General features: G+C 42.0%; 2 protein-coding genes across 4 annotated transcripts; both read left to right on the top strand.

Annotated features, from left to right (window-relative positions):
• Nucleotides 1-232: 232 nt before the first annotated feature.
• On the top strand, nt 233-188,605 carry ARHGEF10 (Rho guanine nucleotide exchange factor 10). 2 transcript variants are annotated; one of them, XM_030555561.1, is made up of 29 exons: nt 233-440; nt 27,862-27,945; nt 69,372-69,542; nt 71,245-71,535; nt 73,443-73,509; nt 74,073-74,152; nt 77,014-77,070; nt 80,650-80,813; nt 86,972-87,088; nt 88,339-88,453; nt 94,873-94,985; nt 100,999-101,076; nt 101,300-101,479; nt 102,265-102,381; nt 103,947-104,039; nt 106,826-106,996; nt 108,601-108,746; nt 112,948-113,123; nt 133,604-133,719; nt 135,503-135,630; nt 135,828-135,928; nt 139,560-139,681; nt 141,837-141,923; nt 144,740-144,963; nt 146,179-146,336; nt 157,733-157,875; nt 167,756-167,930; nt 180,228-180,350; nt 184,870-188,605. In XM_030555561.1, exons 2-29 carry the CDS (start codon nt 27,909-27,911, stop codon nt 185,382-185,384), a joined length of 4,065 nt encoding a protein of 1,354 aa, XP_030411421.1. In that variant the 5' UTR covers nt 233-440; nt 27,862-27,908; the 3' UTR covers nt 185,385-188,605. The 2 variants fall into 2 exon arrangements, with proteins under 2 accessions (XP_030411421.1, XP_030411420.1); XM_030555560.1 differs by lacking the exon at nt 86,972-87,088 and having other exon boundaries at nt 381-440.
• Nucleotides 188,606-203,386: 14,781 nt separating this feature from the next.
• On the top strand, nt 203,387-231,018 carry KBTBD11 (kelch repeat and BTB domain containing 11). 2 transcript variants are annotated; one of them, XM_030555562.1, is made up of 2 exons: nt 203,387-203,957; nt 224,073-231,018. In XM_030555562.1, the coding sequence occupies exon 2, from the start codon at nt 225,063-225,065 to the stop codon at nt 227,040-227,042; it is 1,980 nt and encodes a 659-aa protein (XP_030411422.1). In that variant the 5' UTR covers nt 203,387-203,957; nt 224,073-225,062; the 3' UTR covers nt 227,043-231,018. The 2 variants fall into 2 exon arrangements, with proteins under 2 accessions (XP_030411422.1, XP_030411423.1); XM_030555563.1 differs by lacking the exon at nt 203,387-203,957 and adding an exon at nt 205,942-205,983.
• Nucleotides 231,019-269,880: the final 38,862 nt, after the last annotated feature.

Raw genomic sequence — 269,880 nt, forward strand, 5'->3', positions numbered from 1 at the left:
GGCGGGGGTGTTGGGGAAATTCAGGGGGGTGTAGGGAAATCACTGCCTGGAGATGTTGACAGCTCTCTCCCTGCCCAGCTGTGCACAGAGGAGCAATTAGGAGGGTCACGTGCCCCGGTAGGAATGTGGTGTCTGTAGCATTTGCGGAGGGAGAGAGAAAGGCCGGTCTGCAGCCTGCAGTACAGAGACTGGCAGGAGAAGGAGCCAACAGGCCGGCGGAAGTGCTCCCGGCCCCGCCAATCGTAGGGAGGCCAGTCCCAGGGCTCCACGCCGGGGTGGGTTGTGCTGCGCTGTAAGAAATTTGACATATTTTAAAACGGGGCGAGCGAGACAATTGATCCTGCAGCTGCAGCAGCGAGGAGGCGGCTGCGGCAGCTCCAAAGGTGACAGGAAACTGCTGAATTTCAAAATCAGCAGCAGCTCTCGGTGCGTGTCGGATGGTGAGTGCTGCCGGGGACCAGCTCGCTTAGTGTGGGTGGGCATCTCGGGAGAAGCAGCTCTGTATGCAGGGACGGGGATGGGTGTAAGATTGGGGCGGGGGGAGAAAGTTTAGTGACGTGTCTGAATAGGGACCCTAAGTTATTTTGCGGACGGGATAGCATCCCCTTGAAGATGGCTGTCTGAGGTCCTTCCTCCCACTCCAACGACACTCACGCTCTCTCCCCTTGCGTGGAAAAGTTTAACGCTTGTTGTAATCGAAGCCTTGCCCTTGCATTGCTTCGTGGATAAGTGAGTGTGTCTTAAATCATGGCTTGTGGGCCTGTGTCGCTTCTTTTGGTTTCTAAAATAACTGTGGGACTGAGTTGCCTTCAGGATGAGCGCACACAAGAACACCAAACTAAAAACACATTGCAAGTTAGTGTTCTGTGCTCATCAGTTCTCTTTTAAAAAAAAACAACGATATGAACAAGTCCTGCTTTCTTTCAGTGCAGAGTGTTTTGTATATTTAATTCCTAGCAAATCATCATCTACTTTCTTTTTGTTATTTTTTTTTCTGAATATATAAATAAATAGTGCTTCTCTGACACTGGAGTACTGGGGATACCCTACTAAATTAAGGCTTTAGAGAAGAACGATCACTTTTTTTCTGTAGAAATGAAAAACCCAGCCCTTTTGAAATAGGTTGAAAATAGTTTATTAAAAGAGGGCGGGGGGAAACCTTTTCAGAGAGAGAGTACTTGTGAACTGCAGGATGATTGGCAGACAGGTGGATGCTCGGAGACCCCCATATCTTTCAACTGAGACTTTTCTCCATTTGGGAGTTAAACTTTTCATGCAGTTTTAAAGACTGGTCATTTATGTTTTGGCACCTTTTTTTTCTTTTGTACATTTTTTTAAAAGGTCAGACACATTGGACCAGAGGACACATTCATGTCCCTAAAATCATAGTTTTTGTGAATTTCTTATATTGTGCTTAAAATTTCCAGTGAGCTCGAATTCATGTGTACTCCAGTTGTCTTGTGGTGTAAAATAATATAACAGAGAAGTAATTGCAAATCTTCTGGGTTGTGGACAGCTGGGTTAAAGTTTATTTCTAAAAAAAATCACCAGTGCACATGAAGGAGTAGAAGAAAATTTGTTTGTATTGTTGCTTTCTTGTATTTGTTTCTATTAGTACATGTTTTACCTGCATAAAGATTGCTCACTTATTTTTGTAATGAATCAATGATGGCAGGAACTACTTTTCTAGACTGGCAATATTTCTGATGTATGATAAGAACACAGAAGAAACTATTTTCACTAGTTTTTGACTGTAAGGTAGCAAGTGCTCAAGATGCAGTTAAATGTGTATGCTTAGATTTATTAGCAAAAAAATATATATTCTTCAGCTTTGGGATTCTGCCCAGTTTTCAGATTGGCACCCACAAGTCACATGGGAGTGATTAGTAAAAAATACAATCTCCTTTGAAATTATTTTTATCACTTTAGGCTCACTCTTTTTATTTAACAGTGTACTTGTCCAACATTGGCTTTTTGATAGGCAGTTAAAAGCAATGAAGTTATGTAAAACTAATGAAAAATATGAATAGATATAATAAGGTCAAACAATTCTTTCCATATACAGAGAGACAAGGTAGATGATGTGAGAAAGTATTTCCTCCTGGGACCAACACAGCTACAACACGGCAACACACAGCATATAATAATATTTCCCTTGATTTCTTTGTAATTGAAATTTTTGGATACAGAAGCAATCCCATAGTGTGTGTGTGATCTCTGAACATGTGCTTTATAGATGACTTGCTCTTTCAATATTAGATCAGACTGTGGTCCATCTAACTCACTATGGTGACTTCAGCAGTGGCCTGTACCACGTGCTTGGGAATAGACAATTAGGAAATAACTTGCCCATAGGAAAAGTTTCTTCCTACCCCAGTCAGTTAGTACTTCACTTGGGTCCTGAGGCATGAGTCTTTATATCCTTCATAAATTTACTTCAGTACAACTGTGGATGTTTTTATTCAGTACTTATGAATCCTACTAAGATCTTGGCCACAGTATCTTGTGGCAGCAAGCTCCAGAGGTGAATCAAGGTAGGTATAAAAACATATTTGCTTTTACCTGTTTTAAATTTGATGCTTCTTAATTTCACTGTTGTACTAAATGATTTTTCCTCTTCTGACGTAAATCAGTTTTATTAATGGAATAGGAAGATGTTGTAACTATAAACAACTTATTCTTGTAAAGAAATGGGATATTTTCCAGAACCTCTCTTGTCTTTAGTAAACCCTGATGAACCATGCTTTCTGCAGTAAAACCAAAGTCCCTGCATTTTCCATTTTGGACATGTAGTATATGTATTTCCTGCCTGATCCTGAGAGGTGCTGAGTACCTACAATTGCCATTGCAGCCAGCTACTTCTAGGAGAGTTGGTGTCCTTCAGCTGCTAGTTCTTCTGTATCAGGCCCTTCATTCTTTTCACTTGGGTGATCTGTTTGATCTTAGCTTTGATTATATGACTTCAGGCATTGTTCAGTTTAATGCATCTTATCCCATTCCACCCCCGGGCTCAGTAGCCCATGAACTGTTCACATGTGTAGCTGGTCAAGGACAGTAGTTCTTTAGACATCAACTTGACATTTGATATTTGTGAAGGTTGTACGCCCAGGAGTTTAACATTTTTAAAGTAGAGGTTGGCACAGCAGTACAATATGCTTTTTCTCTATGAGAAAATATCTGTGGATATTCTCTTTTTCATATCTGCATGCACACTATGTAGCTAATATTTAAAAAAAATAAATCTGTAATTGAATTCCAAGTTACCTTTGACATCTTAAATGGCACCTTGGTTCCTTCTCCACAGTTTCTTGGTAGAACTAGAAGTATTCTATTTAAATGTTCTGCCGGTAATCTTATTAATTGTTTCACTACTCAGAAATGTGTAAAGTAATCCCTAGTATAATTATATCATTAACTCTTTTAAAGCAAAAGAGAACAGCCTTTATTCAAAAACTATCTGCTGCGATGAAATAGTTATTACTTCAGTGGAGTGATTCCAAGGTTTAAAATAAAAGCTGAGCAGAGTTATAACCTGCATTTGTATTATACCTAAATATTGGGATTTCCTTAAGATGTAAGGGAGGAGAGGGGAAAACTAGCAAAGGGAATGAGCAGCCCAGCTATGGAAAGGAAGGTAGTTTTTTAAAAATGCTTTGTTTTAGTCTTATCATAAAATAATGTAGAGCTTGATCCTGCAAGGTGCTGAGTGCCCCTGCAAGATGCTATGTGACCTCAACTTCCATTATTACCAATGTAAGTTATGGGTATCCACAATTCTACTCTAAGATGCAAAGATCAGTCTACTCCATTCACCTCCTCTCCATAAGCAATGTATTTACTTTCTTGAGATGGGTCTGAGATTCTATTACCCAATAACCAGGTAGGTACCCGGACCTCTCTCACTTTAGAAATACCCCAAAGTAACTCTCCAGGAAGCTTATTAGACACTCTGTGACCTAAAGGAGCTGATACATACATCCATTATATTACATTCTTATGGTTAATCATCTTAAAAATAGAAAAGGGGCCAAATTCTTAACTGGTGTAAATCAGTGTAGCCTCATTTACTTCAATGACACTGTCAATTAACAACACCAGCTGAATAGCAGGCCCAGTAGTTTAAATACGTATAACATAGACACAGGTCTAGGATAAGGAAAAACAATGAGGAGTCCTTGTGGCACCTTAGAATAACAAATGTATTTGGGCATAAGCTTTCGTGGGCTAAAACCCACTTCATCAGAGGCATGGAGTATAAAATACTGAGGCAGATATAAATACACAGTACATGAAAAGATGGGAGTTGCCTTACCAAGTGGGGGGTTCAGTGTTAACGAGCCAATTCAATTAAGGTGGAAGTGGACTATTCTCAACAATTGACAAGAAGGGGTGAATACCAAGGGAGGAAAAATCACTTTTGTAGTGCTAATGAAGCCAGTGTAATCAAGGTGGCCCATTTCAAACAGTTGACAAGAAGGAGTGAGTATTAGCAGGGAAAAATTCATTTTTGTAGTGACCCATCCACTCCCACTCTTTATTCAGGACTAATTTGATGGGGTCCAGTATGCAGATTAATTCCAGTTCTGCAGTTTCTCATTGGAGTCTGTTTTTGAAGTGAATTTTTTTTCCTCCCATGGTATTCATTCCTTCTTGTCAACTATTAAGAATAGCCCACTTCCACCTTAATTGAATTGGCTCGTTAGCACTGATGCCCCCCTTGGTAAGGCAACTCCCATCTTTTCATATGCTGTGTATTTATATCAGCCTCTGTATTTTCCACTCCATGCATCCGATGAAGTGGGTTTTAGCCCACAAAAGCTTATGCCCAGATAAATTTGTTAGTCTCCAAGTTGCCACAAGGACTCCTCATTGTTTTTTGCTGAGAGAGACTAACACGGCTGCCATTCTGAAATATGTTATAAGGATGGGCCACATTATCCTAAGGATATGGGGACAGAATTACAGTTGTTTTGGCTATTTTAACTCTATTTCCATACTTCCAAGCTTTTATTTTTTATATCTAACCTTTATTTTCACTTTCCTGACTTTCTAAGATTAGATTTTTAAAACTGTAATGTTCTTTTAAAATATTGGGTTCCCCCTTTATGTTGTTAAAATGGATTTAAGGATGAAATACATAACAAGTTTTTTTTTCCTTTGGGAATTTCCTTCTGTTGTAAATACATGTTTTGAATTTTTCCCTCACAGGACACTTTAGTTTGTTGTTGATCTTCAGACATTGATGGTATCTGTGCATCATCAGGTACTTATGTTGTGTAATACAAACCCCGCAGATGCTCCTGTTGTGAATTTTAATCCTGCTGGAGCTCCTATATGGCTTGTAAATATTTTAAAAAGCTAAATCAAGCCTGATAATGCTCTCTGGAGCTTAATGGTATGTACTTATGTTCTTATATTTCTTATAACAGAAAATTGCTTACAAACTTAGATATGAAAAGACTAGTGTCTTTCTATAATGAAGTAGACAACTTTTCTAGTGTTTAGAAGCAGATATAATTTTTCTACAATCTGATATTTGTAGAGATCGTTTTTCATTAGCACTATGTTCTAAAGTGCTTAAGTCAAATTACATAATCTCGGTATGAAGATATTTTGATATCTTTCTGGTTGGTTGGTTTGTTTTTAAAGTCTCTTATTTAGAGCTACAATCAGCTGGATTATTCAAATATTTTTCATTCCTACACAACTGAGGGCACTGTAAGTGCTCAAGTTATTGGTATTGTGGAATTCATACCTTGCTTCATTGCTACACTTGGAGGAAGAGATTTTTTCATTCTGTTTCTCTCACACCGTTTCTATTTTGCTTTAGACAATTTCAGATTTATTTTAAAATGAATAAATAGTTTCTAGTGGCAGTTCCAGATTAGAATTGTATAAGTGACACCAGAACCCTTCTTATGCACTTGTTAAATAAGAACACTTTTGAGAGAGCTTTTTAGTCTTGTTTGGCTGTTCGTTTAACTACTGTACATGTGCCTTTTCTCAAGTCTAGCTCCGGTTTTGGTGCTGTTACTGCAGTGTGCCCTGAAGCAGCTGTCCCATGCAAATGCATCATATAGAAGATGGACACTGTTAAATTAACAACTGTCAATGAAAATTTAAATGTCTCTTACTCTGAATTTTTACCATTTTCAGGTTAGTCGGTAACCCTGCAGCCCAATGGCAGAATTACTAATGAGTGTTCCACACTTTTTTTTTTTTTTTAAGGAGAATACATAAATAATAGGTGTTTTTAAGAGCTGTCTTGTAGATGTCTATGTACAGTCATATTACTGATAAATGTACATGTGGGTTCACAGAATTGTTAAGTTCTTCGAGTGATGATCCCTGGGCATATTCCACACATGGGGGCATATACCTGTCATGCACCCAAGTCCAGAAATTCTTCAAAGCAGTGTCCTTTGACCCACACATGTGCAGTAGTTTCCTTCATGCTTCTGACCAAGGGCATAAGAGGCAGTGCGGGTCAACACCTCTCTAGTTCCTTCATACTGCTGTATGGCCTGAGCAGGAATTGTCCTTCTCTCCATGCATAATCTGTAAAGTAAAATCTTTGTAAATAGTTTTATGTTTTAGTTTAGTAGTCAGAGTTGGTATATTATATAGTTAGTATAGGATAGTTCCCTTCCGCCCTCCCCCCACATCAGAGGAAATCCTCACCACCCTGGAACAATGCCCAGAATCCCAAGATGCAAGAATTGTCTCTCCTGCTCTTGCTCCTTCTCCATCACTGATGAGCATCAATGGTCTCTATATTAAGAGTGAAGCAAATATCTCTGCAAAGTGCAGTTTCTGTCAGTCCTTTCCACCCGTAACTAGAAAGGCTCAAGAGTGCTAACTAAAAAAATTGCTATGAGTTCCCTCTCTGACGTGGGCCGGGAGACCTTATCCCCCCGCATACATTGGCCTCAACTGACCAGCAATGCCCCTCCAAGCACGAGCCTTGGAGCAGAGCCTTTACCACCAAAGCCCAAGGACTCCTCTTATAAGGCTTCCCAGGAGAGTAAGGGGTACTCTCATGGGTGCATGGACAGATCCCCACAGGGGACTGTCCAGGAGAAGTGTTTCCTTCCTGAGCTGTCACATATTGTACCCATGGAACCAGCTCTGCTGAAGAGTCCCAGGCTAGAGGGCAAGGCATGGGGTGGGGAAAGGGGATCTGCTAATTCTGGTGATGACTACAGTACCAAAACAGAAAGTCAGATGCTTGCCAGTCCCAGCTATGAATGCAGGTCTGGACTCCTCATTGGTGCCACCTCATTTATCCAGAAACTGTTGGCTGTGACAGACAAGCCGCATCCTTCCAGCATCTCTGCTGGAACTCCCTGGACTTTGGGCTGTATGGAGACAATTGTAACACTGGAGGATATATTCCTCCTCTACTTGCAATCTCCACTCCTTTCAGGCCCTGCCCTCCTGAGGGACTTCCTTAATCTGGAGGAGGAATCGTTACTGGTTTCTCGGGAACAGTTCCATCTCCACCCATCATGCTGGAGCACCCTAGTACCAACAGTACCACTGCTACCGATGGTATCATCCTTTGTAATCAGAGAAGTCAGAAGAGATAGTTGCGCCATTATTTCCGCACAGGCACAGGAACCCTGACAGACAACTCAAAGGCTTTACTTACCATCCCTCCAGATATGACCCCCCGACATGAACAGCAGGTACTGATTCCCTTAGGATTCATTGGCCTTGATGACCCTTTCTCTCAGCCTTATCAGGGCCTTTGGGGCCCATATGGCAGGCACGCAGACCCCCCTCCCCCCAGAGTCCTACTGCTCTTTCCCTTCTCATAAGACAGTTCCATAGCTGTATGAGGAAGAAGAGCCAGAACCAGTTCTGCTGGTAGTAAACGGTTCCAAAAGGGCTTTCTCATCATCTCTGGATGATAGCATCACTCCTTCATTGCTTTCTTCACTGGAAGACCAGCATCAGTATCGGGAGCTGTTGCAAAGAGTCACTAACAATCTACACATCCATTAGAAGAGGTCCAGGACCTTCAACACTGGCTCTTGGACATTTTGTAACCACAGGGACTGACGGGCATGGCTCCTTCCAATTCATAAGGCCACATTAGAACCAGCCAGAGTGGTTTGTCACAAACCAGCATCTTGTGCCCCTACAGCAAAAAGATGTTTTGGTCCTGCCAAAGGTGCTGACTTCTCGTTTTCCCATTCTGCTCCTAACTCGCTGGTGGTACAGGCAGCTATGGAAAGAGCTTGGTCGCCATATCAGAAATCCATCCTGGTAGATGAGGGCTCCAGGAGACTGGATCTCCTGGATAGTTGGGTCTGCTTTGCACGTCTCCAATTTTGTATTGCAAATCACCAAGCATTATTAGCAAAATGTGATTTCAACGCCTACGTTGGACTTGTGGACTCTAGAGACAAACTTCTCATGGAAGACCTGTCCAATTCAAGTCCTTTCTGGATGAGGGGAGCTTAGTAGCTTAGGTGGCTCTCCAGGCTGCCATAGATGCTGCCAATGCGGCATCCAGAAATGAAGGGACTTGTGGCTCCAGTTATCAGGCTTTCCTAGAGAGGTCCAAAACACCATTCAGCCTTTTTAAGGAAAAGACAGACGGATCCTTGCATTCTCTGAAGGACTCAAGCCACTCTGCGATCTCAGGGGATTTATGCTCTAGTTCCCAGGAGGAAACACCAGAGAGAGTCCTTTAGATTACAACCACTCCAATTCACACTCGCCATATTACTAGCATTAGAGTGACCAGATAGCAAGTGTGAAAAATTGGGATGGGGTGGGGAAATAATAGGCACCTACATAACACCAAGCCCTGAATATTGGGACTGTCTCTGTAAAATCGGGACATCTAGTCACCCTAACTAGCATCCACCTGAGTCTCTATATAAATGAGTCATACATCCGACAAAGTGGGTATTCACCCACGAAAGCTCATGCTCCAAAACATTTGTTAGTCTATAAGGTGCCGCAGGACTCTCTGCTGCTTGTATAAATGACAGAGGATTCAGAGGTCCTGTTTCTTGGCTTCCTCTACTGCCACAGCTTCTGCTTATTCCCAACTGTTGGCCAAGGGCCATTGTTGACAATAGATTGAGACCCGCATACCACCACTACTGCCACCTACTTCCTTTCCTGTCATCTTTGGAGGCTGTCTTACTTTCTTCGCCCACAGCTGGAACAAGATCACCAAAGACAATTGGGTCCTGGAGATTATCCATCAGGGCTACTCCATAGAGGTTTTTCCTTTTTCCTCCTCACAAACCACCTTCCCTATCCCCCTCAGGGGACCACTCTCATCAAGAGATTGTTCTCTAGGAAGTGGAATCCTTTTAAAGCCAGATGTGATAGAATGTGTCCCTCCTCAATACCAAGGGAGAAGGATTTACTCCTCATATTTCCTAATGCCAAAAAACACCGAGGGTGGAGACCAATCCTGGACCTATACAACTCAACATCTTTATTCAAAAGCTGAAATTTAGGATGATTACAGTGGCATCTATAGTCCCCTCCCTTCAAGAGGCAATAGGGTTCATGGCTCTTGACATCACAGATTCATATTTCCACATAAATATTCACCCATCTCTCAGGGAGTTCCTGTGCTTCATGGTTCGACACAAGCACTACCAGTTTTGCATGCTCCCCTTTGGGCTTGCCATGGCACCCAGAGTATTAACAAAAGTTTTCACTGTGGTAGCGGCCAAGATATGACACCAGGGCTATATGACATTTCTGTTCCTGGATGACTGGCTCCTGGTAGGCCAATCATGTCAGCGTTATGTCAGCAACTCGGTCTCTTCAGCTCCTCCTTGCTGCCTTAGGCATTTGCATAAAAGAAGAAAAGTCTGCTTTGTCCCCCACAATAATTTTTATAGGAGCATAGCTGGACTCAGTCTCTGTGAGAGCATTTCTCCCTGCAAACAGGTTTTACGTAATGAGCAACCTGATCTCTCGTGCCACGCAAATCGCAAACTATAGTGTTCTGATGTCTTTCTCTGTTAGGCCACATGGCCACATGCCCCTGTGTGACTTCACTTGCGGTGTCTTCAAGCTTGGCTCCACTCAACATACAGACCAAATAGTGACCGTATTGACTCCATCGCTGTTCCCTAAAACAATGTAGAGTCCGGTGGCACCTTAAAGACTAACAGATTTATTTGGGCATAAGCTTTCATGGGTTAAAAAAAAACCTCTACTTTTTCAAATGCATGGATTGAAAATTACAGATGCAAGCATAAATATACTGACACATGAAGAGAAGGGAGTTACCTTACAAATGGAGAACCGGGGTTGACAGGGCCAATTCAATCAGGGTGGATATGGTCCACTCCCACTAATAAAGGCTCCTCAATTAGTGGGAGTGGACCTGGACCATATCCACCCTGATTGAATTGGCCCTGCCAACCCTGATTCTCCACTTGTAAGGTAACTCCCTTCTCTTCATATGTCAGTATATTTATGCCTGCATCTGTAATTTTCACTCCATGCATCTGAAGAATATGCCTAAATAAATCTGTTAGTCTTTAAGGTGCCACAAGACTCCTCGTTGTTCTTGTGGATACAAAGCTATCCTTCTGATGCTGTTCCCTAAAGAGTTCTCACCTCCCATGGTTGGTGGTCTAATCCAAACAAAGTCATGGTGGGGAGTCCCTTCAGCCCCCTCATATCAAGGGCCACCATTCTGACAGATGCCTCTCTTATAGCATGGGATGCTCATATGGACTACCACATTGCTCAGGGTACCTGGACCCCAGGAGAGGCCAGGCTACACGTAAACTTAGTGGAACTGAAAGAGGTCCACCTTGTGTGCAAGGCCTTCCTTCCCCTCGTATGCTCACTCCATGTACACATGGCAGACAGTATCACTACAGTGGTCTATATAAACAAACAGGGAGGAGTGAGATCTTGTCCCCTGTGCTTGGAAGCAGACTGACTTTGGAATTTGTGTATCAGAAGCCACATTATGATTCAGGCTGTGTACCTTCTGAGTGTTCACAACTCACTGGCAGACAAGTTATGCAGACGCTTCCCTGCAGACCACAGTTCTAACCAACATATTTGCACAATGGGTTCTCTGCTATGGGATCTCTTTGCGTCCCAGATGAACAGAAACCATCCCATGTGTTGCTCTAGGGGTGCCCAAGACTACAGGTTTCAGTATGATGCTTTCCTGGACAGTTGATCTCAGATATGCCTTTCCATCCATCCATCCCCCTGTTACAAGAAGTTGTACAGAAGATCTGTCGCAACAGAGCTCCCATCCTTCTAGCCCAGACAGTTCTGGTTCATGAAACTCCTAATGATGTCCAAAAACTCACCTATCAGGATCTGCCCATTTCAGGATCTCCTCCAGGATTGGGGAGAGGAGGGGAAATCAAGCAACTCCCAGCCTGTGTTTTGGATGGGCATCCAGATTGAGGTATGTGATATTCCCTTGGTGTTATTTGGACTGCTGATCCACTGGGTCACTCCAGTCCTTGCCTCTGGGTGCCAGCCTTACCCTGCTCTGCTGTGAGAACCCCCCACTCCTTACCTGTTCACGCACAGCCACTGGCATGTAAGCTGCTCCCAGCTACTTGCAACTGAATGACACTAGCCAATACCTCCGGTCCCAGACACAATGCTAGGAACCTCCTGTCTTGCAGTGTCCAGTTGTGCCCGCTGGGTGCTGCAAGCTTATATGAGTTCATCAATTTAACAAAGAAATTGATATGTACCAAGCTTGTTATCCCAAGAGACGTATGACATGCTTCAAAGCAGACGCACTGCTTCAGGTAGAATAAACAAATTTATTAACTACAAAAGATAGATTTTAAGTGATTGATTTATAAGTCAAAGCATAACAAGTCTGATTTGGTCAAATGAAATGAAAGTGTCCCTGTCTGCAGGTATATGAGATCTTGGGGAGCAATTACCACACAGGTGGGGTGCCAATTAATTTCTTTATTAAAGGAAAAAGGAAGTGGTGGGAATTTAACAATGAAATACGATGGGATGGGGTGTATAGGGTGTTTACAATAGACAATGATGAGGGGGTTCTTATTGAACAGTGTAGGGAGTTCTAACAGTGGGGTAAAGTAAGTGGGGTTCAGCACAATGGGATACAGTACAGTCAATAAGCGTATCAAAAAGAAATGCAAAATAAAATGGTAGCTTCTATATAAAATGGTCAACAATCTTAGATAGAATGTATTAAGTGGTTGGTGGCCTTATACACAATGTAACACAATGGTATCAATGCAAATACAAAGTATATCAGAAAAGTGGAAGCAACCAATGGGGTGTTATAATTACAAGTAAAATGTGAATCACAGTGCAATAATACAATATGGGTGATAAGTGAACTTATGCAATGTAACAGTATAAAAGAAAAGTAATGACTTAATTTGTGAGGCTAGGATAGCAAATAATCTGTCAAGGAACAGGAGGGGGGAGGGGAGTGAATGATTAGTGGCAACTGATGATAGGAGAGTGTGGCTGGAAGCAGCGAGAGACTCTGAAGCCCTGCAGGGTAAGGACAATGGAGCAGCGTGATGGTGATCTTTGGTAGGGGAGGGGCAGCGGAGAAGTGTAAAGAAGGGCTGGAAAGAGGTTTAAGCAACAAGCGGACACCAAAAACAAAGGGAAAAAAAGGCAAAGGTTTTGGGAAGTTTCACAGGGGGAGAAGCAGCAAGGGGTTTGGGAAGTTCGGAGGGTGATGCAGACGCGGGGCCCGGGGGAAGCAGCAAGGAGTTGGGAAGTTCGGAGGAAGTGCAGATGCGGGGGAAAAAGCAGCAAAGGGTTACAACAGGGAGACGCGGAGAAGTACACAGGGGGAGATTGGAGCTGGGGAAAAACAGACACGGGAAAGTTCAGGGAGAGATCGGGACAGCGGGAAGATGAATTTAAGCAGCAAAAACCTTATCTATCTTAACCAACGACTAGGCAAAACAACAAATATCACAATTCTAAGCAAAACTAGAACAAGCAACTATACGGAGCAACAAAACAGTAAACTATAACAAGGCAGGTGAAACTTACAAGCTCTACAATCTTAGCAAACTATGACTTATTAAACTAAAAAAACCAAAACCTATGGTGCACCTTATGCTATGGGGAAGTTACAGAGGGCAGAGTGGTATGTGCCCAGGATCCAGCTGCCAAGGAAGCCAAGGGATGGTGGCTGCAGCAATGGATACAGCTGAAAGCAGGGAGCCCTGAGGCAAAGCCCACAGGAGCAGAGCTTAGCAGCGGCACAAACTTATTTTAAGCGGCAAAGCGCCGCGGAGTTTGAGAGGTTTTAAGACACAGACCAAGGTTTAGCTTGAGTCTGTGTGCTGGGGAAACAGAGCCAGCAGCTAATGTAATAAAATAAAAGTACAGAAAGTTTTACAGAGGGATTCTTACCAGTCCCCAAGGCAGCAGCAAAGGCAGAAGCAGCAGCAACATCAGAAGAAGCAAGGAGGGCTCGGTACAGTCTCAATAATCAGGAGAGCTCTCAGGTAGCAATTCGTTCTTCGTGGAGGGGGGGTTTTAAAAATCGGGGGTACGCTCAAAAATAAAACGAGAGCAGAGAAAGGACCCCCCCAAACCCCTGGGTGACCAGACCAGGCAGCAATGCAGGAACATTTCTGATGTTTGTTTCAAAAATGTCTGTTTTTAAAGGCAAACTCAGGCAGTTTCCCGCCAATAATCCTGATAGGCTCCCTCTGTCACAGGGGAGGAGGCACAGGGAAAAACTGCATGTTAAGCACAGAAACATGTCTGGGCAGAGTCCTGTGCAATAGGTGACTCAAAAGCACATGAGGCCTATGACTCATGCCCAGGATCTTAAAAACACAATAGGTCTTGCAGCTCTGGACATTGCCTGCCCTACACTGAGCCCAGGTTCAAAGAGGTGATAACAGGACTAACCCTTTGAACAGGGCAGTGGTCCCATTTAGCATGCAGCACAAGTGGCCATCTCTTTGAGAAGGGCAATGGCTCTTGTTAAACAACTTAAGGGGCCCTCCCTTTGAGAAGGACAGTGGCCCTGGTAAACAACTTAACAGCCAGGGAAGGGCGGCCACAGGAGGAGAACAAAAACAAAATGGCGTATGGGGACAGCCGTAAGAAACAAAATGGAATGGGGGATAGCTGTAACAGACAGAAAGAAAAACATATTCAAAGCTGATCTTAACACTTTCAGTGCCCTTACAAACTTAGATGTTTCTCACTACAGGCTGGTTGGTTGCTCTTCAGCAGGCTCTGCACTTTGATCAGTGCTTCAGTCGCTTGGTGGTGGTGTCTGTAGATGGAGGTGGAAGAGAGAGAGAGAAAACATGGCGAATGTCTCTCCCTTTTATCATGTCCTTTGTTGCCTCTTGGCTTTATCCTCCCCCCTTGAGGGTCAAGTGAGCATTTCCTCATTGTAGTCCCAAACTGACCAAAGGAAGGGGGGTGACTCACTGGAAAGTCCAACAGATCCTTTGCTGCCTAAGCCAGTGACCTTTGTTCTTATAAGGCTGGGTTTGTCTTATACACGCCCTGATGAGATGTGAATTGCCCCTTTGCTCTTGGAGAGTTTTTGCCTGGGCTTGTTTAAAGCCATGAGGACATATTTTTAGCCTCATAATTATATACATGCAATTACAACCTATAACATTACTGTAACAGTTACACTGAGCATTGTTATAGTATCATGAGCCTTCCAAAGACACCCGACATGAAAAACTTTGCATTGGGTACCACACAATCATTTTACAAGGATGAACATGGGGGTCCTAGGTGTCTCCCCCTCCCCCAAAGTACAGAGTGTCACAAGGTTTCATATTAGAAGAGATTTCGGAACAAATTGATAAACTAAACCGTAATAAGTCACCAGGAGCAGCTGGTATTTACCCAAGAGTTCTGAAAGAACTCAAAATGTGAAATTGCAGAACTACTAACTGTAGTCTGTAGCCTATCATTTAAATCATCCACTTTTTAAAAAGGGCTCCAGAGATGATCCTGGCAATTACAGTATCGAAAAAAATGGTTGAAACTATAGTCAAGAACAAAATTATCAGACACATAGATGAACATAATTTGTTGGGGCAGAGTTAACATGGTTGGTGTAAAGGGAAATCATGTTTCACCAATCTGCTATTCTTTGAGGGGGTCAAAAAGCATGTGGACAAGGGGTTTCAGTACCTTTTTGGTCTGACAAGTATGGCCATTCTTTTGTTCTTATCAGAAATAGAATGCTTATGCTCCGCCAGTTTTTGCTGACAGCATCTTAGAATGCTACAAAATAGCAAAAATTCCTTCTCATGTGGGTTTTACAGCTTACTCCACACAAACACAAATGGCCTTCGGGGCATCCTTTTAGGACTTTCCACTGCAGGACATTTGCAGAGCAGTAACTTGGAGCTCTGTCCACACATTTGCGATATGCTATGCTCTACAATGGCAGATGCAATGTTAGGAACAGCAATACTACAAGCATCTCTGCTATCAGGTTCCTTGCACTCTCCTCCAGTCTGAACACTGCTTGCCAATCACCCACAAGTGGAATATACATAAGGACCATCACTTGAAGAAATGGAGGTTACTGACTGTAACTAGATGTTTTTTGAGATGTGCTCCATATTCGTATTTCACTATCCACCCTTCTTTCCCTCTGCTGTGGATCCTATTGGATTGCAGTAAGAAGAGCAACAGGAGAAACATTGACCCACACTGCCTCTTATACCCAGAGTTGAGAGCACAAAGGAAGCTACTGCACAGACACTGCTTTGAACAATTTCTGGATTCAGGTGCATGGAGCACATAGACACCCATGTGTAGAATACAGATAGAGACCACGCATCTCAAAGAACTTCCAGCTACAGTAAATAACTTCTAGTTATTTTGTTACCGAAACCCCATGTATACTTGTTTTCCTGCTGCTTGTCAATTAATAAGGATTGTGCTAGATATACAGCATATTTTAGTAAGATCAAAGTTATGGAGGTAGTATAGGGTTTCTCAAATTCTTTTCTTAGTGTGGACCTCTTTAAGACAGTGTATCTTGTGGATTTCTTCCTCTCCCATTCCTATTCACAGAACATCCCTGTTGTAACTATAATTGCTTTCATGGAAAATTTACTACTGAGAAAGTGTTTAATGCATCTTAACTGTATGTTAATATTTAGAGCGTGTAAAAAGGAGGAAAGCCATCTTTTTGTGGACCACCAGCCAATGTCTGGAAAAGCACCAGTGGTTCACAGACCACAGCTTGAGAATCACTAATATAATGTACAGACATATTGTGTTAATTATGTTCTTCATCCATGATGAGGAAAGGAGCTGCATTAGTCAGTTTAGGGCAAAATTCCCTTCTCAGATCTATATAATGGATCAGGACTCTAATATTCTGCTGTCTCTCCATATGTAGAACACGCTGTGATATCACAAGGAAATTCCTGTCTGGAGAGAGAGCAGAATCTTGGAGTCAAGATCTGTAATGTGTTTCTGAGAGGAGAATTTTGCCCTTAGTTTCTATCCAGAATTAAACCAATTATACATTTTCTTAGAAGAAGGAATCTTGACATGATTAGAAGTAAAAGACTTCATGAATGGTATTTTTGAATCTGAAGATGTGTAAGCGTGACTAGTGTGGGGGGATGTGTTTTTATTTATTTTTTATTTTATTAAAGAACATGAATGATGCTAATCGAGGAAATGCAAGATGTTTTTGCTGGCTTTCTCAGTCCCAAATAAGAACATGCATTCATTATTTTTTTTCTTAATTGCATGAATCAGCAAAACGGTGGGAAGCAATGCATAACTGCATAACATTGATTCATGTCCTACACAGTAGCTGCTCAATCATGAAAACTGAAGCTGAATGTCATGTGCATGGGCAAATAATTAACCAGACCAAAAGAAATTGTTCTATTTAAGTGGTACTGAATAAGAGTCCTATTTTTGGAAAATCTGCTTCAGTGACTTACTGCATTGTACAATACTTGTTACTTGGAACTAAACTCTGAATGCATGCCATTAGGTTCCAAGTTCAAGATTAAACTTTCACCCTGGTTTCTATTCTCTACTCTCTTTTGGAAAGACTGTTCAAAGAATAAAAAAGTTTAAGTTGAAGTTTTCTAGTTAAGAAAATAGACTATAAACTTTCACTGATATTACTATATTTTCTTTCATCCTTCTCTGATCTAATTAGAAGTAGATAATGCATCCATAGATCTCAAAATGCTTTACAAGGGAGGTTAAACATTCTCATTTTACAGATGGGGAAGTAAGGCACAAAGGAATGAAACAAGCTGTTGACCTAGCCAGAGATATAACATGTATGTTCGTTCTCTCTCTCTCAGGCCAGACTTAATTGTGAGCTTTCAACTTTGTAGTTTACATACTTTTGGGTGCTCAATTTCTCAATCTTAGTATTACTTGAAAGCAATTTTTTTGCATTTACTGTTACATTTTATATAATTATTCTTGTGCAAACCAGTTGGTCAAACAACCTGTGGTTCAAATAAAATCCTATTGGCGTCAGTGACTCTACTTGAAGAATAGATTAATAGATGTCAGATATGGAAAAGACTCTACCCGATCATTGAGTCCATCTGCATGTAAATTAAGAAGTGAAGATTGTTGGTATCAGGGTTAGGGGCAGAAGTCCCAATATTTTTAAATAGTATTTCTAAAGCTTTTTGAAGATGCAATATACTGTATGCTAGTATTTGTATTAGCAGCAGTAGTAGTAGTATTTCCTTTTTGTGTTTTTCCTTGCTTTAGTTATAGTCTTTGTTGAAAAACAATGGCTGCATTACTACAATATTTCTGATTTGTTTGGATAACAACATTCAATATTGCAGATAATTGGGTGAATGCAATTATTGATTTCTGGAATCCACATTCCAATTCTGTTTGTAGGACTAAGCTGCAAAAGCACTTTCCTGTTTACTTCAAATTCTTTGTTAGTTAAATCTCTCATTCTCCATAGCTCTTATTTATTATGTTCTTAGTGACCTGTGTTGTGGTTGTGGTTGTTTTTTCTTTTTTCCTTTCTTTTTTTTAAATGAGGCTGCTGAAAATATTGAACTATGTAATTTTCAGATGTAGTCAACGTTACTTTTCCTGATAGGAAACAAGACAATTAATTTTTCCAAAGGTGATCCGATCCAAAAGAACTGTAAATATTTACATGAACTGTCTCAGTTGGATCCTGATCTGCTAAAATGAATGGGAGTAGAATTAGGCCCTTGATGAATTCAGTGTATCATTTTCTCTCTCATCAGAAATAGCCAGGTGAAAGCTCCATACATATATTAGAAGCTAATTCATTCTTGCTTTATAAAAGTCAGTGACTCACATTGACTTGAATGGGAGGTTGGAGCATGCCATTACTTATTTTCCTTTTGTTTAAAAAAAAAAAAAAGTAAATTAATGTATTATATCAATACATTTTTTTTTCCATTTTATTTTATTCTGGAAGCCTAGTTTAATTCTGGAGTCAGTGGGTGATTTGCTGGGGAAGTAGAATTGTTCTCAAAACAGAACGTTTTCTTTCTCTCACAGCAATTGCAAGTCTCTAGTGAAAGAGCAGAAAATGCTAGTGTTAATTTTGGTTCTGATGTGGTTTTTATACTAATAAGTTTTGCTTTATCATGGCTTCTTAATATGTATGCAGTCAAATAGTGCATAGATCCGCATTATGATTTGGAATGTTTTTTGTGTGACGCATTCTTCTGATCTAATTAAGAATGTAAATCTTTACAAGAACAGTTTAGTTACTTTGATATCAAAGTACTGAGAGCAAGAACATTTGGAGGATGAAAAACACTGAATACGTTTGGAAAATCTATATTTTTCCAAATAATTGTCACCTGAAACAGAGAGAGAAAATTGACACTTCCTCATGAGTTTTCAGACTTATTTTGTTTCCAGCCAAATAACTAAATACATGAAATCTTCTCATTTATTATTTACTATTTGTATTGAGGTAACACCTAGAAGTCCCAGTCATGTTCCTTATTGCATTAAGTTCTGTAGAAGCAGAGAGGGGAATAAAACGTGGTCCCTGTCTCCAAGAGCTTCCAGTCTAAGTTTGCTCTTTTTACCTTCCATGGTGCCAAGAGTGTTTGTTTTGTTTTTTTGTTTCTGTTAGGCAGATAAATATGTTTTATTTTAAATACTAATACGGTCACCATCACCGTAGTGTCAGAGTACCGTACTATCTTTAACAGAGTTATCCTCATGACACCCCTCTGTGGTAGAACCCAGTTCTATCAAGTCCTAGGTCAGTGCCTTAACCATTGGACCATCCTCTCTCTTCTGGTGGAAAGTTGAGAATGAAGTGTGGGGTGGGGTGGGGTGGGCGGTGGGATGACTTGGTTAGTTTTTTTTTCTGGAACATGAATTATATTTATCTAGGGTTCAAGTTCTGCAGCTGTTGATGCTGAGTGGTGCCTTATTTCTGAGACAACATGACCTAGTGCAGGGTTCGGCAACCTTTCAGAAGTGGTGTGCCGAGTCTTCATTTATTCACCTCAGTTTAAGGTTTTGCATGCCGGTAATACATTTTAAAATGTTTTTAGCAGGTCTCTCTCTGTAAGTCTGTATATTATATAACTAAACTATTGTAAAATAAACAAGGTTTTCAAAATGCTTAAGAAGCTTCATTTAAAATTAAATTAAAATGTTGATCTTACGCTCAGCCCGCTGCAGGTCTGGGGTTCTGTTCATCTAGGCCGGCAGCGGGCTGAGCGGGGCCTGCGGCTGGGACCCCAGACTGGCTCCTGAGCAGCAGTGGGCTGAGCCTCTCAGGGGTTCCATCCGCCAGCTCCTGCCAGCCAGGATCCAGGCTGCCCAACCCCCTCAGCCTGCTGCTGGTCTGGGGTCCCGGCCCTGCCACATACAGTGGGTACCTACTCTCCCTGATTACGGTCCATTCTCTTCCTCTCTCTGTACTGAGCTGAGGGTGGGAGTGCACTGAGAACAGGGCTGGGGGTGAAAGCTCTGGCCAGGAGCTAGCATGAAGGAGGGGGATCAGGGTTGGGGCAGGACGTTTGGGTGTGGGGCACTTACCTGGGCAGCTCCCATTTGGTGTGAGAGGTGCAGGTGGGAATTTGTGGGGGGAGGGTGCAGGAGCTCCTGTTTGGTGATCAGGGTTGGAGTGGGGAGTGCAAGAGTAAGGGTGTGTAGGGGTTGAGTATGTGAGGGGGTGCAGGTGTCAGGGCAGAGGGTGGGGGCTGGGTATGTGTGGGGGTGCCAGAGTCAAGGCTGAGGTTGTGGGGGTTAAGGGGTGAAGGAGTCAAGAAGAGGTCTGGATGTAGGGATATTAAAGACAGTGCCCCCTCCATAACTTGTCCCCCACACTTTAAAAATCCAACAGTTTCACCAAGTATGAAAATCTTTTAGTTCTTCTGTTAAAACGTGTAAGCTCCTGTCTGTGGAAATCATTGATTGTATCTGTCCTGTGAAAGATACTCTATTACTATGTAAAATTTACAAACAAGGTAATTGACTTTGTTCTTCAAGTAAACACTATGGTACCATCCCTGCTGTGAGCCTTAAGCTGTAATTGATACAATGTAAACAAACGCTATAAGCTGTTAAGTGACTTTCACTTCATTGTAACAGCAAGGGCTCCTAGGAACAGACCCCCCCCCCCCGTGATTAAAGGGTCGGGAGTCTCAAATGAATTAGCACCCACTCTGAAAGTGGTGGAGACAGTAAAATTAAAATATGGTTAAGATATGGAATGTGTGGTGATGATGAATGCTTGATGTACATGAATGGTTAGGGAGTTGCCAGCCTAGAAAGGGAGTATCCATCGGCCAAAGAATGTGTCAAGTGGACCACCAGACAACGCCCGGAGGGTAAAGTGGGATCCACCCCAACACCTGGAAGGATGAGAAACAAACTTTGGGCAGTGGGGAGCCACCAGTGAGTCAGCAACAGCAGAATGAAACGGTTCTCATAGACTAACATAGGAGTTAATTCCTATAAGAATGGACTCAAAGTTCTCCATCTTTAGTGTCTCTGGTTCTGCTGCCAACCTCCAGGAGCAGTGGGTGCATCTGACATAGACTTGGCTCCATCCTCGTGACCAAAATACCTGGCCAGTAACTTGGCATGAGCAACTTCTAGGCTGGTAACTATAACACCTATACAGAACTTGAATGAATATGTATGTATGTATGTATGGAATAAGTAGTTAAACAACGTTGTTTATTTTTATCTTTTGCTTTATTATATTTACAATAAATGTGGCATCTTTGCCTTACCTCTCTTAATAAGATCCTGCTGGTTTTTATTCTATTGGTATAACATGGGTGTGTATGAGGGGGGGCTCAGGGAACGAGCCTGGGGTGTGTGCGGGGCTCAGGGGCAGAGGGCTGGGTGTGTGTGTGTAGGGGGGGGTCAGGGCAGGGGGCTGGAGGGGATATGCCCCTATTCCGTCCCCCCCATTCCACCACCTCCTTCCCCAACGGCTTGCCCCCGCTTCTTCTCTGCTTCCGCCGGGAGCAGTGAGCACGCTGACTCTGCTCCTTCCTAACCCCTTCCCTCGCAACGGCCATCACCTGATTGGCCGGCAGGGAGGGAGGGATGGAGAGGCGAAGGAGGGGCAGGAACCCAGCACGCTATGAAGAGGCAGGGGAGCTGGCAGGACCAAGCTTCTGCCCCTTGCCTCCACAGGGGTGGGGGAAATGGAGGGCAGAGAAGAGCGGGCCAGAAAGGATTTTTAATGACACTCTGCTGCCTGCCGGGACTCCGGCAGGTAACAGCATACCATTAAAAATCGGCTTACATGCCACAGGTTGCCGATCTCTGACCTAGTGGATAGAGCACCACACCGGTCCTCAGAGTTTTAGTCCAGGCTTTGCCTCTAGCCTGTTGTATGACCTTGAGCTGGTCACTTCTTCACTCTGTGCCTCTGCTTTCCCATCTGTATATTAGGGATAATGATAGTGACCTCTCTTAGCCCTTTTCATCCCTAGGTGCCATATAAGAGCTTATTTATTTCTTATAAATAATCCCACTGAAATCAATGAGGCCATTCACAAAAGGCTAGACTTTACCCCATCTTTTCTGCCAACACAAGGTGGTAAAGAGATATAAATACTCTATAATCCACAGCACTTCCTACCCCGCTCATGGGTAGCAGTGTGTGAGGGATAGCAGTGACCATGGGATTGCACCAGTCTCTCCCACACAGGTGAGCAGGGAGTGGGCAGAGCCTTAGATCCTTTCCTTTTCCCCTCCAACATATGGACCATCACATGAGCTGAAGTACTGGGGAACATAATCTGCAACAGGCACAGGGCAGCTGCAGGTAATATCCTCCCCTGGAGTGAGGGGGCGGGGGCGGGGCAAGAAACAAACTGAATCTGAGCCTCAGTCTGGTTCTCAGTCCACTCCTTGGACAGAAAAAATCTGCACTGCCTATTGCTCAGGGCTTGTTGCAATACTATAATCTATCCTAAAGCAGGATGCTACTCAGTGCTAGTATAAAGGTGGCAAAATAAGATTCTAAGGGTTTTCTGGTGGTTGAATTATGTATAAAGTATCTCTGAAAAATGTTTACTCCCTGGCATTCAAGTGAATAGCAATGCTCCCTTTTGATTTTAATGGGATCAGGATAGGACCTTGGATACTGAAACCTTAGGTCTCATACTTTGTGTGCATGTATTGCTAAGGAAATCTTTTCCTCATTTTAATTCATTCCACCTATGGTGATTTGGAGAACTTCTCTTAAGGATTTTGTTGTATTCCTGAATTTATTAATATGGTTTTATTTTGTAGCCCTTGGTATTTCCTTTATATTAGATATTTGTTATTAAATCCAAATATCAATAAAACAATTAATGAAAAGTTTGATTCATTCTTCATATACTCTCGCTATAGGGCTCCCACTGTTGAAAAAAGCTGCCCCAGTTTGAGTACCTTCTTAAAGTCACCCTTCATAGACACTGTCTTTGTAACATGAATCTTGTTTTAATACACAGGATCCATGGTTCCTAATTATGGCCTTACATGGAGAACAAACTGTGCTTGGAATTTTTATTTTCTCTCTGCAGAAATTTCTACTTTAGAGATGTTAAAAAATACAATGAAACAAAACCAAACAAACCCCAAACTCTTTATGGCAAGATTTATATCTCAGGGGGAGTTCTGTAGTTGGGTGAACAAGCCTCCCAATTAGTCAGTAACCAGGCCATGTTCAATAGCTGGAGTAGACACAATGGTGTTTTTGACATTCAATACTTAGTGTGGGCAGATTCTTCCCTTTCCACCCCTGCTCCCTACAACCTTTCATATAGCCTTACAGGCTGTCTCACAGCAGTCATTCTACAGCTCACATGCACAGCACCCTCTAAGGGGCAGGCTTGCTTGGAAAATAATCTGCCTCTTTTCTTTCATGAATTAGATAGTGTATACTTACTAGCTCATACCTATTGCACCCTTAGCAATAAAGAATCTTGGTATGACTGCAGCTGTGATTCACTCTCTGTTTTAAAGGGCTGCTGTGTAAAATATGGTCTGTGCCGTTATTAAGTTTGTAGAAATGGCTGTTTTGGTGGAGATGGAAAACGTGGCAGTTTAATATGTAATGGCCTTTGCAGGGGACAGTCCTGTAGCTGAGTGTCTGGTTGCCCCTCACAGTTTTGGAGACACTTGTACAGCTCCTGTTTCTGTGGCCTTCTGTTGTACAAGTAAGGTTTTTTGGATGAGATTTTTTTATGAAGTACTCACATGCTTTATTTGCCTAGAATCAATGAGGGATTTTCCTGTGCTGGAAACTCACACAGGGCACTGTTTGCATACTTGTAGCTGGAAAATTGTGGTATATTTATACCTTTCACTGCCAAAGTTATGCCAAAATTAGAGAGCTTTCTCTAACAGTAAGATAAACATTCATTAAGCTGTACTGCTGGGTAGCGTGAGGACTCACCAGTGATAATCCTGACATAGTCACAAGAGGGAATTGGTCCACAGAAAGCAATGGTGACTTTCTTTCAGTGCCTTTTGGGCAAGATTTGAAATGGCTGGGTTTTTGTTACCCTGCCAAGTAGCACTTACTGCTGTCAGGGTTTTAGTCTTGTCAATAACTAACCTCTTTGTGAAAAGGTCTGATTTCCTGGTAGTCTTCATAAAATCATAAGGCCTGAGGGCCAAGTGCTCAGCACCTCTGAAATTTAGGCCACAGTGGGTGTCTTTCATGGTGAAAGCCTAGAGCTTTCGACTGAAATGGGGTTGGAATCCCCACCTTGTTGCCTTGTGATAGGAGGCTATCCTTGGAGATCATCCCAGCATCCTATTGCTTTAAACCAGCAGTTCTCAAACTTGCACCATGACCCCCTTCTGACAGTAAAAATTACTACGCAGCCCCAGGACGGGGGACTGAAGCCTGAGCTCTCCTGCCCTGGGGGCTGAGAGGTGTGAGAGCCAAAGCTGAATCCTAAGGGCTTCAGCCCTGCCACCCAGGCTGAAGCTGAAGTCTGGGCCTTGGGTTTCACTTTCAGCCCTGGGCCCGAGCAAGTCTAATGCCAGCCCTCATGACCTCATTAAAATGGGTTCGTGACCCACTTTGGGGTCCTGACACACAGTTTGAGACCTGCTGCTTTAAACTATCTTGATAGCTTTCTGTCTCCACCTTCCTATCAAATGGCTCTGCTTGCATTGACAGAGAACTCATTGTCTTGGGATGTCCAGACAACAGAGCAAAGCTTAGCCCTTTTATTTTATTTTAGTTATGTACAGTATATAGGGTGACCAGATGTCCCGATTTTATGGGGACAGTCATAATATGAGGCTTTTCCTGATATAGGCTCTTATTACCCTCCTACTCTCTGTCCCGATTTTTCACACTTGCTTTCTGGTCACCCTACAATCTCTCTCTCTCTCTCTCTCGACTATGGATGGAACATCAGTCTTTGCATGGAAATCCAAATTGCACAGGAACATAAAACAAAATTTCTGACGTCTGGAAAGAAAAGTCAAATATATCTATCGGGAGTCATAAGATATTCTACCATGAGCAGCTGCATTTTCTATGGATAACTGCAGGTTCCAGTGGGTAGTGTACTAGCCTAGGATTTGGGAGACCTGAATCCAAGTCCCTGCTCTGCCACAGACTTCCTATGTGACTTTGGGCAAGTCACTGGGTCTCTTTGTATCTCTGTACAATGGTGCACTTCCTACCTCACAAGGATGTTGTGCGGGATTAAAGATCACAAGGTACTCAATATCAAGGCAAAGGAGACTATATTAAGTATCTTAGTTAAGTAGAATGTTGTTTTAGCTGTGTTGGTCCAAAGATATTGGAGAGAGGAGGTGTGAGAGGTAATATTACCTCACCCACCTTGTCTCTTAGATAAATAGAGACCCCTATACATTCCAATGAGAAATATCATTGGGGAGGGATAGCTCAGTGGTTTGAGCATTGGCCTGCTAAACCCAAGGTTGAGAGTTCAATCCTTGAGGGAGCTACGTAGGGATCTGGGGCAAAAATTGGTCCTGCTAGTGAAGGCAGGGGGCTGGACTCAATGACCTTTCAAGGTCCCTTCCAGTTCTAGGAGATTGGTATATCTGTTATTATGTTATTTAGTTATTTATTATCAAAATGGCAGTGGTATTAAAAAACTTCCTCAGCTTAGTTTTCTTTACATTTTGACTATTTTTTGGCTGTGAAGACACAAATCGTTTAAAAAGCGATTGTAGCCACTGGAATGAAGCTGTATGTTTACTATATATGGAAAAGAACATACAGTAATCTGTTGAAGGCCTTCTAGTTAGCATTTGTGGATCTTTGACAAAAAAAAATTTAGAGATACAGGGTTTACCTTCAGGACGTAACTAGTTTATTACGTGTTTCATCTTTGGAAATGTGAGTTCCAGTTATTACTCAAGCTTAAAAAGAAATGGAAAAATAACCCTATCAAGTAACCATAACTGTTCCTGTATTTCACATAGTAATTTTGGTGGGGAAAAATGCACTGCCGATAACACCATTTGAAAGTTTTAGAAGTAGGGCATGCCTTTCTGTTCCATGGAAATGTACGGGAGCGAGAGAGGTTTGAGGAGAGACAGGGTGGGGGAAATGATGTTTCCTTTATATTTTAAGGGAAAACACACTTCCTTCTTAATGGATAGATGTTGTGTATGGATGTCAAACCTTTTCAGCCTTAAGCACCAAATGACTTCGTAAATATCTATGACTTGATTGAGAATCAATAATGATGGATAAAACACAAAGCAACTGAGAAGTCTTTCTTTCATGTAGAAACGTGAATGCTTATCTGAATACTTTGGGACTGCCAGCTGCCTCTCTCGTAAATCTATAACAGTATGGCAAGTACATTCAGGAACATTTTGTGCACACCAGCGAGGTCTGCACATACCAAGTAATGCGCAACGTGTTAGTGCACTTTAGAAATCTCACCCCTATAACTGCGCTGCCTCACCATGTAGAAAACCCTTTGACTTTCCATACATTTATAAACTCTGAAGACTTTCCAACTCTTTGCATTGTGGGATGTTATGGCCCCAGACCCTGTGAAATCCTTTCACTCTCACTGCTTTCTTGAATGAACTAGAAATGGGCCACTTGGGACTGGGACTCAAGAAACCTGGGTTTCCATCCTGACTGTGACACTGACTTGCTGTGTAATCTTGGGAAAGTCATTTCATCCCTCTCTGCCTTTGTTTCCCTTCTTCCCTTTTGAGTGTCTTGTCTGTTTAGACTGGAAGCTCTCTAGAGCAGAGCTGTCTCTTGCCATAGTGTCTAGGACAATGAAGCCCAGTTGGGCCCTCTAAGTGTTGTTATAATACAAACAATAATAATTGATAATATTGTGGGAAGAGAGAAAAGGCTTTCTCATATTCTGGGATTTTTCTCTTCCATGGTACACTCTGGGTCAAAATGTGAGGGTGATCCAGAGAATCTTATTACACTTAAGTCATTGAGAACATTAGGCCCACTGGAATGCACAGTGGTTGTATTGCACAAGAGAGAAGGGGAGGGGAGGGTGATCAGGTTGCCTTTAGAAGCTCAAGCTGGAAGTGGGCTGCCCAGACACCCTTCTTGTTCCACTCCTTTCCTAAAGGTAGGTAGAGGTGGGGCTTAATCAACACTTTCCAGAAAAGTTGAGTTTAAAAGGTGTGGTGTTTTGTTTTTGTTTTTGTTAGAACTTTATAAACCGAACCATTTTTTTTCTGGTCCTTTCTAAAAGTCAACAACTTGAACAAAAACTAGGGAAAGACAGTCAAAGTAGTAAAATACAATGGTAGTTACTTCTCAAGGTGAACAAAGGCAGCCTTATCTGGCACTGCAAATTATTACTGCAAGGTCAACATAAGTTAGTTATTTGTTGCAAGGGAAAAGATACATCAATGTGGTGTTTGCTAACAAGCAAGTTAACTCTGTGGTGTCAGGAGTGGTGATTTCTGGATGTTAGCTGTCAAATGGAAAATGAATTGTCATGACCTACGAGTATTTTAGAACTCCTGACCGTGTGTGTGATGGGAGAAAGGAGTTTTACAAAAGGGCTCAGCACCCATAATTTAGGGGCAGATTTTCAAAGCATGTAGGCACTGAAATATGCTCAGTTTATCAAATGAACTTGTGTTACAGTGGGAGCTAGTGGGTACTAGGCCCTTTTGAAAATCTGGCTCTCGTTTAGGTGCCAAACGAGAGCTGAGCTCTTCAGAAAATCTGACCCCAATTGTGGATGCTGAGCACAAGAAAATCAGGCTCCAGAGTCTTTTGAAAATAGGGCCCCTGCTCCCTCTCTCTTGTCCCAAGACGTTAACAATGGTATTAGACAGTTAAAGTATGAGACTCTGATAGATAAAAAAGAAAACTTGCTAAATCTGGAAACAATGCTTACCTTTTAAAAATGCGCTTTCTTGCAGGGGTATTCGTTCTGTTAAAGGAACAGAAAATTAGTGGGCACAGCAGTATGGAGGCAGAGGATTTCCCTCCCCCGCCACCTGAAGGTAACTGTAATATTCCAGCTTTTTAGTTACTCACAGTGTAACCGATGTATCCCCTCCCCACTAACCACTCCCAAAAATCTTTAGTCAATTTGATCTTTTTTTGAGGTGTTTTTGTTGTATGTTTTGGCGTTATCCTTGTGAACACCTTTTGTGTTTGTTCTTTAACCATTATTCCTCAGCCATTCTTCAGGGGTTATATATATATTTAAGACCTAATTGTTGGTGCATTGTCAGAGATTCTTTCCAATGATTTCTGTGAGCACTGGATCAAGCATGAAGTGTCATTTTTAACAGTCTCCTCATTGCTATGAATTTCTTCATCCATTGATCTGATTTCTGAGCTCTGCCAGTTACTGTCTCCAATATGAGGTGTTAAAAGTTGATTAGACTGATACACAATTATTATATATTCAGAAATGTCCTCTTTGGGGACCATCACCTTGTTGTGGTGAAGCGGCTTGCATGTTCCAGTGATCCTTGGAGCTAAGTTGTTGGGAGCTTCATGTTCCTGGTAGGGTCTCCCAAGGCAAACAGGTTTATCATAGAAGATTAGGCTTGGAAGGGACCTCAGGAGGTCCCAGACAAAGCACAGTCCAATCCCCCAAGTCCTCAATGGTGGATCAGGCAGAAGAGGGTCCTCGGCTCTCAACAGCTGTGAAAGTGGATGAGGGCAGTAGCAAGTGGATACCCACAGTCATCTTGGTCTTTACCTGCCACTGGGCCCCAGTCCTCCAACTTGTCATGACTGCTGATGATAGCTCATCTCAATTGATTAGACTCTTCCTGTTGGTATGCATACTTCCACCTTTTCGTGTTCTCTGTATGTATAACTATCTCCTGTCTGTGTGTTCCATTCTATGCATCCGAAGAAGTGAGCTGTAGCTCACGAAAGCTCATGCTGAAATAAATTTGTTAGTCTCTAAGGTGCCACAAATACTCCTGTTCTTTTTAAGGAGATATAGTGACCTGTGCCTCAGGGAGAGAATGCATGTGTTATAGGATGACAGTTTTACTTATGACTGGGATCATGGGATATTTCCCCTGCAAAGTGTCCATAGCAGGAGAAAGTCATGAATTTGGGTGCTGGCAGGGTTATATCAGAGTTCCTTTTGGATGCCGATCTAAATATTGATGATGGTTAATTGAAACAAAGAAACTCAAATAAAAAGTCAACTTTAAGCAATTGGGCCAAAATTTTCAAACTTTGGGAGCTGAATGTTAGGAACCTAAAGCCATATTTAGGCACCTGAATGAAGTTGACCTGACTCTCGGAGAGACTGAAGAATGACAGCCTCTGTAGAATGTATTTGGTAGTTGTGAGTGCTCAGGCCCCTCCTTTAAGGTCTCTAGTTAGACACCTGCATCTTCATTTAAAGTCTGTGATTCTGGCTTCTGTCCTTGGCAGCCAGGATACTGGGCTAGATGGACCATGGGTCTGATGTGCTCCTACATATTCATCCATAAACAAAACCTTGTGATTTTTAACGCTAAAGACCCTTGTAAAATGTTGGCCTTATTTCCTTACCTCTCTTTCTTCCCCTTTTCTATACTGGGATCTTTAGGGTGGCATTTTTGCTCCTCCTACCCTCTTGTTCCATACTAACCTTGCTATGTTTTTGCTCTGCCCCATCAAAACACACGTGATTTCTCTCCTGTTCACATTGTAGCTACTAGGATAGCATGACTCGAATATCCTGGGGTGCAGGGCAAGGAGGTGCAGGGCAAGGAGGTGGGCTCTCAAGATGTTCCCTACCGAGATGTATGGGGAGGAACTGAAGTCTATGCTCAGCAAAGTGGATATCTGTCCCCTTCCCTCTGCTGATTAGTTGGGGAGGTGGCTAAGTCCCCTACCCAAACTCATGTGGCTGAGAGGTGGAGGTAAGGCCTGTGCTCAATGTTTAAGCCCCTCTCTCTGACTCTGGATGGACACAGCAGCAGCACAAAGGGAGCTAGGGACATTTAACAGATGAGCACATTGCTAGGATGCCCAGCAGGAGTGGCACTGAAATCCACACTCTGCACTGACTCCAGTGGCCTCTGGTACATTGTGGTATTCTTTCTCAGAGGATGCACAGCCATCTTAAAGTCCTGAACTGTGGTCTAAAGGCCAAATGGTTAGAGGAGAAGAAAAAATCTCATTAAGTCAATAGATATTACTCAACATCTCTGTCTGCCACACCCACAAATTGCAGCCTGAGATTTAAAAGTTATCTGGACACTTTCCTGTTGATGGAAGGCAGCGTGATCTGCAGTGCAAGGCTGGGCATCAGGTGTCTCAAATTCTATTCTTGGCTCTGCCCCTGACTTCCTGTGTGGCCCTGGATAAGTAACTTCACCATGTCTCTCCTCCTCAACATCTCCACATGTAAAATAGGTTAACAGTATTCTCCCCATCTTCCTCATGGGGGTGGTATGAGGATGAATTAAAGTTTGTATAGTTGTCATGTCAGTGCTGTCATAAATAGATAAGTAAGAGTTAATAGAACAGAAGTGCTTCATATCTCTTTGCCTGGTAAGGGTTAACAAGAACAGTGAGCCTGGCTGTCACCTGACCAGAGGACCAGTCAGAGGACAGGATACTTTCAAATCTTGAGGGAGAGAAGTTTGTGTGTGTGCTGTTAGAATTTAGTTGTTGTTCACTCTGGGGGCTCAGAGGGATCAGATGTGCAACCAGGTTTCTCTCCAATCTCCCTGATACAGGTTCTTATAGATTCAAAATAGTGAGTACTAGGTAGATAAAGCGAGTAGGCTTATGTTTGTTTTCTTTATTTGCAAATGGTGTATTTGGCTGAAAGGAGTTCAAATTGGTATTTTGCTGAAAATATTTTAATTTGTACTTGAATACTTAGGCTGGGAAGATATTCCCAGTGTCTATAGCTAAAAGACCCTGTACCTATTCCATTTTAAATTTACAAAGCTATTTTTTACTGTTTTTCTCTCTTTAATTAAAAGTTTCTTGTTTAAGAGCCTGATTGTTTTTTGTTTTTTTTATTCTGGTGTGAGGCCCCAGGGGACTGGGTCTGGATCCACCAGGGAATTGGTGGGGAGAAAGGAGGGAAGGGGGAGAGAGAGGTTAATTTCTCTCTTTGTTAGGATTACTTTCTCTCTCAGGGAAAATCTGGGAGGGGGAGAGAGAAGGACGGGGGGAAGATAAATTTTCCTCTCTGTTTAAAGATTCAAGGAGTTTGAATCACAGTAATCTTCCAGGGTAACCCAGGGAGGGGAAGTCTGGGAGAGGCAACGGTGAGGGAAAGAGTTTACTTTCCTTGTGTTAAGATCCAGAGGGTCTGGGTCTTGGGGGGTCCCCGGGCAAGGATTTGGGGGGGACCAGAGTGTACCAGGCACTGGAATTCCTGGTTGGTGGCAGCGCTACAGGTTCTAAGCTGGTAATTAAGCTTAGAGGAATTCATGCTGGTACCCCATCTTTTGGATGCTAAGGTTCAGAGTGGGGAATTATACCATGACAAGTGCAAAGTATGATTATAGTCTTAGGGTTTGTCTATGTGGTGCAACTAATGCACCAGAAGGGTGTAAATTCTAGCGTTCATTAGCATGTCACACATTAACTGCCTTGTGTGGACCCTGCTGGTGTGCGCTACAAATTCCCTAATGCATGTTAATGTTGTACTGTTTGAAGCAAGACTACATTAACGCTGCTTAGGGAACTTTTAGTGCATGCCAATAGGGTCCACCTGGGCCAGTTAATGTACAGCACACTATTGCACATTAGAATTTACACACTTCTGGTGTGGATTAATGTATCGTGTGGAGAAATCCTTACATAGAGTGGATGGTAACTCTGTCCCAACTGAAGTGTATTATAGGCATATTTAAGAGGCGGCTGAGGTCTACAGGAGGAACAATAGCTGGGAGAGTGGTGCATGTGTTTCCTTCATCTCCTTCTCACTTTATTGTGTTCAGGCCATATGTAGCAAACACATGCTGCTGAATTTTGTGTGTGTATGTAACACTGACATTCCATTCATGCAACAGTTTAATTTCATAGTGATAAGTTTACACCAGTTAACTCCCACAGAGCAAATGGAGGCATTGTAGAAAATTTTAAAAGATGATTGTTGTCCTACTCCCTTACCCCTCCAAAGTGACTTGACTTTTAAGTGATTGTCCTTTCAGGCACAAACATCAGGAATTCCCCAGTATTTATGTTTTTGTTTATGTTCAGTGGGCGTATGTATTAGCAGGAAGAGATTGAAAAAGAAAAATGAATTGCTTTATTTAAACAAAACAAAAAGAGGCAAACCCAAAAAACCTGGCACTTGTGAGCTCTGATAATGCCAGCCCATGTTCACTGCTTTCACATGTGTGAGCACATACAAGAGATGGAACATTACTTTTAATATTCAGTGATTCTTTTGAGGCCTAATAATTTAAAAAAAATGAAGACTTCTGGCCTCCCCACCAGCAGAGAAAACACTTTAATGCTTAATATTTAAGGGTAAACGAAGGCCATGTACAATGCACTGTTATGTTTCTTATTAATTACTGTAGCAAAGTATGTGCTCCACACCCATCTGGACAGTGAAGGGACATGTTGTGGAATGCAGACACTGCAGTAGTTGCCAGGCCTGGAGGAAAGGCTTGCAGCCATAGAAACAGATGGACTGGTGGTTTCTGCGCACTGCATTTCTTCCTATAGCTGTGCTTTCTTCACTCTGACCAGCAAGGACTTGAGTCTGGTTGCTCTGATGCCATCTATTTTGTACTTGTTTATGGTACTCTGTTGAAAAGAGCATTACTTTTCCTACCACCCTGTCACAAAGGTTGTTTTTTCCTTCTGTCCACATGGGAATAGTCCTTTTTCCCCTGTAAAATGGGATCCCCTCTGCTACTTACCCTTCCCTCTGGGAGGAATTAGAGATACTTATTGGGACCCAGTTGAGAAGGAAAACTGGCCTGTCTGCTTCCTTAGCAGGAATGGGTACCAGAAAAACTGTTGCCTGCCTGAAGGAGAAAAATCATCTATTTGTTTTTAACAGACCTTTTTGGTGCGTTTTGTTTTGCCACCTTTTATTTGGTTGCTACCTCTTATTTCTGGCGTAAGGTAATGTCCCTCATCAGTGCTAGATTCAGAACATATTGAAGTCAGTGGGAGTCTTTGGATCAAGCCCTCAATGCTTTGCACTAATCAATCGTCCGAAAAATAAATCCTCCTAAGGAAATAGTGTAGCTGCAGAGCAGCAAGATAGGCTGCTTAGTAGCAATTAGCCTTGTCAGATTGCTCTAAAATTTTTCTCTTCCTCTTGTATTATAACTCCAGAACCGTGCTTATATAGTGCATTATTTTGTTCCTTAAATATCTGTTTAAAACTGCATTGAAATTTCATGATGTTTAGTGTACATCCAACTGGAGAGTTTGTATCATTCTTCAACTGCTCTGTGGTATTGTAGTGAGCTTTTAAGCAGCTGCCACATTTTGCTTTAGAGATGGCTGTATGTCATTGCCAGATGAAGTGAATTCCATACTGTTTACAATACTCATGGTGAAATTAAAGGTGCTGTATAGATCTCATTATTCATTTACCTTGTTCAGTTCCAGTTGAATAATATGATGATATTTCTGGCAGCATCAAGAAGTATCTTATTAAACTTGTGTTGTGAATGACACTGAAATGAGGCAGTTAAACTGGAGTTTTCATAATATTGGTAAGAAAATCAATTGATATGTGTCTTGTGATTTGGCTTATCAGGGTTAGGAGCTGTGAGATAAGTGGGTCTACATTTCATGTTATAACAGAAAAAGTCAGCATTACTATGCTTTCTTTGGGGGTTTTAATAAGATCATTGCTTAAATTAAACTGCAATTGTACAGGGAATTTGTCTTTGGCAATGCTTCATTGTTTGTAAGAGGTGCCTGCCTGTTTTCAGCAGACAGTTAAAAATGATGGTAAAATTAAGCCAAGAATGAGAACAGAATATGAATTGTAGTTATGAATAGTCCTTTGTTTCGGAAGCTGTTTGCAGCTTGTTGATGTCGGAATGCCATTTAGAATAGAAAAACTTAAAAGAACACATTACACTCAATAAATAACAGGAAAAATAAATCAGTTAAAGTAAGGATCCATTATTTAATTTAACAATAGATTCAGGGTCTCTAAATAAGAGCAGTAAAAATATTTAGATTGTAGCAATACATCTGCAAATTCACGTCACCCCAATCATGTCTGTTTCCTCTAACCATGCATGTTAAGAAAGACAAAGAAATTTGCGAAGCAAAGATTTACTTCCAAATATATTTACAATACAATATTTACAACCCTCCCCCACTCCACTCCCTTTGAAAGAAGCCAGCAAACCAGTCACTGCTCATTTGTGACTAGGAAACTTGTCAGATATAGATGATTCATTAGTGTTGCAATAAGAGAGGCTATCTTGTCCGCTTTGCTGCTTCCTGATATCTCTCTCCTAAATTTCTTTAATCTGAGTAAATCTTCGTACTGCTCCATAATGTGCTATTGTTGCCTGACTGAACTTGAGTGAACTGAATATGATGGGACAAGTCCCAGAGATCTGAACTGAAATCTGTTTTGACTTCATGAGACAAAAGGGTGACTGATAGACACTAATATTGGGGAAAAAGAAGAACTCGTGTCTGGCCTGGGGAGAATTATAATTAATTGTTTTTGAAATGAAAAGGGAATATATTTTTAAAGGGAAATTGTATTGATTTGTGTATTCATGGGAGAATGTTAAAAGACATTTCTGACATTTGAATTCCAACAGCCAAACCAGAGTATAGTAGAACCTTGATGTTATTAACCAAACTTATAGGAACCATTTTTCCTGACTGGAAAAAAAATCTCTTAACAGATATGTTGCTGCTGAAGAACAAATTGACATTCCTTCACATTCTGATGCCCTCAGAACACTGGGAATTGCTTTGCAATTGTTTCCAGGAAAAGAAGAAAGGATCCTGTGTTGAAAGATATGCACTGTACTTACTGTAATTTTAAGGTGTTCAATTTTATGAGCTTGTCTATTCTTATGAACTCAGTCCACAATTACACCTCTACCTCAATATAACGCTGTCCTTGGGAGCCAAAAAATCTTACCGCGTTATAGGTGAAACTGTGTTATATCGAACTTGCTTTGAACCACCGGAATGTGCAGCCCTGCCGCCCTGGAGCATTGCTTTACCGCGTTATATCCGAATTTGTGTTGTATCGGGTCACGTTATATCGAGATATAGGTGTAGTTGGTAAAAGGGGGAAGCTGAGCTTACTTCCCTCCAGTACTTTGGAGCACATGACCAGGACCGATTGGCAAGAGGCAGAGCAGATTGTTTTGCAATAGGCAGATATTTTTTCCTACTATACTGTAGGTCAAGGTCAATATTTCAGTATTCCATAACTAAATCTAGGACCACTCAAGTGGTGCTTTCCTTTTTCATTGTTTTGTTTTTTTTTAATAGTTACAATGTTAACATTATTGTAAAGGCAGAATATACCTCCCTGCCTTGTGGGAAAGAGGAGAAGGTAACATTTTGCAATTTATTGGACACTTAGATGGCTAAGATGAGAAACAAACAAAACTTTGAGCATGATTAAAAGCAAAAGCAGAATTGAGAAGGCTGGTGGATGAAGTCTGAAAATATATCCCTTTTTCCCCCTCTTCCTTCCCAATTTCTGTGGCTTATTACCACAAAGCAATATTAAAAACTCTGGTAGATTCTATTCAGAGAGAAACTGGATATACTCCAGACCACTGTCACTGCTTTTGAGGTCATTTCAAGCATGGTCTATCAAATTTGATTGCCTGGATAAACCAATGGAAGAATATACAGATACTTTTGAGAGCAGGTTGCAGTGTTGAAGAAACAGATTGAGAGGATGTTGTCTTTACTAAGTGTTTTATAGCAGTGGTTTGGCACAACGTAATATTTTTTCTTCGTTTGCACTGGGATAATTTATAGGCAGAAGCTACATTTAAAAAAAATCTTTCGGAGAAAGAACAGGCTTTACAGGTGATAGTATCCAAAAAATGAAACCTCAAGAGATGACACTTCTTGAACAGCTACCTGCTTACACTTTCAGATGAATAGAGCTAGCAAAGCCAACTGTATTAGTATCCCTTAGTGATTCACAGTAATATTAAAGCTACTAAAAAAAGTACCATGTAGTCCTTGAATCGGCAAGATATTTAAGCGCTACCCACTTTTAAGCTACAAATAGTCCCATTTGAACTACTTGCTTAATGTTAAAGTACGTGCTTAGGTACTTGGCTAAATCAGTGCCATAGGGTATGTCTACACTGCAGTCAAGGTATGGGATTGCAGCAAGTGTAGACATGCCCAGGATAGTTTTGATTTGAGCTAGCTCAAAGCTAGTTCAAGTAATAGCGGTGAAGCTGTGGTTGCATAGGTCACGGCATGGCCTCGTCCTGCACACTGGGGACCCTGGGTACATGCTTGAGGCACCACCACCTATGCTGCTGCAGCTTCATTCCTATTGTCACGTGAGCTGACTTACTTGAGTTAGTAGATAATTTTTCTTTAACTAGGTTTTGATTAAAGTATGGGTGTACTGAAATCACACCTTCCAGCTACAGTATGGACAGGAGCTTAGTGACTAGAGATGATTAGAAACTAGAATTTCCCTTCTGCAGGAAATTCTGAAATTTCAAAGTTTTTTTTTGTTCAGAATTAGAACAAACTGCTGCAATTCTGAAATTTCCCGGAAAATGCAAAATAAAATATTTGGAACCACTGAATAATTTAGCTTGGACTTTAATATGATATTAAAATACTAACCATATTGTATGAAATATATTGTATTATATTTAATATATATGTAAATATATTTAATTGTACTATAAATAAAAGTTTAATTGAATTGACAGTCAAATGAGACACTCTTATGTTAACTAATTGTTTTATCTTATTGAAATGTTTTCATATATTTCAGAAATCTTCCTGTCAAAATTTCCCATCAAAAATTTCATTAAAATTGACAAGTTTTCACAAAATATTTAGATATTGACAAAACTGCATTTTCTGATGGGAAACGTTTTGTTGAAAAATTTCAGCCAGCTCTGTTGGAGACATAATTCATGTGAGAGCCTAAAAAATATAGGACCAAATTGTGGCCTCAGATTGGAGCCACAGTGTACTGGGAGGAGTTCAGGGAAGGACTGTGCCCAAAGGGATTCCCCTGAGTGGTTGAGTACCTAAGGGGTGGGAAAAGGGAAAATTTGTTGAGCGGGCCATTTGAAGGGAGTAGGTACCACCTTTTGGGACAATATGCAGTGGGGTGGCTGTCATAAACAGATAGGTAAGGGTTAATGTCTCTCTTATCTGTAAAGGGTTAACAAACAGGGACCCCAAATACCTGACCAGAGGACCAATCAGAAGACAAGATACTTTCAAATCTCATGGGAGGGAAGCCTTTGTTTGTGGGTTTTGGGTTTGGCTTTGTTCTCTCTGGGTCCTGGATGGGGCTAGAGGTGCAACCAGGTTTCTGCCAATCTCCCTGCTACAGTCTCTTACCTATTCAGAATTGTGAGTAAGAAAAGGCGGTCATAGTCTTTTAATTTTTTTTTTCATTTACATATGTGTACTTGCTGGAAGTAGCTTAAATTGTGTTTCTGCTGGAGAAAGTTTCTTTCTGTTGTTCATAAGTTGAAAGACCCTGTAACTGTTTACCAGCTAAAGTGCAGAGATAAACCTTTTACTTTTTTCTTTCTTTTTTTCTTATTAAAAGTTTTGCTTTTAAGACCTGTTAAATTTTTTTCTCCTAGTTAAGGTTCAAGGCAATTGGTGGGGAGAAGGGAAGGATAAATTTTCTCTTTGTGTTATATTCACGCAGCTTGTATTGCCTCTGGGTGAGGGGGAAGGTAACACTCCTCTCGGTGTGGTGATTCCAAAGTTGAATCAGGCGATCTCCTAGTGTTCCCAGGGCAGGAAGGAGCTGGGAGGAAGAAGGGAGGGGGGAGGGAATGGCTTATTTCCCTTTGTTGTGAGACTTAAGGAATCTGGGTCTTGGGGTCCCTTGGGAAGGTTTTGGGGGGACCAGAGGGTATCAGGCCCTAAAAAATCCTGATTGGTGGCAGCCTATCAGATCTAAGCTGGTAATTAAGCTTAGGGGAATTCATGCTAGTACCCATATTTTGGACGCTAAGGTCCAGAATTGGGAATTATACTTGACAGTGGCTATCACAGGTGGCCCTTGTGCATGGCATGCAAAGGGTTAGGATTCTCCTTTCATGCTCCTCCTCTTGCTTGCTCGCCTGTGTAAGGATCATTCACAATCTTACCTCAGATTTCTGGCTTTGCGACTGAAGATTAAGATATAAAGAGCCCTGATTTTCTCTTATATTTACAACCTACAACTGTTCTGTGTATTCATATTGGAAAAACCTCAGTTTATCAATAAATATGGATATGATAACATTATGGTAAAATGAAGCAAAGTTCACCCAACAGTCATGGGGAGGGGGGTAGGTGAGGGCCGCACAAAATTAGGGTATAGTCACAGCAGGGCTTCTAGCTACAGCCCTGCTATCTGGGTCTGACAGTAGGGACCTGAGTGCGGCTGAAGCTGAAGAAGTCGTGGAGGTCTGTTTAAAGTAAGGGAATCTGTGACCAAATTGTATCCTTATCAATAAACAAAATAATAAAAATCTGATATTGGAGAAAGGGCAGATATTAAAACAGGCCAGAGAACAAACATACTTTAACTCTTTAGTGCCTTAAAATAATGTTCTTTCACTTAAGACCAGTTATTCCAACAATGGAGAAGGAGCTTGTTGAAGCAAGATGTGCATTCGGGGTAAAAGTATAAATGTAGTGGGCTTTTACCCTTCACACAGTTAGGCTGGGAGCATACAAAGACAGATGATTTGGGAAAAGAGAATCTGCAATTTGTCTGTCAGCTTTAAAGCCAAGGGAGGATTTAGTATAAAGCTTCAGAAATTTAAAGACTTTGTGAAAGGACTAAACTCCTTGAAATAGATTTTCCTGAGTTTGCATAAATACCATGGCATACGCTTGTTGAAATGTAACAAAGCTGCAGCATCCTCGGGTAAAGAGAGTTACCCAAACACATTCAAATAAAAATGCTAAGAATGCTGATGCTATATCCAAGATAACAATAGCCTAGCATTTCTTCAAGTCTTCTTTTTAAATGGGAAGAAAAGAGAGAACCCTGCTTTAACACTTCTGTTATCTGGGATTTCATTTGACTATTGCTCTGAATTTGAACATGTTTCGGACACTTCTGTTAGTTTAAGAATGTGTTTCCAGGAAGCTTTTTTTAATGCAATGTGTCGAATCCAGAACATACACACAGCCCAAATGAGATGGCCTTAGGAAGAAGAGGAAAGAGAATCTTTCCTCACAGATCAGAGTAGCAATCAGGGCCGGCTCCAGGTGCTTGGGGCGGCAGCTCGGAGCTGGGTGGCACTTTCAGGTATTCGGCGGCAATTCGGCAGAGGGTCCCAAGCTCCCGCTTGGAGCGAAGGACCTCCCGCTGAATTGCTGCAAATTGCGATCGCGGCTTTTTTTTTTTTTTTTTTTTTTTTGGCTGCTTGGGGTGGCAAAACCCCTGGAGCCGGCCCTGGTAGCAATGGAGCCACTGTTAGTGCATTCACAAGGCCATAATGCTCTTACAGCTGGTGCACTCCCTTCTGATGGGAGGAATGGCTTAGGTGGTGAAGATCAGCATGGTTGTAGATTCATTGGCTCCAGGGATTTGGGTAATTGAAATTTGAATGTTACCGGGTTGATCTGAGCCTCAACCTTGAAAGGGCCCAGATATTGGTGGTCCAGTTTGGCCAAGAGGTGAGTTGATTTTTAAGATTGCACTTGGATGACCATACCTTGTCTCCTGCAGCAAGTTTGGAGGAAGCCTGGTTGTCCTGGTCAGCTTATATGCTTCCTTATCAATTTGTAACTGCATCTTGAGTTCCTGGTGTACTTGGCAGAGATAGGTAGGCAGCTAGATCTGTGACGACAGTGCTGAGGATGTTGTGGGTGGCATTATTATAAGCAAACTCGGCATATGGAACCAGAGGCAGCCAGTTGTACTGATAACTCAGGAAGTAGTGAAGGTATTGCTTGATAATCTGGTTGATCTGCTCCATCTGTTCATTGGTGTGTGGATGGAAGGCAAATGAGAGGAGGAACTCAATCCTCAGAAGCCTTAGAAATTCCCACCAGACCCAGGAAACAAACAGAACTGTGGTCTGACATGATGCCTGTTGATAATCCGTGGAGATGAAAGATCTTCTCCGTGAAGAGGCAAGCTGTTTCCCAGGCGGTAGGATGATGTGGCAGGGGATAGAAGTGTGCCATCTTGGTAAGGAGCTTGACCACGATTAGGATTGTTGTTTGCTCCTGGGAACGTGGCAGCTCTGCAATGAAATCGATTGATGTGGAAGCCCATGCTGAGATGGAATGGGTATGGGCTGGAGAAGGACGAGTGGTCCTGAGCATTGGTATTTGCTCTGTGCGCAGTCAGAGGATTTTATGTAGTTCTTGACCGAGGTGTGCAAATTCAGCCAGCAGAAACTCCCTTCAGTTGGGTTCCAGGTCTTGAGGTGGCTGAAGTGCTCTGCAAGGGGCATGTTATGGCACAGCTTCAGAACCTGAAGCCCTGGCTGTCCCTCTAGGATGTAGATATGGCACGTGTGTCAGAGAACACAGTCTTGCAACGTGGGGGCTGGCAAGGTGCCAGCTTTATACAGCGTCTGGTGGATCCAAACAGAGAAGGGGTCGTTGAGCAACCAGGAACAAATTGACACAATTCAGCTCTGGTCTGTTGTGCCATTAATAAAATGCCTTGAGAATTATGGAGGGAATCTCCCCATCAGGTTCCAGGTAGTTGTCGTTACAGAACAGGGTGTCCGCCTTCCCATTTCTCGTTCCCAGGTGATAGGTAAACTACAAAGTCAAAGCAAGTGAAGAAGAGGGACCAGTGGATCTGGTATTGGTTAAGGTATCTGACCATTCAAAGATACTCCAAGTTTTTATGATTTGTGCGAACCTAAATGGGGCACCTGTTCCCATCCAGTAGATGATGCCATTCCTCAAACACCGCTTTGATGGCTGAGAATTCCTTGTCCCATATTTCATAATTCTTTTCTGACGAGGCTAGCTTACAAGAGTGAAATGCACAGGAGTGAAGTCAACCAGCAAGATAGGCTGGCTAGGACAGTACTGTAACTCAGGCAAAACTGATTACATCTGCTTTGACTATAAATGTTTTTGTGGGGTCTGGATGGATCAGGATGTGTACTATGATGAACTTCTCCTTCAGTCGATCAAAATTGGCTTGGGCTTCTGAGGACCAGGTGTACCAGACTCCCTTTCATAGAAATGCAGTCATAGGAACCACTAGGTTGGGAAACCCCTTAATGAACTGCCCATAGAAGTTAGCAAAGCCTAGAAAACATTGTACTCCATGGATGTCCTGTGGTGCAACTGAATTGGATATGGCTGCCACATTGCAAGGGTCCATGGTTAGCATCTGGGGGGAGATAATGTACCCAAGGAATTCTGTCGTATCCCAGTCAAAGTCATGTTGTTCGGGCTTCCAATATAGAAAGTGTTGGTGAAGTCTTTCTAAGATGCTGCATATGTGATGATCATGGAAAAAAGGTCAGGATGTCATTAAGATAAATGACTACATAGTGGTCTAGCATGTCTCTGAAAATATTGTTTGAAGTGCTAGAGTGTTGCTGTGGCATTGCACAGGACTTATGGCAACAAAAATGATTAAGGGTATGGAACAGCTTTCACAGGAAGAGAGATTAAAAAGACTGGGACTAGTCATCTTGGAAAAGAGACAAATAAGGCGAGACATGACAGAGGTCTACAAAATCATGAATGGTGTGGAGATAGCAAATAAGGAAGTTTTATTTACTCCTTCACATAACACAAGAACTACTTCATCAACAAAGCACAGTCAACCTGTGGAACTTGTTGCCAGGGGATGCTGTGAAGGTCAAAACTAACTGGATTTAAAAAATAATTAGATAAATTCATGGAGGATAGGTCTATCGATGGCTATTAGCCAAGGTGGTTAGGAATGCAACCCCATGCTCTGGGTGTCCCTAGGACTTCGACTGTCAGATGCTGGGACTGGATGATGGGATGGAGCTCTTGATTGCCTTGTTCTGTTTCTTTTCAAGCATCTGGCATTGGCCACTGTCAGAAGACAGGATACTGGGCTAGATGAGTCATTGGTTTGACCCATTATGGCCATTCTCATGTTCTTATAATCAAATATTCAAAGTGTCTTTTTACTTGGGTATGGAAGGCAGTCTTCCACTCCCCTCCCTTTCTAATGCAGACCAAGTTATAAACCTCACAAAGGTTCAGCTTAATGAAAATCTTGATGGAGCAGAGTCTTTCAAAGAGTTTAATGAGCGGGAAAAGGTATTGAGTTTGCATAGTAACCCTGTTGAATGCTTGGTAGCTTTAGAGATCCAACTTTTTTTTTTCTTAACCAATAAAATTGGATCTTCAGACAGAAGTTGGGTTTTCTTAAAGGGTAGTCATGGACCATGTTGTTCAAGCTCTGAAAGGGAATGGATACATCTGAAAGGAACTTCTGCTCTGGACTGGAAATCAATGGGAAAGCTACAGCTGAAATGGGGTGACAAGCTCACTGTGTTCTTTTTGTCACATGCATCAGCAAAGTCCTTGTATTTAAGAGGTAGCAAAGAAGCAGTCAAAGTGGTCATGGCTGGTGCTGAGACTTCTTGTGGATTAACCTGCTTAGACTTGGAATCTCCAGGATGGTAGAGTAAACTGTAGAGGGCTCCCCCTCTGTGGTCCTCATGGTTGGATTGGGTTTCGGAGCCCACTGGTGCCTTCAGGCTGACCTCGGACATGGTGGGGTGTTGGGTCTCACTTATTCATTGCCAGGGTACCAGCAGGCAGGTACTGATGCTGGGTGCAAAAGGGAGGGGAAGAGTGCCACTCCAACCCAGCCCCCTCTTTTTTGTCTGGGACTTGGCATTTTCCCTAATGGGGTGTGGATCGAGCCTTGGCAGGGCATCTTGATGAGAAGTGTCCCAGTTCCCAGGAATGTAGGCATAAACCCAGTGCGCAGCATTGATTTTTATGTGTCGGAAAGGCAGAAATTATCCTGACCCATTTGCATGGGTTCAGGCAGCAGAGAAGGTACTGGTTATTGAGGGGCTGGAGCCAACTTGGCTGGCAGAAGCTGGGAGACATGTTCTTTCTTTTGATGGTGTTCTGTCAAGCCATTTTTTATTTTTATGCTAAGGTCAACCAAGGGCTTCAGGCTGGGCAGGAGTCCACATGTGCCAGCTCATCTTTGATATCATCATTTAGGCTGAGGTGAAATTGATGGTGTCTGGTGCCAGGTGGCAGAACTCCGCAGCATCCCTGCTGCAACACCAGCATCCCTGGCTGCACATTCACGTTCATGACTTGGATCACCAAAGATCACAGCCATGGTTTGAGTGAAGTTCTCACTTTGGCTCAGGAGTGAGCTTGCTTTCTTCAGGGGTGGGGATGCCAAGGCCAGAGCCTCTTTAGTTAACAGACTGATAATCAGTGCTACTCTGGCTTGGTCACTGGGGAATGACTGAAATAGGAACTGGCATTTAACCTCAAAATTTGTCATGATTGCCATTAAATTTGTCACATGGGAACAGTTGGTTTCAGGGAGCTAGGGTCGGAGAGGTGCTGCCTGCCTGCTGCAGGGGAACGACCTGCATTTGCAGAGTCTGTAAGGCACCCACTATCTCTCGCAGGGAAATACTGGCCTGGGAGGGATAAGTTCTAGTTGCTGGTAGGACCTCTTCTTAGTGCTTGTTTCCTTTTTTTGTTGGGGCTGCTCAAGCTGTCAGAGAGTGGAATGTAGGTGTCCGTGCCTCATGGTTAGAGCAGGAGCCAATAGCCAAGAATCAGAATCAGAGGCCAGAGCCAGGGGTCAGAGCTGAAGTCAGGTGTTGGGATGCGGAGCTGAGGGTCTGGATGGTGTTACCTGGAGTGAGGTGAAGTAGAAGCAGAGCTGGGTCAGAGGTAGGTGCAGTGCTGGGATGAGGTAGGAGTGGGACTGGAACAAGGTGTGGGAAAGGCTGGGAACAGTCAGGCACAGGAGCCATCACAGCTGTGGGTGAATGCTTTTGAGCAGCCAGTGAACTTCTGCTGTTGCTGGGCTTAAGACCAATCCTGGGTTTAAAGCAATTCCTCAGTCCAATCAGGCAGGATAGTCAGTCAGTCCCACGTGACATTCTCATAAGCAAACTAGGAAAATGTGGTCTAAATGAAATTACTATAATATGAGTGTACAACTTGCCTGTATATTTATAGCTGCCTCTGGAAATTCCCACCACATGCATCCAACGAAGTGGGTATTCGCCCACGAAAGCTCATGCTCCAATATGTCTGTTAGTCTATAAGGTGCCACAGGACTACTTGTTGCTTTTAACTGATTGAAAGACTATAATCGGAGTTGTCAGTGGTTCACTGTCAAACTGCAAGGGTCAGTCATGGGTCCAGTACTATATTTTTTGTTAATTACTTGGATAATGTATTGGAGGGTATGTGTGTATAATTTGCAGATGACACCAAGCTGGGAGGCATTGCAAACACTTTGGAGGACAGGCTTAGTATTCAGAATGACCTTGACAAATTGGAGAATTGGTCTGAATTCAACAAGATTAAATTCAGTAAAGACAAGTGCAAAATACTTCATTTAGAAAGGAAAAATCAAATGCACAATTACAAAATAGGGAATAACTGGCAAGGTGGCTAGTGCCACTGAAAAGGATCTGGAAGTTATAGTGGATTGCAAATTGAATTTGAGTCAGCAATATGATGCAGTTGCCAAAAAGGCTAATAATCTGTGGTGAATTAACAGGAGTGTTTATATGTAACACATGGGAGGTAACTGTCCTGCTCTAGTCAGCACTGGTGCCACTTCAGCTGCAGAACAGTGTCCAAATCTGGGCACCACACTTCAATTTGTCAATATTTTTCTTTGAAAGAGTCCAGAGGAGAACAGCAAAAAAGATAGGCAGGTTTTCTAAACCTTTTATGAGGAAAGTTTAAACATGCCCACTTTTTTTAGTCTTGAGAAAAGAAGACTGAGAGGAGACCTGATAATAGCCTTCAAATATCTTAAGGGCTGTTAGAAGAAGATAGTTATTAATTGTTCTCCATATCCACTGAAAGGAAGACAAGAAGTAATGGGCTTAATCTGCAGCAAGGGAGATTTAGGTTAGATATTAGGAAAACTTTCCAGATATTCCAGAGCTGCACTAGACTTCCAGGGAAGATTTTGGAACATCATAGGCTGTTTTTAAAACTGGTCGGACAAACACTTGTGATCTGATGGTCTAGGTTTGCTTGGTCCTGCCAAAGGGCAGGAAGGTGGACTTGACTTCTTGAGGTCCCTTCCAGCCCTACGTTTCTCTCATTATGTAATGCAGCCCAACTGTGTTCATTGGGCTGTCAGGAGACTGAGCAAGCAGAGCTGCAGGACCTTATTCTGTGATAGGGACACCAGGGAATGCCAGTGAGTTAGGCTGGAAGCAACTCAGCCACATGGACCAGAGCAGTCTGTAGGGTTTAATAAGTTCCACTTGTTCAACCTAACCTGTATTCAGATTCTCTTTGTGTATAAAAATGTGGCTTCTCCATTACTGTGGTCAGGAGTATGGTATAAGAACTTAGATTCCACTGGGTCAGGGCCCCTCCACCGCTACAGAGCAGAAAGCGAGGTCAGGCCCTGTGAAAAGACTGAATGATCTATTATATAGTGGTTGCCAAAAATAATGGTTAACAAATTTTGCTTAACCAAAAAGAACTACTTAAAAAGTTGGTATCACTGTACTGTGGCATTTTGTTGAAGGGTTAGGATAGGACAAGAACACAACTACTGCTAAAAGTCGATATTGTAAAAAGGTGGCTGTTGGGAGGAGGTCAGTTAAAGTGGCCTTAGCGTTCCAGATAGACAGCAATTCTGAGGGGTAAAAGTAAGACAAGCACAGAAACCCTGCCTCCACTAAAGAGTGCTGGCATTCCTAGTACCAGTTCAGGCACCTGGCAAGCTTGTGAGATATTTTATATCCACAAATGAACTTTCCTACTATCCATCTGAATTGGAGATGCTCCAGGAAAGCCTTGCAAATGCATCTGCCTGCACTGTTGCTCAGCTGTTGCTGATGGGAGGAGGCTCAGGTTGAAGCCGCACTGGTCCAATTGCTCCTTCTAGTTTTGTGTGTCAGTGCTCCTGGCCAACCTTCAGATAAAGCTTTGTCATCTCCAAGTGCTGACTCTATTACCGGTCAAATCCCTCTCTCACTAGAGGCATTTTTTGGCTATGCTCTTTCCATGCAGATGTAAGAGGGGTTGAGAAGGTGACTCCCTTCTAAGGGGGATGGAGGCATACAGCTGCAGGCCTGGCCTGGCATTCTGGGAGGTGTGCTGTCTGCCAGGGGCCGGTATGCAAGACATTATGGAAGGATTGCCACGGACCATCTGCCCCTCTGATTACTACCCCATGCTGCCCATCCGTGTGGCATTAAGGATACTGCAATGTATGACCCTGAGCAGATCAGAAGTGATGACAGGGCTCTTGGAGTGAGGGTGAAGGAGTTGGTGGTGCAGGTGGTGTTCTCATCGAGACTTCCGGTCAAGGAGGGGGCCCAGGAAGATACAGAGACATCCTGGAGGTAAATACATGGCTGCATGAAGGCTGTCACCAGGAGGGCTTCAGGTCCCTTGACGATGGGTTCCTGTTCCATGAAGGACTGCTGAACATAGATGGGGCCCGCTTGTCAAGTAAGGGGAAGAGTGTCTTCTGATACAGACTGTCTAACCTAGTGAGGATTTAAACTAGATTTAAACAAGATTTGATGGGGGAAGGAGACAAAAGCCCACTGGTAAGTCCAAAACACGTTGACCTGGGTGAAGGGCTGGAATCTGGAGGGAACATGGGCAATCACAGGAAAGACAAAGAAGAGACAAGGGAATATAGAGGGGAAGTCTAATACACATCTTAGATGTCTGTATACTAATGTGAGAAGTATGGGGAATTAACAGGAGGAACTAGAAATACTAGTGAGTAATCACAATTACAACATAATTGGTATCACAGAAACTTGGTGGAATAATTCACATGACTGGAGCATTGGTATATGCTTGTTCAGGAAGGGCAGGCATGGAAAAAAGGGAGGAGGTGATTGAGATAGAAGTGTTGAAAATCTCTGGGTAAAGGATAAAAGGAGTAAAAAAACGAGAGAGATCATGGTAGGTGTCTGTTATAGATCATCTAACCAGGAAGAAGATGTGGATGGGGAGTTATCAATGGTTCACAATCAAGTTGGAAGGGCATATTGAGTGGAGTCCTGCAGGGTCCGGTTTTATTCAGTATCTTCGTAATGATTTGGATGATGGCATGAAGAGTACACGTATAAAGTTAGTGAATGATACCAAGATGGGAGCGGTTGCAAGTGCTCTGGATGATAGAATTAGAATTCAAAATCTTGATACATTAGAGTGTGATGAAGCAGAGAAACTACACACTAGCATGGAAGGAGTTAGAGTGCCATTGGGCCCAGCTAGGCCTGCCCTGTTATACCTGCAGCCAATGCCAGGCCTGGAGGAGAGAGAAATGAAGGGAGCCTGACTCAGTTGTAGCTGACCAGTGAAAAGGCAGGAGCTAGTTGTCTCCCTATATGACGGAAAGGATCACTAGCCTGCCAGCCAAGACAGCCACCAGGAAACAAGCACCATCTCCCTGGCCAGAGGAGACCGAGGAAGGGGCCTAAGAGCACCCAGCCTACGACAGAACAGGGTGACCGAAGCGTGGAGACCTTGAGGGGTTCTGACTCCTCCAAACCTACAGCTGCCCCATGGAGGAACCCAGGACCACAACAGGAAGTACCCAAGGCTCACAAGGGAGCACTAGAGACATGCTACCACTACAACTTGGACTGTCTGGGCCAGTCCCCAAACTGAAGGGACAATTACAGGAAGTAGCTCAGAGCAGTGGACATAGCATAGAGCTCCTCTGCTCGGGGGTGGACTTGCACTGGGCTGGGATCTGTGGAGTGGGAGGGTCTGAGTCCCCCTAATTGCCTCCCAGCCTTAAAGCTCGAGGCACCTCGACCAAGTAGGGGGCCAAAAAAAAAAAATCAAGTGCTACAACCACTAGGCCACCTGGCCTTCCAAGGTCCCTGTTACATGGAGAAATGGTCTGAATTAAATAGGATGAAATTCAATAAGGAGACATGCAAAATACCACACTTAATCATTTCCCATTTTGTATTTGTGCAATTGATTATTCCTTGCTGAGTAGGAAGAAGTACTGAAGAAAAGGATCTAGGGGTTATAGTGAATAACAAGCTAAATATGAGACAACTATGTAATACAGTTGCAAAAAAAGGAAACATCATTCTGGGATGTATTAGTAGGAGTGCTGTAAGCAAGACACAAGAAGTAATTCTTCCAGTCTGCACTGATAAGGCCTCAACTGGAGTGATGTGTCCAGTTCTGGGCACTACACTTTAGGCAGAGAAATCAGAGTCCAGCAGAGAGTAACAAAAATGATTAAATGTTTAGAAAACATGACATACAAGGAAAGATTGAAAAAACTGGGCCTGTTTAGTTTGGAGAAGAGAAGACTGGAGGAGGACATAACTGTCTTCAAGTCCATAGAAGATTGTTATAAAAAGGAGGGTGATAAATTGTTCTCCTTAACCAGTGAGGACAGGACAGGAAGTAATGGGCTTAAATTGCAGCAGGGGAGATTTAGGCTAAACATAAGCAAAAATTTCTTAACTGTCAGGGTAGTTTAACAAATTACTTATGGAGGCTATGGAATCTCTGTCACTGGAGGTTTTTAAAAACAGGTTAGACAATCACCTGTCAGGGATGGTCTAGATAATACTTAAACCTGCCTCAGTGCAGGGAACTGGACTAGATGACCTGTCGAGGTCCCTTGCAGTCTTACTTTTCTGTGATTTTGTGATTCTAAGCACTTAGTGTTAGGTCTGGCACTGCTCTTGGTAGAGTAATGCAGGGTACAAACCAGCTTCTCGAGAAAATAGAATAGGGGCTGCACACTCTGAGCACTCCATAAAGCCCAGCTCCCTATGTGTGATCTTTCCTGAACAACAAGGGCCTAATTCTCATTTACACTAATTCCACTTGACAATGTAAAGGGGCTTAATTCAGTTGAAATGTAACTTGAAGGCTCTGTTTCACTCCCAGAGCAGGGTACAGAGCCCATAGTAAAAAATGAGAATCAGGTCTCAAAGCTTTAGGTGTGGTAGGTCATCCATTACATGGATCCACTGGCTATTCTACATGTATTGTGATACAAAGGCCATTACAGTAGCAGAGTGGCTAGATTCCTTCTTCCCCAGGCCCAGAGAAATTCCCTAGCACACAGCCTGGCTGATCAGAGTGTGCACTGAAGCCAGGATGCAGGTTTTACATGACGCAAACCTTTTTCACGCTGTCTGTCTGAAGATTTGGGTGTTAGCACTGAATCAGTTTTATCACAGCCTCAAGGGGTAGAAAAACCCCTGTAGTTAAGCGACAGATTAAATTCTGCAGAATTTGATGGATACAGCCCCCTGTACTACCCTACTGTTGAAAGTTCTCTGAGCGCCATTCATCAGTGGATGAGTGGATTTACCACACTCTGGTGCATATTAAACTTTATCTCTGTTTATGAATCAGTCAGCTCTTTATAGTGCTCTGTAGTCTGTGGGGGAAAGATGAGAGAGCTGGCAAGAAACCAGCTGGAATCCATACTATTAACATGTGTGGCCCCAGGGTTGTATAGAATAAACAGCTGAACCTGCTCCAGTACAAGAGGACATGAAGCTTTTGTGGATTGTTTCCTTGTACAGATTACACCAGGAGGAGCAAATACAAAGTATATGTCAGCATTAAATTAAACTAGATGTTTAATTCAATGTCAGCATTACATCAGCTATATCATTTAGTAGCTGGGTGACAGAAGATATATAGGTATCCATTTTGTAGGATAAAATCTTTCCTTGGGATTCAATTTACCTTTCTTGGGGCGGGGGGGGGGGGGAATAATTTTTTGTTGCACTGAGTCCAAAAAGTAAATTCAATCCCAAATACAGATTTTTATCCTACAAATTATGTATAATAAATCTCCTATCTCCATGCTTCTAAATTCAACATTTTTAAATATTTTACTGATCTACTTGATTCTTGGAATTCAGTATGTGCAAGGAGATAGACTCATGGATTTTAAGGCCAGAAGGGACCATCATGATTATCTAGTCTGACCTCCTGCACAGCCCAGGGCACAAATCCTTCTCCCGATTTCCCCCCCCCCCACTCCTGTAATAGACCATCACTTCTGGCTGAGTTACTGAAGTCCTCAAATCATGGCTTAAAGACTTTTAAGTTACAGAGAATCCACAATTTACACTCATTTTAAACCAGTAAATGACCTGTGCCCCGTGGTGCAGAGGAGGAAGGAAACCCCGCCAGAATCTGTGCCAACCTGACCATCCCAAATATGGAGCTATTTATATATAATATAAAATCTACAAAACTGTATGTTGTATTCTGTTAAAATAGGTATATAACCGTAAATCGCCCTTTGGGGAATACATGTTACTATTACAGATTTTGCAATCTTCTTCCCAGTATTGAAAACTGAGTAGGATCAGGGCCGGCGCTTCCATTTAGGCTACCTAGGCGGTTGCCTAGGGTGCCAGGATTTGGGGGGGGCGGCATTTTGCCATCCTTGGCGGCAATTTGGTGGCGGGGGGTCCTTCACTCACTCCGGGACCCGCTGCTGAAGTGCCCCAAAGACCAGGAGCGCAGAAGGAACCCCCCACTGCAGAATTGCCGCCAACGACCGTGGGCGCGGAAGGACCCCCGCCTAGGACGCCAAAAACCCTGGTGCTGCTCCTGAGTAGGATGGCTGGGTGTGGGGGATCTCTGGAAGCTTAAGGCAGGGGAGGAAGTCTCTTTCTCTAGGCCTGTGGTGCAGTACTGGTGTTCCATGGAGACTGGTTTAGGGCACTGTGCAGACCTAATGCCTCTCTTATAAGCAGAAGGGCTGGCGGTCCATATAGCAGTTGACTCATAGCAGTAGGGCCCATTTCCCTACATGCAGTGGAAAAGGGAGCTCAGTTTCACAGGGTGTCCTTTGGTAGGGACTGTGGCCTTCTGAAAACATACACTCTACCACTCTGTTTGCTCAGAAGACCCTCTTTATCCAAAGCAGAAAGAGCAGGATATGTCCCTAAGTGTATATTAGAGAGGAACACTGGAACCAAACCCCTTCCAGCTTCAGAGTTCAGATCTGAATCAGAATCCCAACTTTGCAGCGGAAACCATTTTTCGTGTCCATTGTGAGGGTGTTTAAGGCTGATTCTGTCCATTAACAGTAATTGCTTCAATGCACAAGAACAATAGTTTATCTCGTTACTCATATTGTTAACTGGCAACTGTCTGAAAACCTGTTTCAAAAATAACCTTTACTTTAAAAAAAGAAAAAAAAGTGGCCTCCATTTCAGTTTAAAATTAAATGATTTCAGTAGGTCTTTACCTGGTTTGCTAACTTCTCATTTTCCTCCTCCTTCATAATTCTCCCAAAATAGCAATTTCAGTATCAGATTTATGAGTTGCTTGGATATATGTGCTAGCAGACTTTGTCAATCTAATAGTCACTAGGTTACAAGTTCAAATGATAGTAGTGCTGGGCTGACTAGATTCAGCACAATTCCAATAAGACATTTCCGTTTTTTATGTAACAAAATCTAGTGCAACTAGAAATGTGAAATTAAGTGTATAATCTACGTATGTTAGATCACCTAATAGTTTAATGTCTTTATATATCAATACAAATTAGTTGCATACGATGGCAACCTCCTTTGAATTAATAATTGTGTCCACACTGTTTGCCAGTCTGTAACTTCTCTCCCCATGTATCATGATTGCCCCTCACACCAATTCTCTATACAGCACAGTGGATTTCCATCCTCTACTTTTGACATGCAGATCAATCCATTTTATCTCGATGAGAGGTATTGTATTAATTTAAATGGAATGAATGGGCTAAAGGCATTAACATAACCAAATCACTGTCTAACATTAAACAAGAGTATTTGTGGCACCTTAGAGACTAACAAATTTATCTGAGCATAAGTTTTCCTGGGCTACCACATCTGAAGAAGTGGGCTGTAGCCCACAAAAACTTGTGCTCAAATACATTTGTTAGTCTCTAAGGTGCCGCAAGTACTCCTGTTCTTTTTGCGGATATAGACTAACACGGCTTGTACTCTGAAACCTAATATTAAACAGTGTTAAACGAGGTCTGGGATGTGAAATACAGAGGCCTCAGCCTGCCTAGCACCATAGCAAATGCACGTTAAAAATCCTTTTAACCTTTTATTAAAGATACAGAAAAAGGAAACCCAGTTAAAGCATTCGAGAAGTAACGTATTGAATAAGGCTTTCATTTTAACAGCGCTTGATCTCTTTCACTTTAGCTGTAGACAGTTTCTAGGTGGAAAAAAAATCCATGTTATTTGACTGTCTTTTAGATGGTATCAAAGATAGTAACAACTGTCCTTTTAGGGGAAAGAGAAAAAGTTAGTTTGAGATGGACGAGATGCTGCTGCTGCTGTCATTAAAGTCCAGCCTTAGAAGGAACAACCCCTTGTTTGACAATTGGGTGGTATCAAAGGTGGTAATAACTGTCATCCCAGGTGGTGGTTGGGATTCAGCTGGAGCAGGTACATGTGCCTGTGTCATCTGGGTCCGTCTCTTTCTGGCCCGTTCTGGTCAGGACACCTCTTAGGTTCAGGATGTTGACTGTCTGGGGTTCCAGGAAGTGGTGGGTGTGGCAGCCATGATTGTGAAACTTACTCCAGTAGCTTGCCTATTCTTTCTGTCCTTTTTGTTGTTCCTTTCCCCACAAAAATATTTCTTTTAAGAACCCCAAAAGGGAATGGTGGGTGTTTTTGTGCACCAATTAGGCCTAATATCAAACATACCAATTTGGGCTCATTAACTACTGGCTCTGTATCTTCTGTTTTTTAACAAGCATAATTTCAACTCAATCCTTGAATCGTATCAACTTCACTTTTCTATTTCGACTAGTTCAGTTATTCTGTCTCTCTTTCATAACTTTCCTCAGCAACATTTGTTATAGATTATTGTAACCTCTTATGAACTTTTGCATGCTTTTTACAGTTCAGCTCACAATTGGGGTATATTTGTAGGTCTAATTATCACAACAGAGGCCATAAAAGAGGCTTTCAACTGCAAAGCTTTAGTCTCTATTTGCCTGTACTGCATATAGTACTTTTCTCATATCATAGAGCAGGACTGGAACAAGAACCTGATCTATGGCATGCTTCTGTTTTCATTAGTACTATGGTTATTCTGCCCTCTATATAGAAATCCTCTCACTCACACTTGGGATGTTTGTATCTTTAGAATGAAAGTTTTGTGTCATATTTCTATAGCAAGTACTCCAGAGGACAAGTTAGAGCAGGTTACAGACTCTTCTCCAGCTATCTAACCAGGTTCTCTTGAATGTTGAAATATGGGAGATGGTGCAGAAAAGATCCACAAAAATTATTTGAGGGATGGAGAAAATGCCTAACTGAAAGAGACTTAAGAGTGCCATCAGTTTAGTTTATTAAGAAGAAAGTTGAGAGGTGACTTCATTGCAGTATACAAGTATCTTCATATGGAGAAAATGCCAGGTAATCAAGGGTTCTTTAATCTAGCAGAGAGAGAAGCTGAATGAGAACTAAAGTAGGAAGCTGAAGCCAGATAATTCAAATAACAGAGGGTGATTATCCTTGGGACAAACTACCAAGGGAGATGGTGAATTCTCCACTTTTTTTTTCTTTTTGGGGGCTTCACATCAAGAGTGGATGTGTTTCTGGAAGACATAGTTTAGCCAAACACACATTGCTGGGCTCAATAAAAGGGTAACTGGGAGAAATGTAATGCCCTGTGGTATATAGGCAGGCAGATTAGATGATCTAATGGTCCCTTCAAGCCTTAAACTCTGTGAAATAAGCATTTTTATTGATTATATCATCTTTTCATTAGCTTATTAAACATCAGTATTGTTTCTTATATGTGGTGAACTCAAAAGACCTTGCACACTCTGGCTATAAATGGTCAAATCTGGTTCCTGGGTTAAATTCTGTATGCTGTCACCACCAGGTTCCGTCAACTCCTGTTTAATGGGTTTAGCACTTTTCCTAGGCTCTTTAAACTCTGGAGAGTTTTTCTAGAAAAAAATATCTCATGTCATTGTCCTTTAAATCTGTAAATGAGCTGAGTTTAAATGGCTGTACTCTTGCTAGTCTGAGTTATATTAGTATTATCACTTATGTGACTGATTTGAATTCCAGTTCTTTTCAGATATTAAATTTTGTTTCTTTTAGACTATCTGGTTTAAGTTAAAAAGTCACTTTACAGCACAAAGGCTATGTTCCAAACCACACTGAAGTCAACCAAAAGACTTATTGACTCGAGTGGCCTTTTAATAGGGCCAAAAAGCATTTTTGAAAGAGGAATACATAACTTTGTTGCTTACCGAGAGGGTTGAAGGGTAGCTCTCTACAAGAGCAGGTAAAAACATCTTTAATTATTTTAAAATCTCATTCTTCTTCCCCTTTTGGAAAGAGTGTATTTGATAATTACAATCTATATTAATCTGTTCCAATTTCTTCCATTTCAAATAGCATTTTGGACATAGATAATTAAAAGCCTACCATAAATCCATATTTTTAGAAAGTTTGAAAGGCAACGTCACAAAAACATATTACTCTTTTCTACATCTTAGCAATCAATATTTGTTTGAAGTATTGGCTTGGTTATTTTTAAGTTATAGGAGTGCAAAATTACCCTAATTCTTCAGGAAGTGCCTAAAAGAAACAGGTTTTCCCTCAATCGAGTATGCACTTATAGCTGAGGAAAAATAATTCAGTTTATCATATGGTAAGACAATAATTTTTAATTTTTTTTAGTTATTTATTAAAATGTATATTTCAATAGCATTCAGAGGTCCTAGTCAGGGGTCAGCGTTCCCAATGTATTAGGCACTATACCCATGGAGAGCTCAGTTCTCCACTAATGATGATAATAGGAGTGCTCCTGTCTATTGGAATGGGTGCAAAACCAGCTCACAGCAGAGTGTCTCGGCTCCAAGTAGCTTACAATAAAAGGGGCAGCTTGTGGATTCCTGTCTCACCGTGGTGAAAATTTACTCGTGCAAGTAGTTTCAGTGGCATTACTTGTATTTTTAAGTGCTTACCCAGGAATAAGTGCTGTACAATCTGGCCCTGACTCTAAAATTATGAGGGAGCTAAAATGTTGAGAACTTACTCATTCCACAGTTGGTTTCCTAAAATCAGACTTCAGTACCAATGCCAGCCAAGGACAGATTTTGTAGCTATCACTCAAATTTATACTATCCACTTGATGTTGTGAGTTTACTACAGTTTGATCCTGCTTACAGGCCTATTACAAAGTTCTGCACTTTTTGGTGTGTTTAGTCCATTAGTCTGATGCGAGCTTGTCAGTTTTCCGTAAGTTCTTAGTTTGTTTCACAGCATGTTTCATGGGTTTGAAAAAGACTGTGGTCTAAGCCCACATCCATTTTATCTTGGCAAACAGAAATAGATTTATATCTGGCTCAGTCAACTACAGCTGCAATGAAAGCTAGTTCCTAAGATTACATCAAAAAGACACCTCTTGTCCTGGCATAAAGCAGTGTTGCATCAGGATGTGATTTTTCTTTTTTCCTTTCTGTGATTAAGGACTGATAAAAATGTTGTTATAAGGGACTTCACATTTATTCCATTACGCACCAAAAGCTATGTTAAAGAACAGCATAAAGGTTGCAAAGTCCATCACTCAAAAGTTAGGAAATCCCAGTATTAAGGTAGCTTGTACAACCTTAATTTGGCCCCATTATGTGTGTGCCTTATGATACAGTCTTTAATTATTAGTTCCTAGACCTGGTCTCTATGTCCAGCCAGTCCCAGTTTGTTCCTCTTCCTCCGGTTCCTTGTCAGAGCTCTGTTTCTGCCCACCCCCTAACTCCCAATCTCCTTGTGGAATCAGTCTCAGTTTCCCATTGTAAACACCCAGTCGTGCTTTCTCTTCCTCACACCAATTTCAATCTCACCAGACTCCTTGTCCCAATCTATTCCTGTAAGAACAGCCTTACTGGGTCAGACCAAAGGTCCATCTAGCCTAGTATCTGTCTACCGACAGTGACCAATGCCAGGTGCCCCAGAGGGAGTGAAGCTAACAGGCAGTGATCAATTGATCTCTCTCCTGCCATCCATCTCCATCCTCTGATGAACAGAGCCTAGGGACACCATTCTTTACCCTTCCTGGCTAATAGCCATTTATGGACTTAGCCACCATGAATTTATCCAGTTCCCTTTCCCTCCTTCTGTATTTGAGTCACAGGGCTTCCTACTCCCTGCTACCTGGGTAGGATTGCCAACCCCTGGGTTTCGCCAGCAGCCTATGGAATCACATACTATCTCCCAGAGGCTACTGCAGCCAAACCAGGAGATTTTAGGCACTGCCAGACTGGTGGCACAGTGAGGCAGCCAGCACATCCATCTGGACCTTGGGGGGCAGGGGGGTCTCCATACATTTCTCCCACCTCAAGTGCTGACTCCACAGCTCCCATTGGCTGGAAACTGTGGCCAATGGGAGCTGCGGGGGGCGGTGCCTGTGGGTAGGGGCAGAGGCACACAGAGACCCCCTGCCCTCTCCCCCTACCCCCCTGCCTAGGAGCTGCTGCCAGAGGGATATGTTGATCACTTTCGGGTGCTGCCTGAGGTAAGCATTGCCCTCTTCACCACCTCCTGCACCCAAACTCCCTTCCAGAGCCTGAATCCCCTCCCACACCCAACTCCTGCCCCAGCCCACACACTGCACTCCCTCCTGCACCCCAAACTCCTGCTCCAGCCTGGTAAAAGTGAGTGATGGTGGGGGAGAGTGAGGGAGGGGGGATAAAGTGAGGTGGGTGGGGCCTTGGAGAAGGGGCAGGATGGGGGTGCGGACTTGGGCGGGGAAAAGGGCAGGGCAAAGGTGTTTAGGTTTGTGCGATTAGGCAGTTGGCATGCCTATACCTGGAAGACAGCAGGTGTGGGGTTCAACGGGAACACAGGAGAGACAAACTTTTCTCTCAGTTCCAGTGCCTTGGCCTCAGCAACAATGCTTTGTTGCTGAGTCCAGCTTTGTCCCTGTATCTCTGGGCTGGAGGGAGTATGCTCAGTCACTGTGTGGAGATGGTGCATGTGTAGTCTGGTGACACAGGAACTGAGAGAGGAGGGCGCATGCTCAGTCACTCTGTGGGGATGGAATATGTGCTGTCTGGTTATCACTAAGAGAGCATATGCAAACTAGAGTTTTTCAGAGGCTTGTAACTTGGCCAAATTGGGTTGAATTTTCACAGGAACATTAAAAAACACATTCCTGACACCCCACACTGCCAGTTTTCAAGTCCTTGCTCCATTTGGGGTTGCTAGAGCTTTTTGAAGAAAAAGTCACCAGAATTTTGTAACGTTAGCAAAACATATTTTTCCCTGGCCTTGTTTTTGGAAATGGCTGACCTGTTTTGGCTGAAGAAATAAAAAAAACGAAACCAGTCTGAGTGCTGTTCATCTATCAAAAGCAATGTGTGGGAGGTACACTTGCCTAGAACTGTAATTAGCTATGGGTGTGGGGGGAGAGACAACATTGATCAAAATTTTGCTCTGTTACTTCCCTGGAACTACTTCCCATGTGGCTGAGAGCAGCATTTTCCCAATGCTGCTTGATTGATGCCTTCCCTTTCAAGGCCCAGTTCCCTTTTCTTGTGCCCCTCCCTGCCACTGCACACCTGTATAAGAACTAGACAGAATCTGACCCTTAATAGTAATGGTCTGAGAGAGCCACTAAGTCAATAAAACACTTCCTCTGCTCTTTCTCAGAAGGGGGCCAATGAAGTCATCTCTGGCATAGTCCTATGGCTAAATAACATGATTCCTGCTGGTTTCCTTTGTTTCAGCTTGGTGAATTGGCAAACATCACAATTTTTGACATCTGTTATGGTGGTTAAATGCATTCCTGGCCAGTAAACATATTAATGTAGTTGGTTATTCAACTTTTCATTATACCCATAAATAGATGATCATGAAAATATATAAGGAGGTTGATTGGAAGGAAACTTGGCACACAGCATTTCAAATATTTGAACAATCCAAAAGGTTTTCATGAAAAAGAAAGAGAAATATATTGGGCCAAAGGCAGGCTGGAATAAGCGTCTGCAGCTCCCAGGGCTCAATCCAGGCTAGATTTGGCAATGTAGAACAAAAGCTGTGTAAGTAGAACTGTCCCCCACCAAGGATGACTGTTTCATGACCATTTGCACAAAAAAAAAATTTCTGTCAGAAAATTTGAATTTGGAAAATTTCTGCAAGCTCTAAATGTAAGCTAGTTGCATACTGGGTGTAAGTGACAAAGAAAACTTGTGCTGGTTTGGAATTCAGTAGGTGTGCAAAACAAGTATAAGCTACACCTCCAAGAGGTTAAAAAAAGGTTGGATGTGTAGGAAGAAGATTGATGAGCACAACTTATTTTGCACTCCTAGTGTACTCCAAATAGTTCCCAGTTATGCTGCTTTGTCTTGTACATCCATTTACATCCATTGTCTGATCAACTTACAGCTGAGGGATGTCACTACACCACCATTTTGTTCACCATTGTTCTCACCCTGTGGTAGGCAAGCTACAGTGTATCATCCATCCACTTTTGGCAATGTAGTCTCACTGACTGGGTTCCAGTTGGTTTATATCTAAGTGGATGTGACTTACTATTGTAGAACACAAAGGCACCAGCTGGAATTGGGCCCGTTGTACGAGGTGCTGTGCATCTGTAGAGGGCGTGGTCTCTGCCTTGAAAAGCTTATTATCTAATTTCAAAAAAAGGCTGTAATAAGGAAAGGAAAGGAGCAATAGGAGGGAAATGGGTAGGGAGGATGAGAGTGACAGTTATAAGGTCATGTGTTTGAATAGGCCCACAAAGTCTTATAAAATTACTAGGCCTATTGATTAATCGCAGTTTAACTCACACAATCAACTAAAAAAATATTAATTGCGATTAAACAAATGTTTTGTGATTAATCACCATTTTAATCGCATTGTTAAATAATAGAATACCAATTGATATTTATTAAATATTTTTGATATTTTTCTATATTTTCAAATATACTGAATTGAGTTACAGCACAGAATACAAAGTTTACACACATTTTTTATTACAAATATTTGCACTGTAAAAAAAACCCAAAAGAAATAATTTTCAGTTCACCTAATACAAGTACTGTAGTGCAGTCTCTTTACTGTGAAAGTGCAGTTTGCACATGTAGATTTTTTTTTTTGGTTACATAAATGCACTCAGAAGCAAAACAATGCAAAACTTTAGAGCCTGCAAATCCACTCAATCCTACTTCTTGTTCAGCCAATTGCTAAGACAAACAAGTTTGTTTACATGTACGGGAGCTAATGCTGTCCACTTCTTATTTACAATGTCCCCAGAAAGTGAGAACAGGCATTCACAAGAGACTTTTGTAGCTGCATTGCAAGGTATTTATGTGCCAGATATGCTAAACACTCATATGCCCCTTCATGCTTCAGTCACCATTCCAGAGGACATTCTTCCATGCTGATAATACTCATTTAAAAAAAAATGTGTTAATTAAATTTGTGACTGAACCCCTTAGGGGAGAATTGTATGTGTCTGGCTCTATTTTTTACCAGCATTCTGCCATATGTTTCATGTCCTAGTAGTCTCAGATGATGACTCAGCACATGTTCATTATAAGAACACTTTGCTGCAGATTTGACAAAACGCAAAGAAGGTACCAGTGTGAGATTTCTAAAGACAGCTACAGCACTTGACCCAAGGTTTAAGAATCTGAAGTGCCTTCCAAAATCTTATCTGGATGGGGTGTCGAGCATGCTTTTAGAAGTCTTAAAAGAACAACATTCCAATGCAGAACCACCAAAAACAAAAATCAACCTTCTGCTAGTGGAATCTGATTCAGATGATAAAAATGAACATGGGTTGCACCGCACTGCTTTGGATTGTTATTGAGCAGAACGCGTCATCAGCATGCATGCATGTCGCCTGGAATGGTGGTTGAAGCATGAAGAGACATATGAATCTTTAGTGCATCTGCCAGCTAGATATCTTGCGATGCTGGCTACAATAGTGCCATGCTGTCATAAACAGATGGTTAAGGGTTAATGTCTCTCACCTGTAAAGGGTTAAGAAGCTCAGTAAACCTGGCTGACACCTGACCAGAGGACCAATGGGGGGGACAAGATACTTTCAAATCTTGGTGGAGGGAAGTCTTTGTTTGTGCTGGCTGTTTTGTTCGTTGTTTGCTCTTGGGGCTAAGAGGGACCAGAGGTGCAACCAGGTCTTTTTCCAATCTTTTTGAAACAGTCTCTCATGTTCAAAATAGTAAGTACTAGCTAGAAAAGGCGGATTAGTCTTATGTTTGTTTTCTTAACTTGCAAATTTGTATTTTGCTGGAAGTATTTTTACCTCTGTTTGCTGTAACTTGAATTTCAGGCTAAGGGCAGGGAATCCCTCTAGTCTATATGATCTGACTACCCTGTAAAAATTTTTCCATCCTAATTTTACAGAGCTAATTTTTACTTTTTCTTTAATTAAAAGCTTTCTTTTTTAAGAACCTGATTGATTTTTTTCTTTTTTTTTCTTGTTTAAGACCCAAGGGGATTGGGTCTGAACTCACCGGGGATTGGTGGGGGGAAAAGAGGAAGGGGGAGGTTAATTCCTCTCTGTTTTAAGATCCAAGGAGTTTGGATCAGTGGAGCCTCTCAGGGTAGCCCAGAGAAGGGAAAGTCTGGAAGGGGGAAAGGAGGGGGGATGGTTTATTTCTCCTTGTTTTAGACCCAAGGGGTTTGGGTCTTCGGTTCACCAGGGAAGGTTTTGGGGGAACAGAAAGTGTGCCAAAGACTATATTTTGGCTGGTGGCGGCGCTATCAGATCTAAGCTAGGAATTAAGCCTAGAAGGGTACATGCAGGTCCTTTTTTTTGGACTCTAAAGTTCAAACTGGGGGGAAAAATATCTTGACACATGTGAACACCTATTCTCACTTTCAGGTGATATTGTGAACAAGAAGCAGGCAGCATTATCTCCTGCAAATGTGAACAAACTTATTTGCCTAAGCAATTGGCTGAACAAAAACTAGGACTGAGTGAACTTGTAGGCTCTAAAGTTTTATGTTTTATTTTTGAATGCAGTTATTTTTGTACATAATTCTACATTCGTAAGTTCAACTTCCATGATGAAGAGATTGCACTACAGTACTTGTATCAGGTGAATTGAAAAATATAATTCCTTTTGTATTTACAATGCAAATATTTACAATAAAGTGAGCGCTGTACACTTTGTATTGTGCAATAATTGAAATCAATATATTTGAAAATGTAGAAAACATCCAAAAAGATTTAAATAAATGGTATTCTGTTATTGTTTAACAGTGCAATTAATCATAATTAATTTTTTTATTCTCTTGACAGCCCTAAAAATTCTAGGAAAACATCACAATCTGTGCTCCCTGAACTTTTCTCTCTGTCCCCCACCAGGAAAAAGGAATCTTGAGTTCACTTTACATACCCTATTATCTTTATATTTGTTGTATGTAGTTTAAGAAAATTCAGAATTACTGAATGGGCATGATACCAAGTGGCAGCACAACCAAAAGTAGACCGCTAAAGTTCGTGTTAAATTTAGCTACTCACAACCAAGTCTCTATCAACATACTTTGTTTGTTTATTTCTCAGACCTGTTCTGGAGAAAGTAACTTCATTAAGTAGTATATTGCACAAAACTCATAATTATAATAGTCATAACTAATGTGTCATGTTAACAATTATAAGAAAATAGAACATTCCTTCATTTATCCTGTAATTCATATGTTCATACATCTACATAACATATAAAGGGACAAAGGTCAAATTTGGAATGACATGATTGGAAACAAAATATGCTTTCGAAGTAGAAATGTTTTCATAATATTTTCAGACTTCACATGGAAATAGTTTTTAAACAAATAAACATTCTGTAGCTGTGTTTTTAAGTGTAGAATTGTAAGTTCTGTCAGAAAGTTAAACTGATTAGTCTATTCTTGTTGCTAAGGCTGAGGAAAAATGTATGAAATATTCATAAAATTAGCCCCCCTCCCCCCAAAAAAGTCACAAATCAGGCCCTAAATCAGTGGTCCCCAACACGGTGCGTGCAGGGGCATCTAAATGCGCCTGCGTCCTGGTGGCGGTCGAGCATCCGCTGAAATGCCACTAAAATTCGGCGGTATTTTGGGCGGCAACGCCTCTTGATGTCGCTGCTTGCTGCTAATAAGCGACATCATCGAGAGGCGTCGCCGCTGAAATTCGGCGGCTGCTCAACCTCCGCCACAGTCCTTCATCTGACACTCGCCAGACGAAAAGGTTGGGGACCACTACCCTAAATCATCATGAAATTATCTTAAGAATCACTACATTTAAAATAAAATATGTTGGATCTTTTTATTTGTCTTGTGGTTATTTAGCTTCTGGGATCCCATTTTCAAGCTCTTCTCTGCAACCATAAGAGCTAAAAGTGTACTTTCTTTAAAAGAAAGCTGAGAAAGCTCACCTCTTCGCAATCTCTCAGGAGCTGGGGCTTTCTGAAATGCACTGAGTATTGCAAGAGAATTGACAGTACTGTAGGGCCAGACTTGGTTTAGGACTGAATCTGGTTTCTGCCTTCAGAAACCCTTGCGGAGTATCCTAGTGGCAACAATAAATTATATGCCTGTTTGTTTGTGTGTAGGGGATTATTGCAGCAGAAAAAGTTGGCATAACTGGCATGGTAAAAGGGGACAGGATGGCTGCGGGATTTGCTGAGTCAGTACATTTCCCCAGTGGAAGAGTGTCTTTGGAGCCTCGGTTCTAACAAAGTTGGGATTTTCTGCCAAGGAAACAGAGAGAGCAGCAGCAGTACATCTGCCTGCTGTCCCTTGGTGTAGCTCTTCCACCATGGAGCAGGGAGCCAGGGATCATTTCCCTTCATAGATTTCACTTTAACGTTTTCTTTAACGTGATGGTGTCCCTTCAATACACTGCATTAAAATGAAATAGGTTTCAGGTTCAAAGTCTGGACCTGGAGATGAACTCTCCCAAAGTTTGGGAGTGTCTTGTGGCTGGAAATTTAGTGATCTATCATAGGCACACAGGCTACAACATTTGTATCTGAACTGCCTTTAAGTTTGAGGCTATTCAGAACCAGGGCTTGGGTTTATCTGTAGCTGATCTATTTGTAAACAGGTACATTGGTAACTTCTAGATTGCCCGAGTGTCCAAACAAGTTTAAGCAATATCAGTCAGAATAATCCAATACAATTCCACTGGTAAAATTATAAAATAATTAAATGGACATGATTATGGAAAGACAGCCACTGCCCTACTTGCGTAAATTCTTCCTATTTAATCAACAGAAATCTATGTCAACAGTTTGAAGAAAACAAATTGCTTTGCTAAAGATTATGGGAACTAATTTTGCATGTTGTTATTGCATCTTAGGAAAAAAAAGGATCAGTGTATGCGGGAATATCCTTGGGCCTGAGTCTTCCTTTCCTTTTACTATTACTGTTATGTTTTACAGTAGCATCTAGAGACCTTCACCAAGATAAGGACCCCACTGTGTTTCAAAGAGCTTACAAACTATAGACAAGAGACACAAAAGAACTACTATTACTTTCATTTTGTAGATGAGGAACTGTGACAGAATGAGTTTGTGACTTGTTCAAGGTCACATAAGAAGTTTGTGGCAGACCTGAAAATAAACCTAGATATCCTGAGTCCCAGTCTAGTGCCTAAGACTATTCTTTTTCTCTGGATGGGGTAAACTGGTCTAAGTTAGAGGGTTCTCTCACTCTTTTCTGATATATGCAGTGTTGTAGCCATGCGGGTCCCAGGATATTAGAGAGACAAAGTGGGTGAGGTAATATCTTTTATTGGGCTAACTTCTGTTTGTGAGAGAGAGAAGCTTTTAGACTTACACAGAGCTCTGCATCAGGTCTGTGTAAGCTCAAAAGCTTGTCTCTCTCACCCCAGAAGTTGGTCCTTCTCTGTCTATTTGATGATGACTTCTGAGTAATGATCTTTGCTTAGCTCACAAGGACACAGCCACAATTTTTGTCCTTAAATAGTTTTAATCAAATTGAAACAATTATAAGAATACTTATTTTCAAAACCATATAAAGGTCAGGTGTGCTTTCTGTATAAATATAATTATGGGTTTCTATGTTCTACTATAATATGGGTTTTTATGTTTCATCAAGTGAAACAATGTGCCCTCAGGATTAAAAGACTCAATGGAGTAACATTTTTATTACTTATTAGGTTCAAGGGATCATTGGATGTTAAGGTTTAGAGCTATTCATGTTCATACAAAAGAAAGGAAGGAACATGGCAGTGCCATAAGATAGTATCTAGTTTTAAAATTTCCTGAAGGATAATCACTGGTCCACAGAGCAAGTGTTTCTAAAACGTATGTAATATGATAAGGACTGTTTTCTCTTTATTTCCCCCAGCCACCACTTAACTCCTCATTCCATCACTGGACTGGTGTGGGTGGGAGAGCTTCCACTGTCAGTGCTCTTCAAGTTCTGTGCAGAGGTCATTTCAGAAATGTGGTATGGAGCAATCAATATCTTTAAAAAGCACGGGCTGGGGTAAAAATTGTGGTTGGACTTTTCAAAAGTGACTTTCAATGGAATTTCTGCTTCTAACTTACTTAGGCAATGAGACTTATTCTTCTAACTGACTAAGGCTCTTTTGAACATTCTCCTCTGATTGGGTCATATTTACTTATATCGCTTTCAGTCCCTCACCCTATTGCTCTTTCCACTTCATAATGCCTAAATTTTCTGGAGATGGCAGTTCTTGTCAGTGATACTGGGCTACATTCACAGACAAAGGAGGTAGGTGGCTCTAAAACTGGTGTGATGGAATAGTGCATTAAACCTATTGTTTCCAGATGAATAAATCTAACCTTCTTTGTTTTCTGCCTTCTTTTTTCTGCTTCTCTTTTCCTCTTTTCAGTGGGCCAGACTTTCCACTGCCTGGCTCCATGTGTCACCATTTACCCTTGGGTAAAGTAGGTGTATAGTGCTACCGCATCAAAATTCTCTACTTATCAGAGGGAAAGGGGGGACAATAGTACCATGGCCCTGAACTCAGGTCCTCTCAAAATGTCTGTAACCTCTGTGTAAATAAAGAAATGGGAGAGATAGGGTCACAATGCATATGATATTCCAAGGCCCCAAAGTTCTCTTCATGGGCCTGATCCACTCACACTTCTGCTAGTGTTTCACCCCACATTGTTCAGGTGTAAATGGCTACGCAAGATGCAAGACAGAGGAGAATCAGACTGAGATCATTGGGACCAGCTGTTTAGATGCATAGCTCAGCAGGAGGTTCAATGGAGATTGGCAGGACGGGCAGCAATGTATATTAAGAGCTGTGGTGTGGCCAGTGGGTTATCAGCTGCACTTATCCACTCACATGGCATCTTCATACACACACAAAAATATTTACTCAGATTTTGCACAGGAGTTGAGGTTTGAGTTTTCCAATAACAAGTAAAGCACCTGAAAAAATTGAAAGCCATTTTTTCCCCTCCCATAATCTGATAACTCAAAAATGGTCACCTAGGCCTAATCTAAAGCCCACTGAAGTCAGTGAAAGTCTTTCTATTGCCTTCAATGGGCACTGTATCAGCCTCATAGAATTTATCAATTTGGGCGGGGGGGATCACATTTGGACCAATACACCTCTACCCCGATAGAACATGACCCGATATAACACGAATTCAGATAGAATGTGATAAAGCAGTGGGGAGCCCCCAGCCCTTTAAAGTGCCACCTGAACCCTGCTGCTTTACCGCGTTATAGCTGAATTCGTGTGTAGCCCCAGGCCCATTAAATTACTGCCTGAGCCTGGCTGCCAGAGCCAGCCAGGCTTGGGCAGTGATTTAAAGGGCCGGAGGCTCTGGCCACTGTGGGGAGCCCCAAGCCCTTTAAATCCCCACCTGAGCCCTGCTGCCAGAGCTCCGGGGGTGATTTAAAGGGCTCGGGGCTCCCCACAGCAGCTGGAGCACTGAGCCCTTTAAGTCACAGCCGGGGAAGCTGGTCCAGTCTTGCGTGGCGTACTGGCTTTTGCTGGCATGGCGTATTGGCCCGAACCTGATATAACATGGTCTCACCTATAAGGCAGTGAGATTTTTTGGCTCCCAAGGACCGCATTATATCGGGGTAGAGGTGTATGTAAAGATTCAGCCCCAAAGATAACTTTTTACAGCATATAAACACATGAAGAAAATGGCTTGAAATTAAGTGTCCTGTTGCCTCAGCCATAAGATATGATAGTAAGCAGGCAATTTATACATTTTTGTTCCTTTTAAAAAAAAAGAGTCACCTTTTCCCATCTAGAGGAGGACTGTGTGAAAGGTCTTGTTGTTGTATAATCATAAAATATGCTGTCTCAGCCTGAAGAAACTGAAGCTCTGGCAAGAAGGTTTATAACCATGACAATCTAAACAGTCAAGGGGTGTGAATTGTGTGGGTTTTATCATAAGGATACCAAGCATGTCCTAGCTAGTGAAGATGGTGATAAAATCATCACAACTCAGGAGATTTAATAAACCCTGCAGGAGTTTGCTTTTACCTCATATTACCTGAAGAAAAAAATGGTAAATATTATTTATCTTACACACTTAATATGTTGTTGAAAAATATGTACTTTAAAAATATATTATGGAATGTACATCCTGTTGCTGTGTAAAAGCCTGGAGGAGGGGGAGGGGGAGTGTGGGAACAGGGCAGAAAACCCACTCGTTATTTCTTCCATCTCATAGGGGTTTCTGGCAGTTTTCTCATCAGGAGGCATGGGGCTTGGGATGGGGTGTTATGCCAGGCACAAAGTGGGAGGGTTTAAGATGTGTCTCAACCCTTTGTGTTCTGGTGACCCACACAAAAGGAGATTGGTGGAAGCAGGTACCACTGCTTGAGCAGGCTTCCTCTTTCTGCTGCCATGTCCACCATTGCCCTGGCAGAATGGCTCTAGTAGGAGCTGAGACTGCCATTGATTAAGTTCTCTGAACTTAGGCAGTCAGAGCAACAGTGGGGGCTTTCCTGTGTCAGAATTAAATCCTAATGAGGTATCCATGATGCTGTTGTCACACAAGGATAGTGCCACAGACAGCAGCTGATCCCAGTTCCTGCCACATAAACCCTGCTGAGACCCATCTCTGCCAAGAAGATAGAAGGGCCTATGGGGGGAACACCTCCTCCTTCTGCACTTCATCCCTCCCAATTTTTCATGGACAGAGTCAAGGAGCTCGCCCTGTCTGGATGGTCACAGGAGACGTAATTACATTGATTCAGCTGTTACTTTTACAAAGGTCAGGGTTTAGAAAAGAGGAGTGCTGGTGACACAGGTTTGCTGTCAAAATAGAGAACATTTCACCCTAGCTCACTTGCTCAAAGCCAGCTCTGGCTGGTACTGAGCATAACTCAATACCATCTGATAGATATTTGATGGCCCATGTGAAGAGAGTTTGTGCTATTGTCATACTAGCACTAACTGGTGCTGTTATTGGCAGTTTCAGCAGAGAAACCAAAGTTTGATCTAAAATTAACATGGCCCTCATTAAATAGATTAAAAACTGAATAACTGGTAGGTCTTAAAATGTAAATAGGGAACCATTATTGAGTGGGTGCATTTTCAATGTACTTTGTATGCTATTTAAGATTTTATCAATGGCCTACAAGAAAACATGAAGTCGTCACTGATAAAGTTTTCAAACGACAAAACAATTGACGGGAGTGGTAAATAATGAAGAGAACAGGCCATTGATACAGAGTGATCTGGATCACTTGATAAACTGGACGCAAGCAAAAATATATGTTTTAATATGGCTACGTGTAAATATATATACCCAGAAACAAAGAATGTAGGTCATACTTACAGGATGGACACTCTGTTCTGGGAAGCAATGACTTTGAAAAAGATTTTGGGGTATGTGGTGGATAATTAGCTGAACATGAGCTCTCACTGTGATGCTGTGACCAAAAGAGGTAATGTGATCTGGGAGGCATAAAGAGGGGAGTCTTGAGTAGGAGTAGAGAGGTTGTTTTATCTCTGTAGAATCTAGCCAGTGGTGTGACCGCTACTGAGTACTTTGTCCAGTTCTGGTATCCACAGTTCAAGAAAGATATTGATAAATTGGAGAGATTTCAGAGAAAAGCCACAAGAATGATTAAAGGATCGGAAAACGTGCCATGATGGACTCAACGAGCTCAATCTATTTATCTTAACAAAGAGAAGGTTAAGGGGTAACTTGATCACTGTTTATAGGTATCTACATAGATTGAACAGCTCATTAAACATTTGTTCCCTATCAGAGAAAGGTATAGGACAATATGATGCTAGTTGTGGAAGTTGAAGCTAGACAAATTCAGACTGAATAAGGCATAATTTTTAGCAGTTTTGAGTAATTAATCATTGGAACAATTTGCCAAGGGTCATGGTGGATTTTTTCCATCACAAGCCATTTTTAAAATAAGATTGGATGTTTTTTCTAAAAGCTATACTCTAGGACAGGGATAGGCAACCTATGGCACGCGTGCCGAAGGCGGCACGCGAGCTGATTTTCAGTGGCACACACACTGCCTGTGTCCTGGCCACTGGTCTGGGGGGCTCTGCATTTTAAATTAATTTTAAATTAAACATACAACAATAGTTTAGTTATATATTATAGACTTGTAGAAAGAGACCTTCTAAAAACGTTAAAATGTATTACTGGCACACAAAACCTTAAATTAGAGTGAATAAATGAAGACTTGGCACACCAGTTCCGAAAGGTTGCCGACCCCTGCCGTAGGAATTATTTTGGGGGAATTCTATGCCTGTGTTATACAGGAGGTGAGATGATCTCAATGATCTCTTCTGGCCTTGGACTTTTGAGAGTCTATAAGGAAAGAAGAGGCTTAAGTCACAGAGTTTAGATTCGGATCTGGATTCAGATCCGAACTTTTCCAGTATTTTCAGAGGAAGCTGTTATGCATAAACTTCAACAAGTATTTTGGTTTTGGCTGGTTTCTATTAAAAATAGAAACGTGTTGTATTAGATATGTATTTACTTGGCACGGTTTACATTAAAAAGATTACTAAGAACTTCATGGTAGAAATATATCAAGGAGCACTTCCTTGTCCTAGAATTTTAGGCTCTCTAGGACCTAATTGTGCAACCTTCATTCACAACAGTGAGCACTTATCTCACTAAATCATTAATAAAAAATGGTTTTTCTCTGCTCAGTTCTAGAAAATGAATTAAAAGGCTGTGGTACCAATGATGAAGAGGAGGAAGAAGGGGAACAATTTGATTTCGATAGTGGCGATGAAATACCAGAAGCAGACAGACAAGCACTTGTGCCATCTGCTTCAGACTCTGGGATTAATGTAGAACATGAAGACACTAACTCCACAGGTAAGCCTTTATATGGCTAGTAGGCCAGGGGAGTACTGCTCAAGTAAGGCTCAAGCCCTATGTTCATCAGATGCTTTTCATGCTGATAGAATTGCTGTAGATCACAAAAATATTTCCATAGACAGAATGTGAAAGTGATTTAATTTATCCCAAATACTTTTAGTTTCTTGTGGACTTAACAAGGGGAAAGGGTAGCTATTGTCCCTGACTGGATTCTTATTCCCCTGCTGCACTTAACCTAGGAATTGGTTTCCTCATCCCTGTCTTGTGCAAACATCTGCTGTGATGGTAGGGTCTTTGTGACAATGATTATCTGTGGATATCTCTAGGGAAGCTTCATAGGGTGTGTCTACATAGTCTGTGTAAGTGATCCTCCCGGTGGGGCTCACACTAGCACTCTAAAAATAGCTGTGCTTTGAAATTGTGGTTCACACTCTGAAGGCTAGAGAGTGGTGTGGGCTTCAGAGCCTGAGCCACTTCAAGGCACAGTTTACATGACTATTTTCAGTTTATTTTCTGATGACCTGGGCTGTGAAGACATAACTGTAGTGTCAACTTGGCAGCTGGGGGGCATGCTTCCCTCAGCTTGGGCAACCTGGTTGGTGGCATTGAGTGGATGTGCTCTTAAAAATAAATGGAGCATATTTTTGTCCCATACATGAAAACAAACCTTTCTTTAACTATTAGGAGCTGTGGACCTTTGTGTCTGTTAAGAGCATTCACCATGTCCATCCACTCTTAGACATGATCTAACCACCAGGCTATAGAGTCACTCACCTAGAAGGTGGGAGAACCAGGATCCCATCCTCCTTGCGCCAATCACTCTTTCATTATTTGTCCAAAGTGGAACATCTTCAACAGGAGAGATTGAGGGAGCCCTGCATCAGATTATCCCATCGCCTCATGGCTAGGGTACTCACCCGAGAGATGGCAGAGCTCTGTTCAAATCTGTTCTCCTTGTCAGATGGAGGGGGAACTTGAACCAGGAGTCTCCCCCCATCCCAGGTGAGTACCCTAACCACTGGGCTAAAAGGACATCACCCCCACCCAATGTGTGTCAGTTCGCCATCTATAAATTGGGGAAAATAGCATTGTCACAACTCACAGGGGTGCTGTGAGAATAAATACTTTAAAAGTGCTCAGATACTACAGTGGCAGAGGCCATATAAAACTAGAGTTACTATTTAGTGCAGTATAAATTTCAGCTTGGAAAAGAGATGACTAAGAGGGGATATGATGGAGATCTATAAAATCATGACTGGTGTGGAGAAAGTAAATAAGGTGGTGTTGTTTACTCCTTCTCATAACACAAGAACTTGGGATCACCAAATGAAATTAATAGGCAACAGGTTTAAACAAAAGGAAGTATTTTTTCACACAACACACAGTCAACCTGTGGAACTCCTTGCTAGAGGATGTTGTGAAGGCCAAGACTATACAGGGTTCAAAACAGAACTGGATAAATTCATGAAGGATAGGTCCATGAATGGCTATTAGCCAGGATGGGCAGGGATGGTGCCACTAGCCTCTGTTTGCCAGAAGCTGGGAATGGACGACAGGGGATGGATTAATTGATGATTACCTCTGGAGAACCTGGCATTGGCCACTGTCTGAGCTAGATGGACCTGTGGTCTGAACCAGTATGGCTGTTCTTCTGTTCTTATGATATAAACAAAAGCTTATGCTGCTTTTATTTGTCAAGGGGATGACAACATAGGTAGAACTGAGAAAATACAAACAACAGAATCCTGTGCAGAGGGCTCTCCAACAAAAGTAAACCCGTATTCAGTCATAAATATTTCACCAATCCAAGAAAAGGATCATTCCTCATCACCAGAACCCAATCCTCAAGATGAAAATGCAAGCTCTAACTTGTCTGGTGGATATTCTGTTCCGGTACCCTGTGGCTATGCTGTACCATCCAATTTACCACTGATGCTGCCGGCATACTCCAGTCCTGTCATAATACGCAGTGTTTCTGTGGACGAAGAAGGTACAATATCTCTTGAATTTACTCTCTCTCAGGTAGCGACCTAGTTTAATTTCAGTGAACCATGTTGCCCTTTCAGTTTTTATGTAGCACTGTAGAAGTCTGTGGGGAACTCTTTAACAATTGAAAATCATCTCCATCACAGAGTACACAGCTGAACTTCGCTCCCAGTCACCTGAGAAGGATTTTTGTTTATTAAAGAGAAAAAAAATCGATGAAGGACTCTGTATTATTAGAAGTGGGCCATTTAAGAAAAAACTATTGAAGAGGGATTAGTGCACTTCAAAGCAAGCGAGCAAACGCATATTTTTTTTAAACAAAAAAACCCTTCTACATAGTCAGTTTCTTTACACCATTGGTTCTCAACCATTAGTCGGTGGAGCAAGGACATGAAATTGGTCTCCCAGGTGAGTGCCCTTACCACCAGAGTCACTTACTTTCTCTCTGTCAAGTATTTGATACAGAGTGGAATTATTTCACCTGGAGAGATTGAGAGAGATCCATAACAGATTATTTGATAGGCTAGAGCAAAATGGGAGATCAAAGTTCACATCTCTTCTCCACCTCAGGTAGGGTGAGGGAACTGAACCTTGTTCTGCCTCATCCCAGGAGACTGCCCTTACCACTGGACTAAAAGCCATTTTGTGCATTTATGAAGTGTCCAGAATAAAAAAAAGCAGTTCATTTTTGGTTGAATGAAACATTTTGTTTGACTTGAAACAAACTTGTTGTCAATTATTTTTCAGTTCACCCACGTTTTACTGAATTTTCAGACATGGTTTGACCTGAACCATTTTTTTCTTTTTTTAACAGCTAGCAAACTGAAAAACCAGTCATTCATTCAGCTCTGGGTTCTGGTAACAACTCTGCCACTGACTTGCTGTTCCCCTGTGCCTTAGTATCCCTGTTGCCAGAATGGATATAATAACACCAAGAAGCTTAGGCCATGTCTACATCTAAAATTTTGCAGCGCTGGTTGTTGCAGCTGTATTAGTACAGCTGTATAGGGCCAGCGCTGCAGAGTGGCCACACTTACAGCAACCAGCGCTGCAAGTGGTGTTAGATGTGGCCACACTGCAGCGCTGTTGGGCGGCTTCAAGGGGGTTCCGGGAACGAGAGAGCAAGCCGGGGAAGGAGACCAGCTTCGCCGCGGTTTGCTCTCGCGTTCCCGGAGCCACCCAGCAAACCGCAGGGAAGGAGACCTGCTTGCTCGGCGGTTCGGGGAACGAGAGAGCAAGCCGGGGAAGGAGACCAGCTTCGCCGCGGTTTGCTCTCACGTTCCCGGAGCCACCCTGCAAACCGCAGGGAAGGAGACCTGCTTGCTCGGGGTTCCGGGAACGAGAGAGCAAGCCGGGGAAGGAGACCAGCTTCGCCGCGGTTTGCTCTCGCGTTCCCGGAGCCACCCAGCAAACCGCAGGGAAGGAGACCTGCTTGCTCGGGGTTCCGGGAACGAGAGAGCAAAATGGGAAAGGAGACCAGCTTGATTACCAGAGGCTTCCTCCTTCCACGGAGGTCAAGAAAAGCGCTGGTAAGTGTCTACATTGGATTACCAGCGCTGGATCACCAGCGCTGGATCCTCTACACCCGAGACAAAATGGGAGTACGGCCAGCGCTGCAAACAGGGAGTTGCAGCGCTGGTGATGCCCTGCAGATGTGTACACCTTCAAAGTTGCAGCGCTGTAACTCCCTCACCAGCGCTGCAACTTTCTGATGTAGATAAGCCCTTAATTATTTTTGAGAGGTGTTCATAAACCACATTGAGATCTGTAGATAAAGGGCATTTTATAAGAGCAGATGATGGTTAATAGTAGCAGTACTAGTAATTGTTTAAGTTAGAAGCTGACATTTGAACGAAAATAATGTTTCAGTCCTAGCATTCTAGTAACTCTGCTTTCTTCTACTCTTTTTAGTTGGTATGCAGTCAGTAACTGAGGATGGCAATAGTAATTCCTTGAGCTCAGAGGATCCCCCAAATAGGTAATTGGCAACATTTATTTATCTCCAAATCCTAATTCATGAGATGGTTTGTTGGCTACTTTTATATTTTTAGTTTTATTTTTTCTTGTCTGACATTAGCATTGCTGGGTTTTTAACTACTTCAACTTTCATTGTGCTTTGTGGTGCCAGATCATCTCTGTATACTAGCATCAGCACTGGGTGAACTCTTGCATATAAAACCATTACAAGTGACCCTTTGACATCTGTGAAAGAGAGAGGTTTAATTTTCTGCCTTACAGGGAGACTGCAAACACACAGAATTTCTTTGGAAAATGAAGAACGAGTGATTTTATTTATTTAAGCTAATATTGTCAACAGTGGGTTGCTAAAGTTAAACTCTTAATTTCATGTTAAGTCACTTAAATCTTAAAAACAAAAACATAAAACTTACGTATTGAGTCTGAACTAGCCAACAGTTTTCTAGTGCCTTTTAATTTAAGAAGAAGAGAGAAAAGATGAGTAGAACTTAGCTGCTTATTGACATGGTTTAAAACTAACATTGCAAGATTTTTAATACGTTTATTTTGTGGGTTTTTTTCAAGTGAAGATAACCAGGTCTGTAAAGAAGAAGATGCTCTAGCCAAATGGGTTGCAGATCCTGCAAACACATCATGGATGGAAAGTAAGTGTCAATCAGTCACAGCAGTGTCACTGTGTCAGTAGGTGACTCAGTGTCATCATCAATCACAGCTTTATGACTGGGGACATCTACATTGTCTTTTCCTGCATTTTTCAAATATGTTCCAGAGCTAAATAACAACAATTAAAAAACATGCTTCTCCATTTTTAGTATAGGACCAAATTCTGTTCACAATAAGTGTTTGTTCAAGAAAGTGAAGTCATGTACCAGTAACTGGGGGGATAATTTGGCCCCATCTGATGGATATACACCTCTACCCCGATATAATGCGGTCCTCAGGAGACAAAAAAATCTCACTGTGTTATAGGTGAGACTGCATTACATCAGGGTAGGGAGAGGAACTGCTTTTTCTACTCCCTGCCCCAGCTTCACCCCCACCCCACCCCGAGGCTTGCCACGCTAATCAGCTGTTTGGCCTGGCAAGCCTGGAAGGCAGGAGGAGACGTGGAGCAGCGGCAGCGCACTCAGGGAAGGAAGCGGAGATGAGTGGGGAGCAGTTCCTCTGCCCCCCTCCCCCCGGCTTGCTGCGCCAATCAGTTATTTTGCACGGCAAGCCTGGGAGCGAGGAGAAGCAGAGCTGAGCAGTGCACTCAAGGGAGGAGGCAGAGGTGAACTGGGGCAGGGTGGCCGCAGCAAGTAAGGGGGGGATGAGAGGAACCGGTCCCCGCCACAGTTCACTTCGCCACTGCCTCCTCCTCCCACGAGCATGCCGCTTAGCTCTGCTTCTCTTCCTTCCCAGACTTGCCGCACAAAACAGCTGATTGATGCAGCAAGCCTGGGAGGGAGGAAGGATAAGCGGAGCTGCATCGCACTCATGGGAGGAGGTGGAGCGGAGGTGAGCTGGGGGGGGGGGGCCTGGGGAGGGCACAGTAATGGGGGGGCACAGAGGAACAGCTTGCGGTAATACGAATTCAGATATAATGAGGTGAAGCAGCCCCGTCCCCCAGAGTGCTGCTTTACCGCGTTATATCCGAATTTGCGTTATATCAGTCTGCATTATATTGGGGTAGAGGTGTATATTGAGGAAGAAATTTGCTTATGACCTCTCATGATTCCATCAAGTCCCCAATCTCTTCTTTGGCTGCAGGCCTGTTGGTCTCCTAGAGTGACAGTTGGCCTCCTACAGTGACCCTGCCTTAAAGGAGGGTACTCGTACCTTGGTAGAGTCACTTGGGGCTGAAACTGGCATTATGCAGCTGCCCAGGTCTATTTGCCACATATGGTAATTGGATTCATCATGGAGAGATTGAGAGTGAAGAACTCTGGGCAGGCTAAGTGAATCCCTCTATATCCTAATGTGGGAAACTGGCACTTAGCTTGTTGAATTAGTCTCTATCTCAGGGCAGGAAATTGAAAGAAGCTCTGTAGCTTGAAGAGGCGTTCTCCCTGCCTGAGCTGTGTAACATAGCTCAGCCAGGACAAAGAAATGGTGCCCACTGGTCTGGAAATGTCTCCGACATGGAAATTGGGAGGAGTGGGGAGTTACCTCATTGCTCCAACCTGTTTCTTAGTTCTCCAACATAATCATTAAATTACTTCCAGTCAGAGTCTGGGTCTTGAACAGTTACATCAGGGCTTCTTGACAATGACACCAGTGCCTGCAGTTTAGCACTCATGACAACCTTACAGTAACAATCCAATTGGCTTGCACAAAGGAGAAAACATTTCAGTTGAACCAATTTCAGTTTCAAGCTCCTGAAAGGTTATAAATGATGAAGAAAAAATTGTGATAAATATCATGGATAGTGTGTGTGCTAGACGGATCTAAAGTCACGCTAAAGGATGACTTTGTGTGGTCCCTGGAGATAGAGCGACTCTGTCCTAGGAAACCAAGAATCTCTTGATTTTCAGGGTCTGGTGTTCTGCCCAGATTATTTAGTGAAAGACAGTGTTTTGCCCTGATTTTTTTTTAAACCTTGTAGCCTGGCCCCCTGAAGGAGCCATGGGCCAGCTGAGTCAGTGAAATTCATGGCAGGTTGGGGGAGCACATATATATATGCCAGGTCTGTCAGGTCTGCCAGCCTGCTGTGGATGAAGATTGTCAGTGAACACCCTTCCCGCCAGCCCTCCCTTCAGATGGAGTCAGATTCCAGGCAGTTCTGTAAGTGATGAACCTATTGGCGGCCCAGCTGTACACAATTATGTCCGGCAGTTTCTGAGCCAGCTGGATTGTGTCAGGGTGTGGGGCGGGGTTGGAACTAAAAAGAATAAGAAGGAAGATGTAGGACTGAGCATGAATGAGACAGACAAAGAACTGAATACCAGTGGCACGGTGGGGAGGAGAACATTTAGCGTGGTGAGTGTCAGGGGAAGTGAAGAAATGGAAGAAATAAACAAAAGCTTAAAAAATAGAGTAAGATGAGTGTGGGCTGCCTTTTCCTTCCTCTCCACTCTCCTGGTCACACCCCAGACGCCAGGACAATAGACTATTTTTTCACCTTGTAAAGTCAGATCACCTTAACATCCTAGCTGCAGGGTTGGGTCTGGTGCAGGGATTTGGAATGGGAGAGTGCTGGGAGAGAGCAAAAAAAGAATCGCAGGATGTACAAGAGAGCTCCCTGAGTGCACTTTGCAGCTTAACTGAAATTTCTGCCAGATGTAATGATTGCCACATGAGCCATCACTGTTATGATTAATAATATCCATAATAAACATGATTATAATTATACTTTATTTATGTTATTTGATTGAATAGAAGTACTGGCAAAATGCTGATATTTATATGTAAACAGAAAATAGGGTATTGCTCTATTATACACATTTGCTAATAACACCCAAAGTCTTTGTTGGTCTGAGTCAAATCTAAAAAGCTTTTCCCCACTGTTTTTCCTTTTTGTTATTAGACCCAGATGAAGTAATTTATGACGATGTGCCAAAAGAAGATTCAGACACTGAACCAGGTTTGAGTTTGTGTGGTAGCTTTGATGATGATGATTTAATACAATCACAGGTTTTATTTTAATGCACACGTAAAACTATAATATGATCCAGGGGAATTTGTATCAGACAGACATATAGGTATAAGTTTCATACCCAAAACTGCATGTAAATGCCATTAACATTGTGTCACAAATCATCAAGTCCTACGAAGTTCCAAATTAAGAACTACTCCTGTCAAAATTTGCCTCCAAAAGCCTCTTCTGTTATGTTGTTCAAAGGCCTGATTCATAGATTCCAAAGCCAGAAGGGACCATTTTGAACATTCAGACCTCTGCCACAGTCACAGTCTCGCCCTTTGGGTATTGTTGTTAAAAAAAAATCTAGAATTATAGAGAGAACTGGCCTAAAAGAGTGTTTTCAAAACCACAAGACTTGGGGATCTTCTTGGGTGAAGTAGAATAGCACCTGATATCTAAATGTAGTGGAGCTTTCTGATGTCTAAAGCTCCAGCTGCTGACTGCCTAGCATGTCAATCCACTCAAGGGTAAAGTTAGCCAGCAGCCAAGTCTCAAACAAAATCTGTTCTTTGACCAACTGTAACGTAACAAATCAGGAAGAGAACTCATGCCAATGAGCTCCTTGCACCTAGCAGTCCACTACTCTACTACTATAGCTTACTGTACATCAATCAGTCAAAGAAGAAATTCAAAGGGGCTGCAACCCACCTATGTATACCTCTGTAGAAAAGTTTTATTCTAACTCCAAACTAACCTAACTCCTTTACTTGATGGAGGGACAAGAGTAGACTTTGAAATCCTGGCACCATTGGTTTTCACCTTGAAAACTGTGAGTAATGGAATGTTGGGTGCAGTGTTGTTTCAAGATATTAGATAATGTGATCTTCAAAGTCACACCTTTCTCAAGTACCTTCCTTACTGGGAAGTCTCCATTTGAACTACATCTCCCATCATACACCAAGATCAGGGATTCCCATGATGCACCATGGTGGCTCCACAAGAGAGGGAGACCAAGATGTAGTTCAGTCTCCAAGCCCAACCCATAGAAAAGAATGAGGCATGAGGAACCTGAACTACAATCAAATCCGAATCAAAATCTTTGGTTTTGAATCAAAAGTTTTCAGCTGAACATTTTCAGCTTTCTATTTTTAACTGAAAAGTCTAAACTTTCCAAGGGGGGAAAAACTGGTTTTTGTGACCATCTGAACTGATAATTTTGCAATTAACATCTAAGGATTTGTTTGTTTTTTAAACTGAGAACAGGTTGGGAATGCATATTTATCCTATTGGATGAATTAATTTCTTGAATTTATAAGGAATTTTTAAAGTAATCACACCATGTTTAATGATGAATAGTATTAGGAATTTAGAATGTGTGCTGTTTGTAGTAATGTTTGTACCTTTATAATCCGCAATCTGTATGTGTTTTAACAGGAAGACACTGTCCCTGTCTTATGAATTTCCCAAATATGAGGCTCCCATTCTGCAATTCAGGCAGATCCATTGAATTCACTGGAGTTTAGCTTGGGGGCAGGATCTACCCACACTGCTGTCATTGCGGAACTGGGGCCAATGACTCCTTCTCATAAGTGCTGTATTGTGCAAATCTCCCCTTGGAGTCAGTGGGAGTTTTATTGTTTACAGGCAGATTGTTTACAGGACTGGACCCCAAATCAGAGCTATTTAACTATATATGATCCACAAATTTTAGAGTTCGCTGTCAGTACAATGATTTTTTTTGTTAAATTCTCTGTTTTGCTGGAATGCCATTGGACGGTGCCATGCAGGAAGTGTGTTTTTTAAGAACAGACTATATTTATGGAAAAAACTCAGCTAGATTCAAAAGCTGAGTTTCAGCATTTCCAGGAGTTCACTTTTTGTTAATACCAAATGCTTTAAGTAATATTAATTAATATTACAAAACTATTACTTATCAAATTTTAGTTTTTGAATTTAGTAAGTATTGGGCCATTCAAATGTGCAAAAATAAAGTCAAATTTTTTTCCTCTGAAACATTTTGTCATTTACATATAACCTACATCTTGTCTATTTTTTTGTACACTGTTGCATAAATCAAACATTATCTACAAAGTGCTGGTCAGGTATGCTGAGTTTTATTGCAGAACAGTTTGTAATTATGATCTCCCAGAAAGTAGAAGTTTATAATACAAGTGCCTACCTACCTTAATTGTAATGGTACAAATAATGCCATTTATACTTATGAAAGCAAATACCTGCTTTCTCATGATTATTTGGCAGTAAAATCTTTCCATTTCATTTAGAATCAATGGGTGATGCTTGTGCCAGCTAAAACATCAGTCACAGTAAAGATGGAAAGTAGGAGACAGATGTTAATAAAGCAATTAAAAGTGTTTCCCCAAACAATAAAGTCATTTTTAATAACCGATTCAATTGGTAATTGTGCAAACTGTTTTTCATTAATTTTTAGCTGATAGCACTTGGAGTGGCTGCTGATATGAAGCCACTTGGTTAGTGATCGGAAAAAGCTTAATGTTTTGAGCTCTTAATCTAGTTTATACATAAGGTAATGCTCCTTGATAATTTGAGGTGATGCATTCATGACTGCTGATTATGAATGTAGTTGGGAGGATGAAAGTGGGTTGTGAAGCATAGTTCTTGCTATACTTAGGTCTAATCCATTCTACTTAAAGTGATAACTTTTTAATTTTTTCCTAACCAGAATACATCATCTGTTGTGTGTATTGATCATGAAAAGGTTCCTAAAGTGAGGTAGTATATGTGGTAGCAAGATACATCAAGGGGAATTTACATAGAGAGGGTCAATTCCTGCTCACCATATGCATGGTAGTAATTATGTTGACATCCCATTGAACTTGCGTGCACAATGAGCAGCATTTGTTCAAAGATCTACTGTATATAAAATAAAAACATATAGAGGCAAATCCTGCCTTAGCACCAGCAAACCAGCACAATAAAGATGAACACATATATTGGACATCCCTCCTTGAAGAGGCCACCCTCCCTAGGAAGCGTGGTGTGGGCACCAGAGCATTAGCCATACATGCTACTGTGGTGCACCAGATTGATATCTGCCTGGAAGCTTGAACGCTGAGAAAAGGCTTCCTACTGCTATCTATGCAGTGTTGCAAAGGGCAGACTATAGCCCAGGGATCGGCAACCTTTGGCACGCGGCCTGCCAGGGTAAGCACCCTGGTGGGCCGGGCCGGTTTGTTTACCTGCCGCGTCTGAAGGTTCAGCCAATCGCAGCTCCCATGGGCCGCAGTTTGTCATTCCAGGCCAATGGGAGCTGCAGGAAGTGGTGCGGTCTGAGGGATATGCTGGCTGCTGCTTCCCGCAGCCCCCATTGACCTGGGATGGTGAACTGCGGCCAGTGGGAGTTGTGATCGGCTAAACCTGTGGAAGCAGCAGGTAAACAAACGGCCTGGCCCGCCAGGGTGCTTACCCTGGTGGACCATAGGCCGAGGGTTGCCAATCCATGCTGTAGCCGATAGGAAACAGGCACTTTGGAATTAAAACACTTCTTTGATGCTTAAGTAAAATATTGTATTTTCTTTTGTGTTTTGGTATTAACACATGCAGAGGAAATGATTTATGATGATGTTGAAAACGGAGATGATGGTGGAAACAGCTCCCTAGAATATGGATGGAGTTCAAGTGAGTTTGAAAGCTATGAAGAGCAAAGTGACTCAGAGTGCAAAGACGGATTTCCCAGCTCCTTTTTGCGAGGCAACCACAAAAGACAGGTATGTAACCCACAGCAGTCTTTCCTTATTAGTTTTTTCTAATTACCCTGATTGCTCAACATTTACCTTGTCCAGTTGTCCCCATACCCTCTCATGAACCCAGCTTTCAAGGACAAAGAGCATCTTTACAAATGAGCTCTGAATAATGTTCCATCTAATTTTTGAAAGGCCATGTGCACAAAAAATTTCTTCTGTGCAAATTTTTGAAGCAGAGTTCAGATTTGTGCGCCATGAGGCAAATGCACCAAGTGGGTAAAATGTTTATACATGTAAAAAGTTTTAAGTTGCAGTTTGTGATGATAATAGTTTTACACCATGTTATTTTATAAATGTCATTTTTAAATACTTAGAAAAAGGAAATTTAACCATTCTTCATGAAACAGAAGTTGGTTTTAAGCATTATGCTTTATGATCTTTTTTAATAGACAATCACAAGCATATATCAAGCACATATTAATCATGATCATTATCAGTCCATAGGCTTCTGCCCGTTGGTGTCCTCTTTCATTCTATATACATGTCTGAAAAGATTTTGATAAACATATAGGAAAGACAATGTAATAAGTATGCCATTATGTCAATTTATAAGGGTTTTCAGATAGAGACATCATAAGTAAAAAATGAAAAACAAGAGTTCGTGTTTTAAATTTAAAATTTTCCTAAAAAATATCAATAAATGATTATCAGCCAGGAAGAAGATGTGTAATTACAAATGGGGGGTGCATTTTATATTCTTTATTGGTCAAAATGTCAAAGATTGCTAAACTAACCTTACTGTTTTTCCCTGCAATCTTTTTCATTTGCCCATTCAATATAAACTCTGTCCAGATCTTTCAGTCCTCCATCCAGCTGGTAACTCTTAATACACATCAGCATGTCCAAATGATCTACTTGTAAACGATTCCGTTTGTTTTTTAGAGTGGTCATTAAACTAATGCAATGCTCACAGTCTGCAGTTGATGCTAGGAATGTTCCTCCAATATCCATCAACTTTGCAAGATACTGAAACTTTTCGTTCTGATGAGCAAATGTCACTATCTCCGGGAAACTTAAAACCAATTGGCTTTTGATTCTTTCAGCTATTGCAAACTTGAAGTCATTGTACTGACTGACTATAACAGTCTGCTCAGCAAGAAAGTCTTTGTATATTGAACATAAGGATTTGACCTGATGAATTCCAAAATTGAAGTCACACTTAAATATTGCTGCACAATCAAAAGCGGACCACTCCAAGACTTCATCCTCTGGAAACCTGTCTGCCAAATGTGCACACATGATGTTTATGAAAGTTATTATGGGACTGGTATCAATTTTATTATTTTCTTGAGAGCTCATATCTAAGAGAGTCTTAACTTTGTCACTCCATAAGACTGAATCTCCAAAGTACTGTCTTCTGATCTTGTTCAGTTTACCTGGGACTAGGTGAAATGCTTCAAGAGGTGTAAGACCCCGTTTCTGGAGCAGCGTAGATAGTGAAGCCAGCTCTGACAAAACATCATTCAAAACTTCTAATGTTATTCGGTATTCCATCATATTCAGCTTTTTGTTGCAGTATTTAGAAATTAGATCAGTATCTTTGTCTTGCTCAAAATGTTCCAGAAGAGGATTATTGTTGCAAATAATTGCTCAAAGTGCAAAGTGCCTAGATAAGCAGCACACTTCATTGCCTTAAAGCCACTGACTCACATTCAGAAGCATCTACTATTTCCTGAAATTTGCATTTTCTCCTGGATGACTGATGGAACACCATGTAGACAGTTCTCATTAAGGTTTTGATGTCTCTTATCAGCTTGACCTCTTTCCATGCATCAGAAATCCCCAAGTCTTCCCAGTGTGTGATGCAATGTTGCTGGACTAAGTGTAGAATATATCAGCTGAGCCACCACGCCATTGAGTTTGTCCAACATCAGGGAGGCACCATCAGATGTGAACATCACCATTTTAATTAGATCAAGTTGGTATTTTTTATAAAACTCTTTGATTGCAGACACTATTGAAACAGTATCAGAGGGATAGCCATGTTAGTATGGATCTGTAAAAAGTGACAGAGTCCTGTGGCATCTTATAGACTAACAGCCATCTAAAATAGCATCACATTTGTGCAATTGTAGTAATCCACCAAACAAAGTTTTATGGTCCGCAGAATTTATGGATCTATATTCAAAGTAGAGTATCAAGTATCTGTTAATGGATATATCAGTGCTTTCATCAACAAGTAGAGTATGAAAGATTGCTGATGCTATTTCATGCATGAGGTCATTTTGGACAATGCAGTTAATTTCAAAAAATTTTAAAAGCATAATTTTTACTTCTCCAGCTCACTGGTATGCGCACATACTGTTCTATATGGTCATTAGTATCCTGAACAGAAGGCATTGAGCTGTTCATTTTAATAGCCAACAACACACTGTCAAAAAATACCTCGATTTCTTCTGGGCTTGAGCGCTTGCATTCAAGATGAATTTGCCTCCTCTACTTTTCATCTGGACTTTCAAGCATCATGCTAAGCAATCCACTCTGTAAGGAAGGGTTTTTGTTTCTATGTCTTGTTACACCATCTATATGAGACTTACTTGACAGATGATGCTTTAAGAAATCCAACTTCCATACATCGTTCCACATTCTTCCTGTTGAAAATTCTCCCAAAGCTGTGACATCTTGACAATATACACAAATCACTCCATTGTCGTCCTCATATGTGAATATTTCATGAAGTTTAACAAGTATTACACGATGTGACTTTGATGTAACCATCTCTGTAGTCTCATCCAACCATCCAGATTTAAATGAAGTCGCTGTTCTTTTATGCTTTAGACCTCTAGACAGTGACATTTTGGGACTGTTTTTTACCAGATTGGTTTATTTAAAATTAATACTTTTATTGTATGGCTACTATTTCAGTGCTCTGAACAGCGTGACTCGACAAAAGGGCAAACGGGAGATGATTCAGATCAGAATACTGGAAGTTTGTGCATAGCAAAAAAAAAGTGGCAAAAAAACATGGGAAAATGGTAAAACATCACGAATAAATGTATGAAGTCCAATGCCTTTGAAAGATTTCAGTCACAAAAACAACACTTACCTTTGTTAATTTTTGGGAAATCTTTGCAGTTCCATAGCAACTACGGCCAGGCATTTTGACTTATTCACACGTACTTGAGTTTGTACACAGCCAAGTGAACAGACTATAAGGAGATGTGTGGGTCCCGATGTGATCAACGTTCCACATTCGAAATGCTGGTGGGGAGGGATATGAACGATTCATTGCCTTCCTTTCCCTTTCTCCACCTTGCCAGCTAATAGAATCTGGCTGTGTTGATAGATGGCAGGTGAACAATGTCAAAAGTTGCCCATAAATGATATTTCAGCCTAGCTCTGACATAGTATTTCATTTTTTGTTCATGCGGTGTTTCGCTGTGTGTTTGGGGTTTAGGATGTGTGTGTGCGTGCAGACATGAACAGCTTAGAGGGAAGAGTGGCTCTGAACCAGTAAGAGAATGAGGATTGAAGGCAAAACATAAAAGGAAAAAATTGGTGAAAATGTAAAGGGAAACAAATCTGCACATAGGCTATGAAAGTGGGTTGTTTGTTTCCCGTGAGCTGTTCATGACCTTTTCCATTTCTGCAGCTGCTGACATAGTGTAAGTGGCAAATGAGTGTGAGAAGTAGTGTGAAGAGTAGAATTGGGTGACCGTCATGGATTTTTGAGGCTGTTCAATCCGCATGAATGGGTTCGCAGAATTCACAAAACTAGTCAGTTTGCAAACATTTCTCAGCCCCCTTTGATTTTAACTCTTTATTTTATTGCTCAGCTGTGATTCAACTTTGAAAAAATGATTATTGTAGCTGAAGGGAAGCCTATGCTATGTATTGAGGGATAGAAAGACTCAAAGTCTCCCTTGGGAAGGTGGATCGTCTGTATACAAGCTGTATAGTGCCTGATTTTCTGGTCTAGTACCTTTTGTTCTCCATTGCTCCTGGAGGCAGCCCTGGACTGGTTCAGTGCCTAGAGTACATTAAACTCAGGCTGCTCTAGTTTCTACCAGCTGCTAGTGATCCTCTAATCATTTCAGAACTGAGATTTGTTAGGGTGCATGATGCTCCAGCCCCCTGTGCCAAGGTGGTCAAGACTAGGTATTGCAGATCTAGCTGTTGCAGCAGATTTGCAGAGGAACACAAAGATGGGGAAGGTATTGAGGGCTGAGAGGTAGCCTATACTCTGAATCTGTATTTGAATTACAAGTTATATCTCTCCTGTCCTCTGGTTGGTTGGTTGGTTGTTTTTGGTCTTTCTTCCTACTCTATCTCCAGGTTTTTTGCCTTATATTTAAATAGTTACATTTTCTCTCTGCCATTACATTGCTCGTTTTCTTGCATTTCCTTTTACAAGGATTGCAAACCCAATAATGTAGCAATTTCAAACACAAAATGTTCAATTGGGTACAAAGTTAGGGAGAAAAAATTCACTGTGGAGAGAAGACTAAACAGATAAAATGTTGTTATACAGATTTGATATAAGACCCTATATGGAATAGAATAGAACAGAATTCCACAGGCTCCACATTTTGATTTCACAGATTTCTTAACTCACTGCTCTTCATGTCAGTGCTCCATCCATTGCCCTATATCCCATCCATGCAGAATCAGGATCAGGAACTCGGGTGGGGAGGAGAAATGACTGAAGAACTGTATCTGATTAAAAGAGACTAGTTAAGCACTGTTGTTTTCCCCCCTGGCTGAAATAAGCTTAAGCTACGTACCTGATGCTTGTTGGGGTAATTCTGGACCTGACTGAAGAAAGATCTGATTCTCATTCTGAATACATTAGGCAGCAGTTGAGAAATGCTGTGCACATAGTGTGCCTAAAGTGGCAGGATATTTTGTTTCTTCACTCTTGTTACCTGTATTGGTGGGGCTCCAGTGAAACACACTTTTAACCTTGTTCTTTTTTTTTTTGGTGAGGGCGGCATATTTGCAAAATGAAATGCCCTCTTGTATGTCGATCAAATTCTGGTCTCATTTACATGGGTGTAAGGCAAGAGTGGTACCAACGGTGTTAATTATATCTTGACCTATAAGGGAGTAGCTGAGAGCAGAATTTGGCCCTTTATTTTCAACTTGGTGGACGTCTCGTCTCATATTACCTCAATTTGTTGTCAAACAATGCTACTGATGTCAAAATGGGAAGTTTTATACTGGATTTTTTTCAGTGAATATTTTTCTTTGTACTTTCACCTGAGGTTCTCAGAGTGCTTCACAAACATTGATTAATAAGTCATACAACAGCCCTTGGCAGGTATTGTCCCTTTAATACAAATTCATGCACAGAATGATTATATGACTTGCCTAAGGCCTGCAGTGCTTCTGGAATAAAGCTATGAATAGGTCACAGAATTCCTGATTCCCACTCCTGTGCTCTAACTAGTAGATTATACATCTTTCCCTACTGGACTATGCTTACCCAACTCACCAGTGCCATTAACTCCAATTTCAAAAATATTCAGAAGTTCTGCAGATACTTTGGCCTATTTTGACAATTTTTCTTTCAATTCACCATTCTTGAGGATCTTCACAAATATAGACGCTAGAATTCATACTTAGCACAATGGAGTGGTGTTCTAGGTTAATGTTAATATATTATAATAGCAAGAGATGCACAGTATAACTTTAAATTTAGATGAGCTTAGCACAACTGCTATTCTTTTGGATCGATGGAAGCTTCCTCTTCCTTCATCATGTAAAGCACTTGCCAGTGGATTGTGAAGGCCTCAGTCTAAGCCTCAGTGGGTACTCTACATGGGGATAAAAGACCCATGGAATGGCTGTGGCTGGCCCAGGTCAGGGTCACCGAGCTTGGGCTCCACCCTGAGCCCGAATGTCTATACAGGAATTTTTCAGCCACAGAGCCTGAGACCTACGAGTCCGAGTCAGCTGACCCAGGCCAGCCATGAGTTTTTATCTCTGTGTAGACATACTCAGTAAGTGCAGAAATGTGTATAACACATAAACAAAAAATCCAGCTCCCCTAATTGGTTACATTCTCTCTATTAACAGGACACTGATAGACAGAACTGCATGCATGATACTTTGCATGTACTTCAGTGTTAAGTTTGCACTACAGCCTTTTTGAAAAGATTGTATTTTTTTATACACTGTAGCTTTCTCATGACCTAACCCGTTTAAAGGAGCACTATGAGAAAAAGATGAAAGATTTGATGGCAAACACTGTGGGAGCAGTAGAGATTCAGCAACTAAAGCAAAAACATGAGCTGAAGGTAGTGTAGTTAATTTTTGTAACAAGCTATGTGTTAAAATGATTGTTCTTTGAATGCAGATAATGTTATCTTTTCTTTGTTAAACAGCAAGCTGAATATCAAAAATGGAACAGTAACTTATTGAAAATTATTACTAAATGTACTGGATGTTGTACAGTTTGTTTTACAAGAACATTGTCAAGGATTTCTATAGTGTTTACTGTCTGGGTGTAATACTTTTACAAGATCAACTAGAATATAGTCTTTCCTTAATGATTGAGGCCCTGATCCTGCTACCTGATCCATGTGTGCAGATCCCTTCCATCTTTGTGGAGCCTTGTTAAAGTCCATGGGATCTATGTGGGCATAGGGGTCATCCCACATGGATCAGATTGCACAACTGGGGACCTTCATGCTTTGTACAGAATGGAGCTGAAATAAAGAAGGTTGTTTTTCAATAACAACTTTGGCTCATCTACTGAAAGTGTCTTGTCACAGCAAGATACTTTTGTTTATGCCCTGTTTATAATTGACAGTGTCAGCACAGTTGTGGGAGTAGCATTCATTTTTGCTGTGGCTGCAGTCAGGAAAGAGAGAGCAGTTTTTTTTTTAATGGAGCTTTACTAGGAAAATTGCATCTCTGGCTAATAATTATAACACTTTTTTCACATGTGCCTAAAATAAAATAAAATGTAGACTCCTGATGGATTGCAATTTAAACATCCTTGCAATACAGTTCTTATTTAAGAATGTAATTAATTATAAATGGAACCAGTGTTCAGATCAGTTTCAGTTTGGGATAGGGTTAGTAGTTTGCATTTGAGGTTGAACTTGGACTAGGTTTCAGCTTCATGCCAGTGACATTTTGTGATCTATTCTCAGTACATATCTGCCCAGCTGAACACTTGAATGGTGGAAATCTAGTGGTTCTTGTAAAATTTCCACCATCTTGTATTGCATCCAAAGCAGATTCAGAAAACAGGTGTAGATGTTATAAAAAAAAAATTAGAGGACAGGAGAGACCAATGTTCAGATTTGAAGTCCCACCTCAATTAATATATTTTAAAATACCCATATATATTCATAACACCCGCAGTAGTTTTTTTCATAAGATTATAGTCATTTGACCATAGGTTAGATTTTGGGCCTAAACTACTTGACAATGTTCTTTCAAAAGGTGACTTCTTTTAAGACGATTGATGCTACAATATGTTGAATTCTACTCTTATTATTCACTGAACATGTAGAATATGTTTTTTGCTGTCTTGCAGATGCAAAAGCTCATGAGGGCTGCTAGGGAAGGTACCAAAGATGGCTACGAAAAGACTAAAGCAGCTGTGAAGAAAGGTCGTTCATTCATCAGAACCAAATCCTTTATTACCCAGGGTAGGTGTGGATTATTTAAGTTTCTCTATAAAGTATAGGTGATTGTCTTAGCATGTTAGTTATCACCAGCAGTGTACTGGACACGTCAGAGCAGAGTTACGTTGATAAAGCATGTCTCAGTCACAATAGGGGCTCTGATAGATCTGTGGTTGTGGAATCTCCAGGAGTTTTAAGATTTTGAAGACAACCTTGAGGACCTTGGAAATTCATTAGAAACCTGAGTCAGCCATATTATGCTTCAGTCAGCCTTGCACCGCCATGTAAGTGTGTTTCTTTACAATAAGCAGTGTTATAGATGCTGCCTAGTCCAAAGCTCATATACAGTATGGCAAATGGGACCATGGGAAATGTCAGGAGATGTGTCCCCCATTGTCTTCCGTCAAATAAACCCCTTGAACATCAGCCAGCTGCTGAAGAAATCTAAAGAGTCTGCATCCTAAGTACGCTTTCCTGGTTTAGCCCCTGGAGTCACAGTGATTACTATTAACCAATGAGTATTTGCCAAGTGACACTGTATACTTACCACTGCTATTTCCTGTCCTAAGCGTAAAGGGAAACTGTTGTATCTCCATGCCATGGTGTGGAGGATCATTGTGTCAGAGGAGTCTAAGGACTGCAAGCTGAATGCTGCCACCTACCATCCTTCAAGAAATGGAAATTGATAGGAAAGGAAGGAGCTTTCCCAGGACACTGCTAATCTGAATAACCCCTGTCCATGGTAACACAGATACACAGCCCTCCCAACCAGCAGCAGCAGAGCACCACAATAGTTTTTGGCCTGGGAAAGGGGCAGGGAGTACAAAGTTTCTTCTCATCCGAATAAATGCAGAGAGCTAGTCTATCTCGCCACTCAAGATGCCTGGCAAGGGGATTATTTCAGCCATAAGACTGTAAGGACTGACACACAGTGCGTATCCCTGGGCTGGACTCAAACTGGTTCCTGGACACAGGAGTTTGATTACTGGAGAATGGAAGGGGTTTTTATACAACTTTCCTGCTCATAAACTTATCCTCATTCATGAGTGTGGCACAGGTGGATTTGGAGTTTGACCTTCACCATCAAGTCAGCCAGTCATTGTTTAGTCTGCCATGGAGCTAACATATCTAGTTATTTAGGGGCTATGTAGCCCAGAAGAAGGGCATGTACATTTCTGGCTGGACTGAGCTCTCAGCCAGTTTCCTAGTCCATAGTTCCTCAGACAGCTGCAGCGGCACAGGAGCCAGCGAACAGAGCTGCTAACAGGGGAGTGCCAGTGGGAGTTCCCAGGGGGAGGTCACAGGGGAGACCGAGGCAGAGAAACCAGGAAGTCAGACAAGGGAAGGGGCAGGGGTCCAGTGCTCGTTGGTGGCCTGTGGTACGGCGTGAGGCGTGGACTGCCAGGCACAGAGGTGGAACGGCATGATGGAGGCAGAGGCAGCAGGTAGAGACATGCTGAGGATGACAGGATGCAGTAGCTGTGGCATGGACATGGTCCTGGAGGGGGCTCCTGAGAGGAGTTTTGTCTGCATGAAGTGCCGCCTGATAGAGCTGCTGGAAGAAAAGATAAGAGGACTGGAGATGCAGGTGGAAACTCTGGCTGAGTTTAGAAGGGGGTTTGAGCAGATGATGGAACACAGACATGATGAGGCGCAGGGGATAAGCTCAGACGAGCGGATAGAAGCAGGACCAAAGAACTCTGAGGAGGGGCTGCTGGGTGAGGAAAGTGGACGGTGGAAGCATGTGACTAGGAGAACCAGGCAGAGGAAAAGACGGGCCAGCGATGGAGAAATAGAACTCAAGAACAGGTTTGCTGAGTTGGGAAATGAAGATGGAGCACAGCAAGCTCCTGAAGGAGAGAGGGCAAGGAAAAAGAGACGAGCAGCTAGTCCTGCAGAAGGAGGGGAGGAGTCAATGGAGGCGGCACCAAGTATGAGCCTTAGGAGGATTGTAAGGGCAAATACAAATCGAGAGGACTTGCGGCAAGCTGGTGTGGGGGATAGACCGGAGAATCATGCTGTCGCCAGGAAAAGGCAAGTCTACGTGATTGGAGACTCTATACTGAGAAGAATAGACAGGCCTGTAACTAGACCTGATCGGGAGAACAGAAGGGTGTGCTGTCTGCCAGGGGCTAAGATACAGGATGTGGACCTGAGGCTGAATAGGATCCTAGCGGGAGCGGGAAAGAATCCGTTGATTGTCCTTCATGTGGGAACGAATGATACGGCTAGTTACTCGCTGGACTGTATCAAGGAGGATTATGCCAGACTGGGGAAGACGCTCAAAGAAATCGAGGCTCAGGTGATCTTCAGTGGGATTCTGCCGGTTCCTAGGGCAGGACGACGAAGGAGTGACAAGATTATGGCAATCAACAGATGGCTCAGGCATTGGTGTTACAAGGAGGGCTTTGGGATGTACGGTCATTGGGAAGCGTTTACGGACAGACGACTGTTCGCTTAGGATGGACTTCATCTAAGTAAGGAAGGAAATAGAATTCTAGGATGGAGGCTCGCCGACCTCATCAAGAGAGCTTTAAACTAGGAAGTTGGGGGAGATGGTTGGGAGATGTTCAGGAGATCTCCACGCCAGAATATAACCTGGAGAGGGAAGTAAACAAAGTGAGAGGGGATACCCTTGCGGACCAAAGGATTGATCCAAGGAGGAATAGTGGAGTAGGAACCAGATTAACGGGTGATGCTGGTGGTAGAAGGTCTGTGGACGACGGGGGAAAGAATGTAATGGACGCTAAACGCCAAAAATTAAAATGTCTGTACACTAATGCGAGGAGCCTAGGTAACAAGATGGAGGAACTGGAGCTACTGGTGCAGGAAGTGAAACCGGATATTATAGGGATAACAGAGACCTGGTGGAATAGTAGCCATGACTGGAGTACAGGTATTGAAGGCTATGTGCTGTTTAGAAAAGACAGGAAGAAAGGCAAAGGTGGTGGAGTAGCCTTGTACATCAGTGATGAGATTAACTGTAATGAAATAAGAAGCGATGGAATGGATAAGACAGAGTCTGTCTGGGCAAAAATCACACTGGGTAAAAAAGCAACTAGAGCTTCCCCTGAGATAGTGCTTGGGGTGTGCTATAGACCGCCGGGATCTGATTTGGATATGATTAGAGACCTCTTTGATGTCTTTAATGAAGTAAACACAAAGGGGAAATGTGTGATTATGGGAGACTTCAACTTCCCGGATATAGACTGGAGGACAAGTGCTTGCAAGAATAATAGGGGTCAAATTTTTCTGGATGTGATAGCGGATGGATTTCTTCATCAAGTAGTTGAAGTACCTATGAGAGGGGATGCCATTTTAGATTTGGTTTTCGTGAGCAGTGAGGACCTCGTAGAAGAAATGGTGGTAGGGGATAACCTTGGTTCGAGTGATCATGAGCTGATTCAGTTCAAACTAGATGGGAGAATAAACAAATGTAGATCTCGGATTAGGGTTTTCGATTTCTCGAGGGCTAATTTTAAAGAGTTAAGGAAATTAGTTAGGGAAGTGGATTGGATGGAGGAACTTGCAGATTTAAATGCAGAGGAGGCCTGGAATTACTTTAAGTCGCAGCTGCAGAAATTGTCGGAAGCCTGCATCCCAAGAAAGGGGAAAAAAAACATGGGCAGGAGTTGTAGGCCAAGCTGGATGAGCAAGCAACTCAGAGAGGGGATTAGAAGAAAGCAGAAAGCTTACAGGGAGTGGAAGAAAGGCGGGATTAGCAAGGGAAGCTACCTTAGTGAGGTCAGAACATGTAGGGATAAAGTGAGGAAGACTAAAAGCCGCATTGAACTGGACCTTGCAAAGGGAATCAAAACCAATAGTAAAAGGTTCTACAGCCACATAAATAAGAAGAAAACAAAGAAAGAAGAAGTGGGGCCGCTATACACTGAGGATGATATGGAGGTAAAGGACAACCTAGGCATGGCCCAATATCTAAATAAGTACTTTGCCTCAGTTTTTAATAAGACTAGTGAGGAGCTTAGCGATGATGGAGGGATGATTAACGGGAATGTGGATATGGAGGTGGATATTACCGCAACTGAGGTAGAAGACAAACTTGAACAGCTTGATGGGACAAAATCGGAGGGCCCGGACAATCTCCATCGGAGGATATTAAAGGAACTGGCGCGTGAAATTGCGAGCCCGTTAGCAAGAATTTTTAAGCAATCAATAAACTCGGGGGTTGTGCCGTACGACTGGAGGATTGCTAACATAGTCCCTATTTTTAAGAAAGGGAATAAAAGTGATCTGGGTAATTATAGGCCTGTTAGCTTGATGTTAGTAGTATGTAAGTTCTTGGAAAAAATTTTAAGGGAGAAAGTAGTCAAGGACATAGAGGTCAAGGGTAATTGGGACGAATTGCAACATGGATTTACTAAAGGTAGATCGTGCCAAACCAATCTGATCTCCTTCTTTGAGAAGGTGACGGATTACTTAGATAAAGGAAATGCGGTAGATCTAATTTACCTCGATTTCAGTAAGGCGTTTGACACGGTTCCACATGGGGAACTGTTAGTTAAATTGGAAAAGATGGGGATGAATATGAAAGTTGTAAGGTGGATAAGGAACTGGTTAAAGGGTAGACTCCAGCGGGTCGTATCGAAAGGTGAACTGTCAGGCTGGAAGGAGGTTACTAGTGGAGTCCCTCAAGGATCGGTTTTGGGACCGATCTTATTTAACCTTTTTATTACTGACCTTGGCACAAAGAGCGGGAATGTGCTAATAAAGTTTGCGGATGACACAAAGTTGGGGGGTATTGCTAACATGGAGAAGGACAGGGATACTATTCAGGAAGATCTGGACCACCTTGTAAACTGGAGTAAGAGTAATAGGATGAAATACAATAGTGAAAAGTGCAAGGTCATGCACTTAGGGATTAATAATAAGAATTTTAGATATACGTTGGGGACGCATCAGTTGGAAGCAATGGAGGAGGAGAAGGACCTTGGGGTATTGGTCGATAGCAGGATGACTATGAGCCGCCAATGTGATACGGCTGTTAAAAAAGCAAATGCGATTTTAGGATGCATTAGGCGAGGTATTTCCAGCAGGGATAAGGAGGTGTTAGTACTGTTATATAAGGCGCTGGTGAGACCCCATCTGGAATATTGTGTGCAGTTCTGGTGTCCCATGTTCAAGAAGGATGAATTCAAACTGGAACAGGTCCAGAGACGGGCTACTAGGATGATCCGAGGAATGGAAAACCTGCCTTATGAAAGGAGACTCAAAGAGCTTGGCTTGTTTAGCCTGGCCAAAAGAAGGCTGCGGGGGGATATGCTTGCTCTATATAAATATATCAGGGGCGTTAACGTTAGGGAGGGAGAGGAATTATTTAAGTTTAGTTCTAATGTAGGCACGAGGACGAATGGGTACAAACTGGATATTAGGAAGTTTAGACTTGAAATTAGACGAAGGTTTCTAACCATTAGGGGAGTGAAGTTTTGGAACAGCCTTCTGAGGGAAGTAGTGGGGGCAAAAGACTTATCTGGCTTCAAGACTAAGCTTGATAAGTATATGGCGGGGATGTTATGATAGGATAGTTTAATTTGGGCAATTGATCATGGATTATCACCAGATAAGTCTGCTCAGTGGTCTGCGGGGAGATGTTGGATGGGATGGGAACTGAGTTACTGCAGAGAATTCCTTCTTGGGTGCTGGCTGGTGAGTCTTGCCCACATGCTCAGGGTTTAGCTGATCGCCATATTTGGGGTCGGGAAGGAATTTTCCTCCAGGGCGGATTGGCAGGGGCCCTGGAGGTTTTTCGCCTTCCTCTGCAGCGTGGGGCATGGGTCGCTTGCTGGTGGATTCTCTGCAGTTTGAGGTCTTCAAACCAGTTTTGAGGATTTCAATAACTCAGTCCTGGATTAGGGGTTGTATAAAAGTGGATGGGTAGGGTTCTGTGGCCTGCCTTGTGCAGGAGGTCAGACTAGATGATCATATTGGTCCCTTCTGACCTATGAGTCTATGAGTCTATGAGAGAGATTTTGCAGCATTTCTTAAACACCGTCAGATTATGAATCACCTAATCTCCTGTGGAAGTGTGTTCAACAAATGCATCACTTTGAGCAAGACTGCGTTCTCCTCTGCTGTTCTATACTTCATTCTGAGCAGGAAAGAACAAACGGAAGTAAAGCAAAAGACACAGAGGCTGCCTCTGCACTGAGGATGCTTTGGAACTCTCCCACCCTTGCTATACCATTGCTGCACCCCTATTACGGTGAAAACATCAGCAGTTATGCTCTGCATAGCTCCCACTGTTTCTGGCACTGAAGGAACTACACCAGTGCTAGAGTAATGATGGCAAAGTTCATTAACATGCTTGGTGTAGACAAGACTGTGGATACCCCAGTATGATGACTGTGCATGGACAATGTGATTCTGGCTTTCCTCGCCAAAGATAGAGGAAAAATTGACTTTCTGCTGTATTTCATTCTATGTAGATCATAAATCATCCTGTATGGAAGAAGAGGAACTGAATTTATTTATTGATGTTGACTGTATGCATACAGAAGCAATTATGACTCCTATGCCTGAAGGATTATCACAGCAACAGGTAGTACTTTGTGTGTGTTTAAATATTATGGAAATGCACAGTAAATGTCTTATAGGGCATTTGCATGGACAAAAATCTGATTTGAAGGGGGTAATTGTGCATGCAAATTAAATAGACAGTGCTGCATTCATTGTAGTTGCATGGTTATTCACCTGATTTAGAAAATCATGCCCTAAATCCGTTATCCAAGATCACACAGGAAATCTGTAGCAGAGCTTGGACTAGAACCAAAGTTTACTGGATTCTAGCCCTTAACCACAAGATCATCCTTTTCCTCTACTTGGCTACCATTGCCTGTCTGTTGTTCTATACTTCAGTCTAGGTTGAGGTAAGTGAAGAACAGAAATCAAATTAACAAGAAAAATCTCCCTTTCGTCCAGAGGGGAAGTTACTAATTTGTATTTAAGAGGATTAGTTTAAATCTAATAATTACTTAAGTTTACTTGAAACTAAATCAGAGTATATAATGTTTGCAAAATGAAACTGTCCTGTGTTTTTATTGGTCAGAATTACCACCTCTGGGATTTCTAGAAGAAAATGTTGCAGTTGTTCAACATTAGAGGCACTAGAAGCATTTTTAAGTATAATTATACTCCACCCTCTTCAGAACCCCATTCTCAGGAGAAGAGCATTTTGGATGTTTCAGTTCCTGTGACGGGGCACTTGAAGCAGAGCACAATCTAGAAAGTAGTGACAGAAGATAAGCCTAATATACTGTAAGAAAATTAATGGGCCAATAATATATTCATTCTTCAGATGAACAGTGAAGTACCAGATTGAAAACAACTTCAGTAATGCAAGAAGTAATGTCTCTTTTACATTGACTTCTCTTTATTCTTAGGCTTCTGGAATCTGATCTCCTGCCTTCTTCCTTACCCTCTTCAGTTCTATACAGTTCCACTTTTGAGTCACATTTCTCTTGGATCCATATCCACATCTTAGGATAAACTGGGAGGTTGAACATAGAGATGGTGTGAATTTAAGTAGCTCCTTGGAAATTGGTAGGCATGCATGCAGTTGCACTAGACATAAGGTTAGCCAGGGATGCAGTATGATGTCCATGATCTTACTTTGACATTAAAACTGAAAGTTGAATGTGACATAACTTTGGATGAAAAACAGCAATGTCCTTAAACATGTCTATTGGCTTGAGAGATGTTACCATTGCTCCTGGTTCTCCCTTAAAGTGTAGAAAATATCTCTCAACCCCCCTGAATCTTAAAGTGTCTTCTGGTTATAATCATTATTGTCTGAGTAATGCTAAATATTATATATCCACATGTAATACTAAGTATTATCGGTTCAGTATATTTGATGTAAATGGATGACAGTGTAACATTTGTTCACCCTTTTTTACCTGATGCAGCTAAAGGAGGGTTTCTGCTATATAGTGGGAAGGTGTCAAAGACAATCTCTATGTACTTGGGATCTGGGTTCAGTGCTCAAGAGACCCCCCCCCCCCCCCGCAGTTTGTTCCCAGGTAGTGCACAACTTATTGCTGAAGACCAGCCTTTTGTTAGTTCAAGGTGCAGCACTCAGGATGAATCTGGAAAGGAAATTCATACTGGATGCAGACTGAGCTGACAGAGAACATTTGGTGAATGAGTTGAAGAACAAAGAAGCAGACAGCTATATGATACCTGAAGTGATGAAAAACTGACAAGCAGGGAATCCATTCACACTGGGCCCCCCTCTGTGAGGGGAGGAGAATTAAAACTCCCACTATTCTAGGGACTGCACACTGGTTGACAAGGTATAGAGCAGTACGACATCCAATTTAAAGGAAGCCGTTCTCTTTCTGACATTCTCCCCTTTCTGACAAGAAGATGAGGAAAGTTGTTGGTGCCTGGAGATTATGGTTACTACAGACAGGTATTGGAAGAAAGTATGATCCAACAATGACACGATGAGTGAACTTTAGGTCCAGTCTGTGCAGACCTGAAATGACGAGAGGACGTAATGTCCTCAAGGGAGTGAATAATCTCTTAATCAAAAAGAGAAATATTTTGGGAAAAACACTGGAAGTGTTTTTTAGTGATGGGGAGCTAGGGCTGGTGTGTGTTTGTTGGTTTTTAATGGCTATGGATCAGAATATTATATTGCGTATTGAGCATAAAAATCCATACGCTTCCCACACAAATGCACATTTGTATCATGGTGTTTCTTATTGAATGAAAAATAAAGAAGTGTGTGTGCACTTGGCAATACAGTAAGTATACACTGTACAATTTGGGCTTTTAGACTTTTCTTTATGAATATGCTGCTGTCAACCACAAGGTGGCATAACAGTTTTTGTTTAAATCCAGGCCCTGTTTGAATTCCTATTTATATACTATGTCATACTGTGAGCCTGGAAATGTTGGATCATTGAATCAATCATTTTAGTTCTGCAAGCATAATCTCTGTTATAAGTTTTATACGTTTAGGAATAAAAAATGCTGGACTATAATTTATTATTTTTCCCACCATCCATAGAAGCAAAAACATGGGTGTAGCAGACTTATAGACTCATAGACTCTAGGACTGGAAGGGACCTCGAGAGGTCATCGAGTCCAGTCCCCTGCCCTCATGGCAGGACCAAATACTGTCTAGACCATCCCTAATAGACATTTATCTAACCTACTTTTAAATATCTCCAGAGATGGAGATTCCACAACTTCCCTAGGCAATCTATTCCAGTGTTTAACTACCCTGACAGTTAGGACCTTTTTCCTAATGTCCAACCTAAATCTCCCTTGCTGCAGTTTAAGCCCATTGCTTCTTGTTCTATCATTGGAGGCTAAGGTGAACAAGTTTTCTCCCTCTTCCTGATGACACCCTGAAAACTGCTATCATGTCCCCTCTCAGTCTTCTCTTTTCCAAACTAAACAAACCCAATTGTTTCAGCCTTCCTTCATAGGTCATGTTCTCAAAACCTTTAATCATTCTTGTTGCTCTTCTCTGGACCCTCTCCAATTTCTCCACATCTTTCTTGAAATGCGGTGCCCAGAACTGGACACAATACTCCAGTTGAGGCCTAACCAGCACAGAGTAAAGCGGAAGAATGACTTCTCGTGTCTTGTTTACAACACACCTGTTAATGCATCCCAGAATCAGGTTTGCTTTTTTTGCAACAGTATCACACTGTTGACTCATATTAAGCTTGTGGTCCACTATGACCCCTAGATCTCTTTCTGCCATACTCCTTCCTAGACAGTCTCTTCCCATTCTGTATGTGTGAAACTGATTGTTCCTTCCTAAGTGGAGCACTTTGCATTTATCTTTATTGAACTTCATCCTGTTTACCTCAGACCATTTCTCCAATTTGTCCAGATCATTTTGAATTTTGACCCTGTCCTCCAAAGCAGTTGCAATCCCTCCCAGTTTGGTATCGTCCGCAAACTTAATAAGCGTACTTTCTATGCCAACATCTAAATCGTTGATGAAGATATTGAACAGAGCCGGTCCCAAAACAGACGCCTGCGGAACCCCACTTGTTATACCTTTCCAGCAGGATTGGGAGCCATTAATAACTACTCTCTGAGAACGGTTACCCAGCCAGTTATGCACCCACCTTATAGTAGCCCCATCTAAATTGTACTTTCCTAGTTTATCTATAAGAATATCATGCGAGACTGTATCAAATGCCTTACTAAAGTCTAGGTATACCACGTCCACCGCTTCTCCCTTATCCACAAGGCTCGTTATCCTATCAAAGAATGCTATCAGATTAGTTTGACACGATTTGTTCTTTACAAATCCATGCTGGCTATTCCCTATCACCTTACCACCTTCCAAGTGTTTGCAGATGATTTCTTTAATTACTTGCTCCATTATCTTCCCTGGCACAGAAGTTAAACTAACTGGTCTGTAGTTTCCTGGGTTGTTTTTATTTCCCTTTTTATAGATGGGCACTATATTTGCCCTTTTCCAGTCTTCTGGAATCTCCCCCGTCTCCCATGATTTCCCAAAGATAATAGCTAGAGGCTCAGATACTTCCTCTATTAACTCCTTGAGTATTCTAGGATGCATTTCATCAGGCCTTGGTGACTTGCAGGCATCTAACTTTTCTAAGTGATTTTTTACTTGCTCTTCTTTTATTTTCTCTTCTAAACCTACCCTCTTCCCGTAAGCATTCACTATATTAGACATTCCTTCAGACTTCTCAGTGAAGACCGAAACAAAGAAGTCATTAAGCATCTCTGCCATTTCCAAGTCTCCCGTTACTGTTTCCCCCTCCTCACTGAGCAGTGGGCCTACCCTGTCCTTGGTCTTCCTCTTGCTTCTAATGTATTGATAAAAAGTCTTGTTGTTTCCCTTTATTCCCATAACTAGTTTGAGCTCATTTTGTGCCTTTGCCTTTCTAATCTTGCCTCTGCATTCCTGTGTTATTTGCCTGTATTTGTCCTTTGTAATCTGACCTAGTTTCCATTTTTTATATGACGCCTTTTTATTTTGTAGGTCACGCAAGATCTCGTGGTTAAGCCATGGTGGTCTTTTGCCACATTTTCTATCTTTCCTGACCATCGGAATAGCTTGCTTTTGGGCCCTTAATAGTGTCCCTTTGAAAAACTGCCAATTCTCCTCAGTTGTTTTTCCCCTCAGTCTTGATTCCCATGGGACCTTACCTATCAGCTCCCTTATAATATTACACCAAGTGTATAACATACCCTTTGTTAGTGTCTCCTGGATATCTGTCTGTGTTAGACATTAATAAGATGTCTATCGCAATGATATGTAAGCACTGATATTATGCATTATATTTTATGTACTGCTGGGTCTGATACATGTCAGTAAATTATTACAGAGTTAGCCACAAAATCCAACATGTTTTGGAGAAAAAATCAATGGAAACTGGTCATGGAATCACAGGACTGGAAGGGACCTCGAGAGGTCATCTAGTCCAGTCCCCTACACTCATTGCAGGACTATGTATTAATATACACCTCTACCTCGATATAACGTGACCCGATATAACATGAATTAGGATATAACACGATAAAGCAATGCTCTGGGGAGGGGGAGGGGGTGGATGGGCCTGCACACTCCAGTGGATCAAATCAAGTTTGATATAACGCAGTTTCACCTATAACGTGGTAAGATTTTTTTGGCTCCTGAGGACAGCATTATAGTGGGGTAGAGGTAGGGGTGTGTGTGTGTGTGTGTGTGTGTATCTATCTTTCTATCATGGGACCTATTATAATCCTGTTACACTGTATGAGAATAAACAAGAATGTTATTCCTCATGTAAAGTAACACAGTCAAGGTAATGGGAACAAAACACTGACCCTGTGCCAATACTTTTTCACTATTATTGTTTATAAGTCCTTATCTTCCAGAATCTGTCATTGGATTTTTTTTCCTTCAAATCAGTGTTAATATGTTACGAAGATGTAAAACAACAAAAACATGACACTTCAAGCCTGATTTTGAAAACTGGCCAAGTATGTTGCATCTGTGTATCAAATAGCTAAGGTTCTATCACCATCTGTGTCCACTGCTAATTGTACCCCAAAAATTGTGGGTGGGAAATAAGAGGCCATATTTTAAAAGTGAACCTTTAAAATGAGACAGTCAGAAAAGAAAACACATGACTACTGCTGTTACAGTATTTCATGCACAAATTAAAACATAATTAGAGTAATAGTAAGTTTCATGAATTTCTGAAGAGATATGACGTTTATTTTATTATAGTTCCAATGTCAGGAGTACTTTAGCTTGACATATAATACAAGGGTTGATTTGTCAATGTAAGAACATTATGGTTAATGTTTAATACAAGTCTTTGATTTTGCCTAATACTCTTAACTCTGTTTCTATTTTAGAAATAGGGACAACTGGACCAACTGTTTTTTTTTCTCCTTGTAAGTTAGTTATTTCAGACTAGTAAACAAAAAAGAAGAATTTACTAAACAAACTCCACAGTGTCTGTACATCTCTGTCAGTAATAATCATTATTTTCCACAAGTCCCAGAAATGAAGGGAATATCAACTACTTTAAGTTTGAGAGTTTAACTTTTATCACTTTCAACAGGTTGTGAGAAGATATATTCTGGGTTCTGTGGTTGACAGTGAAAAGAATTATGTGGATGCTCTCAAAAGAATTCTGGAGGTATCTAAATATTGTTTGCCTTTTACAATTTGGAAAGGAACAAAATCCTCAAAGAATTATTCATGAACTGTACTGTGAATCGTATGCATAATGTTAGGGGGGCATCAGATCAAACGTGTTTTTCTTTTGACTATAAGGCAAGATTTGGCCTAGGTTTTACTTTTTGATGTTAAACTCTTAATTTTTTTTAGGTTGTTTGAATGAATCTGTTTTCTTTATTCAGCAATATGAGAAGCCTCTCTCAGAAATGGAACCAAAGCTACTGAGTGAAAGAAAACTCAAAATGGTCTTTTATCGTATTAAGGAGATTCTTCAGTGCCATTCAATGTTTCAGATAGCACTGGCCAGCCGTGTCTCTGAATGGGATTCTGTGGAAATGATTGGAGATGTCTTTGTTGCTTCAGTAAGTAAATACATGTGAGAAGAGGCATGAAAAATGTCTATTTTGTTTTTAAATTGTTGATCTGATGTCTGCTGTAATAGCACGTGTACCTATTAAGACAACTACATTGACACCAACACGTCTTCTGTTTGATTGGCTGCAAGTGAAAGAGCCTTGGCCAGTATTTTCAAATGTGTGTGCCTCATGTTAGCCACCTAAATCCACAAAAGATGGGCGTGGATATGCAGGAAAGTAGCTACCCCACTCCTCAGCCCAACAAGGGAGTGAACCAAACTCTGGATTAAAGCAGTGGTCTTAGAGACCACTCCACCATTTGGAGTTCAGTGTATGTTAGCTCCACTCCTCTTGCCTCCACTTCCCCTAGACATCCCCTCCTTTGCGTAGGAGAGGTAAATGCAGCAATGCATAGTGCTCTAAGGCATCCAGGTACATCAGAGGAAGCTTTTCTGGGCAGTTGTCCCTCCTCTTTGTATTGCCAGAATCTGGTCCCATGTATTTAATGTGGTTGAGCTGAAGTGGCTACCAGAACCATACGTTTTACAATTCATAAATTGTGCAAACCTACAACTTTAACTCTGCATTCAATACATTTGCATGTTGTAGCTTATCAGGAGTTAACTTGTTAGTTCCATCTGTGGGCTCAACAGAAGTTGAAGGTATTTAGCAACTCCTATGCGGAGCATTCAGCTCCTCACAGCACCAGGCATTTAGATGTCAAAAATAAAAATGAGCCTGTCTTCAGCGAGATTTCCTGTTGTCTGAGGTTTGTCTTGTCTGCATTTCAGTTTTCTAAATCCATGGTTCTAGATGCATACAGTGAGTATGTAAATAACTTCAGTACAGCAGTCGGGATTCTCAAGAAAACATGTGCCACAAAGCCTGCCTTTCTAGATTTTTTAAAGGTGAGTGCATTTAAGCTTGAAAGAAAGCTGAAGAAAATGATGTACCACAAGATGAATTAGGGAAAAATTTGGCCCCATGGTGTGTAGATTCTGGTGAAATCTAAAGAGAACAAAGTTCACGCACAATTCTAGTGTAGCAGGAGGATGACATGATTTTAGCTCCAAGGGGTATTTTGCCATGCACCTCAGTTGTATTGACATTCAGAATGACTGTGGGGATTCTTTCACGTCAGATGAACATTAGCTAAGGACACAAGCTGAGGCCTCATCTTTCGACAAAGTTTATGTGTTAGCTACGTTATATATAAAAGTCTTAAATTAAAACTCACTCTGAACCTTTCTGGGCATGGTAAAAGAATACACAGAGCTAGTAGCTCTCAGTCTCCTCAGTCTGACTTCAGTGGGATGTTTGCCTGAGTGAGGACTGCAGATTTGGGACCATAATCTTCAATTCTGGTCAGGCAAAACTGAGGATTTTAGAGGGCCAGAGCTAGGGGGCTCATGAGTGGTTGCAAGTCAGTACTGTAATGATGGGCACCATTATTTGCATTTTGAAATGCTGATAAAATACTTTCCAGAAGCTGGGAGTGGGCAACAGGAGATGGATCACTTGATGATTACCTGTTCTGTTCATTCCCTGTGGGGCGCCTGGCATTGGCCGCTGTTGGAAAACAGGATACTGGGCTAGATGGGCCTTTGGACCATACTGACCCAGTTTGGCCATTCTTATAATTCTTCCCCCCACCACCGCACCCTGGTTTTGGACCAAATACACACTGTTCAGAATATTTTAGCATTGAAAAAAATGAGAAAAATCTTCAAAAATCATGAAATTTTACCCGTTTGTCAACCAGCTGTAATAAGAACCTCCCTAGAAGATTCCAAAGTTCTCCTGAGCATGCAGAGAACTAACAAAATGACAAATCTGTTTTTTCCTCCTTTCCTTGGGTGTCCTTTAATGTTATATAAAGATAACTATGGACTTCGCTTTGTATTTACATAGCTTTGAGATTGAGAGTTTTCCCTAGATTTTCTCTTTTAAAATACCAAAACGGATGAATAAATATAGATAGTACTGCATCAGCTGGTAGGTTTTACCCCAGATCCCATGACAGAGAACAGCCATAGTAGAAAAAAGGCCATGATGCAACAAAGCAGTTACTTTTGTGGTTAAATTTAAGACATGGAACAAGTCAATGGAAACACTTGCATGTTTAAAGTTAAGCTCATGATTAAATCCATTGTCTAGGCAAGTAGAAATGTGCTCAGTTCGCACAGAATTTAGTTTCCCATTTCAGCTACTTTTGTACTGTTGGGATTTGTCTCTTCCCTTGTTCTTTAGGAGGAAGTTTTTTCTTTTCACTTGCCATTATGACAAATTAAATGGTAAGATTTTTCAGAGAGACCTAACTAATACTTCTAAATGAATTTGTGAAATCTTATCTGTATTCCTGGTACAAAGAAAGTTATTGATATAAAGAAATCCTGGCAAACATTTTAATTTAATGAAAGATGATAATAGAAATCTACTAACATGAGCAAATTCAGTGACTTTCTCATTTCAGCAATGCCAGGAGTTGAGCCCTGATCGAATTACACTCTATGGTTTAATGATGAAACCCATACAACGCTTTCCACAGTTCATTCTTCTGCTTCAGGTAAACAATATTTACCAGTGAGGCTTAGCTGATAAATGCTTCTTTTGCATTCTCTTAGTACTCACTCTCTTGGGGGAGTCTGTGGGACCTATGTTATACTGTAGCAATATATTGCAATGGGAGCTGTTTTTGAGTCTTGGAATCAAACAAGTGAAAAATTAAGTATGTAATAATGAGAGCTGTGAGGTTAACTGATTTTTTGTTTAACGTCAGCTCAAAACTAATTTTTTTTTAAATTTTTCAGCGAACCAAAAAAGTTTAAAAAAAAATTACCTTGGGTCAAATAAAACATCATCTTCAACCCAAAATGAAACATTTCAGTTTGTTTTTGAGAGGGTTTTTTTACCTTCTGAAATTAAGATAAAATTGAGATTAAAAATCAAAACAAAATGTCATTTCAAATCAAAAACTCAAAATGTTTTGTTTTGAAAATGTCAGAATGAAACTTTCTAGCTTTTTTGGAATCTTTTGTTTTTGTTTTTTCTTCAGCCAAAACAACTTGGCAAAATTGCACACATTCACCAACTGTTTGGGCCAATCCAAATTTTTATTTTTTGGCAGTTTTTGTCTGAAAAATTTCATCCAGTTCTAGTAATCTCTTAGTTTGAGTGTCAGGATCTACAGTGGGAAAATGTTACTAGAGCTTGGTACTTTACCTTTGGACGTCAATAAATATTTCTTTAGGTATCCCTGCAAAAACAGTTGTGCCATATATTTGTGTATAGCTATTGTCGATGTAAAGGGCAAAATACACTACATTCAGGTAAGGGCCAATTGTTCTGTGTGGATTTGGACACTAGTGGTTCTTCTCTTTAGGAGTCTTTAGGATGTCTGCACAGTGATCAGACATCCTTTTTAAAACAAAAAATTGTTTATTTTGCTGTAGGAACAAATCATTTAGGCAAAAAGGATTTTAAAATAAGAGTCTACATGCATGTCTATTTCACACAAAGGCTTACCATCCTCTGATGATACCCTACACAGGCATAACTTCTTCACACCCCAGCAGTTGCATCTATCTCTGCCTGTATCCCCTGAACTTCTCCACCCTCTTTTGAGAAAATGTTCCTTCTTAAACTGCTATAGTTCTTTTCACCTTTTGGCTCCCAAGCCTTTTCCTGTTCTGGCACTGTCTCTTAAAAAGCCTCAAGTGTTTGCAGGGAAGTGGTTTATCTTGAGCCTTTCCATTTTCTTCCTGTTTGTTTTTCCTTACAGCCCCCAGTAAACGGAACTAATATATTTGTGCAGTGGACAGCCCAATAACTGACTCAACATACAGTATTATTAAATTATTACAGAGCAGCTTCAGTTCCATCCCACTAGCTATGATCAGTTGTTTTATTTCATCTAGGTATCATGGAGGAAGACTGGTTTGAGGATGGTAGGTCAATTGTAAGTGTGGAATGAAGACTAGATCAGGGCTGCCTGGGGTGCGGGGGGCAAGTGGGGCAATTTGCCCCAGGCCCCACAGGGGTCCTGCGAGCCCTGGCCCAGCTGTGGTCCGGGTCTTCGGTGGCATTTCAGCAGCGGGGGGCCCTTCAGTGCCGCTGAAGATGTGGAACGACTGAAGGGCCCCCGCCGCCGAAATGCTGCCAAAGACCCAGACCACCACCGGGTGAGTACAAGCACCGCACCTCCCCTGCTTTGCCTCAGGCCCTCTGAATCCTCTGGGCAACCATGGACTAGAGATGGATGATGGAAGGAGTTCACAAGTGGCAGACAGGCTAGCATCACTGATGCAGTGGAGGAGATGGGGCAGTTTGATAAGAAATAATAGTGGGTACATAGTATCAGAGGGGTAGCCGTGCTAGTCTGGATCTGTAAAAGCAGCAAAGAATCCTGTGGCACCTTATAGACTAACAGACGTTTTGGAGCATGAGCTTTCGTGGGTGAATACCCACTTCCTCAGATGCATGTAATAGAAATTTCCAGGGGCAGGTATATATATTCTAGCAAGCAAGCTAGAGATAACGAGGTCAGTTCAATCAGGGAGGATGAGGCCCTGTTCTAGCAGTTGAGGTGTGAAAACCAAGAGAGGAGAAGCTGGTTCTGTAATTGGCAAGCCATTCACAGTCTTTGTTCAATCCTGAGCTGATGGTGTCAAATTTGCAGATGAACTGAAGCTCAGCAGTTTCTCTTTGAAGTCTCGTCCTGAAGTTTTTTTGCTGCAGTATGGCCACCTTGAGAATGGTCGGCAAAGAGAAACATGCTGCCAAAATGGTTTCAGTGTGTGTCTCAAATACGGACATGTTCGGAAATTATTTCAAGATCCATGGAGCAGTCACTGTTTCTTCCACTGTATTTCATACAGCTTTAAGCTCATTGTTCTCATTTAGTAAATAATAATAATGATAATGATGAGAAATAGTTTCAGTATGACTTTACAGTAAATTAAAGGTTGAGAAAGTTTTTCAGGCTTATTGGGTACAGGTATCTACATATTACAATGCATGTTGATTTTCAAACTGTTTCTTTAATGTCATTTGTATCTTTCATATTTTTCTTCAATTTGAACTCCCATCACCTTACCCACTTACTGGAAAATAAGCTTCACAGGCCAACGTCTTTTTGAAGATCAATTAGAATATTCAGCCAGCCAAGGATCCAATGCGCTGAAGATTCCAAAGTGCTCTATTATTTGCATCAGAAGTCATTAATAGCATTGGGGTTATCCTTGAGTAGTCTTCAGTTTCAGAGCCATGCGAGAACTTCAGACAGAAGTTTACAACACTATGTCCCATCTTTAACTTATGCCTCAGAACTCATATCTGTGCTCCTTTTTTTAGGATATGTTGAAAAACACTACTAAAGGACATCCTGACAGGCTGCCACTGCAGATGGCTCTTACAGAGCTTGAAACATTGGCAGAGAAATTAAATGAAAGGAAAAGAGATGCAGATCAGCGCTGTGAAATAAAGCAAATCGCAAAAGCCATGAATGAACGTTATCTGAACAAGGTTGGGACAGAATATAATTTATACTATGGAAGCTCATACATTGCTAATTTCTTATTACCTTCTCCTGAGCAGCTAGTGGAGTGGCTACCTAATCTGCACCCCTTTGTGTGATGGTTCTATTTAAAGCATAGGTGGATTTGAGGCATAGAATGGCTGGAAGATGTAAGGCATCTCCATGATAATATAGGTCCACTGGCCAAAACCACTGTGTGCTGTGGGTGCAGGGTTGTGTCCAGTGCTGCAGCCTAGCGGAGGTACTAGCAGCCCAGTGGTGTTCTATGATCTGGTAAAGGCAGAATGCTAACTCCTTATCCCACCTCATACCTTCACACAGGTCCTCTGCACAAGGACATCCTAATTTGTCTCCATGGCAGGATCCAGGATTTAGCCCTATAGGCAGTGTAAAGTATTTAACGGTCCATTTTTTCCCTTTAATATTTCAACCCGACAAAGCAGTCCCAGATGCGCTGACTGATGTATCTAATAGTTTCCTGTTTTGCCTGTATCATTCAATTATTTGGATAGTAAAATAGAAATATCCTCACGAGAATGGTGAGATACATTTAAAAGGAATTGAGACAGGACAACCTTCTTGTCTTACTGTGCCTCCTAAATGCCTCTGTTCTTTCTGGGAGATGAGGCATCACATACCTGAATTACTGCTCATTATGATTTATTCTCTTTAATACATCTATATAGGGTAGTGAGCACCTAGACCTATTCTGAGGAGAAAAATGCTGACTGCACCTCATATTTTTCTCAAGTGGTGTAGAAGGTCCTCTCAGTTTTCTGGATGGGAAGTAGTCAACCCAAGTGTAGGCATTTCTAGGTCTTTTGCATCATTAAGATCAATATTTCAAAGAAAAAAAGTAGTGAATTTATCAGAGTATTGGGATAATCCTGGATGTGGTTTATTTACCTGTGTAGCCAAAAGGTTAAAAATTATGTACTGTACTGACAGCATTGGCAGGGCTGCATCTGGAACACTGGTTTCAGTTCCCAGATGCTCTGGAGGTAGAGGATTGACCTAGGTCTTTTAACCTTTCCTCCTAATTATGTGTCCTGTACACTGCACGGTAGCTTGTCTAAACAGCAACATTGACACTTAGTTAAAGGAATTAAACATAGAGACAAATTTTACCTAATAGGCACTGGCTGTGCTTTTGGGATAGGGGAGAGTGGGGGAGTGTTCCCAATGGGAGTTCCAGGTGACATTGTGCTATCAGACGTGGCAGCTTTGTGGCATGCAGTGGGAGCCTGCATACTGCAATATGTGCTTTTCTCAACTGCCAGTCAGCTCTGTAGACCAGTGCAGGCAGAGGGAGTAGCCATGACCCTACCTCCTCCTGCTGCTTCTTGCTCCTTTGGAGTAGTTGACACCTCACAGCATATGTGAATTGACTGGAAGGGAGTAGAGAGAAAGGAATTGTAGAAGTCTATGGGCCCAATTCCTATTTTATGCCAGAGGGGTCCTTAAATCCACCTATAAACACTTTTATTACAGTATAGAATATGGTATCCCATTATTTTTGCCTCTGTTTTTGCAGTGGATGTTGGCTATGTCGTGTGTATACATTAATATGTTGATTGTTTTAAAACTCCAGTTACTCAGCAGTGGAAACCGATACTTAATACGGACTGATGACATGATAGAAACAGTTTACAATGAGAAAGGAGAAATTGTAAAAACCAAAGAACGACGACTCTTCATGCTGAACGATGTGTTGATGTGTGCAACAGTGAGTGCACGGTAAGGCTCACTTCATGCTGTTTGAATGGATCACTTGGAAACATTAACCGGAATGGATTCTTAATGGAAACTTTAACCATAGATACTAATTTCTGTAAATTTCGATAATGTGCCAATAGCTTTGTTGTTGTTGTTCTTCTTCTCTCCTGATTGTATTTTAAAGAACTACGATAAACCACTAGAAAGAAGTACAAACAGAAAATTACAGATAAACAGAAGCACTTTGTCCAGTTTCCAGATATTGGTAAGAGTTGGCCTGTAGTGGAGATTAGATGGCACAGTTGCTTAGTGCCCTAACTCTTCACCTCTGAAGACCTGAGTGTTGGCCTTGACTTAAGTAATGGGTGAAAGTGAGTTTATAGGAGCTCAGTCTGATGTTGATTCTTTGTGTTCACATGAAGACACACAAAACTGTAATTTGGTCAAGTTTACTGTTTAAAAATAAAAAAGCTGGGGTGAAATTCTGGAACCATCGCAGTCAATAGCAAAGCTCCCATTAACATCAGTTAGGCCAGGCTTCCACCCTTGAAGCCTAAAACTGAAGGATTAAGACTGAGGTGCTTAGAAAAAGGTATCTGTTGCATAGTGCTTTCTGTCCTGTTGCTGGTATAACTGATGGTATTAGTCTGTTACGTTACTTGTGTGCCAAGGTCACACACACTTTAATATGTTGGTCGTATTGTAATTTTTTTTCCTTTGTGTGTGGGTGCATGCTGACAGAGAACATATAGACAGACCATTAAGTTCGTTCGTTGGTTCTTTCTTTCGTTCTTTCTTTCGTTCTTTCTTTCTTTCTTTCTTTCTTAAACTAACTAAACTAAAACTAGCACCTTTTTCTCAGCCCAAAGTGATGTCTTCAGTGCCTTAAGGTATTCCTTACCTCTTTTGTGTAATCTTACTAGTGCTAAGTTTCAAACAATATCAGCAAGTGAAAAATGACTTCTAATAACACTTTGATCTTCAGATGTTCACAAGCTGTTTTCCTATTAACCAAGAATTGTGATTCTTCTCCTTTTCCTTTTATTCAGACCTTCAATCACACCTGGCTATTTTCTTGTGATTCATTGAGAGAAAATTGCTTTTTTTTGCCCATTTTAGTCCTTCCTGTGACACTTTGTCCTGGATTCTGTGTAACTGTTCCTAAAGTGGCAGAATGCAACCAGTTTTCTTTTCTCGTGTGAAAAGTCCATGATTTTGCTGAATCTCTGGGTTTGCTATTAAGGTGACTGTTATGGTGATCAGACTCATTGCTCCTCTTCCTGTGGGCCCGATCATTACATAGCACCCGGCTTAGGGGAGTTGTCTAATTTGGTACACGTGTGCCATAGGGATTTGTTAACACAGAAAAGATGTCTCATTAAAATGTATAGGGTTATTTTTTCTCTAGCAGTTCAGAATTGAACTAGCTCTCACAAGTTCTCCACCTACACCTTTTCCATAATAATACGTTTGTAAAGGCTTTACTAACATCAACAATAGGGCTTTCCACCTCCGACCGCTGTGTATTGCACTTAGATGGGCCCAGCTGCAAACTATGCATCCAGATCAGGATCCATACTGTTCTGTAGCTTTGAGGTGCCCAGATCTGGGGCTTCTTCACAGACTTTAATTCCATAAAGAATCATTATAATACTTGCTCATTTCTTGTAGGGTTGGCAAAGGAACAACACTGCTGATATGCATCCGATGAAGTGGGTATTCACCCATGAAAGCTCATGCTCCAATACATCTGTTAGTCTATAAGGTGCCACAGGGCTCTTTGCTGCTAACACTGCTGATAGTGACCACTCTCTGCCCCTCTAGCCAATCCCCTCCCATCCATGAAGCCTGATTTCTTGGCGCATCTGCTGATGGGATTCAGCAGGAAAGAGGAGACAAAGATAAATCTCCTTTCTCACAAACACACCCTGCCCGTATCTCCTGGGTTTTCTTCCCTCCATTTATGGAGGCCAAAAGGACAGTCTGGCTCATGATTTGGAAAATACTTTATCCTTTTTTTTTAAAGTGACTTGTGGGTCACCCATGATTGCAAGGGGAATCCATATTTGGTGGAACCCATTGATAGGGAAATGTTTTATTTAGAGAATATCTTCATGCTAAGCAGAATTGCAGTTTGCACATTCCAATACTTCCCTTAAACAATTTGGGCTTTTGTTTTTCTTCACTATGAAGCAGTTTTGCTATCAGCAGGTTTCAGTGTATTTATGTATCATAAATGTGAAAACCTTGTGATATATTGGGATAGTACTGAATATTTAAAAATGCCAAGAAATGCAAATTAGACATTTGGTTTGGGATTTCATGCCTATGGAATATAGTAGATTTGATAAAGGTGATCACAGATTATAGTTAAAATATTAGGGGAGAGTGACATTTTTGTTGACATCCTATGGAAAATAAAGATTTGGTTAAACAAAACATCAGCGAGAACTGCTGGAGCATTGTCAAGGTAAGTGGAAAATTGTAGATACAACAACTGTAGATTTTAAGATGCTCCTCATGAGTCACAAGTTTGAGTATGAAAGGCATATTGCTAAAATTTAGAACTTCTCAATCATTGGAGGTGTGTTCTGAACTGCCTAAGCACACATGGAAATTAATTATGCCATTATTTATCTCTGCTCTTTACCCTGCTTCTTACACATGTAACACACATGTAGAGTGTAGGTGCTTTGCTTTACGTATTTGTTTGTGACTGGCATATTCTGTTTGGAATGGTTAATCATTTACGTGAGAGTTCTCTGCATTATGAACAACAGCAAGTCATTAACTTGTTGCTTTTTCTTCCATCTTCAGAGGAAAGAAAAACTTAAAAGACATACTATTGTGCCACATGGATGGGGTTGCCAGGCATCGGGTTTTCGACCGGAACGTCTGGTCGAAAAGGAACCCTGGCAGCTCTGGTTGGCACTGCCAACTGGGCTGTTAAAAGTCTGGTTGTCAGTGCAGTGGAGGCCCAGGCTCTGTGCTCCTCCCGGAAGTGACTGCTAGGTCCCTGCAGCCCCTGGGCACTGGGGCAGCCAGGGACTGGGAGGCTCCATGTGCTGCCCCCACCCAGAGTACTGGCTCTGCAGCCCTCATTGGCTGGGAACTGTGACCAATGGGAGTTGCAGGGGGTGGTGCCTGCAGGTGTGAAGGCAGCGCACACCGAGCAGAGCCGCCTGGCCACTCATGCGCCTAGAGGCCGCAGAGATCTGATGCCCACTTCCTCAGAGCCACGATAAGTACTGCCAGGACCCCATACTCCAACCCCCTGGTCCAGCCTTTAGCCCCCTCTCACACTCCAAACCCCTCAACCTTGGCCCCACCCCCAGTGGGAGCTCCCACCCCCAGCCGGAGCTCTCACTCCCTGCAACCCTACCCAAGCCCGGAGCCCCCTCCTGCACTCTAAATCCGTCATCCCCAGTCCCGCCCCAGAACCTGCACCCCCAACTGGAGTTCTCACCCACTGCATGTCAACCCCCTGCCCCAGCCCGGAGCCCCCTCCTGCACCCTAAATCCCTCATCCCCAGCTCCAGCCCAGAGCCCATACTCCTCCTCAGACCCCATCCCCATGCCCCAGCCTGGTGAAAGTGAATGAGAGCGGGGAAGAGTGAGTGATGGAGGGGTGGGAGAATGGAGTGAGCAGGGGCATCAGAGAAGGGGCAGGGCAGGGACGTTCAGTTTTGTGTGATTAGAAAGTTGGAAACCCTGCACATGAGCGCTGAGGTCAGATGAGAATCTAATACTGTTTGACCAGTGGGAGCATAGCATTCTCACTAGAGGTTAAGTTCACCCATCAGAGCGCAAGTCTTCTGAGCTTGAGGGCATGATAGGTAATCCCTTGAGTAATATACTTTAAATAGTTTGTGAGCCCTCTAGTGACCCTCTCTGTCATTTATGTTTCAAATGCCCTCAGAGGCATGCCTGGGCAGCAGTGTGTCTGTGTAGCTAGGCCTTGCATGGTGTATGTATAGTTAGTAAACATGGTTACCAGGACCCCACGATGTCCAGTGTAGTTTCTTTATATTATGTTTGTTGTATAAAAAGCAGAAGATGCAGCAGTGCTGGTCAGTGTCATGTGTGTGATCTTTTTAAAATAGTATTGCACTTGTTACAGAGACCTATGCATATTTTCTAAATCAAAATAGTAAATAAAATGACTACTAGCATGAAGGACATATACAGGTGCTCAAAAATCAATAATTTATGCATCTTCCAGCTCTTCGTATGAAAGCAGTGGCATCATGGCAACCGGCCTAAGGTATTTATTAAAATGGAGTGTGCCACTTGGACAAGTGGAAGTAATAGAATATGGCAGCAATGAAGGCCAAGGAGAGAACTGCAGATTCCCACCTCAGCACTCAGCCGAGAATGTCATCGTTAATGTTAAGCCAAGTAAGTGACAGGCACCATTACTGATGGATTTTACATTCTGATTAAGGCCCTGGTTCAGATTTAGATGGCTGATTGAAAGAAAAAAGGAAAGTGTTCTGTGTATGTTTATTCTTGCATTATGTACAATAGTTTTTTAAAAATTCTGAAAATGTATGAAGTTCTAACCAGACTTTTGACTTACTATGTAACTCGCCTTTATTTATGCCACTTGGTAGTGACAATGATTGGGAAATGCAAGACACCAAATTTTACTGTGTTGATTACTTATGGGTCCTGTCCTGGGTCTAGCATCATCCATGGTTCAGGGCCTTCAAGAGCTTTGGTACCCCCCTGAGCTTTGCAGCCAGAGCACTGTAAGAAGATCATGGCTGGTAGTGGGAAAGATCCCTCCAGAGGTGATTGTGAAACATTTCTGGCAGGTTTCTTCACAGCTAAGTGGCAGTCAGGAGAAACCATGTATCCCAAAGTAGTCCCCCTGACCAATACCTCCAAAATAGAGCTTATTCAGTGAGAGCTTTCCATAGAATTTGACAGAGGGAGATGAAGAGGTGACATCCCCTCCAGAGTTCCTTCCCACAAGGGGAAATCTTTGTTTAAAGGACAGGCTTCCCTCCACAACTCTCCCTGTTCCCCTTTGCCCCCATTACTGCTGGAGCCACACAGATGTTGTTGTAGGCTTAAGTGTGTACTAACTACTGCATTCTCCATAAACCTAGCAGAGGAGAAAGAAAGGGCTGGATATATACACTGGCTTGCTTGGAGGGGCTTATTTACATGAATTTCCTGTCTCCCTACCCATTCAAGCAGCCCAGAAATCCTACCTACTGAGCAGGTGAGGATCTCTTCCTGTTAGGAACAGAGGAACTGCCATGCCAGATACAACTAGTAGTCCATACAATCTGGTAGCCTGTTACTGACAGTTGCCAGTGCCAGGTTTTACTGTAGTGAGCATTAATGGTATAACCTGCCTATAGGGGAATCTTCTTCCTTAAAGAAGTGATCTCATGCCCTGAAATTTAAAAGTTTATTTCCCTTATACACTGTTTAATATACATCCTATCTACATGCTGTGCCAACTGTCCCTAGGATTGGTCAGCCTGATGCACAACATGTAAACAGGCTTCAGTCATTAATCTTTTCATATGCGATGAATGATTTTTTTAATCCTATATTTTGCTTGGATGCATTTATTTTAGGCTCATCTCTTTTTACATTCTAAACCATTGCTGTTAGCTGGCAGTACTCCCTTCTGAGTTATTCAAGAGCTGTGGTTTAAAGCAGTTTCTGTAGTGAATCAATGCAGTATATCACTGTGTACTTATTTAATGTCACTCTCTTGGCTTTTGCTTCATGCCATTCACCACATTCACCTGAAAAGAAATATTGTACCTCAGAGCTGTTTGGGATCTATCTTAAATATATAGCACCTTCCCGATCACCAAGGGTAGCAGAGTTCTCTTGCCCCTCCCTCCTAAGTGATTCTGGGTAAAATTTTCAAATGTGCCTAAGTTTCCCGAGAGCCAATGGGACTTAGTCCCCTAAGGCCCAATCCTCAAAGGTATTTTTAGTGGAGTTAAAACCTAAGAGCCTGTGTCACTTTTGAAAATGTTACTCTCTGTGTTACACATAGGATTGTCAACATTCTAATTGCACAAAACTGAACACTCTTGCCCCATCCTCTGCCCTGTCCCTTCTCCAGACCTCATCCCTGCCCCGCCCTTCTCTGAGACCTGACTCCTCGCTCACTCCATCCCGCCTCCCTTTGTTGCTTGCTCTCCTGCCCTCATTCACTTGCTCATTTTCACTGGGCTGGGGCAGGGGGTTGTGGTGTGGGAGGAGGTGAGGTCTCAAACTGGGGGTGCAGGCTCTGGGATGGGGCCAGAAATGAGGGGTTCAGAGTGTGGGGTGGGATGCAGGAGGAGGTACGGGCTCTGGACTGGGGGTGTGGACCCCGGGGTAGGGCCAGAAATGAGAGGTTTGGGGTACAGGAGGGGGCTCTGGGCTAGGGCCAAGGGGGTTGGCATGTGGAAGGGAGTTCCAAGCTGGGGCAGGGGATTGGGTTTGGGTTCTAGGAGGGAACCTGGATGCGAGATGGAGCTCAGGGCTGGAATGTGGGTTGGAATGCAGCATGGGGTTGGGGTGTGGGCTACGGGAGGGAGTTTGGGTGTGGAAGGGGGCTCAGTGCTGAGGCAGCGGATTGGAGTGTGGGAGGGGGAGAGGGCTCCAGCAGGGGGGTGCAGGCTCTGGGGTAGGGCCAGGGATGTGGGGTTTGGAGTGCACGTGGGGCTCTGGGATGGGGGTGAGGGGTTCAGAGTGTGGGAGAGGGCTCTGGGCTGGGGCAGAGGGTTAGAGTGTGGGGGGAGGCTGTGGGTTCCAAGTGGGAGTTTGGTTGCAGGAGGGGGCTCAGGGCTGAGGCAGGGGTTGGGGTGTGGAAGGGGGTGCAGGCTCTGGGAGGGAGTTTGGGTGCGGGGCAAGAGTCAGGGCTGGGGCCGGGGGATAAGGTATGGGAGGGGGTATGGGTGGCAGGTAGCGCTTACCTTAGGCGACTCCCAGAAGTGGTTGGCATGTCCATTGGCTCCTAGGCAGAGGCGTGGCCTGGCGGCTCTGTGTGCTGCCTCCACCCATAGGCGCTGCCCCCACAGCTCCCAGTGGCTGCAATTCCTGGCCAATGGGAGCTGCGGAGCTGACACTTGGGGCAGGGGCACTTCACGGATCCCTTCTGGCTGTCCCTCCACCTAGGGGTTGCGGGGATGTCGTGTGGAGCCAGATAGGGAACTGCCAGCTCTGTGTCAACCGGACGTTTAATGGCCTGGTCAGCAGTGTTGACCGGAGCCTCCCAGGTACCTTTTTGACCGGGTGTTCCGATCGAAAACCAGACACCTGGCAACCTTATTTACACCAACAGGCTCAGGGTCTGTTCTGCATTGCTGATAATAAGCCTCAGGCTTAGCTTGCATTGATTAAGTAAGTGGCTATGTTCTGTTTATTTTGTTACCCCATTCTCTCACCCACCATCCAAAACAGGATAACATTACACAAAAGAGTATGGGAGGTGGCATAGCTAGAGGTAGGAGATAAAAGAGAAAAGGCAGACCAGAAGGATAGCAGATATGCAAAGGAATATATGAGTCCTCAACAGTAGTCATACCCTTCCTTCCCAAATGATGGGCATCCCCCATTAAGCTAATCAAACATAATCAGAAACTATGAAAGAAAAGTGAGTGAAACCCCGAAGTCTATGGAATGCCTGTTTATGCTCTACCAACCACTCTGAATACAGGCTTGTATTGGGTTGGTCTGAATCTTGCTTAAACCCCGAGGAACTCCCTTTGTATTTCTTGCTCTCTTCATTGCTAAAGAGTAAAGGAACCCAGAAAATATGATCTTGCTACACAGAAAGAAAACTAGTAAAGTTATTAACATTCATGTGGGTATCATTGCACATATAGAACAGGAGTACTTGTGGCACCTGAGAGACTAACACATTTATTTGAGCATAAGCTTTCATGCACATATACTGCAGTAGCTATGCAGTTTACTTATGTCACCTCTGTACTCTCAGAATGCTTCAAAGAGATGCTCCAGTGGGACACCAAATCCATTTAATAAACTCTGAGAGAAAAAAATTCTTGTTCAGACAGTTTGGGGTCCTGTGGCTGAAATCCTGGCCCCACTGAAGACAACTGGGAGGTTTGTAATTGACTTCAGTGGAACCATGATTTCACCTCATATTTCCAGTTTCTAAAACTACTAGCAATTAGAGAGAGGAGGAGAGCGACAGAAATTGTGATTAGATTAAAGTGCATTAAGTGCTTGAGGATTAGCTTTGCCTTGTCTTGGAGGACTGAGAAAGGAGAATTGTAGGTGCAGCCTTGGCAGTGAAGTATTTAGACTCCATAAGACTAGTACTCTCATGTTACTGACTGTCTCAGCAAGGATTTTTGATGAATTGCAACCGTATCCTTACAAGGATTGTTGGTAATTACATCTGTTTTACCATGGCATTCTTCCCCACACACAAAACCTTTTGTATAAGGGGGCAACTGTCACATTGTATCTCGTTATTATTGGCCTAATTTGTATAGCTCTGTACTCTGTTCTCTTTGGGTCATTTCTGTTAATCACTACATTGAGTCAGTGGGGTTCTTGTAATGCACTCAGGTTCATAAAAATGCTGGCTAAAATGTTGTTTGTATTTTAAGATTATTGCTTGATCCATCATGACAAAAGATGGAGATAAAAGAGGCAAACATCATCTTGGCCATTGCAGAGAATTTAATAGCCTGCATTTAAATTCATCCTATAGATTATATTGCACTGGTGGAGGGAGTTTGAAAGCTTTTATGAATACATTCAAATCAAAGGCCTGCATTAACTTCTGATGTTAGCCTGAAATAAGAGCTGTGTGAACACTTATTGCACTCAGCAAATTTATGACATTTGTTCTCAAATTTTAATAGTAGCAAAAAGCAGTATTTGAAGTACAAATCTGCCTTTTTCCTTCACTAGGCACAAAAAATGTGTGTAGTTTGAGCAAAAAGGGAGAGAATTCTTCCCTTTGGAGGGAGCTCCTTGCTATGCTGTGGCTTCTGGATTGCATGTTTAGTTGCCTTAGTTTGAGCCCTATTTTCCTGAGTAGCTCTCATTGTTGTGAATGTGGGGAAATATTAGGTCCCTATTGTTTTGCAGAATCCTTCATGCAAGAATCTGCCTGATATGAAATTAGTGCAATATACTGTGATTTCCAGCAGCCGCTGCCACTGCCTGCATCCTCCAACTATATTTAAAGCAAAATATTTTATGTTTGCAGTTTGAAAATAGGGCTTGATTCTGATGTCATTTACGCTGGTGCAAATCAGAAGTGATTCCATTTATCTAATTGGAATTACTCTTGATTTACAATGGTGTAACAGATCAGAACCCACACATGCAGAGTGTCAGGTGAAAACTTTTATCTTAACTCAGTATGCTAACAGCTGTTTTTCCCCATTGAGTCCTTCCAAGCTAAGGTTACAGAAGCTTTTCCTACTGAACTGTCTGTCTGCAGAATGAGTCTGAACCTCAACCACAAGATCATATAGGCCATCACCTAGTATCTTCAATTCCTTATCCAGTAAATTGTCAGTCCATAAATGAACTGTTCACAATGCTGAAGAAGCTACATTCAGGTGCATTTCGTTGTGCTTGCCATTTCTAACACAAATATGTAGCAATGTGTCTGTGTGTATATTTTTTAAAAATCCAAAAGAAAACACTCCACTGCACACACTTCTCCTGGAGAGAAAATGAGAGAACAGACACATGCGGAATGGCACGTGTTAAATTACTCATTGCACTGCTGAAAGGAACTCAGATCCTATGAGGATGAGTGCAGTAGAAGAACCTATGTAGAATAGAATATTCAGACATGAAAGTAGGAGTGTTTTCAGAGTAATCCTGTTTCTTTATTAGCATGAAAAGCAATTTGGATAGTCTCCTTCTTCTTGATTTATGAAGAAAAATTATGGTGGTGTTTAACTGGGAACTTGAAAAAATCATGGATGAGTTATAAGAGAAAGCTTTTGTGATATATATGTATTTGATTCATCCTCATAATACTTGCAAGATGTGAGTGTTATGGGTTGTCACCCCTTGGGTGCAATCAGGGGGCTGTGGGTTGGGGACATAGCCAGCCCCATCCAGGCCCTGTGTTCATCCAACACAACAGCAGGTGGCGAGACTCACCTAAACTGGGCTACCCACATGCAAACAGCAGACCGCAGCCAGCTTCCCAGCTCCCTAGGCACGCACCCACCTCTGGAGTATAAACCCAAAATTATATAGTCTTGCACTGCACAGGGATCTTAAATAGATTTTAAGTGATTGTAAGTGATGGATAACAGATCAAAGCAGTTTGTGGTTTGGTTTATTTTACTAGGTAATCTAAGTCTAAGACACTAGAAAGATAGGTTATGAGTTAGCAAATTCTCTCCCTGACTGATGATACAAGCAGGCTTGCAGATTCTTAAGGGACCAGCTGCACTTGCTTTGTAGCTTGGGATCCCCTCCCCCATTCAAAGTCCTTTTTTCTTTCGGAGCTTCTCTCAGGTGTTGAGTTCTAATGGAGTTAAGAATAACAGATGATGCCACTCCCTGCCTTATATAGCCTTTCCATATGGCTGGAACCCTTTGTTGCACACTGAGTTCCCAGACCAGTTTGTGGAAAAATACGGGTACCCAAAATGGAGTCAAGAGTCATGTGGGCTGGTCACATGCCCTTGCAGAGTCACAGCTGTCATTAACCATAGCAGGGGTTCGGCAACCTTTCAGAAGTGATGTGCCAAGTCTTCATTTATTCACTCTAATTTATGGTTTCGCGTGCCAGAAATACATTTTAACCTTTTCAGAAGGTCTCTTTCTATAAGTCTATAATATATAACTAAACTATTGTTGTATGTAAAGTAAATAAGGTTTTTAAAATGTTTAAGAAGCTTCATTTAAATTAAAATTAAAATGCAGAGCTCCCCGGACCGGTGGCCAGGACCTGGGCAGCGTGAGTGCCACTGAAAATCAGCTTGCGTCAGCACGCGTGCCATAGGTTGCCTACCCCTGAACCATAGGATGTCTGGAGTGTTCTCAGCAAGGTTCACCAGGTGGGGGATAAGCTTTTCCTAAGGCCTGGTGTTTTCCCTAATCGCCCATTACCCTGAATGGGCCCTTTACAGGCAACTATTTAGATTGGAAGCATCTTGGCTAGTGGGCGTCACCCAGGTGTGACTCTGTATGAAATACATAGTCAATATTCATAACTTCAGATACAAAAATAATACCTATATACAAATAGGATAATCATATTCAGCAAATCATAACTTTTCCAATGACACCTTACATGAACTATCTTATTCAAAATGTATCATAATTGCACCATAATCGTATAATAAATCACTATGAAAAATAGGAGGTTCAGTGTCACAGCGGGCATTATTATGAAGTTAGACTTTGTATCAAAGGTGAGAAGCAAATGCCATGATTCTGGACCCAGAGAGAGCTAGGCAAGGGAAATAAATAATATGGGGAGACATCTTAGACTAGGAAATCGCTGAAAATCTCCCTAGACCAGATACTCTTGGCAATATATCTTTCCCATTCAGTAGGGCCAAATAGTGAATGCTTTTCTCCCACTGGTAAGTAGTTAGGAACAGGACTCACCTGGACTTCGGTGAGGCTATTCCTGTACATAACTGTTCACACGTAGGAGTAAAGGAATAACCATCTCTCCCTGAGTGATTTTATTTTCCAGGCAACATGGTCTGGGGAATGAGCATGAGGTTCAAGAAGTCCCCTGAATTTTAATATTGGCTGTCACTGACTTGCTTGTGTGACCTTGGGAAGGTTGTGTCATTTCTCTGCCTCAGTTTCCCAATCTCTCAAATGTGGATTATAATACTAATCTTCTTCCCTCACAGCAATGCTGTGAGGATGAGATGCTTTGAATGTTTTAAGGGCTGCCCAAGTACTATTTATTTTGTGGATCATTAATCTTTGTTTTAGTATTTCAAGTGTTGTTATATGCTAAACAACTCTCATGCTCTGGACTCCTTTGATATGCTCACTCCTCTTCCTCTTGGATGATCTTGGTGGGTGAATGGATTTGTTTGTGGGTTATTTTCTGCCTTGTTGGTATGTTGCCCTTTCTTGGCTTTTTGAAGAGGTTGATCGCACATTTAGGGCCCAGTGGAATGTCGTTTGATTTTCATTTAATAAAAGGGATGCAAGTTAGGTCCAATTCACTCAAAGAAAAGTGTACAGTAAGTTAGAGGAAAAAATGCCACCCTACACTCCTGTCATAAACAAGAGGACGGGTCAGAATGTGGTGGATATGACTTAACTGATTTTAGGTGTTCTCTTGTTGGAGAATGGTTGTCTCTTCTCAAAATAAATAAAATGAATGTCCTGGGCTAAATCCTTTATGTTCACCAAATCCAGAATATTCCCCTCCAAAAGCAATTTAACAGAGCAAGCTGCTTTAACTTACACTTTCTTCCCTCTGCATGTAGAAGCACAAATAATATTAATGTCAGTATAGAATCATTGCTCTTTAGGGAGACTTTATGGGCAAGTGTCAAATGTTATGTGGCTGCAGTTTACTTGACCTTTAGCAATTGGGATTCCAAATTGACATATTGCTTGCTTTTGTGGTGATGGATCTGCTGTGTCACATTTCTACGTGGTGCTGAAGGGATGCTATTTGGGAGCTTGTTACAGCACGCTAATTCTCAGGATAGATCTGTGCCAGCCCCAGTGTAGGTTAAAGCAACGTAGGGCAAGAATACCTGGAAGGACTGACTCTAAAGCAAGAAAAGGGGAAGGGATCCAGTGAGTCATAAGGCCTCTTTTGAGTGGGAAGCATGGGGCTGCCAGCTATGGCTTGACTTGCTGTTGCTAGCCACACTGGTCATTAATGATATACAGTATATATTATCACCCAGGCAACAGCACAATTTATTTTTGGCCACGTGGCTAAAAATTAACTGAGATTTAGAAAGAGGGAGTGAGAGATGTCCAGTTCTCCTGTATGTTCCTATACGATGCTGAGCATGTTGTCAGTGCTCAAGAAATAATAATACAAGAGAAAAATTAAATATATTGTGTATTATTCGTGGAAGTTTGCTGCTGTTTTACTTTCATAGATTCACCTATGGTGATGAGGGCCATGGTTTAACCCCAGCTAAGTTACATATTTTCTCCCTTCATGAGCAAAGTTTTGAGGATACATTCATATTCAACCCCCACCTGTTTGTGGTTGAGATCTCTGTGGTTTGTATTTGTTGTTATGTTGAATAACAGAAGCATGTCAAAATGCAGACATGATTCCCTCTACTGCGTTTCCTTCTGCTTTCTGCAATCGGTTTATGTATGTCTCCAAGCGTTACCATGGAAACGGATGTGGGCGTGCGTTTGACTGGATATACTGGATACTTGTGTCTCTGTCAGTGTCTTGGAGAATATAAAACCCTTGCAGCATTTTAATCGGACGTGACAGGAAGGTTCCTTTCAAAATACTATTCTGAGAGCTGCAGTAGAAATAGCTGATTTTGAACAGTGAGTCTAGAAGGGAAAAAAATAAAAATGAAAAGATCTGAGCACCTGTCTTGTGAGCTCCTGAAAGCAGGATGTTGCAATAAAGTGTCCAGCAAAAATGACGCAGAATGTAAAAAAATTGTTTCATATCCCTGGTTAGTGACAAATTTGTAAATTAGTGATGTGGTCTAAATCACTTTCAGTTAAAAGGGAAGGCCAGGTGCACCTGGGCCATTCTGCTTTCAGTTCCTCCTCCTTTCCTGAAGAAGGAATGGGAGCCGCTGAACTACTGAAACAGCAGCTCTTTTCCTTTCTCCTAAGGAAACAGTGTCCTCTGGATTTTGCTTTGCTCATTGCACAATTCCACCTGTTCTGCTCCAGGCCCTACTCAGTGTGCGGTGATACAAACCGGTGCCCACCATTATGGACTGCAATATTGGTGATTTTTGGTCCTAAATTTTCCAGTGTAGGTTGAATCTCCCAGTCCTTTACTCTCCCCAATGCACTACTTTCCTTTCTTCGCCTTGGCAGAATGGAGCTTCTCTCTCTGAGAAATGTTTCTAGCATTCCAGATTAAGTGGACTGTTTTGTATTCCTTAAACTTCATTCCCAATTCATGCGCTCCTTTTCAATTCCTTTTAAAAACCTCTACTTTTCCTTGCTCCTGTTACATAATCTCACACACTAGGGATGCAGAGTGACAAACACTTAATACCTTGCACAGCGTTTGCAGCTGCAAGAAATCCTATTGCTTGTAATGGGGCTGCTCACATGAGTAATGTTACTTGCCTGAGCAAGTGATTGCTGGGTTGCGTGATAATTTTGTATTCATTATCTCATTAAGATCTGTCACATCAGGTGCTGAGACAGCTCTCCAATGTTTACATTTATATTGCATGAAAATGAAGGAGTCGCACTGACAGGAAGGTGAAGGTTGATCCAGCGGTCAGGGCATTGCCTGGGACTTGGGTGACTCTGGTTCAGTTTCCTAGCTTTGCTACAAACTTCTTGTGGTACCATAGACAAGGTTCTGTGCCTCATAGGTGTTGTGAGGATATATGCATTAAAGATTGTGAGATGATTGGGGCCATATAAGTACCTTAGATGAAAAGGGTGTCCTGTACGATAGGAGTTTATATTCTTGTAGAAGTTAGAGTGGGTAATGCAACTAAATTTTCATGAGACGGCTCCTCAAGTTGTAGGGTGAGTATTCCTCCTGCCCTAGTTGTTAAATGGTTTCACCCAATCTCTGCTCAAGAGAGTCACCATTTGGGGGCACTGTGTGCTTCTGGAATCCCAGGTTTTGTTGGTGGCCAAAAGCACCTAGTATCATTAGCTTCTCTTAATATGCTTGTATCCCTTTTCTTTCCAAGCCAGCCCTATCTAGACTGGATACTTCACTGTAATCTACTTGGAGTTGTACTTGAAGACCACTCCAAAGCTGCAGCTTGTGTAGAATATTGCTGCCAAACTGCTCAGCCAGAGAGATGTATTACACATTTTCTAAAATCAGCACTGACTTCCTGTTTGCTTGAGTCCAATTCTAGAAGTTGATTTTAAACCACATGCACCTATATGACATGGCTTTGAGTTTTATGGAATTCAAGTGAGTAGAATTTGAATCACAATGGCCCAAATTCATCCCCCGTTTAAATTTACTGAGATAATTAATTTGGCACAACGTGTTAACGCACAAAGGGCCTTCTATATGACAAGGTAGAAAGTCTAGTTCTATGGCATGAACTTAAAACTGACACCGTATGAGATTGTTCTATAGAGGTTTTCTTCTATTTCAGGATCCTTATGCAGATTGGATCTATATCAGTGGTTCTAAAACTTTTGTACTGGTGACCCCTTTCACATAACAAGCCTCTGAGTGCAACCCCACCTTACAAATTAAAAACACTTTTTTATATATTTAACACCATTATAAATGCTGGCTGCAAAGTAGTGTTTGGGGTGGAGGCTGACAGCTCACAACCCCCCATGTAATAAACTTGTGACCCCCTGAGGGGTCTCAACCCTCAGTTTTTGAGAACTCCCCATCAACCCCCCTATTTTAACATTTTATAGAGTACCAGCTGTGTTAGTCTGTATCCGCAAAAAGAACAGGAGTACTTGTGGCATCTTAGAGACTAACACATTTATTTCAGCATAAGCTTTTGTGGGCTACAGCTCACTTCTTCGGATGCATAGAATGGATCACACAGGCAGGAGATATTTATACATACAGAGAACATGAAAAGGTGCCAACAGGAAGAGTCTAGTCATCTCAATTATCACTTCAAAAGTTTTTTTTCTCCTGCTGACGATAGCTCATCTCAATTGATTAGACTCTTCCAGTTGGTATGGCTACTTCCACCTTTTCATGTTCTCTGTATGTATAAATATCTCCTGTCTGTGTGTTCCATTCTGTGCATCCGAAGAAGTGAGCTGTAGCTCACGAAAGCTCATGCTGAAATAAATGTGTTAGTCTCTAAGGTCCACAAGTACTCTTGTTCTATTAACATTTTAGAAGCTTATTTAAATTCTACTTCATAAGTCAACTTTAGGTTTTGGATTGAAGGGAGTTAGTTGTGTCATGTTGTTATAAAATTCCACTTACCTGGTAAAATGTTGTCTTTAAAACACACAAGTTTATAGAGGTAACCATGGGAACAATAACAGTGTGTGTGACTAAACTGAAAGATACACATACAATGACTATTGTTGTAAAGGTGCAGATGTAAAGCACTTTGCTTATGTAAGAGAATGTTCAGGAACTTTTTAGTGGAGTGCCTAAAAATAAAAACTCATTTGCTTTGTCCCTTGCTTTAACATTAATGATGAATTTTCAGAGCCAGGAAATTAGAGAGAGACAGCTGACTGCAAATGATGCTTTTCCCCAGCTGTTTTTGGTGTATTTTAATAGTAGAAAGTGAATGGGGGTGGCTTTTTATGGAATGAGGGGAGGGCGGAAATTTGTTGTTGGCTTTTTAGGTGATTGTCTGTCATGTTGTTGTATAGTTCATTCCCTTTATAAGTGGAAAACACTCAATACTTGACAATGGGTGCCAGCATCAGTTTCCAAATGTATAACAATATCCATGCCCATATTACATATTCATTCCTTTCCCTAATCCTAATTATCAGTAGTGGAAATAGCTGGCATATTTGAAATCATCATATAAAAGTCTTGTTCTTTTTAGCCATTCTCTTCCAAGTAAATAATTCTACTAGACTTTTACTTCCTTGTGGAGGAGTACCTTTCTTTAATACATGAAGTCTCCCGAATTACATGTAACTGTTATATTTATCCTCGTGTCTTGCTCTCCAAAGTGGAACCCTTATAGAAGCACGATCTAGTGCCCAGATATCATGAAGAGGTGTCTGAGATCCAAAGCCTTGGGGCTTTACTATAACAGTTTCAAATTTTTCCTTTGTTAATTCCCACCCATTCAGTGCAGTGAACAGACACCTCTCTCTCGGGGCATAATACTGACTCTCCAGCAAGATCCTAGTCCTACCCAGACATCCTTAAATGGAGGTAAGGATCTCTAGGCCCCTCTGCCTCCTGCTTAAATCTGCCAGTCATTAAAAAAACAAAACAAAAAAAAACACTTTATCTGTGAAAACTTTCACAGGCCATTTTTCATTTAAAAAAAAAAGTTTAGAATGAAAAGTATGAAACATCTGCAGTTGTATTCAAGTAGTATGAGCATATTATTGCTGCATCATTCCTGAGAGATTTTTTCTTAGCCCAAACTTGAGATCTGAGCATCCCTTAACTAAGTCTAAATCCAGGTCTGAATTTGCAGAGCTCCAATGTCTGTCATGAGTTGAACCATAATCCTAGATCCAGAACACCTTTGGAATTTAGTGGATTGAAATCTGGATTCAAATGTTGTGGCAAATATTCATCTGTGGATTCACTCACATTCCTTTGGAGTGCAGGAATAGGTACCAGTTCAAATTTAGTATAGTTTTCCTAAAGGCCGTAATTTTGTCTATACATCAGAACCCTTTAAAAATACAATTTCTTCCCAGACCTCAGCTGATCATCTGTGTTCAAAATCCGATTTAAATCTTCCTCACCCTCATAGTGTTGGATTTTTGTAAGTTTCAATATGCTGCAAGCAGATGGCTCAGTGGGAGGAAGCAATAATATGTACACTTGCCCTCACAATCCAAACCACAGCTGGCATGTCAAGTTTTTGGCCTGACCGCCTTCTCAGTATCATTTAAAGCTAGCATCGCCTTCAAGCTTACAATTGACTTTGTGTTGTATTGCAATAAAATGCTGTAATTGTAGTCAGGAAAATATCCCATCTTAGTTATGTCTATTGTTTTTAACAGATGAATATTTATCATCAAATTCAGTTTCAGGTTGGATTTTTATGGTCTGATTTTGAAAAACAGTGAGTGCTTTTCACTTCTCTCAAAAAAAAGCCATTTCGTATTTATTGTAAAGTTGAGCTTTTCTTAAGCATTATTTTTCCTTCTTGTGTTTTTACTTCATGTCAGTACGTCTGTTTCCAAGGAATTTATATCAATGCCGTATGCTTACGTACTGATTGCATGAAACTAAAGTAATTTAATGTAATTATACTCAAGGAGCAGCTTGTCAAAAATAGTTATTTTGCAATGTAAGTGATAACCAGGAGTATTTCTACTAACAATCTTTGGTACTAATGTGAGATGTGATACCCAAATATTTGTATAAACATTCGCAATAGTCAGGGAATGCTGAAAGTAGCTTTTAGAAATGTATAAAATGATATGTAGATGGAATTTGATTCCTCTTGATTTTTTCAAATAAAAATAATACATATATTGAACTTTCCTTAAAGTAGCATAAATCTATCAGAAATTACGAAGGGCCAGATTGTGAACCATCTCACTCACGTTAGAAGTCAATTGACTATTTATGCAAGTAATTGCTCACTAATGTAAATAAGGATTAGTTCTTAAAGAATTGGGGGACAGGGAGAGGTGGTTTTCTCAGAGCCGTATTATCCAGAAGTCTTGCAGTGCCCCAGGATATAGCATACAGAATTTACTGCACAGTCGCTGCAGGGAGCATCAAAAAGGGGAGCCAGACAGAAGGGTCCCCAGGGAACAGCTGGCCTCTCAGTGCACATTAATGTCGCTGCTGCTGTGCTGGCCATCACAGGGAAACCGTGTGCTGCCTGGTGTCTCAGTGTGGTGGGGAGACAAGGCATGTTGTGGGGCAGAAGCTGCAGAGTTGACTGAGCCAAGCCAGCTGTGGGATTGGAAAAGGGTTGCAGTGTCAGGACCGGCCCAAATGGCATCCCAGGTGAGGAGCATCTTTGGTGCCTCTCCCCCTCCATTGTTAAACTTTTGAATACCTTATTTTTTACTGCATTAGTAGCCCATTTCACGACTCTTATACATGATTTATATTCCTTATTCCCGTCATAAAAGATGATAAATTTGCATGCTAGGATCTGTATTTATTCATGCCATATATAAGCAAATAAAAAAATTATTTCCTGTAAGCTTATAGAAACATTTTAATTTTAAGAATAACTGAAAGATACTAACATAAAGAATTGAACTGGCCCCTATATTGGGTGGGCCAGTGTTAAATAGTGTTGCAGTAGGTGACAGCTTTAGAATGTTTACCCTAGTCTTTTAGTTTAAAAGGTCTCTTTTCTCGCCTTTACCCTCATGAACTGAAGCACAGCATCTCAGAGATCCAAAGACTGGCCAATGGCATTTTCAAGTGATGTCAGTCTCTCATCAGCCATTACCGATGGAAGATCTGTTTTAATGAGCCAGAGATTCAAAAAGCTGCATTCTCACCACTCATGACTTGACTGGCAGCTTGAGCAGAATCCTCCAAGCTATCCACACATTAGGAAAAGTGTCCTTCAGCTCTGCATCACGAATGAATTGGAGAACTTGGAGTGGAGAGTGCTTCCTGTGTTGCAGGATGGGACAGAGGTTGTCCAATTCAGCATAGAGGTCTTTATCATTGACGTCTGAACATTCCCCATGTGCCAGTGTCGGTGAAGGTCCATACAAATATTCAAGAGTGTTTTCCTGTCCACTGGCAGCTTACTAAGGGAATGATGGGTGGAATAGCTCAATCTCTCATTATCTTTTCCACCTGTGAGACCTAATATCTGACATACTAATTTTGGCTCATTAAGTTCTTGCTCCACATACATCTCCTGTTTTCAACAAACACTTTTCAACACAATCCTGGAATTCTATCAACTTGGCCTTTTTATTTAGACTAATTCAGCTATTCTGTCTGCCTTCGATACCTTTTCCCATCACCATTAGTTATTACAGGTTATTGTGACTAAGGCTCGATTTTACTCACGGGTATTTTTAGTAAAAGTCATGGATAGGTCACGGGCAGTAAACAAATATTCACAACCTGTGACCTGTCCATGACTTGTACTATATATTCCTGACTAAATCTTGGGGAGGGAGTGGCTCAGGGGTGCCGGGAGTTTTCGGAAGGGGGGAAGTCTGGGGGGACATGGGTGGTGGTGGGGGCTGGGATCCGTGCTGGTGTGTGTAGGGGGAGGGGGCGGGTGACCTGGGGTTGTTGGCATTTGGTGGGGCTCGCAGGCTGTCTACCCAGCTCCATACCTCCTCAGAAACACCAACATCCCTCAGCTCCTATGCAGAGGTGTTGCCACGCAGCTCTGTACACTGCCTCCTCCCTGATTGCTGGCTCCGCAGCTCCCACTGGCCAGGAACTGTGGCCAGTGGGTGCTGTGTGGGTGGTGCCTGCAGGCAGAGGCAGCGCATAGAGCCCCCGGCCATGCCTCCCCGTAGGAGACAATGGATGTTGCCACTTCTGGGGAGCCCCCTGAGGTACATGTGATCTTAACTGCAAAAAGTATGTAAAAGTTCATAATTTGGGCAAACAGGGTGTAATCCCCCATTTGGGAGACATACACATGCTAGCTCTGATCAAGCTAGTGTGCTAAAAAATAGAGTATAGCAATGGCAGTGTGAGTGGAGGAAGGGGCTACTCATCCTGAGTATATACCCAGTGTCTCTGATGAGCACATAATCATGCACATAGCCCCTGCTGCTGGGGCTACACTCTATTTTAGCACTGTAATTAGATGAGAGCAAATATGAGCATGTCTCCTCAAGCAGAGAATCACACCTCTAGCTCCAAGTCTAGACATACCCTTAGGGTCAAATCCTGGCCCTGTTGAAGTCAATGGCAAAACTGCCTTTAACTTCAATGGGGCCAAGACGTCACCCTTAATGTGTAGGCAGGGTGCAGAGCACTTGCCCAGCCTGCCGCTGTAGCCCATAGTTTGGAGTACTGGATATAGTCTGCTGCAGCTTTCTCCCCATGCACATCCTTGTCCAGAAGAGCCAGGCTGTTTACAGATCCTTGCCTCTTCTGCGTTCATTGGGTACATCTACCCTTTGAGCTGGTGGTGTAAATTCCAGCTCAAGGGAATGTACCCACATTAGCTCCGATTGAGCTATTGTCCTAGAAACAGAAGTGTAGCCACAGCAGTGTGAGTGGCGGGAGGGACTAGCTGCCCCATGTATGATCTTGTCTGAGACCATAGTTATGTTCTCAGGGTGGCTAGTCCTTCCTGCTGTTCATGCCGCCCTGGCTATGCTCTATTTTTGGCATGCTGGCTCGGTCCAAGCTAGAGCAGGTATGCCTCCCCAAGCTGGAATTTACATCTCCAGCTTGAAATATAGACAAACCCATTTAGGCCTTGACTTCAGTGGGAAAATAAAGTTGTGCTGGAGAGCACATCAACTACCAAGAGTTAATGAACATGCTGTTAGCCACCTCTCAGTACACAGTACAGGCAAAGCCATTCCTATTTCAGAACTTCTTACCTTGTTGTGGATAACCCTGTGGGGGATCAAATTCAGAGATAACGTAAGTGTTCATGTGAATTACAACCCACTATTTGGGAATAAAATTTCATTTTGAGGCAGAGGGCAGAGATTGTAACAGGAAAAGCACCTCCTTTGTAGTCCCATCGGCATGTAACTTACACCTGCTTACACGGCTTTATGTTCCCTTCCACAATATATGCTTACTAAGGACCCATCCAAAGCCAATACTCCCATTGAGTACCATGGACTTTGGATCTGGCCTTAATAAAGACTTACACTATCATTTTCATTTCCTCTGAATTTGGCCCGAGGTGCTTAGGAATAGCAGAAGATGAACAAATATTCTGAAGCTATTATTTGTTCTCCTTACTTAAAGCATTTGCGTCTCACTCCTACCATTTGCCTATTAGTTTTTTCTTTTTTGTTGTAAAACTTTTGATGTTTAATGAACGAGCATAAAATGGCTTTCATTTAATTGTTCTGCTTTATGCACTCTCAAACCCCGTTAACTGATTTTTGGTTTGATACTTTTATTACATCTATTTGTTTTGAAGTATTATTAAAAGACTATAAAACATGCATGATATGGAGAAAATGGACTGAGATGACAATTATTGAGTCAGAATCGAGCTCTCTGTCCTTATCTTCAAGGCATTCAGTGGTCTGGGGCTAGGAGATCTGTAACATGATCTGAAGCTCCAGGAGGAGGACCCAGGTCAACAGCTGTGCTCCTCAGGCACAGTGCAGCTGTCCACTGCAAGGGTAAAGCTCATCTGTGTAGGAAACAGAACTTTACTGGGGGCCCCCTCTAAGGCTGTGGACAAAACGCCTGCAGAATCAAAAAAAAGCTTCAAACCTCACTCCTTCCCATACCATGTATACGGGGCTGTTCTCTGAGCTTGCCTTCAGTCATAAAATAAAACATGGTGCTGCAGACATTTAAAAATTAAATAATAAAATGAACAACCCACACAGAAAGGACTGAATGAAAACCACATTTGGCATATGCTAGTCACATCCCTTAATTGCACTTCTGGCAGGTGTCCGTTAGCTACAGTGGTTAGAGTGATATAAGAATATGAATAGGATAAAATTATCATGAGGAGAAGAGGCATAGTCATTTGCAACTCATCAGTTATCTCCTCCCTCATGAAGTTGCAGAAAATGGCATCAGATTTACAACTGATATAGCTTTGCACACGACAAGAGAAACTTCATAAACTTAGCTCCTATATTTAAAATTTAAATTTAAATATTTGCAATTGAATAGCTATACTTTTATAAATACTAGCACAAGTGGATTATGGTTACTAGATGTCAACTCATGTATTAATTATACTAAATGTAATTAGGAATATATTGGAAACAAATCTGGTATAGTTTATAAACTAGCTGTTGTAGTGTTTTTTTTTAATTACATTTTAACGTTTTTTATTAAGATATTTACCTATATTAGGTGTTTTAAATGAAGACAAATTATCTTACAAAATATTTCCATATATTATCTATTAACTTATAGCTTATCTTTGTCTGCAGCTGCCTCATCAGTGATGATGGGTCAGTGGGCCTAATCTACAGGAAGGTGTCCCTTTTAGCACAGACTCATGTTTTGACCCATTATATAATAAATTTACAAACCATGGAGATGGCAGGCTGCTAGTCTGTTTCCTACTAGAGATAAGTGAACCTGAGTGGTTAGGTTTGCATTTGGATTTGAAACTCCCAGCATTCTGAAGAAATTTGATCTGGTTTAACCTACTATGTAGATCTGTCTATGAAGTTTAGACTGTATCCAGGTGCAGAATTGAGCTTCAGCAAATTTCATGGGTGTTTGGTTTATGTCCATACCTACTTACTGATCAGAGTAGGTTGCAAATACACATGAACATTAGGGAAATGGAGAAAGTCAAAAATAAGACAGGAAAGTAAATGTGATCCATCACAAATTCCTCGGTTAAATTACTGACTACCTGGGAGCAGGCTAAAATTCAGTTTACACCCTTAGTCTTTGCATTGTAAGCATTGTAGGGGTAGAGGTTGTCTCATTTTGTGCTTTGTACAGCATTCAGCACATTCTCACTGTTTGGGGTTAGAGTTTGCCAGTCTGTTGTTCACATTGCATAGTACTTTACTTTGTGAGTAGCCCTGCTGAAATCAACAGCTATATAGGAATAAGAACGGCAAACTCTGGCCCTTAATAAAAAAAATGACAACTGTTATGGACATTGATTAGCCAAAATGTAAGAGAATAGAAAGACAAAAGAAGAGGATGGGGAAAGAACTGTTTAGGAATTTCAAATGCTGCTTTTTCTAGAAGGAGAGTTAGTGGAAGTTGAAGTGCATTAATTCAGTTATTTCTCATGTACAAAGCAAATTGTAAAAAGATAACATCAGATATAAATCTTCCTCTTCTCAGTTTCTATTTGGGAATTAATTGTTTGAATTTTATTTAATAAATTAAACTTACACTTTCTTTCTTACATGCTGACTTGACTGTGAGGTTAAGACAGACTACATTGTACTTATCATTAACATGCAGCACAGGGAAAAGAACACCGGATGAAAGTTTCATCCATTCTGTAGTTGCATAAATCAAGGTAAATTCAACAGTTCCCTATTTGATGCTCAAAGGCATTACACAAAAATCTTCTTCTCTAATAAATGAATCCATGTTACTGGTAAATCATTAAGCAAAAAAATCATTTGAAATGTTTTGGGACTATAACACTGAGTTTTCCATCAGTCAAGTGGTGGAATTCATCTTAAAAACTGATTGCACAATAAAGTCTATAGTGATCTACTTGGGGCTTGTGCTTTATATTTTCTAAGGCGTCAGACAACATCTATGGTTAAATAAGTAGATAATAAATATATGTTAAATAATAATGTATGTTAAATAAAATAATTACAGCTATGGCCTGAACCCACATAATATCTATGGGGAAAGGGATGGTGTGTCTAGTTGTTCAGAGCAGTTGCATTCATATAGCTGATTATATACTTAATCAAAGTATCCAGGGAATTCTCATGGTTGCTCACAATAATGGATTCCAAAGTTAAGTAAGTGGAGCCGGGGGCTTGGATCAGTGTTCCTGTCTCACTCCTTGTCAGTACCTGGCCTGGGCCAGGGAAGCTAATGATCCACTCAGTAGACCAAATTCAGTGATGAATCATGATGATGTGCCACCTGTGGCATGTTGTGCGTATGCTAAGAAGATGTAACTGGAGATGCTGTGGTCGCTCTCTACTTATTTATTCGGGCTTGTTTTATTTTGGTGTTTTTTAACCCCTTGGCAATTTTTCCACATCTGTGGATTGGACATTGTGTGCTGTGCGTTGGAGTGCCTGAGTCCCCCTTGTGAATCCCATCCTCGGTGTCTCTGCATATCCAGACACTTGTCTATTTTTTGTGTATGAGAAGGAGCAAGGCTAGCCCTGATTAGCCTGGCCTGTATACAGAATTAAACACCAGCACCTTGTAGGTTAATATTTCTCACCTTCACCTTTCAGTGATGCTTTTCTTTGGCTGCAGAATTGGATATTTTGTTGATTATAACACATATTTTTATGTATTTCAGACAAACTTTATATGGGACCAGGACAACTGTACCATGATTTGCAGAATCTTTTACATGATTTGAATGTAGTCAGTCAAATTAGTCAACTGATATGCAGTCTTAAAGGAAACTATCAGGTAACAACCAAAGCCTGACTTATTTTCAAAATACACGTCCAGTCCTAAAGCTGTAGAATCAATCAGTCCTTCCTGAGAGCTCTGTACGGCGTTCTTTAATTCTCCCTGGAGAGTGTATAATCATTTTTAACTCCAGTAATTGATTTACTGTTAAATGTTTAGAGTTATAAATAGATTACAGCTCGCTTTCTAATCTTGTTTTTCTCTGTTATTTTTAATGTGTGGGTGGGTAAAAAGTGTCTGCATTTGCCCAGTCACTGCTAAGCTAATATGGATACAGAATTACATTTCAATTCCTAAGAAAAATGCTTTCTTAGAATTGGGCCATGTAGTGGTGGGAAGATTGTTTTATACTGCTGCTTTATCATATCTGGCTAAGGATCGTAACACCCGCCCCAAATACCTAGTCCCCATCTTTTTGTGATGGTACAGTAGTTAAAATTGGTGAATACTATAAAAATAAATACTCACGAATATTTTTTTTTATTTTTACACTAATTTGCTTAAGCTGTGTTCACACCACATTTGTGTTCTTTTCAGCATATATTCCAGCAAACAGTTGTACTATTACTAACCCCGAATGTTCAAAAATCATGAGTCAGGCCCCCAAAATCATGCGATTGGCTTAAAAATCTATACATTTTACAAATAGGGTTTTTTAATTCACCTTCTGGATTTTGAGCCTTTAGGATGTATTTGGGCACATTATCAAGCTTTTCTTTGCAAGCATGGCGGCTGGAAACTTAATTTTTTGGTAAATGCAAGCTGAAATTCTTACATAATCTCTTGTCTCCAGGATTGGAGCATTGAGTAAAACCTAAAATATCACAAGAGTTGTGATAACATTGCAGGTGTTGGCAACACTGCAAATATACTGTTAAGAATTTTCACTGAAACAATTATTTTTAAGTGAATATTGGAAAATATTTACAGAAAGTGAATTTCAGGTGCATTATTGTGAATATTCAGACTGGAAACTAGCCAGGAGCATACAATACCATGCCTCTTACATAGCCAGTCATAGAAGCACCAATTTTGAATATTGAATACATAAGCAGTACTTGCAGGTGGTAATGAGTGAACTGTTCATATTTATTTGAAGAATAAGGCCTCTCTCTTTGTGATAGAAGTTTTGATTTATATACATTTCTTAGCTATTTGGAATTAACCTACTTCAGCGTATGAACTGCTCACCATCATTATTGCTTTGAGTGTATCATATATTCCTGCAAGGTGACGGATCACCTAAATTACATGGGATTGTCTCTGCTATCTGACTAGATAACTCCCAACCCCACAGAGAACTTTCAAGATGGTTAAACAAGTACCTCTGGTTTGAATATTTGAGCAAATGTGGTATTTTCCCAAGGATTTGAACTCTTTTTTCTACAAAAAGTTTACAAAACAAAAATTGGCTCGTATAAATGTTCAGTGAAAGGTAATTAAAGGGACCTGAATATGGCTGAAGCAAATTAATACTTTTTATTCCATCAGATGTTTCTGAATACATTCTGCTATATTACAAGTATAGCTGGATGAATAAACTGTTTGAAAGTCCATCATCAGATGAAACAAGTTGACATAAACATTTGTCAAATAATTTTGAATGGTATTAACAAATCTGTGTAAATTATTCATGTGCAATGTGTGCAGAGAAAAAAGATTAATGCATCCATTAATAAATTGTTCATTGTGAATATTTCACCCATGCCTAGTGGCAGAGTTAGCTTAAAGGAGAATGTGTTAATATTGTACATGGATACCTTTTCTTTTAATCTTGCAGAACTTAAACCAGTCAGTGGCCCATGACTGGACATCAGGTTTACAAAAACTTATATTGAAAAAAGAAGATGAAATCAGAGCTGCTGATCGCTGCAGAATTCAGCTGCAGCTTCCAGGGAAGCAGGACAAGTCAGTAGAAATTGTAAATCTAAAACTTTCTAAGTGTGTGTATGCATGCGAAAGGAATAAGAGCTGATTGTGTTCCTCAGCATTCCTAGCCCTGAGCATTCCTAGCCCTATGTGCTGTACTTGTTAGAACAAGATGTTTCATTTCATTTTTAGAAAGTTTATAGAAAAGTGATGATTATTTCTTTAATGTCTCACAGGTCTGGGCGACCAACTTTCTTTACTGCAGTGTTCAATACATTTACTCCTGCTATCAAACAGTCTTGGATCACCAATTTACAAATGGCTAAGCTTGCCCTTGGTAAGACTTAGTTGCCTTAAGCTAACTGAAACACTGTATCAAGTTGAGAGAATGTTAACTCTTTCTGTAGATAGTTTTTAGGTTACAATATAATGTGTGTTTGAAGATTATTTTTATTTATGGAAAGACTTCCTGTAGAAGTTGGAAATCTAGTTACAGTATATAGAAATAAGTGTATATCACTAAAGGTTAAAGATGCTTTAAAAAGAGAGAGGAAGTTCATAACTTATAACTGTAATTAGCACAGCATGCTAACAAAGTTTGAGATAATTTTTACCAACTTGAGATGCTAACTAGTCTGTCAGATTGAATGACAACACAACCATGTGCAGAGAGATTAGAAGAGTCATTCCAATCTAAAACTGTTTTCAGACCAGTTCTCAACACATTTTCAAAATATTCTTTTTGGGGTGGAATTTCTCATTATTAGTTTTATCCCAAGAGTCAATTGTATTTGGGAAGTTACATCAAAATTGGAACTTTTTTTTTTAGTTTTTTAAGCATGAAGAAAACCTTGCAAATAGACTCATAGAAATGTAGGGCTGGAAGGGACCTCAAGATATCATGTAATCCATCCCCCCATGCTAAGGCAGGATTAAATATATATATGTCCTTTTAAAATAACAGACAGTTGTGCATGTGAACAACTTAAAAATAGATTTGTTTTTAGACATCAAACTTGTGGCGTATCTAATTCTCAATGAAGGCAAATGTTTTTTGCCATTGCTGAAATAATTAGATTCCCAAGTGTCCTTTTATAAACAATTTAAAAGGATATGCTAGCATGCACTCTACTGCATTGTTGTAACAGTTTTCCATGCATTGGCCTACATTTTCAAAAGTGACTAGTGATTTTGGATGCCTGACTTGAGTTGCCTTTGGACAGCCTGATTAGCAGAGAGCAGGTGCTCAGCAGTTCCTGAACATAAGCTCTTTTTGAGTTAGCTCAATTTCTGAGTGCCTACTTTGAGAAATCTAAAATGACTAATTATTTGAAAATGTTGGATCACTGATTATAACTCACCAGAGCTATCTCAAGCACAGGTAGATTTGGCAGTCTTAGATTTTTATTTTTTTATAATTTGATGGAGAATATCAGTGTTTATTTTTATGCACTTCTTTATCAATTTTTAAATTTTCACAGTTGTGTAAATTTATAGGTTTTAAGCATTTTCTTCTATTATTATTGATTTAAATGTTCAGAATTGTGGGAAATTATGGGGCCAGACAATTGGGAGTGTCAAATAATAGTTTAATGACAGTAGACATTGAGATTCAGAAAGTTAAAGCTTTATAACCATTAAAAAAATTGTCAACATCACATGCAAAATTTACAAAGTTAAAAGACTTAAATTGAACTTGAATACATTCTCAAGCAACATTTTTCTTACTTTGCCAATCTGTAATCTTGATTATTTACAATGAAATATTTGTGATCGATTTGCATGTGTATGGTAAAATTGATGTTTACTGACACTTACCGATAAAAATCTAATCCTTCCAAGCGTAAGCCTAAATAATCATAGAATCATAGGACTGGAAGGGACCTCGAGAGGTCATCTAGTCCAGTCCCTGCACTCCTGGCAGGAATAAGTATTGTCTAGACCAGTGGTAACCAACCTGTCGATTTGCGATCAACTGGTCAATACTAAAAAATCTCCCAGTTGATTGCAATCTCCAGTGGCGCAGCAGGGCTGACGCCGAAGCAGACTCCCTGCCTACTCCAGCCCCACGCCGCTCCCAGAAGCAGCCAGCGCAGCCCCGGGGGTGGAGGGGCGGGGGTCTTCCTCTGTGTGCTGCTCCTGCCTGCAAGCACCACCCTTGCAGCTCCACTGGCTGGGTGAGTTGCAGGGGTGGTTCTTGCAGAGAGGGGCAATGTGCAGAGCCACGTGTCCCCCACCACGGGCTGCAGGGGCACGTTGGCCCCTTCCTGGAGCAGCGTGGGGCCCAGGTCGGCAGGGAACCTTCCTTAGCCTTGCGCCTGCCACCGACTGGGAGCCACTGGAGGTAAGTTCTGGCCAGTAGAAGGCCACACCCCAACCCCCATCCCTGACCCCCTTCTCAGAACCAGCACCCATACTCCCTCCTGCACCACAAATCCCCTCCTTCACCCCAAGCCCCACCATGAGCCCCCTCCCAGAGCCGACACCCTGTACCCAACCCCCTGCCCCAGCCCTGATCCCCCTCCCAGCGCCAGCACCCTATACCCTCTCCTACACTCCAACACTCTGTCCCAGCCCAGAGCCTCCTCCTGCACCCAAACTCCCTCCCAGAGCCCACACCCTGCACCTCCTCCTGCACCTCAACCCCCTGCCCTAGTCCAGAGCGCCCTCCTGCATCCCAACTCCTTCCTCAAGCTTGCACTCCTCACCCCCTCCTGTACCCCTCACCCTCTGCCCCAGGTTTAGCCCAGAGCCCCCTCCCACACTGCAAACCCCTCGGCACCAGCCCAAAGCAGGCACCCCATCCCAAACCCCAACCCCCTGCCCCAGCCCGGTGGAAGTGAGTGAGGGTTGGGGAGAGCGAGCAGTGGAGAGAAGGAGGGATGGAGCGAGTGGGTGGGGCTTTGGGGAAGGGGTAGGGTAGATCTTGGGTTGCCCTTAGATTCAAAAAAGTGATCTTGGGTGTAAAAAGGTTGGAGGCCACTGATCTAGACCATTCCTGACAGGTGTTTATCTAATCTTCCCTTAAAAATTGGCAATGATGGAGATTCCACAATCTCCCTAGGCAATTTATTCCAGTGCTTAACCGCCCTGACAGGAAGTTTTTCCTAATGTCTAACCTAAACCTCGTTTGCTTCAGTGTAAGTCCCTTGCTTCTCGTCCTTTCCTCAGAGGTTAAGAAGAACAGTTTTCCCCCCTCCTCTTTGTAACAACCTTTTTTGTACTTGAAAACTGTTATCATGTCCCCTCTCAGTCTTCTCTTCTCCAAACTAAACAAACTCAATTTTTTCAATCTGCCCTCATAAGTCATGTTTTCTAGACCTTTAATCAGTTTTGTTGCTCTTCTCTGGACTTTCTCCAGTTTGTTCACATCTTTCCTGAAATGTGGCATCCAGAGCTGGATACAGTAATCTAGTTGAGGCCTAATCAGCATGAAGTAGAGTGGAAGAATTACTTCTCATGTCTTGCTTACAACACTCCTGCTAATACATCCCAGAAAGATGTCTGCTTTTTTTTGCACGTTGACTCATTTAGCTTATGGTCCACTGTGACCCCCAGATGATACCTTTCCGCAGTACTCCTGCCTAGACAGTCATTTCAAATTTTGTATGTATGCAACTGATTATTCCTTCCTAAATAGAGTACTTTTCATTTGTCCTTATTCAATTTCACCCCTATTTACTTCAGACCATTTCTCCAATTTGTCCAGATCATTTTGACTTTGAATTTAATGAAATTAAAGAGTGGTAGATAGTTCATTCCAGATTTAAATATTAGTGTGTTGTTTTACATCTGTCACATACCCCCCCCCAATACAGATGTAATAACAAATGTTGTTCTTTCATAAACTGAGGCTGTTTGGGATTAAAAGATTGGTAGAACAGTTTGTTTTATCTATATTTTTAGTGAGATGTTAGCAACTGTTAAGTGAAAGCACTGTGGGGTATTTTTACTTTTTACCATTACAGCAGAGGAGAACCTCCTGGGGTGGTTTTGTGTAGAAGATGATGGGAATCACATCAAAAGAGAGAAGCATCCTCTCCTTGTTAGACACATGCCAGTAATGGTGGCCAAACAACAGGAATTTAAGGTGAATAGTGTTGGGTATCTTAAGTAATACGTGTGAGCTCATTTGTATAACATACAATCACATCTTAGGAATACATTTGTTTGGTTTGATTCAGGCTTGCTTCTACAAGCTTCTGCTAATGTATCCCAGGGTTCTTATGTGAAAATGCAGTTTTACTTTAAAAAGTGATCTAAAAGTGATACCTGTGCTTAATGGATCTTTCCTGAAGTCTGTTCAAACTCATATCTGCTGTTGACTTTAGTGACTATAAATCAAATGTGATCAGTTTATTTTTATTAATTGAGATATTAAACATGAACCACCCCATGATGTCATATTTACAGTGTCCCTTTTCAGAGCAGAACCACAATTTATAGTAACCAAAATCCATGGTAAAACCTCCAGTTTCCCATAAAACCATGTATGTTTGGGTCCCATAAAACAGTGTACTCTAGCTATATTGAATAGTTTTTGACTGAGAGCCTACTGAATGGTAATCAAATTTAATTTTAAAATGTAAATTGAGACCTAGCTGCTGGGATCATGTGATTACAATAGAATCTCAACTTACTTAAAATAAATAGGAAAGTGTCTAGCCCTCATAGTTGCAAAGAAAAGCTTGGAAGTGTAACTTTATGTAATGCTTGCAGTGACGTCTGTCTGAGTCTGCAGAGAGCCTGAAACAATAGGTCTGAGACGTGTTAATTTCTCTAAGCATCTCAAAGGGGGAGTTAACTCTAAGACTCACTACTCTAGGGGGCACTACCCATGCCACCATTGACAGGAGGAGGGAGCTGTTCTACCAACATTCCTGTTGTTCCCAAGGGTGCAGGGGGGGCTGCTGTCACTCTTGAGAATAGCATGGGGAGGCCTGGCCACTTCTTGGTGGAGCCACTTTGCTATTATCTTGTGTCTCTGCAGTGGGACTGGCTCTCTGCTGTTGCTGTGTGGAAGTAGGGCCCCAGCATATGGCAGGCCACAGGAGCCCCATATCAGACTGTGCTGAGAGCCTGGTGGCCTTGCCTATCATCCTTCGCTGTGCTATGCATACTGTTTTATCATACATGGATTCTGTTCCTTTAAAACAGATTTCCTATCAAAGACCCTGATCTTACAATCCTGCCAAATTAGGGGCTAGAGGGCCACTATTTTAATTATGGAAACCTTTTTGACCAAGTCATGAATAAAGACACAAAAAGCAGCCCAAGAGATGTCCAAACCTCGAATTCCATCTCTTTCACCAACAATGGATGTGGCCATCACAGCAACTAGAATACACTTTACTGGGGTTTGCTATTTCAGCAAGTATCAGCGAGCAATGTGCTAAACTGGTCTTGGAGAGCTCTTGTTTTCTTTGATCTCTCAGTGGCCACCTTCTACTCTTTTTTTAATGGGCTACCATGTAGACAGATGTTGGTTTGATGGAGAAGGCAGATAATAAAGCTTGCCTTTGAGAAAACTATCCATAAATCCTGAGGTGGACACCTAGAATAGGTGACCTTATTTTCAAAAGTGCCGAGCACTCAGCAACAACTGTTGACTTCAGAGGTGGTTGCTGGGTGCTCTGCAGTTTTTAAAATCAACTTGTTTACATATGTACCTAAGGTAGGATTTTAAGGAGGCTAATTTATGCACTCACGTTTCCTTAGTGAGTAAATAGTGCTGTATATGAATGAGTTTTAAAATAACCTTATTTCTTAGTTTTTAAATTCTCCAATTTTAGCTTGTGTTTTCCTCTCACATTGCACAGCAATAGCAGACTCCACAACTTTTTCTTTATTAGAGAGAAGATCAATTAGTGAACATTTCAGATGGAGACTATTTACCTAAAAGCATAATTTCTTATTTAATGCCTTCAGAAAATACATTTTTACTTAATTGAATATGATGTGATGTGATGTGTGTAAATGTTAGTTTGGATTAATTAAATGCATTTTCAAATGTATATCTAAACTTTAAAGAGCAATTCCAGTGGTGGTGAGCTGAGAATGTAAATCAATTACTCCTCTTAGGGTCCCAATTCTGCAAAGCATTTAGTATGCTGCTTAAGTGCTTTGCTGAATTAGGATGAATTTAAATGTGTGTTTAAAATGCTTAGTTGACATGGGGCCTTCAGAAAGGACAGATGTATCTGCTTCATTGTAAATATTAGTATTTTTTCATTCTTTCTTTCAAGATTGAATGTGCTACTTATAATCCTGACCCTTACCTCTGTAGCGAAACTGAGTCAGATTCCTGTTCCATGGAGCATGGTTTTCTGTGGGTAAGTTAAGTCTTCAAACATCAAGTGAGGGATGATTTTTTTTTTCTTCTTCAATCTTTCTTTCTTATTTTTCTGTAAGAAGCCACAATACATGGATTTGATATGCATGCACATTCTGAATAGCTAAATACTACAAATGAAATCCAGTAGTTTTGTCCTCATAACTCTGTGCGTGTGTGTGTGTGTGTGTGTGTGTGTGAGAGAGAGAGAGAGAGAGAGAGAGCATCCACATGTACAAATTATTTTGGTGGCATGGTTTGTTAGAAATTCCCTAGAACTAAGCATAGCCACAAGTGAGCCATGCAGCTGATCTCAAATGAGTTGCAATAAAACCACATATGAGACCATAACATACCATCATCCATTCAATAATTTAGAAATGTTTTAAAGAGTTTTTAAAAATTCCATTGGGACTATTTTTTATATCCTCTAGATGTAAAACTATGCTGGCATAATATTATGAAGTCAATTGTAAAGACATACCTACAAGCCAAAAAGTATAACTACTGGATTTTTTAAAACCTCTACCAATTTTAACAGCTTTTCCATACATAATCATAGAATATCAGGGTTGGAAGGGACCTCAGGAGGTCATCTAGTCCAACTCCCTGCTCAAAGCAGGACTAACCCCAACTAAATCATCCCAGCCAGGGCTTTGTCAAGCCTGACCTTAAAAACCTCTAAGGAAGGAAATTCCACCACCTCCCTAGGTAACCCATTCCAGTGCTTCTCCCACGCTCCTAGTGAAAAAGTTTTTCCTAATATCCTGCCTAAACTCCCCCCACTGCAACTTGAGACCATTACTTCTTGTCCTGTCATCTGGTACCGCTGAGAACAGTCGAGATCCGTCCTCTTTGGAACCCCTTTTCAGGTAGTTGAAAGCAGCTATCAAATCCCCCCTCATTCTTCTCTTCTGCAGACTAAATAATCCCAGTTTCCTCAGCCTCTCCTCATAAGTCATGTGCTCCAGCCCCCTAATCATTTTTGTTGCCCTCCGCTGGACTCTTTCCAATTTTTCCACATGCTTCTTATAGTGTGGGGCCCAAAACTGGACACAGTACTCCAGATGAGGCCTCACGAATGTTGAATAGAGGGGAATGATCAAGTCCCTCGATCTGCTAGCAATGCCCCTATTTATACAGCCCAAAATGCTGTTAGCCTTCTTGGCAACAAGGGCACACTGTTGACTCATATTTAAATTTATGGAGATATCCTATCTCCTGGAACTGAAAGGGACCTTGAAAGGTCATCAAGTCCAGCCCCCTGCCTTCACTAGCAGGACCAAGTACTGATTTTGCCCCAGATCCCTAAATGGCCCCCTCCTGGATTGAACTCATAAAACTGGGTTTAGCAGGCCAATACTCAAACCACTGAGCTATCCCCCAGCATCTCGTCCACTGTAACCCATAGGTCCTTTTCTGCAGAACTGCTGTCTAGCCATTCGGTCCCTAGTCTGTAGCAGTGCATGGGATTCTTCCGTCCTAAGTGCAGGACTCTGCACTTGTCCTTGTTGAACCTCATCAGATTTCTTTTGGCCCAATCCTCTAATTTGTCTAGGTCCCTCTGTATCCTATCCCTACCCTCAAGCATATCTACCACTCCTCCCAGTTTAGTGTCATCTGCATACTTGCTGAGGGTGCAATCCATGCCATCCTCCAGATCATTAATGAAGATATTGAACAAAACTGGCCCCAGAACCGACCCTTGGGGCACTCCGCTTGATACCAGCTGCCAGCTAGACGTGGAGCCATTGATCACTACTCATTGAGCCTGACAATCTAGCCAGCTTTCTATCCACCTAATAGTCCATTCATCCAGCCCACACTTCTTTAACTTGCTGGCAAGAATACTGTGAGAAACCGTATCAAAAGCTTTGCTAAAGTAAAAAAATGACACGTCCACTGCTTTCCCCTCATCCACAGAGCCAGTTATCTCATCATGTTGTCACTTTTTTAGAGGCTGATGTTTTGGCAACTTCCAGCAGTAGAAGCAAAAGGTGGAAATACTGTTTTCAAAGGTCTGATTTGAGATGTCCTGTGTAACTCACTCCTGGCTTTGCTAATTATGAATACAGTCATCTCAAACTTATGCCAATAAAATCTTTATACCACACCGGAATGTTCTCTTCTCTTACAAATATTTAAAGTATTCCTATGTACACATTTCTTTCTTTTCCCTAAAGTGGAAGTTCTCCCAGCCTTCCCACCTCCCTAATGCACACTGGTATGAAGTGCAGAGCTGGCAATATTTGGTCTTTGTACAGTGAGATATTTAGGGTCCAATACCTCCTGAACCGACAGGGATAGAAATGGACAGTTAATACCATGGGGAGCTGGTAATCCTCTCCACTGGGGTACAGTACTTGTTTCAGGGCCTCAAATTACAGAAAATAATAAGCCTTAAACTTCCAGCTCTAGGGTTTATAGTGAAGCTTTCTAAAACTTTAGTTCCAGAAGCATTTTATCATACTAATGTTATGTGTTATATTTGAATTACATTGCATTATGTATACACACGTCTCAAAAGGGTACACAGTAAGCTTCCTTTAGAAACAGAAAGGTCAGAACTGTGTATACAAGTGTGCTGGGAAAACCAATTTCATGTTCTTTTGCTATATTTTAAACTATATTATGGTTGTTGTTTAATGATTTTCTTGTAACTTTTTTGTGTGCTAACTTAATAAATGAAAGCTCCTTTAAGTGCTTGAAGCTGAGAAGCTGTCTTTTAATTAGTTTGCCATGTGTTTATCATGGTTAACTGTGATCTTGCCATGCAAGGATGTTAATCTTTTCCTTTCTCGTCACTCTCTAATTCAGATTGGCAGTTGCACTAATCAAATGGGCCAAATTGCAATTGTTTCATTTCAAAACTCCAGCCCCAAGGTTATCGAGTGCTTCAATGTGGAATCACGCATTCTCTGCATGGTCTACATTCCAGAGGAAGAGAAACAGAAAGAGTTAAATGTGGCTCCAGAGTCTGAAAATATGGCTACAAAAACCTTAAAAGTGCCTACTGTCTGCCTGGGCATGGAGGAAGGAAGGTGATGGTCAATTTCAACATAGTGCATATAATTTACTTATTTGTTTGTTTATTACTCTGCAATAAAAGATTATCCATCCAATGCTACGGGCACCTCAGAAAATCATATTAAAATGACACCTATGAGTAAACGGACCCATCAGTTGTCCCAAGATCCTATCACATAACCCAGTAACAACATACATGTAATAAAAATTAACCTCGACTCAAAATTTTTTAAAAACTTATCATACACGGGATAAAAACCATAGAGACTAACAAATATCTCTGAAGAAAAAGGATTAATTCCTTTAAATGTAATCTCTGTAGGACATAAGTACAGATTTTTAAGGATATTGCATCATTCCATCATTTTAATAATCAGGAGGGTTTGAAAATGATGAAGTGCTGTTAGCAACACAAAAAGCAAGTAATTATTTACCTTTTATAATGCTGCATTTGCAGGATTTGATAGAAATTTTTCATGCTAATAAGATAGAACACGTTGATGTTGTTTATCATGTATGAACTGAGTCTTTTCATTAGGTCATCTCTGTACAGTAGTGGCAAACAGTAATAGATTTATGTGAAGTTGTTGGTATGGTAAGCAAAGGCTGGTGGATGTACCTATTGAGAAAATAAGTATGGGTATTTGTGTGCTCTTCCTGCAAGTGTAAATAAGTTAATACTCTTTCTATTAAAAAAAATGCTGTATATTTTCTAAATTGAAAGCAATAAAGCATAATCAGACTAGTTCTCTGCATGTGTAAACTGCAGAGCATGCCAGACATGCCTATTTACCTATCATTTCTGGCATACCCATCATGATAGGATATAGGTACCATAACAAAGAATTTAAAAGTAAATTGATTTCTGGTACTGAACTATTTTCTTCTTTCTTCTGTCAGGTAGGGCTGGATCCAAAGCTCACTGAAGTCAATGAAAAGACTTCACTGGGCTTTGAATCAGGCCCTTGAGAGATACAGCTCTGGGTCTGTAAGAGGACAGTGTCTTGTTAGAAGGAAGGTCTCTCCAGCTGAGGTGAAGTCTCCCTAATGCAAGGAATTTACTGTTTGGGCATAAAATAATAATGAAAATGACTAGATGAACTACATTTTTTAGCCTAATAAAGTACCTATTTTTCCCCAATACTTTTTATAACTGTAAAGCCTTTTGTGACCTTTATAGTAGGAACTGAACAAGACATTTTTACATTTTTCTCCCTTTTTTTTTGTAGCATTTCTATTTACAAGAGTCATCAAGGCTCAAAGAAAGTCCGACTTCAGCACTTCTTCACCCCAGAAAAATCAACTGTCATGAGCCTAACATATCTGTCACAGTACTTGTTTGCTGGTCTGGTTAATGGGAACATTGCAATCTACACAAAAGCAGAAGGTAGAGTAATAACATCCTGAGGAACTCCTGTGTCAATATATTCTGGCAGAAACTGATTTCCACTGGTATATTTTTCCTTTCCTGAACAGCTTCTGAATTGAAGTTACTACAATTTGATGCAAACATTTACTTTTGAAATGTTTTTTTAATAGACTTTTATGGCTTTTGTTCTTTCCAAAGAATGGTATGTGTTTGGCTGTTAGTCCTGATTTATTATTGTTATATCAGTATTGTTATTATGCATATTGTCATCTGTCAGCGACCCCACTCAGGATCAGGTCCCAGTTGTACTAGCTACTGTAAAACACATATAAAGACTGTTCTCTGCCTAGAGAGCTTACTATAGGTGATAACAATCAAGATACTGCATTTAACACAGTATAGATGCTAATTTCATTCTAGTTCCCAATATCTGAGAAAGGAAATGGTTTCTCTTTGCTAGCTCTTTTAGCAAATCCAAATTGAAATGGTAACTAAACTGTGCAGATGGATGGATAGTTCCTCTCTAGATACATTGCTCATGCTCCTCACAAAGAGGCCTCCCTTTCTTATTACTCTCACTTGAAAAGATTTTAAGGTTTGGTTTTATTTGGCAGTGAGGAATCCAAAACAAAAGGTGTGAAGGATGCTTCTTTCCCACCAACTACCATGTTCAGCCCAATGGCCCCCTCCTTGTCTCCCTCACTGAGCTCTCTTTTGGACTTTGCTCCAGGGAGAGCTGCATTAGACCACAGGCCCTTTTAAGAATATTCCCCCAACTAAATGTCAGGCCTGCTCTACACTACACAGTTAGGTCAACTTAACTACATTGCTAGGGACTGTGAAGAATGTCATGTCCTGTGCAATGTAATTAAGTTGATCTAAGCCCTGGTGTAGACCCTGATTGGTCAATGGAAGAATTCTTCTGTCAACCTAGCAAGTGCCTCTCGGAGAGGTGGATTTACCACAGCAACAGAAGAACATCTTCCGCTGTGGTGCTGTAGCATTTCTACTGCAGGCTTACCCACAGAGAGGGAAGAACCTGTCCCTGATGGAGCAATGGTGTGGCCTTGATCATGCTCAGGTGCATCACACAATATCATTCTGATTATCCCAATTGCTATATATGGCTGTAGGGCTGGGGACAAGGAGTGAATTGGCAATCTCCTCAGAATGTGGTGTGTTTGAGCAGTGATTTAAAACTACAATCGTCTTCGCACAGCTTCTTCCAAGAAGGATACACTCCACCAAAAAAGGGAGTAGAACCCGTTTGTAGGCAAGAAGAGATGCAGGGATTCTCTGGGATCCACATCTGCAGAGGCAATTAAGGGGAGGAAAATGCCTTTAGTCAGAGACCAGTGCTGTACAGTATAAAGAACTTATCTAACAAGGATTGTGTTCAAGTTACCTGAACCTTTGACATGGAAAATCTACATGCAGCCATTTCCAACTCATCTTGCAGTGCCTTCTCTTACAGCTCTCCATGCCTAATAAAAATCTTTCCAGTCATTTGTTTCCATATTAGCATCGATTTTCCATATAGTTTGCTGCTGTGGTCATGTGTAAGACACAGTGTGCTTATCCAGACACAGTCAGCCCTGAAGGAGTGTTGTTATGAAGCACTGACCTATTTTACCAGACAGATGATTCTGAGCTGTGGAACGAGAGACATGGAGAATGTGGCCTAATAAGTATTTCACGTAATTTATCAGCACAGAATTAAAATGTCACCATTAGTTCTGTACTGGGTGTCATTTTTCAGCCACATACATCAGTTCAGTGTGCTAATAATTTGATGTATACAGATTAAAAGAGAAGCGGGCAAGACTGAAAAGTGAAATATTGGATATTTTCTAGATAAAAGCAGCTTGCTACACTGTAAGACATTCTTACCTGCATGCCTCTATTCAGAGAGAGGCAAATGCTAATCCCAGTGCACATTTTAAGTACCGAAATTGGGCAGTGCGCTGGGGAATTCCATGGGGTAAGGAAGGAAAAATCTTTCTTCCAGGCTGCATAGCCACTTCGCAGCTGCTTTTGCAGGTTCAATCCTTGTTCCTTCCCACAAAAAACAGAATGGGCGGTGGATGTGTGTAGTCACATATCCACCAGGTCTGTCTCATTCTATTTCCAGCCCCCAAATGAGTCTCTGGTACAGCTTCAAATTGGCCAGTGTGTACAGATGTCCATTTGCATTCCTGTAATCCTGCCTCCCCCATTCTTTGCACCTGTAAGACTTTTACCCATTGCACTGCAGCCAGAGACACACTATGGCTGTAGGAAGGGGGGCAGGATTTGTCCCAAATTGTTCCTTTAAAGGGAAATTTAAAAGGCATATTTAGCAAACTGAGGGACTGTGTATGAGGCGGAGGAGGAGCACTAGGGAATTTTCACAGCCAAACTCCCTCACTTGCATATTTCTGTATGGACAACAATGTTTTATGTAACTAGACAAGCATTTGTCAAAATGTTTTTATTTCCTCATTGTAAATCAGCTAAAAAGCAGTAAGTAATGAACAAAGGTAAAGGAACATGATCTTGAAATCTAATCAATTTCAAAAAGTGAGCTATAAGTAATTTGAGGTACTACCTGTGCCTCAAACTTCTTGTAGTTTATTTTCCTGATGGTTTTGTGAAACAGCCACACAGACAAAAGGACATTGTCCTAATAGTCCAGTCCTATTTTACACATGTGAGTAGTGTTACTGGGGAAAAAATGAATCTGCCCATAACAAAGCGCTATTTTTATAGGCAGTGTGAGTAGCACTGCTTGTTATTAAGGTTGCCTGACACTTCCCATTATAAGACCCTGTTTTCAGTTGCTTATAACTTTGCCAAACTTCAGCTGTTCAGGCTGAAATTTTACATGCTGGGTATTCAGGCTGATTATTTATTTATTTATTTATTTTCTGCCAAAACAGTTCAGGCATTACTGAGAACAAGATTAAGGAAAAATACATCATTTTGCCCAGGTTAAAAATATCTGTGACTCTTTCTTGAAAAGCTTTAGCTCCTCCATACTTTGGAGCAGAGACTTGAAATATGGCCAGAGAGTGGCATTTATAGCAGGGATGTGCCTTTTGCCATCCTGGTGAAAACCCACCAAAATTTGACCAAGTTATAAGCCTTTGAAAAATCACAGCTTGCACATGCTTAGTAGAGACTTGGTAGAGCTTATCAGTTCAGTTCCCTTAAGATTCCATCCATGCCTGGGGCTGCACAGGACTTTTCATCGAATAGCAATTCCCGGCTGCTTTGGGCCATACTAGGTCCAAGTAAAGGCAGTGGAACTGAGAGCAGAAAGCCTTTCTCTCTCTTGTTCTTTCAATGACCCCGAACCTGCTGGGCCCAGGCAGGCTAGAGGAGCAAGCTACCTGATTTGAATGTATTTGGGGGAGCCTGGTGAAACAGGAAAAGGATATGGGATTTGAGGCTGGAGGAGGGGGAAAGCGGCGACTGGGAGTTGGGGAGAGATTGGGACTAGCTGAGACTGGGATGTGGAGCCAGGGGGAGAAATGGATTGTAGGGTCTGAAAGCCAATGGGTGGAGAAAGTCGGCTGAGATCAGATAAGGAGCCTGGGGAGTGGTGATTGGTATTAGCTAGGCAAGGAGACTAAGACTGGGAACCGGAGGGGGAGGGAAAACAGATGTGAAGAATTGCCAGGGTATAGGGGTGAGAACTGGGACTCTCTGGGCACAGAGGTTTGGACAAGGAGTGTGAGGGTGACAGACAAGAAACCTGGGGAATAAGAGAGAGACCCAGTGGGAACAGGGACTGAGTGGGATTAACTGGAAATTGAAGGTTTGGGGAGGGAAAAGTCAGATTGGACAAAAAGTGAGGAGCGGGGAATTGGAAATGGCTGGGCAAGAGGACTGGGAATGGTGTAGGGGTGGAAAAAGAGGAAACATTTTTCCTCTTTCATTTGTCATAATTCTACACGTTAATAGTAACAGTAGGTAGCAAAACTATTACAGTGTCTTGGTTTTCAAGTTGACTATGTTACTTTGAGTTATTTCGGATATTTGAGATAAATGCACCAGGCACTCAGCAAAAGTTTTGCATTTTGCTTTGAAATTCATGCTTACTTGCTTCTCATTTCTAGTTTTTCTTTTCCTCATTGAATGAAAGGTCAAAATTGTTAATCTCATTTGCATTATTACTTTGTGTATTGGCTTTGTATCATTATTTTTGTTGCAGTTGAAAGGACACTGTAAAGTAGCATAGCACCAACCTAGTGTCTTATGACCTCTAATGACATGTGCCAGTCAACCATTATCAATTTTTTTGATAGAATTGCAAAATGAGAATTAGTGGATGGAGAAAAAGTAGTAAATGAAATATATTTTATTTTAATAAAGCATTTGGTACAATGTCTCAGACTTACCATCAGAACTAATCTAAATCCACTTGCGTATGAAAATTCTCAAGTGGATAGGAAAGAGACTGAAGGACTATAAACCAAAGATTGTAATAAATGGCCAAGTAGGAAGTTGAAGGGAAGGGTGGAATTTGTAGTTGGTTACTGCTGAGATTTGCATTAGGTCAAGTCTTTAACCCCATTCCTGCTGTATGATTTAAACCAACAGGGCTCCACAGGGTGCAAATGCAAAGGTCACTCATGCAGATCCAGCTGCAGGCCTGAGGCCTTGTCAGGGAGGAGTAAAGAACCCATTAAAGAAACAGTGATGATCCTAAACTAAGGCCATGGCTACACTGGCGCTTTACAGCGCTGCAACTTTCACGCTCAGCCCCCTGAGCGCTGCAAGATACAGCGCTGTAAAGCCTCAGTGTAATCAGTGCCGCAGCGCTGGGAGCGCGGCTCCCAGCACTGCAAGCTACACCCATAGAGGATGTGGAGTACGTGCAGCGCTGGCTCTGCGACCACACTTGAAACTTCAAAGCGCTGCTGCGGCAGCTCTTTGAAGTGCAAGTGTAGCCATACCCTAAGAGAAGCTATAAACACCAGTATTAAAAAACCATACAAAGGAAAGTAGAAGCATGGTTAGAAGATACTATTACGGTCCAACTTGTGCAGGAAAAAAACCCAAAAAACCCCCAAAAAACACTTAATACATGTGTGAGGTAATTATGCAGAACACAAATATTCATGGGGATGCAGGCAGAGGAAACTTGGAAAGTAGAGATGTGGGAGTGATTGAACAGCACACAGATGTGTTAGCTATGAGATATGGTAGCAGAAAAAGGTCAGTGCTCATTTGGCTTGCATTCCCAGAGGCATAATGTCTCAGGACAGGAAAGTAACACTCAGTTTTTCTACAATTTAGGTATGTTGCATCTGGAATATTGTGTTCAGTTTCAGGCACTTCATTGCCAGAAAAACATTGACTTAGTGTGTGGAATTCTGAGAACAATAGCAGCAATCATCCGGAGACTAGAAATCTTAACTCACGAGTAAATAATGAAAGAGTTTAGCTAAGCAACCACTAAGTAACACCATGATAACAATCTGCAAATATTTGCAAGGGATTAACACCAAGGAGGATGAGGCATTATCTTGCAGAGTTAAAGGGGAATATAAAAATAATGGGATGAAATTAGGAATGGGACAATTTAAATTTATAACAAACTTCCTGACAGTGAGACCTCTCAGTCTGTGGAATAGACTCCTAATGGAAGTGATAGGAGCCCCCTTTGTTTATGAAATTTAAACCTGGACTGAACAAAATACTATCAGCTGTACAGGGGTGATGGACTAGTAGTGATACGGAAAAAGGTAAATACTATTATCCTGGTGTTGGTAGTATGTCCTTTCCCTGCAGGAAATACCTTGAATACTGCAAATATTAAGTTAGTTACCTAATCTTATTTACTTACCTAAGGCAGGTACTTTCAGTGCTACCTATGTAGGTGACTTAAAGAAGTTGGAATCAGAAAGTCTATGACTTTTTATATTAGACTGGAATCCTGCCATTTGATCTGCAATATTGGTTCATATCTGGAAAACACTGTTTACTGTGCTCACATGTGCAGCAGAGGGTTTTCCTAGGCATATGAAGATGCACTCTGTATTCAGAGGAAGGCAGGGATGAGCCCTAAAATAGTTATCCCCAGATGATGGGAAATGTGTTGTTATTTGCAAACATCAGTTTGCTTTTAAATCCTTTGTCCTATCATCAAGAAATTAAATAAATCACTAGCCACTGTTCATATACCACGTGATATAAAAATGTTTGTGCTCCACTGCACAAATAAACTAACAAACCCTATTCCCAGGGTTTTGCTGGCAGCATTATTGAAATCATCAGTGGTGCTGCTGAGTAAGACAGGAAGTTGCCAGACCAAAAGGTGCATATTAAGTTGAGCTCAGTTGATGGCATCAGGAGTGGGGCAGTGGAATGAATGCAAGGTGTAAAAGGACATTTTGACAGGGAAAGTAATTTTTTTAATCCTGTTGTATCGTACCAAAACCAGAGAATAAAACTAAAGTATACAATAGTACGGTTTGCCTTCAGACTATTACATGGGGCGAAAAATGTCCCCCCATCCCAGGAATGCTGTTCTGGTCCCTGCTTGTCCATCCCCACCCATCCACTGGGACCCATGTCTCCCTCAGCTGGGGAGTTTCCCTTCTCTTACCCATGCAGTGCATGAATTGGTGATGCCAGGGGTCTTGTTCTCAGTGGACTCCACTGTACAAAAGTAGATTCCCTGTTCACAGCATCATTTGGCTCAGCTGCCACTCCATCAGAACAGAGGGATGGCTGGGCCAAATGTGAGTGGTGGTGTAACTCCATACGCCAGGTTGCAATCAGTCTTTTGCTCCACCTACCTGATTTACAGGTGCAATTAGCTAGTTAAAGGGGAAGTACTACCACTTGTATCCTCAGTTTATTGCAGCATAAAACTTCAAAAATAATTATTTGTAGGTGCAAATGTAACACTGATAGACCCTGGTCATCGGCGGGGCGGGATCGAACCTGGGCCCTCTGGAGCTAAGTGCAGGAGCCTCTACTGTATGAGCTAAAAGTCACATGGCTGTTAGCTAAGGCTGTAGAGTAGACTCCTTAATCTCTCTCTAAGTGGTCTCAGTGCCACTAGATGGGACAGAACACCACACCCAGAAGGTGTGGGTTACACAAAATTAGAGAATGATATTGAAAACCAAGCACATCGCACAAACACATTATAGCATGAAGAACATTTAGGTCCCAATCCGACATTTTTTGCATACCCAAAATCTCACTGAAATGCTGAGTTTTGGATTTTCACAGAATGTAGACGTGGGCCTATTGTGCTATCAGTATAGAAAATGACTTTTGGAAAGTAATTTTTGATCCACATAAATGAAGAGTCTCTGAAGAGCTTGACTACTAAACCAAATTCTGTTACGTCAAGTTGGATTAAAGTTTTTTAAACTTTTTTTAAAAACAAAATTAGTATCTGTAATAGATATCAGCTGGTGATCTTCCTTGCTACTTTAATGTATATATAACATATTACATGTAGTGACTATATATGAGATTTTTTTGATATGAGATCAAAAGTAACTAAAGAAGGACTGCAATCCCTTGTTCACATGAGTTGTTGTATTGAAGTCATCAAGAGTACTAAGGGCATAATCCAGACACTTACTGAAATCAATGAGAGTCTTTTCATGATCTTCAGTGAATGAAGTCAGTGGAGAAGACATCCACTGTCTTCAGTTTATATTGAATAAGGCCTTAAATGCCTAACTTTTAAAAATAAATGATGACCCTGAAAGAGACAAGGTAGGAATACGTTGGGAATCATTATACATTTCAGTTATGTTTTACACCAAATTCAGACATGCAGGAAATAAACCGATTATTGCATTTATGTCTGAAAAGAAATGGTGTTGAATGAATGAACAAGATAGTCTCTAGTTAAATTTAATATGCGATTCATTTCTGAAAAGTGACTGTATAAAAAAAAACAGCTTCTTACTCAGAAGGTTTACTCATGGTGCAAATTCAAAGTCTGTGTACTTTAGCGGACATAGTAAGACTATGCCATGTTTTACTAATCTTACCCCTGAAGAAGCAAAATAGCTCGGGGACAGTGAACTGGATTCTGTTTTGACTTGCACATAGTCAATGTAAATAGTAAACAGACTTCCAAGTGTAGGGCACTTGTGCACCTATTGTTATCTTCAGATTATGACCTCAGTTAAACAATTATGAAATCTCCACCACAGCAGTTAATTTGAGGACAATGTGGTTGAAGTGAGGAAGGCACATGGCCCTAAGTTTTGTTATTACTGGTGGTAATGCCTGAGTCAGAGAGAACACAGATTAGTTTTACATCACAGGTAGAATTTGTAGGGCTATCAATTGGAAACACTCTTCTCACTTGCAGACTGAATTTATTTGATATGGAAATCGTTGTGACACAATGAATACGGAACTCAGTGTCTTTTATACAAAGATACTTTTCAGATTAGAACCACATTCTAAGCATGTGTCAAGAACAGTTATATAGTTGCAGATATCAGAGGCAATACAGTTTACGAGTACTACAATTTTGTTTGGGTCTTGATGCAGCAAAGCACTTATGCATGTGTTTACCATTATTACTATTATTGTATTACAGTGGTATCCAGGAGTCCCAAACAAGAGTTAGGGCCCCATTGTTCTAAACACTACATAGGCAAGTAGCAAAGAGAGAATCACAGCCTCAAAGACCATATAATCTATGTAAGAGCTTATGTAAGTATATGCTTAAATTGAGCACATGCTAATGTGTTTTGTTGATGTCAGTAAGTGGGCAGCGTTACCGGAGCTCACACCGACCACAGATAGATATGCAAGTAAGGTGAGAGTTTCTCAGTGTAATCACAGATATTAGAAACAAATACATTTTATATATCTTATTAATAAAACAAGGAACGTAAAAGACAATAAGAAGAGGTTCTATAAATACATATAAGCAAGAGAAAGAAGAAAGTGAAGGTTCACTACGTGGTGGGGAAGAAGAGCTAGCAATAGACAACACCAAGAAGGCTGAGGTGTTTAGTGAAAACTGAAGCAAAATAGGCATTAAAAGAGATGACAATGACCACATGTTTAACACAATTAATATGAACAACAGGGAGAACAGAACACAAGACAGAATAGGGAAAGATCCGGTTAAAGACTATTTAAATAAGTTAGATGTATTCAAATTGGCAGAAGCTGACAAATTTAAGGAACAAGCTGAAGCAATCTCAGAACCATTAAGTGATCATTATCAAGAACTCATGGAAAACTGGTGAAGTCCCAGGAGACTGGAAAAGGTGAACATGTATCTATCATAAGTTTGTAAGCACCTGAAGAATAATAGGGTGATAAGCAATAGGCAGACAAATCATGCCAAATCAACCTAATTTCCCTTTTTGACAGGGCTACTGGCCTAGTGAATAGCAAGAAAGCTGTAGACTTGATCTATCTTAATGTTGGTAATGCTTTTGACATGGTCCCACATTAAATTCTCACAAGCAAACTAGGGAAATGTGGTCTAAATGAAATTACAATAAAATGGGTGCACAACTTTTTGAAAGACCATACTCAGAGTAGTTATCCATGGTTTGTTGTCAAACTGGGAGGATATAGCTAGCGCGGTCCTGCCTGGGTCTCTCCTAGGTTTGATACTATTCAATATTTTCATTAATGACTTGGATGATGAAGTAGAGAATATGTTTATAAAATTTGTGGATGACCCCAAGCTGGGAGAGATTGCAAGGCCTTTGAAGGACTGGATTAGAATTCAAAATTACTTTATGGGAGAATTGGTCTGAAATCAACAAGATAAATTCAGTAAAGACATATGCAAAATACTACATTTAGGAAAGAAAAATCAAATACAAAATGGTGACTATCTGGCTAGGTGCTAGTACTGCCAAAAAGGATATGAGGGTTATAGTGGGTCACAAATTGAGTATGAATCAACAATGTGATGCAGCTGTGAAAAAGGCAAATATCATTCTGGGGTGTGTTAACAGGAATCTTATATGTACAACATGAGTGGTAATTGTCCTGCTGTACGTAGCCCTGGTGAGGCCTTGGCAGGAGCTCTGTTTTGGGCACCACACTTTAAGAAAGATGTGGATAAATTGGAGACAGACCAGAAGAGAGGAAAAAAAAGACCAATAAAAGGTAAAGCTACTAAAATTATTTAATTCTATATGCAATTCAAAATGTAGGTATGCAAGTAGCATGCAAAAAATATTCAAAACAAGATCATGTTGCTAAAAGCAAAATCTCTGACAAAGCAATCTGCTATGATTTCTTTAATTTTCAATCCCTGCTTCAAAGAGATGTCAAGCAGTAGTCTGACCACACTGATAAGTGGTGGTATGCAGGCTGAAGCAGAAGGATACTGTATTCCTGATGTTACACCATGTATTTAGGGATAATCTAATTTTGGTCTGCTATATCCAGTCTGAGTCAACTGCAGGATGGTTTGAAACCAGAATGCATTCTCAATAAAACTGAACTATACACAGAAGATATGGCACAAAATGAGTCTTTAATCTCTTTTAAAATGCATTTCTGAAAGTTAAGAATCTAGTAGCAGAAAGTCCATCCCATCAAGTTTCTGATAGGCAGATACTTTAATGTGGTAGATGTTGTAGTAAAACTGTCACTGACTGCTTCATGCATCTGGACTTTGAGCCTTTCTAGCACAAAAGGTAATTCATATTGTAATAGGCCAGCTTCGGTCTCCTCCTTCCTGGAGAGTGACTGTAGCTGTGTGAAATTCTCATAAATGAATGCTTTGAGAGTTGGACTGCAGTTAGTGGAGAGTAAGATGAGACAAACCGTTGGGTTCTGCTCTGCAAAGCGCCACTTTGAAAATGGCAATGTGGTGTTCCATGTTAATAGCATCCAACCGAATCCATATAAAATTTGCTTAAATACCAAATTAATAGGTTTTTTTTCTGGCTGCCATCTCTGAAAACTCAGCATAGACTCATAGCTGTGTTCTTTCCTTCTCATACGTCGTCGCTACTTGTAAAGATACTGCAAGCCAGTTGAATGTTCAGTTACACCTCTGTCTCCCCAATGTCTTGAAATTGTGCCCTGTGTTATACCTGCACAACCCACTGATTTTACACAGGTCTAACTAAGGCCATAGTTTGGACAAGAGATGTTACACAAGTGTCAACAAGAAACAAAGTTAGCTTGCAGTGTCGCTACTTGTATCCTGCATGTAGGGAAATGTTTTCTTGTAACTGATAATTTGTACTCTTCCAAGTTTCAGGTGGATTGCTTGCTAGTCACATGGTAAGTCTCTGTGTTTGTCTGTTACTACTTTTGTTTTATAGGTGATAAAAGCTCAGTCACTGCTGGGTGAGGCATGCTGCTTTCCAAACTATTTGTTCTTAAGTGAATTTGAAAATCAAAACTTACATTTTTATGTGTATAACATTTGATCTTGCTTCTTTTCTTCTGTAAAGATGGAGCCTGGAATTCAGAACCCCAAAAAGTAGTGAAATTAGGGGTTCTTCCAGTTAGAAGTCTACTCATGATGGAAGATACCATTTGGGCTGCGTCTGGTGGACAAATTTTTATAATCAGTACTGAGACACATACAGTAGAGGTAAATGTTTTTACAAGTAATATTTGCGTATTGTGCCATGAAACACCATTATTCTAAATAACAATGGATAGACTTTAAGCATTAAAAATCAGTTCAAACAGCCTATAAAATCCACTGAATACTCTAAGAAATGTAATTATGAGTTGTTTAACTTTGTGTCATAGAGATTTCACCTTCTCTGCACCTTGAACTTCTCTTATATTGGCACTTGTTGCCAATATAATTTGTATGGATTTTTGGTCTGATTTTTACCCCCTTAAATTGTCATGTGACTTCTGGAAACTGTAGGGTATTTTGTGTAAGGACTAGCTTTAAAATCTAGATCCAAGAGAGCTGACACAGAGAGAGAGAGTGTGCTGGAAATCAGCATGAGTTGTCTACTAATTTGGAGACCAGGACTCTTAAGGTACATATGTACAGTAGTTGGGAGGTGTGGTTCCCAGCTTGGGTGGACATATATGTGCTAATGCTAATACTGCTCAAGATAGAGCACTAAAATTAGCAGTGTAGCTGCAGCTGCACAGGTGGTGGCTCAGGCTAACTGCTTGAATACTATCCCTTAACGAGATGAGATAAGGAACTTGGCTTGTTTAACAAAACGAAGGATGGGGAGATACGATTGCTCTCTATAAGTATATCAGACGGATAAACACCAGGGATGGAGAGGAGTTGTTTTATTTAAGGGCCAAAGTTGCCACAAGAACAAACTGGCCATCAATAAATTTAGCCTTGAAATTAGATGAAGTCTAATCATCACAGGAGTAAAGTTCTGGAACAGGCTCCCAAAGGGAGCAGTGGGGGCAAAAAACCTAACTTGTTTTAAGACTGAGCTTAAGTTTATGGAAGGGATGGTATGATGAGATTGCCTACAATGGCATATGGTGTATCCATGACTGCTGATAGCAAATATCTCCAGTGGACAGAGATGGGACATTAGGTGGGGAGGGCTGTAAGTTACTACAGAGAATTCTTTCCTAGGTGTCTGACTGGGTGATCTTGCCCACATGCTCAGAGTCTAACTGATCACCATATTTTGGGTCGGGAAGGAATTTCCCCCCAGGTCAGACTGGTAAAGACCCTGGGGGGCAGAGGGGAGTTCAGTTTCCTCTGCAGCATGGGGCATGGGTCACTTGCTGGTTTGAACAAGAGTAAATGGTGAATTATCTGTGACTTCAAGTCTTTAAATGAAGAGTTGAAGATTTCAGTAACTCAGTCAGAGGTTAGGGATCTATTTCAGGAGTGGGTGGGTAAGGTTCTGTGGCCTGCAACATGCGGTAGGACAGATGAGATGATCGTGATGGTCCCTTCTGGCCTTAGTCTTTTTTAATTTATGAAACACCCTTGATGGCTGGCCCAAGCTACAGCTCTTGCTGCTGTGGCCCAAATGCCGTCTTTAAGCACTGGCTCAAGCAAAGCTACTGTGCAGACAAACCCTGGAAGACAAGCTTGGTTCCAGGCAACAGTTCTGCTTCTGTGTAGCTAGATGTGGCTTTTTGCCCTGTGGAGACTACTTAACACATCCATAATCCTCCCTGTTTTCTCTCCTCAGCCACCAGTAAAATCTTCCTGTGTCTGATTGTGGCAGGCCAGTTGAAGCAGTGAATATACTTGGGGGGAAGAAGGGGGGCCGACTTCCATCACAAGGCTGATTGGCCAAGCACCAATGTGGAGTGATCTCTCCAAGTGATCAGTTCAAATTAGCAACAATAAGCGCAGACTTTTATCTGCCAAAAAGTCCTTGGACACAGTTTCAGCTTTTTTCACATCCTGAGAGCTGTCAAGGGAAAGGAGGGAGTCAGGCAGCATGTTCCTCCATATCTTTCTTCCCTTCTCCCTACTGCTCTTTCCTTGTTGCAGGTTTATATCCCCCCACACTCTGGGACCCAGCTGCACACTGCCTCAGTAAGTTCATTAACATTCCTCTTACAGAACTGCTTGGGCCAAATTCTTACATGTTTTGCATGGAGCCGCACTGACATCAATGATTTCAGTGGAGCTGCATGTGTGTGACGGGGAGGAGAATTCACTCTAGACTGTTCACTTAAGCTAGCTGTTAGACTGCGAGTAGCCCAGTCCCAAAGTGCTGTTCCTCTTCACAGGTACAGTGGCTAGTGCAGGAGCACTTGGCTGAAGAGGAAAGGAGCTTTCACATTTCTTTTACACTCAGAATAGGGAAAGGAATACTGGAGGATGGATTCCAGTGAATCACACTGAGTTCTATAGAAACCAGCTCTCTCTTCTTTCAAGACAGATGGAATTTCGAGGGTCCAGGCAGTTATTCAGGATCGCTCTGCCAAAGAGATTTACACCCTGTGCCTATTCCAGATCTTACACCACTCTATCAGGGGCATGGCTTAGTGGCCTAAACATAGGGGGCTTAAATCCTAACAGGGATAAGTCTTTCCTTCCCCCTGCGAGGAAGATACTTTATGTTCCATGAATTTTACAGCATGGAATTCTTTCAGATGAGAATCTGCGGTGAGAGCCACAGTCTCTCCTTGCTTGTGTGATTTATTATTAACTTTGTTTCACTGTTGATCATGGTTCTCAGTATTGTCTGTTTGGTAAGCTTGGTAGCAGGATTCTCTGTCAAAGACTTGGGGGGTGATAGTGAGTTTTCTACTTCCTTCTTTCTGTGACCACAGTTGCTGGGATGACTTGTTTGATCTGAGTGAATGCTCCCACTTTTCAATTTTTTTCTATTTTACCTTTCTTTTAACATGCTTTTTTAATTGTGTGCATGGCTCCTAGTGGTTATGGGAAAGGTGAATTGGTGGGAGATTGAGATGAGCTACCTATTAGCAGGAACCTTTACAGGACGTAAGCCCTGGAATATCTGAAGCTCTTAGCTTTGGTAAATCCCCTCATCTCTCACTGGGACGTGCCCTGAGTGACTCCCTTCAATGAGAAGGGACATGAAGGAGGAATGAAAATCCTCTACCCTGTAGCAAAGCTTCTGCTTTAGCAAGATAAGGATGAGGCCGCTTGGATGCACTCAGCTGGTAATATTGTTAAAGCATTCCTCCAAGGCAGACACCAAACTTCCTGGGATAGGACGCTGTACATCTGTGCATCACTAGTTCATGTGTAGAAATTATAATTCCAAATCCTCATCCCACACCTCTTCCTGATGAGGCACTGCCTGCCTTTTAGAGATCTTATTTTCATATGTTTACATATGCCTTTACTGTGTGTGGAACTCCCTCTCCTCTGAAATCTATCTTACTCCACCTCTCCCTGCTTTTTCAAAGCATGCTAAGCCTTCATTTCTAATGTTTGCTTTTTTTAAATGACTGCTGTTGGCCCTTTATATTTCTGCTGGCTCTCATTCCCTGCCCCCTTTTTCTGTATGGATTGGGCTCCCTCAAATTCATTTTGTTTTAATGTAAATAATGTTTTAATTGTAATGTTTCAGTATGGTTTTGGAAATGGCACAGTGCCCGGAGCCCCTTGGCCAGGGATACTTTGGAAAGCAAGGAACTGGTGTTGCATAGTATTAAAGATCCCAATACACATTTAGCCCAAGTGTAGGCGTTTGCCTTTGCCCTTGCCCTTTCTCACTACTTTCCCTCCCACTAATGCAATATTTAGCATTTTGGGTCCTATTTCCCTACAAACCTCCCATCAAAAGGTGGCAGCATTTCAATATTGCTGTGTGTCTAGACCCTGATCCTGTTGTTATCTCTGTGCAAACAGACTCATGCAGGATTGCACTTTTAAAATATTTCAGTATTTTAGAGACTGAAAGTCACTATGTAAATGAAAAATAATCCTGTTTTTCAAGACTTGGCTAATTATAGACAAACTACTTTAGTTTGAAAGATTTAAGTGGAATGATCTGAAATGTATTGAATAAACAGAAATTTCCTCCGTTTACATTGCCCAACTATTGTAATTTTTTTAAAGTAGTCAAAAGTCAGTCACCATTTCATGAACAAAGAGACCCATTATGTGGAGCTTGCTATGCTTGAAAAACCATGGTGCAGTTCTTGGCATAGCTATTTAGGCCTGGAATCACAACTGAGTTTGCACTGTGCAAGTGGGCAACCTCTGAAAAGAAGGAATTCAACTATGCAATACACTGTCAAAACAATAGTGGGCCATGTCAGGCTCCAGTGCTGGAAAGAGCAACTGTGGCATCCAAAATGTGTTTTGCAGCTCTGTTGTTGCTATAGAGTTGGAACAAGAGAGTCTGAGGGGAAAAAAACTGGGCTTTGAATGGAAGGCGGAGAGAGAAAGTGCTTATGAAAACTCAAGAATAGGAAATATAAAATGCTAAATTGAGAACTTGTGATTGTTTACATAAAGATTGGGGATAGGTCTGGTTTTGTCACTCAGTAGCTTGTTCTATGAACTAAATTCTTTAAAGATAAAAATCAACTTCTGTGTTTCACATGGGTAATGCAATCAATGTAGATGCCAGCAGCTACTTTCAGTGAAAAGATTTATGCACTGGCAAAAGAATGTCCAGGGTTTCGGTCCATTCCTGCTCCTGCTCTATATTAGAAGACCATTTGGTTGAGAAGAATGGCTTTTTGTGCATTCCGTATGTGGCTGGGAGCATGGCTAATAGATTTTTTTTTTCCTAGCTGTCTCAGATAACTGTACAAACAGAAGCACACACTATGTAGTAGTTTAATGAATTAGCTGGTAAATACAGATGAATTAGAGACTCCGATGTGGGTTGTTTGCAGTTGTGCTAATAGAATCATCTTCCTGCTCGTGGTCAGAGCAGAACACTTCAGAAATGGTTCATTTTTAAATTTTGTATCATTAGTTTAATTACCTGCCTGATCCAAAGCCAGAAGTCTAGAAATGAGCTTTGGGCTTTGGATCAGTCCCTAAGAGGATTTATCAACATGCATTTATCATCATCATAATTGTGTGTGATACTGTAAAGCAAAAGCACATTATTTTTGAAGCCATGATTGTCATGAAATTTTTACATGTACTATGGATGTATCAGGAAATTCAGTCATAAGAAGGATGAGCAACTTACCCATGAGATCTGCCTGCAATGTGACAAATGAATGTCTCCAACTCTTGCTCTATTAGACAAATTATACATTTGTATGTTTAAATTGTGTATCTTATTTAAGAAAAACTGAGATGAGGTGAGAGAGAGAGTTTAAGAAATGGGAATATGTACAATACCATGCTTCACTGAGTGTCCAGTTTTTCTATGCTACTTGAGTAAAAACGTCACTGTAAAATAGTAGATATAAATGCATACAGCAGAGATGCTCTCCTTGCCTTCTAGAGTGTGGTCACTAGTAAGGCCAAAAGGTAATGCAGTTTGACTCACCAGAATTGACAATGTGAGCATAACTTAACAGCCAAATAGACCCTCTCTATTCATTTACTATTACCTGTGCACTTGAGAAATATTACAATTCCTTAACAAAATACAAAAAAAAACCCCCAAACCCTCCCCTTCAAAACCCACTAAACAGCAAGCATGAAAATAGGAATAATAAGAGAAGATAGACTATATTCTCCTCTGTTACATGGATGTGGGTCTGGAGTAATTCTATTTACATAAATGGAGTTACAGTTGTCAGGTATGTTGTCAAGTAATGTGACAGTGACTGAAAGAAAGGATGACCCATTGGTTAGGACACTAGAAGAGGAGTTGGGAGACCCAGTTTCAATTCCCTGTCCTCCCATAGACTTCCTGAGTGATTCTGGGCAAGTCACTTAGACTATCTGTGGCTCAGTTTCCCATCTGTAAAATGGGGATAATAAAACTTCCCTGCTTCACAGGGGTGTTAATGAGGATATTTTAAATTGTGAGGTGCCCAGATACTGTGATGATGGAGCCCATAAAAGTACCTAAGATGGACTGAGGGTATGGCTACACTTGCAGCTGTACAGTGCTGGGAGTTACAGCTGTCTTCGTACAGCTGTGTAGGGAAAGCTCTGCAGTGTGGCCACACTGACAGCTACCGGCGCTGCAGTGTGGCCACATTTGCAGCATTTGCAGTGCTGTTGGGAGTGGCTGAACAGGCATTCTGGGATACCTCCGAATACATCTGGAGGCCAATTACAGCGCTTTTGGTGGCCACACTGGTGGAGCAGCGCTGTATCACCAGTGCTGCAATCGTTATACCCCAGGCAGAGCAGGAGTACAGCCAGCGCTGCATCCAGGGAGATGCAGCGCTGTATGTGCCTTGCAAGTGTGGACGGTGAGTAAGTTGCAGCGCTGTAAACCCACCACCAGCGCTGCAATTCTCCAGTGTAGCCAAGCCCTCAGAGAAGAATTTGGCCTGATATGAATGGTCTTTGAGAAAGGTGTGGATTAGATGCTGGCACTAAATGACCAGAATGTAATACTATCTGCTTAAGAACCATAAACAGCGAACATTTATTTTTAAAATGTGAGAATAAAATTGAGAGTGTCTCTCAGTATTGTGAGACATAGAACAGTTCTATACTCTTGAATCCTTGAGGCTGAATCCATGCAGGGGAGGTATTACAGGGATTCTTAATCGTATACGAACATCTCTGCACACTCCAGTAAGCAGCCTCCTGGCACAACGTGTAAAAATAGGGTGACCAGATGACAAGAACAAAACATCGAGACAGATGGGGGGGCAGCCACAGGCTTACCCCCCCCACACTCACACACACCCCACTAGAGCCATGGGGGAAGGGGGATACAAAACCTGAGGAAGCCACGGGTCGGGGGCGCATGGCCCCAGCTCTGGATGCAGCCCTGCCGCTGGTTGGGGGTGCATGGCCCCAGCTCTGGATGCAGCCCTGCCACTGGTTGGGGGTGCATGGCCCCAGCTCTGGATGCAGCCCTGCCGCTGGGTGGGGGCGCATGGCCCCAGCTCTGGATGCAGCCCTGCCGCTGGTCGGGTGCACATGACCCCAGCTCTGGATACAGCCCTGCTGCTGATCGGGGGTGCATGGCCCCAGCTCCGGGCGCAGCCCCACCACAGGTGGGGAGTGCAGGGCACAGTTCCACTCCAGGTCGGGGGCGTAGGGCCCTGGCTCTGGCTGTATCCCTGCTGCGGGTCGGGGGTGCAGGGCCCCCACTCCAACCATGCTGCAAGCCACAGGTTGAGGGCGCATGGCCCTGGCCCCCACCACAAGCACATGGCCCTGGCTCCCGCCCATAGCTCTGCCATGGGCACAGGGCCCAGCCGCAGCCCCACTACTTACCTGGGAGATGGTTCCCACCCACTGGGAAACACATGGCAGGTTCCTCTGGCTCCTAAGGTCCATGGCTGCCAGCAGGGTCTCCACTCCATGTGCTGCATCTGCCACAAGCACTGGCTCCAGCTGCTATTGGCTGGAAGCCGTGGGGGCAGGACTTAGTTGGGGGTATGAGTAGCACACAGAGCCCCAGGGTCAGGGGCACCGGGGGCGGGTCTGCGCCCTGTCTGAACTCACAGCTCCCACTGGCTGCGATGGAGCCAGTGCTTGTGGTAGCTGCAGCACACAGAGACACCCACTCCCCGCTCTGGCCGTCCCTGTGCCTGCAGGCCACAGGGTCCTGCAGCCTGCCATTTCCTGAGAGCCATCTCAAATAAGCACTATTGGGACCCGAGGTGAGAGCTCACCAGTGTACTCCTCCAGCCCCAAGCCAAAATATCGGGGCAAATGACGTCCCAACCGTACATCGGTCGGGATGCGGGACAAACAACTAAATATCAGAACTGTCCCAATTTTATCAGTACGTCTAGTGACCCTATGCAAAAAAACAACAACAATCTATTACTTCAAATACGATTCACTTATAATGGTGAGGAGGAAACAAGTTCCAAATGTTATGGCCAAACTTAGCTTTTAATGATTGAAGGGCTTCAGTTACATATGAGAGTTCTGTCTTATACCTTAAAGACAAAACACAAATAGGGTCCTGTCTCATAATGGAATCCTTGCTGGAGCTAGGGGAGAGTTCTTGTAATTAGCCAAAGTGTTTACTTATTTCAGGGGTAATCACCATGTGACTCCAGATTAAAGTGGCCATGCATAATTTGAACAGTAATTATATACTCTAGTAAACAAATTATCCCAGTTAAACTAGCTCTCCTGCATTCTGATCAATTTAAGAGTGACATGGGCTTTCAGCATACTGCTGTGAACACGCTGGACACAGCGCAGGGCCTTGCCTTCTAAGGAAGATGAGGGCACTCACCACTCTGGCAGGAGGCACCCATCATCTTAAAGGACCAGGCTCATAAATTATCAACATTTATAAAGCTCATACCTTGATCAAAAAGCAAGCAATAATACTACATAAGACTTACCTATTAATATATGTAATTGAGTAAGTAATGATGCCTTTAGAGCCTTTAATAATCTGCTTTTTAAAGATCAATATATCCCTAATGTCATTGTCCATTTTACTGAGTAGAAACTGGATTAAATAAAGACTGGAAAGAAAATCCTTGATATTATTAATAGTATTTTATCTCTTTGGTAAAGAAATAAAAATGAGTAATGGAGTAATTGAGTTCCCCACTGAGCCCTCTCAGGGCTAATATTTGTAAATCAAAGGTCGTTTTAGCCTCTAGGATTTTAATCCTGTTTCACCTTGTCTTCCATATTGAGTGTTTCTAAAGCAGGGGAGATTCACAGTGAATTTTCCACATAATGAAATGATGGCAATGTTAAATTTGACCCTTCTTAATGTGTCCTTTTGTTCAGATATCCTTATCTGAGGGAGGTCAGAATTTTCTCAGTGACAACAAAACCTACAGGGACATTTTGTTACGTATTTTTATGATTAGCTGCTAGGTTATGTTATAGCAGCCTATCTTATGCTAATAAACTATTCTCTATATACCTTTAGGGCCATGAAAGACTGAGGCCATATTTTCAGTGTTGATGTTTATGTACATCATGATGATATTCAAAACTTTAAAACTTTCTTTTAAAAGAACAATTTTAACTGAATGGTTTGTTCAAAGAGAAGTTTAAAATAGGAGTGATTATTCATAGGGGCTGTCTTTTAGTTCTGTCTTTGTTGGGGGCCCTAGTTCATGACTAGGGCTCCTAAGCACGTTGGTAATACAAATAAAAATAACTATTAATAATTACAACAATAATGGTTGGATCACTGGAGAGAAATGCTCATTATGGTCACCATTTGACAGATTATTAATGCCACTGTGTGAAGTATGAAAAAGATTGAGATGAAGGAATTAGCAAGGGATGTGTGGAGACACGTGGGCCCTTCAAAATGACTGGGAGTCTTTTCCCATTTACTGGGTAAAATGGTGGGCAGGCACAGAAACCCAGTCCCAAGGGGATTCAAGGCAACTGAAACTCCTAGCAGAAAGCAAAATCCCACCCAGGAAAGTTAAAAATGCACCAGGAGAAATTACTGTGACTGACTCATTCTCACTGCAGTGAAGTTCTGTTCTGCATTCCAAGTGAGTGTTTGTCTGTACATTCCACCCAAACCCAGGCCATGTTTACGCTAGGGAGTCTTCCAAAATACCCTACTGGTGGGAGCTCTACTGCAGATTTAATTAACATGATGGTGAAAATAAGTCCAGTCTCAGAAGTCTTGTCTGTACTTGTGTTCCCATTGGAGCTAAATACAGAAATGCAGAATTTCTGTTAAGTAACAACTGTTATCAAATTCTAAATTCCCAGGATGTAATCAGATATGCAGCTGTAAAACTTTAGTGGTGAGAGTTTGGGATTCCCTCCTTAATAGTTATGCACATTTTTTTGAAACAAGTGGCAATGAAAACTAACACCATATGCAGCAGAGTCAGGACTTGCTCTTAGTGGAGCAAAGGGATCAGACAATCTGGTGCTCTACAAAGAGAATAAAGGCACATTTCCTACTCTGAGAAGTTCATAAGTACAAATGAATGTCATTGGTGCATCTATTATAGATTCTTTGTCTTTTTTATAGCGTCATTTTGAAGCTCATCAAGAAGAAGGGATGGTGATCTCACACATGGCTGTTGCAGGAGTGGGAATCTGGATTGCCTTCACATCTGGATCTACACTCCGCCTGTTCCACACTGAGACACTGAAACACCTCCAGGACATTAACATTGCCACTCCTGTTCACAATATCTTGTCAGGTAACTGCATTCTATACTCACATTTTTGTTTTGGTTGAGTCACCCCCTTTTTATTCTGCTACAGTATCTCATAGATGTGGGCCTGAACTAGAACCCTAGTTTCATACTTATAACTGTATCTAGATGTCAGCTGTGCAGCTTGAGTCTCTCTCTCTTGAATAGTTGGGTAGTCGGTATGTCAGATTGTGCGATACTATGAGAGTTAACAGAAAGACAATCTTTTAAGAAACTAAAGAATAGGATTCACATATTTCAGTTCACCATCTGCTTTTCAAAGCAGGATATGCAAATAATTCTCTCCATATCTACCATCCCCATTACAGGACGTAGAGAAAACAGTAAATCACATATAGGAGGCCAGTTGAGGGCTCCAATTTTGGTCTGTTTTGTAGCACTGTGCAAGAATAGATTAACAAGATTTGTTGGGAAGAACCAATCCAGCTTTTGTAACGGGAAATCATGCCTCACCAATCTATTAGAATTCTTTGAGTGGAACAACAAACATATGGACAAGATTCAGAGTGGTAGCCATGTTAATCTGTATCAACAAAAAAAACAAAGAGTACTTGTGGCACCTCCTCTTTCTTTTTTTTATATGGACAAGAGTAATCCAGTGGATATAGTGTACTTGGACTTTTTCTGAAAGCCTTTGACAATGTCCCTCACCAAAGGCTCTTAAGCAAAGTAAACTGTCATGGGATAAGAGGGAAGATTCTCTGATGGATCAGTAACTGGTTAAAAGACAGGAAACAAAGGGTAGGAATAAAAGGTTAGTTTTCAGAATGGAGAGAAGTAAATATTGGTGTCCCTCAGGGGTCTGTACTGGGACCAGTGCTGTTCATCATATTCATAAATGATATGAGGAAAAGGGGTAAGCAGTCAGGTGGCAAAATTTGCAGACGATACAAAACTACTCGATAGTTAAGTCCAAAGCAAACTGCAAAGAGTTACAAAGGGATCTCGCAAAACAGTGTGATTGGGCAACAGAATGGCAGATGAAATTAAATGTTGATAAATGCAAAGTAATTCACATTGGAAAACATAATCCGAAATATACATTAAAATGATGAGGTCTAAATGAGCTATTGCCACTTAAGAAAGAAACCATGGAGTCATTGTGTATAGTTCTCTGAAAACATCTGTTCAATGTGCAGCAGCAGTCAAAATAAAACTAGCAGAATGTTAGGAACCATTAAGAAAGAGATATATAATAAGACAGAAAATATCATAATGCCTCTATATAAATCCATAGTACATCCATACCTTGAATGATGCATGCAGTTCTGGTTACCCCATCTCAAAAAAAGATATATTAGAATCTGGGGTGCTGAGAGCCATTGAAACAAACCCTGTATGTGATGGAAACCACTTCAAGCCGGGGGATGCTGCTGCATCCCCAGCACTCCTAGCTCCACCTATGATTTGAATTGGAAAAGGTATAGAGAGGCACAGCAAAAATGATTAGCAGTATGGAGTAGCTTCCATCTGAGGAGATATTAAAAAGACTGGGATTTTTTAGCTTGGATAAGAGACCACTAAGAGAGGATATTCAGCAGTGCAAGTATGGTGGTACGGTACCCTGTACCAGCAAGATATTTATAGCTGGTATGGTGTACCGGAAAGACACTCCTCTGGCATGGCTGTACTGCCCTCAGCCCCACCCCTCTTCCACAGAGCTGCGTCTCCTCTGTCTGTACAGCTGCAGCCCTGCCAGAGGACAGGGATGAGTGAGCGGGGATGGGGGCAGTACAGCCACCAGGGGAGCTGCCAGCATTCTGCTCCTTTCCCTGCTGTGGTTACCAGCGACTGTCAGGATATCAGGCTAGGACTATTGGTCTTTTGCAATATCATAGAACTGGAAGGGACCTTTGAAGTCTTCTAGTCCAGTCCTCTGCACTCATGGCAGTACTAGGTATTATCTAAACCATTCCTGACAGGGGTTTGTCTAACCTGCTCTTAAAAATCTCCAGTGATGGAGATTCCACAGCCTCCCTAAGCAATTTATTCCAGTGCTTAGCTACCCAGACAGTTAGGAAGTTTTTCCTAATGTCCAAACTAAACCGCTCATTGCTTCTTGTCCTATCCTCAGAGGTTAAGAAGAACAATTTTTCTCCCTCCTTCTTGTAACAACCTTTTATGCCCAGTGAACAGCTAGAGATTCCCCTGGTGTAAGGGAATCCCAGGGTGGCATAAAGCCACTGGCTGCCAGGTGCCCTGCACAGGGGCTGTCACAAATTGGCAGGCTAGCACAGCCCCAAGTCTGCTCAAATGTATACCAGGAACAGAACCAGCCCTCATTTGCCCCAGGAATTGGGAGACTACAATGGTGAGTGGCTTACAGACAACTTTGATTCACCACACAGGGTTCATTTTGACTGCATCTGAGAATCAGGATTAATTTTCTTGTTAGAACTGAATAGTTGATAGCACAATAAATTACACTGTTACCTATGTCACTGTACATTCAATCTTATCCTACAATAGGATATAAATAATAAAATCAGTGCTGAAATAGCCTCCCTGATAAACTCTCAAAATAGAATAGCTTTGCCCATATTTCAAAAGGGTACATGTAAAAGTATATGTATTCACATGCACAAGTTACACCCAGGCACCCTAATTTGTGTGTGTCCATTGCACTATATCTGGGCCTCGAGTGACTGAAAGTAAAAATGCATTTTTGCATGCATCTCTTTCCAAATTTGGGCAATTAGTTAGAGATAACTTTTCCTAATACTTTTTGGTTATAACTTGATGGTGTCCCACTGCACACCATGAAATGCAAAAGCAGCACTGCACACGGAACATCTATTCTTTATTTAACAGGTTGCTAGAATTACAGCTAATCCTTAATCATAATTTCATTAAAGGTAGCTATTCTCTTTTCTTACAATGACATCTTGACATCTAATCCTATTCCAAAAATAATTATTTATAATATAATTATTGTTTGTTTTGTTGTAACAATTAAAGTGGCAACCCAGTTTAGTTTGTTTTAAAACACACATGTAATTGTTTTACTACAGAAAATAAAAGGGTGAAGACCTTATTCCAAATGTTCTTTTGTTTATGTAGGTTTCTTTCTATTACCCTGTGGGATTAAGCTAATGTGTTAAAGCACATACTCACATTCACAGCTACCATCAGTAAAGTTTGTAGATGATAGCAAAAATAATAGTTTTAAAGCAGAGATTGCATGAGTTAGGAATAAGAAATGTGACCTCTGCACTGACTATAGAAATGCTTTGAAGGGTCTAGGATTCCTGAAAAGAAAGAGGGGAACTAGTTTTGGAAACAAGGTTGGCAATTTAACAGGAAAAACTAGTTTAGGACAGGGCACTGGTAAATAAACTGGGAAAAATAAAATAATTACCAGAATATACTAGTGACAATTACTGAGACATATTTAGCAGTTTGATGATAGTTTTTCTGTGTGTGTGTGTGTGTGTATATATATATATGAAGTTAAATAATAGTGAAAACTGATATGAGTCATATGTGAAAGTTCCGTGAGAAAATACTGAACTAAAATGTATAGATGTTCCAATGTTCAGTATTATATTACATATATTAATATTATGCCTACTGCGGTTTTACTTTTTATTTGTACAACCCTAAATTAATTTCCAAATCTTCAACCTTATGTAATCACAATTTGACTATATAACTACAATGAAGTGTAATGTGGTGTGCACTAATGAAACTGTTTTTAAAATAGAAAATGCCTTGAACTGGAATTGGTCGTTTTTCTCATGTCAGTAAAAACCATGATTTTTATTTGATAAAAAACACTTCAAGTATGTGTGCCATCCTTTTTTGGAAAATAAGCAGCAGGCAGTTTTGACACAAGGGGTTGTCAACACTTGGAAGCAACAAGGGGAGTCTTTTGCTGGGAACATGGAAGGAAGCAAAGGGGAGAGACTTACACTTAGGAAGGACAGTGGGAGCCTTGGAAGTGCCAGGAAAAGGACAAGCAATGGGAAGGAGGGAAACAATTAGAACAGGTTTGCCAACTTTCTAATCGCACAGAAGTGAACACACTTGTCCCGCCCCTACCCTGAGGTCCTGCCCCGTGCCCCTCCCCTTCCTAAGGCCCCACCCCTGCTCCCCCTTTCTCGATGACTCGCTCTTCCACCACGCTCGCTCACTTTCACTGGGCTGGGGGAGGGGGTTGGGGTATCGGAGGGGGGAAGGGCTCTAACAGGGGTGCAGGCTTTGGGATGGCACCAGGGATGAGGGGTTTGAGGTGCAGGAGGGGGCTCCAGGGTGGGGGTTGGGGCCAAGGGATTCAGTGTTTGGGATTGGGAGGGGGTGCGGGTTGAGGCAAGCAGTTGGAGTGCAGGAGAGGGTACGTACTCTGGGCTGGGGGTGGGCTCTGGGGTGGGGTCAGAGATGAGGAGTTCAAGGTGTGGGAGAGGGCTGTGGGCTGCGGCAGGGGGGTAGGGTGCGGGGGGGGTGAGGGCTCTGGCTGGGGTTGCAGGCTCTGGGGAAGGCCCTGGGATGAGGAATTTGGTAGGGCTCAGGGCTGTGGGAGGGGGTTAGGGCTTAGGATTGGGGCACGGGCTTACCTCGGTGGCTTCCAGTCAGCAGTGCAGAGGAGCTAAGGCAGGCTGCCTGCCTGTCCTGATACTATGGTGTGCCCAGGAAGTGGCCAGCAGGTCTGGCTCCTAGGTGGCGGGGGGCAGGAGGCTCTGTGTGCTTCTCTTGCCCACAGGCACCACCACCCAAACTCCCATTGGCCATGGTTGCCGGCCAATGCGATTGCGGAGCCAGTGCTTGGGGCGGGGACAGCACACAGACCCCCGTGCTCCCCACCACTGCCTAGGAGCCGGACCTGCTGGTCTCTTTTTGACCGTGAGTTCCGATCGAAAACAGGACACGTGGCAACCCTAAGTTAGAAAGGATTGTTCAGGAGAGGTTGGAAATGAACAGGCCCTGAGGAGGACGGAGGAAATGGCAGAGCTGGCCAGGATGGAAGGGGAAGCTTCTACTAGGAGATTGACATCTCCTCAATTATTCACATTTCATTAAGTGTTTGGAAACAATTATTGGCCAAAGCAGAATACCACAATTCAGCCTGCAATCTGGCTGCATGCCTCTCTGCAGTGGAGTTTAGGCTCATGCCTGTTACTCATTTATTTCCAGTTCATCTCCTTGTCAAAGTTCTCAGAGTCCAAAATGTTTCAATGGTATTAAAAGATAGGATTTCATTTTTCTTTCCAAATCTCCCTGTTTGTACATAAGGATGATATTCAGATCACTTGCACCCATATGCCCCCAAGTGCAGCTTAGCCCAGCACCGGGGAAGAGGATGGGGAAAGCCAGCATGCTGCTTTGATTTGAACAATGATCAGTTTTTTGGCACTGAAAGTATTTTTTTCCTTAAACAGAATAGTGTATAAAATTGCAGATTTAAAAATTAAATCCCTTTCTTACATACTTACCATCTCACCCTACCTACTGTATATTGCATTAGCTTCAAAATAAAGCTTCACTGTAAATGGTATCATTAATATCTCTTCATTTTTACAGTGCTCTGTTAAGAGTCTATTCTAAATTGTATGCAACTCCCACACTGAAGACTGGTTACTGAATTTTCTTCTTGCTCTGTGTTTAAATGGGCCATTCCATTTAATTTGTCCTATTTTTGCAAAAGGATGAGGATCAGCATAAACAGAAGATTAACACTAAGTTAATATTTCCTACAGTGGTGCAAAGAAAGTGTTGAATTTCTTGTTGAAAATGTTTGTTCTCTATGAGTGTAATGAAAAAAAAAGTCATATTGAAAATATTTAGTTTAAGCTGTCATTGCCATGGTAATAAAATAGGCTGATGTAATTGATATAATTGACCAATGTGTTCCTGTAAAAGAGTTTTTTGGCTATTTTTAATATCCTCTGGTGTAATTCTCAAAACTTTAGGGGGTTTTTTTCTTTCAAAAACCTCTCCTGTGAGTCAAAGGGTTTTTCAAGAGTGGAAATTGTGCAGGAAACATGCTACAATAGCGTCCATTTGAAACATTAAATGCATTCCAGTTATTCAGTAGCAGTTCTTGGATCTCTGAGCATGATGCCACAACATTGTAACCAAAAAGGTTAAAAGAGAGAGAAGTAGGTGGCTTGCATAATAAATTTGCTCAGAGCCTTTTACAATTAAAAACAAAAACAGCCAAAGACCACGTCAGACAGTGTGTCATATACTGGGAGCTTAAAAGGAGTGGTGTGAAATGACTGCATGTTTAGAAGTCTTATATTGTAGCGTGTTGTGCTGAGAAAAGCTTAGGGGTGTGTGGGCATTTGATTCATGCTGTCCATCCAGGGCTCGGATGTGTGCTGTGAGGGAATGTTTGTATTTTAAATGGAACAACCCAGTTAACTGTATGCAGTTTGACAGATGCTCATTAACATGCAAAAAGAAGAATGAGTAAAAGGTCATGGTTTTTGAACTCGGGGATGAGAAGAACAGAGGAAAGAAGTTAGTCTAAAAATCCTCCTAATGTGCCTATGGAAGAGAATGTTTGCTACAGGAAGAATAGACCCAATGTCATGACAAGTCTATCAAGAATCTGGACTCCTTGGATCAGATTCTCAGCACACGAAAGGGCCGTAAAACCAGCTTAACTGGCTCCCTGGGGATTTGCTGTGATTCTGCTCTTCTTTACCTCAGTAGATCCATTTGCAGTTAATGGAATTACATTTACTGTAGAATCAGTGTGAGTGAGAGGAAAATTATAATCCTTTTGTCTGTCTCGTACCGCTCCAGGAGGGAAAGGTCATTCTGAATTATATGGCTCTGCTGAAGTAACACAATACAAAGTAATTTAGCATTAGGTTTTCACAGTTTTATTGCCAGCATTGAATGTCACGGCCTGCCTTCCCTTCCACAAAGAATGTGCCTGTTCTACCTTGGGAAAGGTAACATTGCAACCCACTGCAGAGTGCACGGTAAGACAACAGTGAAACACGGAGAAAATGGCAGAGGAAAGGATTGTCTTCCTAATAACTGCAAGTTGAATAATAAAAAAGCAGACCTAGCCCATAACAAACATGAACCAATAATATTGTTGTGTTTTTCTCCATCTGATACATTGTCAGGGAGGCATCTGATGGCTTCTGGTTGGGGAGGTAATGTTAGCGGAGAGGAGATCTGTAGTGGAAGGCAGTTACTCCCATGATCTTGGGAGTTCCTGAATACTGCCATTTATGGGCTGGATGTTGGTTGTATTCTGGCCCTTTACACTACTTACGTGACTCAAAAGGAACAGGAATCAGCCAGCTGAGAGTTCCTCTGGTGTGGGAGAGTTCTCAATTGGTGTCGAACGTGCACCCCCACGCTTCAGCCCCAAAGGGGAAGTGGCACAACCATGCTCCAGTCTAACTACGTTCAGTTGTTTAAACATGTAGTCAGCTGACATAAGTTAGAGCAGCTTCTAGATTACTCTGATTTATCTAGGGGCTCAGTGCAACATAGACTGGTCCTGGGAATCAGGGAACTATAAATGGCCTCCTGATGGATCTACTGGCCCTATGTTTTTAATGCAATGGAATGTATGGGAGTGGATTAGGTTGCAGGAGATGAAAAGGGTGAGGGATCTAATGTGGGGCCTGGTGTGAGGAAAAGATGAAGCTGGGGGAACTGTCAGTTTCTAGAATACTGGAAAGTTTAAAAATAGGAATTGTTTTAATTGCAAGATAGCAGCAAACACGAGGGGGTTAGAACCCAGGATCTTCAGCTCAGTATACGCTGCTACCATTATAGCCAAAGAACCAACCCCTTTAGCTGGTAACAGAAGTGGTCTAGTAGCCTTTGTAGAAAAGACACTAGGTGTGGCATGAGCATACACCTCTTGCCAATAAGTTGCCTTTGAGGGCAAACTTGTTCCCAATATATTTGGTCCACAGTTCAAATAGGCAACTTTGCAACAACCCCTGTCACAATTCATATAGTCTACTTAAGGCATGTATACTATGCTTCCTTGTTCACAAGGTTTTTTTAAAAGTATTACTGATTAATAGTCATACTATATACATATCACATTTTTATTAACTAGCTTGTATTTTTTTCATGATCACATGTTTACCAAAAAATAAAAGAACACTGATATTTCAATATCCTCAAACCAAACAATTTCCCAAGTGTTTTTAAAATTTGTAATGCAGTCTGTCCTTTGAGAGAGATTCTGCTAACCCTGAACTATCAGATTTTTTTGTGCTTATAGATGATGACAAGTTATCTATGTAACAAAGGGATAGTTTCCGTTCTTTATCCTCTAACATTACGAGTGTGTTTCCTGGAAACTGATGAGAAAGAGAGACAAAGAAAAACCATTTTCTCATTTCCTCTCTATAGAAAATAAAGTACACTCTTTTATAGTTAATAAACCCTCACCGCTGTTAAAGGGTTTTTTATCAAGTTGCCATCCTACAAAAGAGTAAAAAGAGGGAAAGACATGAGGATAGTCTGATACAATAAACAGTACTGTAGGGTTTTTAGCCAGTTTAATTTGCAGGTTGGGCCAGATCCAGCAGCAGAATCTGTGCAGGTGCATCCCTGCATAGAACTGACTGCAGAGGGCTCTGTGTAGGGGCAAAAGTTTCACTTACATATATCCAGTTTCAGGACCAGATTCAAAAGCTGATACCTGAGGAAGATCTAGATGGAGGCTTGAACCTGGAAAAAACAGAATAAATGAGCCTGATCAATTAAGCATGTCCATAAGTCTTCCCAGGATCAGGGTCTTATTAAGTTCACTAGTTTAACAATTCCACTAAGTATTAGTCCAATTTCATCTGAAATATTTCATTTAAAACAGGAATAATAATATTTAGCTTTTATATTTATCACCTTCTCTTGAAGACTGCAATGGTGAATATCTTGTCGTTGTAGTTGTTTTTAGGTAGAACACATTAAATTAATCAGCGGCCATTGCTTGTTCGCATTTGTTTCCCCCGGGATAGAATAAACAAACTTTAAGAATCACAAATTTGCGCACCATAGCAAGATTACAAATCTTATTTTGCAAACAACAATTAAACCTTTTTATGAGTGATTTATTTATCATCATGTGTTACTATAAGTTATCTCAAAAATACGTATTCCCATGCAGATGTTTCCTGCTTTCCCAAGATTTCAAAGCAAGCACTTTTCCTTTTGACCTCACTTTTAGTGGTTCATGCATAAGGTTGTGTTCTATATATAGGACTCTATTTTGCCTGCAAATCACATAATATTTTCACATGTGGAAAAAATGTTACTTCACAGGTGCAAATTACGAGTTAGAATTTGCTTTAAGGCTAAAGTGGGAAGACAGGCATTGAGATTTTTTCCCCAGTGTTGAACACCCTAAAAGGCATTGCAGATATTAGATATGTGAAGATCCCATTACTGCAGTGCTGAGATAGATAAAACTGGAGTTTTGCCTGCTTAAGAACAGTAGGATTGGACCCAAAGATGTTACGTATTTAGGAACATAAGCTTGTTTGCATTATGGATGAGCTAAGCCACAAAATTGAGATTCTGCTCTTGAAACCCCCCAAATTCAGAGGTGTTTGTAACTAAGGATTTGGTTCATTTTGGTCTATTAAGATATTTGCTAAATTTGGAAATCTGGAATCAGTTGTGTATTTTGAGATCTTCTCAAGTTCAGTAATTAGAAATGATTTTGGTTTGTGCCCATCCCAAGCTAAGCCTAATGAAATTGTTCAGTTATGAAAATCATAATTAGTATATAGAAATATCTGCATAATATCTGAGTATGAAAAGCAACCTGATATTAGATGATGTGAGTTTGGTTTGGTGGGTACCATGTATAACACTTACTGTTCTTTGCTTAGTAGGTTCTTTGTTTCAAAAAGGAAATGTGTTGGTTTATTAATGTGTTTTTATTTGCCTTCACTTTCACAAACAGATCAAGGCTGTAGCCTCTGGCATCATTCTGGGATATTATGATTTTTCCTCTGATAGATGTCTTCCTTTCTCCATTTTCATCCAGCTGCAATCACTTTAATGCCATCTACCTTCTGACTGTAAGGGTAGAATTTTCAGTCTCCTTCAAGGCTGTCCCTCTGATCAGCTGTGAAAGGAGCACGCTTGCATACTCCCCTTTGGAAACCTAACACATCTCCTCATTTATATTTCAGTTAAAAATATTAAGCTTTCACAAGACACATATGTCTTGTAGACATAGAACTTTAATTGTATGCTAAGATGACTTCTTATTGTTTGCTATACCAGAGAGCGAGGGAGGGTGAAAGAGAAACTAATATTATGGATTTTTTCATTATGCCTGATTTATACTTGTAAGTAGATTTCACTAGCTCTGCTAGATGTTGCTTTATAAGACCATATTGTTTCTCTCAGATGCTTTTTGAAGACTGTTTTGTCCTTTCATCCTTACACATTCTAACATCCCGTTTTCTCTCCAGTGCTTTTGCTCTCCAGGCTTTCAATTAATTAATCAAAATCTTCTGTCTCCTGTTTATTGTTTAATGCAGTTCTCAAACTTTTTTTTTTTTGCAGACCACTTAATGATCTTACCAGATGTTGTTTGTACCGTTAGCTAACTATGGTAAAGCACTTTGGATAAAAGCGCTATATAAAAAAAACCTCTTAATAATAATTAATTTTTTTTGGTTTTATAAATAAAAGCACACAACTCATATTTTAATATCAGTAGTCTTACCTTTCTAAGGCAATAGATGTGCCCTCTCTCCCCTGCCACAGCAACCCCCAAGCTGGGGCTGGAAAGGAGGTCATCTCTCCCTGGCACTGCAGCCCTGGAGCTGGGGAAAGTCACCTTTTTCTCTGGCCACCGCCACCATGCATGTCCCAAATTCCCCCCACCCCATCTTCTCACCCCACTGCCCCCTTCCACCTAAGGCCACCACCTCACCTTACATGTGCGTCTTCTCCAGGGTCCGGGCACCTAATTAGTGGCTCCACTAATCAGGTGGGTGGCCCTTCATTCTCTTGTGTGCAGCCGCCCAGGCGCACACTTTAGAGGGAACAATCCGCAGACCACCTGAATGGAGCTTGCGGACCACTGGTTTGAGAACCTCTGGTTTAATGAATAAATCTGAAGCTATTTTGCTCTGACATACATTCTTTCTCTAGATAGCTGAAAAATCCATTCTATTACTTTACAAAAGAGATACAAGTTATAAGGGCCAGCAAAGAAGGGAACCTTGAAGAAATGACACCATAGAGGAAAGTTTTTACATTGTCAAATGTAAAATAATGTAATGTAATGCCATCCTGATATTCTAATTATTATCTTCTATCCCTTTCTATATGTAACCTTGCCTATTTATTTATTTATTTATTTTACCACAACTCCACGCTGAGCAGAGGTTTTCATTGAACTGTCCACAATGAAGATCTGGTCTTTCTTCCTAAGTGGTTACAGTTAATGTGGAACCTAGCAATGTGTATAAATAGTTTTACATTATTCCTTTCTATGTGCATTATTTTACATTTGTCAATGCTGAATTTCATCAGCATCATGCTGTCCATTTACCTAATGTTGTTAGGTCTCCTTGGAGTTCTCCGCAATCTTTTCTAGTAATGGCCATACTAAAAAATGTCATATGCTCTGCAGATTTTGCCATCTCACTCTTCACCGCTATTCCAGAACCTCACTGAATATATAAATCAATACTGAACCTAATATGGAGTTTTGGGGGACCCAGGCCAACACTTTAGTCCAACTCTTTCTTTCTGTCTCTCAGCCAGTTTCTAATTCAGGACATAACTCCGCCTCGTCTCACAGAACTACTTAGTTTCCATTTATGAGGGAGGTTATTAAGGATTTTTTGAAAGTCCATGTGCATTGAATCAATCATTTATCTTTTTTCCCCCTCAAAGGCTGTGAAGATTTTGAGCAATCCCAAAATACACCAAGCTGTTACAGAGAAGTAGAAAAATATGCAGCTATGCTCATGAAATATGGACAGTGTTGAGGCTTGAACACAATGTAACACTGTACCCTTGTCTATTTGTATTATATAGTATTATATATTGTAGTGTTGTTACGAAGAATATGTAAAAGTAACCTGTTTGTAAAAGTAATATATAGCTGCTTTCAGCAGCATTTCAAAAGTAATTTCAGTTTATGTGGGTTATATGGCATGCAGGTAAAGTTTCAAGGCCTTGCTTCAGCAAAATATTTAAGCTTCTGCTTAAATGTTTTGCTGAATCAGAGCCCATAACAATGTAATTATGTGCAGTTTACTGTAGGTTACTTTCACAAAATCAAAGGTTATGTCTGTTAAATAATGCAGCTCTCTCTGAATTTCACAGGACAACAACGTGTTTCTGTGACCAGTCTGCTGGTGTGCCATGGGTTATTGTTAGTTGGAACAAATCTGGGTATTATAGTAGCACTACCAGTGCCTCGTTTGCAAGGAATTCCAAAAGTAACGGGTGAGTAAAATTTTTCATCTATTTTTATAAGATAGCATGCTGAAGATTGGCTTTTCAGTACATTATTTAGTCAATAAATCAAGTAAATATATAAAATGTTGTGTATTGTATAGACATGGTTTGAGTTTTTTTATGAGTATTTGTTGATCCTACTTAGTTTTATAATACATCTGTAACATATTTCTATTGTCTTCTGTTGTTTTTGCTTTATTAAATCAGCATCCATGACTACAACTGTTGTTCTTTTGAGGCAGAGTGGGACAGAGGTTAGCTCGTCAAACCATGTATTATGGAGGGAAAAAACCTCTGTGTTTAAGATTGGAACAGCCTTTCCACTGTAAAGAGAAATGTTGTGCTCCTCTACAGTTTTTTTGACAATGTTATATCAGAATGCAAATTGGCATGTCGGAGGAGAGTCAAGGGGGTGTTCATTTCCAAATTTGGAGAGAAATGGCATACTGGACTTGGAGAGATGAGTTTTGAAAGTTCAGTGTTTTTCCTGATTGGTTACTTTTGTGACATGATTGCTCCATAACACTGAGGCCTTGAAATGTAAAATTTGACTTATTAGTTAGCTTTTGACAACTATAGCATTTGGGGGCCTGCTGAAGTGATAAGGCACCTTATTTTTGTAGTTATTCATTTCTGAGATAGGAACATCAAAACTCTGCCAACATTTTGAAAACATTTCAATTCTGCTTTTAACTACCATAATAAAGCAAGGTTCAAAAAGGTGTGCTGGATGTGGCATATGTGAAGCTACAGTTTAGTTTCAGAACTTCACCTAGAATTTCTGAGTTGTGGATGGGTTTTCAGCATGGGAGTCCCTATGCTGAACATGGGACCCCCACCCGGGTGCAGAATTTATAACAGAAAGGGGTATTTTTTTGTGCTGCTCCAACGGCTGGTTGACCACTGTGGCAGGTGTACAGACATAAATGAAGGGTGGTCTGAAAGGATCCATGATATGAGGATCTTTCGGAACTCAGTTCTATTTACATTAACAGAGAAAGGACTGTTTGCTCCGAGGAGCTCTGTGGACATTAATGGTGTGGAGATTGATCAGGTATTCTGGGAGATCCAGCTTACCCTCTGATGCCCTGGCTAATGAAGCCACACAGGCCACTTAGACAGAAAGAGAGAACATTTCAGCCCTGCCTGAGTAGTTGCAGAATGGTGGTACTTATGGAATTGTTTGGAAGCATCAGATTAAAAAGTCCCAACTATTATAGCTGGGTGCTGTGTTCTGCACAGTATTTGCGAGACCGAGCAGGAAAGCCTTAGTGATGGGTGGGAGACTGAGGTGCAGAGACTTGCTCAGTGGTTTGAGCAGCTAGTAAAGCATCCCGTAGAGTGTGTTAACCTCTGGGGGAATATTGTCAGGGATACCTATTGTTCATGTTTTGAGTGTCATTCTTGTACATGTGTAGCTGGATATCTAGCTGCTAATCCATAAAGGTGGGGTTGGGATAGTCTGTGAGCATTGCAGTAGTGTTTATGGATGGTGGAAGTGAGGCATTGCCCATATATCTTTTGTAAAACTGAATGAATTATTTTAGTTTTATTTAGCTAATTGTATGTATTACTTGCAGTGATGAGTCATAATGGACCAAAATGGATTTTAAATGGTTTTTATAATGAAACAACAATAACAAAGCCAAAAATCAAGTTTTCATTGAACTGGTGGATAAGTAACCATACATTTAATCTGAAAATACAGTTACCAAATTAATCTACTGACTCACCAACAAAAAGCTACCCTTTAAATAAAACATCAGTGCGAACCAAACTGAAAGTGCAACAATGCAAAGAGTTTAGAAATAACAAGGCTGGAGGTGCGGGTCTTAAAGTTACAGGTGCATATAGGGACCCTCTGCTTCTTCATGTACATGGAGATATTACGGTTGAGTACGATGGCTCAAAATTGTCAGCTGCATTGGAGGGCTCAAAAGTGCTGGGCTCCCAGAAGCCAATGTTCTTGGTGAGCAGATGTTGTGCCTGAGAGAGGAATGGTCTCTAGTACATGCACTGTGTAGGCACAGAGGAGAGGAGTTGCTTCTAGTTCCAGTCGCCAGTATTGTCCAGAGACTGAAGGATGCAGCAGGGTCCTGGTTTGTGGAACTGCAGGACCTGCTGACCTAGCAGGAGCATGTTTTGTAGGAGAGGCCTCTGGCTCAGGATAGCATCCATGAGTTGTCTGTGCATCTCCCTGTCTTTTTCCGTGCTGTCCCTGGTCATAGCAATGCTGTCCTTGTCCCGTGTCACACTTCTCTTGGTCACTGTCACACCCTGCTGGGAGACCTCAATTTCTTTCTCCCTCAGGATCCTCATGTACTGCCTCCACCTCTCAGCCCGTGTGGTTTTCCTCTAAGAGTCTGCCATAAGATCTCTAAACATCTCCTCCCAAGTCTGCCTGTTTCACCCCCTTAGGTTGGCCAGCCTCGCAGCAGTACATCGAGGCTCTTTCCCTGACAGTCTGGCTGTTGCAAGCACTGTGGATGTGGGAGTATGAACAAAAATCTGTGGCTTATAGTTCCTATTCCAGACAAGCTATGATAGTATTTTTTTTTTAGTATGCATATGTGACTTCACCTCCCTGAGACTCTCCCAGACTTGGGGGATCCTCAGAGATGGTTAATGGTCTGTCGTACAGTGACCAGATACGCCGATATTAGGGGCTTTGTCTTATATATGCAACTATACCCACCCCTGGAAAAAAAAAAGTCCCAATTGTTCATACTTGCTATGTGGTCCCTCTGTCTGTGTATGAGGAGGCACTTTGAGATATCTGCACTGAGATATCTGTCTGCTGTATGTGTTGTTTGCCACTGTGCTTTAACAAGTTGGGGTGTAAGATGGGTTGGAATTATGCTGCTGTTTTTTGTTTTACAGTTTTGTTTGTGTATTTGAGGCACTTCTATGGGGTCAGAGGGATTGGGCAATAGTGGGGACCAAACCGTATAGTGATTCACATTAGACTGTCCTGATTCATAATAATGTCACATGGGGGCGGGTGGCACAAAGGCAGAGAATAGTCTTATTCAAAAAGGCAAAGGACAAACAAGTGAGAGATACTCTGAAGTTATTCACCAGGATGACCCCCACCCAGAAGTGCAGCAGAAGTGGAAGGGGCTTGTCAGCTATAACGGGGTGTGCAAACTGTTTCCTATAATGTGCAAACAAAACTGAGCAATTCCTCACTCTTCAGTTCTGCTTTATGTCCCCTGCAAAAAAAAACAGATAAATTCCTGCAGTGATTGTCCGCTGGAATGCATGTTACAGGACATTTAAATGTCAGTAGGAAACAGGACTGTTTGTACCTTTACTGGTCATGCAGTATCCATGTCTACCTCATGTAAACAATGAACATTAACCAAACTTCTTTTCCTGTAAACACTGTCTCAATAAACTGTTGCATTTTTCACAAATGAATGTTGTTTATTATTTGAATGTGCCACAGGAGAGGAGTGGGCTAGAGGTGGATTCTGCACAGGGGCGGCTCTGTTTTTTGCTGCCCCAAGCATGGCAGTCAGGCAGCCTTTGGTGGCATCCCTGCGGACGGTCCGCTGGGAACAAGAATTCGGCAGTGTTTCTGCAGGTGATCTGCCGGTCCTGTGCCTTTGTCACAGATTCACGTAATCTGTCTATCTTTGGGTATCTCGCAACATTCTCTCATTCCAAATTATGCCTCGTTCTTCCTGGGGCCAACGATCTTGTCTGACATATAGGCACATCTCAGGACCACATCCCCCCACCCAGGTGGGAGTATGTATGGCAGAATGTTGCATCTTTTCTCCACTCTGTAGAAAGATCCACATATTTTCAAGTTTTTAAAGATCTTGTGAATTTAGCCCTAGCAATTCGCTTTTGGTGCCATCTTTTGACTGACAGTTTAAATCCTTCTTTTCTCCTCCAATGTCCCACAGCCTAAATCCTTTTAAAAAAAAATTAAATTGAGATTGTTCATTCACCATTTGTCCTATGAATGCACCACTGCAACTAGAGATCAACACTTAAGGGCAAATCCAACCCCCTCCACTGTGGGTGTGGAGTGCACTCCTGCAGTGGAATTGATGTGCTTATACCATTCAAGAGGGGAGGAGTAGGATTAACTGAAAACCTTTCATTTTGTTGTGGAGTCTTGGAGAAAGCAGGTAATGTTAAGGTAGTGACAATGCCAGTTAAAACAAGTCATCTGAGGATTTCTTTACTCTTGCTGTTGTGAAAACAGAGTACAAAAGTATGAACTAAATGTCAACTTGCTCGGTATGTCCTACTTTTAGCAGATTTCTGTTCCAGCCCTAATGCATCTTCAATGTACTGTAGATTAAATTATGCCACATTTTTAATTTCAGTAAATATATGAAGAAACTGTTAGGTGCTGTGTTTCTTTTGACAGGGTTATGCAAGTCTAACTGAAATGATTTGTTGTGAGGATGAACTAGTTGTGGTGTAAAATAGTGATCCAAAATGAATGAGATTAATATTACATAACCTTTTCTTTTTTCTTTGGCTTCAGGAAGGGGAATGGTATCCTATCATGCACATAATGGCCCAGTCAAATTCCTTGTAATGGTTACAGCTGTAAACAAGAAAAACAAAAGCAAATCAAGAAACAGTCTGCCTCCTAACTGCGAAGCTAAAGAAGATGACCAAAAAAATGTCCTGCACAATGACAGACCAAGCTCTTTCCTAAGTAACACTCATGACACTGCAGTGTGGCTAGGTGGTTCAGCAGGATCCATTGCACAAAGAAGTGACAAGTCTTCATCTTCTGGGTCCCTAACATTGTCTCATGGGTCAAATTCCCTAGAACGTAGGCCAGAGGACAGCACCATTTATGAGCTCTTGAAGGATCAAAACATCTCACTTAAAAATAAAAGACAGCGATCCAGAAAAATGAAAGCAAGTTCAGTATTAGTCATCTCTGGAGGACAAGGACATAGAAGGGTGAACAAGAAGTCCAAGCAGCAGCGACAGGATGAACTGGTATCTTCTGTGATGGTCTGGCAGATTCCGCTCTTAAACATCTAAGTGACTAATGGTTACTTTTTACAAAGTCATTTGATTTCATTTCTAAACTCTACATGTGTTATGATGCTTTGTCTTTTAAAGGGATTTCTGATGTAATCTTACTACAGTGAATACCAGGGACCAAACCCTGCAACCATTACTCATATGAGCAGTCTTGTTGAAATCAATTGGATTGATCACCTGGGTAAGGGCTGCAAGATAAATTCCTAACCTAGTTAGAATCTCCTACCTTATTATGGTATTGAAAATATTTAGCTGCTGCTGAGGGCTCTGCTACTTAAAATATTGGGGATATATCAGACCCTTTTAAATGGTTTTAGAATCTCCACTTTATTTATATTCAAGTTTATATCTGTCATTATTATTATTCATAGCACTTAGGAGAGGCAGGGAAGATATACCATTTCACATGCTGTTTTTTGCTTTCTTAAGTCAGCACTTTTTTCAAAAGTGATTCTTGCATGTACTGTACATTTTAACAAAGTAGCAAATATTTTGAGCAATAAATATACTAATAAAGGGTAACAGGTTAATTCAGTAATCATTATATAATATAATTCCACAAGAAAGTGTCTGGGTTCGACCAAAAAAATTAACAGTCAGATGGGCTCATTGTTTTGTATCTTTCAAAGCAAAAATTACACTGTTATTTTCTAGTGCTCAATATTATTAAAAAAACAAGGCTGGAGGGGAAAAAGTGTGTTATCTATCTATGTGGAGGCCCTTGCACATGATGATTTGTAACAAATAGAAAACACAATACAGGTTGAAGTTACAAAATAGATGTGCATTCTAACTAACTTCTTGGTGCCAGTGCTGGCAGTGCATTCTGTTTCTGGCAGTGGAGTGTACTTCTAGCATCACGGGTATGTAGAAAATCTGTGTGCCGTTTTTAACAATACATAAATTTTCATTCTGTGATGGCAGTGAAGCAATTAAAACATGAAGAGGTACATGGTTACACAGTGAGTAAATTCAGGGAATTAATACTAAGTATAAGACCATCTGAATATATCAATATCTACAGGAAGCGCACATAGTAATGCATGCGTTCATCTGAAATCAATTAATGTGCACTTTAGGCATGACTACAGGCTAAAATCCACTATGTAATGTCAGTACATAGAAGTGTGCTCTAGTGCTCATCTGGAAGCAGCAGGGATGTGGCCATCTCTCAGCAGTAATCACCCCTCCTAAGCCTGCCAGAATTTCAGATGAATAGCTTCTTTTCCTAAAGTGAATACCGTACTATAAAGACAGAGCCAGATTCTCTGCTGCACCCAGTCTTTGCTGATGGTCACAGGGTGAGGGGGAGTTCAAATGGATTAACTGGGGGCTTCACTAGACTACATCAGCTGGTTACTAACCCTAAGGGGCTGTCCACCAGCTGAGAATGTCTGGAACTTGGGTCACCTGCCCATCTGCTTTTCTGGCATATCCTGTCTCACCCCCCTTCCATGTCCAGGGCCAGCGTGTAAGAGAACTATTCTGGAGGAATTCTCAGCTAGAAAGATCCAGGCATTTCTAGCCAGTTTATGCCACTCCATAGTGCTAAGGGGCCAAACTGCAAGAGAGAACCTGGCCATATATTCTCATTTAACAAGTAGAATTGTATGTTGCCCCATTAAGTTAGAGTGCAGAGGGAATTTTATTAGAATTTAGGGTGCTATAGGTCAAATTACTTTATGGGAGGGAGTAGCCACCTCATTGGGTGTGAGAACGAAACAAAGCCTTCAATTCAGAAAAGGTCTGTGCTGAAGCATGTTTGTCTTGAACATGGATGCTTTCCTGAACTGGGGTCTAACTAGGGGATAGCCTGAGTATTAGAAAACATAAAAGAGGCCAGATAAATCTATGCCTATCAAGCTTCATTTGGATGTGGTAAACTCTACAGCGCATGACCATCAACAGAATGTAAGAGCATAAAATATGAGCAAAATATTTCCTAAAGCAGAATAAATGCCAAATGTTTGCATTGGCTAGAATCAAGTAAACAACATAAGGTTTTGATTACCTAAATAAAGTGCATATACTTTGGGAATATTTTTATTCCAGTTTGCGAAAAAAAGGTTTCCATATATTTTAAATGCCAGTCACCTCTGATATAAACTGCTTAATCTCGCCAAGCAGTCAGATCTGGGTGGGCAGACTATTGTGGCAGCGCAGAATCCCACTGACTTCAGTGGAATTCTCCACAAGCATAAAAATCCACCTGTGCACGTCTGACTGCAGGGTCAGGGCCTAAATTCTTATTTTATGCCCATTGCCAAAGTATTTGATTGTTTCGGTTGGGTGTTGTCCGTTGCTTACTTTATTAAAGTATTAAATTGTGAATAATATTTAACTTCAGGATATAAAACAAATGTTGACAGGCTTTTATTCATAAACGACATGTAATCTTTGTCCTGCTTCTCTGCAAAGAGAAGAAACCATTTCTGATTCTGCATGGTGCCCATGTTTGGAATTCTATTGCCAAGCATGTCTGGCATGAAGGATTGCACCCACTCTTACACCGCTCTTTATTATTGGTTACAGTGGACTGAGTCCACAAACCCCCGCCATGTTGAACTGGAATTCCATGCATGGAAGATTTGCGGGATCCGCTACTACAACTACACAACTATCTATTTTAACATTTTAGGAGACAACCTCTTTATATTCTAGCCAAAATACACTTTTCTTTTGTTTATAAACAGTAGAAAAACAGCACAGTCGTGCTCCTATGAAAGTCAATGGGAGTTTTGCTACTGACTTCAATAGTAACAGGACTGGGCCCATGATTTATTTTTCTTTAATTATAACTTTTTGCAGCTAAGCACTATATAAGTATTACTAGGCTATGAGGCAAAGAGAAGCTTTACACATGTTATAAAATTATACATCAAAGTTCTAGCCAGTGGTCAGACTCAATGTCCAATGTTTGCTTTGTGATATACTGCTAGCTTGTATTACATTAACACCAAATGCATGCCAAAGGTACTTTTACAGTCGATAAGAAAACTTGATAGATACATTTGACTGTGTTGCGAGGTAGGTCAGATTTGGCTTCTAATGTCATTTTAAGATGTGGAAAAAACTTAAGAGGAAAGGGGAAATAGTGTAACCACTGCAATACGTTACATGTTATGTTTTTAACAAATAATATCTATGCTATAGTGTGAGCCATAACTATGTATTTATGTCCAAAGTAAACTCAGCAAAATGTTTGTTTAAAAAAAACTGTGAATAAAAAAATTAAACTTTAAAAATATATTTCTTTGTTAATCATTTTACCAATGGAAAACCTGAGGGCTACAATTTGTGGTGTACAGAAATATATGTTAAGAATGTGCATTCTTTTCAAATGGATATGTGGAGGGGAAAGTAAGATATACACCTACGAGACCAAAGAGATATATTTTTGAATTTATTCCAGCTCTAGGGACCTAGTAACCACCAAATACACTTTTTTTGGGTACTAGATACTGAAGGCGCCATGGGCTTTCAAAACTTGGCACAGCGTGGCTGGACCTTAATGCTGATCCACAGTAAAATTTCTGCCACGCTGTCCCCATGGAATAGAATGTCCAAGTCTGCAGAGCATTTATGACAATGCATAAAAAGTGAAATCCATTAATGAGGGAAATAAGCATGGGGAGGCAGTCAATTCATGTTAACACAGGAAATTAGTTTTCAGAGGCTGCCTGATAATTCTATTGCAGTTAATCAGCCCAAAATGGTAAATAGAGGAGTTCATGGTCAGGGCTGGATTAATGCCGGGGCTTTGGAGGCTGCAGCCCAGGGCCCCAGGCTAAGGGGTGCCCCAGCACAGGAGGGCTCAGGCAGGCTGCTTGCATGCCGTGGCCCCACACCACTCCTGGAAGCGGCCAGCTGCTGGCACACTTCCCCCACCCCACTACCATCCCTGCAACTCCCCCATTGGCAGGAACCGGACAATGGGAACTGCAGTGGCAGCGCTTGTGGTTATGGGCAGCACATGGAGACACGTTGTCCCCCTCCCCTCAGGGGCACGCAGAGATGTGCCAGCAGCCGGCCGCTTCTGTGAGCAGTGTGGAGCCATGGCATGCAGGCAGGCAACCTGCCTGAGCCCTGCTGCACCGCCGGCCGGGAGCCGCCTGTGGTAGGTGCCTCCCGGCCAGAGCCTGCACCTGCCATACCCCCTGCGCCCCAACCCCCCCGCCTCAGATCAGAATCTCCTCCTGCATCAAACTCCCTCCCAGATCCCGCACGCCCTCCTGCACTCCAACCCCCCTGCCCCAGGGCAGAATCCACTCCTGCATCAAACTCCCTCCCAGAGCCCGCACCCACCACCCTCTCCTGCACCCCAACACTGCCCCAGTCTGGAGCCCCCTTCTGCACCCAAACTGCCTCCCAAACTCTGCACCCGCTCCTGCACTCCAACCCTCTGCCCCAGGGCAGAATCCACTCCTGCACCCAAACTTCCTTCCAGACCCCGCACCTCCTTCTGTATCTCATCCCCCTTTCCCAGAGCAGAATCCACTCCTGCACCTAAACTCCCTCCCAGAAAGAAACTAATATAGCAGCTGTTCTAAGGTAAGAAGTAGGCTATTTTGAATTAACTTAACTATATTCTACATATTTTAAGATTGAAATGTAACCATAGGATGGCTTTATGTTAATTAAAAGTCAAGTTTAGTATAACATTAATAGCCCCAAGGCCAAATTGTGATCATTTTGTTTTAAATTAGGAAAAAGACTTATATACAGGGGCCCCACAAAATTTAATAGCCCCAGGCCCACAGGAGAGTTAATCTGGCCCTGTTCGTGATTACAGTATTTAGATTCAGCCATGAGGCTTGCATCTAGCATGCATAACTTTGTGGTACCTGGGACTGAGTCTAAGAGACTTAGTCCCTTATGTCTGTATGTGCACTACCATAAACAAATACTAAGATGAGCTATTGATTCTTTGCCACAATTAATTACTACTAAAGCTCATCTTTTTATTACTGTTACCTTATTCTCTTTGCAGTTCTGATCAGTGCTGCACTTTCTTCTTGCTTTTCCCACCTCTCTCGCCAAGGGTAGTAGGTATCACTGATAGTATTCTTGTACATTTTCCTATCGTTGCTATTGTTACAGCGGGAATTTGAGGACTTCAATAACTCAGACATAGGTTAGGGGTTTGTTACAGGAGTAGGTGGGTGAGATTCTGTGGCCTGCATTGTGCAGGAGGTCAGACTAGATGATCATAATGGTCCCTTCTGACCTTGAAGTCTATGATTCTAATAGAGACCCCATACAAAATCAGGGCCAAGTAGTGCTAGGCACCATAGATACACATAGTAAGAGACAGACGCTGCCCCTAAGAGTTTACAAGCGTAGACATATGTGACCGTGAGCAAGTCCCTTTTTCTTTCTTTGTCTCAGTGCCCCCATCTATAATATGTCTACAGTTGTAAACTCATTGTAGATGGGACACTGGGACACAGAAAGAATCAGGGATTTGCTCCTGGTCACATATGAAGTCGATGGCAGAGCACAAAATTGAACCAGATGTTCTGAGCCCTATTCACAAGACCATTGTTCCTTTCTTCCTGTCCAATTTGGTTTTCTTTTCTTAAATGAACACACTACTGTGAGCAAAGTGCATTTGGATGTATGCAAAGTACAGCTAGGTTTGAAACGGACAGTTAATGCAAATACTGTACAGGAGTTACTTTGAATTGCAGCATGCGACTTTGTCAATGGAATTGATTCAGTGTTATCTGGAGCTTTACATCTTCAGTACATTTGTATAATAATACCCCAGTGAGGGAGATATGTTAGTATTATCCTTGTTTTACAGCTGAAGAACCTGAGTTACCAAGAGCTTAAATTACTTGCCCAAAGCTACACAGTGTGTCAGACAATGAATGCAGATTAAAACTCAGGCCTGGTTCCCAGGCCCATGTTTAGTCCTCTAGACCAAGCTGCCTATATGGCTGTAAAAGTACCTCACCTTCCCAGGCATCATGTAGATTCTGTTTCCAAAACTTGACCTGACTGTTGATAGGGCCTTAAGATCGTGCACATCACCTAGGGTCTGAGGAACCTGGGTATTTTATGCCATAGCACAAAATGGTAGCATTAAGTCACTTCATCATCCAGGTTTAGGAGTTTTCAGCAGCTGTATTGGTTAATCCTGCCTCCCTCAAATGTGAAACGTGTATCTGTGATCAGTTTGTCTGCTATTTGATGCGAGAGAACTAGCTCAAGATCTTCAGGAGGTTTCAGTTTCTTCTGCTCTCTCTTATTTAGACTTGCTGAATATAGCATTTTCTTCAAAGGCATGCTTAGCAACCAGAGAATTGCCTCTGCCAGCAATATCCTCCTTTCACCTCATGTCTTGTCCCTTGGAGGCTAGCTAGCTAGTGTTGGTACCCAACAGGAGGAGAAAATCAAAATACTGTAATGATGGCAATGAAACTCAAGCCTCAGATTAAGGCATTTCAGTACTGACTAGGCATCTGAAGTCTTAATAACGGACTCCATTTGAAATCAACAAGGTGGACACACACACACAATACCCAAGAGGGATTGGAATTGCTCATTTCTGAGCATAAATTCAATCTAGTTGGCATTACTGAAACCTGGTGGGATGATCCTCAAGCTTAGAATGTTAAAATTAATGGTTGGAACCTATTTAGGAAGGATTGAGTGAGCAAAAGGGGAGGCCTCTGTCTCTGTCAAAAATGGCATTACTTGTTTCTGAATCACTGATGGTTAAGAATGAAATTATCTTGAAAGCATATGGGTCAATATCCTAACAGATAATGCACAAGATAGGGTGTTGGTGTCTACTACAGACCACCAAATCACACTAGGGAACAGGATGAACCTATCTATAAAGTGTAGGGGAAAAAAGCTCTGCGATCATGGGGAACATCAATTTGGGTGACCTATGCTGGAGACCTCTTGCTGCTGTTACTAAAACATCCTTGGACTTTCTAAACATTATAGATGATTAATTCCTAGCTCAAAAAGTTGCATCCCACACAGGGGAATTCATTATTAGCTCTTGTCTTGACAGATAAAATGGAACTGATCACAGAACTAAAAGTTAATGATCATTTAGGTGTTCATGGCTTGATCACATTTATAATCTGAAAACACAGTCAAGTCCAGACCAGTAATATATACACTTGGTGCCTTAAAAGGGCCAATTTCACAAAGCTGAAAACAATTATGAGCCAAAACACCTGAGAGGAAGAATTTAATCAGAAAAATGTGAGTAATAACTGGAAACTTGTTAAGAACATTTTATTAGATGCTGTGATGGACTGCTGGGCAACAGTAGCTGTACCAGCACTCTGATCACTGGACCACCAATTAAATCAGCCCAAAGTTAACCAGAGGGACAAAGATGTGCCTGACTGATAGATTGGGGACAGGCTGAAGAGATACAAGGCTAACTAATCCAGAAAGTTGAAAGGCACAGGGGAAAAGTGCTTGGGGGAGGCAGGCTTTTGTGAGTCAGAACCAGAACCAGGAGAGATTTCTCAGGGAGAAGATATGGGCTGTCTTCCCCACTCCTTGGCAGAGTGAGATAGGAAGTGTATGCTATTGTAAATACTGAGCAGCAAAAGATTGTAAGGGTGGTGGGGAGAACACTATAAATAAATTACATAAGGTGTTTGACAAGGAGACGGTCTCTGTGGGGTCTGAGGCTAGAAAAGAGACAGGAGTTGAATGCAGCCCTGTCACAGATGTCCTAAAAGTCACAATCCAGAAAGAAGACCATAGTGGTTTAAAAACTGGCCTTGTTTAGAGAGGAAGTGATGGCATCTACAAAAAACCCACCAGAACAAATGGAAGAAAGGGGAAGTTGATAATAATGAATATAAACCAGAAGTTAGGAATTGCAGAACACTGATAGGGGAAGCAAAGGAACATATGGAGAAATCTCTCTGACCAGTAGAGTTAAGGACACTAAGTAAGCGTTTTAAAGTATATTAGGAACAAACAAACAAACCAAAAATCCCAAAGGCATTGGTCCATTACTGAATAGAAATTGTAGAATTATCAATAATAATGCAGAAAAGGTATAAGTGTTCAATAAATATTTGTGGGAAAAAGATGATGTGATATGACCTTCCACTGTACTAGTATCTCAGGAGGCTGTTAAACAGCAACTAATAAACATTTTTAAATTAGCAAGTTTGGATAACTCTTGCATCCAAGAGTTTGAAAAGAGCTGGCCAGAGCTCATTAGACTGTTGATTTTCAATAAATCTTGGAAAACTGGGGAAGTTCCAGAAGACTGGGGAATTTCCAGAAGACTGGGAAAAAGCTAGTGCTGTGCCAATATTTTAAAAGGGTAAATGGGGTGAATTATAGGTCTGTTTATTATAGGTCTGTTAGCCTGATGTTGATCCCAGACAAGATAATGAAGCGGCTGATATGGGATTTGTTAAAAAAGAATTATAGGAGGATAATATAATAATTACATATCAACATGGGTATATGGAAAATAGCTCTTGACAAACTAACCTGATATCTTTTTTGATGAGTTTACAAGTTTGGTTGATAAAGGTAATAATGTTGGTGTAATATACTTGGACTTTTGTAAGGCATTTGACTTGGTGCCATGTGACATTTTGATTAAAAAACTAGAACAATATAAAATTAACATGGCACACATTATATGGATTAAAAGTTGGCTAACTGATCAATCTTAAAATGTAATTGTAAATGGGGAATCATCACTGAATGGTTTTTTCTAGTGGGATCCTGCAGAGATCATTTCTTGGCCCTATGCTAGTTAACATTTTAACAATGATGTGGAAGAAAACACAAAATTATCAATGGTAAAGTTTGCAGATGACACAAAAATTGAAGAGTGGTAAATAATGAGGACAGGTCACTGATTCAAAGCAATTTGGATTGCTTAGTAAACTGGGTGCAAGCGAACAATATGCATTTTAATACAGTTAAATGTACTTATCTAGGAACAGAGAAAGTAGGCAATACTTATAGAATAGGGGACTCTATCCTGGAAAGCAGTGACTGAAAAAGATTTCAGGGTTATGGTGGATAATCAGATGAACATGAGCTCCTAGTCCAACATCATGGCCAAAAGGGTTCATGTGATCTTTGAATACATAGGCAGGGGAATCTTGAGTAAGAGCAGAGAGGTTATTTTACCTATGTGTTGGCACTGGTGCAACCACTGCTGGAAGGCTGTGTCAAGTTTTGGTATCCACAATTCAAGAAGGATGTTGATGAATTACACAGGGTTCAGAGAAGCACCAGGAGAATAATTAAAGGATTAGAAAACATGCTTTGTAGTTTTCTACAAAGAGTTCAATCTATTTAACTTAACAAAGAGAAGGTTTTGGGATGATTTGATCAGTCTCCAAGTATCTACATGGGGAACAAATGATTGATAATGGACTCTTCAGTCTAACAGACAAAGATATAATACGATCCAATGGCTGGAAGTTGAAGTTGAACAAATTCAGACTTGAAATGCATACATTTTTGACAGTGAGGAATAATTTACCAAGGGTTGTGGTCTAGTCTCCATCACTTTTATGATGGGGTCGATTCTCCATCAATTTTAAAACCAAGATTGGATGTTTTTCTAAAAGATATGCTCTAGGAATTGTTTGGGGAAGTTCTATGGCGTGTTACAGGAGGTCAGACTAGATTATCACAATGATTCCTTCTGGCCTTGGAATCTATGAATAAACCTGAGGGAATGTCTACACTACAACTGGTTTGGCGGGTAGTGATCAGTTTATTGGGGATTGATATATTGTGTCTCATCTAGACGCGATATATAGATCCCCGAATGCGCGCCCGTTGACTCTGGAACTCCACCAGAGCGAGTGGCGGTAGCGGAGTCGACAGGGCGAGCCGCGGCTGTTGATCCCGCACCGTGAGGATGGGAGGTAAGTCTAAATAAGATACTTCGACTTCAGCTACCCTATTCCCATAGCTGAAGTTGCGTATTTTACATCGACCGCGCCCCCTAGTGTAGATCAGGCCTGAGGCACTATTAAGTGTCTTGGCCAGACTCCATGAACTACTCTGTGAAGGAGCTTAGGCATACATGGCATGGTCTTCAAAAGATGTATCTAAAGAGAACCCATTCTCAAAGGGTTCTCTTTATATTCAAAAGGTGCCTCAATTGCAGAGCTGCAGGACTACACTCCTATGGAATGCAGACTCTGATACCCCAGAGGTAATCATGACCTTTTTTAATACATCTGCTAGCCCTAAAGATGAGGAAGAAGACATTAAAGTAAACTCAAACCTTTGAGGTGAAGAGAATTGTGAGATAATTCATTAGGGGGGCAGAATTTTAAGCTATTTAGACTAGTAGACACCTCTTGGGATTTTCAAACGTGCCTAGGTGCCTAACTCCCATTTGGGTCTGCATCTTTAAGTGCATAAATACCTTTTAAAATCTGACCCTACGTGTTTAAATCCTTCTCAAGATACAACTTAGTTATAGGGTTAAATAATGTACACTCTGTCTTTCAGAGAACTGTCACTGGGGATCCTGACTCTAGGAGTCCTATGCCTTTGCACCTTGAGTATCTGAGCCATTTTAAATGTTAGTACACATGGGGTGAATGCACATTGACCCACAAATCCAAACCTCCCAGTGGCAGCTGTAAAAGACCTTACCATTGATTCTCACTGTTCCCATTTTTCTGCCTGCACTGCAAGTCACAGAACAGTCCTTACAATCCAACTCAGATGCATTTTTAAGGTAATTTTTTCATGTTTTCTTTCTAAAAAGACTTTTGCACAGGCTGGTGTGTACCATTGAGTATGATTCCTCATCATGGACTGACCAAGATTGGTAAGTACAACAACTTTGCCGTTAACACTTTTGGGGGCAGATTCCAAAACCCTTACTTCCAATGAAGAGCAATTTACACCATGAGTTGCTGCCACCGAAATAACGAGGAGTCCAGTGGCACCTTAAAGACTAACAGATTTATTTGGGCATAAGCTTTTATGGGTAAAAAACCCACTTCTTCAGATGCAACAAAGCTTATGCCCAAATAAATCTGTTAGTCTTTAAGGTGGCACTGGACTCCTCGTTGTTTTTGTGGATACAAACCAACATGGCTACCCCCTGATACTTGCCACTGAAATGAGTCTGAGGGAGGATCTCTCAGTCTGGCCCTTGGTGATTACCTACCAAGCTATTAATGAAGAGGAAGTTTCATTAATTAACTTTTTAAGAGAAGCATATTCACCACCAGGTGGGTTTTCTTGGAGAAGAAAATTATAGTTATGGATTTTTGTGGGAGAAATTAGTAGAAAAAGGATTCCAGGGACAGTTATGATTGGGAAGGAATCTTGGATAGATAATTTCATATTGAAAAGTGGGAAAGAGGAAGAAAGGAGGGAGGTGGTTATTTTTAATTTTTTAAATAAGCTTTGGAATGATTTGAAAATAAAAACTGGCAGGTTGGGTTTGAGTTTTATTTTACCTGATTCAATCAACTGTAGAAAATAATTCCCTCCACTTGTCTTTTGCCTGGCAATTTATATCTCAAAGGTTTTAATTGTATTAATTAAAATATGTTCTACCTGTTTTATTTTTTAGGTTAATGAAGGGTGGTAATTATATAACCTAACATGACATTTCAGTCTCATGTCATGCATGTTTTTCTTAAATCAATAGTAATGTCCATGTCTGTAGCACTCTGTGGTCTTGGCTTCACAAAAAATATGAAACCCAACACTGGAAAAAATCTTTCTTGAGCTGCATTTCCCCTCCATCTGCTATAGTTAGATCTGTCACAAAATGCTAACCCTAGTACCCACAACACTAGCCCTTGTCTTTTCATTCTGCTAATTTAGGTCTGTCACGTGGCTGCACGAAATTCAGTAAACCAGAAGGCTAAAAAGCAGATCAGCTGAGGTGGGTATGAGGTGTAGACTTCTGAAAATATAACCCCGTCACTTTCCTCTATGGTCTGTCTAGAAGATGTGTGAGTTTTGCAAAGAGATTTAAGATTTTAATTTAGGTTGGCATCTTTAGCTGTGCAACAGAAATGTAACAAGCTGATTCTTTGTGTCTGACAACATTGCACTTGTGATGGTCAGTAATGGAAAAAAGCATGGCAAACCCCGGATGCTGTTGTGTTAAAACACCTTGGAGCTTTTCAGACAAGGGTCTACAGTATGGGTGGGCAGACTATGGCCTGGGGGTCCTCCATATGTTTCAATCCAATCCTCAAGCTCCTGCTAGGAAGTGGGGTCCAGGGCTTGCCCCACTCCAGCTGGGGAGCAGGGTCAGGGTCTTGCCCCACTCCATATGGCTCCCAGAAGCAGTGGAATGTCGGTCCTCCAGCTCCTATGCATATGCATATATGCATAAGGACAGCCAGGGGGCTCCACACACTGTCCCCATCCCAAGCGCTGCCCCTGCAACTCCCATTGGCTGGAAACTGCAGCCAATGGGAGCTGCAGGGGCAGCACTTGTGGACAGGGCAGCGTATAGAGCTGCCTGGCCGCACCTCCACGTAGGAGCTGGAGAGGGAACATGCCGCTGTTTCTGGGAGCTGCATGAGGTAAGCGCTGCCTGGAGCCTGACTCCCTGATCCCCTCTAGTACTCCAACCCCCTACCCCAGCCCTGATTCCCCTTCTGCCCTCTGAAGCCCTCGATCCCAGAGCAGAGTACCCTCTTGCACCCCCACTCCCTCATCCCCAGCCCCATCCCAGAGCCCACACCCCCAGATGGAGCCCTCCTGCCCCGCCCAATGCCCAATTTTGTGAGCATTCATGGCCCACCATACAATTTCCATACCCGGATGTGGCCCTCAGGCCAAAAAGTTTGCCCACCCCTGGTCTACAGCTTTCAAATTGGAAGACGAACAGAAAGAGTAAGGAATTGTTTATTTTAACTTGCACTTTGCCTCCTGGCACTGGAGCAGACACCTCAGAGGCCAGCATTGTCAAATCTTATCACCCTTATCCTGCGCCTACTCCTATAGGTATGTACAAGGAAAATGCGTTTGATTCACCTCTGTCAGTTCCAGAATTATGAAGCATGAAGAGGGACAAAATGCTGACATGTTAATGTAGGTTGTACATTTAAGTATCTGAAATACAAAAGAGCAGCCTACAACTGCTGTAAGTCTGTCTGATAAGCAGTAAATGTCTAATATTTAGATACATCAGCTAACAACTGTGCTTAGCAGCAGTTTTGTATGAATTCCCTTGCTCATTTGTTACACAGGTGTTAACTTGCATCTCCCAGGAAACACAAGTTTGAGAATTTTACCTCACAAATAGAGGAGATAATACCTCTTAAGCTGGATCCTGGCACAAGGGGCTTATAAGGCTGAGAGGAGACTTTTGGTGAGAAACTGCCTTAGACAAGGATTTTAGCCTGTTAAGCTCTAGTCACTAGGATGTGTGTTGTACTTTTATTTTATTTCCATTTCTATTCTATTTCCTTGCTTCGTATCACTTGAATCTCTGTTCTTTATTAATAAGCTCATTCTTGGATTTGCTATAAATTCCTTGGCAGCGCAATATATTAAAGCATGCATCCTCAGCTGAGCTAACAGGCTGGTGTGAGCGCTGTCTCTCTGACACACCGTTTAGCAACAGCAAATCTATCTCTTGCTGAGGCCAAGGGGTTAACAAGGTGACTCTCAGATCTGGATGTCCCAAGAAAGCACCACAAGGCAGACACATTTCCTTCCATTTCTCACCTGAAATGTGTCTTTATTCTAGGAATTCTGACAATAAGGGTTTTCTGAGCCCATTGTATACACTCATTTATTTTTCAGGGCTTGATCTGGCTATGTACAGAGGCCTAGATCCTCACAAATATTTAGGTATGTAACTCCCAGTAATGTCAACAGGAGTTTGGCTGCATAAATACTTGTGAGCATCTGGGACTGAGTGCCTCTGGGAGATGCTATGTGGGAGTTTAAGATTCCAAGTTACTCACCTAGTACCTTGCAGAACTGGACTCAAAGTAACTTGGTTCCCCTATATATGATCCTCATGCAGAGGTGCCAGATTTTGCACTGCTCTGTGTGTAACATGAGCATAAATATCAATTTATGGTCAATACAAGGAACAGTGGACATAGGCATGAAACTGTATGAAACTTGGCAGCTATGCAGGGTGTCAGGATAGATGAGTGAGTGTTTGGAAGGTGGTAGTGTGTCTGGGATCACAGGAATAAACTTTCTGATTTCCCCAGGGGTGCTTGACCCCCATGTCACCGAGGGCCCGGCCCAGCCCCCCCCATCACTTCCCCCCAAGAACCCACCACTGCCCCAACTCTACCCATCCCTGCTCTGCAAATATCAGCTGCTCTGAAATATCAGCTGCTGTTTGGGCAAATAACCTTAATCAGTGCTAATATGTTGGAAAAGTGCAGCTGCAATGCAGTAGCTTCTCAGCAGCAGCTGGAAACCCTCATGACCTAAGTGGTAGGCTTCCAATACATTTATCTATCTACTGTATTATCCTCAGTTTCCTTCTGGTGCAAGGATACTGATCCTGGAAGTGTTAATACACTGGTTGCCCAAGGTCTCTAACATTACCCCCAGTTCTATTGAAAATAAAAGGTTGGTTAGTGGGTCAGCCTCTCCCTCTGAGGTAACCTTCCACAAGGCAGAACTGGGATCTGTTTCCTAATTCATATAAGGTGATATTCTCCCCTGTGCAGAGGGGCAGCACAGTCTATTCCTGATGTCAGATTTGTGTCCATTTATTCTTTTGCGTAGACTGTCCAGTTTGATATATGCCATCATGTGCCAGCAATGCCCGTCTGCCATGTACATTGGCCAAACCGGACAGTCTCTATGCAAAAGAATAAATGGACACACATCTGACATCAGGAATCATAACATTCAAAAACCAGTCAGAGAACACTTAAACCTCTCTAACCACTCAGTGACAGACTTGAAGGTAGCAATTTTGCAACAAAAAAGCTTCAAAAACAGACTCCAAAGAGAGACTGCTGAACTCGAATTAATATGCAAATTAGATACAATTAACTCAGGCTTAAATAGAGACTGGGAATGGTTGGGTCATTACACTAATTGAATCTATTTCCCTATGTTAAGTTCTCCTCACACCTTCTATGGGTCATCTTAATTATCACTTCAAAAGGTTTTTTTTCTCCTGCTGACGATAGCTCATCTCAATTGATTAGACTCTTCCTGTTGGTATGGCTACTTCCACCTTTTCATGTTCTCTGTATGTATAAATATCTCCTGTCTGTGTGTTCCATTCTATGCATCCGAAGAAGTGAGCTGTAGCTCATGAAAGCTCATGCAGAAATAAATTTGTTAATCTCTAAGGTGCCACAAGTACTCCTGTTCTTTTTGCGGATACAGACTAACACGGCTGTTACTCTGAAACCTGACATATGTAAGTGTTTTTCTGGACTAGGGCCTAATATCAGATATGACATAATAAAGGTTGTAAAAGACAGTGGGTAGTGGAGAGGTAGGGAAGATGGGGCAACATCACTAAGAGGATATTGCTACTGAGCCACCATATTGTGCAGCATGATGGAGCTAAAAAAATTATATCAGCAGATAGAATGAATAAGTAGCTACCATGGAGGCAGTGAATCTTCAGGAAGGATTTAAGAGAGGGGAATATAGTAGCTTTGAAAATCAGCTCCAGAAGGGCCTTCCAGGAGAAAGGAAAAGCATCATAGGCTGCTGTGGGAGAAGCAGACAAACCAGGGTAGTGTCACTTGTGGAACTGAGTGGGTGAGAAGCAAAGTGATAAGAGAGAAGGCCAGCAGGATACATGATGGTAATGGTATTATTCTAAAATATCTGGACATCATTAATGGATCAGCAGGTTTCTGAAAACGAAATCATTGCAGTCTTGCACGTAGCACTGTGCACTGTCTTGATAGGAGTCACGTTAGCTCTTGCAGTAGGGTGCCATCTAGGTATGTAACATACATTCACTTCATTAGGAGGAGGCTGAGGCTCAATGTCTAAGTACTTCAGTGTGGATTTTAGTAGGAAACAGGAAAAAGTTAGAGATGAGCCAGATCTGAAGCTCTGATTACTAGTTTCAACTTTGGAGACTTGGATAAAATTGGACCCAGATCCAAACCAGAGCAAAATCAAAAACACCAGGCTTTTGCCAAGCTCTTATGTAAATACATTCTCAACTGGCCTAAGTTGGAGTAGCCTAAAAGATCTGGCTTGAAGACTTTTGTATTTGTTTTTTGTAGAAAGGAGGGAATGGTACCACAGAGGTGGCTGTCCTCCCTACCAACCTGGGAGTGGGTAGATCTAGGAACCCTATCTGGCACAAATTTAAGACATTTCTCCAATGCTGTAGACACCTTGGGCTCGTAGACACAACCAACGCACCCAAAGGATGTTTCCTTCTATTTTTATATAACATACAGGTCAGGATATAGACAAAAAGTTGATGTTAAAAGAAATGAAAAATGGAGGTGACTAAAAAGGGGCATGTGGAGAATCCATTTTGCACTTTGATTTCAGGAAGCCATTTTCTCTCCCCATTGATATATTCACAGAGGGCTAAATCCAATATTTTATCCACAAAGCTATCTGTTGTGTCATGTAATCTCAAACAGTATCTTTCACAGAATGTATCATCCACCAGAAATAGAGGCTATGTAAATAGATTAGGCCCTTTGTTAATTCTCTGATCACCCCCACTTACCATCTCCTTGATTCTGTCACTTTCAGATAAATGGGAGATCACTTATATGTCTTTCAGAAGAAGTTCTGCAAGTAGCACATTTGTGTACCGAATATCTAACCTAAAGTTTTACAGAAAGTTTGCAGGACAGGTTGCCTGTATAAAATTTTATTTTTTATACTTTAAGGTAGTAGAGTTGTGAAAATCTGAGGATCCATAGTAGTATATTTGTATGAATACTGGAGGATCCATACAACTCCTCTAAGTGCAAATCTACACTACAAAATTAAGTCAATCTAAGTTATGTTAACATACAGCCACCCCAGTAATGAAATTGCTTTTGCAGTACACACTAAGTGTCTTGTGTTGAGGGTGTGTGTCCTCACTAGGAGCATGTGCAGGGATTTAACTGTCAGTGTAGGGCATTGTGGGACAGCTTTTGAAAGACAGCAACAATCAATGTAAGCAACATCATCTACTATCACACTGTGTTGAGCTAACTACATCAACCTAAATGGTACTCCTCTCATGGAGGTGGAGTTATTAAGTTGGTGTGGTGGGCAAGTTACATTGGTGGGAGCTGCATTTTAGTATAGATGCTAACGGTTAGGTTGACTTAAGCTGCCTTTTGTCAACCTAACTCTATAGTGTAGACGAGGGCTAACTATTTTTGGATAAGTGCAGTCCAAAGTTATTGGAAGCACAAGTTGGCCATGAAGCAAGGTCACTCAACACTTCCAGGATCAGCATCCTTGCACCAGAAGGAAACTGAGGATAATACAGTAGTTTGATAAATGCATCCAAATCCTACCATTGGCCCATGAGGGTGTCCAGCTGCTGCTAAGAAGCTACTGCATTGCAGCTGCACTTTTCCAACCTGATCTAATTCTTAGCACCCACTAAGGTTACATACCGAAAGAGCAGTTGCCACTTGAATCACTCCACTCCGCAGCAACAAGTTAGTTTGTTTTCTGACCACTAATGAGAACAAATATGTGCAGGGCAGAGGTCACTTGTAACCATTAGATTTTAAATGTAAATTGGCCTCAATGCCGGGGTTATAGGCCACTGAAGATGAATGAGCCCTGATTTAGCAGGAGGGACACTGGGTATGTTAGCAAAAGCCGAATCGCTCCCTAGGAAAGCAGACCTGTCGAGCGGGGCAGTTGAACAAAGGCGTATAAAGAAGATAAATACGCCGAAGCAGGGGGCTGCAGCAAGGGGCCCCGAGCGCCGTTCTTTGTGTGTGCACAGTGCGTGTAGGTGGCTCACACAAAGGAATTCCCAGCCCCTTTTCCAGCCAAACCTCTGACCCTCCAGCGAGTTGAGCGATCGTGCCGGTTGCTGGCGGTTCAGCCATTTGCATGGCGCGCATCGCACCCGGCGCTCCCGCCCCGCGCACACACTCCTGGACGCGGGCAGTGGCGCGCGCACAGGCAGCTCCAACCGGGCGCAGCCGTGCAGATCGCGGGTTGTGTGCACACGGGGACGGAGTGGGAGCGGCACCTAACCCACCGGCGCTGCCACAGAGCCGCTCCCCGCCCTGCCAGCGGCTAGCTCCAGAGCAAAGCAGCCGCAGCGGAGACCGGGCTGCCGTATATATTCCCTAGGCATTTGCAAATTTGATCCCGCGCCTCCCAAGCCGTGGCCCGAGCAGGACACCGCAGGGAGGGCGAAGGGATGCTTCCTGCCACGGCCTGGCACTCGGCTGGCCCGCCGCGCTGTCTGGCTCACTAGAGCGAGGAGAGGTTGAGACTGACCCGCCCAGGGCCTCAGGAAGCGCCTTATCTCGCCGCTCAGGGCTGAAACTGACCAGATCCGCTGCGGCTGCTGGGGCCGGATCCAGGCAGGGGGCCCCCAGGGCACTGGACACACGGAACCAACCCTCCCGAAGAGCCGAGGCGCTGACGTGACACTGTCCCCGCTGCCCAGAGGTAAGCGCTTGGCTCGCCGTGTGTTGCACAGCCCCACCATGCAAAAGTGTCCGGTTCCCAATCCATGGCAGCTGCCCCGTTCAGGTGTAGAGCCCAAGCGGTCCTTGCTGGCGAGTCAAACCTAATGGTCGTAATAGGGAATGGAAATGCATTCCCACGGGGCTGGGTTTGGCAGCTCCTCGGCCCTTTTTCTTTCCCCACGGCCAGCGAATTTCTTGAGGCTGGATGGAAAACTTAAATCCCCGCGAAATGTTAATAATACACTTGCTCGAAGGATCTCAAGTAGGAGCAAATTGTTCACCGAGTGTGAATTAAAGCATGTCCTCTATGGCTGCTGTGCAGGATTCTCTGAGACTTTCTATTTAAAAAGTCCATCGCAATGCAACAGTTAATTAAGAAACAACCTTGTGAATTTGTTCCTAAATTTGTTTTTTTTAAAGGACCTGACAACAAGCTAAATGTGTTTATTAATGGAGATTTAGAACTCTGTCAGTTTTAATCATGCTTTTCCCTTCTGTCAATCCTGATTAATCCAGTTCACTGCCTACCCCGTATAGTACGGCTGCAGCAGCACTGAGCATGCTCCCATATGGAGAGGCATGTTTTCTTGTCTTTTTTCCTGCTCTCACATAGTAAGCCATATTAAGATCCGCCCCCCCCTTCACTTTTTTTCTTTTTGCCTTTACTCCTGCTGACCTATTAGAAATCTGAAAGACTCAGCACCTTTACAGTCATATTTAAGCCTGTTTAACAGCAGCATAATAGTAGACTCCATCATTCATTTTTATTGAACACTTGCCCAACCTACTAAAATCACATGAATGGTACACGCCTTCAGTATGCATTCACGTTACTTAACATCATGGCAGGTAACACCTCAGGAAGAATTCTACAGAATTTAATAGAGTTGAAACCAATTCGGTTTTATAAATCTTACTCTAAAAACCTATAGAACAGAACAAAAAGCAATAAACTTTATTAAATTATAAATTAAATTAATATTAGGAGTTTTTAAAACTACCGAAAGGTTATGATTTTAACTTAATTGACTAGGGCTTTTCCACAGTGGAATGCAAAGGGAATAATATAGATCAGTGTACATATCCTTTTCTCTGTCTCATCTGTCTACAAAGCTAAAGAACTCTTGCTATTTCACAAATTGACAATGTCCCAAAAGAAATAAGTGAAATATTTACTGTGAGTAACAAAATCTTCATTGGCATTTATTAAGACATATTTATTCCATGGTTTAGGTGGCCAGCATATCCCTCTTCCTGCCAGTAAAATACTTCCAATTCTTCCCTTGCCTTCTCTGTGTTCCTCACATAGCATTTATTCATTCTTTAATTAGGAAATCCTAATGCATATCAATGGGCCCCTCCAGCTAGCCAATACTAATGGTGTCCTATGATGGGAAGCCCTCATAAGACCAAGGGTATTGGGACCCCATCTTGCCAGCCCTTTCTGATGTAAGTAAATGGTCCTACTGTGAATAGTGCCACTGAAGGCAATGTTTACACTTGTGAGTTAATGGGTACAGTTGGTGGAACTGGGTCTTGGCATTGCAAAAAGACGGGTTCCTTTAACAAATGCTTTTCTTCTGCAAGTGTATTATTCACGTGACTTTCCCTTATAAAAACAACAACAAAAACCAAATAAAAATAGCTATTTTTTCTACAATCCAAAACCTTTTATGCTTTTAATGTAGATAGATTTAAAACTTTCATAAACATTAGGTCACAAGTATTTGGCAGGCATATTTAATGAAAGCCATTAACAATCCCCATAATAAAGTAAGATTATAGTGTTTAGAACTGTCCTAGGTTTATAGAGAAAGGGATCCAGTTAAAGTAGAAAGCCCAAATCCATGAAAGCTGTTGAGCATGCTCAGTGGAGTATCTAACATTCTGGTCCTGTTGCATGCAGAAAGAAGATGGGTGAGGTAATCTTTCGTTGAGCCAACTTCTGTTGGTGAGCAAGACAAGATTTCAAGCTTGCACAGAGCTCTTCTGCAGGCCTGGGAAAGGTACTTAATAGAGCATCACAGCTAAATACAAGGGGGAACAGATTGTTTAGCATAAGGAGTTAATACATAAGAGACCTTTCAAGGTGAAGTGGGTTGTTAACACCTCTGCAGTCACAGGACAAAAAAGGGTTAGTGGGTTATAGATCATTGTAATGAGCCTTAAATCCAGTGTCTTTATTGAGTCCATGATTTTTAGTGTCTAACGAAGTTATGAATTTAAGCTCCCAGGCTTGTCTTTTGCAGTAGGGCATTTCATTAGTAGTAGCTGGCTCCTAAGAATTGGGATAAGAGGCCAAGACTGGGGCCAGTCCTACTTCCATAGAAGTCAGTGGATTTTTTTTTTCATATAGAGCACCATCAAGCTAATTTTTTTCTTATGATATTGAATCAGAAACTGATTCATGCTGTCGTGTCCTTTATGCCAATGGAGATTCTGCAGCAGTGCAATCAAGAAAGCGATCTCTTTTCAATAAACAGAAATGGATGTGCCTAGATCCATCAGCTAATTTTTCATTATTTTTTTTTTTAGTCTGATTAGCCATATCGAAACATCAGAGTTCCGATGTCTTTTTGTTTTTTCAGTACCATCAACACCCGTGTTTAGGGTTCCCTGGATCAATTTTTATCACAATTTGTTCTTGTCAGAGAACAAACATTCCTAATTCTCTTTGTTGAAAAATAATTATTTTCACAGTCCATGGTGCATTTTTTCCTTAGTTCTGATAGTTAGAAACAGAAAATCAAAATGCCAGTTCAAAACTGACTTACAAACAGTGTAATGACAAGACCAGCATTTAGCTTTGGCACAAGCAGAGCAACAGGTGTGGGGAAGAGGCTAACGTTAGAAATGTAAATGCTGCTTTTTGTCACTTTAAGGTGCGTGAAAAAGATTTGAAAATGTTTTTAATAACTTAAATCGAAGAAAATTTGCAATATATAGGGCAACGTCTGCCCTTGCACAACTCCCATTGACGTGCATATCTGAGAGCAGAATTTGGTTCTAGTGCTTAATTTAAAGAGACAATAGCAAGGGGCAAATTTTCACTGTTGGCCTAGTTGTCACATGTACATAAAACTCTCCTATATATGGGACTACAATTAAGCATTTTTGTATCTACCAGATGTCTCATTGTGACTGACCAATTCAAAATAGACTTTTTATGCACCAATCCTACAAAGACATAAGGAAATGTGTAACTGTACACATGTGAGTAGTTCAGTTCTATTGAAATTAAGAGGACTGTGCATGTGTGCAAAGTTATACATGTGTTTATCTTTGCAGGATTAGATCCTTAGTAATTTTTTTGTAGACATAATGGATGATCCTGCAGTCCTTTTTCAGGCCTTACTGAGGAATGGTCCTTGGATATTATGAGTAGTTTTGTCTTTGTAAGGACTACAGGATGGGGCCAGTATAATATGGTAATTACCAAACAATTATTGTAGAAAAGTCTTGTCCAAATATCTTATACAACATACACATAACTTTATACATTAGGGTATGATAATTTTGAATATATAATGATCACAATTAAGTTTATAACATTGCCCATCAGTACTGTCATGGTATAATTCCCCACTCTGAACCTTAGTGTCCAAAAGATGGGGTACTAGCATGAATTCCTCTAAGCTCAATTACCAGCTTAGTATTTGTAGCGCTGCCACCAACCAGGAATTCCAGTGCCTGGTACACTCTGGTCTCTCCCTCCCCCCCAAACCTTGCCCGGGGACCCCCAAGACCCAGTCCCTCTGGATCTTAACACAAAGAAAGTAAACCCTTTCCCTCACCATTGCCTCTCTGAGGCTTCCCCTCCCTGGATTACCCTGGAAGATTACTGTGATTCAAACTCCTTGAATCTTAAAACAGAGAGGAAAATTCACCTTCCCCCCTTCTTCTCTCTCCCCCTCCCAGACTCTCCCTGAGAGAGAAAGTAATCCTAACACCGAGAGAAATTAACCTTCCTCTCCCCCTTCCCTCCTTTCTCCCCACCAATTCCCTGGTGAATCCAGACCCAGTCCCCTGGGGTCTCACCAGAATGAAAAACCAATCAGGTTCTTAAACAAGAAAAGCTTTTAATTAAAGAAAGAAAAAACAGTAAAAATTATCTTTGTAAATTTAAGATGGAGTATGTTACAGGGTCTTCCAGCTATAGACACTGGGAATACCCTCCCAGCCCAAGTATACAAGTACAAATTAAAATCCTTTCAGCAAAATACAAATTTGAACTCCTTCCAGCCAAATACACATGTGCAAATAAAGAAAACAAACATAACCTAACTCAACCGTATCTACCTAGTACTCACTATTCTGGACATATAAGAGACTGTATCGGAGAGATTGGAGAGAAACCTGGTTGCACGTCTGGTCACTCTCAGAACCCAGAGAGAACAACAACCAAAAACTAACAGCGCACACAAAAACTTCCCTCCCTCAAGATTTGAAAGTATCCTGTCCCCTGATTGGTCAGGTGACAGCCAGTCTCACTGAACTTGTTAACCCTTTACAGGCAAAAGAGACATGAAGTACTCCTGTTCTATTAACCCTTAACTATCTGTTTATGACAAGTACAAAGCGCATAACTAATATTGCATAGACGGCAAAAAAAATGCTGTAGAGTTACAAATTTTGCCTCTTTGAGAAACAAAAGGACAGTCATTTGTTACTTTTTTGGGTTTGACATTCCACAAGCTCGTAGTTTTAGTCAAAGGGACAGCATCTGTCAAGCCTTTCACAAAGAAACATGCCACATTCAGCAACTTCCCCTCATATATACACACCTACTTTGTACAAGCAATTTCTATTCTGTTATGTTAACTCACACATAGTGATTAGTCACAAAGAACATTATCAATATTTTATAAATACAAATCTATGTATTTTCAGATTAGTTTAATCTATGTATTGGTTTCTGGTGACCAAATCCTCCTGAGAGTGTCTCCATAATCCACATCATGTAGCTGACTGCTAGACTTTGCATTTGGATTCATGAAATAGGTAAAACTTCTGGAACTTGATGGGTTCTTGAACCGTTTCAGGATATCAGTCTTCTCAGACAAGCAATTCTAGCAAAGGTCTGAAATGAAGTTGCTCACTAAATTGCCTTGAGAGTTGTCTGTCTCCACTGTGCCCTCCCCTTGCTCCACCCAATGGAACAACAAGGATTAACCATTGGCGCTAAACTATTCCTCTTTTTGTGATCTGTATTATTAATATGAAGGATACTAAAAACTGAGGGCCATCTCTTTGGCATTAAGAGAGCATGAAGCAGTATAACTATTTTCAACAATAGCTCTCAATCACTCAAAGTAACAATTTGTTCCAAACTTACCAGAACGTTCACACTTTGGTCCAGTGGTTCTCAACCTTTACAGACTACTGTACCCCTTTTAGGGGTCTGAGTGTCTTGCATACCCCAAGTTTCACCCCACTTAAAAACAACTTGCTTACAAAATCAGACACAGAAATACAAAAGTGTTCCAGCACACTATTACTGAAAAATTGTGTACTTTCTCATTTTACCATCCAATTATAATATAATTAATTGGAATATAAATATTGTACTCAATTTCAGTGTATAGTATATAGAACAATATAAAACAAGTCGTAGTCTGTATGAAATTTTAGTTTGTGACAACTTCACTAGTGCTTTTTATGTATCTTGTTGTAAAACTAGGCAAATATCTAGATGAGTTGATGTACCCCCTGGAAGATCTCTGTGTACCCCCAGAGGTATGTGTCCCCTTGGTTAAGAACCACTGCTTTAGTTCCACAGCCAGACAGAATTCTTCACTAGGATGTTGTGGAAACTCACTAGATACATGAGTCATTTGGGATATTCTACCAAAGTCAGAGGGGACTGTCTGAAAGCCACAACTTCCTCTGCTTTAAGGAAGTGCTAAGAGTAGGAAAGGGGAGTGACTGCTATGTACCCACAGTCTATGTATAAGTTTGATGTGTGTTTGGGTCCAAACCAAAGACAGTTCCAGGGTAGCTCTGAATGACATTAGATCCCTTGAAAATACATTTAATACAAGATTGCCAAGGTAATGAATCTTAACAACAACTAGCTCTTAGATGGGACTTCATTGGTAGATGTCAAAGTGCTTTACCACAGAGGTCAGTGTCATTATCTCCATTTTTACAGCTGGGGAAACTGAGGCAGAAAGAGGGGAAGCCCAAGGTCACCAGGCAGGCCAGAGCTAGGAATAGGACTCATGTTTCCTGAGTCACTGTCTAGTGCTCCAGCCACTAGGCGATGCTGCCTCTTGATAACCTCTGGACTGGATTTGACAGAAAGTTCATTAGCTCAGCTAGGAATGAAGAGGGATGGCCTATACACCACCAGATAAAGAGAGAACTTTTTCAGTTAGTTCATCCAGAAATGACTGGCTTGATATAGGAATTACGGAGTGAAATTCTGTGGCCTGTGTCATGCAGGGATCAGATTAGATGATCACAGTGGTCTCTTCTGACCTTTAAACCGATATATTCTTGAGTCTTCGGTGCTGTCAATCTGGCCCCTTGCATGAAAATTGAGTGTGTGTGTTGTTTTTTTTTAATCAGGCAAGCAGTTAAATAAGTAGTAGTAAATCATAATCTAAACAGGGATTAAAATCATTTAAAAAGAAAAATAAGAGGCAATATAGGCAAAATATCCTTTTCTCGGCCATCCATTTTCAGCATATGGAATTCCCATTAAAATCAGTGGGAATGATCCTCATTAAGGCCCAACTCCTCAAAGGTATGTCTGCATCTAACTCTAGGTGCCTAAATACCTTTGAGGAGCTGGGACCAAGTACTCACAGGATCAGCCCCTGTAAATATTAGCATTTTCATGGAAGACTCCATTTTCCACCTCATCTCAGCCTATGACTGTCTTCTTAGTATGTGGTAAACTTTCACTGTAATGCAAACAACATAGATTTCAGTACAATGTTTATGATGTTTTTTTCCCCCACTCCTGCAGTTATGTTGGCCAGATGGACTAGGCTCATATTTTGTTAAATCTCACTTATATAGTTGCTGTTGAATACAGTCCCATCTCCTGTTGAGAGCAGAGCTGACAGTCTGCAGGTTTCTCTGACACCATTGAATTTGGCCATCAAACTGCCTCTGACTTCACCATGTGTTGCTGTTCTGAGGTCAACAAATGTGATTTTTTCCCCCATCCTAGCACAGGATGTGATGGGCCAGACCCTCAGCTAGTGTAAATCAGCATAACTCCCCTGAAATCAGTGGAGTGATGCCAATATACTGCAGCTTTGGATCTGGCCCAGCATCTTCAGAACACACTCCCTGCAGCTGGGGAGTGCAGTGGACAAGAACAATAAACCGTTAAGCTGCTGTGGCGCTATTTTTTCTTAAAAGTTGCATACACATTAGGCACATTGTTGTTTTTACCACATGTGGGTTCGGCCAAAGGAAACTGAAGAGCATTTTGGAAATCACAATGCTGCAAAGTCAGCAGAAAGAAAAATCCAAACAAAGCAAATGACCCAATAGTGTCTTGAACATTAAAGAATTACAAAAATAACAGACCTCCCCCACCCCCGATCAGTAAGACACTTATGGCTGTTGGGAATGTAATTGAAGTGCTATGTCAGAAGCAAATTATTAGTTTAATTTAGGTTTGTACATTAAGGAATTTTTTATATATATAGTATTTCCCATTTATGTCTTCCTGTATATTTTTTGTTTGTTTAATACATTGATATTCAGACCTCAGTGGTACAAGAGCCAAATTAGCAATCAACATTATCCAAAAGAGTGACAGTAGTATGAATTTATATATATAATTTTCACAGCAAAATGACTGACCAAGTATTATTATTTTATCAACTATTATTGGTTAATAACGTAGTAAAAGCATCCTGCTTGGTTAATGACTTAGACTGGTTAATAGTTAAATCACACAGTGTTTTAATATCATGTGCTGCTAAGAACCACCAGAGACACATTAAAGAGCCACTGGGAGCTTGCGAGCCGCAGTCTGAGTATTACTGGTTTAGTACATATATAACAAAATAAAATTATGCTCTATGTTCATAAGGCAAGAAAAAATGGACAGATTGTAGCATTTCATATTGGTAAATTTCCTTATTTTTATTGTTTAATGTTGTTACTTATTGTTTTATTGCAGTAGGACCTATAGGATTCAATTAGGATCAGAACACTATTGTGCTAGACACTGAACAAATATCTAAGAAGTCATGATCCTTGGCCTAGATATGAGGCTCCTACTAGTGCAAAATATACTACATGCTGGGAGACTATGTATATTCTCACGCATAGAATATCTCGCTATGGGAAGGTATTAAATACAGATCTAGAATTTCTAAGGCTCAGGATGACGAGTAAACTCAGGGGTTCTGTTAGTCATAAGTTTTTTTTCTGTACATGGTAATTAATTTTGCAAGTGTGAGATTGGTCCCTTAGGCCCAGATTCTCCTCTGAACTAGAACTAAGGCTAACACAGGTATTTGAGAGCAGTTGGCTTTGGGGGGCTAGTTAGGCACCTAGTGCAATTAGGTCAGCTTAATTTGCACCCTTTTTGCAATGGCCCCTATAAATGCCCTAACCACTGCCCAATTTACCTATGGCCCACCTAAGAATGTGTCCTGCACTAATGCCTCCTGTGGAGGTGTGTTGAGGCAACACACTGAAACAACTGAAGACGGAAGTTTTTCAAAGTTTTTCTTGTGCCTTATTAAGGGCACAAGAGCAACCTATCCCACTGCATAGAAAAGGTAGGAAGTATGGCAAGAGACCACCCTGGCTTACCCAGGGGATCTTCAATGATCTGAAGCTCAAAAAAGGGTCCTACAAAAAGTGGAAACTAGGTCCAATTACAAAGAATGAATATAAACAAATAACACAGATATGTAGGGACAAAATTAGAAAGGCCAAGACACACGACAAGATCAAACTAGCTAGAGACATAAAGGGTAACAAGAAAACATTCTCCAAATCCATTAGAAACAAGAGGAAAACCAAAGATAGGCCCGTTACTCAATAAGGGGGAAAAACAATCACAGAAAATGTGGAAATGGCAGAGATTCTTAATGACTTCTTTGTTTCGGTTTTCACCAAGAAGGTTGGTGGTGATTGGACTGTTAACATAGTGAATGCCAGTGAAAATTAGTTAGGATCAGCTGACTGAGGAGATATCTGAGCCATTAGCAATTGTCTGAAAAGTCATGGAAGACAGGAGATATTCCAGAAGAATGGAAAATGGTACTATATTTGCCCATCTATAAAAAGAGAAATAAGGACAACCTGGGGAATTACAGACCAGTCAGCTTAACTTCTGTACCCGGAAAGATAATGGAGCAAATAATAAACCAATCAATTTGCAAACATCATGAAGATAATGAGATAAGTAACAGTCAGCATGGATTTATCAAGAACAAATCATGTCAAACCAATCTGATAGCTTTCTTTGACAGGGTAACAAGCCTTGTGGATGGGGGGAAACGGTAGACATGGTATATCTTGACTTTAGTAAAACTTTTGATACTGTCTCACGTGACCTTCTCATAAACAAACTAAGGAAATACAACCTAGATGGAGCTACTATAAAGTGGGTGCATAACTGCGTGGAAAACCATTCCCAGAGAGTAGTTACCAGTGATTCATGCTGGAAGGGCATAATGAGTGGGGTCCCACTGGGATCAGTTCTGAGTCTGGTTCTGTTCAATATCTTCATCAGTGATTTAGATAATGGCATAGAGAGTACACTTATAAAATTTGGAGATGATACCAAGCTGGGGAGGGTTGCAGGTGCTTAGGAGGATCAGGGCTGCTTGGGGGGCAAGTGGGGAAATTTGCCCCGGTCCCCACAGGGGCCCCCACGAGAATATACTATTCTATAGTATTGCAACTTTTTTTTATGGAAGGCCCCCAAAATTGCTTTGCCCCAGGCTCTCTGAATCCTCTGGGCAGTCCTGAGGAGGATAGGATTATAATTCAAATTGATCTGGAGAAATTGTCTGAAGTAAATAGGATGAAATTCAATAAGGACAAATGCAAAATACTCCACTTAGGAAGGAATAATCAGTTGCACATATACAAAATGGGAAATGGCTGCCTTGGCAGGAGTACTGCAGAAAGGGATCAGGGGTCATAGTGGACCACAAGCTAAATATGAGTCAACAGTATAACATTGTTGCTAAAAAAAAAAGCGAACATTCTGGGATGTATTGACAGGACTATTGTAAGCAAGACACGAGAAGTACTTCTTCTGCTCTACTCTGCCATGATTAGGCCTCAACTGGAGTATTGTGTCCAGTTCTAGGTGCCACATTTCAGGAAAGATGTGGACAAATTGGAGAAAGTCCAGAGAAGAGCAACAGAAATAATTAAAGGTCTAGAAAACATGGCCTATGAGGGAAGATTGAAAAAATTGGGTTTGTTTAGACTGGAAAAGAGAAGACTGAGAGGGGAGGTGATAACAGTTTTCAAGTACATAAAAGGTGGTTACAAGGGGGAAGGAAACAGTTAAGTTTTTTCTTAACTGCTGAAGAAAGGACAAGAAGCAACAGGCTTAAATTGCAGCAAGAGAGGTTTAGGTTGGACATTAGGAAAAACTTCCTGTCAGGTTGGTTAAGCACTGGAATAAATTGACTAAGGAGGTTGTGGAATCTCCATCATTGGCAATTTTTAAGAGCAGGTTAGACAAACACCTGTCAGGAATGGTCTAGATCAGTGCTACTCCGAGCTACGGGCGGCTGTGCCTGTGGATGGTCAATGTAAACAAACGATCTTGCAGCCCAGCAATGGATTACCCTGACGGGCCACAGGTTGCCCACCACTGGTTTACATAATACTTAGTCCTGCCATGAGTGCAGGAGACTGGACTAGATGTCCTCCTGAGGTCCTTTCCAGTCCTATGATTCTATGATTGCTGGTATAGCTGCTCTGGGACACCTGTAGTGAGCCCCTTTGAGAGGCTCATGTCCTCTTTGTGGCTCCTTTACCACCACAGAGGGGTCACAGCCCAACTAATTCTCCCCTCTCTGTGCAGCTTTAGTGCTGGGCACTTATTTATTTTTATTTATTCATTTATTTAAAAAAATCCACATGTAAAGGTCTAGGTACCCTAAGAATTATATTTATAGCACTTTAAAAAAAATCACTCAGGAAAAAATAATAATCTTATACAGGTAACAAGTTAGCTCATTCATTAAATCAAAGAGTAAATAAAACACTTTCACTCACCACCCCCATAGCCTACCCTTCAGTCTTCCCCAAAACTTTATTTACTGAATGCCTTTGTTTTTCCGTTTTCCATCTAAATAAGTACAACTTTCTTCAGAGCTAAAATTCTTGGCGGGGATATATCTGTAGAAAGCTGGAATTATTATGTAAACCTAATTAGAACCCACGGACTATAGCTTGGAAACCTAGTGTTTGAAAAATATTTATGTAAAGATAGCACAGAAGGAACCCATGATCTCAGAGTAGGAGACAGAAGATACAAGACTCTAGGTCTCTGTGATTTCTGTCCTGGTTTGGCATGTCTTATTTTGTGTGCCCAGAAATCGGAGCCAACCAGTGTCTCATTTAAAAAAAGCAAGTTCCTTTTCTGAATCCCAGAGTTTGGCTGGGTAGATTATTGCTGCTTCACTATCCCCTTCTTCAAAAGCTTTTGTATTAGGAACAAAATCTTTCCTTTTAGCCTATGTTCCTGCTCTTAAGGCTGGGAAGCACCAGATTTTGTAGATTTTCTGGAGGAGTATCTTCTAGTTTCTTAGCACCTGCCCAGATTGTCTCTTTGTTATGCATTTCTGTTACAGTAAATATCATAGTTCTTCCTGTGCTTTGTCAGAGTTCTTAGATTCTGCTCACCTTTTTAATCTGTACTCTTGCCTTAACAATAACTATGGAGCACACTTCTCTAGATCACTGGCTTATCTGCTATATTGGGGCGTAGGGGGCCTACTTTTTCAAGAATGCAATAAGGTTGGTTGCTCCTGCAGTCCTAGGAAGCACAACCAATCCCGGCTCTTACTTGATTTTCCAGAATTTCTCTTAATTTTTTTTTTTTTTTGAAGGCTGCAAGAAATCTGTTGATTTGCTGGATTTCTCATACACATTTTAGTGAAAAATTCTTCTCCTGCTGTATTGTGGTCTTAACTTTATCAAAATGGCTCTCTTAGACCTTGTCTATACTGTGAAATTTTACCCTGTCTGAACACAGTTTTAAGCAATTGTGTTGGGCATTGACATTGTTTAATGGACAGTGTTGACCAGAACTTTAAGTACTCAGTTTCATGTTAGCTGTGATTTAAAACTCCGAAGTTGAAAGTTCCATCACAGTTAACTGATATGTACACCAAATATAGACTGTTCTGATCTACATAGATTCATAGAGTTTAAGACCAGATGGAATTGCTAGCTCATCTAGTCTGATAGCACAGGCCATTAAATTTCACCCTTACCCCTGGATTGAGCCTAATAGCATGTGTCTACCTAAATCATTTATTCCAAAAAAGGCTCTGTCTTGATTTGAAGACATCAAGAGATGAAGTCACCACTTCCCTTGGTAATTTGTTCCCTCACTGTTAGAATGTTGTGCCTAGTTTCTCATTTGAATTTGTTTTGGCTTCAGCTTCCAGCCATTGGTTCTTGTTAGGCCCAGGTTAAAAAGTCCCTTAATGCCCAATATTTGCTACCCATTGAAGTACTTGTACAAGGTAATCAAGTCACCTCTGTCTTCTTTTTGATAAATTAAACAGATTGAGCACTAAGTCTATCACTGAAAAGCATTTTCTCCAGCACCTTAAATCATTTTTGAGGCTCTTTTTTGAATGCTTTTCAATTTTTCAACTCCTTTTTTTAAAATGCAGATACCGGAACTGGATGCAGTAGCCCATTATCAGTCTCGCCAATGCTGTGTACAGAGGTAAAATCACCTCCCTACTCCTACTCACTATATCCTGTTTATACGTCCATAGCTCACATTAGCCCTTTTTGCCACAGCATTGCACTGGGTGCCCATGCTGAGTTATTTATCCAGTATGACCCTATGACATCACTATAGTGCATCCAGCTTTGTATCATCTAATATGATTTTTGGTAACCATGTGCAGACATGGTTAAAAAGTAATAGTGAACAGACTTAAATTTATCTATGTGTGACCATATTGTACATGTAGAACTGCGAGACAGTCACTCCTGGAGCTTGCGATGATTTCAGATAAGATACTCTAACAGATTTAGTGTCCTATTGCTCTGCCTTTGTACTCTGCTCTGTATTACTTTTGTGACACAAATGGTAGCTCCAGGGTTTTCCCATCACATGCTGAAGTCTTAAAAAATCTTGTTTCTGCATATGCTCTTTGTGTTAGACATTTTTTCTTTTAAATTATATTGAGACAGTATTTGCATTTTAAAATGTTAGCTTTTCAGTTAGGTAGGTTTATTATTTCTTTTCTTTTATGGTGTGAGAGCGCTTAAGAGAGCTTCCTTCCTATGCACTTTTTGAAAAGTTTATATGGAAAGGAACTCAGTAAAATCTCTTTCTTGTAAGAATTTTTATCCCTATTAATACCATATTCAGGAAAGCCTGTATTTTTTTATGGCCACTATGACTAGTCTATTTTTTTTCTTTCATAATGCAGCCATATTAGTGATTCCATAGTTAAGGTTTTTGACAATATTTCTATTATAAGACCAGTTTTTGACATAAGCCCTTCCCTTTTCTCTTGAATTTCTGAGGAAATGCTCCTAGCTGTATGAAATTGATCATTCACGGTCTTCTAATCAGAGGAGAATTTTTCATGAACGCTTATTTTCTTTATTATGATTGTATGGAAAAAATGAGTTTTTAGATGAAAATGTATTTCTATTAAGAGCTCTGAAAATATAAAACTGGGAGAGATCATGAAGAAGCTTTATTAGCAACTTGGGAAAGGATACAATCCTGTGAACTCTATGAAACACATCCTGTAGTAAGGGCAAGGCAGTGAATTTCCATTATAAGCCCAATTTTGAGCATCCCAAATTTTCAGAAAAAAAGCCTCTTTTGTCCTGAAATTTCTCATGGGTCTGTTACTAAAGGAGAAATTGTTTGTTTTTTTCCAAAAGTTTGAGGTTAATCAAACAAACAGTTTTTTAGGATATGGAACTTAAAAACAATAGTAGTTTTTCTTTTTTTCGTTTGTTTTTGTTAGCTCCTAACATTTATGCCCACTCAATTTGAAGTGGTTTGCATGGACAACATCAAGTTTGTTTTATATAGTAGCCCTCAATAAGCACTAATGCATAGGACTACTTTTAATAAGTCTGCGTGGAAAATTCAGGAGTTATAAATTAGAGTCTAGAGTTTAACTTCTGGAAGCTAAACAGAGAGGTTTGCAAATACTATCATTTCTCTGAGAGGACTTAAATACTATTTTTACTTCAAGGTCCCAGAGACACAGACAAGGTTTTTATCTTGAGACTAAAAGACCAGAGACATCAAGACACTTGATCGTGGCCTTGGATAAGCCAAAAAACTGCTCACAGAGAGCCAATCTTAACTCCAAGGAGCTGGTAGAAGTTAGTGATAAGCTCTGCAGATATGCTCCATATTGTTAATTTCATGAGATGCAGATCATGGAACTAACAAGCCTGTCTACTGTAGTTAGCATAGCTCACAAGTTCCATGAAAAACTGGACAGTTGTACAATGGCCAAGCATCCTTTAGCTCTCCCTATGGCCACACTAGCTTTCATTAGATTTCCTGCAAAACAGCTTGGGGAAGGAGATCGGCAAACCTCTTTGCCCTAGATCAGCCTTTCACGCAGTCACTTTGCTCCTGACTCACCCTTCTCTTAGATTAGAATTAGGTTCCTTCTCTCCAAAGAGTCCCTATATTGGCTATCCCCAATTTGACAGTCTCCTTAATTAAATACGAGAAACAAATTCTTGCCTCCTGTTCAGGACACTTTGGGTTCTTCAAGTGGCCCAAACTATCTAACTAAGAATTCCCCCAGCCTAGGACATCATTCAGCTGGTGTAAAGCTGGCATAGCAAGATGTTATGCCAGTCACTCACTGTTACCCATCCTGGCATTAAAGACGTGTTGGGACAGGGTAGACAGTATGTACACTCTGCCAATTCTCTGTATTGTCCATTGCGGACCACAGCCAACCAATGTAAAATAGAGCAGTTTAAGAAGCCCAAACACTGCTCTAATTTATTCTGGGGTATGGGCTGAAGCTGATTCAGGTTGTGACTCAGAAAACTGTAACCAGTTCCCTGGCATAGAGTGGATCTTGATGTAGGAGATAATCTGATTCAAAGTTTATTGGCACAGCTCGAAAAGTAGATAAAACAAAAGATAATTGGAAACATTCATCTAGTTGGATGCTATGAAAGAATAGCTACATGGGTTCAATGCAAAGAAATATTACCTATAATATGTTGTTAAAACATCTCTCTCTTAGAACAAGGCCTCTCCCGCTATCAAAAAACTGCCTCTTGCAGTCTAAGTGTTGCTTTAATCAAGCTATCTTATGTCTGTTTGCTAGACTGATGGGTACATGTCCAGGGATGTCGCAAGTGTATCACTCCAAACATGTAGATGCAGCTTATGGTTGTTGGCAGTTACAGTGTCCATTAACATGCTGTCATTACATCACCCTAGGCCAAACCCAAGCTAATAAATACTGGCTTGAGTCCATTTAATATATTAGAGGCCCCAGCCTACTAGTGAGCTAGGCCTACTACTCCTGTGTCAGCCCATAGATACCAAAATACTTTAAACAGCTTTCTTTCTTTTCCAGCATCTATCCCATTTGAAAGCTTTGACCAAACTAATCGAAAAGTGCTAAAAACACATTTGTTTTCTTTTAAAAGTTGACAAAACTATGAATTCAGCTGTCTTCTATCATTTCCATAATTCTTGATGATTTTGTTGCAATGAAACCCCTCCTTCATCAGTTACAATTTGACATAAAAAGTTGGATTTCAAAGCTACATGCTGGAAGACAAGGATGGAATACAGTTTTTACATTCCATCAGCCACTTTTCAGCTTCCTTTTGTTCTATGCTTGACCAGGACTGCCTGGGGGTGGGGGGCAAGAGGGGCAATTTGCCCCAGGCCCCGAGCTCCGCAGGGTCCCCCACGAGAGTTTTTCGGGGCCCCTGGAACGGGGTCCTTCACTCGAGAGCCCCAGAAAACTCTTGCGGGGCCGGGCCCTGGAGCTTCTTCCGCTCCCGGTCTTCGCTGGCGGGGGAGTCCTTCCGCTCCGGGGCGGAAGGACCCCCCGCCATCGCATTACCGCCGAAGCGCAACCCGGTCTTCGGCGGTAATTCAGCGGCGGGGGGCCCTTCCGTTCAGGGACCTGCTGCTGAAGTGCCCCGAAGACCCGTGGCGGGGTCCCCCGCCGCCAAATTACCGCCAAAGAGCAGGCTGCACTTCGGCGGCGGGTCCCGCTTCGGCGGTAATTCGCCGGCGGGGGGCCCCCGCCACGGGTCTTCAGGGCACTTCAGTGGCGGGTCCCAGAACGGAAGGGCCCCCTGCCGCCGAACAGGGCTGGCTCTAGACATTTCGCCGCACGGGGGGCCTCCTGCCGCTTGCCGGTCCCACGGCTCCGGTGGACCTCCCACAGGCATGGCTGCGGAGGGTCCGCTGGTCCCGCAGCTCCGGTGGACCTCCCGCAGGCGTGCCTGCGGATGTTCCACCGGAGCCGCGGGACCAGCGGACCCTCCGCAGGCACGCCTGCGGGAGGTCCACCGGAGCTGCCTGCCACCGATGGCCTCAGGCCCCCAGAATCCTCTGGGCGGCCCTGTGCTTGACCTATGATTTTGGGATCCCTCATGCTGGCTAAGGGAAAAGTTCCATAGCTCCTCTGAATTGTTTTCCAATTTTATCTTTGTGTGATTCCAATTTTGTTAATTAGAACAGATTTCCACTGCAACAGCCATCATCAGCCTAATCTGCCAAGTCTCTCATTTGATATGTAGAATGTATGCTATGATTGATTAAATCCTCCTTATGCTCAGTACAAATTTCAGTATACTGATAGTCATTCGATTAAAATAAATCTAGAGACAATTTTTCTGAAAGTTTTACCGAGTGTCATTGGGAAGCTGGGGCATCAATCCTTTCAATTTGGTGACTGAAGATTTTTTTTAAACTCTCACAATGTTTGCTAGGACTGTGTTAGGTTAACCTTTTCTTAACAAGGTTTCAGTGGTGAGCTGAATATCCCAGTTAAACGTGTGTAAATATGTGAAAGGTCTTAGGGTTACTGTACCTGCGAAGGCTCATCTTTTTCATTCATTTTTTAATTGTCTCAACAAGTAACTTTAGGCTTCTGTCATAATTTTTTTCTGAATGGCATCTTCTACAACTTGCACAATATTTGGTTTTTTCTTTTCAGATGTAGAATAAGTTGTATTAAGCAGGAACACATTTTTCCATATATAGATGCTTGTAACCATTATCGGGTCACTTCTCAAATTCAACCCATAATCTTGTATCAAAGTCAATATTAATTCTTTTAGTTCTTCCTGTAACTTCCCCTCTCTGTACTTGCAACATCTAGTAGTAGACCTGTGACTGTAAAGCTGTTTGAAGGAGTCTGTTGTGATGAATCTAAGTAGTAATAGTATGAGGAATCTGCTAATGGTCAATCTTTGACTGCTTTTTCTAAGATGGCAGATGTATGTCAAGAGGATGGGAAGTTAGGAGAAGTGGACCACAAAGGCAGGGAGTCTGGGCCAGGGCCGGCTCTAGCCATTTCGCCACTCCAAGCATGGCGGCACGCCTCAGGGGGACCAGCGGACCCTCCGCAGGAACGCCTGCGGGAGGTCCACCGGAGCCGCCTGCCGCCCTCCCGGCGACCAGCAAAGCGCCCCCCGCGGCATGCCAACCCAAGCATGCGCTTGGTGCGCTGTGGCCTGGAGCTGGCCCTGGTCTGGGCTCCTAAGCGGATTGTGATATTGAAAGCAATTGGTAGAGTGTGTACTGGGACCCAGCAAGGTGTTAAGGCCATTGCATCCTTAGCAACTCAGGAACCTACTATGCATACCCAAGCCAAGGTGCACAAGGGCTGGTGTCACAGAGTCCTGCAGGGACCTATAAAGGGGCAGTATTGACAATGCATATCCAGGGCAAAATGTTCCACTCATTTATTTAGAGTGTTCATTGTATTCCATTGACAGTTACCTTGTTAGCATAAAAAAAACTCAAAACCTTCTTACTCAAAACCTTCTTACATTCAAGACTATGTTTTTCAGAGTTTTTTAACAGGATAATCTGTATGATCTTTGCCATTTTTGGGGTGTAACTTGATTCAGCATCATGGCTATGTTGGGATGGGTTAGAATGCAAAATAACTACCTAGGGAATTTAATATTGTAAAGACTGAAGAGTATATAGAAACATGTTATCAAATGTTCTGTTCACAATTAATTACAAATGTGTAAACATGTCTTACGTTTATTCACCAATGTCGCTTCTCCAGTGTGGAGAAAACCTGAGGAGAAACAGCAGCAGCCCAAGTCCACTGGAGTCTGTTGCTGCTCCCTAGATTTCTCAATGGATGAAGAGGATCAGAGCAAATCTGCATTTGCACTCTCAGTTACAACGATGTGTAATGGATCAGCTGCTGCTTAGGGAAGTGAAGGGAAGCATCTAGTGTGTTGCTGAGCAGACGGGGAAAAGAAAAGACCTGCTTCTTTCCAGTGGAATTCAGGAATCAGCAGAAGCAGGCCCTCGGTTTCTCCTCTTCTTTAATTAAAACTACAGAGAAGATGAGTTGCTTATATGAACTTCAGAAGGCAATAAAGTCCAGTCTACCAGTTTCAACTCTGGACTTTAAGAAATCTGCAAACTATGTTCATAAGATGGGTCAGTCCAGCTCTAGACTTCAAAAATATCCATACTAGAAATGCAGAGATTCTGAAATCTGTAAATTCCATTAAAAAGTACAAGTTACATTAAAATTTTGTTGAGTTCTCACAGGTTCAAATATTCATAGCAAATAATTCCAATATTAATTTCTCATCCTTCAAAGAAGCCTTCAATGGCAATACAAATCCTTGGTGAGGACAGAATAAAATGAAAGCCCAGTCCTTCAAGCCCTTATAAACATGATATTTATTTTAATGAGATGTGTTAATAAAAAACTGAGACTAGTCATGTGAACAAGGATTATCCATGCCAGCCTGGGTTTGCCAGCTGCAGCTTCACATGTGGAGTTTCTAGGCAAAGTGGTGTTTGAGTTATGACATTTTCAAGAAAGAAAATCAAAGTAAGTTAGGCTTGTCTAACATTAAATTAGTTTTCAAACTCATGCTTTCAAAATGCCTTGTTTGAGCTACCTCAAATTTTACTAAATCCATAAATCAATAATCTCTACTGGCAGCAGATATGGAACATTTTGAGCAGAAATGGGTGGGTATGAGAAAAGTAAAAAGTGGTCAAGTTGAAATTTATAATGAATAATAGTTACAAACTATGGAGTCAGTACTGCAGCTCCATATAATATGAAATTAAACACAATTTATTGACAATATGATAATTATCAGTGATTGGAACTTAAACAAAACCTAGGAAAATCCTTTTTTTAAAAAAAAGTCTCAGTTGAGCTGTTACTAAAATTCTACATTTATGTAACAAAGATTTTAAAAAATCTCCTTAGTTGTGGTTTGGAAATCTAACCTAACTTTCAACCAGGGCCCACAGACCTCTGGTTTCCCAGTGAAAACTTCATGTACTGACCTATATACTGTGAACCTACCCATTTCTTATTCTTATGAGCAAGAAGCCTAAACCCTCCCAAGATGCTTCATGTATCCACCTATGGGACTACACAGCAACTCACATCAGTCAGTGACACATTTGTCAGTTTACTTTTTGTTTGTTTTTTCATAACTGTATCAAGCAATTCTCTAATATGTATTTTGCAACAATTGTGCTTTGCATTAACCTCATTTTAGTCAATTTCATAATCAAATTTCAGGATGAAATATCTACCATTAAAGGAAACTCAATTATACTAAAACTCCTCTGGAATAAACTCTAATAACAACCACAAACAGAAAATTATTTTGTTTTAAACTGATCAACTTTTTTACATTTTCTTTTAAACAGGAACAAGAAATGCATTGGATCCCGCAAGAAACAGTGAACTGAAGAAACCTTCTTGAATCTCAAGGAGCCTATAATTTCCAAGGAAATCTTGACTGGTTTAAAAAGTGTTCAGAACTGCAGTTGGTTTCTGCAATTAAAGTAGTTGCTTAAGGTGAATATATTATGGACGTAACTATATTTAAGACTCTAATCTTAAAGGATCCCATTTCCTCAACACAGTCTATTGAACAAACAACACAAAAGGATGCCACGCACCACAACAGCTTCAGGGGCTGGGGCATTAATCGCAGAATGTAATCACACATCCACATGTTTAATTGTCCCTGTTGCTGCAAATTTCAGAGCAGAAAGTCTAAGGAAAACGTTTAGCTCCTCTTTGAGCTGAAATAAAACAGTGCAATTAGTGAAACTGATCTTGGGAGATGAATGCAGGCTGATATGAACATCTAGGTAAATTAAAACTGTTAAAACTGAATGATCTTTGACTTGTTAACATGTGTTGCTTACTCTGAAAAAAAAAACAGGAAAAAGGCTCATAGAAAATTAAATTGCGCCAGGAAAAAAAATCAAACTCCCCCAAGGTACAGGAAGTGAGATACTTTATTACTATACATTGATCTGTCAATGTGACTCTAGGAAAGTCTGAGCAATCAAACTGTAGGAAACACATTATCGTTACACATATCTATACAATGTTGAAATTAGTCAAGTTCAAAAGTTCAGCTGCAAGTGGCTGCAGGGACGGCTGCTGCCACACCCCTTTCTGCTGTCAGCATGTGAGAGGAGTCCAGGCTTGGAAACAAGGCTGAAATTGACCATGTGCCAAGAAGGAGAATTGAGCAAGAAAAACCCACAGTAACGTTCAACCTTAAACCACAAAGAGGAAAAAGGGACGGGGGCGAGAAGACGAAGGGGTGGCTAACTGTGCTGCTGAGCTGGGAGAGTGTGTGTGTGTGGGGACATTAGCCAGCTCCAGCCTCTGCTAGAGCCATGGAGAACTCAGTCCTCTCCTGTGTCCTTTATCCAGGCGATGGGAATATCAGTGAGGCAAAGACCTGTCCAAAAAGGCTCTGCGGAGAAGCGGAGCAGCATCTAGGGCCCCCGGCAAAAGCTCTGGGGGAAGCCGAGCGCAGCAACGGCAGCCAGCCGCAGCCCGGCTCCACGGAAGGGAGCGCATCAGCGGGGGACGAGGAGAGCGGGGGTGGGGAAAGCGCCGAGCTCCCTTTGCAAGCCCCCTGCGGTTTCAGCTCCTCCTTGTGCTTCAGCTCGCCCGGGGCGGGGGACAAAGCCCCGCAGCAGGATCCCGGAGCAGCCTCCTCCTGCAGCCGGGTGGTGAAGAGCCAGTGGGAAATTAACAACGCGGCGTCCGAGGAGGAGGGGGAGGCGGGAGGAGCCGACATCGCCCGGCCGCCGCCTGGCACTTACTGCCTCCAGGCTGGAGCGCAGCCCAGCAGCCCGCAGCCGCCGGTCTCGGAGGAGCCGGACCTGGTGATCGAAGTGTCCGGCCGGCGGATCCGAGCCCACAAATCGGTGCTGGCGGCCAAAAGCGACTATTTCCGCGCGCGCTCGTCCCGGGACATCCTGCGGGTGAAGGGGGTGAGCTACGGGGCGCTGCGCCTGCTCATCGACTACGTCTACACGGCCCGCATGGGCGAGGTGCGCCACGACAACCTGGCCGAGGTGGTGAGCGGCGCCCGCGTGCTGCAGATGCCCTGCGCCCTGCACTGCGCGGCCGAGGCCATGCGGGCCCAGCTGCGCCTCGACAACTGCTACCAGCTGCTGTGCCTGGCCAAGAAGCAGCGGCTGGCGGAGCTGCGGGAGGCCGCCTACCGCTTCATGAGCGACCACTACCTGCAGGTGCTGCGGGAGCCCGCCGTCTACGGGCGCCTGAGCGGCGCGGAGCGGGACCTCATCCTGCAGCGCCGCCTGGAGGCCGGCAAGCGGTGCCTGCTGGTGGCTGAGGTCAGCGACGCCTTCGAGAGGCTGAGCGCGGGCAGCAGGCCGCAGAGCCGGGAGAGCAGCCGGCCGCAGAGCCCCTCCTCCGTCGTGTCGCTGGAGGAGAGCAGCTACCTGATCTACTGCTACCAGGAGGCGGCCAAGGAGTGGAGGGTGCTGACCCGCCTGCCCGAGGAGGCCAACGTCAAAGGCTGTGCCATGTGCGTCCTCTACAACTACCTCTTCTTGGCTGGGGGCATCGCGGCAGCGCCGGGCGAGCAGCGCGCCCGCCTCTCCGACAAGGTCTTCTGCTACAACCCACTCACCGACACGTGGAGCCAGGTGCGCCCGCTGGGCCAGCCCCGCTCGCAGCTCAAGCTGCTGGCCTTGGACGGCTACCTCTACGCCGTGGGGGGCGAGTGCCTCTTCACAGTGGAGAGGTACGATCCGCGGGCCGACCGCTGGAGCCCGGTGGCACCGCTGCCCAAGGGTGCCTTTGCCGTGGCGCACGAAGCCACCACCTGCAACGGGGAGATCTATGTGTCAGGCGGCTCCCTCTTCTACCGCCTGCTCAAGTATGACCCCCGGCGGGACGAGTGGCAGGAGTGCCCCTACAACAGTAGCCGCTGCCGCTCCGCCGATATGGTGGCCTTCAAGAGCTTCATCTACCGCTTTGACCTGAGTGGCAGCCGCGGTGAGCAGGGCCAGGCCGGTGGGGTCGAGGTCTTCCGCTACAACACCGTGGCCAAGCGCTGGAGCCAGTGCGCCTCCCTGAGGCCCAGCAGTGGCCCCCTTCAGCCCTTTCGCTGTGCTGCCCTGGGCAGCACCATCTACTGTGTCAACCGGGCTGGCACCCTACGTTTCAACCTGGCCCAGGATGGCGAGGTGGAGGCTGACGGGGGGCTGACGGGCAGCTTTGACGCGGACCTGCTCAAGGCCCCCTTCGAGGCCAAAGGTGTCCTCCTGCCCTTCGTGCTTACCTTGCCGGAGAAGCCAGACAAAGCTGGGGAGCCGGAGAGCCCCCTGGTGCTCTGAGTGGGCCTGGCGTGAGGGCAGCCAGATCAACTGCAGGAAGGGGCTACAACTGGTTTCTGCCTGGTGCCACCATCAGCTGGTCTGGGGCCCCTCTGCCACTGCATGGCAAACATCTAGCCAGGGGCCTACTCCAGCTGGCAGGATTAGAGGGAGCTGGACCTGCCCCTAGCTCAGCAGCCTGTCTAACAGCCACAGCCCCTGACTAGCGGCATCTTCAGAAGGTATGCATGCATTAGAGGGCTGGGGTTCCCCTCTTGAAATGTTGATCTAGGGCTGCTGCTGGTTATAACCACTCTAATCTTTACTTTGCTTCATGTGGGAAGAATTCATTCTTTGGCGCTGGTGAGCAGCCAAGCAAATTAAGAAAAGCTGCTAAAATAGGATAATCTTTGGGATAATGTGGGTCAATTCCCAATCTGGAGAAGACCTTTCCTCCTGGAGTTATATAAATCCCTGAAAACAGAAGCTTATAAGGGAATATTTAATAATAGTGTTGCTCTTGTATATATACACAAGAGGGCTGCTTCTTCTGCCATTCATTTTCTCCTCTCTTTTGGATATTAGTTGTGAATACTGCTGGCTACATAAAGGAATTCATTTTACTTTTGATGCTAAACTCAACAGTGCATATGTTAGAAAAGTGTAAGGAGATCATCTGAATTGCATCCTTTCATTTTTGGTTCAACAGATTCTTTAAGGAAGACATGGCACTGTAGCCCCAAGAAACTGCAACCACAATGAATGATTTAACAGAGACCAGATTTAAAGTTTTTAAGCGACACAAATGCCTGCCACATGTTCATATTTAGAATACTGGGGAAAAGTCAATTTACCATAGCACTGCAGAATTGTGGGTGAAAGAAGTGATAATTTCTGTAAAAGACAATGCTTTACTTTTTTATCCGAAGTTTTAAATTATAGTAAACAGAAAGCAAAGCTGTTCAGTTCATGGCGGATTGACGTGACTGGATGCCACTGATTTTTGGGGAAAACATTTTGTATTTCACTGCTCTTTAATTAACTGCAAATCAATGAAAATGAACCTAAACCAAATGTGAATTCTTTAAAACTGATTGCATTCAGTTTACATATTACATTTTATGTCCAGTAGCCTGTGGTAAGAGACTGTTCCAGCATAGAACAAGGCTATCACTGGAGAACAAGAAAAACAAGAGTTTGCTACGGGGCTGATTATACGTATGTACTAGCATAATGTTGAGATTTCCCTATCTTTTAATTGAGAGACTGATTTATTTATTTGAGGTAAATGAGTGTTGTAATTAATAATTCACTTGTCAATTATAGTTCATACTGATACCATATACTTTTGTTTGGATTCTGAATCTTTCGAGAATAATTGTTTATGGAGCAGCATATAGGGAAGAGAAAAATGATGTAATGGGAAGTTCAAGCATACTTTTTATCATGTTATTCAGTAGAACAAGTGTAGACCTTCTGGACAGGCATGCTGTATTAAAAAGCACACTTGCATTTATTTTATACATTTTATATGTAGACATTCAATAGAAGGACACAGCAAATCTGTCTAGCTTTACAGTAATTAATGAAAAACCATTTTCTTAAAATAGACCCAGTGGTTTTGCTGTTGTTAATTCAGCCTGGAGTTGTCAGTTGATTATGGAAAAGAATTGTTTATGAGTATTCAGCATTCTAGAAAGACATAACAACTTCACATCAAAGAACTGCAGTAGAAGAATCCTTATGTTTTATTAAAATATCTTATTTTAGCAGGTTACTAACAGTAAAATTCTTATCTCTCATTGCTACTTCTGAAGAAAGGCAGCAGATTCTACTATGAGACATCATTTTGACAGAAGACACAGAGTTTATCTTTATGGTTTATTTGATGTTTTATACAGTTGATCTGATTAGAATGCTATTTAGAAACCAGTGGTGCAATCATGAAGCCTTTAGTCAAATTATCTCCCCAATAAAGTCATAGTAAGTGTTGCCTGAACAAGGATTTTATGACTGGACTATATAAATTTTAGCCTAGTCAGCATGCTAGTTGGTTGAATGGGATTTAACACTGCAGTTAGAATTTATGTTGTACATACAAGTGAAGGTTAGATATTGATCTTTTACTTGCCGATATACTTAACAAATTAGTTAATTCCTTAGTTGGACAAATACAGTTTTGTGTTTTTCTCCTAATTATATTATTGCCTTCTAAATATAAGAAGAGCTGTGAGGCTAAAGAAAAAATCATTTGTGTGCATTATAATTTTTCATTTAATTGTAGCACAGGTAATGCTTACAGTTCAGTAACTGCAAACACTTCTGCACATGCTTAAAGCTAAGCAGTGTGCAAGTATTGCTGGATCAGAGCCTGAACCAGTATAAGGACCAGATGCACATATTGAAATGTCAGTTTATCTCATAGTACAGTTATACAATTGTTTATGTATTTGAATACCTTATCTAATACACTATTTATACTACCTTTCTACTGAGGAAGCTAATCAGGTTTGTAACTTTTTTTCCCTTTGCATTTTAATTTGGTGGTATTTTATGAAAATGCTACCTGATTAGTTTTGGAAATCACTGTGACCTTAAATTTATAAAGATATTCCACAAACATCCAGCAAAGATTTGAAATGTACCTTTATGATAATTTAAGATATTTGTTGCTGTCTATGACTAGAAAACATTTGCAAATACACTTTACAACAAAACCAACCAAAAATAAACAAACAAGATTAAATCAAGAGTGCTACAAACACCATGAAGACATTTTCACTATTTCATTCAGACTAGGAATGATAGTACTGGGCCAAAATGTGCTCTCGCTATTTACCCTGTGAAAAACAATCTGGTTTTAATTAGTAGTAGTCAGTCAAATAGAATTTTCTTTATATCCTAGTTGCATAATCACAGCCAGATGATTGATTTTTCTGGTAACATAAAGACATTTCTAGTTGGTTTCCTATTCTCTGCACCATGTTTCCTAAGTAGGTCTCCTGTGACTTTTTTCCCATTATATCTTCAGTACTAAATTAAGTTATGAATGTACCATGTGAAACAAAGATGCAAGCCTTACTAGCAAAGTTAGCAACAGACGGAGAACCAAGCAATGACATGAGAAAGACCCTTAATGCCTGCAACACTGTTACTCCTGTTTATCCCTTGAAACCAATTCAAAGGAATAATTGTCAAAAGAATATCCCTATTGCTCAACACAAAAATTGCTAAACAATATGGGAATGATGCTAATCATAGCTGTTTAATGAATAAAACTGTTGTGCAGTAGCTAATGTGAATTCCATGCACAATGAAATCCCTTGTAAATAAATAGCTGATAGAATTTCAGCTGCTAAAAGAATAAATTATTCACACGAAAGCTGTACCTCTCCTATGCTGTTTGGTTAGGTATCAAAATGATTGCTCTCAGTACCTTTGGTTATCTATTGTTCATGAGTAGCTTATTGCTTTTCATGCTTTAACAGCATTGATTCCAGTGACCGCTCCACAGTTTCTTTCCATTTTGCAAGCACAGAGCTTAAACTCAGCACTGGGTTGATTTGCTTTGTGTCTCTATAGTGACACCTAGCACTTGTTACTTGAACAAACACCAGAAATTCTATAGTGAGTTACTTTTTTCTTAGTTTGAGTTTTTCTCAATGACATTGATTTTGGTACAGTTATAAAAGCATAAGAAAAGTGGAAAAACTCTTACTTATATCATATCCTAATGGTACCATTAAAGTAACTGTAGTGAGTCATTTAATGAATCTGTCTGTAAAGGATAATATCCTGCCTTTGTTCTGTGCGCTGAACTCACAATGGATTGAAAGGCCTTTTATGTGTGGTGTGATAGCAGAATGTAGACCTAAGTAATTTCTAAAAAAGAGTACCTTTTAATCTAAGGCTGGGCGGATCCTGTTGGAGGGTGGTGAAGCACTGGAATAGGTTACCTAGGGAGGTGGTGGAATCTCCTTCCTTAGAGGTTTTTAAGGTCAGGTTTGACAAAGCCTCTGGCTGGGATGATTTAGTTGGGAATTGATCCTGTTTTGAGCAGGGGGTTGGACTAGATGACCTCCTGAGGTCCCTTCCAAACCTGATATTCTATGATTCTGTGAATACTCAAAGGTAGGAGACTAGGGTAGATGTACACCTAGAGGGCCAAATTCTGCTCTCAGTTAAATCAGTGTAAATATGGAATAATTCTACTAATTTACACCAGTACAACTGAGAACAGAATTTGGCCCACAAACTGAGTCAAATTCTGCCCTCAGAAATGTCCAATCCCACTGATGTCACACCATTCATTTTGGCTTAAGAAAAGTATTGTAGTAGGAGCCGCTGGAGTAAATTTACCAGAATTAGGAATCAGTATTCTATTTTGTATTTTAGAGGTTCTCTCAGTTTCACAGGTTGCCAGCATTTATCCAGCAGATAGGAGAAAATGTGAATTTTGTCTCCTGCTCTATTTATTTATTTTTAACTACCGTATATTTAGCCAAAGCAAACAAAATAATGGTTGGGGAGGGTACTGGGGAAGCCCAAAGTAGTATTTTAGCCAGCGTGGAATACATGGCCAGTAGTCTTAAAATATTTTAGTAAACACATTTTCCTATTTATATTTTTTCCATAACTGGAGCACATTTCAAACAAATACAGTATTTTTCAGTGAGCTAGTTTATTGCAGCAACCTCATGCTTTGCTCTTAAGCGTTAATGTTAGTGATGAATAAACCCTGGACAAATTTGTGAAACTATAAAATGACCACATTGATACTGTCATTTATCACAGACTAACTAATGCAAACGCTTCAAACACTGTGCACAATTCAGGTGAATTACATTTGTAACTGATGTATTTATTAACAGTTCAGTTTTAAATATCTAGGCAAAAATCACTGTAAAGCTTTTTATGTACTCTAATTTATGCTGTAATGGAATAAATACATGCAAAAGCTCCCCTTAGGGCTTTGCGGGTAGTCGGTGTCCTTTCTTTATTCTATATTACATTTCTTTATTTTATATATAGTAATCTATATTGTTTACAATAAGTAAATAGTGTTGTGTGCAATCTTAACATACAGCAGGGGATTGAAGTCCTAAGTACAGTATAATTGGCACATACATTTTAATAGCAGCAAAGAATCCTGTGACACCTTACAGACTAACAGACGTTTTCGAGCATGAGCTTTCGTGGGTATTGGTGCCACGGGATTCTTTGCTGCTTTTACAGATCCAGACTAACACGGCTACCCCCTGATACTTGACATACATTTTAATGGTATTCATGCTCATGTTACAAAAGTTTGGAAAATATGCACTGTGCTATGAAAACAGTTGCTAGTCCAGCTGAAAGAGCACATTTTCTTTTTGTAATGTGTTTGTACTACAAGGTTGAAATCCACTTTGCTATTAAAAAAACGAATTAATTGACTACTGTGTAGGTGCAGTGGTGGTAGGTTGGGGAAGTGATACCACCCCCAGACCTGGAGACAAGTTGTGGGGACTACAGCATGGTTTATTTCTACTTCCTATTGCTTCCATAAAGAAGCTAAAATACATTAATTAACTGTATCTAAAGTTACAGTTAAGGTTGCATGAGCATATTCTGATATTATTTAAGATGTCAGATTCCTCATAGTTGGCAAATCTAAGGGAGGCATAGGGCCTGATTCTCCACTTACACCAGGTTATTGCCACTCCTTTGACTTCAGTTGAGTTACTGCAGATTGGCACAAGTGTGAGTACCATCAAGCCCCTAGTTCAAATTTACGACTCTGCCTCCAACTGCTGTTTTTCTTGTGAGTAAGTTGAAGTCCAGTTCTTTTGAAGTTAAAACACAGACAGACTGAAAGAGATCTAGGGGCCAAACTCATAGGCAAGATGAGATAGATTCAAAGTTGGTGTAAATTTAACTCTCCCCCAGCTATCCTGATGGGCAAACTATACCAGTTTAGACCCTTACGTTTACCTAATTAGAGCCAAATTCTGCTGTCAGTTGCACCAGTATAAATATGGAATAACTCAACTGTCCTCACACACACCTTACCACTGTGCAGTTTGCCCTTTCTCTTGCATATACCTCACCACCGAATTTGACCCACTGTTTGCAAGTGTGTTTCATCTGGTGTAACTCACCGAGAGGCCAGAAGAGAAGAATGCCTCAAGAAAAGCACTTATCTGGATAGGGTAAGCATATGTAAGGTTCAGTGGACAGCTTCCCCTCCTCCCCTGCAGTTTAAATGTACACCATTTCCAGTCCCCTGAGCATATAAATGCCTAGATTTCCACTCACAAATCCTGTGTGGGTTTAAATAAGTCTGTTGGAGCCTAATTAGGTGTCAGGGACTGTAGTGCTGACATCAAGCCTCATCCTAGGAGATTTGTGCATGCAAATTACATTGAGTTTAGTAAAAAGAATAGGAGTACTTGTGGCACCTTAGAGACTAACAAATTTATTTCAGCATGAGCTTTCGTGAGCTACAGCTCACTTCTTCAGATACATAGATCTGAAAGGAAACATATAAGGCCATACTATTCCCTTTATTGGCATTCTCCATGTTGGAGAATGGCAAATGTGTGAGGTTCTCCTGGCATCATTTGTCCCTCAGACCTGAGATCTGAAGAGGAAGAGGGTTCTCTGTGCCTCCATACTGACTCCCAGCTTCCGTTAGTCCCCTCCAACTTCTTGACAATGCAACTTCTGTGGAGAGGGAACCAGGTAATGCTAACACACACAAAAACCCTCGAAATAACCCAGGGGTTTCTGGGAGTATACTTTGTGTCCACGGCTTTGTTTCCTCTAACCATTCAGCCTGTACTCACAGAAGGTTTAGAAGGCTTTGGGGAAAAAGCAGAAGAATGAAGCTGAGTTGGCACTCTGTCTCTCTTTCTTTTTCCTTGGGCTGGGTTATGCTGGATACACTTGGAGAAGAAAAGATGGCAAATCATTTTTAGTATGAATGTTCATTTTATGTTAAATACCTACCTTTTATAGTCCTTTTGCAACACCCGGTGTCTGACACAGCTGTAGAAGTACCTATACTTCCATATAACTCACACAGCCAAATATATTAAACAAACTATATGCCTATGAAGGGTTCTTTAAAGACCACAAAGAGTCAGGACCTCAGTTTTATCCCTTCTAAAAAACTCTGATAGCCTTATAACCTTGATATGTGTTTTTTTGAACCATCCTGTGAAAGTTACTGGAGTTAAAAGCCTGATATATAACACTACAGGATGGTTTAAAAAACAAGAAAGCCAGCCAGCCAGCCAACTCTCTATTCTTTACTACATTCTATGGGCCAGATTCCCAGCTGGTAAATCAGAATAGCTCCACTGAAATCAGTGGATTCAACCCTAAAATTTATTTAGAATGTTTCCCACACAAAGCTGTTGAAAAAACACAGAGCCATATTCTGTAGGACTTCTCATCAAGATAATCTGAGAGCTGTTGTCTCTAGCAGCCCCTCTCATCATGCCAGGATACTGGTTCAATACTGAACCCAGAAGAAAGACAGTCATCTCATGAATCCCCATCACTGCTGTCTCATTGAAGACTGACCCAGCTAAGCTTTTGATACCTGATGCAATCTCAGCACAAAGTGAGATGGGTGCTTGACTCAATGTTGCTATAAATTCATGAGATTACAACTTTTAAGGGATGGGTTTCCTTCTCCTAAGTATAAATCTTATTTCTTAAAGTGTCACTAGTATAATAATGTTAATTCTTGCCATTAGCTTTTATTTAAGTCCATTAAAGGTAGTTTTGATGCCAAGGAACAGATTCTCAGCTGCGTAAATTGAAAATGTATACCAGCTGAAGATCTGCCCCCCTCTCCCCAACTTTAAATGTTCATTATCAATAGCTGCTTCCATGTGGAACAGGAGTTGCCATTGTAAAGACAGCCAAAATTTACTACTTAATTTTCTACTAACCCGTCCATCTTCTTTCTGTGTAATTTATAACCACAAGTTGTCTGAAAAAAAATATAGTATAAAGTGTGGGGGGGGCGTAGAAAAAAATCACATTGATTTCTTTTATTATGCCCCATTTTCCAGTTATTTCTCCTGAGTCAGAAGGATTATGCAAAAGCTGGAGCAACAAATATCCATGCTAAGGCATATTCTTTCAGAAGTTATGCAGCAAACAAGCTATTTTTCTGCTGGGATAGAATATAAGAGATACAGAAAAGAACCTATTGATCCAGGGATGTGATTGTAAACAGCGTTTACCATACACTCATTTCCATTGATCTAATTCTATTCTCATTTACACATATGTAACAATACAAAATCAGGTAACTGAAGACAGTATTTGGTGCAGTATCTTCAGTTTTGCATTTGTAAATAGAAAAAGCCTCTGGTCCTAATTGTGATTTTCCTAGTGTATTTTATTGAGGAAACAGAGACTTTATTGTTTCCCTCTCACCCTCTCTGCTATGAGTTTGTCTTCCTCGTTGGCTCCTTTTTGATCTAGGAAAACTGGAGGAATTCTCCTTGTTAGGTGCAAAGTACAAAGGTTGGTCTACAGAGCAGTGATTTATATCAACATTGACACATAACAAACAGAAGTGAAACTTTAAGGGGTCCCTGCTCCTCTGGGTTTCTTTCTGCCTTTTGAAAAGGACACTATGTATTTTTAAATAAAATAATACATTCCCTACTTTATACATGGATGATAGTTGTGAGGCAAACCTGTAGCCAGACCAGGGCTGCTCAACCAGGTGTCATGACTCCCCCCTCCAACAGAGCCTGCAGTGACTCAGGCATGCTGCGGCAGCCTATCCCTTAGCAGGCCCTGGTCAGATGACCTCCTGGCACAGGCAAGTTAGTCTGTGTAATAGCACTGCGTGGCCCGCAGGGGCGGCTCCAGGCACCAGCACGCCAAGGGCGTGCTTGGGGCGGCATGCCATTGGGGACGCTCTGCCAGTTGTCGCGAGGGCAGCAGGCAGGCTGCCTTCAGCAGCTTGCCATCAGAGGGTCTGCTGGTCCCGCGGCTTTGGTAGACCTCCCGCAGGCATGCCTGTGGAGGGTCCGCTGGTCCCGCGGCTTCGCTGGGACCAGCGGACCCTCCAAAGGCAAGCCACCAAAGGCAGCCTGACTGCCTTGCTTGGGGCGGCAAAATGCCTAGAGCTGCCCCTGGTGGCCAGGACCCTCCTGCTGCCTTTCACTGAAACAGACGCACTAGGCCAGTGGTCTCAACGAAGGGTATAGCAAGTCATTTAGATTTTTGTCTAGTTTTACAGCAGGCTACATAAAAAGCGCTAGCGAAATCAGTACAAACTAAAATGTCATACAGACAATGACTTGTTTATACTGCTCTATATACTATACACTGAAATGTAAGTACAATAGTTATATTGCAATTGATTTATTTAATAAGTATATGGTAAAAATGGGAAAGTCAGCCATTTTTCAGTAATAGTGTGCTGTGACAGTATTGTATTTTGATGTCTGATTTGTAAGCAAGACATCTTTAAGTGAGGTTTAATGTGGGGATATGCAAGATAAAGCAGACTCTTGAAAGGGTACAGTAGTCTGGAAAGGTTGAGACCCACTGATTTAGGCTTCCAGCATGCCTTTGATCTGCTTCCCATTCTTGCTCCAGCCTTGCTTGAGCTTTATTACAGCCCACTTCAGCCTTTTCCATCCCCTACTCTGACCTTGTTCCAGCCCTGTATCTGCTCCTACCCTTAGACTAACTTCAACCTGGCTTTGACCTATGATCTGCAACTGGACTTTGACTATGATATTAATTTGACTTGCCTACAGACTCTCACCTCAGTTCTGACTCACAGCTGTCACTGGACTCTGGTTTCAGCATTACCATTGGCCCAGTCCTGATTCTATGTTCAGCTTCGACCACTGCTCAAACCGCCAGGCCTGACAGCCTGAACCAGAGCCTGACAATAGTACTCGATTATTCAAGAGCTATCTTCTGTGTTGCCTATCTAGATTTAGGCTAATTAATCTTTCTCTTCCTTCTTTATCCTATTCAGTCTCATTATCATGGGTGTAGCACCAGTGACTATGGTACTCATCAATGTTATGTTTCCAAAAGTCCTGAGATTTTTGGAGACATTCTCAAGATTTTGAGAAATCACATACAAGCTTGATTCTCCAGCCTCAGGTAGGTGTGATACCCAGTAATTTTCTATGGTCTCTTTGAATTTCTCCTCACTTTCAAGTTGTCCACTTCAACTCTTATTATTTATAAAGCACAAGCTAAACCAGAATTTTTAAAGATGAAATATATTACTAATGTTCAATATTGCAAAAAGCACACTAACAAGGGAAGCTCCTCTCACTCTTAGTGGATTCATGCTACAAAATATGATGTGTCAAAAAATTCTACTGTTCCACCCACACATACTCCCAATCTCCCAGGAAACAAAAGCTGCATCTATGCTTGGATTTTTGTTGCTAAAATGTTTCCATATTACTGCCAGTGGTTCACCTACACCAGTTGTTGCAACACTGGTGGCTTGGCTGCAGGCCACTGCTGGCATTTTAAGCAGTGTGTTCTCTAACCATGCTCAGAAAAGGTCCACAAGGCAACTGTGCAAAATGTAGGTCCCTTCTCTGCACTAGCACTGATGGAGCAGGATGGACAGTAGTAAAAATTTCCCAGTACAGAGAAAACCAACAGTACCCAGGGTCTTCTGACAGATGGTCCCATCACTGCAAAGAGAACCAGACCTCCTGTCCCTCATTCTCTTTTTTTCAAAATGCAAATGAATTATTAAAGCAAATAACAACATGCCATACTGATACCCTGTGGGCTGTAAAACTCAATCAAACAAGCAAGCAATAACAAAGCACTTTTTATGAAAAGGCAGCAGAGATGTGCATAAACCTATCATCCTATAAATGAGACAACCAAAAAAATTAAGTGATGCTGTTAGTGCAGAAGTGGATTTGAGTGCTATAAGGGGATAACTGAATCTCCTGTTGCAGTAGTGGAAACATTAATAGAACCTAACATCCAAGAGAAGACAACTGTGTTTAGAGGGGACAGTTCCCATTTACAATGTTCAGTTTCCTTCTTCAGTACTGCTATCTGCTACATCGACTGGCTAATTCTTACAAAGTAAATAAAGCAGAGAAATGAAATGACTTGGCAGACTACATAAACGCCCTAAGGTCATTGTGTGTTGTATTTGAAAGCTGCATTCAGAAGTCATGTCTGAAAACTGAAACAGCTTGGAGGTCATGTGTTGGTTAGCTATCTCTGGCACTGTTCCCTTAAAATGTTTTGTTACATCAAAACAAGGCAAAACATTTTTCTTCTATGGTTTCAGATCTGGAAACAACAATAACTGAAATGCACTAAATACAAATCCCTTGGAAATGTTTCGAAGGATTTTTTTTAAAATTTTCTTTTATGATCAGTTTTTGGCTGAAGCAGACTCAAATAGCTCTGGGCAGAACCGGGAAGTCTTAGACCCTGTTTATACTTAATAAGTTTTGCCAGCATAGCTACGTCAGCTAGGAGTGTGAAAAGACTCGCTCCCTTAACCAACAGAGCTATGCCCACGAAAGTCCTGGTGTGGATACAATTATTCTGGCCAAAGAATCCTTTTGCCAATATAGCTTCTTTTGTTCAGGGAACTTGGATTTTGGTAAAATTTTTGATGTAAGCTGAATCTCCACTAGAAGGGTTTGCTGGTATAGTTACACCAGTATAGCGTTGCTAGCAAACCATTTCCAGCATAGACAAGGCCTTAGTCTCTTTTCCAAAGCCGCTAAAGTCAACAGAAAGACTCCCACTAACTGCAACAAGCCTTGGATCGAGACCTTAAAAAGGTCACTTGATGGGGAATCACAAAGGTCCTGATCCAGCATTCCTTATGCACCAAAGCAGCCCTTGAAGAGAACAGGAGTTTGGAGTGTTTATGGATTGTAAACTTGGCCCCGGGTGCTGAGTTAAGATTAACTCCTACAGGACCAGTTAAGATGGGCCATTGGAGCTTACTCCCAGTCATACTTGCCCAATACCTGTGTGTGAACAGCCCAACGTTCAGACTAGATGCTGAAGCTTAATTTAATGCTAGCAAAAGGTATCAGAGTGATAGCCCTGAATAGTGCTGTCTTTTATTTGTCCTTAAAATAGGTATAACACAAGCAGCATCAGCATGGGCTGCACCTCACTATGCCACCAAGCTGCTTTACCCTTGAACTTCTAGATGGCCCTCCTCAAGGGGTGAGAGGGTAGTTCATTTTCCAAGTCCATTCAGCCTGTGGCCACTCCAAGAATGGTGCTAATGGATTCAGATTGTGGAAGTGGCTGGTTGTGCTACATTTGTTTGGCCTTTCTCTAACTGAATATGTAGAGCCTGAGTCTCTCTAGGGGTATGTCTTCACTGCACAGTTAACCCAGGCTCTTACCTAGGTTTTAGACCAACCTCCCTCCTCCACCATCCACACAGAAAAAGCTCTGAAACAGGTTTGGAGTTGCTTTAAGCCTAGGCTAGTTTACCCAGCTGTGGGTATAGGTTAGCACCCAGATTATCTCAGACTGGAACCTGCTAACTTTGCACTGAGGATGCAGACAAAATCACTTGAATGTTGACAGTCCGTCAATGCCTTTCCCACAATCCCCCCAAAGGACAGCCACATTCTCCTACAACTGATGCAACTAACTGGGAAAGCAATCTAGAACAACTCAGCACAAACCACCATGGACTATGCCCCCAGATACACACAGGCAAGTGCAGAAACAGTGAGGACACGGTAACAGGGGTAGAGCTTTGCTGTGGGGATGCTCAGATCCAAGTGCCAATCATCTAGGTAACTTGTGCAGTGAAGACACACTCTCACTTAATAAGTGTAAACCCAGAGTAACTCCAGTGAAGTCTAGGGTCAAATCAGAGTAAAAGTAGAGCAAGTGAAAGAAGGCTCAGGCCCATATTTAACTTTGTTACACCAAATTTGCACTGTTGTTTCCCCATAGACTACAGAGGAGCTACACAGGTTTTAGGATGGATTAACAGGATGGGGAATCAGGCCCCTAGTTAGTTACTTAACAAATATATTTATTAGCTCCCTTCACTATGGGTACCATTTGCTTGTCCTATTCTCATGCTTCCTCTTCCACTGTGTCTTTCTCAGATGTATTTCTCTTGCTCTGGTAGTGTTGCGGTAAATGATATCACTAATCTTTCAGCAGAGATTCTGTACACCAAATGCTTTCTCCTTGCTGACAACTTGCTTGTGAGAGATTTTGTGCTGCAGACCTTGAAAAAAGAGGAAAACAGAAGCAATAAGTGCTCCTTTTCCTCCTTTGTGTGTGTGTGAAAATGTGTGTGGAATTTCATCTATTCAGCTTGACAAAAGGCTCTTTTTCTTCGGTAGTCCTTGAAGTTGAATTTCCTCACTGTGCCCAATGTTTTTCTCTCTGGATGCCATTCAAGGAACAAATTGGGATAACTAAGTGTCCTCTGCTGTGACCTCAGAGAAGTCACTGCAGCTTACATAAAGTACATGAACTCTTCAAACCCATGTTGATTCATCGGTGATTATTATTCCTTTAACTATATTTAGGCTCCCTCCGCCCAGGTCCAATAGTTCTAACCATTGGGAACATCTTTACAGTTATTATTTATACAGTGCCATACATGTGCATTATCTTTTTTACAAATAGGTAAAAATATTTCTTGACTGACATATGCTCTGATCCTGTAAACACACCTGCTTAACTTTATGTCCATAAATAGTCCCATGGGGTGAAATCTTGGTCTAAGGGAAGTCAATAGTAAAATTCTCTGTACTCCAACAGAGCCAGGATTTCACCAGATGAGTTCAGTGGGATTACTTTCATGTGTAAAGCTAAGTATGGATATAAATGTTTGCAGGCTTGGCACCATATTGGCTAACAGGTATTACCTTAGGCTCAGATAGAAAGAAATATCACAGGAAGACTGGCTAGTTCAAATGGCTGGTAATATTTTAAAGACTCTTCTCTTCTGGAGTACTCATTTGGTTCATTAACAGATTAGGAGAGAGTGAATCAGCTTTGTGTCTTTCACTTGTTTCCTTAGCCCACATCCAGTCCCCTATCACCTGCACTTACTAACAGGCTGTAGCTCTACAGAAACAAGGCGGAGATGATGTTTTGTAGAATGGATGGAAAAAGTGGAAGAACTAGGGGATGCCCTGAATGAGTCAATATGACCAACCTTTGTGACACAGATTTATTTCCAACATAAAGGTCTTGTTACATTCAAGCCTACTATTGGATTTGCAGGTAGTTGCTGCTGTAGCAACTTTTTACCATCTGTGCCTAACGAGAGAGGTGTGGCGATTTTTGTAGATAAACAGATCGTGCTTTTTCCACACTAAGATCAAACTTCTGTATTCATTATTCACCAGGCTTCATCTTGAGACCACCTAGGAGTTGAAGCTGATGCAGAATGCAGCTGCCTGCTTGTTCAGTAGAGTTTCACTCTGAGAGCATGTAGTGCTCTGTGACTTGCTTGGGCTGCCTGTGAGCTTCCAAGTGGAGTTCCAGGTATCTGCTGTTGATGTTAGAGCAGTTGTAATCATCAGTCATACTGAGGATGCCCTCTCTCTGGTTTAAATAGGAGGGAGCTGCCAGGAGAGCATTTCCATGAAGATTCCTCAGGTTTGGAGTTTTCTTTCCTTGCTGGTCCACCACAACAGAAGAATTGTTTATCTCCAAAATGTGCTATAAAGTCCATCTTCCCCACCACTCCCCAAAGACTTGGGGAGGAGATAACGTGAGCACTTTAAACTATATAGGAAATAAATGAACTTATTTTGGGGAAATAATATCTGAGTAAACCCTTTTATTTTTTATACCACACAGTCACTTTCACATTAGTTTCTTCACAGCAATCAAGATATTGATCACGTTAAGTTTGCTTGCTTAACTATTTGCATCTCATTCCTATCCATGTAATAATACGCACAACAGCTTTCCATTATTTGCTTTCCAGGATTTATCTTATGCTTTATCCACATGGTGGGTGTGAATGTCTCTTTTCGCTATGCCATGGATGGCAAGATACATGTCTTTCATGAGAGCAGGAAGGAATTTGCTGTTCAGAACAGTATTCTCACCTCTAACGCACTTCATGAGGTCTTGGTTCTGATCTTCACCTCTTCTTCCTGGACTGGAATAATGGATGGGTTGGGTAAAAAGTAAATAACCTGAAATAAACGTTGAAAACTATAGGGATAACCCACGAAGGGACAGAAGGAGAGAAAATTAATGAAGGATCCTGAGTCCCAAATCCAATAATGTTCTGAAGGGAAGAGATAGAGGAGAGGTTTGAGGACATTGCTGCAGCATTAGGAGGCACAGATGGCTAACATATCCAACTCTGAAAGGTGACGGCTGGTCTGTGCCAGGTCTTTTTAAGCAGACCTGGAGTAGGGTTGCCAGCCATAAAGTCCCTTGCCCCAGATTAATTTTGCTGGGATGCCAATATATTTCAGTGCACAGGAAATTACTTCAGTTTCTCCCACCTTAAAGCTAACAAAATTATATCAATTGTATTATGTCTTTGCACAAAGTCAAATGTACCTTCCAGGAATGACAATGACATGGCAAACTTTTTTGTTGGATTGGATGAATTAAACCAGTTCTGCCCCTCTTTCCTCTACAGAAAGTAGGTAGCTCTCCTTGGATCAGCTTTGTGCAGCTCGTGAGCCTTCAGACCTGGCTGCTGCAAGTTCCTTGCACTGAGGGGAGTTAAGTGGCTGCCAAGGGTGTATGCTTTTAAAAACCTTCTTTATGAGGGGAAAAAGGTATCCTGAGAGGTTTGTTATTCTTCAATTTTTTCTGTTTTTTGTTTTTTTTAACATTAGAAATTCAGGGTCTCTTTTAACTGTTAGACTCTATGATGATTTGAGAATCAGTTCAGTGGTGAGTTCACATTTGCTAAGAGATTGACCATTAAATCCTGGAGATTGAAAGGGATTTTTATTCAGATGCTTACAAAATATTTTAAAATATCAATTACAGTAACATAAGTAATGAAACATTTTGAATAATGGAAGTGAAAGCAGAGTCAGGATGAGCTCTACCCTGTCATCTGGTGGTGAATTATGGGGAGTGTGGAAAGGAATTTCAGGGAGTGTGGAAAGGAATTTCAGGTATTTGCATTGGCACACTCACCTCACTAGCATAGCCCATGGCAGCCTGGGATGGTTATTTTGACAGCTCTGGGATCCCCAATTTCTTTGTTATTGGGGCAGGAAGAATAAAGTGTTGTCACCCTGATTATGTGAATGAGGAACTATGAGACTGCTTTATGACAGAAATGACTCAATCTCAATTAAATAGTACTTGCTAGACAAGGGACATGGGTTCCAAAACCCAGTGAATTGAGAGAGGTTGGGGACTGATGTGTGTACCTGATGGTATGGGCCTGTTTTGAGGGCCTGGAACACCAATTGCACAGACACCTATCTCCACTGTTAAAGAGTAGAGCTAATTTTGATTCCATTAGAAGTCCATCTAAAGGCTGCTGAGCTGAATTCATGTTGGGCCAATGGTGCACCAGCACCGGGGCTCCCCTACTACAAGCTGAAATCACTGAGTGCTGTGTTAACTAGTGGGGGAGCCTGAAGAGCTATTGCTAAGCGGCTGGCAGAGCAGAGCAGTTTGCAGCATGTTGGAGCAGCCCATGGAACAGTGAGTGGAGTGGAGTGGAGCAGTTTGCGGGGACGGCTGGAGTGGCTCGCGGGTTGGCTGGAGGAGCGGCACAGCTGGTGTAGTGGAGCTGGTCATGGTGAAGGCTGCAGCAGAACTCCACGGAGAGGCGGAGCAGTTGGCCTTGGCCCACGTAAGGTGCCCCTTACCACCCTGTGTGGCCCCCCCCATTTCCACCCAGGTTGAGGGGGTTAAAACTCTGCAGATAAACTTTTGAACTCTGGGGTGGCACTGACCAGAGACTTTTGGGTTGTTGGACTTTAGGGTGATTGGACTTAAGACTCTAAGGGGGAAAGGACATTGCCAAACGTACTTGAAGCTGGGTTTTTGCTTATGGTTTGTGTTATAATCCTGTTTGTGGTGTTTCTCCAATGTGATGCCGCATTGTTTCCCTCCTTTATTAAAAGGATTTTGCTACACTCAGACTCCGTGCTTGCGAGAGGGGAAGTATTGCCTCCTAGAGGCGCCCGGGGGGGGTGGTATGTAAGTGTCCCAGGTCACTGGGTGGGGGCTACAGCCGGTTATGCATTGTGTTATTGAAACGGAACCCCTGGATACTGAACCCGGCCCTTGTTGCTGTCAACTCAGAGGGGCAGAAGGGTTACAGAAGTCATTATGGTAGAGACTCATCTTCACTTTATCTTCAATTAAAGTTTGGTGCTCACAGTAAACATTCCTTTGAGACCTCCCACAGGTCCATTTATGACTTTACTATGGTTCAAAACAAGCAGTAACTGCTAACACGTCCCCTGCCTTCCAGGACTTATTTTTACATCACACAGAAGCATACTATTCTCACTCTGCTTTAAAAACCATTTGAAAGCCTAGGATCCAGAAGTCTTCAACGGATGGACCTTTCTGCTCCCTCTCTTGAGGAGAAAGGGACAAGCAAGCTTCATTTACATCTTGTTTACCAATAATTCCACTTACCGAGTGGTGCTGTTTCAGTTGGAATTTAAGTTTTCATGTGTAATGTGTACTAATGAAAGGGCATAGGAACTATGTAGGCTAAACCCTGGGTGAGAGGTCACCAAGACTTTTCTTGACATGAACTTTGATTGGGTAACAAAACTTCATCCCTGCAATGGGAGGGGAAAGGGGCTTTGTTTTAGGAACCAGAAATTCTACCCAGACAGCAAGGGCTCTATCCAAGGGCCCTATTTTGCTTTCTGTTTCCCATTGGGAGATTTTATGCCTTTGTACTGGAGTCCATGGGAGAGGGCCACCCAGACTGACAACAGAGACCTGACTCCATGGCAAGGCCTTTATAGAGCAGTGGGATGGGGGAGTAGAGCTGGCTCCATGGAGATGCCCAGGTGGATCAGCAGTAATGGTAGAGCAGAGCTAACTCCCCTGAAAGGCCTGACTGGACCAGAGCAGAGCTGACACCACTGAGAGACATGACTGGACAGTGGTAGCAGAGCAGAACTGACTTTGTGGTGAGGACCGACTGGACTGACCATGGAAGTAGATTGCAGCTGACCTGACTCCATGGTGAAGTTGGATCAAACCAGCACTGTTAAGAGTGAGCTTATTTCATAGCACCCTTCCCCATTCAGTTGGTGAGGTGAGCTGAAAGCACAGAATACGACCAGGTAGCTGCACCTTGGCATGAGGCTGGCTGTGTCCTTTTGCATGACTGGAGGGGACCAGCAGATAGCCTTTGGCTACCATTGAGACCGAAATGACCTGTGGGCAGGTATTTTAGTGAGTGGGTTTTGTGATGAGACAGGGTTCTGGACTTCCATCAGCTGGGCACTTACTACTTGAGACTGGGAGGGGTTGACAAACTTCTTGATGTATTTGATTTTGGCTGTTCAATTAATTATATGCGTATCTCCATACACACACTTTGGTTGTTGTATGTTTCTTTTCTTTCTTCCCAAATAAGATTTCTGTGTTTCATGTTCCTGAAGGACTGCTGAGTAGAGCTGGTAGAATAATTGATTTTCTAGTCTGATCCAAAGTGAATATGGAATTCAGAAAAATTTTGGCAAGCCAAAATTTTGGAAGCTCATTTCAGGTTGAATGCAAAGTTTCGTTTGACCCAAAATATTTTGTTACCTCATGATTTTAAAGGACTAGATTCACAAAATGGGAGGGAGAGGAGAGGAGGAGAAGGTGGTGGTGGTGCTACTTCTGCCTTCCTTCTTATACATTTGAGCTCAGTAATTAGGGCACTCAGCTGGGATGTAAGAGACCTGAGTTCATGTCCCTGCCCCAGTGATTAATTATTGTTAGTCTCTGAGGTGCCACGAGTACTCCTGATCTTTTTGGAACAGCTTCACCAGGAGAGATTGAGAAAACATCACCTCAAAATATCCCGTAGCCTCCTGGTTAGGGCTGTCTCCAGCAATGCGGGAGGCCCAAATTCAAATCCTTTCTCCACATCAGGCAGAACTGAACCCAGGCTCCCACATCCCAAGTGAGTACCCTAATGACTAAGATAACCTTAAAAGTGATGTGGTAGCTCTTCCTGCTCTCTGAACTGTGCCTCAGTTCCTCCCCTTCCTCCCAAATGGTTTTGGCTGAAACCATTCAGTCATTGTGTCAAATGAATAGTAAATTTGCTGAAAGATTTATTTTTTGGCGAACTGAAACTATTAGCCAAAGTATGTGCTCAGCTCTACTCCTGAGTGCTTGTGAGTGGGGAGGAGGGCGGGGGGAAAGAAGTGCCTGTAAAAAATCTTTATTTTATTTCTCAGAGCCACAAATAAGAGTATACCTCTATGTGAGGGCTCAAGCCACTGTCTTTATTTTTCAAAAAGGAGCCTTTGACACATTGATCTGAGCCCTTGTTGTTGGCACCTGGCAGAAGGGTTGCATGTTTACAGATCAACTTGTGCTCGCCTTTATGCAAAATTTTTCCTGGGTTGTTTTGGACAGGAATTCTGATATTTCCAATACACTGGCGATAGGTAGAGGATGCATAGGAGTTAATGTTCTGAACACTATAAAATACAGTGCTACCTGAAAATAACTGGGCCATTCAGTCCCTGATGACCAAATACAAGTGCAGCTGTAACAATGCAAAAGGAGAAGTTGGCCATTGACCCTGATATTTTCAGTTTTGCTGAGGTGGTTTTGTTGAGGCTGTCAATAACAGGAGTTCAATTTTCAGCCCTAGGCATAAAGGCTAACCTGTGATAAATACACATCTGTTGTCCTCTCCAAACTCTTATATTTCTGCATGCAAACAGGCGTCTGTATTTTCGAACTCAGTAGCAGGATGCACGAATAAACGGTTAGCGGCTCAGTTTATTTATGTGCTATGGGTACCAAGAGGAACAGTTCTATGTCAGGTGTGAGAAAGTGACCAGAGGAAAGCCAAGCAGTCAGGTGATGAGGGAAAAATCTGCTGGAAAGGAAATCAGCTGAAAAGGAACTGAATTGAAAATGGAAGAGTGGGTAGATGAAAACGCTGGCAGATGAAGTGTAGGAGGCAGTGAAGAAAAGCTCCGCAAATACAGGAAGGTGTAATGGGTCTCTCTGCACCCACAGTTGCTGGATTGCAGAATGGATCTTGTTTGAAAGAACAGGATATAAAAGATAACATGTCTAGGGGTGGGGGGAGCTGCCTGGTGACAGCTTGGGGGAGACCAGTCTTGGCTATGTGGGCTATGTGGTAACTCTGGCTGCAATGAAGAACTACCGGATTTTAAGCCAATGTAGTCTCTCCTCACTCATTCACATACCCCCGATGCACCGATACTGAATCCCTAAGAAGCCAAATGAAGAAAAAAACAGTTACTCATTTTTCTGTGAAACATACCATCTAAATAGTGGAAGAATAGAAAAGAAAAGGAGGTGATAACATGAAAATAGTATTCAGCCCATTTATAGTGCTTTTCATCCATAGATCTCTAAGCACTTTACAAAGGAGGGTTATCCCTGTTTTACATATAGAGAGATAAATGACTTGCATAAGATCACACAGCAAATGTGGCAGCAAGAAAACCAAGGTTTCCTAACTCCCAGTCTGGTGTCCTAGCCCTTGCATCATGCTGAGTTCACTCTATGCTGCTGGGGTCAGACATACTCTATATTGTGCAGAATAGATTCCAAAATTCATTTCATTAATATAGGTAAAAATTATGAACCTGATTCTCCTCTCATTTATGGCTCATTCCTGCTGCTATTGGCTTCAATAGAAAAATTCCCATTGACTTTAGTGGGAAAAGATCAGGTGCATACACTGGTGAAAATCAGGAGTAATTCCACTCAAATTAATGTATTTATTTGTATTGTTAATTCCACGTGTTCAAAATATATGAGTAAGGCCCTCAGAATCTTGAGCCTTTAGTGTTCCCATTTTCAGGCTGCTCTTTGCAACAAACAGGTCTAGAAACTCATTTTTATTTTATTTTTTTTAAATGAAAACTGTGATTTGCATGTAATCCCATGACTCCAGTACCTGAAGTTTTCAGTAAAACACCAAATTGTGAAAGACTTATGATAAAATCATGAGACTGGCAACAATGATTTACACTGGGGTAAAATTGTTGTGAGAGGAGAATCAGGACCATGTGATTGCTGAAGAAAGTCTATTTCAATAACAGTTAAATGTGAAGCTGTCTATGCTTCTATTTTTAGCACACTTGTGCAATCAGCACTAGAGTGGATATGTTTACCCAATCCAGAAGTTACACCTCCATTTCCAGTGTGGACATATCCTCAGAGAGAAGACGTCAAATCTAAGCCAGAAGGCAGGTGTATATGTTTTCTCTTATCATATCTTGACTAGGAGAAAGGTTGAAGTTAGGTCATGTGCTAGCTAAGCCTGTCCTGAAGGGGACTGCTTTGCTTAGTTAAGACAAGGCTCTAGAGCAGGGGTGGGCAAACTTTTTGGACCAATGGCCACATTTGGGTATGGAAATTGTATGGCGGGCCATGAATGCTCACAAAATGGGGGTTGGGGTGTGGGCTCTGGCTGGGGGTGTGGGCTCTGTGGTGTGGCCAGAAATGAGGAGTTCAGGGTGCGGGAGGGGGCTCTGGGGTGGGGCAGGAGGAGGGGCATGAGAACTCTGGCTGGAAGTGTGGGCTCTGGGGTGAGGTTGGGGATGAGAGATTGGGAGTGTAGGAGGGTGCTCCAGGCTGGAACTGAGGGGTTCGGAGGGTGGGAGGGGGATCAGGGCTGGGGCAAGGGGTTGGGTGTGGGAGGGGATCAGGGGTGCAGGCTCTGGGCGGCGCTTACCTCAAGCAGCTCCCAGAAGCAATAGCATGTCCCCACTCCAGCTCTTAAGTGGAGGCATGGCCTGGCGGCTCTGCGTGATGTACTGTCCGCAGGCGCCACCCCTGCAGCTCCCATTGGTGGTGGTTCCTGGCCAATGGGAACTGCGGGGGCAGTGCTTGGGGTGGGGGCAGTGTGAAGAGCTCCCTGGTCACCTCCATGTGTAGGAGCCAGAGGGGGACATGCTTCTGCTTTCGGGAGCCTCACAGAAGCTAGAGTGCCGGAGCGAGGCAAGCCACAGATCCCACTCCTCAACAGGAGCTCGAGGGCCAGATTAAAACATCTGGAGGGCCAGATGTGGCCCCCAGGATGTTGTTTGCCCACCACTTCCCTAGAGCTTAGGGAACGATTAACAAAGGAAAAGAATGAAAGAGGCAATCAGGCAGAAAAAATTAAAAAGCTGACTAGACAATGAACATCTATATAATTAATAAGGAAAGCCAGTAGATTAACTATTTCAGGCTGCCTTAATTGTCTTCCAAGCCTAGGTTTGGCTGGGGTTCCTTTTGCAGCAAGCTTAAGCCACAGGCTGTGAGGGGAAAAGTGGATAGGCGTGTACTGTAGAGGGCTTCTGGCCATTCTTCCTGACCTGCAATCTAGATTCCATGTAGACAAAACAAATAGAGGTACTTGTAGTGTCATGACCCACCGGCCTCAAACCCAGGTCTATAGGAGGAGCCATGCTCCAACCCTCTACTTGGCAGCCTCCTGTCTACTGCTTACCCAGTACCGATGGAGTCCAGTGTAGGTTCAGGCTCCACCCTTGGGGTCCTGTTGGTGGAGTTTCAGAGCAGCCAGTTGGCCCACTAGTCCTAATGAAGCTAGCAGCAAAAACAGGAAGCTGTGTGAACAACCGGCGTCCACCCTGCTTTAACTGGGTGCTTCCTGGTCCCCCTTGACTTCCTGGCATTCCAGCCTGGCTTCACTCCTGGTGTCTGACTTACGGTTCTGATCTCCAGTTAGTCTCCTGCCTCTGACCCCCTGGCACCCTGACCCAGCTGACTCTTGATTCCCGTCTCATGACTATGGATTCTGGCAGTGGCTCTGACTACTAGTCTGGCTGCCCATTACCTGGCCATGACATGCAATCTGTCTTAGCATACCAAGGTCCTGATGCTCTGGATGTAAAATCCAGGATGCAAATAATTCCCACTGACAATTATTGTATCCCATGGGGATAGACTAGTGCAGCAGATGCCTACGGGCAATACATAGTGTGGAAGGAGTTTCTCAGTATCATTTCAATGGCAAATAGATTCAGAATGTTTAAGGCCTCATTCTTCTTTTTGATAAATTACACAGATTGTGCTCTTTATGTCTCTTACTGTAGGGCATTTTCTCCAGCTCTGGAATAATTTTTGAGACTCTTTTCTGCTCCATCTCCAATTTTTCAACATCTTTTTGGAAGTGTGGACCCCAGAACCATATGTGGTATTCCCATATCTATCTCACCAATGCCACATTCTGAAATAAAACGTGCGTCTTTACTCCTACTCGCTATTCCCCTATTTATTCATCCAAGGATCACACTAGCCCTTTTTGCCATAGCATTGTGCTTTGAGCTCATGTTGAGCTGCTTGTCCACTATGTATGTGTAAATCTAGACTGCAGCTGGGATTGTGCCTCTTAGCCCAGGAAGACAAACACATGCTAGCTCTGATAGCAGTGTGTACATTGTGGCATGAGTGGTGCCTCAGGTTAGCTACCCGAGCTCAGACCCAGGAGGTTGGGTGGCTTGTACTTTGGCTGCTAGCCTGTGCTGACACCTGTGCGGCAACACTATATTGCTTTGTTTAGTGCACTAGCTGGAGCAGAGCTAGCACGTATCTGTCTACCCAAGGCATGATCCCAGCTTCATTGTAGACATACTCTATAACTCCTAACTCCTTTTCAGAGCCACTGCTTTCCAGGATACAGTACCCCAGTCTGGAGGTATGGTGTGTGTTCCTTGTTTCTAGATGTATAACTCTGTGTTTGACTGTATGAAAATGCCAGGGCCGTCCTTAGCCATAGGCAGAACACGCAGCCGCCTAGGGCACCACTCTGCCTGGGAGCACCACTCTGCCGGGAGCCCGGACAGACGGGAAGCAGTGGAGCATGTTAGAGCAGGGCTGCTGGATCCTAGAGAGAGCTGAATGCAGCACAGTCTGAGGGAGGGGATTGGCTGCTGGGATCTCTGGGAAGGAACTCATCTGTGAGTGTGACTCTTTCCCCCGGCGTGAGGTGAGGCAGGCTCGGCGGCTCTGGCAGTATCCTTTGTTGTCCCCCACAACATCCATTCTTCTCCTCCATGCCCCACAGAGTACCCCCCTTTCTCTCTCCCCCCCATGGAGCACCCCACTCTCCCCCCTCCCCTCTGTCAGAGCTGGGTTGGGTGAGGTGCTGTGGGGGGAGGGGAGGCTGGCTGCCTGCTGAGGAATGAAAGTGAAAGTAACTCACTTCCTCGCAGCCAGCCAGAATTGGAAGGGTTGTACAGGACTGAGCTGGGGATAGCCAGATAGCATGTGTGAAAAATCAGGACAGGGGGTTGGGGTACGGTGAGCAGATGTCCCACTTTTATAGGGACAGTTCCAGTTTTTGGGTCTTTTTCTTATATAGGCTCCTATTCCCCCCACCTCCCATCCTGATTTTTCACACTTGCTGTCTGGCCACCCTAGGTGGGGGTAATTGGTGCCTATATAAGACAAAGCCCCAAATATCAGGACTGGCCCTATAAAATCAGGACATCTGGATCTGGTCACCCTAGCTGGGGAGCGCGTCTCTCCCCCAGGCTGGCAGTGATCCATCTCATCCAGGGGGAGCTGCACAAGGCAAGATGAGCTGCTGTGGCTCCATGGGTGCCCCGGCCCTGAAATCAGATGCTGTGGTAACTTCACCATGATCCATTGGGCTGGCACTGCTGCCAACTGGCGTGTGATAGGACCTGAGGGTTTGCTGCTGCTGTTGTCACTCTGCACCCCAAGAGGTGGATTTTGGGGTCCTGCAGTTTTCCACCTATCTCTTCCTCTACTGCAGCTGTTGGACCAGCAGGCTGGGGGGTGAGCCAAGCATGAAAGCCGTACTGTGTTGCCATTTAGATTGTCATTTAACAAATTCATTCGCCAAAAATGCTTGCTAACAATCCTGAATTCAATTTCAATATTTTTTTTAAATCAATATCTTAGCCAAACCCAGAAAATTAAGTTGTTGACAATTATTTGTGATAAGTTTGGTATGGGGAAGGGAGTGGGCCAGTTTTCATCAGAGAAATAGAAAATGTTGACTGACTTTCCTATAGCCCTGTTATTGCTAAATAGAGCCCTCCAACAACTGTAATATGCTCATCTCCTTATTAGTGTATAGAGCAGGGGTCGGCAACCTACGGCACATGTGCCAAAGGTGGAAAGTGAGCTGATTTTTGATGGCACGTAGCGGCGGGCTGAGCGGCTCAGCCCGCTGCTGCTCTGCGGTTCTGGCTGCTGCCCCATTGCCACCCGGGGTCCTGGTGGCCGGCCCCACTCAGCACCCACTGCTGGTCTGGGGACCCCCAAGGAACTGGCAGCGGGCGGAGCAGGCCGGCGGCTGATACCCTGACTGAGCCACTCAACCCGCTGTCAGCCTGGGGTTCCATTCACTCAGCTGGTAGCAGGCTGAGCAGGACTAAATTCAATGAAATAGGAAAACAAGAGCAACTAATGACAAAGTGCAAGAACCTAGAGCAGTGGTCACGCAGGTGCCAGACGAAGGACCGTGGCGGCAGACGAGCATCTGCCGAAATGCTGCTGAAATTCGGCAGTGACACCTCTGGATGACGCTGTTTGTCGGTGGCAAGCAGCGTCATCCAGAGGCATCGCCGCCAAAATGCCACCGAATTTCAGCGGCATTTCAGCGGATGCTCATCCCCCGGCCAGTACGCAGGTGTACTGAGAGGCCCCTGCAGGCGCCATGGCATCCACGGGCACCGCGCTGGGGACCCCTGACCTAGAGAGCCTCCTGAAGCACGGCGATCGTTTTGATTTAAATGGACTTGAACTGTATGAAGAATTGAGTACACTGTCATCAATGTTGCCACATGCTAAATCAATGATGGACTTTGTACAGTTTAGTCATACCAGCAAACTTGTTGACATATATCCTAATGTGTACATTGCCACTCGTATTCTACTGACAATTCCTGTAACAGTAGCATCAGGAGAACGGAGTTTCTCAAAACTAAGGCTCATTAAAAACTCCGCTCTACAAGGAGTCAGGAACACTTGACTGGTCTTGCTATTGCAATCAAACAAGAGATCACTTTGTCCTTGTCATACAACGACATTATTACTGATTTTGCAGCCAAAAAAGCCAGAAAGACTGTTTTTAATTAAAAAGAAATCCTTGTTTCAATACCTCTTCATATAAATTTCCAGTAAAATGTTGACAAATGAAAAACATTATATTATTTGCATCATTCTGTCAAATCAGAATTTTTTCTGTAGTACTACTTCTTTAGTGCTAGTCCATCAGCATTACAGTGTGCTTAATTAAGTTAAATTGGTTTTAATAACATGCATGTGGCAAGTTTTCCAATAGTGTAAGCGTATGTTTGTGTTGCTAAGAGCAACACAGGCACAGGGGCACCAGTTTAATAATCCCGCCTAGGGCACCATAAATCCTAAAGACGGCCCTGGAAAATGCATTTTGTTTGAATGGGCCCAGCTTACCAAGAGATCCTGATCCAAATGCCCTGCCGTTATTTACCATTCTGCTAGTCTTTGTCATCTGCAAAATTTCATCAGCAGTGATTTAAAATTTATTTCCAGATCATTGATGAAAATATTGAATAGCATCAGGCTTAGTATCAACCGTGTAGAATGCTTTGAGATCTGTAAGTTAGCCTGTTCTTAATCCATTTAACATGTGCTTCATTGATATTGTATAGTGCGAATATTTAAATCAGAATATTATATGGTACTAAGTCAAATGCCTTACAAAAGTCTATTACATCTACACAGTTACTTTTATCAACCAAACTTGTAATCTCGTCAAATTAATTAAATCCAATTTTTGTTTTTTCTTGATTTTCCCCAGCACTTACAGCTAGCTAGTCTGTCTATAGGTACCTGGGTCATCCTGCTTGTCCTTTTTGAATATTGACACATGACACTTCCAATCTTCTGGAATTTGCCTGACATTCTAAGATTTATTAAAACTTATATCAGCAGGCCAGAGATGTCCTCTCCTAACTCTGTCAGTACTCATGAGTGCAGGTTATCCAGGCCTGCTGATTACAAAATGTTTATTCCTAATAGGTTGTGATGTTATTGATATAATCAGGGACTATATAGAACATGGTTGCAACCAAGGTCCTGTAGCACCAAATCTTAGGTAAAGGGGGTCATATAAGGTGTCTTAGACCAGGTTATGGGTTGCTGGTTATGATTATGCTGTCTGTATGCATGTGTCATTTTTTAGTTGAAGTTATGAATATTGGCTCTATACTGTCTGTACTTCAAACTTATGCTATGCTTCTGGGTGACATCCCAGGCAAGTTGGTGTTAGCTCTACCTAGTCTGCTTGATGGCCCATTAAGGACCATCAGCTACACAACTGACCCATTGAGAAAAGGCAGATACGCCTGTAACTCAGCAAAGTATGCAGGAACTTGCCCATGTGACTCCAGACTCCATTTTGCTGTAATTTTCCACAGTAAGAACAAAGAGGAGTTCTTACACCTGGAAAAGACTATAAAAGGCTGATGCCTCATCTCCATCTTGTCTTCAATCCTGCTTCTTACCTCTGGAGGGACTTTGCTACAAATGGAAACTCTACACAAAGGACTGAATGACTCATGCCAGCTGTGGATGTTCCAGAGACTTGATTTGAACCTGCACTTTATTTTATCACTGCTACAAGCCTGAACCAAGAACTTTGCCATTACTGTATGTAATTGATTCCATTTAACCAATTCTAACTCTCATCTATATCTTTTTCCTTTTATGAATAAACCTTTAGATTAGATTTTAAAAGATTGGCAACAGCATGATTTGTGGGTAAGATCTGATTTCTATATTGACCTGGGTCTGGGGCTTGATTCTCTGGGATCGAGAGAACCCTTTTTTCCCCTTCTACTGGGGTATTGGTTTTCATAACCATTTGTCCTCATGACGAGTGGCACTGGTGCTGATACTGGGAAACTGGAGTGTCTAAGGAAATTGCTTGTGTGACTTGTGGTTAGCCAGTGGGGTGAGACCAAAGTCCTCTTTGTCTGTCTGGTTCGGTTTGCCTTAGAGGTGGAAAAACCCAGCCTTGGGCTGTAACTGCCCTGTTTAAGCAATTGGTCCTGAATTGGCACTCTCAGTTGAGTCCCGCCAGAACCGCTTCGTTACAGTAGGTTAAATTAAATTGTAAATTAAAAATCTGCCTCTCCAAATTGCAGGGTGTGTGTGTGAAAGGCATTCAAGATGGAGGCTCTTACAAATTGAGGGGCATACTCATTCATGGACAGTTGGCCTTTTTTTGTGTCCCCCCTAGTGAAATGTTTGCTCTTTGTGGGAATTCTAACAATTTCCACTCTCCTCTGCTCATTAGCCAGCTAGCAGGGAGAGGATTACAACTTTTTTCACTGCATGAAGTATTAAGAAGGAACAGAACTGAACTCTCCAGCTACTCTCAGTGCCTCCCTTCGGCTCAAAGGAAATGTATTTTTTTTAAAATCAAGTATATAAAGGAACAAAGCACGATAGAAGTTATTACTTTTTGTTTTGTACTTTAAGTATTTAAAACTCTACTTAGTACATCAGTTCTTATTGCTTTTTTTTGTCCTTACACTTTGTTTCACTCCTAGAAATACAATTTCTTCTTGTGTATCTGACACCAGCATCAAATTCTTGCTTTGCAGCAGTCTCTGAAATTTTTGATGGTTTGTGGCTCCATCTAGTGGACATGGTGGTTTACTGAAAAGAACAAAAATTAAAACCGAAGCATTATTTCATTAATATTTGCTGAGGACTGAGAAATAGAGGGGATGTGCAGGAATTGAAATGACAACTTCTGCGTGGAATGTCTGACCTGATAACTGCAAATGGGGCAGCAATTGCTTGATTCTGCTCCTAGTCATGCCAATTATGCACAGGTATATCTCCATTGTTACTCCTGATTCACATTGGTAATATTGAAAGCAGCCGCAGGCCAGCAGCATTTTGGAAAAAAAACAAGTTTCCAAACATACTGTAAACCTGTGCATGTTACATTGTTCCTTGTGAATGGATGCATTATTTGGAAATCCAAGAGTCCCGCAATGGTAAGTAAATGGCTAATAGATATACAATCCATAGAAAAGGTACCTGTAAAACAGGAGACTCATGGGGAGACTTTGAATTTACCCAGACTCCATTTATCAAATTTATTAATGCTGTACTTAGCACATACTGGGTCAGATTCAGACTTGGTATAAGCAAGCAGAACTTCAAGAGAACTGGTGGAATTGTAGCTCCTTCTGAACCAAATATTCACAGTCCTGACTTATATCTTGAACAGACTTAATTATAACCTCTGAATTCTGTTTTTTGAAGTTGTAACTATGTTCAATGAAGACTTATGGTCTGCTGTACTGCGTTTTTTTTTAAAATAGAAAAATAAACTTTGATTTAATTGTTAAAAACATCATCTTTCAAGTCACGTTTTCCAGTTCTTCTATCTGACGACTGCTCTCTCACACTGGAGCAATTGCAGAGTAACTCCAGGAAGGATGGTGTGGAGGAAGGAAAAAGACAACATGACGCCAATGCTCTAATGGTTCAAAACAGAAATCTTTGGACAGTATAGCTAAACATTTGTAAGAGTAAAACTGCTCTCAGAAATGCCTTACTAAAGTAGCATTTTTCAAGTTAGTACTTGTAACATTATACTGAAGAGATGTAATCTATATACATATAAGCCATGTCTTAAGCACTTTCTGACATGTATTTATATCCCCATGGCCTAAGATAGAATCACAGAGGGGAGTAGACTTTGTATAAACTTAAAGTATATGTAAACATCTATACACAACAGGTCAAGAAGTTGTTCCACAGTGTGGGCTGTTTTCTTTTAATGGCATACAATATGTATCTAGCAAATGCCACATGAAATTCATAGAGGAAAAGGTATTGAAAGACTTGAAGAAAAGGGGTAGAATTTTTTTAACTTTTTGACTGTTGTGCCATGTCTAGGTGCGTGATCTCTCTTCACTCTATTCCTCCTAGCTTCACTGGGTGTTTCCTTTTCTATTTATAATTTAATTTATGCCAACAATTTAGTAAACTCTTTACAAACAGGCACCCAAAGAAGCTCCCTGCCCTGAAGAGCTTACAATATAAACAGGCAATTTGTCTGGATGGAGGAGCAATCGAAAAGCAGGTGATTGTGCAGTGATGTGTATTCTGCCTCTTGTGAATTCTATATAATCCCATTAGTGGGGGTGCTCCTTAAATATCACAGTGAGCTTCTAGGCCAGGGATTTACTCCTGGATTACACCAGCAATGGCTACAGAGGCTCAGGACTCTGTTTTCCAGATTGCCTAGAGTCCAGAATAGAGATAGAACCAGCTAGCAACACTCCCAGAACCAACCGTAAGCCAGAACTCCGAGGCAAAGGGCTTGGTTTTACTCTTGGTTTTGGCTGTGTTTGGAGCAGAGCAAGAAACATCACAGCTAGGGAAGACCCTTCTACCCTTCACATTCTTACCCAAAGGAGACTGAGTCATTTTGGGATTTCTGGGACATTGGACAGTGTCATCTCAGCAGAGACTAGAAACCCAGGAGGCTGAGGAGAGAGTCACAGTCAGAGTACCAAGAACAAGCCTAACTGGCTGCACATTCGAATACAGACCAGAGAGCCAAAAGGACAATTTTACCATCCACCCATCTTCAGCACTGCACCACCTGTCAAAGATTGAGCCTAAACTTGTTAGTTGCCTATGAAGGCGCTGAGAGGGAGCACAGTATGGTTTGTATTGGCTGTAAATGTTGGCAAGGCAGTTTATGTATTAGTGTTTATTTTATTTTCCTGATCTCTTTTTCCACTGTTCACTATCCTGAGTTTGCCATACCCATTAAAGGCCCACTTACTGTTTTATTACTCTGGGAATTGTGGTAGCTATTTTGTTTTGGTGTGTTCTGACTGACACTTCTCTGTATGAGATTGGTGTTGAATATTTTCCCAAGGGACTGTCCCTCTGTGTTCTCTGCACTAGGAAGGGTTTCCTTGGGTGGAGGGACCAGGCACCTTTAGAGGTGAAGCCAGGACCCATACCCCTGAGGAGAAAAGGGAGATGGCTGCAGCCACGCCTCAGGGCTGAGTTACACATTCATTTATATTTTCATTTTCTGTTTTAACATTTTCTCATTCCCAAGTTCTTTAGTGGCTTCTATTCTTATTTCTATATAATAGTGTGTTGCATCTATAGTGGATGTCTCTGTTGACAGTATCAGCTGCAGCACACTGACAACTCTCTCCTTGATCTCCTGTTTTGGTTTTTTAATATGGCATGGTGATTGGAAATCCTGAGCCAGATCCTTAGCTGTGCTGAGCTTATGCTCCTCTGGGTGGAGGGAGCTCTAAGCCACCTTTCTGTGCTCCACAGATCCTGTGTCCATTGGTGTTCAAAATTGCTGCCAGCGTAATTTGTTGCAGTCGAGGACTGCAGGTACATCAGCTGGAGTGATTCCAGAGGGACTGCTTTACTGGCCACGGACTGACGAGTGCTCCGGTTCTGCTTCCCCCTCCCTCTGAAATGCCCCCTATACTAAGGAAGTGTGTGGGTGGAATAAAGCCAGGGACTCCAGCCAAGGATTCCTTCCTATTGAAAATCCTCAGCAGTTGGTCTTAATATCCCTTTGAGGGTACATGGGCCAATGATCTGGCCCTCTGTCTTCTAGCTTAGCTTCCTAGTATACTGGCTCTTGCAAATTCCATTCCAAGGCACCTATCTCTCCCCACTCATTGTATAGGGAGTCAAGGCACCTAACTCAGGCTTTGTGAATCACAGTGATTTTCTAGGCACCTAGCTGGATTTATGATGTAATTGTCATCCCCTCTAAGTGCTCAGACATCAAGAGGGCCTCTCTAGGCTCAACACTTTCCCTCTCTACTCCTAGAGTATTTGCATCACTTGGGGAAAACTTCAAATGCATCAGATCAGGTACAAGTGTAACCAGACAGGCCACTCGAGGGGGTGAGGATAGAGGAACAGCTGTTCCAAGCTTTCAGAGTTTTACATTCTACATAGCTGCGATGTGATCAAGGCCTTGAGACATTTATTATGTTGGAAGGAAGCCTTTTTTGGTTTTGAAACTTGCCTACTCTGCCTGTCTTATTATTTAACAGGTATTCTGCTGTAATATCCTGAAGTGTGGTACCTAATTAATACTGTTGTCTTAAGACAATAGAAATACAACATATGAGAATCATACTACCTCTGCGTTTTTTGGCACAAAAGTACTTTTAATAGCTACACTCCAGAACAATAACATCAAGCTGTCTGTGTGCATCTGTAGCCCATGGATTCTGCAGTTTAGAATTAAGATAGCTGAGAGGCATTGTTCAAGTCATATTTGCCTGTAGATTGTCCTGTATTGATAAAGTTTGGCTTAAAATGTTGCATTTTTAATTTGAGAAATGATTTAAGTCAGCGTCTAGAACACTACCTTCAATTCTGGTCTAAGTTTCAGGAAAATACAGACAGATTTGGACAAATATTCAAACAGGCACTACATAAATGATTAGGAGGCTGGAGAGGTGACTAATGAGGAAAGATTAAAAGAATGACATATGGATAACATGGTTAAGCCACAAATGGGGGCAAAATTCTACAGTCCATATTTTGGTAAAACTCCCACTGAAATCATTGGTTCTTTGCTTGAAAGGAGACTGAAGACTACAGAGTGATTGATGGTGGCTGAACCTAACCATTTGGGATAGACCCAGAGAGGGAGAATAATTAACAGTTAAATAGCAAGGAAAGAAGAATTAGCAAAACTTTCCTAACATGCATAGTTATAGTAGAACATTGCAGAATAATTGCAAAATGGCAGCTCATTATCTGGGAGCTAGAAAACTAGCCAATTTTTGCCTTGATTTACACCCTGTGCCACTTCAAGGAGTTGACTGAGGTGTGAATTCATGGCAGAATTTGCCTCTATGATTCAAATTTATTTGTGATGTTGTAACCGTGTTGGTCCCTGGATATTAGAGATGCTTTTTGAATCAGAGAGCGCAAGATAGCTGAGGTACATTAGAAACTCAGTTACAAACACCAAAGTTACAAACTGACCGGTCAACCATACACCTCATTTGGACCCGGAAGTACGCATTCCGGAAGCAGAGACCAAAAGAGCAAATGCTGTGCAGCGCAGAGTTGTGTTAACCATAAACTACTAAAAAAAGAAAGTTTAAAAAAAGATTTGACAAGATAAGGAAACTGTTTCTGTGCTTGTTTCATTTAAATTAAGATGGTTAAAAAAACATTTTTTCTTCTGCATAAAGTTTCAAAGCTGTTTTAAGTCAACATTCAGTTCTGAACTTTTGAAAGATCAACCATAATGTTTTGTTCAGGGTTACAAATACTTCAGCGTTATGAACAACTTCCATTCCTAAGGTGTTTGTAACTCTGAGGTTCTACTGTAATATCTTTTACTGGAGACAAGTTGGTCCAATAAAAGATATTACATCATCCACATTGTGTCCGTGGTTGAAAGGCATTTTAACTAATGGCCTGAAACCAGTCGTATAGTTGTTACCTGTGGAGTCATGTGGGGATCCATGCAGATGGACATGGATGTGATGATATGGATGGAGATTTCAATTTCTGCATGAAGTGGTTGCACGTGAATTGGAAGAGGACCTGGCCTATGAAGGGATGTCAGTGAAAAGAAGCTGCAGGATAGGAGGGAGGAGAAGAATCAGAAGGTTGACTCAAAGCCAAAGGCACTGTGTGGGCCAGGTCAGTGTGAGACTACTGTACCTCCTTGACATGGTAGCATGCAAGTAGAAATGTTATCCAGTTAAAATGGGGTAGCTTGTGTGCCAGGGACCTGAGCCCACTTCCTGTCTCATTTTTGGTCTGAATTCAGCTGGCCAGTGGCAATAAGCTACTCTAAAGAACTGAAGCAGTAGCAAAGAATAGGAGTTAAAAGTGCCAGCTGTTGCCATTCCTAAACAGTTCTGGCTGAAGATCTTGTTAAAATATTAAGAAATCCTGATGAGTTAAACTTTTGCTTCAATCTTATTCCTTCAGACATTTATGGATAGAAATCATTTAGCCCCTTAACCAAAGATGCCTGCAGAATTGCTTCATAGCCGGTTGCCCTGGGGAGATCAATCAACTGCTAGCTGCATGCTAATAGTTCATTATTCTGGAGCACATTTGTGTATGTCTGTAAGCTCATCCGGTGCTGAAAGTGTGTGAGGTAATTTATTGAACTATCCATATGCTGTAAATGACATGCACCAATGTACATGCTAAACAAAATCTGACTGTAGAGCCCTGCACGGAACTGTTTTTTTAATTTTGTTCCCATCCTGCCCCACAATACCCACTCTGACTTCCACCCTTTCCTGCGATGTTTCTTGCATTTTTATCTTCCTCCCACCTGCCAAAACCTTAGATCTCACAAATCCTGTAAGAGAAAGAGATTCTCCCATGCTATTAAAAAAAAACCCAAAACAAAAACAAAAACCGAAAAACCCACAATTTTTTCAGATACAATTTTTACCATTAAAAGAATAAAACAAATCTTGCTTAAACCATGTAAAAATACTTTGTCCTGTTATAATAGACATCAAATCTCTTTCTATCCCTCACTTACATTTAAGTACTAAAATATTTATTTAAAAAAAAAGGTTTAGTGTTTTTCCACAAATTATTGTGGTCTGTCTTTTTTGCCCACCCTGCTTAAAATAAAGTACATTTTACCCTCTCCTGCTATTATGGAAGTGAGTCCTGTGCGACTTGTGGACTCCCACTCCCGCTGCAGGGCTCTACCTGAATGGACTTGAATAATGGGAAAATGCATAAACCTGCATAATGCCTTACAGTATCAGACTAGTCAAAATTCTGACCTTGATTGTCCGACACTTCAGGTTGTGAAGTTATTTGAGTCAAACTCTATCTTATTTGAGTCCAGCTTTTCAACTCCCTCCTCACCCCTCTTCAAAACTTATGTCGCTTGGGGGCATGAATATTCCAGCCCCTGAGCAACCTAGATTATACTGTCATAAGCGCTAGTGTGCACAGCTTCTCCTGTTGACAAAGCTACAGGTGCTCATTTGGGGTGGATTAATTATGCTGATGGGACAGCTCTCTCTCACTGGCATAGAGCGGCTACCCAAGAGGTCTTACAGTGGTACAGCTGCATCAGTACAGCTGTGCCCCTGTAAGCTCCCTAGTGTAGACATAGCCTAAGTGGTCTGTGTAGAACCTGCTTGTGTGCACTGAAGGTTGCCTACTGTGCTCTAACATAGTGCGGTTTGAAACTGTACTACTGTCAAGGTTTTTTCCCCACTTTGAACTTTAGAGTACAAAAAGTGGGGACCTGCATGAACATTTCTAAGCTTAATTATTAGCTTAGATCTGGTACACTGCCACCAGCCAGAATTTAGTGTCTGGCACACTTTCTGTTCCCCCAAAACCTTCCCTGGGGAACCCAGATCCAACCCCCTTCGATCTTAAAACAAGGAGAAATTAATCATCCTCCCTCCTTTCCCCCCAGACTTTCCCCTCCCTGGGTTGCCTTGAGAGGCTTCACACAGATCCAAACTCCTTGGATCTTAAAACAAGGAGGAATTAACCATCCCCCCTCCTCTCCCCCCACCAATCCCTGGTGAGTTCAGATCCAATCCCTTGGATCTTAAAACAAGGAAAAATCAATCAGGTTCTTAAAAAGAAAGCTTTTATTTAAAGAAAGAAAAGGTAAACATTATCTCTGTAAAATCAGGATGGAAAATGCTTTACAGGGTACTTAGATTTATATAGCCTGGAGGAAACCGCCTCTAGCCTCAGGTTCAGAGCTATAGCAAACAGAGGTAAAAATCCTTCCAGCAAAAAGAAACATTTACAAGTTGAGAAAACAAAAATAAGACTAATCCGCCTTGCCTGGCTATTACTTCCAATTTTGAAACATGAAAGACCGATTCAGAAAGATTTGGAGAGCCTGGGTGTACGTCTGGTCCCTCTTAGACCCAAGAGCGAACAACGAACAAAACAAAAAGCACAAACAGAGACTTCCCTCCACCAAGATTTGAAAGTATCTTGTCCCCCTATTGGTCCTCTGGTCAGGTGTCAGCCAGATTTACTGAGCTTCTTAACCCTTTACAGGTAAAAGAGACATTAACCCTTAACCATCTATTGATGACAACTACATTAAAGTGCACTAGGAAACGTTCCAAGCCGATTATTCATTGCAGTATATGCTACTGTAACAAGTAATGTATATACATTACTCATTATAATATATATGAAGAAAAAACACCAATCCCACTGCCTGTGTTCAATTTTTGGATATCTACCTAAAACTCAAATTGCTAAAAATATACCCAGCAAAATGAAATTAATCAATCCCCAAAAACAGAAGCCCTAGGTATGTCAGTGGCAGTTTTTCCACTAATTTCAGTGGGGTTTGGATTAGGTCCTTAGATAGCAGAATAGCAATTGAGAGTTTAACATACATTTATCTAAAACCAGTTGGCCTATGCTTGTGTATATTGGTGAGTATGTATTACAGGCCCTCCTTTGTACCCAATTCACAGAGAATATGGGCATCAGACATAAGGAATACACTAGTTCTTCTTCAAGTGCTTGCTCATATTGATTCCAATAGGTGTGTGTGCACTCCGTATGCACTTTGCCGAAAGATTTTTACCCAAGCAACATTCGGTAGATCAGCTGAGGCGCCTCCTGGGGTGGCGCCCTTATGGCGCCGGATATATACTCCTGCTGACCCAGTGCCCCCTCAGTTCCTTCTTACTTCGGTTGGAACTGTGGAGCGCAGCTAGCTGTTCTCCACCCTCCCTAGCATTTCTCTTTAGTCTATGTTAATAGTTCTCATAGTGATAAGGAGTTGTTAATAGTTATTTACAGTTATAGTAGTTAGTATAGTTAGATTAGTTTCTTTCTGAAAGGGAGCAGGGTCTTCCCCCCAACCCCCAGCCCGATGCCTAGGCAAATGCTAGGGTCTCTGGGTCTCAAACTCTGCTCGGCTTGCCTGAGGCCAATGCTGACAGGAGACCCCCATGACTCCTGCCTAAGGTGTCTGGGGGAATCCCACCAAGTGGACAAGTGTCACATTTGCAAGGCCTTCAAGCCAAGGACCAGAAAGGATCACGACTCTAGATTGAAACAGCTCCTCATGGAAGAGGCACTTAGCTCGGTCCCTTCGACTTTGCGGGATCCGGCACCATCACCATCAGTGCGGAGTGCCCCTGTGGCACCACTGGTCCGGCACCATGTTCGGGCTCGTTGAAAGACATGCGCCAGATCTCCATGGTGCCTCCACCACCACAGCGCTGATCCCTGTCTCCGAGTCAAAGGAAGAAGCATTTCAAACAGGTGCTGACCACTTCCAGTTCGTTGTCTCACCATCCGCCGGCACCTCCTGCACCATAGCCAGAGCCGCGTCTGTTCTCGGAGTGCATAGGCCAAGTAACGGCTCCTGCACCATCGACTCCAGCACCGCAAGGGCCGTCGAGTCTGATGCTTGTGAGCTCCCTGGTGTGCTCCTTGGTTGAGCTGGGACTGTCTTCTACACTAGAGACCTTCTCAATAGCGTGGGACTTGATCGCGCTCACGGAGCCGATTCTTCAGCAGCCCCTGGCACCACGGAAGTGGACACTCCTGTCAAAAGGGACGCCGTCCCTGATGCGACCGCAGGACGGCACCGGTCCTGGTTCCGATTGTGGTCCCAGCACCCATCTAGGCACCGCTCGTAGTCTCAGCACTGATCTCGTTCTCGGTGCTGGTCGCACTCATGCTGCTGTTCGGACTCGAGGAGGTCTAAATTGCGATATGGCTGTTACTGATTGGACTTTCGGCATCGATCCCAAAGCCAATCTCGTCTGAGGTCTCCATCAAGATACAGATCAGGCTTATGGTAGTGCTATGCCTGCAGGCACCGTTCACCCTCTTGGAACCACTCTGCATCACGCCACTGATCTCCGGCACTGTGGCACTGCGTAGCACCAAGGGACTCGGCACCATCCTGTACGGCACCACCTTGGCTGTCCTGCTCCACTTCTGCATCGTCACGCTCACAAGGTGGCTTCCATGCCCAGGACCAGGGCGAGAGTGATGCAGTCCAATGGCAGGAAGAAGGCCAATACCCAGGCCAGGAACCTCCACAGTGGTCCTTTTGGACCCCTGAGTATACCATCAAGCCCAAGGGGCTCCTTCGAGGGCCTCTCATTCTGCCCCTTTGGAGCTATGAGTACCAGAGGCCACGGTAGCTCGCCCCCGGTGGATTCTGAGACAACTGCTCCAGTGCCATTGCAGACCGACTCTGCTAACGCGACGGACCTTGAACAGCAGGACTCTCCCTAGGAGTGCCTCCCCCAGGATCCTTTAGCCTCCGGGGTGTCTTCCTCATCCTCACTGGATGAGGCAGTGGCGGGTGCTATGATTGTGGACCCTCCCCCTATGGACATCCGCACCCACCAGGAACTGCTTCACAGAGTGGCGTGCAATATGAACCTCCAGGTGAAGGAAGTGGTGGAGGTAGAGGAACCGGTGGTGGACATTCTGTTGGCGGATACACTGTCCTGAGTAGCCCTCCCCATCATTCGGACTATACAGGCCAATGCCAAGACTATCTGGCAGTTGCCAGCTTCTATTCCACCGATGGCCAAAGGAGTGGAGAGGAAGTACTTTGTTCCCTCTCAGGAATATGGGTTCCTTTACATACACCCCCCGCCGTGCTCCCTTGTTGTGGCTTCGGTCAATAAGAGGGAACACCATGGCCAGCAGGCCCCTGTGCCTAAATCGAAGGACACTAGGCACCTAGACTTGTTTGGGCACAAAGTGTACTCGTCGGGAGGCTTACAGCTCAGGGTGGCCAACCACCAGGCACTCCTGAATCAATATGACTATAATTCATGGGTATCTATGTCCAAATTCAAAGAGTTGGTCCCACAGGAGTCCAGAGAGGAGTTTGGGGCTCTAGTAGAGGAGAGCAAGAAGGTGGCCAGACCTCCCTGCAAGCCTCTCTGGACGTTGTGGACTTGGTGGCTAGGACCCTGGCCTTGGGCATAGACATGTACTGCATTTCGTGGCTGCAGGTCTCTGGATTGCCACCCAAGTTGCAACAGACTCTCCAGGACCTGCCCTTCGATGGCCAGGGTCTGTTCTCTGAAAAGACAGACTCAAGGCTGCAGAGTCTGAAGGACAACCGGGCCATCATGTGTTCACTGGGCATGTATACACCAGTAATGCAGAGAAGGCCTTTCAGGCAGCAGCCACAGAGATTCTATCCTTCCCCTCTGCCAAGGCAGGACTTCTCTAGAAGACATGGCCGGGGTGGTAGGAGGAGACAATCTGGCCCTCAGACGGTCCAGAATCAAGGCCTCCCCAAACCATCGGCGGGACCCAAGCAAAACTTTTGAAGGTGCTCCTGAGGATGGAGCACCAGTCTCCTTACAGGATCCTTTCCCACCCTTCACCAACTGCCTCTTCTATTTCCATCCTGCATGGTCCCACATAACATCAGACTGCTGGGTCCTATGCATGGTGGAAAGTGGATGCTGACTTCAATTTGTTATGTACCCCCCTTCCTTGTCCCCTCTCACAAGCAACTCCTTCTGCAATTGGTACAGTAACTCTTGGCGTGATAGAAGAGGTTATATATATATATGGAGATATACCTATCTCATAGAGCTGGAAGGGATCCTGAAAGATCATTGAGTCCAGCCCCCTGCCTTCACTAGCAGGACTAAGTATTGATTTTGCCCTAGATCCCTAAGTGGCTCCCTCAAGAATTGAACTCACAAGGCTGGGTTTAGCAGGCCAATGGTCAAACCACTGAGCTATCTCTCCCCACTAAGAGAACTGCAGGGCAGGGGGGTTTACTCCCATTACTTCCTAAACCCCAAGGCAAAGGTGGGGCTTTGGCCCATTCTGGACCTGCGTGGAGTCAACAAATTCATGGTAAAGTTGAAGTTCTGCATGGTTTCCCTGTGGACCAATATTCCTTCCCTGGATCCTTGAGACTGGTACGCCGCCCTCAACATGAAGGATGCATACTTCCACATAGCAATTTACCCACCGCACAGGTGTTCCCTTTGCTTTGTGGTCAACAAACAGCACTTCCAATTCACCATCTTCCCTTTCAGCCTCTCCACGGCCCCCAGGGTGTTTACAAAGTGCATGTCTGTTGTGGCTGCTTCCCTTTGTCGACAACGGATTTAAGTGTTCCCGTATCTCAATGACTGGCTCATTCGAGGTTGCTCCAGAGATCAGGTGCAGTCTCATGTTCGGACCACCATGACCATGTTCTATCGACTAGGCCTACTGCTCAATGTCGTGAGATCTACTCTGGTACCAACTCAGAGAATAGAATTCATAGGAGCAGTCTTAGACTCTGGCCTAGCCCGGGAACTTCTGCCGGATGTGTGCTTCCAGTCCATGGCAAACATCGTCCGTGGCCTACAAACCTTCCCAACTTCAACCGTGAAAACATGACTATGCCTCCTGGGACACATAGTGTCTTGCACGTATGTGACCAGGCATGCCAGACTACGACTACGTCCGCTGCAAGCCTGACTATCAACAGTTTACCGACCAAGTCGGGACAGCTTGAACACAGTAGTTACCATTCCACCAGGAGTATTAGCCTCTCTAGACTGGTGGCTGGACCCCAAGGTAGTGTGCGAAGGGGTGCCATTTCATGCCCCACAGCCCTCCGTGTCCCTGGTCACAGACGTGTCATCCCTGGGATGGGGAGCACACCTCGGGAACCTTTGTACAAGGGGCTATGGTCGGCAGGAGAATTATCCCTCCATATCAGCGGGAACTCATAGCAGTGCGCCTGGCATGTCAAGCATTCCAACAGCGCATTCATGGCCACTGTGTTGCAGTCTTCACAGACAACACAATGGCCATGTTTTATATCAACAAACAAGGGGGAGCCTGGTCTGTCCCCCTCTGTCAGGAGGCCACTCGTCTGTGGGAATTTTGCGTAGCCCACTCGATCCATCTGGTGACATTGTTTCTCCCAGGAGTCCAGAATACCTTAGCGGACCACCTCAGCAGATCATTCCTGGCTTACGAGTGGTCAGTTCGCCTGGATGTCATCCATTCTGTGTTCCGGAAGTGGGGCTTTCCCCTGATAGACCTATTCCCCTCTCGCAACAATTGGAAATGCCAGGTGTTCTGCTCTCTCCAAGGTCGCTCCTCAGGTTCTCTCTCAGATGCCTTCCTAATACAGTGGAAGCCTCACCTGTGCTATGCCTCTCCTCCATTCCCGCTAGTCCACAGGGTCCTGCTCAAACTGCACAGGGACAGAGCCCAGCTGATCTTGATCACCCCGATGTGGGCCAGATAGCACTGGTATACCACACTCTTGGAGCTGTCAGTGGACACTCCAATTCCGCTCTCACTGTGGCCAGACCTGATTACTCAAGACCAAGGACGGCTCTGTCATCCCGACCTGCAATTTCTCCACCTCGCAGCGTGGATGCTGCATAGATAAATTAATCTGAGTTGTCTTGCTCTCACTTGGTTCAGCAGGTCCTTTTGAGTAGGAGAAAGCCCTCTACCAGATCCACATACTTAGCCAAGTGGAAAAGGTTTTTCTGCTGGTGCGCCCAGAATCATAACACACCTGTACAGGTGTCAGTTCCTGTCATACTGGACTACCTCTTGTCCTTAAAACAGCAGGGATTGGCGATATCATCCATCAGAGTGCACCTGGCAGCTATTTCACCGTTCTGCCCGAGTGAGAATGGGCATTCCATCTTCTCCAATCCCATGGTCATTAGATTTCTCAGGGGGTTGGAGCGCCTGTTCCCACAAATTAGACAGCCAGCTCCTACCTCAACCTGGTCCTCTCCAGGCTCATGGATTCCCCCTTTGAGCCCATAGCTACCTGCTCGCTCCTGTACCTTTCCTGGAAGACAGCCTTCCTTGTAGCTATCACTTCGGCAAGACGTGTATCAGAGCTGAGAGCTCTCACATTAGAACCACCGTATACAGTGTTTCATAAGGACAAGGAACAGCTGCGAGCACACCCCACCTTCCTTCCTAAGGTGATGTCTGCCTTCCATGTCAACCAAGACATCTTCCTTTCAATTTTTTATCCGAAGCTGCATGCTTCTCGACGGCAACAACAGCTGCACTCCCTTGATGTTCACAGGGCCCTCGCTTTTTACCTCGATCGAATGAAACCTTTTAGAAAGATGACCCAGCTGTTCATAGCTGTGGCAGACCGGATGAAGGACCTCCCGGTCTCCACCCAGCACATCTTGTCCTGTATTACATCATGTATTCGTGCGTGCTATGACTTAGCTGGCATCCCAGCTTCACACCTGACCGCCTACTCCACTCAGACTCAAGCTTTGTCTTCTGCCTTCCTACCTCATATACTCATACAGGAGATCTGTAGGGCAGCGACTTGGTCATCAGTACATACCTTCACTTCCCACTGTGCCATAGTGCAGCAGTCCAGGGATGATGTGGCATTTGGTTCAGCAGTCCTTTACTCCGTGACATCTCACTCTGACCCCACCTCCTAGGTTAGGCTTGAGAGTAACCTAATTGGAATCGACATGAGTAAGCACTGGAAGAAGAAAAGATGGTTACTCACCTTTGTAACTGTTGTTCTTCAAGATGTGTTGCTCATATCCATTCCAAACCTGCCCTCCTTCCCCACTGTCAGAGTAGTTGGGAAGAAGGAACTGAGGGGGCACTGGGTCGGCAGGGGCATATATCTGGCGCCATAAGGGTGCCACTCCATGGGGTG

The sequence above is a fragment of the Gopherus evgoodei genome, chromosome 3 (genome assembly GCF_007399415.2).
Source record: "Gopherus evgoodei ecotype Sinaloan lineage chromosome 3, rGopEvg1_v1.p, whole genome shotgun sequence".
In the NCBI taxonomy this organism is placed as follows: Eukaryota; Metazoa; Chordata; order Testudines; family Testudinidae; genus Gopherus; species Gopherus evgoodei.

Excerpts from the sequence above, each read along its gene's own strand:
- KBTBD11 (XM_030555562.1), top strand. The coding sequence starts at position 225,063 with ATGGAGAACTCAGTCCTCTCCTGTGTCCTTTATCCAGGCGATGGGAAT.
- ARHGEF10 (XM_030555561.1), top strand. The coding sequence starts at position 27,909 with ATGGAGGCAGAGGATTTCCCTCCCCCGCCACCTGAAG. Across the intron at positions 69,543-71,244 it reads TGAAGACACTAACTCCACAG|GGGATGACAACATAGGTAGA; the intron begins GTAAGCCTTTAT and ends TTATTTGTCAAG. Across the intron at positions 113,124-133,603 it reads CATCGTTAATGTTAAGCCAA|ACAAACTTTATATGGGACCA; the intron begins GTAAGTGACAGG and ends TATGTATTTCAG.